At 53.4% G+C, this 274883-nt stretch overlaps 60 protein-coding genes across 70 annotated transcripts; 31 read left to right on the plus strand and 29 right to left on the minus strand.

Moving 5' to 3' along the window:
• Positions 1-27617: 27617 nt before the first annotated feature.
• On the plus strand, positions 27618-29434 carry IUM83_06375 (uncharacterized protein; the record flags this gene model as incomplete). Its single annotated transcript, XM_067930575.1, has 8 exons — positions 27618-27660; positions 27717-27748; positions 27814-27985; positions 28084-28110; positions 28215-28673; positions 28791-28839; positions 29155-29205; positions 29329-29434. The coding sequence occupies 8 exons, from the start codon at positions 27618-27620 to the stop codon at positions 29432-29434; spliced, it is 939 nt and encodes a 312-aa protein (XP_067800390.1).
• Positions 29435-31753: 2319 nt separating this feature from the next.
• IUM83_06376 (uncharacterized protein) lies at positions 31754-32135 on the plus strand (the record flags this gene model as incomplete). The annotated part of the gene is made up of 2 exons (XM_067930576.1): positions 31754-31986; positions 32096-32135. The coding sequence occupies 2 exons, from the start codon at positions 31754-31756 to the stop codon at positions 32133-32135; spliced, it is 273 nt and encodes a 90-aa protein (XP_067800389.1).
• Positions 32136-35553: 3418 nt separating this feature from the next.
• On the minus strand, positions 35554-38154 carry IUM83_06377 (putative EndonucleaseReverse transcriptase; the record flags this gene model as incomplete). The annotated part of the gene is made up of 1 exon (XM_067930577.1): positions 35554-38154. The coding sequence occupies one exon, from the start codon at positions 38152-38154 to the stop codon at positions 35554-35556; it is 2601 nt and encodes an 866-aa protein (XP_067800486.1).
• A 705-nt stretch (positions 38155-38859) lies between these two features.
• IUM83_06378 (Transmembrane protein) lies at positions 38860-39903 on the plus strand (the record flags this gene model as incomplete). The annotated part of the gene is made up of 1 exon (XM_067930578.1): positions 38860-39903. One exon carries the CDS (start codon positions 38860-38862, stop codon positions 39901-39903), a length of 1044 nt encoding a protein of 347 aa, XP_067800533.1.
• A 1775-nt stretch (positions 39904-41678) lies between these two features.
• On the minus strand, positions 41679-44765 carry IUM83_06379 (PDZ domain; the record flags this gene model as incomplete). The annotated part of the gene is made up of 1 exon (XM_067930579.1): positions 41679-44765. One exon carries the CDS (start codon positions 44763-44765, stop codon positions 41679-41681), a length of 3087 nt encoding a protein of 1028 aa, XP_067800387.1.
• A 1128-nt stretch (positions 44766-45893) lies between these two features.
• Positions 45894-47059, minus strand: IUM83_06380 (uncharacterized protein; the record flags this gene model as incomplete). Its single annotated transcript, XM_067930580.1, has 6 exons — positions 45894-45938; positions 46018-46136; positions 46219-46386; positions 46463-46532; positions 46609-46671; positions 46742-47059. 6 exons carry the CDS (start codon positions 47057-47059, stop codon positions 45894-45896), a joined length of 783 nt encoding a protein of 260 aa, XP_067800386.1.
• Positions 47060-47252: 193 nt separating this feature from the next.
• IUM83_06381 (flagellar associated protein) lies at positions 47253-48593 on the plus strand (the record flags this gene model as incomplete). The annotated part of the gene is made up of 4 exons (XM_067930581.1): positions 47253-47277; positions 47355-47446; positions 47508-47600; positions 47679-48593. 4 exons carry the CDS (start codon positions 47253-47255, stop codon positions 48591-48593), a joined length of 1125 nt encoding a protein of 374 aa, XP_067800376.1.
• Positions 48594-48694: 101 nt separating this feature from the next.
• On the plus strand, positions 48695-49099 carry IUM83_06382 (Cilia- and flagella-associated protein 100; the record flags this gene model as incomplete). The annotated part of the gene is made up of 1 exon (XM_067930582.1): positions 48695-49099. The coding sequence occupies one exon, from the start codon at positions 48695-48697 to the stop codon at positions 49097-49099; it is 405 nt and encodes a 134-aa protein (XP_067800375.1).
• A 1605-nt stretch (positions 49100-50704) lies between these two features.
• On the plus strand, positions 50705-52439 carry IUM83_06383 (transcription factor iie; the record flags this gene model as incomplete). 2 transcript variants are annotated; one of them, XM_067930584.1, is made up of 5 exons in its annotated part: positions 50705-50745; positions 50832-50895; positions 50981-51069; positions 51172-52326; positions 52397-52439. In XM_067930584.1, 5 exons carry the CDS (start codon positions 50705-50707, stop codon positions 52437-52439), a joined length of 1392 nt encoding a protein of 463 aa, XP_067800374.1. The 2 variants fall into 2 exon arrangements, with proteins under 2 accessions (XP_067800374.1, XP_067800373.1); XM_067930583.1 differs by lacking the exon at positions 52397-52439 and having other exon boundaries at positions 51172-52330.
• Positions 52440-52575: 136 nt separating this feature from the next.
• IUM83_06384 (uncharacterized protein) lies at positions 52576-53473 on the minus strand (the record flags this gene model as incomplete). The annotated part of the gene is made up of 4 exons (XM_067930585.1): positions 52576-53100; positions 53173-53229; positions 53302-53360; positions 53437-53473. The coding sequence occupies 4 exons, from the start codon at positions 53471-53473 to the stop codon at positions 52576-52578; spliced, it is 678 nt and encodes a 225-aa protein (XP_067800372.1).
• An 855-nt stretch (positions 53474-54328) lies between these two features.
• On the plus strand, positions 54329-59248 carry IUM83_06385 (Armadillo-type fold; the record flags this gene model as incomplete). The annotated part of the gene is made up of 1 exon (XM_067930586.1): positions 54329-59248. One exon carries the CDS (start codon positions 54329-54331, stop codon positions 59246-59248), a length of 4920 nt encoding a protein of 1639 aa, XP_067800371.1.
• Positions 59249-59301: 53 nt separating this feature from the next.
• On the minus strand, positions 59302-59769 carry IUM83_06386 (uncharacterized protein; the record flags this gene model as incomplete). Its single annotated transcript, XM_067930587.1, has 1 exon — positions 59302-59769. The coding sequence occupies one exon, from the start codon at positions 59767-59769 to the stop codon at positions 59302-59304; it is 468 nt and encodes a 155-aa protein (XP_067800461.1).
• A 1306-nt stretch (positions 59770-61075) lies between these two features.
• On the plus strand, positions 61076-63043 carry IUM83_06387 (putative transmembrane protein; the record flags this gene model as incomplete). The annotated part of the gene is made up of 1 exon (XM_067930588.1): positions 61076-63043. The coding sequence occupies one exon, from the start codon at positions 61076-61078 to the stop codon at positions 63041-63043; it is 1968 nt and encodes a 655-aa protein (XP_067800370.1).
• Positions 63044-64658: 1615 nt separating this feature from the next.
• On the plus strand, positions 64659-66069 carry IUM83_06388 (myb domain protein 4r1; the record flags this gene model as incomplete). Its single annotated transcript, XM_067930589.1, has 2 exons — positions 64659-65921; positions 66007-66069. 2 exons carry the CDS (start codon positions 64659-64661, stop codon positions 66067-66069), a joined length of 1326 nt encoding a protein of 441 aa, XP_067800328.1.
• Positions 66070-66611: 542 nt separating this feature from the next.
• On the plus strand, positions 66612-67034 carry IUM83_06389 (meiosis expressed gene 1 protein; the record flags this gene model as incomplete). Its single annotated transcript, XM_067930590.1, has 1 exon — positions 66612-67034. One exon carries the CDS (start codon positions 66612-66614, stop codon positions 67032-67034), a length of 423 nt encoding a protein of 140 aa, XP_067800377.1.
• Positions 67035-68240: 1206 nt separating this feature from the next.
• IUM83_06390 (Tetratricopeptide TPR1) lies at positions 68241-69210 on the minus strand (the record flags this gene model as incomplete). Its single annotated transcript, XM_067930591.1, has 3 exons — positions 68241-68756; positions 68841-68999; positions 69103-69210. 3 exons carry the CDS (start codon positions 69208-69210, stop codon positions 68241-68243), a joined length of 783 nt encoding a protein of 260 aa, XP_067800518.1.
• A 133-nt stretch (positions 69211-69343) lies between these two features.
• On the plus strand, positions 69344-70686 carry IUM83_06391 (Heme oxygenase; the record flags this gene model as incomplete). The annotated part of the gene is made up of 9 exons (XM_067930592.1): positions 69344-69411; positions 69489-69559; positions 69640-69734; positions 69800-69891; positions 69964-69988; positions 70059-70208; positions 70296-70403; positions 70470-70553; positions 70645-70686. The coding sequence occupies 9 exons, from the start codon at positions 69344-69346 to the stop codon at positions 70684-70686; spliced, it is 735 nt and encodes a 244-aa protein (XP_067800527.1).
• Positions 70687-71077: 391 nt separating this feature from the next.
• On the minus strand, positions 71078-71812 carry IUM83_06392 (bZIP transcription factor 1; the record flags this gene model as incomplete). Its single annotated transcript, XM_067930593.1, has 1 exon — positions 71078-71812. One exon carries the CDS (start codon positions 71810-71812, stop codon positions 71078-71080), a length of 735 nt encoding a protein of 244 aa, XP_067800519.1.
• Positions 71813-73569: 1757 nt separating this feature from the next.
• On the plus strand, positions 73570-75036 carry IUM83_06393 (Nuclear protein export factor; the record flags this gene model as incomplete). Its single annotated transcript, XM_067930594.1, has 2 exons — positions 73570-74064; positions 74128-75036. 2 exons carry the CDS (start codon positions 73570-73572, stop codon positions 75034-75036), a joined length of 1404 nt encoding a protein of 467 aa, XP_067800520.1.
• A 339-nt stretch (positions 75037-75375) lies between these two features.
• Positions 75376-77783, minus strand: IUM83_06394 (serrate rna effector molecule; the record flags this gene model as incomplete). 2 transcript variants are annotated; one of them, XM_067930596.1, is made up of 3 exons in its annotated part: positions 75376-77428; positions 77501-77631; positions 77781-77783. In XM_067930596.1, 3 exons carry the CDS (start codon positions 77781-77783, stop codon positions 75376-75378), a joined length of 2187 nt encoding a protein of 728 aa, XP_067800516.1. The 2 variants fall into 2 exon arrangements, with proteins under 2 accessions (XP_067800516.1, XP_067800515.1); XM_067930595.1 differs by lacking the exon at positions 77781-77783 and having other exon boundaries at positions 77501-77619.
• A 296-nt stretch (positions 77784-78079) lies between these two features.
• Positions 78080-78652, minus strand: IUM83_06395 (serrate rna effector molecule; the record flags this gene model as incomplete). Its single annotated transcript, XM_067930597.1, has 1 exon — positions 78080-78652. The coding sequence occupies one exon, from the start codon at positions 78650-78652 to the stop codon at positions 78080-78082; it is 573 nt and encodes a 190-aa protein (XP_067800507.1).
• Positions 78653-79451: 799 nt separating this feature from the next.
• Positions 79452-80561, plus strand: IUM83_06396 (mitochondrial protein; the record flags this gene model as incomplete). The annotated part of the gene is made up of 1 exon (XM_067930598.1): positions 79452-80561. The coding sequence occupies one exon, from the start codon at positions 79452-79454 to the stop codon at positions 80559-80561; it is 1110 nt and encodes a 369-aa protein (XP_067800517.1).
• A 993-nt stretch (positions 80562-81554) lies between these two features.
• IUM83_06397 (ef-hand calcium-binding domain-containing protein 10-like) lies at positions 81555-82202 on the minus strand (the record flags this gene model as incomplete). The annotated part of the gene is made up of 4 exons (XM_067930599.1): positions 81555-81594; positions 81665-81752; positions 81821-81914; positions 81990-82202. 4 exons carry the CDS (start codon positions 82200-82202, stop codon positions 81555-81557), a joined length of 435 nt encoding a protein of 144 aa, XP_067800394.1.
• Positions 82203-82412: 210 nt separating this feature from the next.
• Positions 82413-83365, minus strand: IUM83_06398 (Metalloprotease family M76; the record flags this gene model as incomplete). The annotated part of the gene is made up of 6 exons (XM_067930600.1): positions 82413-82499; positions 82568-82712; positions 82785-82834; positions 82932-83059; positions 83137-83215; positions 83282-83365. The coding sequence occupies 6 exons, from the start codon at positions 83363-83365 to the stop codon at positions 82413-82415; spliced, it is 573 nt and encodes a 190-aa protein (XP_067800522.1).
• Positions 83366-83550: 185 nt separating this feature from the next.
• IUM83_06399 (Peroxisomal multifunctional enzyme type 2) lies at positions 83551-84675 on the plus strand (the record flags this gene model as incomplete). The annotated part of the gene is made up of 5 exons (XM_067930601.1): positions 83551-83776; positions 83839-83956; positions 84026-84307; positions 84376-84532; positions 84598-84675. The coding sequence occupies 5 exons, from the start codon at positions 83551-83553 to the stop codon at positions 84673-84675; spliced, it is 861 nt and encodes a 286-aa protein (XP_067800523.1).
• Positions 84676-103867: 19192 nt separating this feature from the next.
• Positions 103868-107269, minus strand: IUM83_06400 (uncharacterized protein; the record flags this gene model as incomplete). The annotated part of the gene is made up of 3 exons (XM_067930602.1): positions 103868-103910; positions 103999-104028; positions 107001-107269. 3 exons carry the CDS (start codon positions 107267-107269, stop codon positions 103868-103870), a joined length of 342 nt encoding a protein of 113 aa, XP_067800351.1.
• A 5443-nt stretch (positions 107270-112712) lies between these two features.
• On the minus strand, positions 112713-113537 carry IUM83_06401 (putative carbonic anhydrase; the record flags this gene model as incomplete). The annotated part of the gene is made up of 3 exons (XM_067930603.1): positions 112713-112938; positions 113044-113284; positions 113381-113537. 3 exons carry the CDS (start codon positions 113535-113537, stop codon positions 112713-112715), a joined length of 624 nt encoding a protein of 207 aa, XP_067800341.1.
• A 1336-nt stretch (positions 113538-114873) lies between these two features.
• On the plus strand, positions 114874-115520 carry IUM83_06402 (uncharacterized protein; the record flags this gene model as incomplete). 2 transcript variants are annotated; one of them, XM_067930605.1, is made up of 5 exons in its annotated part: positions 114874-114919; positions 115001-115081; positions 115170-115199; positions 115303-115346; positions 115452-115520. In XM_067930605.1, the coding sequence occupies 5 exons, from the start codon at positions 114874-114876 to the stop codon at positions 115518-115520; spliced, it is 270 nt and encodes an 89-aa protein (XP_067800352.1). The 2 variants fall into 2 exon arrangements, with proteins under 2 accessions (XP_067800352.1, XP_067800353.1); XM_067930604.1 differs by having other exon boundaries at positions 115303-115341; positions 115452-115465.
• Positions 115521-116343: 823 nt separating this feature from the next.
• Positions 116344-118128, minus strand: IUM83_06403 (uncharacterized protein; the record flags this gene model as incomplete). The annotated part of the gene is made up of 1 exon (XM_067930606.1): positions 116344-118128. The coding sequence occupies one exon, from the start codon at positions 118126-118128 to the stop codon at positions 116344-116346; it is 1785 nt and encodes a 594-aa protein (XP_067800307.1).
• Positions 118129-118938: 810 nt separating this feature from the next.
• On the plus strand, positions 118939-122868 carry IUM83_06404 (Neprilysin CD10, peptidase; the record flags this gene model as incomplete). Of its 2 annotated transcripts, XM_067930607.1 has the most annotated exons (2): positions 118939-120300; positions 120437-120475. In XM_067930607.1, the coding sequence occupies 2 exons, from the start codon at positions 118939-118941 to the stop codon at positions 120473-120475; spliced, it is 1401 nt and encodes a 466-aa protein (XP_067800308.1). The 2 variants fall into 2 exon arrangements, with proteins under 2 accessions (XP_067800308.1, XP_067800309.1); XM_067930608.1 differs by having other exon boundaries at positions 118939-122868.
• A 255-nt stretch (positions 122869-123123) lies between these two features.
• IUM83_06405 (putative F-box protein) lies at positions 123124-128957 on the plus strand (the record flags this gene model as incomplete). The annotated part of the gene is made up of 9 exons (XM_067930609.1): positions 123124-123140; positions 123222-123549; positions 123627-124402; positions 125313-125429; positions 125504-125582; positions 125645-125700; positions 125760-125919; positions 125991-126078; positions 128224-128957. The coding sequence occupies 9 exons, from the start codon at positions 123124-123126 to the stop codon at positions 128955-128957; spliced, it is 2355 nt and encodes a 784-aa protein (XP_067800354.1).
• Positions 128958-129148: 191 nt separating this feature from the next.
• IUM83_06406 (conserved c2h2 zinc finger protein) lies at positions 129149-130427 on the plus strand (the record flags this gene model as incomplete). Its single annotated transcript, XM_067930610.1, has 3 exons — positions 129149-129427; positions 129507-129985; positions 130064-130427. 3 exons carry the CDS (start codon positions 129149-129151, stop codon positions 130425-130427), a joined length of 1122 nt encoding a protein of 373 aa, XP_067800355.1.
• A 207-nt stretch (positions 130428-130634) lies between these two features.
• On the plus strand, positions 130635-134272 carry IUM83_06407 (Kinesin-like protein; the record flags this gene model as incomplete). The annotated part of the gene is made up of 5 exons (XM_067930611.1): positions 130635-131279; positions 131363-131455; positions 131533-131601; positions 131681-131957; positions 132429-134272. The coding sequence occupies 5 exons, from the start codon at positions 130635-130637 to the stop codon at positions 134270-134272; spliced, it is 2928 nt and encodes a 975-aa protein (XP_067800356.1).
• Positions 134273-134396: 124 nt separating this feature from the next.
• On the minus strand, positions 134397-137003 carry IUM83_06408 (Kinesin-like protein; the record flags this gene model as incomplete). 2 transcript variants are annotated; one of them, XM_067930613.1, is made up of 2 exons in its annotated part: positions 136241-136277; positions 136432-137003. In XM_067930613.1, 2 exons carry the CDS (start codon positions 137001-137003, stop codon positions 136241-136243), a joined length of 609 nt encoding a protein of 202 aa, XP_067800363.1. The 2 variants fall into 2 exon arrangements, with proteins under 2 accessions (XP_067800364.1, XP_067800363.1); XM_067930612.1 differs by having other exon boundaries at positions 134397-137003.
• A 2032-nt stretch (positions 137004-139035) lies between these two features.
• Positions 139036-141231, plus strand: IUM83_06409 (Lysosomal beta glucosidase; the record flags this gene model as incomplete). 2 transcript variants are annotated; one of them, XM_067930614.1, is made up of 1 exon in its annotated part: positions 139036-141231. In XM_067930614.1, one exon carries the CDS (start codon positions 139036-139038, stop codon positions 141229-141231), a length of 2196 nt encoding a protein of 731 aa, XP_067800336.1. The 2 variants fall into 2 exon arrangements, with proteins under 2 accessions (XP_067800336.1, XP_067800337.1); XM_067930615.1 differs by having other exon boundaries at positions 140914-141231.
• A 1013-nt stretch (positions 141232-142244) lies between these two features.
• Positions 142245-143291, plus strand: IUM83_06410 (Glycoprotein-N-acetylgalactosamine 3-beta-galactosyltransferase; the record flags this gene model as incomplete). Its single annotated transcript, XM_067930616.1, has 1 exon — positions 142245-143291. One exon carries the CDS (start codon positions 142245-142247, stop codon positions 143289-143291), a length of 1047 nt encoding a protein of 348 aa, XP_067800525.1.
• A 67-nt stretch (positions 143292-143358) lies between these two features.
• IUM83_06411 (uncharacterized protein) lies at positions 143359-146356 on the minus strand (the record flags this gene model as incomplete). The annotated part of the gene is made up of 10 exons (XM_067930617.1): positions 143359-143505; positions 143573-143671; positions 143735-143863; positions 143934-144069; positions 144129-144496; positions 144563-144679; positions 144740-145042; positions 145114-145447; positions 146072-146153; positions 146215-146356. 10 exons carry the CDS (start codon positions 146354-146356, stop codon positions 143359-143361), a joined length of 1857 nt encoding a protein of 618 aa, XP_067800521.1.
• A 201-nt stretch (positions 146357-146557) lies between these two features.
• Positions 146558-147316, plus strand: IUM83_06412 (uncharacterized protein; the record flags this gene model as incomplete). Its single annotated transcript, XM_067930618.1, has 1 exon — positions 146558-147316. The coding sequence occupies one exon, from the start codon at positions 146558-146560 to the stop codon at positions 147314-147316; it is 759 nt and encodes a 252-aa protein (XP_067800560.1).
• A 129-nt stretch (positions 147317-147445) lies between these two features.
• On the plus strand, positions 147446-149218 carry IUM83_06413 (uncharacterized protein; the record flags this gene model as incomplete). The annotated part of the gene is made up of 6 exons (XM_067930619.1): positions 147446-148073; positions 148156-148319; positions 148407-148551; positions 148641-148728; positions 148790-148883; positions 148952-149218. 6 exons carry the CDS (start codon positions 147446-147448, stop codon positions 149216-149218), a joined length of 1386 nt encoding a protein of 461 aa, XP_067800505.1.
• Positions 149219-149286: 68 nt separating this feature from the next.
• IUM83_06414 (23S rRNA (uracil-5-)-methyltransferase RumA) lies at positions 149287-151758 on the minus strand (the record flags this gene model as incomplete). 2 transcript variants are annotated; one of them, XM_067930621.1, is made up of 1 exon in its annotated part: positions 149287-151758. In XM_067930621.1, one exon carries the CDS (start codon positions 151756-151758, stop codon positions 149287-149289), a length of 2472 nt encoding a protein of 823 aa, XP_067800561.1. The 2 variants fall into 2 exon arrangements, with proteins under 2 accessions (XP_067800561.1, XP_067800562.1); XM_067930620.1 differs by having other exon boundaries at positions 149287-150231.
• A 168-nt stretch (positions 151759-151926) lies between these two features.
• Positions 151927-152649, plus strand: IUM83_06415 (mitochondrial protein; the record flags this gene model as incomplete). The annotated part of the gene is made up of 2 exons (XM_067930622.1): positions 151927-152319; positions 152431-152649. 2 exons carry the CDS (start codon positions 151927-151929, stop codon positions 152647-152649), a joined length of 612 nt encoding a protein of 203 aa, XP_067800508.1.
• A 334-nt stretch (positions 152650-152983) lies between these two features.
• IUM83_06416 (Diacylglycerol acyltransferase) lies at positions 152984-154231 on the minus strand (the record flags this gene model as incomplete). The annotated part of the gene is made up of 1 exon (XM_067930623.1): positions 152984-154231. One exon carries the CDS (start codon positions 154229-154231, stop codon positions 152984-152986), a length of 1248 nt encoding a protein of 415 aa, XP_067800526.1.
• A 1226-nt stretch (positions 154232-155457) lies between these two features.
• Positions 155458-157110, plus strand: IUM83_06417 (Atypical/ABC1/ABC1-C protein kinase; the record flags this gene model as incomplete). The annotated part of the gene is made up of 1 exon (XM_067930624.1): positions 155458-157110. One exon carries the CDS (start codon positions 155458-155460, stop codon positions 157108-157110), a length of 1653 nt encoding a protein of 550 aa, XP_067800532.1.
• A 35-nt stretch (positions 157111-157145) lies between these two features.
• Positions 157146-158578, minus strand: IUM83_06418 (Ankyrin repeat-containing protein; the record flags this gene model as incomplete). Its single annotated transcript, XM_067930625.1, has 9 exons — positions 157146-157318; positions 157387-157414; positions 157498-157569; positions 157639-157665; positions 157750-157863; positions 157921-157980; positions 158047-158085; positions 158144-158214; positions 158287-158578. The coding sequence occupies 9 exons, from the start codon at positions 158576-158578 to the stop codon at positions 157146-157148; spliced, it is 876 nt and encodes a 291-aa protein (XP_067800482.1).
• Positions 158579-158761: 183 nt separating this feature from the next.
• IUM83_06419 (PWI domain-containing protein) lies at positions 158762-159987 on the minus strand (the record flags this gene model as incomplete). The annotated part of the gene is made up of 3 exons (XM_067930626.1): positions 158762-158863; positions 158948-159025; positions 159337-159987. 3 exons carry the CDS (start codon positions 159985-159987, stop codon positions 158762-158764), a joined length of 831 nt encoding a protein of 276 aa, XP_067800509.1.
• A 174-nt stretch (positions 159988-160161) lies between these two features.
• On the minus strand, positions 160162-161352 carry IUM83_06420 (uncharacterized protein; the record flags this gene model as incomplete). Its single annotated transcript, XM_067930627.1, has 1 exon — positions 160162-161352. One exon carries the CDS (start codon positions 161350-161352, stop codon positions 160162-160164), a length of 1191 nt encoding a protein of 396 aa, XP_067800348.1.
• Positions 161353-207632: 46280 nt separating this feature from the next.
• Positions 207633-207978, minus strand: IUM83_06421 (uncharacterized protein; the record flags this gene model as incomplete). The annotated part of the gene is made up of 2 exons (XM_067930628.1): positions 207633-207758; positions 207829-207978. The coding sequence occupies 2 exons, from the start codon at positions 207976-207978 to the stop codon at positions 207633-207635; spliced, it is 276 nt and encodes a 91-aa protein (XP_067800349.1).
• Positions 207979-214378: 6400 nt separating this feature from the next.
• Positions 214379-215608, plus strand: IUM83_06422 (Cystathionine gamma-lyase; the record flags this gene model as incomplete). Its single annotated transcript, XM_067930629.1, has 1 exon — positions 214379-215608. One exon carries the CDS (start codon positions 214379-214381, stop codon positions 215606-215608), a length of 1230 nt encoding a protein of 409 aa, XP_067800338.1.
• Positions 215609-215681: 73 nt separating this feature from the next.
• IUM83_06423 (Extracellular protein SEL-1) lies at positions 215682-216699 on the minus strand (the record flags this gene model as incomplete). Its single annotated transcript, XM_067930630.1, has 2 exons — positions 215682-216228; positions 216296-216699. 2 exons carry the CDS (start codon positions 216697-216699, stop codon positions 215682-215684), a joined length of 951 nt encoding a protein of 316 aa, XP_067800385.1.
• A 76-nt stretch (positions 216700-216775) lies between these two features.
• Positions 216776-219099, plus strand: IUM83_06424 (Protein kintoun; the record flags this gene model as incomplete). Its single annotated transcript, XM_067930631.1, has 12 exons — positions 216776-216855; positions 216926-216998; positions 217079-217192; positions 217263-217445; positions 217662-217901; positions 217967-218101; positions 218179-218273; positions 218341-218510; positions 218595-218677; positions 218737-218767; positions 218837-218877; positions 218953-219099. The coding sequence occupies 12 exons, from the start codon at positions 216776-216778 to the stop codon at positions 219097-219099; spliced, it is 1392 nt and encodes a 463-aa protein (XP_067800350.1).
• A 166-nt stretch (positions 219100-219265) lies between these two features.
• Positions 219266-220300, minus strand: IUM83_06425 (uncharacterized protein; the record flags this gene model as incomplete). The annotated part of the gene is made up of 1 exon (XM_067930632.1): positions 219266-220300. One exon carries the CDS (start codon positions 220298-220300, stop codon positions 219266-219268), a length of 1035 nt encoding a protein of 344 aa, XP_067800340.1.
• Positions 220301-220786: 486 nt separating this feature from the next.
• On the plus strand, positions 220787-223582 carry IUM83_06426 (putative exonuclease; the record flags this gene model as incomplete). 3 transcript variants are annotated; one of them, XM_067930633.1, is made up of 1 exon in its annotated part: positions 220787-223582. In XM_067930633.1, the coding sequence occupies one exon, from the start codon at positions 220787-220789 to the stop codon at positions 223580-223582; it is 2796 nt and encodes a 931-aa protein (XP_067800293.1). The 3 variants fall into 3 exon arrangements, with proteins under 3 accessions (XP_067800293.1, XP_067800294.1, XP_067800292.1); XM_067930634.1 differs by having other exon boundaries at positions 223199-223582; XM_067930635.1 differs by having other exon boundaries at positions 223316-223582.
• Positions 223583-223893: 311 nt separating this feature from the next.
• On the plus strand, positions 223894-225760 carry IUM83_06427 (Serine/threonine protein kinase; the record flags this gene model as incomplete). Its single annotated transcript, XM_067930636.1, has 2 exons — positions 223894-224670; positions 225743-225760. 2 exons carry the CDS (start codon positions 223894-223896, stop codon positions 225758-225760), a joined length of 795 nt encoding a protein of 264 aa, XP_067800339.1.
• A 134-nt stretch (positions 225761-225894) lies between these two features.
• Positions 225895-227492, minus strand: IUM83_06428 (RNA polymerase-associated protein LEO1; the record flags this gene model as incomplete). Its single annotated transcript, XM_067930637.1, has 3 exons — positions 225895-225910; positions 226017-227132; positions 227206-227492. The coding sequence occupies 3 exons, from the start codon at positions 227490-227492 to the stop codon at positions 225895-225897; spliced, it is 1419 nt and encodes a 472-aa protein (XP_067800381.1).
• Positions 227493-227664: 172 nt separating this feature from the next.
• Positions 227665-228259, plus strand: IUM83_06429 (dihydrolipoamide acetyltransferase; the record flags this gene model as incomplete). The annotated part of the gene is made up of 4 exons (XM_067930638.1): positions 227665-227738; positions 227865-227911; positions 227987-228033; positions 228104-228259. 4 exons carry the CDS (start codon positions 227665-227667, stop codon positions 228257-228259), a joined length of 324 nt encoding a protein of 107 aa, XP_067800347.1.
• A 226-nt stretch (positions 228260-228485) lies between these two features.
• On the minus strand, positions 228486-230870 carry IUM83_06430 (the record flags this gene model as incomplete). Of its 2 annotated transcripts, none has more annotated exons than XM_067930640.1 (1): positions 228486-230870. In XM_067930640.1, the coding sequence occupies one exon, from the start codon at positions 230868-230870 to the stop codon at positions 228486-228488; it is 2385 nt and encodes a 794-aa protein (XP_067800492.1). The 2 variants fall into 2 exon arrangements, with proteins under 2 accessions (XP_067800492.1, XP_067800491.1); XM_067930639.1 differs by having other exon boundaries at positions 228486-228758.
• A 404-nt stretch (positions 230871-231274) lies between these two features.
• IUM83_06431 (Cell division control protein 6) lies at positions 231275-235154 on the plus strand (the record flags this gene model as incomplete). The annotated part of the gene is made up of 3 exons (XM_067930641.1): positions 231275-233992; positions 234057-234247; positions 234317-235154. The coding sequence occupies 3 exons, from the start codon at positions 231275-231277 to the stop codon at positions 235152-235154; spliced, it is 3747 nt and encodes a 1248-aa protein (XP_067800490.1).
• Positions 235155-235719: 565 nt separating this feature from the next.
• Positions 235720-237675, minus strand: IUM83_06432 (ankyrin-like protein; the record flags this gene model as incomplete). The annotated part of the gene is made up of 1 exon (XM_067930642.1): positions 235720-237675. The coding sequence occupies one exon, from the start codon at positions 237673-237675 to the stop codon at positions 235720-235722; it is 1956 nt and encodes a 651-aa protein (XP_067800478.1).
• Positions 237676-241397: 3722 nt separating this feature from the next.
• IUM83_06433 (reverse transcriptase) lies at positions 241398-246299 on the minus strand (the record flags this gene model as incomplete). The annotated part of the gene is made up of 1 exon (XM_067930643.1): positions 241398-246299. One exon carries the CDS (start codon positions 246297-246299, stop codon positions 241398-241400), a length of 4902 nt encoding a protein of 1633 aa, XP_067800489.1.
• Positions 246300-246418: 119 nt separating this feature from the next.
• Positions 246419-247468, minus strand: IUM83_06434 (putative Polyprotein; the record flags this gene model as incomplete). The annotated part of the gene is made up of 1 exon (XM_067930644.1): positions 246419-247468. The coding sequence occupies one exon, from the start codon at positions 247466-247468 to the stop codon at positions 246419-246421; it is 1050 nt and encodes a 349-aa protein (XP_067800342.1).
• Between the last annotated feature and the right edge of the window lie 27415 nt (positions 247469-274883).

Here is a 274883-nt window from a genome sequence, read left to right on the forward strand (position 1 = left end):
AAGGGATCTCCGACATAAAGGAACAGCTTATTGTGCCATGTTCAAGGGCATTTCTCAGTGATGGAAGCGGTTTCGGCATCGCTGCGATATCAGATGAAAGTGGATAGCCTCGTCACTTGGTCCGACCTGCGGGGTAAGTTCCGCCTCTACAGGTGTCTCTTCTGTAGTGGACGATGGGGCTGGATCTGTCAATGCGGCAAGTTGTGGCGGAAGTGGTAGTGGTTCGGAGGTATCATCAACAGTTCCAATCCTTGGAAAACTGGTTTCATTAAAGCCCACGTCGCGACTGTAAACGTTCGCATGGGATGTTACGTCCCTAAGACAATAGCCATTCTTATGTTCGAGAATACCCAAATAAATGCATAGCTTAGCTCGTTCATCGAGCTTGTCCCTGTAAATGGCATTCACTTGAGCGTATGATGCGCATCCAAATACTTTCAGATACTCCACGCAGGGTTCGCGGTTGTGCCAGGGTTCGTAACGAGTGCGTTGATATGTGTTCTCGATCGGTGTCATGTTAAGTAGTGTAGTGAAATGAGTAGCACATTCGGCCCAAAGCATCTTAGGTAGTGTGGCCTCAAGTAGGAGAGCACGGATGCGTTCTAGGATCGTGCGATTTCGTCGTTCGGCCAAACCGTTCTGTTGTGGTGTGTATGTATTTGTGGATTGTGCATGTGTTCCATACCGTGTAAAGATAATTCGACCAAGTTTTTCATATTCCTTGGCATTGTCGGCTTGAAGTACCCGAATATTCTTGTCTTCTGAGGGACCTGTATACTCAAGAGTATGAGTGTGTGAGCGGACGACATTCAAGGCTTTCACCCGAAAGGTTTCGTAGCAGGCGTAAAGCTAACTCCGTGCTTTGATAGGGTATATGAACATGTAGCGAGTGACGTCATCAATAAAGACAACAAAGTACCGGCACGCGCAGATACTAGGATCAGGTAGCGGTCCACAAATGTCAGAATGAACGTTATGTTGAGGCATGGTAGCACGCTCAACATGTATATTGGAATGAAATACATTGCGGTGTGACTTTGTATAAGTACAAGCAGAACAAAAGAAATTGTAGCGGGGAACTACGGCTGTGCCTTCGAGTCCCTTTAGCGCCCGATCCTTAGTCAGCACCTGTAAGACACAAAAGTTAGGATGACCTAGGTGTTTGTGCAAGAGCATAATAGCAGTGGGATTATCTGACATGGTCACGTCGACTTCTTGCTTTTTGATCGGCGAGGCCGTGAACTGGTACATGTTGGCATTGGTGGACTTCTTTGCCTTGACATTGAACCTCTGATCCGACTGCACCGTGCATACGGAATGTGAAGCGGAAGTCATGCTTCACGGCCGCAGGAACCGATAAAAGAACTTAAGTTGATGTGTGTAGAGCACGTCACGAAGCGTGAGTTGGCGGTGGCGTACCTTTGAGTCGGTGACTCGGAGCACCACATCGTCGGTTCTTTCAATTGGAATTTCGGATTTTCCGCCGACTGTGATGAAACTGGTGCCAGGATTCTTCGAGACGAACCATTCGGCATGCTGAGTGACGTGGCTCGTGCACCATGAGTCGATGGTCCAGTTGGAGTCGAAGCTAGCGCTGGTTGGGCGGTGAGGCTGATGGCAGGTGGTGCCGGCTTCATGACACTGGCAACCGCAATACGAGCCTCATCACGGCGAGATTAGCTATAGCATCCTTCTTCACGGCGAGACAGTTGTTGTCTGTTGTCGATGGTGCCAGGGTTGCTGCCACGACCGCCGTTGTTCCGACCTCGACCGCCTTTCTGCCATGATCCACGGCCACGACCCGAATTGTTGTCACGTCGTTCGTAAGAGTGGGACCTGCAAGGATTTCCACCGCGAAACTCGAAATTTGCTGGTAGAATAGTGCCCGCCTTGACAATGCCATCGCGGAGATCCTTCTGCAATCCACGTCATTGTCGAATGTGATGGCGTGGCTTTTGGCAGTAGCTGCACACTTCGTCATAGGACGTACACGTGGTGTTGGCTGCTCTAGTGTAGTAAGTGTACCTTCAACCGTGGTCCTTCGACTTTCAGGAGTACCCTTCCCCAGAGAGTAGCTTGTTTGCGCCTCTATCTTTCGTACTTGTTTTCGGGGCTCTTCTTGAGTTCATCGTACGGGATGTACTTCCGGTTTCCTTTCCAGATGCGTAGATCGTCCTCCCACGACGCTGGCATGAAGTGGAACAGGTACAGCGACTGCTGTCCATCCGTGAGGACCGATTCGGTCACCTTGGACGCGGCTCTCTTAGCGTGAGTCGAAGCCGACAGGCGTAAAATCCTTGGGAGGGTCTTCGAAGTCGGAAATTTCAACATTGTCGGACGAACCATCTTCATCTTTGGCGTCATCGTCGTCGCTCACTCCGTCGGAGTTCTTCTTGGTGACAAAGCCGAGGAGGTGCTTGCCATCAAGCGATACCGTCACCCGGGTCTTCCACAGGTCGAAATTTGTTGACCCGGTAAGTCGGGGGAAGTCGTCACTCGAGGCTTGGCTGCGACTCATGACCTGTTAAAGTAGCAGGCATGAGCGCTTGAGAGAAGGATTTGTAGAAGAGATGGTGGAAAGAGGAGTGAGATTAAGTAGGTTATGGACCAGGGAGCTAGTCTTGATGCTCACTCGAGAAAAGTATGCGGTTGCCTAAAACACAGATAAATACCGTGCCTACCAACCATTTGACGTAGAACATCAAAGCTTCGAGTCACTGTACTGCGCGTGTCCTTTCAGTATTAGAATAAAGGGTCCACGCGGTACTTCGGCTAGGGCTGTGTGGCGAGTCCTAACCTCAACAGTACACAGCTCGCTTCTCCTGAATCAAATGGTTGGATCGCTCGAGTAAGGAGCGCATCTGCACATTTACATTTGAAATTATGTTGATGAATTTTAACAGGAAGAAACCATATTTGCAAGCTAAGCGCACGTCTTAATTAACGTTAAGAAAAATGCAGTTAATGATTTCGTCAAACCATTTCACTTGTCAGGGACGGGAATTCTGTTAAACTTGCGATTTGTTTGATAGACGGCTTTTATTAGTTGACAACGGGGTCATTTTTACCATCAGGATTTCAATAAAAACAAGGTATGTAAGTTGTTCAGTAATTTTCGTTAGTAAACCGCAAACTCAAAACCCAAAACCTAAAATGGTGTGTGCGCTTTGTTTTCACAATGTGACAGGATGCTACTATGTAATCCGAGTATTTTGGTGTAGACACTTCTCCGCTTGACACTACCCGAGAGGCCTTGGAACGCACGTATCTCGGCAGCGGCACTTTTTCGATAGGAAACTAGTAGAACGGACGAGCCGACTCGAGATTTGGTTTGTAGGCTTTTTCGATGAAGGGGGGTGCGAAGTCTGCAGTGCTTAGGCTGCTTCGCACCTCCTCCGTCAACTGGTCCCACATAATGAGATCTTGGAATTCGCCTTGACCCCTCACTGTAGTCAAGGCTATTCCAGTAGACGCACGTATGCGAGCATGGGACTCGTCTCGTTGATGTACTCACCAAATGGTGGGTCACACGACCAACGGCCGCACTCTGGTGGTGTACCATTCTCCGTAATCTCATACACTCCGCTAGCGCCAATGGTCGACACGGCGAGAATTTTTGGCTTCTCGAAAGCAGGGTTGTCGAGCCACACGACTGCGGCAGACCACTTGTGGCGGTAACCCTTGATAACACCGTAGCCCTGTTCGTTGGGGAAATGCCACGCGTACATTATGGCCCAAATATCCTTGTACCAACCCGAACGACCATACACTCGCGAACCCAGAGGTGATCCAGTGCAGTCTCAGTTGGTTTTCCCCGTTCCTTTCAGCCCTCCGCTCGTATCACCAGCAGCATTGACAGCAGGGTACGGGTGGCACCCCTTAACGATTTGAAGACTCGGCTTGAACTTGATGGCCACCTTCTCGGACAAGGTGACGGGGTCCGGCTGAGCAAACGGCTGCACCTTGTCGTGATCAATAACGATAGCCTCCACCGAGCTGAACACTGCAGCGACAGCAACAGCGCTGAAAAACAAGGGATGCAGGTTCGTGGTCTGTTCTGATGGTGATGAAATTGAAAGTGAACAGGGAGATGTGGTGGCTTAGTGTTGGCAGTGCTGGTGGCACAGTAGACGCTAGAGAGTCGGTACAGCCCGTCACTCACTCAATCTTCGCTGGTTTGATGAATTACCTTAGCCGTTTCATGCTCTCCCGTTAAATGCGCCAGATGGACGTATTCTGGAATTAGTCCGAAATTACTGACGTAATTTGGAATTTCCCTTTCTAAATTAAAATTGGATTATTATATTATTCGCAGAACATGAGATCAATGCATACTGTCATATCACCCAAGTTCTTGTTTTGCTTTTGTTGACCAACACACAGGCTGACATAGATAAAGTTATTAATGCAGTAGTGCAGCGCACTGTGATGTCTTGATCATCAGTATGTTGGGAATAATACATAAGCATCCCACGAGCAGGGCCAAGCGAGCTAACAAAAAACAAATCAACTTACGAGCTCTCGACGATCAAGCGAGCTCATAGATCAAAGTTTTAGACCTTCCCATAGTAAATACGCCCGGAATGAGCAGGAGGAGGCACCGCTCTTTTGACGCCCTGCACTATTTTAACTAATCCCGGTATAGTAATTTATTTTTATCCAATAACTTCTGCTAGTTATCGAGCTGGGAATTGACGCTCCCTTGTCGAATCGAAATCATAGCGAGCGCTCAAGTCCCGATAGGCGCGCTTGCAGGCTTTTTGCTGCTCGTGCTCGTTCCCGCCAACAGTGCTCTTGCTCAGTTCGTGGGATGCTTGACAATACCGTGAAAATAGCAACGGTATATGTATTCATACATGATAGGAACATTCTTTCCCAAGAGACTGACTCTTGTCGAGAGATCGTTGTGCAGTGATGCCAGATCGCCATCATCATTAATCAAGGAACGGGTATTAATAGAACGCGTCAAAATCATTGGACCGCCCCTATAATTTTAGTCATGGTCTCAAAAATAACTCGATCAATGTTTATCATTTTGAGGTGCAGATCTCTAGTCATATCGCGTTGTACGGGGTTTCGGTTCATGTTGGATTTTGTATTGGGTCCTAATTTGTGTCGACCTGTTGTGGAGGCAATCTCCAGCCTTCAATCTACAAGTAGTAACATAAATCTACTTCCGTTGCAACAAATGAAGTCCAATATACTTGAATAGCTTAATTCCTCCTGTCCCAGCTAGCAGCAACGTCAGATGTTTGCAGTCAATCGCAAGCGTGATGACTACCCCTGCGAATCTTGCATACAATGCAAAACATGATGACATCATAACGGAAATGCTGATGTCCAGTCCGAAATCTAGTGCATTATAACGACAAACTTGATATCTTGTGAGCTACAAACTAGATTCCGATAACTGCGGCTTCACTGGCTAGCAGGAGCCGCAACACTATAAGTACAGTAGTTAATGCCCTATCCACTTTGGCTTTTATTAATACCAAGTACTGTAATACACTTTAGTCATACCTTCAGGGAGCTCTGTAGGCTCTCCCAACCGTGTCTTCATTCTACAGACACTACACAACCTTGCACGTGTACGCGAGCCACCAGATAAAGTGCAAACACGCAGTTCTTTCTAATGATAAAAATAGTCGAGTTATGAGATCGCATAGAGGTGGTCCTATAATTTTGACGCGCACGGTGTCGTCAGATTTATTACCTATATATAATACGACTTGTTCGTGGATGCATTGGCGATTGACACATGTTGCATTATGATACACCATATTCGCGGAGCCAAAGACCGTTCGCAGTGAACAGCGTATTCAGTGCTCATCGATCACGACACTTTCAGTATGAAGAGATTATTTTTTACGTTTTAACTAAAAACAATATAGTCCTGGCATGGCTGAAGGTCAGTTTCAGTGTGTAGTGACCAAGTAAAGTCAATCCTGATGTTGTGAAGAGGTGCCAAGGCAGATGCTGGGCACCAACCATTCAGGATCGGATATCTCGGCTTAGCGGCGAGTCACGGTTAGCTCTCGATGTGATCATATACCGAACTGATCAGGTTTATGAACATTTCAGTACGATGGGAAATAACCGACAGAGGCAAGGTTACAAAAATTCCCATATTTTTGTAGGAAATAGTGGGTTTTTCAAAACGATTGGGTAGGTCGGGATTTTGGATAGTCACAACCTAACCCTTGATACACTATAATGCAATGATATTGGCTAATTATGTGTTAAGACTGAACTTCTTAGATGTTACTTTCACACCGAATGAATGTTGCTGAGACTCGTTGTTTTATACGGATTTGCATTAAAATCCATTCAAAAACTGATGCATAGCCCTTCTTCAATGGGTGCTGGGGTTCTATGACTGTTTCCCCCAAAAAACGACTTGGGGTAGGTGGGTGGAATAAAAGGTTTATTCCCACTTCCCATTTCGCAACCCTGGGTAGAGGTAACACTAGTCGCTGGTTCGGTATTCACTTGGCAACACGCAAAGCGTCGCGATATCCGGGGTGTTTCCGAAGAAGTAAGTTGATTAATGCGGAAATTGAAACGATATGCAAACTACTCCCGACGTTCTCTGCTCACTCGCCTGTCGTAGTGTCCTTCACGTAGTTGTGGACGCGTGCCAGCGCCCACTGCCAACGCGGGCTGCATGATCGGGGCAAATGGCATTCATAGTGCACACTTGCGAAGTCCCCACCGGCGAGAGGCATCTCGCTGCCACGGCCATTGGCCTGTGCACTTCTGGGCCGCTGCTATTTGCCACTAGCATCGGGATCTTGACCCAATTAGCCGACACTGCCCCCAAAGCTCGCAGATACCTTGTGTGCTACCCAGGTTGACGGAGCAGACCGTCGTCTCCGCTGGCAGCTGCGTAGTTGCGAACCTTCTTGGCCACACCTTGGAGTATCGTGTCCAGGTGCTCCCATGAGTTCTCGATGGCCGGAAGGCCGACCCACGACACCACCGATCGAGCTGTTGGTTGAAGCGGTGCTCGCGAAAACCTTCGACGCCAAACACCATCCCTTGGCTAGAGACCAATCCTAGCAGCTCCTCACTGGTGTCCAGGTCGGTGTACACGTAGAATTCCAAGCGGGACGCGTGCACATCGTACACACGCCCAGTCACCAAGTGTTCGATCGTGAAGGAGTGGGACAGGGCTCTCGTGTGGACCAACCCATTGGCCCAATAGCTTGTTGTTTGGCAGCCCGTGGCCGATCTTTGATCATAGTACGAAATCGCCAACTAACAGAACTGCCCTTGTGTGATCTCATGTCTTGGAGCCGCTTGCGCTCCTTGACATCAGCAGCCTCACGATGAATCTCGTGCAGCAACGTGCGGAGATGTTCAAGTTGGGCAACATTGTCAAGTTCGATTACTCTCGCGTTTCCAGAGGTATTGGCTGGCACCATGACAGCATCTAGCCGGGAGGAAGCAGGTAACCCCGTCAAAATCCTCAATCGGAGCGTGACCAGCAAGTGACTGCACAGGTGTGTGGTTCAGATTCGCCTGCACTGCGGGCAGTACATATAGCCACTCATGCTGGTCCGATGCATCTTGCATCGAGAGCGCGCGTAAAACCTGGATGACACCCTTGTTAAGTTTTTCTACGGTTTCGCTCAACCACGGTAAATACACAAGAGTAACATTCTGTTCTGCTTGAAGACGCGCAGACACATGTTGCACCACATCGTTGCGAAAGTGGATTCCCTGGTCCGCGAGAAGAGTGCCAGGTGTAGCGTAGCGCGAGTGACATAACATCAGTGTTTCTGCTGCCATATAGGCCTTCGGAGTGGCACACAGCACCAATTCCCAAAAGTGAGAGAGACCATCTTTGAGCACCAGAAGATAGACAGTGTCACCGAAACCTTCGCCAAGGTACAGAAAGTTCCAATGCACGACTTCATTGCGTTGCATTGCTGTAAGTAAAGGACCGTACGGTCGTGGTATTACCCGGGGGGCCTTGCCTTGCTTGCACAGCAGGCATTCACGAATAAATTTCACCACCTTCTCAGCCAAGCGGGCAATCCAAAAGCGCTGCTGCAGCACGATCGTCCTAGGTTCTTGGCCACGGCGGCCTTGTACCCCAGTATGTGCTACGACCAAGAGGCGTTCGAGAAGGTCTTTCGCTTCCATTCGGGATCCAGGGGCGTCCACCAATCATCACCACGCCATGCAACTCCTACGGGGCGACTCGCATCCGAGGACGCTCGCGTCGAGCGGCTTGCTGGTTAGCGTAGAAACAACACAATTATCGTCCGATAGGGGCCTCAGTTGGGAAAGGGGTACCTGGGGAAGCGCGCGATGACTGCGCGGTTGCGCAGCGGTCCCTCTGGCTGCGGCTCGCGTGTGTCAGTGAGAGACAATGTCCGCCCAGACATCGTCTTCTCCCGCGACGTGCTCAATCACATAATGCTGTCCGTATAGGCGCTTTGCCCACTGTTGACTTCGATCGCGGACATGATTCTTGAGCTCCTCGGGCAGCGCAAAAATGTTAATTATATTCGTGTAGTCACTATAGACGAAATCCTTAGGGCGAAGCAGCAACTATTCCAGGTCGTGGCGGTAAATAATCGACGGGGGAGGAGAGATGCTCCCAGCCCCGGCCTTAACGAACTTTGTGAGGATGGAGTATATCAACGCTTCGTCGTCGGAAACGCAGCCCTCCCAAGAGCCCTTCTGGGATGAAGCTTCATTGGACTCAGTCGCACAGCATTTAGGAGTGGGTTGGCAGATTGTACGGCATGGAGGTCAATGTGCCTGCCAATGGGCAATGCCTCGTTTCCGTTTTCCCCGCCTCAATGAAGGACACTCAAGTCAAAGCGCTGCATGTCTTATGCAGTACCACCTCGGCCATCGTTGCGGTGGAAAAAAGTGTTCTGGACATTGTGCTCGCCAACCTCCGCTATAACACTCAAACTCATTGACCCCAAGAAGCAATTTCGACGGCTGTACTCGGACGATGTCCCACCGACATCGGTTGAAGTAGCTGGGGCGGCGCTATATGCCCATTGCGCCAAAGCCCGAGCGGTTATCGTCACAACGACTGTGCCGAAGGCCTTTTGGGAAGGTCGTCAGGTACTGCGAGTGTATATCAGGGAGCCAATCTACGTCTGGGATGTGGCTGCAGACAACACAGCACACGTCCAGCAGTACCTTTACTAGACTTTTGACATGTCGATTGGAGATCGTCACGAGTTAGGCGTAATTGAGACCCTCCCTAACGATCGTTCGAGGGATGTCCTGGAAGAGTGTTTCAACCACTGGGTTATACCGGTGATGCTGCTACTCAAGTACACAGCAGGTTAATTGTATGGAGTGCAACATGGCCCTACGCTTCTCAAGTGGCACGCCCAACGGGGCCCAGCCATGCGTGAACGCCTGGAGCTAGTCTGGGCTTGCCGATTCTCCAATCGGACAAGTACGTCCCAGCTTCCAGTGCGAACGTGGCTGCACTTGAGAAGCAAGCCCTACGTGAGGAAATGGGGGTGGGATTCTATGCGAGCGGCTCGCAGGAGAGTGCGGCGCCTTCGGCACGGGTGTCCAACGGGAAGAGCCACTGCCGTTGGTGGGAGTTCATCCTGGAATATATGAGCGGATTCTGGACACGACCAATAGATCTCAGATGGACGCAATTTATAACTGACTTGCTTCTCGATTACACCAGGTCAATGACGAAGCATTTAGCCGCTGAACCAAGGAGTCCGGCCCTGTATCCCCGCATTGGAACGAACTAAAGGTGGTGGATTGCATTGCGGGACTGGCTGTGCGACCCTACCGGGGCAAAAACGGTACAAACCGGCTTACCTATCATTTCCAGAGCTAGCCAGCCATTCAGTGCTACTCCTCGGCATAGATAGCTTGATGAGGTGAGCGAGAAACCTGCCATCAACAACTTCAGACGCTCGATCGGATCTCGGCTGACGAGGATAGTGACGACCAAGCTAGAGCATCGTGCAGTGCCTTGGTGGAGCAACCAACCAAGATGCACTCGACCTGGCGCAGGATAACCAACACTGGGGAGACCTCAGCACTATGATTGATGTTTTGTTAGTACGAGGATACCACCAAGTCTAGTTGCGGGCCTACGGAACAAAGCGAGAATGGATGAGATCTAAATCACGGCGCCTCTTCCAATCACATGCGTGAAGGGAAGGGAAGACGACTAAAACGGATTATAACAACTTCGGCGACAATATCATCCCAACCCTTCAACAGGTATCCGGACGACCCCCCCCCCCCCCCTCACGCCATGGCATGTGCATGGAGATCGGTAATGCAAGGTGCAACTTCCCCCCAAAGTCAGCGATCAGCTCAACCACTAAATGGATGGTGCAGGGTGGATCCGACGACACTGGGATATTCACGAGTTCTAATTTGATCACAGAGGCGACAGTCAGGGCGGCACTTACGGCTTACAACCCCCGTCCGGCTTGTAGTACTGATCGGATCGGGAATGACTGGAATTGTGAGCATTCGGCTTTGCTCATAACGCTGCTTACTAAACTCTATAGGCTGTGGTATGATGCTCAAAGTTTCTCGTCCTCCTTTCTCAACGTGGACATTTTCAAGAAAAGCGGGGACAGCAGCAATCCGCTGAACTATCGACCGTTAGTACTGCTGAACACAGATGACTACATTCTGATCCGTCCTCTTACGTCGGCAATCCGCAAGGCACTCCACCACTGAATCAGCTGTTTACAAAACGGGTTTGTCCCTGACCGCCAGGTACACTCTACATTGCACTCTTTGGTGGCTGCTCAAGCCGTGGCTCGGACACTGACGACTCAAGGAACAGCCTGGCCATCTTCTCGGATTTCGCGAAAGCCTTCGACTCGCCCGACCGGCAGTACCTGTACGGAAGGCTGAGCCGACATGGATACCCTGCTAACTTTGTCGGAGTCATCGAGAAACTGCATACTGGGGACGTTCGTTTTCTCACAAACGGAACATAACCCCACCGGATCGCAGGAACGCGAGAAATTTGGTAGGGCTGCCCGCTCGCCCCCAGTCTATTCATTCTGGCTCTGGAGCCCCCTACCAACGACCGGAGCGTGGGGGTTCATCAAGGCATAGCCCTGACAACTCAACAGACAACGGCAGAGCTTTGCGTCGCCGGATATACAGATGATACGGATACCTACATTCACGAGCCTGTAAATCTCGCACCAGTACTGAAGCGGTCGATGACTTCGGTCTCACCGCAGGACTGCGGCTCAATCGCTCCAAGACCGTGTCGGTAGCTCTCTGTCTATGTATCCGGTGTGGCGCAGTGTGGCGGCAAACATCAAGCTGCTCGCGACTGACGAGCTCTGCCGCTACATAGGGATCCAAGTCGGAGTCGCCTGTGTGAGAGGAAAGCCTGGGTTCTAGCGAGGACACAACTGGATACGCGAATTCGGTTGGCGAGCCCAAAAATACTCACTGTTGATCAACGGGCGATAGTAGCTGCAGCAGTAATGACCCCGAAACTGCTATAAGTCGGACGCCACTGCTGGCCAAACTGACGCTATGAGTGAACTTTCTAGGGTCGTGTTCGACTTCAAAATGTCAAATCCAGCTATTATCAGTTGTGTTGAACGGACCAGTAGAATGGAATGTGTGGTGTAGTGGGACAAGCAAAATCTGCGAAATCGCTGGCTCCAGCTTCCCAACAACGCCCGGAAACCGGCGAATGGAGGGGGGGGGGGCCGATGATCCTCGATGTGTGCCGAACTTCTCACATTGTGTACCCGTCGGTAGGGCTGGATCGCAGCTCCTCTGGTGTTTTCCGAAGAGTCCACGCGGTGGAGAAGGATTGTCTTGGCGAGACGCGCTGATCCGAGTGGAGCAGTGTGGAAAGCCTCACTTTGCTCGCGGTATATACTCCAGGTCCAATACCCGTGTACTTGGATCTGGCGGCCTAGATCTGGATCCGGCCGTAGGGATGACTTGTGTGTGTTGCGCGCGCTATATAGTACTGAAGAAATTGCTTCTCCCCTCAGCCACCTCCAGAGAGAGCTACCTTCCCGTGGATGGAAGCCGGCGTGCTGACGAGGAAGCGTGCGGTGGAGAGGGGCGTGACACAGTCGCAGCTAACGAGTGCAGGACCGACACAGGCGAAACAACGCGCGCGCACGTCGTTGGCGTCGCAGCCGACACCGGTAGTTGCTAACGGGATCTGCGTTTCCGGGGCAGTTGTCGACCGGGTCGTCGTTGGTGTGGGTCCAATAGCGCGTTTTCTTCATTTCGGATGCCGCCATGCTTGTTTCCTACAGCGTAAGATGAGATGTGGACCACACTCACTATCTGATCGTTACTGGCAGGAGATTGAAATTACTGCTTTGAAAAACAGCCCTACCCTGTTTTTCGGAACCAGTCATTTAGAGATAAAGCAGCTCTTCGCGCATATTTGTGTTCGACTTTCACGTTTCTTGTTAAATTGCTATTTTGCAGCTGAAGCAGCTGGTTGAGCTCCAATCCGGTTATTATCTGCACAAGTCGAACACGGCCTCAGTGTATTCGGGACTATGCGTAGTATGGTGGCTTCGTGGACCAAGTCGTGTCCTCGGATCCTTGGCTCGCTGCTGACATTGCGACTCTCCAGAAAGGCGAAGGTGGATTTAGTCTTCTCGATCTGAGAGCTGAACTTACGGCCACGGCGGCCATGATGCTGACCGGCTGGGCGCTCACCGGCACTCGCATAGAGCATTTCGTCGAGAATATACTTTTCTACAATACGACCACTGACCCTGCCCCTATAATGGGCCCTAGCTACATACGTAGGTAGATTGAATTTACATATGTAGGCTATTCAGCACACGGCTAGTGTGTGGTGAGACGGCATCGCCTGATTGGTTGAAATAGGGGAGCCAGACCCATTTCATGCAGTTAGGTGTTGATCTGTATTTGAGTGGTTCACAAGAGAACAGGGGCAGCCACGCTGGCTCTTGATTTAAACGTAGTTGATTTTCGCCAGGGCAGCCTATTTGGTTTCTTGATTCCCAGTCTAAACATAAGCCGCCTTACGCTACGTTTAAGCTAATGACGAGTGAACACCTGTGCCCTTACACCTGGTAGCACTGTGTAGTCCTTCCTACGACCAAGATCAAGATGAGCCAAGTCCTGACGTCTGGACCGTCACGTGTGGCCCTGGAGTATGGTGCCTTCCCTCACCTCCCGCGCATTGAGTGGGAAGCTCTCCACCGCCTCGTCGCGATGTCAGGAGAGACTGTCGTCACTCGCTGCTGAGCTCAGCAATGTCAAATCAACATGGCCAAGCTGTCCAAGCGTTCATGGAACGCGAGCTTACCGACGCGAATCGGCGGGTGTCAAATCCCTCGCGGCCATCGAAGAACGATATCGTGAAGCTTGAAACGTCCACGTATTCTGGCGTGGGCGACAATCGACTGCCACTAAAACGCTGGTTTCGAGAGATTGACATCGCTATCGCCTCGCGGGTAATCGCGGCGCCGACGGCGAAGGTCAACTTCCTACTCTCCTGATTGTCCGGGAAGGCAAAGGAGTGGGCCCTCAGCAAGCTCGTCGTGGATCCTCTCGCGTTCCCCAGCTCCTGAGAGATCTCCAGCTCGCCTTCGAGATGCTACAAGATTCGTCGCGTATTCGTGCGGAATTTTGCGCCTCAAGCAAAGCAAAATGTCCACGCGCGACTACGTACAGAAGACATGGCACCTCGTGTCGAGCATCATCACTCATTCTATCGACGCGGTGTTGCAGGTGCACGTATTCGCGGGATAACACGAGGCGCATTGCGGGCACGTACTGGGTCGGACGGAGAGCGCCGGTGGACCAGCACTCCTCGAGGTCCGATTGTACGTCGTATATGTTCACCTGTGTGTCTGTCAGCCAAGGCTGGGCCTTGTCGTTTGTATGACATCTGTCCAATCGGCTTGACGCCAGTCCCCGCACGAGAATAGCATACGTGTGCGTGTGGCGGACAGCGTGGAACTGCCCCAGTCCCTACTGGTCGCATGGACCAGGCAAGGCAGCAGCGAGTCTATCGTTGAGTCCCTAATTGTCGATAACTCGCTGCGCGGACGCCGAGACGTTTTTCTAAGCGGTGGGAGCATACAATCGTCTTTAGTGTCGTGTTATGTACTGTTAAAGCCCCCCCAACGTAGTGTTGAATGTAGTGGGCCTACTTTGGCTCACTACTTTAGCTTACACGTCGCGCTACGTGTATGAGGAAGCGTAGGAGTTTATTAATAATTTGAATTAATTATACTTGAGTCCACAAGTATAATATAAATCAAATAAAACACCAAATAGGTAGTTTAAGGTAAAATGAGAACTGTATTGTTTGTAAATTGATCTTCCTCTAAAATCTGCTAAAAACTGTTTATCATCTATGAAAGGGTTGGCAGCGGCTGGCTGTCAGAGCCCCGCTAATATGCATGTCTCTGATTGGTAGAAAGATGCTGCTTTCTACCAATAGGATCTTTTGGGTATGTGTGGACCACTCACTGTGGTGGTCCACTTCAATGTATCCATTGGTGTGTCTTACACCAATGTGAGGAAGTATCTAAAACCTTTAACAGATATTTATCTGTTAAACCATAAGCGGCAATTGCCATGCACAAGTGACACTTGTCACTTGTGACCGTTGTCATGCACAAGTGACTGTTGTCACTTGTGTGTGTAACCCCGTTACACCATCCCCCCGTTAAGCTTAGACGTGTCGGTATCGACACGTCAATTAATATTGACTGCTTGTCAATTGTTTGTGCTGGGGATTTCCGTGCTCATCTGCAATGAGCACGATCAAGTTGAAGACCACCATTGCAACAGAGTGTAAACTCTCTGTTGCTGAGTACAATGCGCGGTAGCGCGAGGTGCGCCGCTACCACGGGGACAGACAACACAGTGTCTGTGTATGATTCTTCGATGTCGACCACGTCTATGCGTCGACATCTCTAAGCGAATTTCTGTTGCTTACCGTGATCGGGTAAGCAAGCGCCAAAGCACTTCGAGTCCTTCTCGAAGTGGCAAGTATTAGCAACTCCACGCTGTTGCGGTGGAGGCTGGTGTCCGTGCGCCGTGCGCACTGTCCGTCCAGGTGGCGGTGCATATTAGCAACCGCGACCACAACAGGTATACTATATGTATACCTGAGAGCTTCAATGATCTCCGTGCTAATTATCTAGCACGTGAGTCGTCAGGCGTTGTAGATTACTACAGCGCTCGCACTACCTTCTTGCTGGTAGTGCGTGTTGGGTTTCGTACTCTTTCACCATGTCCGGAACGTCTTCCATCAGGACGTTCCGTGGTTCCCACGTGTCGTGTTGGGGAGGGAAACCTCTCCAACGAATGCGAAAACAATCCGGACCTCGGATTGTTTTCCTATGATCAACAATTCGCTGGACGATCCAGCGAATTTCTCCGCGTGCGTCTCGCAGCGGTGGCGGAGGTGGTGGAAACACGCTCCGATGGTCAACGCCGTGTTGACCTTCATCTCGTGTTGCTCCACGACCAAGTGACGGTCGTGGAGTACTTTCAGAGCGCGGCGGTTGCCGCTCTGTTCCTTCGTGTCCCGGCTCTGGCGGTCTCCCAGACCGCCTTGAACGTGCCGGTCGGGCTGTAGGCCCGACTGTATTAACTGCTCCAGCGCGTAGTCGCGCTGGAGGGGAGGGTTTCCCCTGTCGAGGCTGTCTCTTCGGGTCAGACGAGCCACTTGGCTCGTGCTGGAGGTATGGCTTTAACCGCCCGACATAAAATGTCGGGTGGAGCCGCATGCTAGACGGTATGTCTAGCGTGTATGCGTTACCGTGGCGTGCCATCACCGTGAATGGCCCGATGAAGCGCGGAGCAAGCTTGCTTGCTCCGAAATCCGAAACTGCATGTTTGGGCAGGTTTTGAGTAGATAACAAAACCAATGAATCCACGTTGAATTCATTTGTGTTGCCCCTGCCAATATTATCGGCGTTCAGCTTCTGTTTATCCACAGAAGCTGCAATCGTGTCCTGGACAAACCGAATTACGGCTTGTCTTTTATTGATAAAGTCAATCGCATCCGAGCTGAACTCGTTCAGCTCGCTCTCCGCAAGAGGCCCGGCCTCTGCGTGGTTCTTCGCGGTGGCTGCGCCCTGCGCAGACCCGTGGTCCTTGTTCCTTGTGGAGTCTGTGCTCTGCACAGACTCGTTTTCCTTGTTCTGGGGGTCAGCGCAGTGCGCTGACCCTTGTCTTCCTGCCAAGGTCTGCGCCCCGCGCAGACCTGGTTATCGTGTTCCTTGTTGTCGCGGCTGACACTGTGCAGGTGTCGGCGGCTTTTGCGACTGCTGTGTTGCAGTCGCAGATCCTCCCCACTTAAAGTGGGAGCCACCACTCCGAGTAAACTCGGCAGACGGGGATGCCGCATGGCATTCACATAAAACGGTGTATGCCCGGTCGAGGCATGCACCGAGTTGTTGATGGCGAATTCCGCCATCGACAAACACTCGCTCCAGTATTGGAACGAGTGAGCGTAGCTCTTCAACATATCGACGAGCACGCGATTCACGCGCTCGGTTTGACCGTCCGTCTGCGGATGGTCCGCAGTCGACATTGAAAGCTGGCTCCCAAGAAGTGTAAACACTTCTTGCCACAGGTGCGCTGTGAAGCGCGGGTCTCTGTCCGACACGATGTCGGACGGCATGCCATGGTGTTTGAACACCATGTCGACGAACAGACGGGCCGTCTGCTTCGCGGTCACCTCTGCCGGCACCGCAGCAAGATGTACCATCTTGCTGAAGCGGTCGACGAAGACCACAACACCGGTATTCCCTCCGCTGTCCGGGGGAAGACCAAAGATGAAGTCCAAAGACATGGACTTCCAACACTCCGACGGAGTCGGTAGTGATTGTAATGGAGCCTGCGCAAACGGCGCAGGCTTTACGCGTTGGCATACCTCGCAAGCACGGACGTACTTGCGCACCCACTTGTACTGGTGGTGCCAGTAGAAGTCACGCGTGAGAAGGACGTATGTCTTCTCACGTCCGAGATGTCCCGCAGTCGGGGCATCATGATACTCGTACATGATCCTGAGTCGCAGGTCATGGTCATTTGGCACGACAACGCGATCCGCGTTGCCGTCGACTGCATTGTAAAGCTGTAGTCCGTCGTGCACACGAAAGCGGTGTCCACGCGCTCGAAGGTGCTTGGGCAGCTTCTGACGGGACTTGTCAGAAGGCGCTGTGCCATAGGCCAGCAAGAGCTTCGCGTCCGCGTCGTGCGCGTACGCGGCCTTCACGTCGTCCAACAGAGATGATGTGGGTTTGCTTGATCGCATGACGTCAATGGCATTGACGTCAACGGCTTCTGCATAGTCCGGACGACGTGATAGCGCGTCGGCCACCACGTTCAATCTTCCGGGTTTGTATTCGACCCGGAAGTTATACTCCGCAAAGAATGAGAGCCATCTCGCCATTCTTTGTGATATGTGTGGCGACTTCACTGCGGTACGCAGTGAAGCATGGTCGGTGTAGACCACAAATGGTCTACTTCCGAGCAAGTACACTCGGAACTTTGCGAGTGCATACTTCATGGCAAGGAGTTCCTTGTCATGCACCGGATAGTTGCGCTCAGCTGGCTTCAGCCGACGCGATTGGTAGTAGACGACACGATCACGGCCCTCGTGATCGTGCTGCATCAACGCGCATCCGATCGCGAAATCGGATGCGTCACACACTACGTGAAATGGGCGATCTTGGTCAGCCACTGCCAAGATCGGCGCCTCAGTCAAGCCCCGCTTGACTGCATCGAATGCCTTTTGGCAATCGGGTGTCCAATTCCACACAGCTTCTTTCTTAAGAAGCTGTGACAGCGGGCGGATCTTGCCCGCATAGTCCTCCACGTACTTGCACAAGTACGTGGCCAAGCCAAGGAACTGCCTCAGTTCCTTGACACTTGATGGCGTTGGCCATTCGTTAATCACTCTGACCTTTTCTGGGTCAGGGCGGACACCATTCTTCCCTACGAGACACCCGAGGACGGGTATCTCGCTTGCCCCGAAGATACACTTTTCAGGTTCGCGTAGAGCTTATGCTTTCGCATAAGCTCAAGTAGCTGCCGGAGATGCACCCTGTGCATCTCTACGTCGGTCTTCCCGTCCACAGCCCGGCTGTGGATGAATACATCATCGAAGTAGCTCGGTGCGAAGTCGCGCACCGAGCGCAACAAGTGCGTCACGCACCTGTTGAAAGTCGCAGGGGCATTCTTAAGCCCCTGTGGCATTACTAGCCATTCCCAGAGCATGCCGCTTGGCGTGCTCACTGCCGTGAGAGGGATATCGCTCTCACGCATTAGGATTTGATAAAATCCATCTCGCAAGTCGAGAGCACTGTAAACGGTGCTCCCGGCCATCGAATCGATGATAACATCTTTTCGTGGTATCGGCGTCTGCGCCGGTACCGTCGCATCGTTCAGCTTGTTGTAGGCATGAACGATGCGCCATCCGCCCTGTGGCTTCTTGACACAGAACGTCGGAGCACTGTGCGGGGACTTTGATTCCCGCACTTGTCCTGCTTTACGACGACTTTCAAAGAAGTCGTCGATCGCTTTCACTTGCTCTCGCGGCAGTGGCCACTGCCGCGTGACACAGTACTTCGTGCCCGGCACGAGATCAATCTCGTGCTGAATGCCCTTATCCTGCGGAAGCTCCGCAGGAATGTCTTCCGGGAGTACGTCTTTGTACTCCCTCAACAATTCGTAATAGGGACTCGACTTCAGCGAGTCCCAACCTTGTTCCTCGAAGCGCTCTCGCTTCGTCTTCGCACTGAGAGTGTCTTCACTCTCAGTGGTACTTCCCATGAAGAGCTGTCTCAGCTCTTCGCTCTCGCTCGCCGTTCTTTCGCTGTCCGAAAGAACGCAGACTTGCTCGATGCGTCCATCGTGCAAGTCGCGTGTGAAGCGCTTCCAGCTCATTGCTGGAAGCGAAGTCAACTCCGACGCCATCGTCGGAGGACTACTGGAATCCAGTATCGGTGCGCGTCACTGCCGCAGTCTGCCCAGCAGACTGCTCTTGATGCGTCTCGGTCCCGGACCGAGACTTGCGCAGCGTTTTCCGCTTGCGCCGTCTTCTTGTTGTGCGGAGCCCGGCTCCGCACAGTTGTTCTTCTCGTCCAGGCCCGGTCGTGGACAGTCGTTCGCCGGCGGACCCTGTCCGCGGGCGCGCGGTATCAAGCCCGGCTTGACCGCATTTTCCTTCGTGCAGCCCGGCTGCACGGTAATGTGTCCCTTCGCCGGCAGACCCTGTCTGCGGGCGCGCGATATCAAGCCCGGCTTGATCGCATGGCGCTTCGTCGTGCAGCCCGGCTGCACGACAGCATGCAAATTGCGTCAGTGCGGTACGTTTGCAACCGTCCGCACTGTTTGCAGCGTCAACTCCCGGAGTTGACACGCCTTCGTCACCTCGACGCCATTCATTGGCGGAGCCCCTCATGACCGAGGGTGCGTCGGCTCCCGGAGCCGACGCGTCGTTGTCGACCTGACCGCTTCGGGTCAGGGACTGTCCCTTACACGCTTGAACGTGGGTGTTGGTTCCCGGAACCAACACATCTTTTTCTTCCGACGTCGGCAGCATTGCCGACGTGGATTTCTCTTGTGCGCATCCACGCGCACCCCTTGGGCACCCCGGGACAGCGGCATTAAGCGCTGTCTCGACTGGCGAGTCGCGCGTACCTGCTGGTGCGTGCGCTACGGTAACAGGGCCATCGCTCTCTGTTCCGCTGTCGCGTCCGAAGCGCACGAGCGTGCGCTTCTTCCAGTCTATCACCGGATCATGCCGTGTAAGCCACGGCATGCCCATAACAACGTCGAACTTATCGTCCAGGTCCAGGACGATAAAGTGTTCGACAAACACCCGTTGTTTGTACGAGAAGCGCACGTTCACGACGCGCTTCTCGGTCTTTACGATGGCACCTGTTGCCAGTCGTACCTCCAGAAGACTTCGAGGTGTATCTACCTCCTCGAAGTCAAGTCTCGGCAGGCTCCGTAGTCGAACAAAGTTGCTCGACGCGCCTGAATCCACCAAAGCTCGAAGAGAGTCACTCGCTCTCTTCGAGTAAACCTTCAAGATGACTAGGTTTGGCCTGTCATCTTGTTTCTTGCAGTGAGAGCTGGTCTCACTGGGGGCTGCAGTCCTCAGTGTCGCGTGCCCGATGTCGGCACGCGCGACTGCATTACCAGTAGGGCGCCCCGCGCCTACTGGATGTTTACGTTTTTTGTTTGTTCGCGGCGATGCCCAGCATCGCCACGACGGTCACTATCGTAGTGCACGGGAGCCGTGTACTCTCTGGCAAAGTGACCGATCCTTCCGCAACGGAAGCATCGCACATTATTTCCGTGCTGCTGGTGACCAGCAGCCGTTGCATTCGAGAGGTCCATTGGTTCCGGACCTCCCGTGCTCACTACCGGGCGCGGTTGCGACCTCGGCACGCTCGCATGCAGTTTAGCCTGCCGCAGGCTAAACTCTTCTTGCATTGCGAGAGTAATCGCAGCTTCGAGAGTACTCGGGTACTCTCGGAAGAGATAGGTCTTCACAGGTCCATCTCTCAGTCCCTTCATGAACGTGACGACTTTAGTCGCCTCGTCTATTGGGTTGGTCACGATGTTCGAGACCAAGTACCGTGCACGCTGCGCGTAAGCATGGACGTCATGATAACCCTGCTGCAGGTCGAGGAATTCCGTCCTCGACCGGAATTCATTTTGCGGGGGCTCAAACGCTTGTTTGAGCTCCTCTTTGAATATCTCGTACGTGCTAAAGCACGTAGGATCTGAGAGTCGGCGTCCGTACGCCCAACTCCTCGCTCGTCCGCCAAGACATGACATGGCGAACGCAACCTTTGATAACGGGTCGACGATACGTCGAGCCGCAATGGCTGTGTCGAGTTCGACAAGCCATCGGAGGAGAGGCTCGCCCTCTCTTCCTACATAATTGTTCACGCTCAATTTTAATGATTGAGCACGCGGTGTCGTACCCGACGACGCCGTTGCTGAGGAAGCAGCATCGCGCTGCTCCTTCATGATGAATCCCAGAGCAACACCATGTTGCTCTGTCGGCGATAGCGTACGCAACATTGTAGCTATCGCCGCCTCCCCAATGACTGTTGACAGTCGTTGGAGGGCCTCCCACTCTGGATCCGACAGGTGGGGGCAGTCCGCGCGTGCAACATGAGTTGCAGGCGCATTGGAGCTCTCCATGGGCACCTCCGTGCTCATGTGGTTCTCGGCTCCGCGTTCGTACACCTCGTACGAACGTCAAGTAGTCGGTCGTTGGACGGACTACAAAGTGCTACCAGGTGTAGTGGGCCTACTTTGGCTCACTACTTTAGCTTACACGTCGCGCTACGTGTTTGAGGAAGCGTAGGAGTTTATTAATAATTTGAATTAATTATACTTGAGTCCACAAGTATAATATAAATCAAATAAAACACCAAATAGGTAGTTTAAGGTAAAATGAGAACTGTATTGTTTGTAAATTGATCTTCCTCTAAAATCTGCTAAAAACTGTTTATCATCTATGAAAGGGTTGGCAGCGGCTGGCTGTCAGAGCCCCGCTAATATGCATGTCTCTGATTGGTAGAAAGATGCTGCTTTCTACCAATAGGATCTTTTGGGTATGTGTGGACCACTCACTGTGGTGGTCCACTTCAATGTATCCATTGGTGTGTCTTACACCAATGTGAGGAAGTATCTAAAACCTTTAACAGATATTTATCTGTTAAACCATAAGCGGCAATTGCCATGCACAAGTGACACTTGTCACTTGTGACCGTTGTCATGCACAAGTGACTGTTGTCACTTGTGTGTGTAACCCCGTTACATTGAACGTCAGTGGGAAAATCGTCTTTGTTCATCTGCGTCCGTTGGCGCATACAGGTTAAACAGGGATACCGTTTCCTCGTCCAGTGTGGTCTGCACCGCTATAAATTGCTGAACCCACAGGTGTTGAAGGACTGAGCAGACCTCTTGCAAGCGAGTATGCGGGTGCAAAAGGATGCCCACCCCGTCCGAACCAGCTGCCCAGAACGACAGTTGTGGCCAACTACAGCCGGTCCAATAACCCCATTGTTGTGCATGGTCATGATGTAAAACGTGAATATCCTCCGCAGCCACGTACGTTTCTTGAAGGATGGCGACGTTGAAATGGCCACGATCGTGCCTGCGATGAAACGAGGAGAACTACGTAGTCCTGATCTTCGACGTGTGGCCTAAACCACGAACATTTTGGCTTAATAGGCCGATCATGCTTTCATCTCCGTGTATCTTAAACGCCCCGGGTTTAGTGACCCGTGGTTGGACCTATGCAATGCAGGGGCCGTTGCAGGCAAACATGCTCTCGACGGTGTCGTGAAAAATAGCGCCTGAGCGATCTGTCCCGGTCCAGCCGATCCTGAACCGGGAAGAAATCACCGAGCGTGGTCTGCCCTCGGCCACGGCGGGGTTGGGCGGCCTGGCCACCCTTATTGCGGCACTCGATGTTCCACCACTGGGCTTGCGTGGCGTCGGCACCGAAAAGCGGGTCATCACTGCGTAGCCCAAGATGGCGCATGTGGAGTACTGAGCTCTAGTTGATCAATCGGAGCCCTTCGTTAAGAAGGCTTCGTAACTGAATGGCCAATCGTACGATGCTAAGAGGGCGGGTCCTCAATTCGTCTGCTTCGAGAAGTTTTGGTACAAGACCCACGCGCAGCGAAGCGGCGGAAAGATGGGGAATAGGGACATCCTACAGACTCGGCGTGGACAAAGTCGGGAGTGTAATATATGGCATCAGAGTCTCCCCCTATTCTTGTGCTCGCATCTGTTACGATAAGACCTTGTGGGTTAATCTAAAATACATGTAGGGTCGATGCAGCCTTGGTACTTGTGAGAGGAAAGCGATTTCACGTTCCGTTCCTCCACTTCGCTCTCACGCACCACAAGCGAAGACCCACGAGGCACTTTGGTCCTCCCTTTCGGGTTCCTTTCTTACCTATAACATCAGTATGATCATCAACCGACTGGTTATGTGCCCAAACAAGGTCACACCTTACATTCGTGGGTCATGACAGGCTCAACTAGTGGCGACGTCTCTGGCCAAAATCATACTCGCCGGACGCCAACCCAGACGTTGCTCGCAATGGCAGCACGGACTTGCTGCCAGACGTGGAGCAATCGCACTCGCCGTCGTACGACGACAGCCCGACCAAGAGCTAGCAGGACTCAGACAGAACGAGCTCCAGCTGATCGGAAAATTCAGCGAGCTCAGACATTAGGCGCGAGAACAAACGCATCAACATGAAAAGAGCAGCGAGCGCAAACACGACCGACTGCCGCGTCGAGACAATTCTAGTCTCGAAGTTCCCAAGCTCACAAGAGCTGAGGACTACGAGCTATGGTGGATGATGATCGAGTTGAAGCTCAAAGCGCGGAAGTTCTGGTCGTTAGTGACCACGAAAACGGTGAAAAAAAGACTCACGGATCTCTCGCCGCAAGCAACGCTGGGAAGAGCGCTGGTTGACGGCTCATGAAACGGTTGCAGGCTCGCTTGTTCCGCGCCTTGCTGGGCGCTGCCGACATTTTCTTGTCAATTGCAACCCTGTACTTCTATTTCAAGAAATTGAGAACGAGTACAATGCTGGTAGTATGGCTAAGAACGCCATTATCATTGAGATCGCGATGTTTGGGTGACCAGTGGGGAGTGCGTCGACACCTACATAAACGCAGTGATGAAGCTGCAAGAGGACGAAGTCGCCCTTGGTTTTCCTCTCAAGGATGCAGAGCCTGTCCAGCGCTCAAGTCAATATCTGCTCTGACCTGGCCTGTTTCATCGAGACGTTCACAGTCAATGCGCTGCGATAATGGAAGCTCGGTGGACGTGATCTAAATTGGGTCAGTGGAATTATTCGTGATAAGTGAGCGCACGGCCTCGGCGGCAGCACAGTGAAGTTGTTTGCAACACCATCCTTCGACCCAACAACAAGAGGTTCAAGAATCCGTGGATGTGTGGCACAGGTGGTTTGCTCATGCCGGTTCAGTGATGATTATATATGGACATGATAAGGAAGCAGGTTGTTGGCGGATTGTAGATGGACACAATGATAAGCGAAGATCACACGTGTATACCAGCGAGACAGTCCGGATGTCATACAAGAAGTGGCGACAACGTGCGAAGTAGCCTCTACAAAGATTGTAACGAGTCAACAGTCGAAATATTCACTGTCTCTTGCTCATTGTAGACGAGTATTTGCGCTACAAGTGGTTGTTTCTCCTGAAGCACAAGAGTGAAGCGGAGTCCCACACCATCGCGCTCGTCAACCGGCTGCACATTAAATATAGTGGTTGACACTTGCGGGTTGCGGAGATTCATTCGGACCAGGGTGGCGAGTTGGACAATGCTGACCTTCGCGAATTCGGCGGTCTGTATGGCATTGCGATCACTACAACCAATGGATACACGCCATAATAGAACGCGATCGTTGAGCGTGCAAATGACATTGTTCTCCCGATGGCGAGATCACTTCTACACATGACCAACTTGAGTGACAGTCTGTGGGGAGAAGCAGCCAGACATGTAGTTCACACTCTCATTATGACGGTGACTCGAGTGCTTCACGCCGCACGAAGTGCTGTCGGGTGAGTGTCCGGATGTGTCTTGGCTTCGGACATGGGCTACTATCATATTGCGAGCGGCTCAAGGAAGAAACTCTCCTCGATAATAGGTACGACAATCCTTGTTGGTTACTCAGCTAGCATCAACAGCTACAAGGTTCAGGGATTGCAGTCAGGGGGAGTTTCAACTCATCGAGGTGGAGACCTAGTATGGGCATAAGACTATACTGTTGATGGACGGCGTTACTACAACATAATTTGGACAAGACGACACGTCTTGCTGCACCATAGTGAGTCATGTTACCACAACAAGCACCACAACATGCGACCTAGTGTTGGGTTCGCCGAAATCTATCGACAGTAGGTTAGATTAATTACGGAAACTCCAAAAGTTACCGACCCCTTTAGAGAAATTCGAATTAGACTCCAAGCGGCTGTCAGTGCAAAACGAGAATAGACCCAGAGGACACCGGCACCAATGCGATGTCGCTACCTTCGGCGCATCCGCACTCAAGCAACGAAGGCACGAACCTGTCCGGGACTCAAAGGGCGAAGTTGTGCAAGGGACCGGTGAGGTCTAGGATCAAGGCGATTGAGGCCATTGAAGACAGGCTGGAGAGAATTGCGAAGTATTCCTTCAAGCCACTGAACGAGCGCGACGAGCTAGCTGCGATGATCGCCGGCGAAAAAGTGGATACTAATCGGCTGGGCACTGCTCTCGGTGTGTCGATGCGTAACACTGAGTATGTGGCATCGTACTCTGTGAACTGGAGCAATGTTGCGAGGTCCTGCCGGAGCAAAATTAGCCAGGCTAGGCGCTGTCATGGGGACCATTAGCCTAAAGAGGAAAGAATGCATCTGGGTTTTTTTAGTCAGCAATTAGTTTTCATTTATGTCTTAACGGACGCCAATAATCCATAACAATATTTGTTGCTTCTACTGCCTTCGCTACTTTGTTCGCCATGGTGCTTACTTCAGGTTGCATTAATCTCATCCACATAATGCGTAGCCGCATCACGGCAATGACGACTTCTGTCACAGTGGCCTTAGTAAAGCGAATACTGTCTTTCAGCATGGAATACACTTGGGCGATGACAAGAACTCTGCACGATGTGCCATCAGGTTGCCTTGGTGCATCGAGCTAAACTCCGTTCTCTTCTATTGGGTACTCGACATCAGGTATAGTATTCCGATGCCAATTACACAAAAAACGGTAAACACCTTCTCCTCGTAGGTCGTTTCTAGTGTATCACTGTACGCGCCCTCGCACAGTGGCTCGTAGTAGTAAGGAGGTGATAGACGGAGTTTCCGTCTGGTACGAGATGCTGACGATAATGACACCCCGGTGTATGTTGCTGAGATGGACCGGCAACACAACATAATGCGTGCTTGAAATGCATGTCTGTGGCGGGTCAGGACAGCACAGAGTCACCGCGAAAGAGTTCAACGCGTAGCAATTGAATGCTCTCTGATACTATCATCAACTTCAGTACCAAGTGCATCTGCGACGTGCTAGAAATCATCCCAACCATCTCCTCAAGCTTCACAGTGCCTACGCCACTCGATAATCGGTAGCTAGAGTTCAGACAAGCCCCTCCAAGCTGCTTCATGTCTTCATTTGCTAACGCCTTGTGCTTCTCCCCCGTGTTGTCAGAGGATAGGTCGTCCGAATCAGTTTCAGCATCGAACAGCTCCGGGTTAGCTGAAATGTCGTCCCAGTCGGTCGACATTAGCCGCTCCACATCTGCCTTCCATGCGTTGAACTAATTGACTGTGTTGTCATGCATCCTGTAGATCGCCTCGCTGCGAGATAGCAATAAAACAGTAAGGCAAGACAACGAGCAACACAGGTTGTTACACAGAGCAACACATTAAGAGTAGCATAACGAAACATCCTAAAGCGAGTACAAACCTCGTAAACTTCGGTGTCCCCCAAGGCAATAGGCCAAGATTTCTTCCGTGTCCCAATCAGATGTTTACTATATATTTATAGCGAATAAGGAGCCGATTGAATCAAATTTAGGACAATCATCCTATTTAGGGATAACGTTATTTGTTGCGGACACTGTGTCAGCAATGGGAGTCGCTGCTACAACATAACTACACCGCGACGATACACCCTTCACTCTAATTAGTCGTTCTTCGAATATAGTCATGCTTTAGTACTTAACCGCAGTTCCGACCGATACAGCGTTTTTTGTTCAGGCTCAAATCGCAACAAAATCACAGGTTTTAGATAGCTCTCGGTCAGGAGTGTAGTGGGTCTAACTTGACTCACTACTGTTGCTTACACGTCGCGCTACGTGTATGAGGAAGCGTAAGTACTTAGTAACTGCTTGAGTTAATTATATTTGAATACACAAATATAATTTAAATCAAATCAGACTCCAAGTGACTTAGATTAGGTAAAATGAGAACTGCATTGTTTGTAAATTGAACTTCCTCCTACAGCTGCTAAAACTGTTTATCATCTATGAAAGGGGTTGACAGCGGCAGGCTGTCAGAGCCCCACCAATATGCACGTCTCTAATTGGTAGAAAGATGCTGCTTTCTACCAATAGGATCTTTGGGTATGTGTGAACCACTCATTGTGGTGGCCCACTTCAATGTATCCATTGGTGTGGCTTACACCAAGGTGAGGAAGTATCTAAAACTTTTAACAGATATTTTATCTGTTAAAATCACAAGTGGCTTGTAGCCACTTGTGCGTGTAACCCCGTTACAAGGAGGATCCGGGGGTGATTTTACTTTCCCCGAACTGTAGATTTATGAAACAGAAAAGCGTTTATAAAATTAGTTTTTGCTTGGCGAGAATCGTACATCATTATTAGTCATAGCATGAGTAATTAGAGTGAAGGGTGTATACCCGCTGAGATGTTGCTTGGTAAGTTATCGATTGTATCTTTCGTAAAAATGTCAGTATCTGAAAGCATGAAATTTGCGATATATTTGGTTTCGTTTAGGTACGACGACCCTGGCCTCCCATAGTTTTTACGTCAACGGGGGGAAAGGAAGAAGAAATCAGCACGGAAGCGTCGACGATGGTGGGACACCAAGCGCGCGAGATAGCGCTCGGTCGACAAGGTATGGTGTGGGTATGTACTGTGGTCCTGAGTATACACTGACGAGCTGAATTTTAGGGCGTCGTGGCGGGTTACGACCTCGCAAGGCTGTCGACTACGTCCAAGAGGCCCAAGTCTGGCAAAAGACGACGCGGACGATGCGGACTACGTCTAGGACGGCGGCGACGAAGACGACGACGACGACGACGCCATGGACGACCTGGTCAAGGAGGAGGATGTGGTAGACGACGAGGAGGCGAAAGATGGTCCCAAGTCCGGCAGCGCCGACATGGACGAGGACGCGAACGGCGACGACCTGTTCGGGGACGACGCCGAGCCTAAGCCCGGTTGCACCAACACGGCCTCGGGCGACGACGAGCAGGATGGCACCGTGCAGAGCGGAGACGTTGAAAGTAAAGGTTACGGGATGACGATGCGATGGAAGTGAAAGATCGTGACAAACAACTTCCAGGTATGTTGCTTCGGGATTTCGCCTACTATGCTTCTTGTTATGATGCGTTTATAACGCTGCAGACTAACTTTGTATTATTGTATGTTGGTGCGCTACGAATACAGAACGCGAGGACCCCATCCGTCAGTATGTGCGTGCGGCTCGTGATCGAGCTGAAGCCGAAGCTGGGGCAATTGCTCCACTCTCGCGTGACAATCAGGCACCACATACGCCAATTGCATACCCAAAGAAGAGAGCTGGCTCGCCGAAAGCCTCTCCAGGGGCTAGCCCTCCTCGCAAGCGCGCCACAGGTCGACAAAAGGGTTCAGCGAGTATAGATGATGAACCTGATTTCAATTTGATGACCTCGCCAGCGCGTCATCTGGAGCGTCGCAGAACGAAAACATGGCAAGATCGCCAGCAGATGACCAAAGCGCACCAAGCGCTTACCAACTTGAAGCCAAGTCTCTCCAAGAAGCACTTCGCGAACTGTGGCGACTTCGCCAACGAGATTCAAAGATACCAAGACAAGCACCTGGTGGTTTACCGTGAGCGAAACTCCCAAACACGGGAGAAAGGCACAGGTTCGTTGTATTGCTGTGGCGATATCGTGTTTGTATTCATGTCCTTATGTTGTGTTTTGTGTTACTTTACTGTTTATGTTGCGGCTTGTGTTGCTTTGCATCCCTGGGGTTATAAAGATACGCGATCACATCTCCCACGGCTTCAAGCGCATGTGGTGCACCCACGGTGCAACCTAATCGGCTCGTGGTGAGGGGCGGCGCCGATCTGGGCAGCACTACACCGGATGCGAAGCCAGCTTCATGGTGCGGTCGGCAAAGGTCGTGCAGAATGGAGTCGTAAAGTAGATGGTGGTCGTCGATGAAGACACGGAGGTATTGCATGTGCTCCTAACGTTTAGAAACACGGAACTAGTTGCTACTGTGCTCATGTAGATCGCGGTGCATAACCACAAGACGACCAAGACCATCTACGATTCTTACAAGGGCGCGAAATCTTTGCCACTAACGCCCGCGGTTCGCAAGGACCTGGGTCTAATGACAGAGATGAAGACAAGTACTGCTACTATTGGACGGTACCTTTCGAATTAGCTGGGTGGGTGCCGCTGGTGAATGCGCTGCTACTAGTGCTAATGCTGTTTTTCATTGCGCACTTTCATGAACTGCAGTAAGCTCAATTGATATTAATGTTGCTACGCTTTTATATGTTAATATGCAGATATGGGCCTGAGCCTGCAGCAAACAAGGGATTTATTGCACCAAGTACTGGGCTCTACGACAGTCGAAAGAACGAGACTGCTGCTGGAAACATTTATTCGGGTTGATGATCACAACGTGCCGCTAGTGCAGGATCATATGGACATTACATGTGTTATCGCAATGTAGACATCAATACAGAAGACATGTTTCAAGCAATGGGTTGACAGTTTGGTGATGGATTGGACCCACGGAACAAATAACTTCGGCTATCATCTCGGTAATTACCTTTTTACTGGGGGGGGGGGGGTCTTTCCAGTGCTTGATTTTCTTGCATTGGACCAGAAGAGCGGCACTATGGAGCGTATTTTGGAATTCTTTAAGCAGCATAACCCATCGTGGAACTGCGTTCCGACGTTCTCTATCGACAAGGATTTTGTGGAGTGGCGAGTGCTGGAAAGGGTATTCCCCAACGCAACAGTCTTGCTATGTCAATTCCACGCCATTACGTACTGGTGGAAGGTTTGCGGGAGGTCGTAGTACAAGTTGAAGATGTCGCAGCGAGAACTGATGGAAAATGCATTTGGCAAACTCATCTACTGGTGCGGATCATATTATGTTGCTTGCAATGGTGTAGTCGTGTTGCTCATTAGGTTGCTGACGGTGTTGCTAATCACGTTGCTGGGTATGTTGCGTTTTGTGGCTTCCTCACCCACAGTAACTCAGAGAGAAGTTCTCAATCCGAGTTAGCAACGTTTACGAAAGTCTGTCGGAGGGAATGTCCCGCGCTTCTGGAGTATTTTTAGTCGAACCGGAAAACGTTGCTGATGTGGGCAAACCATTCCCGAGGAAAATTCTTTTCGGCAGGCAACACAATCACTAATAGGATCGAATCCAATTGGAACCAAGTGAAGCTGCTGCTCGGTAAACGGCCACGTTTAGATGCGACCATCAGTGGCCTGTTAGCCCATCAGGGTACAAGTATTCGTCAAGTTCTCACGACGATGCTGAAGCATGTTTCAACATCGCGCCAAGTGGGAAGCGTTCCTGACTTTCTGTCACGTGTTTCGTCACGTTTTAGTGATCATGCGCTGTCCAAAGTGCGCTTGCAATGGGATATGTTTATGGTGTATCCGAAAGATATTCCCTGTACGAAGTTGGCCGCAATGGGAGAGTGGGAGCTGAGTGCTCGGGGCATACCTACCTGTGCAACGATCTAGAATGGTCATATACTGTCTTTTCTACTGCAGCCATCACCTGCCATGCCAGCATCTGATGTATTTTGCTGAGCGTGTTCATCGCTTTGAATGCCTACCTGAGTCGACCATCAACAGGCATTGGGATGTGATTGCAATGTCAGATCTTGAAACCGAATTTCAAGAAGGTGTAGAAGCGCTGCAGGAGGTCCAAGCATCAATGAGAGTTGCTGATGAATGCTGGACACATGACGGATTGACCCAACACGAGAGGATGTACGTCGCAGCGGAAGCAAAAGAACCAGCAACAGAACCAGCAACAGAAGCAGCAACAGATCCAGCAACAGATGCAGCAACACAGCTTATGCTACCTCAAGAATGCGAACGGAATGCAGTGGAGGCATTCGGTCATCCCCGTGAAAAACAGCGCGGTGTCATCTACGTGAAGATAAGGCGACGGGAACGCGCCAATATTGTTGTGCTTTCATCAGAAGAGAAGTATTGCTACGCTAGAGCTGTGTTCGAACCTGTGATGGAACACCTTGCTGGGTTGGCGACTCCTGCCTTTGTCGCAGCCTTGAAGACGTGAAAAGATATTGTCCACAAAGGCTTACATACCGTTGAAGCTGTGGAGGGATGCACGGGTACTACAACAGGTCCCGATGAAGGCATGAAAGTGATGAATTCAGCGATTCGAATGCTTTCGACACCTCATCCGACATTGCACCCGCTGATTTGTTCGATAGCATGACCTTTATCAGTGAACTGGAGCAAAGCGAAACCATACCAGACGCCACTAGCAACAGAATTGTCCAGGGGGGGAGTGGGCAAACAAAGCGAGGCAACACAGGAGCAAAAGCCGGTAATTTTGGGCAAGGATACTGATGCCAACCTCAAGCTGCCGAAACCTGTGACAATGCCAAGGAGCCCATTGCGTCAAAACGCGGTGCCCCAAAGAAATACTACCCGACCAAAGCGGCTACTCGCGGACAAACTAAACAGCGTTCAGCGAGAGTCTCAAGCAAAATTGGAATTCTTAAGATGATTCGCATTCCGCAACCTAAGCCGAGACACAATGCTAGACCCAAGTTGAAACGAACCCAGTTGACAAAGTTGGCTAAACCCCAAAGGTTGGCAGCTATTTCGCTTCCCAACTAGTGTGTTCCCTCAGTTTCGCATTTTTTGGAATGGGCAAGAAACACTATCGACGGCATCCATGTCAGTGAAATCCTTGCCAGCTACCCCACTATCATGAACGACGACTTTATGAACGCGCGCGTCGCACGCTGTCACCGCAATCACGTCTACCCAGATGATTACAACTTCGTGATTCTGAAGAGCCTTGTCATCAAACTGGACGCGGTTGTAGGTGCAAAGAAGAAACAGCATCCGAAGTTCAACCGGATTGTAGATGGCGATTATCCGGAGGGAACTGCTGAGGAAATCTTGGCATATTGCCCTGGTGGGACACCGAAGTTTACGAGGTTTGTACTCGCTTTAGGATGTTTCGTTATGCTACTCTTAATGTGTTGCTCTGTGTAACAACCTGTGTTGCTCGTTGTCTTGCCTTACTGTTTTATTGCTATCTCGCAGCGAGGCGATCTACAGGATGCATGACAACACAGTCAATTAGTTCAACGCATGGAAGGCAGATGTGGAGCGGCTAATGTCGACCGACTGGGACGACATTTCAGCTAACCCGGAGCTGTTCGATGCTGAAACTGATTCGGACGACCTATCCTCTGACAACACGGGGGAGAAGCACAAGGCGTTAGCAAATGAAGACATGAAGCAGCTTGGAGGGGCTTGTCTGAACTCTAGCTACCGATTATCGAGTGGCGTAGGCACTGTGAAGCTTGAGGAGATGGTTGGGATGATTTCTAGCACGTCGCAGATGCACTTGGTACTGAAGTTGATGATAGTATCAGAGAGCATTCAATTGCTACGCGTTGAACTCTTTCGCGGTGACTCTGTGCTGTCCTGACCCGCCACAGACATGCATTTCAAGCACGCATTATGTTGTGTTGCCGGTCCATCTCAGCAACATACACCGGGGTGTCATTATCGTCAGCATCTCGTACCAGACGGAAACTCCGTCTATCACCTCCTTACTACTACGAGCCACTGTGCGAGGGCGCGTACAGTGATACACTAGAAACGACCTACGAGGAGAAGGTGTTTACCGTTTTTGTGTAATTGGCATCGGAATACTATACCTGATGTCGAGTACCCAATAGAAGAGAACGGAGTTTAGCTCGATGCACCAAGGCAACCTGATGGCACATCGTGCAGAGTTCTTGTCATCGCCCAAGTGTATTCCATGCTGAAAGACAGTATTCGCTTTACTAAGGCCACTGTGACAGAAGTCGTCATTGCCGTGATGCGGCTACGCATTATGTGGATGAGATTAATGCAACCTGAAGTAAGCACCATGGCGAACAAAGTAGCGAAGGCAGTAGAAGCAACAAATATTGTTATGGATTATTGGCGTCCGTTAAGACATAAATGAAAACTAATTGCTGACTCAAAAAACCCAGATGCATTCTTTCCTCTTTAGGCTAATGGTCCCCATGACAGCGCCTAGCCTGGCTAATTTTGCTCCGGCAGGACCTCGCAACATTGCTCCAGTTCACAGAGTACGATGCCACATACTCAGTGTTACGCATCGACACACCGAGAGCAGTGCCCAGCCGATTAGTATCCACTTTTTCGCCGGCGATCATCGCAGCTAGCTCGTCGCGCTCGTTCAGTGGCTTGAAGGAATACTTCGCAATTCTCTCCAGCCTGTCTTCAATGGCCTCAATCGCCTTGATCCTAGACCTCACCGGTCCCTTGCACAACTTCGCCCTTTGAGTCCCGGACAGGTTCGTGCCTTCGTTGCTTGAGTGCGGATGCGCCGAAGGTAGCGACATCGCATTGGTGCCGGTGTCCTCTGGGTCTATTCTCGTTTTGCACTGACAGCCGCTTGGAGTCTAATTCGAATTTCTCTAAAGGGGTCGGTAACTTTTGGAGTTTCCGTAATTAATCTAACCTACTGTCGATAGATTTCGGCGAACCCAACACTAGGTCGCATGTTGTGGTGCTTGTTGTGGTAACAAGACTCACTATGGTGCAGCAAGACGTGTCGTCTTGTCCAAATTATGTTGCAGTAACGCTGTCCGCCGGCAATACCGCCAAAATATGTATCCAGCACATAGTGAATTTAAGTGATTAGGGTATGCTACGAATGTCTGCCCTGTAGCTGACAATTTACAAGGGTTTTGTATTGACTGTCAGACTGCTTTGAGCAATTTGCAAAGGCGTTTCAACTATTATCGCGAACTCAACCGAGTTTCTGGACGAGATCTCCAACGCTCCCAGCACGACATGAACGAGCAGCATTCAACCGGAGTTAGCTAGATGCGAGCGCACCACTTAAAGCACGAAGAGGATAAGTAAATAAAGAAACAATTTATTACAATTTATTCGTATTCAACAGTATTTATGCACTAGTGGTGGGATTTCCCGCAGGGAAATCCCACCACCACCACCACCCCGCCAGGGCTGGCGGCAACATAGCAATAGCGACAGCAAGGCTTCCTCCCGCTCGCTGTCGTTCTCGCTCTCGGCACCGTAGTCCTGCTCGCCACCCTCTATCAGCCCGCTGCCCTGTCCTTCCCCTTGCCGCTGCCCCCACACCTTCCTCCCGGACGCCGCCATTCAGCTGCTTGTCACTCTCCTCCACGACGCTACTTCCTCGCCCTTCTCCTTCCCCCCCGCTGTCCTCCCGGCTGTCGCCCCCTGTCATCCTGTTGTCCCCCGCCCTCCTCCCGCTCCCCGCCATCGTCTTGCTGCCCGACATCGCTCCGACCGGGCCCCGTGGTCGCTGCATTTGTCAAGGGCGACCGCCGTCCCTGCCCTCTTACCTGCTTGATACCTTCCTCCCGGTCGCCGCTCTCCGCCAACTAACCGCCCTCCTCCATTCCGACGCCCACCCTCTTGCTCATCACAGGCGCCGCTCTCCCCCCCCCCCCCCCCCCCCCCCCCCCCCCCCCCCCCCCCACCACCACCACCAATCCCCTTGGACACCGCTCTTCTCCAGCTCGCCACCCTCCTCCACGGTGCCTCCGCCCTCCAGGCTCCCTGCGTCGTTCCCCCCCCCCCCCCCCCCCCCCCCCCCCCGCCCGCCTGGCGGGGCCAGCAGCCTCGTCGGTGACTTGGGTATTTGTTTTGTTCAAATGGCTCCGGTGTGGACTACACCGGAGCCAATTGAGCTTTGACCAATAGCTGAATTTCTTCACCTACCGTAAAAATGGGATTGAGTGAGACACTGGTAAAAAGTTCGTCTTCTGTTGTAAAATGCAAATCCCAAATTATTTTTTACGCAGTAAAAAGTATTATTGGTGTGACACGGATTTCAACCCTCACACTTGGCGAGTTGACACCCCTCCCGAGCTGTCCAGCTGAGCGGCATGCCTAGGCGGCTTAAAAACACGAACAGGAGGAAGCTAAATGCGCTCCAAGCGCAGGCAGGCTTAACGATTGTGGCTGCTGCAGCAGCTGCCGCCCGTGTACACCGCTCTACTTTGTACTTTGTAAATACCACGAGTCCATCCCCTTTCCTACCACGCCTGACAAGAAACGAGCGCTGTTACGCGCTTTGTTAGTGAAGCGTGGGATCAGATTTCAGCTGAAACCATCACAAGAGGGTTTTAAGGGCAGGTATTACCCCTTTCGGTCCTCGCGATAGGGAAGGTAGATTCCGTGTTGCGGATGTCTCGGGTGAGGAGGCTCCAGTCGTGCATGCTGCTTTGGATGGGGTGTCATCCCTAATGAGGTGTGCGATCTAGCCCTTTTTATTACTAACCAGTGTTGGTTTTACGAGCGTCGCACTCAATTCGTGTGTCTCGCTCAATCCGATTTTTACGGTAACGTGTTTTTGTTTTTGCTTTGTTTTGTATTACGTCTTCGCGTCAATCTGTCTTACTGGGAGCCTAGGTGTAAAGTAGCTAGTCTCCGGCATAGGGTAGTATCCGCATACGTCAAGTCGTCCTCACATGGCATCCATGCGATTATGTCTCCCACGAGTTTCTTCCACTCGGTCGTGTTTTGTGCTTGGGTACGAAGCATGAGAAGGTCAGTTTTGGTGCGGAGCCGGCGTCCTCGCTTGGTATTGCGAAGGTCTTGATCCAAGATCGTTGGTAGCGTCGTGCGGGGGCGTCCTCGCCAGCCACCTTCAGTAGAGCTGTCGAAGTAGCGAGCCATTTGCATGAACGCTGGGTTGCGATCCGAGCCGCGAAGAACCTGTCCAAAGAGTACCCATCGTGCCTTGGTGATGCGGTAGCGCAGAGGTCGAGCGTTACAGCGCTTGTAGAGCGCTGCGTTGGAGATCCGCCGAGGGTACCGGACGCCGAGTACCTGGCGAAGTTGTCGGCGATGAAAGCTCTCAAGGCCGAGCACGTCCCCTTCGTAAGCGCCCACGTACCGCAGTTGTATAGCAAAATCGGCAAAACGTAGCTGTTGTACAGGCGAACTCTGGTGCGCTCGGAAGTCTGCGAGGTTCGCAGCCATAATGTCCACATTCGGTTGAGGGCAGCACGGGCGAGCTGTTTACGGCGCGAGACGTCTTCGGCATCACCCAGAAGCGAACCGAGTTTCTTGGTGTTGCGCCATGCTTCCTCTTGGGCGCGGACGTGACGAGTAGGAGTACTGGTTGATGCGCGAGCAACCGTCGTCAGCTCGGTCTTCGACGGGTTCATGGCCAGCGACCAGCGAGCCAAGATCGCTGGGGCTTGGTCTTGGATGAAGGCGGTGGCTTCGACGGTGCGGCACACGAAGTCGGCGTCGTCTGCGTAGACGATCATATCGTCGAGGAATGCACGGCCAACGTCGAGGGAGTCGGCGAGATCGCGTAGAGCAGCTTCTAGGTAGACAATGAACAGAACAGGAGAAAGTGAGTCGCCCTGGGGCGTACCGAGGTTGCTTGTGAACGGGTTCAGCGTGGTCGATCCAGATCGGAGCGACAGCGTTGTGTCCGCGAGCAGGAGCTGGATTAAGCGCACTTCGTCGTCGTCGAGGAAACTGCGGAGCACGTCCATGAGCTTGGCCCGGTCGATGGTGTCGAAGGCCCGCGACAGGTCGATGCCGAGGATATGATATACCTCGCGATAGCGTTGGACACGTGCAGCGATCCAGCGGTGGGCCCAGACAGCATCGGCGGTGCTGCGACCGGGGCGGAAGCCGCTCTGATGTGGCGAGAGATACCCTGCAACGTTGCCGGCAATCCGGCGAAGCACCACGACCGATAGTGCTTTTCGAACGCAATTGAGCAGTACGATTGGACGGAGGCTGGAGCACTCGCCGCGAGGCTTGTTCGGCTTGGGCAGACCAATCAGTAGGCCGGCACCAAGCCGGATATGTTGACCTGTGGCGAATCCTTGATTGATGAGCTCAGCGAGCGGTTGGGCGAGAGCATCAGCGCCATACTTGAGTAGTTCGGCTGATACGGCGTCTGGGCCGGCGGCGCGGCCGTTCTTGAGCCGACGGAAGGCGCGTTCGAGCTCGGCTGGGTCAATCGGTAGCTGCAGCGGTCGGCGCTCCGAGTCGGGGTGGATTACTTCTCGGGATGAGTCAACAAAGAGAGAGCGAAAGTGCTCTCGCACTAGGTGGTTAGCTCGGTTAGTAGATAGAACTAGTTTACCTTGTTTGTCTCGGATGTGTTGGCGGGGGCTCGGCTTGCGAAAAAGTGCACGTGTAGCTTCGTAGACGCGACTCGATGTACTGAGTGACTCGATCACTTCTGCTTGGTGGTCGAGGGCTTGGTTCGCTAGTTCGAGGCAGCGGGTTCTGATGGCATGAAGGATTTCGTTCCGAGTCTTCCGCAGCTGACGAACGTCGGCACTGGTGTTGTTGTAGATTTCAAGGCGTAGCTGCTGCTGGAGGTACGAGAGTGTTTTTAACTGCGGGTCGGCGAAGCGACCTTTGCTGGTAGCCGGCTGGTATCCGACGGAATCTTCGGCGGACGTGTAGGCGTGGCGGAGAATGCGGTCCCATCGGTCTTGGGGCGAAGCGGTGTTCAGGGTCTCGGCGTCGTCTTGGAGTGCAGCGGCGAGGCGGCGTTGGTAATCGGTGCGGGCGTCTTCGTCGTAGTAGAGTCGGCTGCGTGCGAGGCGTGTTTCCTCGTCGCGGGCGACGTGGGTCTGGAAGCGGCGTCGGGGGACGTCGCGAAGATTGAAGTCAGCAGTCACTAGCTTGTGATCGGAGCTAGTGAGGGTACCGCTCCATGCGTGGGCATTCGTGCAGAGCTTGAGGATGGACGCCGGACTTAGCACGTAGTCGATTTGATTGTAGATGCAGTGTCCGACGCGTCGTTGCGTCCACGTTGTAAGATTCTTGGCACGCTTGCGGAAGAAAGTGTTAGTTGCAGTTAGTCCATGTAATTCACAGAAAGCAGCGAGTAAGTGCCCATTGCGGTTGCGATATCCGCGGGCCCAGTTGCTTACGAAGTGCTCGCCGTCGTGAGGTTGGCCCAGTTTGGCGTTGAAGTCGCCGAGAACAAAGGTGAGGTCGCGTCGGGGGAGCTTGTTGTGTGTCGTAGCGAGGTCAGCGTAGAAGCGGTCGGTTTCCTCAATGCTGCGGCCCATGTGTGGGGCGTATGCGTTGATGATGTTCATGCGTCCGCTTCGGAGCCGTAGCTGGAGGACACCGATGCGGTCGGAGACGGCCCACGCGCCGGTGACGTAGCGGCGCAGGTGAGGCGCCACCACAAAGCCGACGCCGTAGTGGGGGTTAGTGCATTTCAGGGTGATCAGAGAGTAGTTACCGATGGACTGCGTGGCGTCGGTGCATATCTTCGTCTCTTGGAGGGCAGCAATGTCGACGCGGTACGCCGCGAGGTCTGCAGGAAGCGTGTCGAGCTTCTTGCGCTCTGAACCAATGGAGTTCACATTGAACGTACCTAAGCGAAGGAGGCGGGGGGGAGAGAGATCTCGGGGAGGGTGTTGTGAGAGTAGATGTGAGGGATAGACTTGTTAGAGACTGGCAAATGCTCGAAAGCACTGCCTTAAAGCGACCGGCGAGCATCAAGCCCGTCAGCTCTCCGGGAGGGCGTCACCCCAACCCACCAAAAAACGGTAACGTGTATTCGCACCAATTACGATTCTGTCGGTCGTTGGCCGCTGTCGGCACCGTCACGCTACCACGAACTAAGCTAACTACAATTGCCCTCTCAAAAGTGATAAATCAAAATGCCGCCGCAATTAATTTCGAATCCACCCCTGTGTCATGTGGTCCACTCCAAACTTTCAAAGCGGCAGAGCTCGGGAACTACAAACCAGGTCGGACCTGCTCGAGCGCTGCTCCCCCTCGGGCCCGCCGCCATGCAGCTGCAGACGCTGGCGTACGCCATCTCGGGCGCCTTCACGCTGCTGGCCATCATCCTTAGCGGCTGGCTGATCTGGACGCACCTGCTGTACAACCCGTCCGCGGGCATCCGCAAGCACGTGATCCGCATCCTGCTCATGGTGCCCATCTACGCGCTGACGTCGTACATGGCGCTCGTGTTCAACGAGTCCAAGCTGCTCTTCGAGACGGTGCGCGACCTGTACGAGGCCTTCGCGCTCTACTCTTTCCACTGCTTCCTGGTCGAGTACCTGGGCGGCCAGTCCGTGCTGGCCAGCACCATGCGCTCCAAGCCGCAGATGACGCACGTCTTCCCCTTCTGCTGCGTGCAGCCCTGGTCCATGGGCGGCAAGTTCCTGCGCCAGACCACCATCGGCATCCTGCAGTACATCCCCATCAAGCTGCTCATGAGCATCGTCATGCTCATCACGAGCCTCGCCGGCGTCTACGGCGAGGGAGAACTGCTCAACCCGCTCGTGAGCTACGGCTACGTGTGCTTCATCCTCAGCGCCTCGCAGACGTGGGCGCTCTACTGCCTGCTCATCTTCTTCCACGGCGCGCACGAGGAGCTGCAGCCCATGCGCCCCTGGCCCAAGTTCCTGGCCATCAAGGCCATCATCTTCTTCACCTACTGGCAGTCCGTCATGATCAGCATGCTCGTGAGCGTCGGCGTCATCTCGGAGAAGTGGCACATCGGCTGCCCGGACTGCTGGGACGCACAGAAGATCGCCTCGGCGCTCAACGACTTCGTCATCTGCGTCGAGATGCTGGGCTTCGCCGTCGCGCACCACTACGCGTTCGCGATCGAGGACTTCCTGACCCCGACGGGCCCGGCGGGCATCAGCGTGCCGTCTTCCAACGTCAAGGCGCCGCTGCTGGCCAACTTCATGGACGCGATCAACGTCACGGACGTGTCCACGGACCTCAAGAACTCGCGGAATGAGATCCTGACCAAGAAGCAGGCGCTGGCCGCCAAGTTCGAGCGCTTCAACTCCTCATCTCCCGGCAGCGACATGTTTTGAGGGCGCTCGCTCGCTTGTTTAGCTGTTAGCAAGTGTCGTGCCTGCTCTTAGCGGAGGTGGGAGCCATACAATAAGCACACGCCTAATTATTACATTTGTTGGACAATTACTTCTCGTACAGCGAGGTATTTTCTGCTTCTTGTGACAGCACCTTGGTATCCAAAGGTTATATATCATGGAAGTTACACCACGATGAAAAAGTACAACGTGGGTCCTGGCATTGAAGACATATCAACAAGGAATGCTGGAAAATAGTAGTAGTGTTTTTTTATCCATGGTTGTGTTACGAAAGATGCCAGGTATCAGGGCAGGAACTGCAGAGTCGAGTCCAGTCACTGGCAAGGAGAACCGATGTTGCAACTACATGTAGTGCGGCAGCAATCGTCGAAGTTGGGGTGGCTTGAACAGCACGAGCTGATTTGAGCGTTCTTGGCAGAATATAAGGCTGCGCATCCCGGTGTCATGCACAGCCTTGACTGAGCGACGACAGACGCGGGCGAGGCAATAAGCATAGTGCCGACGAAAACGAAGACGCAGGTCTTGAGATTCATCTTTTTGGGGTATTAGGGGCGTCCTTGGTGGGGTTGGCTCGGTAAAATGCAGAATGAGAAAGATGAAGAGCTTGCGTACATGCGCTTTTGGTGCGCTCCGCTCGTGGAAGCATACGGCCTGGTATCTGTCTTCAAAGTGCTGGTTGAATTATCCATTCTTATGTCTACTCGTGGGTAGTAATCATTATCTGTTGCAATTCTACCTATACTGGTTCAATTTCAATTTAAAAAATATGTTGCCCGAGTTTGTATATCTGCTACATAGTGATAGGAGGGTCAAGGTGACAGGGTTTTAGTTTAGAGTTCACTCGGTTACTCACGAGTATGTGTGGGACGCGCCATTGTAATAATGAGACGCTTCTAGAACCACTGATAAATTACATCACCTAGCCAATTAATTACACGTAGAGATCGATACGGTCTTTTGGTACGCCGAGATAGTAGCATCAGAGATACCGGTTATCAAAATAGCGTGTTGAACCCCTGCTTACGTGGTTGTCGCGATGCATTAGGATAAGCACGCACGCGTAAGCACTTCTCCATCGCGTACACAGAGTATTTGTCTTTGTCAAAGACTCATGTGAGCGCGCACTTGCCCCGCATGCTCAATTTTCTTGAGTAGTGCATTGCGTGATTCTGACATCAGAAGTAGGTATGAGGGCTCACTTTTACCGTCCAACGGATGTCAAGCAAAAGCTGAAGATCCAGTATTAGTGAATCTTCAGTTTTTGCTGTTGCTATGCTAGTGGGGCCACTACGCGTTTTATGAAAGTTCCTACTTCGAAGTATAACTTATTAGTAATTATATAATATCAAATGCAGCTATGATTGCCGCTTGCTAGCACGCGTTAAATAACCTCACCGACAAAACACTACTATAGGTAGCTGCACACATGCCAGAGCCCTGAAGCCACTGCATAGGTGACAGACACATGGCCGGTACCGCATGAACAATCGTGGTCAACCAACACAGGAGCAATATAGATGAAAAGAAGGCTAGCCCATTCTACGGCACAAGACGATCGATGACACCGACCAAAAAGACATTTTCTTATGCGAGGCAGGTCGAGGCCCCGTCTTCTAACAACATCGAGAGCTTACAATCCTGTTTCTGTTGCTGCGTTCGCGTCTTCACGATATCCCCCTCCCCTCCTGTTTAACTACTACGATTTCGTCACTTCAGTTCAGCTACGAGCTCGTGTGCGGACGAGATGCTGGCAAGCATCATGTCCCGCGTTTGAAAAAGCGCAGCACGACAGGCCGCTTGACGGCGCGCAGAGTTGCCATCGACGAGTGGAAAGTCGAGCCACTGATCTCCATCGGACCGATCCACGTCAGCACGTCTCCCACCGACACCTTGTGCAGCATGGGGCCGCCCGAGTCCATATCCACCTTCGTCACCTTTGGTACGTCAGAGTCGGAGCTAAATACGAGGCCAAGGTTGGCATTCTCCCGCCAGATAAGCTCGTATTCACGGTCCTTCAGCGGCGGTCCACGCGGCAGCGCTTGATCGGACTCATCTGACCGCAAGGTGGCATATGCCGCCGCCGATGCACGCCGGAAGCGCAGAACTGCTGGTTTCGGTAGCCGCGACAAGTTCTCCAGCGTCTGTTTAAACTTCGGCTGCGGTACAATGTTCATGTTGTTCGCTGCAAAAAGAATATCACCCGGCGATACGTGCTCAATGTTCTTGAGGTTGCTCGTTCCTGTCACGCGTGCCACAACGGGAAACCTTGTAGTCGGATGAACACGCAATGTCAAACCAAGCGCGGTGCCCTCAGGCCAGATAACCTCATACACGTCAGGGTCCTTCTCCAACTCCTTCTCCTTGGATTTAGTGGCTTCACTTGTAGGCATTTGCGGTGGAGAACCATGACGATGGCCACTGCGTGACAACGGCTTCAATGGCGTGTCATTATCGATCGGGTCACTGGTAGTTTTGGCCAGCGGAGACTTGCGCAACACATTTTCCAGATTGCGCAGCTTGTTTTGGGCATCTGCAACGCGATGGCTTATATCATTCCGATGTCCGCTGCCGTTGTCAGGACTGTTGGCAGACCGAGGAGATGGATCCTTAGTCGTCAACATTACAGGAGCAGCATGGTAGTGACCCCTAGAGCCGTGTGGTGATACTCTTGATGAGCTGGATGATGAAGCATTTGCTTGCCTTGGGTCATGCGACGCACGTTTAGCCTCCTGTTCTCCATGGCTTCGGTATTTGCTTTGCGAAGCTTCCTGAGCAGCGTGCTGGTGAGACTGCGACGAGTGTAAAGATTGCGATGCGTGCTGCTGCTGCTGCTGTGCCGGGTGTGATTGCCTTTCCTGGTTCTTCCTGTGATCATTGTGCGTTTTCGCATTGGACCCATTGTTGGCATTATCTCTCGCGTGGCTACCGAGGGCTACGCTCATTTTCTTGAGCGGGTTAATGAAACTTCGTGGTGTAGGAAGCGAAGCTGTTGGCGTTGATGGCGCAGGCTTCGGCGGTGTTACCACGGGAGCTGGTGGCGCCCTCTCGCTCGCAGACGACGAGGAAGTGGGCGGAGGTGGCGACGAGGATGACGATGTTGAAGATACTGATGTTGATGAAGATGCCAGTGATGAGGTAGATGCCGTGAACTTGGACGCTGAATGTACACCTGACGAAGATAACGCTGCGATCGCGTCTTCGGGAGAACCCTTCTTGAACCGAATAACCAGCGGGCGTTTCGCAGTGCGCAACTTGAGCAGAGATTCATGGAAGTTCAAATCCTTGACGCTATCGTCGTTAATCCACATAATCCGGTCTCCAGAGCTCACAAACGCTGCCACGTTGTTCGGCGCTCCCTTGATCTTCACCTTAATCGATTTAGCGCTGCCCAAGTCGGCAACAACCATGTTACCAGCAACATTCGGCCGCACCGTGAAGCACAGTGGTTGTTTCTTCTCCCAAATGTGGTCGTACTCCTCCTCCGTAGGCTCTGGGCGCGCCGACACCTTTTTGTTACCTGGGCAGAAGAAGAGCGACACGGGCTTCTGCACCTTTTGCAGGAACTTAATGGCCGTGTTAAAGTTGCCATCCGCGGTGTTGTAGCTGCCGATTTGCACGAGATAATGCCCTGGCTGCACGTCCTGCACCTGTGGCGACCTGTTCTTGCCCGTAATGCGCGTCACCAGCGGGTACGGGACGTCCTTGCTCGCAATCAAACTAATGCCCAGCGGTCCGTCAATCCACTTAATCTCGTACTTGGCCTCCAGCTTGACTGCCGGCTGGGGCGGGAACTTCTCGTTCTCCGCCGCGGTCAGTTCTTCAAACTTGGCCGCGAGCTTCAGTCCAATCGCGCTCTTCACCTTGGGCTGCACGGGCTTCACGGCCATGGGGTCGGCCATCAGTCGTCGGAACACGAGCTTGCAGGGCTTCGGCGCCTCCTTCAGGTACTCGATGGCCTCGAGGAACTCCATGTCCCTCGTGACGCGGTCTCCAATTCTCAACAGCAAATCCCCCACCTCCACCAAGTGGATGCCGAAGATGGAGCTCTTGCCCGTGATCTTGGACACGGCGGGCATCATCCGCGACTGCGAGTGGCGCAGCCTCAGCCCGAGCAGGCCTCCCTCCCACACCAGCGTGCACATGTTGCCCGTGGCGTTGTTGGATATGCTGGAGGCGCTGCCGCTCATGGACGCCAGCAGGTCGAGCGACGAGCGCCGCAGGTGGACGAAGTCCTCCTCTGGCGGCGCGCTCTCGTTGTTAGGGTCAGCCCTGTCGTCTGCCTCCCCCTCTCCGTCCACGCCCTGGTCCTGCGCGTCCAGGTCCAGGTCCAGGTCGTCCAGGCCCAGGTCGTCCTCGTCCAGCGAGTCGCTGGCGCTGCGCGCGCGCTCCGAGCCGGAGGACAGCGTGTCGTCGTTCAGGTCGTCGTCCAGGTCCATGTCCAGGCTCTCGAGGATGTCCGCGAGGCTGTCGCGCGCGCTGCTGACGCTGCCGGAGCCCACGGCGGGGCGCGCGTCGTCGTCGTCGTCGTCGTCGCCGCCCACGTCGACGTCCATCGTCTGCTCGCGCGCCGCCTTGGACAGCGAGCCGCGCTCGGGCGCCACGGCCCCCGACGGGATCATGATGAGGTCGTCCAGCATGTCGAAGACGTTGTCGCCCAGGTCGGGCTCCACCTTGGCCAGCGACGCCGTGAGCGACTGGCGCGCGCCGAGCTGCATGCTCATCTCCATCTGCAGCTGCATCTGCTGCTGGATCTTCTGGTGCAGGTCGAGCTGGTGCGCGAGCAGCTCCTCGTGGCTCATGGCGGCCTCGGCGCCAGCGGCGGCGGCGTCCCCGGGCGCGTACATTGACTGCCTTGCCTGCCCCCACGCTCTGGACGTCTACGCTGGAGGGGGAAGAGCGACTGACTGCCTGCCTGAGTGTAGCGAGAGTGCGAAATATATGCGGTTTCGCTATGGGGAATTTTGGCCAATGAGACGGGAGGAGGACGTTTCGACCAATGAGAGAGGGAGCGGTCTCTCCCATGGAAACCCAAGACTGCACACGTCGCAGACGCCCGGTGCCTGGAGGTGTTGAAGGTGTTGAAGGTGTTGAAGGTGTTGAAGGTGTTGTGGTGTGGCTGACGTGGTGGTGAGGTGACGTGACTATGATACGGTACGGGTGCGGGGGTGGACTGCTTTGCGGCAATGCAGGGAGGGAAGTCGGTGAGCTGCTGGGCTCATGGGCACTGTGAGTGCAGTACACGGTGGTGTGGCATGAGGTTGCGACGACCAGACGGCGGCACATTGTCCAGCGAGAACGTGGCGGGAGATCCGGCGTGGCGATCGCGCTCTGTTCTTCCGCGCCCAAACGGGGCGAGCGAGCGTCGGTCGGCTCTGTTTATTATACATGTGCGTAGAGTATTCTGCAGCCTCGGTCTCTGCAGTCTCAAGCGAGCCCCCCTCGTCCGCCGATGGGTACAGCGTACACAAGTTGTCGGCCAGATGGCGGGCGGGAACGCGAGGCGACAATCACCCGCGTTATGGCTCGCTGCTCGCTGGAAATCCACCTCCTGCCTGCATTTCGGTGAGCGCGATGACCACGCGCGGCGTCGGTGTGTAATGCGCCAGCTCAATGGGCTTATGACATGGAGACGAGAGAGCCGCATCGTGCAGTATCGTCCTCCGCCGCCTCGAACGCGCTCGCGGACAGTGGGCACGAGCGTCACGGCGGACTCGCGCGGGGCGGACAGAGACCGCGCGTCCAGCGCGGCGCGACGATCGGGCTCCCGAACTGTGCAGAGAGCCCATGCCGAGCGTTTGGTTGCGTGCAGACGAAGCTTCGGAAACGACGAGTGCGCATGTACATACACTTTTGCCAGGTTGAAGAGGGACGAGGGGCTGCACTAATGGCGAGATCGTGACTTACCACCTAATCGAGTCGCGGTCAGTGGTATCGGCCCGGCAGAAGATTGGGATGTTAGTCTGATATGCTGGTCACGCGCGGAGACGGTGGAAGCTGGTGAGGAACCACGTGTGCTCCTGTGTGACAGAGACAGAGAGAGCGTGGGTGAGCTCGGGTGTTGGGAGGGAAGGTATTGCTGGTATTGTAGAAAGTTACCAGGTGAGTCCGCACTTCCAGCGCGATGGCGATGAGCAATGCGTCGAGCAGGAGGCGGAACAGGAAGAGCGCGTGGGGCAGCAGCAGCACGAGAGACCAGACGTCGAACACGACGGTCGCTGCAACGCCAACAACGAGCGGGTTACATATACCGAATGACAAAGCTTCACGGAAGATAAGCAGAGTGGCGGTGGGCTTTACCAGATATGTACACCGTCAGGAGTGCGTCCATTCTGAGATAGGCTGCCAGAACGAAGAAGCTGTTGCTGGCCACCGCGAGCGCGATGAGAGTGGGGCGCACCGCTAACACTCGCTGGATATCCTCCGACCCTCGTGGAGATCGATAAGCGTCGACGTGGTACCAGGCATCTACATAGGCAGACCACCAACAAAAAGAGTTGGAACACAATTTCATGTTGAGGTGGACTAGCCCAGCTCCTGGTACCAGTGCTGGCTGGACAAAGGAACAGGACCGTGAGCAGAATGTTGACTATTGCGGCGACAGCGACTGTGAGCTGACAAGGCAAGTTACACAGGCTAAGAGGACTGAAAACGAGGGTAACGACAACAGCAAACTAGGTGTGGACGTACCTGAAGTCGGCGAAGACGAAGTTGGCTAGACGAGTCGTTTTGTGGGTTTGTCGTCACCAAAATCTAGCGCCATTTATCGTGTTAGCGTGAAATCGGGCGCGACTAGCGCTCGGCGGTGGCAGAATTTATTTACCCGCGCGAGTTTGTCATCGTATTGCCCAGAGTAGAAGGATGAATCGGAGCTGGGAGTCGACGGATCCCTGGCCACGGACAAGCCCAAGTGTGAACGTCCATCCATCGTCAAGAGCTGCACGGGAGCTGTTTGGCGCCGCTCCCTGTCGTTGGAGTTGGAGTTCCGGTCCTGGAAGAGTAGTCTCCGCCCACTCAGATCCGGCCGGCAATGAAACACCATTCCACGCTCAGGATGACTGGAGCATGGGGGATCCTTCTCAATAATGTGCGAGAGTGGAGTGGCCTCGCTCAGAAGATGTTCGTCTGCAGGTTCCATCATGATGACCTGCCTGTCTTCAATTGGTATGATAGACTCCGGTCACTTTCATGTTGGGCGTTTCGCCGGCAAGTTGAGCAGTTTGAACAACTAGAAATACCCCGCCTCCGTGGGCACATTGTTGTTCTTCAACACAGTAGAATTAAGAAGCACAAGTAACGAGAGCTAGTCTCGATCTGTTGAATTCACGGCTACGATGCAGAGAGGTCGAACTATCTCTGGTACGGTTCACACTTGTACGTGATGCTCTCCGTTGTTTGAACTGACGTCGCCCCCCCCCCCCCCCCGTTGCATGTAGAGCACCCGACCGCGGAGTCGAACCCGTTTACTCTCCCCTCCGATGAGGAAGTTTTTCGCATGAGAGAAACGGAAAAACAGCGAAAAGAAGAGGTAGGTCTGCCTCCCTCCCCCCCGTTTAGGAAAGTCCTCACCAGAATGTACTATATCGCAGGAAAAAAACAGGAACTCTAAGCTCAAGATCTACGATAAAACTACGGCCTCGTCCAAGATCGGCAACATTCGCCGCTTCCGTTCAGATGACACGGTAAGGGGTGTTCACAGCACATGACTTCACCTCCTTCGTCTTTGAACTCAAGTATATGGTTGTTGTCTTCGCGAGCAGCCGACTGGCTTGGATAACTACTCAGTTTCTCAGTCACGCCAAACGCGAGGTCTTGTAGCTGCAGCGACAGCCACAATTTCCAATGATCGTCTTCGAGAGAAGGAAAACATGGCCGACTTCATCGCAAAGAAGCGCGAGATGTTTCTTGTGCAAATGTCGCTCGACACGAAGCGCGAGGAGATCCGTAAACTAGAGGAGAAGGCTCAACTGAAGGAGGAGGCGCTCAAGAAGAGTGAACTTATGCTCGAAGAGGATGCTGTGCGGTTCGACACATTCCTGAAGGAGAACGACAAAAAGGCCCACGAAGCAATTAAACGTGCGGAGAAGGAGACAAAGGCCAAAGCCGATAAGGTGCAGGAGATCAAGAAGCTGAACCAGCAGATCCAGCTCGTGCAGAGCGACATGTCCAAGCTTAGCGAGCAGCTTCAAGACTGCCTCCAATACAAGGCCTTCCTTGACGAGCTCACGCCGCAAGAGTACGAGATCGAACAGCGCGACAAGAAGCGTGCTCGACAAATGGCACGCCTCCAAAAGCGCAAGGACAAAATCCTGCGTGAGTGGGAGCTTCAGAAGGCTAAGGCGCTCGCTGAGATCGAAGAGCGCGAGCGTGCGGAGAAGGAACGCCCTGACTCGAAGAACGGCAAGAAGAAGGTTGACAAAAATGTGAAAGTGAAGGAAATCATCGTGCCGCCAATGCCCAACCTCGACAGCATGCCAGTAACAAGCAGCGGTGAAGAGATCCCAATGTACTTCCAGAACCCTCAGCAATTGTTGGACATTTTCACCGCTCTGGAGGAGAGCAATCTCTTCCTAATCCAGAACAGCCAGGAAACAGAGCAGACGCTAGAGGAGCTCAAACAAAACTACCGCGAGACGAAAAGACTATGGACCGCAAAACTCAAGCGCTTAAGATGAACGTCGACGGGTTGCAGCAGCAGATCAGCACGGAAGAGAGCAAGGCCAGTCAATTGAGACTGCGGTCTCAAGGTGGCACAGGTGAAAATGCACAGGAGCGCATGCTGAAAGAGCTGCAAGACCGGGTGCTGGAAGTGTACAAGCGTTGCGGATTCGAGGCTGAGACCAACTCATCGACGTTGTACATGCTGACGGACCTGGAGGCCCGTCTGGAAGATCTACTGAGTGCAATTGAGCAGATGCCCGAGGACTACGTGGCAAAGGCCGAGAAAGAGAAGGAGAAGGAACGTCGCGAGCGGGTTCGACAAGAGCGAATTGCCCAGCAGCAGAAAATGTACGAAGAGCGCATGAAGAAGTCAATGGAGAGAAGTATGCAGGCGCCTAAAAAGCGCAAGGGACGGCAAGTTATGTGGCGATCGCAACCGGCTCGTCACATTAAGCACGCGGAGGATGATAACAAGGTGGATCAAGGTGACGAGGCAGACCACCACCACTTTATCTGGTAGCAGGTGAAAGAAGCTGAATAGGTTACATGTGATAGTAAGGGTTAAATGAAATGGAGACCTGCGCTACACTCGACGGACCTGTGCAAAAAGGTTGCGGCGATCTAGCCCATTTCAGCTTGAAGCCACAAGAACTTTGCAAGTATATCCAATCAACTTCAAATTGGTGTCATCCCTCGAGTCGTCTTCAGTTTTCTATCGGACATAACTATTCTCATAGCGTCTTGTGTTGCCCAGGCCACGACAGCAACGACATGTCTGGATGTAACGCAATAAACTAGTGTTGTGGCTTGTTTGCAAATACTGTATAATGTTGTAAACAGTATAACCGCTTGCCTACATTTGAGACCCCGCCAAACAAATTGACGATTATTTACATTTTGACGTTTTCGAGATATCGGTGTGCCATTCATTTTCGCACTTAAATGAATATCGGAGAAATGGGCTTTTTAGTTTTTATGACCGATAAAATACTTGACTGGAGCTCACGCAGTCCAAGATTAGCAAAGATGGAGGGAAGGCAGGAGAAGCCAGCTTCCAGCGTGGGCGCCGATGATGCACAGTCCAAGTCTACAACTACTCAACCAACCCAAAGAAAAAGAGCCAAGAAGGATAAGTAGGTCAGCAAAACGAATTGACACTTATGTCACACATAAAAATTCAGTGAATCAAAATGACACTTAGTGCAAAAATCAAATTTTGCGGGGCTTATAAAATGTGTTGGAGGCCAAAAGTTCGTCCATTGAAGCAGCATAGTCGTCCAAGTATAAAAAACCAAAAAAACTATTTTGCACTTTTAATTTTCTCTGGAGATACGTTTTCCGACTGGCCATTACAAATACTTCCACTACGTATTTTTTGGGCAACCGATAGCTCAAAATGACCACAAAACATCGGGCTCTAACGTGATATGGCTGGTTTCAAAATGAACCAAATGTAGATAAGCGTCATTTTGTTTGGCGGGGTCTCATTTGTTATAGATACTGTATAGCCCGCTGTGCATTCCAGCGTCAAGCGCGGTATCGGAAAGCAATTTCTCCACTGTGGGAACCGTAATGTGTAAAGCGCGGAGTTCCTTCAAGCCATCGATGCTAAATGATACTCACGTAGTAAGATCTGATAGCGATCTCATCGATCAATTAAAGATGAACTCACAATATATTGCACACTTTGTTAGATTGTACTTAGTAGTAGTAGTATATAATGTAATGGACCGGGTAAGTTTGGGTACCAGAACTGCGCTGTCGGGCGGGTGCGGGTACCCGAGGTGAACCAAGAGATACAATCGGGCGGGGCGGGTAACCCGAAATTCGCCATTTGCGAGCTCTACCGCAGGAAATTGTTAAACTTTGATCTCCAAACAGCGGGGACCCAGCCGACAAATGCACGGAAAATGGAAATGTATTTCGTATTTTCAGTGAAATGATCTATTCAAAGTGGAGTCGGTCCAATAAATTATTGTTAGCTTTGGTAGCACATGAGTTTGCTTTGCATGCATAATTGGTAATAAAATTAAATAAAATCACGCCCCCCCCCATCACGATATTTCCCTTCGTTCAATGACCTTTCAGTCATATTAGTGACTGCATTCGCCAACTTAGTATAGTAATGGCGGGGCTCGTGGAGAAGCTCGTGAACCTCGTGGGGCGGTGCGTCTCCTGTGCGGCGCCTCGCGCTGCCTGCGCTGTCGCTCTGCGCTCTGCTAACCCTCGCGCCTCTGCGCTACTCTACGCAGCGCGTTCTACTCGGACGAGCATGTCGTGGTGCTCAGCGCCTTGATCCGCGAGAAGTTCATGAAGGTCCGTCCGTCCCCGTGCAAAATTGATATGTTAGTACTGTTGTTCTGATTTACTATACTAACGTATCAATATAATCTTGCTGCAGGACGACGAGATGGGGAACGCCGTGAACCTGCAGACGCGTCAAGTGCGCAAGATCATGAACGAGCTGCACCAGGACAACCTCGTCTGCGAGTCAGTGCCCGCCGCTCGCACATTGGGGACAAGTACTATGTTATGGGGAGTAGTATAGTACTCACGTAACACTATGATTACTATTGTCTCGGAAAAATGCAGGGAGGTGCTGAACGACAAGCGGCTCGGCGGCAGCTCGTCCACGTCGTACTGGTACATTGACTACAAGTACTTTGTGGACGTGGTGCAGTACCGTCTGTACCTGATGCACGAGCACCTCAAGGACAGCGAGCAGCTGGAGATCGAGCGGCAGACTTTCCAGTGCAGCGACCCGGAGTGCGGGCGCGAGTACACGGCGCTGGAGGCGCAGCTGCTGCTGATGCCCGGCCAGTACCAGTTCCGCTGCGGCCACTGTAACGAGCTGCTGCTGGAGTGTGACAACAACGACAGGCTGCTGCGGATCCAGAATTTGCAGCGCAAGTTCAAGGACCAGATGAACAAGCAGAACGGCATGCACGAGGGCATCTACGAGGTGCTTCGCCGCATCGGTGACTTTGTCAAGGAAGGCCACGCGCTGCCGAGCAACCTGCCGAGCGACAACCGAGCTGCTGGAATTGGCGGCAATAGCGCGCGTGCTGGCAACGGAGCAGGAGGCGGTGGCCGAGGTGGAGGCGGCGGTGGAGGTGGTGGTGGCGCCGGCGGCAACCGCGGTGACGAACAGAACAGCCAGTCGTACTTGTACCCGTATGGCGCGCAGGATCAAGAGATTATCGTGGATATTGCAGGCAACGACCAGGCTGAGGACGAGTACTTGACGAGCAGGGAACGGAAAGAGGACAAGGAGGCGGCCAACCAACAGGTTGCAGCCCCGCGCGCGCTGCCGGAGTTCTTGCAGGGAAGCTCTATCAGTGGCCACATGGCGGCTAAGCACTTGCAACCTGCTGCAGCGGTGGTGGAAGAGAAGGCTATCCCTATGGAAACTAGCATCGGGGGTGTTGATCCTCTAACGCAGAGTGAGATGACGGAGGAGCAGCGGCAAGAAGCGTTCAAGCGCGCGTACATGGCGGAGCTGGAGCGCTACAACGAAGAGAACCACGAAGGAGAGGAAGTGCAGGTACAGGTTGACAAGCAGGGCTGGGATGCCGAGATGAACGGCGATGCCATGGATGAGGAAGACCTGGAAGATGTCGAGTGGGAGTGGTGCACGGACGACGAAGGTGGCAGCAACGATATTGAAGTTACGGTCAACGGCCAGCCCAAGCGGCTGGATGGAGTGGATGACGAGGATCTGCTGAGTATGACAGAGGAAGAGTTTTGGTAAGAAATCTTGTCGTGACTTGTGCTGTCACCCGGGGACTAACCGCCTACGTAATGTTGTGCTGCAGAGCTGCTACCGGATGTGTTTAGCCGAGAACGGCGCGTCTCAATAACCAAACGAAGCTTGTATATTTGGCGCAGAAAGAGCAGCAAGAGAAAAGCTGGTTGGTACGTAGACCGCGTAATGACTAGAAAAAAATGGATGAAAGTGAAATACTAGGAATCCTTGTCTGCAGCGGATGATTGCAACTATTGCTGATGTTCTGGCTCGTCGTCGACAAAGACTCCTTTGTGGTGGTGTCTGATACTTGTGATAGAGGTGATCTGTCGTCCGTAGTTTTCAGCCTTTGCCTGTTGCGGCTCCGGGGGCGTCTTGGACCGAGATTCTTCAAGAGCAGCTCGTTTCTGCGTGGCGACGATCATCGGGTCGGTGGAGTACATCCAGGATCGCTGCGCTAGTGTATCTTTTTGCGGCTCGGAACTCTTCTTGTACACCTCGCCCATCGCGCCCGACGCAGCCTTGCCACGCTCGACAGTCCTTCCACCGGGACCTCCAGCAGCAATCATCGCCCCAGCAGTGGATGTGTACGAGGGCTGGGATGAAGACGCAAAGTGATTGACAAATACCCGATGCTGCGTTGAGATCATTCCGCGGTTCGGCTCTGGGTCTGGCACCGGAAGCACGGAGCGAAAGCCCCGGCTCCAGTTGAGCGAAGTCGTCTGGCGAATTGCTTCGTCGACATTACTATCGTTGATCATGCGTTGTCTCTGACGCTGTGAGCAGGAAGGCAAAGCACATGCCATCAGTTTTTGGTTTTCAGACGGTTGGCCATAAGACAAACGCACCGGGATGATCGGTTGAGCCCCATTGAAATCGGTTCCTGCTGTCGTCTTGTACTCTTTCTAGTACATTAATGCAAGCGTGTTTCGAGATGAGAATGTGTCTTGATCACTGCTGGCGAGAGCATTGCTTACCACTCCATCACGAGGAAGAACGCCATTCAAAGGCGCCGCGCGCTCTTCATACCAGTTATCTGGGGGGGGGGGGGGATCAAAGTAAAGTTATCACCAAAATTCCGCGTCGCTTCCGAAGTGTTTAACACATCGTACCATTCAGTGTTTCGCGGTGGTAGCTTTTCAGCGCCATGGGCTGTAACTTTGATGACTGGAACCACAAGTGCAGACACCACCACCAGACCAACCATATCAAGATCAAAGCCACCATCTCAATCCCATGCTTGCCCAGAATAGTGGAGACAATATTAGCGTCGCCGAGTTCATGCTGTCTAGCTTTATCGTGCGAAACGGACAGAATACCCAGCCCAACCAAGAGCGTCACAGCTTCACCGAAGAGCAATAGCGAGCGTGGCAGGAAAAAGTGAGTTGAAGGGGTTCGAGTCGGGTCACCTCGGTTGATTTTCGAGCCATGAGCCACCGACTCTCCCAGAATGCGAGACACACGAGGGACTTGTTGGAGGAGCTTGAGCGCGACAAGGAGCTGGATGTGCTTCGCGAGTACCTCACACGCTTCGAATTGTTTCCGCGGCAACGTGACCCCGCAGCGGCTCCTATCCGTTTTGAAGAGCTGAAAGAGCTAGCGAAACACTGGAAACTGCACCGCCAGCGTAATTTCTGGAAGACGAACACCACCAAAGAGGACCTCGTGAGAACTCTTTATCGCCATATCAACACCAAGATCATCCCGCAGGAGGCACGCGATGAAAACAATGGCAACGGATCACCCTCTCACCTGATGAATAGTCCCGCTGGGACCGTAGCATCGCCGTCACCTCCAATACGGCACAACTCAGTGTCGATCATAGAATCGTCACGAAATCGATCCGTCATAGGAGGACTGCGGCCTACCCCGCCACCGAGCCGGGGGCCACGCGTTGATAATGTTTTCGGGGGCTACGGTGGTGATCTCTTTGGTCAGCGTGGCAATTACGAGGATGGTATGATTTACCTGTCACGATTTCGCAAGCCTACGCTCGTGAACAACATGGGCGGAGCCAGCGGCTCACTGAATAGCGTCGGGGGTAGTGACTCAACCCTGAGTCGTCATAGCAAGGGGAAAGATGACGAAGAAGAAGAAGAGGAGCAGGTGCCGAGTGCCGCTGCACTGGACTACGGCGTGGGCCTTACGCGCGAGATTCGTCTCAAGCAGGAATGCTCCTTCAGCATTTATCACTTTTCAACGACCCCTGGTCACGAGCGTCAAATGGTGATGGAAGGCTGTATGCTGGCGTTGAGCAAGCTCGCGGTCTTTGAAGACACGGAAGTTAAGCGCTTCTGTGCCGCGTCGATCCTGAACCTCTTGTGTGAGCCACCACTCGGAAGCAAGATGGCGGATGAAGGTGTATTGCTTGCGCTGCTTGAGCTGGCCAAGGCACAGCACGAAGAAGTGCGGCGACACACGAGTATGGCGCTGTGTCGGTTCTCCTATGAGCGTAGCGGGCAGCTTAGACTCGTCCAGGAAGGCTGTGTATCGGCTATTCTATCCATGTTGAACGTACCGGACCTGGAGACAAAAGAAGCTTGCGTGAAGGCCCTCATCAACATCGCGTCAGCGTCTAGTGCATCCGTGGCTGAGAGCGTCGTGCACATTCTCATGAAGCTCGCTACTCGAAAGGACCAGTCCAGCGCCAGGTTTGCTGCGGAGGCCATCTGCAACTTGTCACTGCTCAGTGGTTCCAGAACAAAAGTTGTTGAAGAAGGAATCCTTGATACGGTGTGTGAGTTAGCACAACAAGCTAGCGTGGCTGCAGCTGCTGGGTCCGGAGAGGAAGCTGAAGACGGAGGTGACATTGGATCAATTCGCAAGCACTTGGCCATTGCACTCTGCAACTTGTCGGGGCTGTCAGGGAATTTGGAGCCGTTGAGTCACGGACGAATTCTCGAGTGCCTTGAAGAACTACTCAAGTGCGAGAAGCCTCGAGAGGTGCGCGAAATGTGTGCGGTGACCATCGCGAACATATCGTCGTACCCTCCGTCGCTCAAGAATTTGGCGCTTAGTGATGCCGTGGCAAACCTCGTCGAGCTGGGAACTCATCACACAAACGCGTCCGTGCGTGAGAATACGGCGTTGTGCTTGTCGAACATGTCTGCCACAGCTGACAGCCGAGCGCTGCTTGCACGTTTTGGCGTAGTGTCATTATTATTGCGCTTCGTGGAGGAAGAAGATAACGAGTCCGGGGGCAGTGCCTTAGCTCAGCAGTACGCAGTGCTCACACTGTGCAGCATGCTGGCCCATCCAGCATACTGCGCCGAAATTCTCCAGAGCAATCTCCCGGCAGCTTTAGCAAGGCTAGCGATGCGCACACCCCACGATCGTGTACGTGAACTCTGCGCCAATGCACTTTTCAACGTATCCTGTGAGAAGAGTCTCCACGCGGTGCTTTTGCAGGACGACACCATCCGCGCAATTGTAAGACTCTGTAGACGCAAGGGTGAAGTTGACGACGAAAATGCTGCTGGAACCTCAGGGCCAACTCCATCGACGCCCGCGTCAGGATCAGGACCACCGACAGTTTTACTGCGTTACCAGGAGTGTGCGCTGGGATGTCTTCTGAATCTTTCGTTCGCAGCCGAGAGCAGACCCGCTTTGCTGCGTGCTGACGTGGTGGCCACGCTCGCCAAAGTCTTCAACAAGCCACCAGTGCGCGCCGATGAGCTGCTTCGTCAATGTGCTGGTGTTCTGGCCAACTTGTCGTTCGATGCTGAGGCACACGCGCGTATGGTGGCCGACCACGGAGTTCGGTTAATCCGTCGTATCATGAGTGCCGCAACGTCCTCCGCTGCTGCAGCCGCAGCTTCAGATGTTCCGGTGAGCGCGTCAGCTATCGGAATAATCCGCGAGACACTTCGAAGCTGTGCCACTGCATGCTGTAACCTTGCAGCAGACGCACTGGAGAAAACCCCAGTGCTGGACATGTTGATCGACCTGTCAGCATCTTCATATGCTCCAACGATTCTCACGTGTGCTATCGCGTTCGCCAAGCTCGCGTCCAGTGCAACACACCGCGTCTTACTCACGCGCTGTGCCGAGTTGTATCCGGCGCTCACGCTCATGATGCGCTGTGGCGTCGAAGACATTCAGATCTACTCGGCTGTCGCGCTCTGTAATTTGGCTGTCGAACCTCCAGCAGCAAAGCCTGTCGGTGTCCGTCACGTCTGGAAGGAAGGCACGGTGCCCGACTTCATCGTGAACGCACTTCTTCGCATCAACAGCGACTCCACCAAGGAAATCTGCGCCCGTGCGCTGTTCAACTTGCTAACGCACGATGAACTCCGAGCTGTTCATATCAAGGATGGCGTCTTGTACGCGCTTGTAAAGCTCGCCCGGCTCGAGAGCGTCGAGATTCGCACACTTTGCGTCACAGCTCTTTACAACCTAAGTTGTGACCCAGCACTCGCGGAGACGCTCATGGAGCTCAAGGTCGCGCAAGTGATCACCAAACTGTGCGAGATGGAGTTCAGCAGCCAGGAAATTCACCGAAAACTCGCTGCTTGTCTGACCAATTTGGCCTCGGAGCCCAAGCCTCCTTCAGGGAAGAAAGTGGCGACTACCAGTGACTCAGCAGCGGGAGGTTCTTCCAGTATGGCAGTCCGCTTAGTAGAAAGCGGCGCACTCGTTGCAATGCTAGTGCTATGCGAGCACGCCGATCCGTCCACACGACATGCTTGCGCAGCAGCACTGTGCTTTCTGTCGGCATACCGCGTCAATTGCGAGGCCATGGCTACTCTTGGACTCGTTGACGTACTCACGAAGAAGCTGTTACTCGCTCCACCCGATGCTGAGACCTCGGAGTCCGAGAGTGATAACCCTGGCATGGAGCTAGAGCAGCGACAACAGCACGAGTTCGCGCTCAATGCGCTCTGCAACATCTCATGTTTCCCAGCGCTACATGATCGGTTCGAGGAAGCTGGTGCTGTAGCACAAATTACCAGGGTTCTTGCTGCGAATGCCAGTCGAGAACGAAACGAAGAGAGTGAAGACCAGGAGGACGAAACCATGGTGCTAGCGTGCGTGCAGACTCTCGGAAACTTGACGTTCCACGCTCGACACCGGCGAGCCCTGCTGACTCATGGCCTAATTCCGACCCTGCTTTCTCGCGCTCAAGTGCTGCGCTGTTCGCACCACGTTGGCGATGTTTGCGCCGAGATCGTTGCCACTTTGTGCGAAGATGCCTTGCACTGGAACGAGTTGATCGCCACGGGTGCTGTCCGAGTGCTCCGCGAGATAACTGAAGTCGACGGCAACGCTGAACCTCCATTGCTACCTTCCCAGGTAGCACTTCGAGCCTCCATCTACGCTTTGAGCCAGCTTGCGCGCTGCGAGAAGTCCGGCGAAGCTGTGATTGCACATGGCGCACTAGACGTGGTGGCTCGCGCGCTTGATCTGGGTAATGAAGCTCCACCTCCCGGTGATGATCCAACTAGCAAGAAAGCCCACGAAGCTAGACAGGAGACGGCAGAGCGGTGTGCTGTCATTCTGCGTGCGTTGTCAACTCAAGGTGAATCTGTTTGCTTGATGCTCATGCGTGACGTGCGCCTCGTGCCGATGATGCAGTCCATTGTGAGCACTTGTTGTCCTGGTCGCCGCCAAGTGCAGGCCTGCAAACACGTCATCCTGGCGTTCTACAACATCACCTCCTGTCGCGTCAGTATCGAGGAAGACGAGAACACCAGCGATGCGGACGGCGATGGTCAAATCGCAAAGCTCAACGAAAGTGAAGGCATGCGGGGCTTGGACGCGATGGTGATCAGTGGAGTGGTGCCGCTGCTAATCAGACTCTCCACTGACGGCGGCAGTGATATGGCGCCGGCTTGTGCTGTAGCATTAGCCCACATCAAGCACCGAATCAAGGAGAGACTAGCTTTGGTTCAAGCTCAGGAAGTCGAGGGTGCCGAGCAGTCCTCAAACCTCCGAGAGTTCCAAGAGATGGACAACTTGATGGAGGCAGGCGTGGTGACAGCTTTGTTGGCGATGTTCGAGCTGGATCCGGCCGGAATTCAACGCGTAGACAGGTTAGCGGCAGCCATGCCCCCAGCACTAGCCGTACTGCGCGCCGCCACGGAGAAAGACTGGACGTTCTTGAAAGGCAACTCGAATCTGCATTTCGAGACGCCTCTGCCCGTGTGCTGGGACTTCCGCAGCTCCGCCATCGACGACGCTCGATTCGTCCCCGCCGAACCACGAACGTTCCTCGCCGTACTTGCTCCCGTTGTGCCCACCTCGGGCGCAACAATCCAAGACAAAATCTACGGCCGCTTCCGGATCCTCCGAGTGCGCTCCACCAAGTGCTTGTTGCGGCTTGAAAACTCGCGGTTCGCCAAGCTGGCATCCGCACTAATTGGTTCAACCGAATCTGGATCGGCTGGGAGTAGTGCAAGCGACCTATCCGACGCTATTGCAATGGCTATCAGCGACGACCCCGGCGATAATAACGACAGTGACCACGAGCGAGATCGTTCGCGGCATGGCAGCAGCACTCGAAAGTCCAACGTCGGGTCCAGCGCGAAATCCATCGCAGGCTCCTCCAGCACCGACGAAGACGACGCCGACAGCGAGACGAGGATGCCGTCGCCCGTGAAGAAGAAGCCGACGGGTCGATCGCTGATGATGAGCCGCTCTCCCAGCCACCGCGGCAGCGGAGCCTTCGGTCTCGGCAGCAACAGCAGCACAGGCAGCAACACCGACAGCAGCAACTCGCTGCTGCGTCGCAGCACGTCGAAAGCCCCCGCCGTGCGACGCCAAAGCCGCTCCATGACCCACGAAAGCATGATGCACCTCACCCACAGCTCGTCGTCCATGGTGAACAACAGCGCGCGCCAGCTCAACTACGGCCGCAAGGACTCGTCCCAGCACCGCCTCGGCGGCGACAACTCGAGCTCCGGCGTCACACTGCCCAAAATTTAGCTAACTCGCCCAGTAACGTAGTCGTAAAGCAACACCAAGCCACTCTATTATCTCTACTCGAGCACGATCTTGGCCCTCAGGTGGTCCGACATGTCGAGCGTCTCCAGCGCTTCGACCAGCTGGGCGTTGCCCGCCACCCGCAGCGTCTTGAGCTTGCTGAGCGTCTCCAGCTGCGGCACAGGCAGCGACGCGAGCTGGTTGTGGCTCACGTCCAGCGTCTCGAGCTGCGCGAGCTGCTGCACGTCAACGGGCAGCGCCGTGAGCCGGTTGCGCTGCAGGTCGAGCGTCGCCAGCTCCCGCAGCGCGAACACGGCGTCGGGCAGCGCGCGCAGCTGGTTGGCCGACAGGTCGAGGCGCCGCAGCCGCGGCACGCGCTCCAGCGCCAGCGCCAGGCGGCAGGCGCAGGCGTCGCCCACGTGCTCGCACATGAGCTGGCGGCACACCAGGTCGCCCGACTGGGGCAGCTCCAGCTCCTCGACGCGCGCGCCCGAGCGAGCGATGTCGCGCAGAGACGTTGCCAAGACGCTGGCAGAGCTATCTGAGAAGTTGCGAGGCTGGAGGCATTGGCGCAGCGGAGTTACGGCGCGTCGAAGCTGCATGACGCACGAGGTGTCGAGGCTTGATGATCGAAATGTGCGGTGGAGATGGCTACGGAGAAAAGCACTGATACGAAATAACTGGAGAAGCACTTGTATTAACATGAGGTGGCAATGAAAATCAGTACATGTGTCTCAATGCCTGCACGCTGTGAGCGCACGCTGGTGTGTCTTTCCATTATGGCGGGCGAGTCGTGCGTGTATCTTCCTCCGCATTGCGAGGCTGGCGTTCATCGATGCGCGCACGTACTGTTGTGCAATCGGTTCAACGGATTGCCACTAACCAGCACGACGACGACTCAACCTGACCTTAGTGTTGGGCCAACACTGTTGGCCGAGTCGGGCGATCGCCACATGCAGCAAAGCACGCAGCCACAAATTCGGGAGCCGAAGCCCATCGGTGGAGGCGCGCAAAAAGAGCGAGACCGACGCTTATTTCACCAAGAGAGAGCGGACCGATCGCTGAGAAAGGCTCTCGCGCGAACGAATTGGAACGGGTGGCTGCAGTTCAGCCATTAGCACCAACACGTAGGAGCGTCTTAGGCCTCTCCCTCGCAGACACAGCTATCGACCAGGAAATGAAATGCTTCAATGCTTAACAGCACGTGGTCTAGAGCCTATGATATGTAAGCGGAATGGGCAGCTCCGAGTGCACTTGGAACCAAGTTGTCTTCAAGGCGGTGCCCGAGTCTCACTGTTGTCACTTCGTAAAAGCGTGGGTTCCCGCGGCATACAAATGCCCATACAACGTTCTGACCAGGGCCTGTCTCTGTGCCTCTCATTAGCGTCAGTCGGTGGACCGAACTCTTCAGTACTCTAAAACTTCCCCTATCAGTCGCATACATCCCCCAAGTCCTCGAGGCGCAAAGTTGTAGGGCGCATTCCGTGGAGCGAGTCACGCTGAGACTTGTGACCGTCTGCCCTGAGGCGTAGGAGACTGGCTCAAAGCTGCTTCGAGTCCCCAGTGCATGACGAGAAGCGGAGTGTGGCGTGCAATCAGAGACCTCCCAGTGCAGTGCGCGCGTACTATTGATCTCCGTCCGCTCGGCGCCATCTCCTCCTCCCCCATCGGCCGCACTCGGTCCACAAACACGCTCCACTCTACCGATCCCCCGCTCCTCCGCTATCAACTGGCGTACACCCGCAGGTAGAACGCCCACAGCAGCAAGCAGGAGAGAGCGAGGGGCTCACGTGCTTGCTTATCACCCGGCAGCAGTCTCCAGTCACCACGATGCAGAGCGAGCGGTCGTCCAAGAGCTATAGCTTCATCTCCGAGGGCTCCTTCTGCGGCGACAGCAGCGCCTACGACTGGGACCGCGTCGTGCCTCAGACCGGCGCTGGGGACGATGTCTACGGCCTCCGCGTGCCCAGAGAGCTCCGGGTGCACTCATCCACCCCCACGGACAACGTGAACGACATATTGAGCGCCAGTCCGCGCTCCAGAGCAGCCACAGCGGCCAGCAACCACGCAGCAGGAGCAGGAGCAGGAACAGGAGCAGATTTGGCCCAGAAGCAGCAGCACTCGGTGGCCTTCGACAGGACGTGGATCGACTCGGACATCCCCGTGGTGGGCAGATCGAGCTCCGCCCCGCCATCGATTCAGCTGCTGCAGGAGGTGCTTCGACCCTCCGAGAGGAGGAGAGCAGCCACCGCCCCTCCATCCGGATTCTTTAACCACTTGTTGTACGGCAGCTTACGTGCTGGAGCGCTGGCGGAGCTGTTCTCGCAGCCATATTGTGGCCTGGCCATCTCGGCCGCCGCCACGGGCTTCATGGTGCCGTTCTTGGCCGACGCCTTCCAGCCGCTGCTGTGCGTGTACCTGAGCTTCAGCAGCGACCAGTGCACAGCCACGCTGCGGTTCCTCAAGTTGCCAGGAGTCATTAGCTTTTTCATTGGCCTTTTGTCGGATTTCTACCCGATCTGGAGTTTCCACCGCAAGTCGTACATGCTGGGAGGATGGATTTTCGCCTACATGGCGCTGATGGCTCTTGTCGTTGTGGCGCTGATCGACGACAGCACCGGGTTGATGAACCCCAGTGTAAGGACGTTCTACGGAGGCGCAGTCTACGTGATGCTGATGATGGCGGCCAGTCTAGGGATCACCGTGGCCTCGGTAGCGGCGTTCGCGTTTCTGGTGGAGTTATCACAGCGTGAACCTATTCACGAGCGTGGTACACTGCTGGTGCAGTATTTACTGGTGCAAGAAGCGGCGACGCTGCTGGCAGACATAATCGTATCGCTGGTGGTTGGATATAACAAGGAGTCGGACACAACGCAGGCGGTGATTTCGATGAAGGTTATTATCCTGCTCATGGCGGTGGTGGCGCTGGTGCCCATTCCGGCGGTGCTGTTTCGGCTGGACGAAGAGCCCAGGCAACTAAAGGTGGACTCAGTGGATCGTTCGTCCCTCACGCGACAGCTCTGGAGTATTTTGCAGCAAGAAGCTGTGTGGCGTATTATTCTGTTCGTCTGCTTCTCAGTGTTCCTGTCTTCGTTCAGGTTCAATTTTGTGGATGAGGCCCTGCTGGACTGGGCACATGTGTCGCCTAATGCTGAGCGTGTGGGCGATATTCCGAAGCAGGTCATCATGATTCTAGCCATCCTGGCGTTCCAGCTTACACTTTTCAATTACAGCTGGATACGGATCTCGGTAGTAGGCTTGATGCTCGGCGTGGGGGTGAACCTCCTCGCTGCCATCCCAACAATCTTCGACGGTGTGCGCAGCGCTTGGTACACCTTGGCGATTTTGTCCCTGACGGGCATTTCGCGCGCTGCTGTATTGTTGGTGACATCGCTGCCAATCGTGGAGATCACGGAAAACTGTCTGGAGGGCGCTACAACAGGGCTAGTTTCGTCGTATAATGTGCTGATCAGTATGGTGATCCTCACGTTTTCGGACGCTATCAGCACATCGAGCGCACAGCTGAAGCAAGACTTTACGGACAGCGTGATCGAGCAGGACTCCCACGGAACGCGCATGCAGATGCTGTCATTTGTTATGGCGAACTCCGCGATCAATCTGATGGCGCTGGTACCTATCCTCTATTTATTACCGCGCCAGAAGCTGGAGGCACAGGAGATGCGCACGTACGGCGAGTACAGCCGTCCTGCTGGTATCGCCATTGCTGTGATGTTCGTGGGTCTTGTCGCCTATGCTGGCACAGTGAATCTGTTGGCGCTGCTGAATGATACTAAGTAGTCATTCAGCCCCGCAACAAGTTTCAACGGAAAATTTATGAAGAGGATCTTCTCTATAGCCTGTAAGAGCTGTACCGGAGTCAAGTATGAACGAGTTTAGGTGGATTTATGTGATTAAGGCGAGATACCGTTGGGAGTTTTGAGGAAGCAAGATGCTTCGTTCCCCACAGAGATGTTCAAGCCATTAAATGAATAGTAAGAAGTGGCCGCCATGGGCTGCTCATCCATTTATCAACACATCCGTCAATATTCGTGGTCGCTGAAGAAGTATCAGTGTTTTCATTCAATTAATCTAAGGCTTACAGCGACGTCACTTAAAAACCTCGCAGAGCTCAGTGGGTCCTCTCACAGGGAATTCCACAGCTGATAGTTGGGATGTGGCGGAACCACATTTATCCGATTCTTCGTGCCCGTTTCAGGCACGAACAGGTTCGCAATTGGCACCACCTTGTCAGCACCTCCGATGCCAATGACGTGGTGTTCAATCGGTCGAGGCATATCACCGCCTTACTGGACTCGTCGATCTCACCCGACAGACACGTCGTTCCCAACGGGCTAGCCGATACGTGCTGAGCCTAAGTCAGCAACACTTCCTTGAAAGACTCGGTCGTCAACGGGTCTGGCATCGGGAAAGGAGGAGGCGGAACAGCGACGCCTGCCTCTGCAGCTTGGGTGTTGGCAAGAGTGATCGCCTCCACAAACTCTTCCAACCGACGATAATGGTCTCGTCGCCACTGCGCTTCGCCAACTTCTGGATGTCTTCGTACAGGGGCATTTAATCGTTGCTACGTAGGATGTCCTTAAAAAACTTTGGCGGACATGGTCCCCGTTACGATAGCCTCTGCTGTTGCTGCTAGTTCGTGTTGGGGTTCTTCGCAGCACTTGAGCCCCTCGACGGCAAGAAAAGAATGAGGGAAATCTTTCTCGTTTAATTTCTGAGCTCGTCCCAACTACGCCGTTGTGACCAGGCCCCCGCAGTTCTCTTTTGACTCGATTTCTATGTCGCGGTGTAACAATCACAGCGCCATACGATCTGAACCGTTGCCCCTGATCTGACCTGAGTGGACATGTATTTGAAGAATGTTGTTGGTAAAAAAAAAGTTATACAAGGAAGAAGCGGTCGACCCAATTTGCGACAATTTTAAGTCTGCTTATGGTCATGGAATGCTACTTGTCGTCTTAAGTGGGTTGAATCTATACTTTAGGTTTCTGACTAGAAGATCTGGTAACTAGTTGGACCTGTCAGCACGTAGAGCGTATGTGCTGCGTGAGATTCCTTCGCCTTGACGTTTTTAGCAATTCATTTCACGACGGTCCTTTCCTCATTTTTCTCTCCAAGAACGCCTTCTCTTCTCAGATACCTTCTTCCGCAAAGCTTACCGAGGGATAGCTGAGATTCGGCGGTTGCCTTGTCCGATTCGGTAGTCGTCACCCCGAAAGGGTGAAGAAATTATACAAGAAAGCCGTCGAGAAATACTTCCGGACCAATCTCTGACTCGGCTCAATCATAAAACCCATCATCAGCCTGAAACCCATGTGTGTGTGTTTTTTTTTCTACCCTCACCGAAAACACCCACTGCCTCACCCACCCAAATTACCTCACCATCAATACTGTAATGGCACCACATCGCGACGCCCGCGCCGCTCGTCCTGGCTCCGCGGAGGCCATCGCAGAGGCTCTAGCCGCCAACCGCTCGCTGGTGTCCGAGCTGCAGGCTCTGGAGCAGTCGCTGGCCAGCGAGGAGGCCCGCCTCCTGTCCCGAACGCAGTCAATCCGCCGTCACATGGCTCTGCGCAGGGCGCAGCAGGCCATGGACGCGCTGCTGCCGCGCTCCCGGCCGACGGGGGGCGCCCCCAGCTGCTACGAGCGGGACCCGCGCTCGCGTCGCAAGCAGATCGGCGACGTGCCGCGCTCGTTCATCCGCGCGCAGCCGTCGCTGTTCACGGACGAGGCGGACGCGCCCCGAAAGGTGGGGAGGCCCAGGAAGAAGCAGAAGCAGAGCGCAATTAGCGCCACAGACGACGTAGAACTAGAGCGAGCCGTGCTCCAGAGCCTCACGGAGCCACCGCCCAATGCGGACACGGAGTTCCTGCGTGCACGCAGCCACGAGGCGTTCGTCGCGACGCCCGCCACCATCTTCTCCCCCAAGGAGCGGAAGGTGCTGAAGGACTTCGTGGAGGACTACTTCATGACACGCAGGCGTGGAGACATCCCCCTGCACGTGTGGAACGGCGTACGTGCCTGGCAGGGCACGCGCAAGTCCAGGCAGCTGCCGATCGAGCGCTCGGGCTTCGCCTGCAAGCTCTGGTACGACCTGCACGACTCGCCGACGCTCAGGCTCGGTGCCTGGACGAAGCAGGAGGACGCGGCGTTGCGACGCCTGGCGTCCGGTGAGGACGACCCCAAGCTCGTGAACCAGTGGGAAGAGATCGCTAAACGTATGCCCGTTCCGGGCAGACCGGCGGTGCACTGCCTCGCCAGGTATCAGACGGCGTTGCGTGCCGACAACGTCAAGTCGAACTTCACGCCGGAAGAAGACAGGATTATCAAGGAGGCGGTGCCTGTGTTTGGCGAGAAGTGGAACGTGATCGCGGACCTGTTGGACGGCCGCGTGCCGGAGCAGATCCGACACCGGTGGCAGCTTTCGCTAGCCCCGGGACTTCGACGAGGCAAGTTCTCGATCATTGAGGACAGACGACTGCTGCTCGCTCTTCGTGCGTACGTGCCGAAAGACGGCGAGTTCAATCTAGACCAGGTCGCGTGGAACGATATTTGCCACCACCTTCCTGGTCGGACGCAACCAGGAGTGCGCGATCGATACGCGACCTGTCTAAACCCGGACCTATCGTTCCGAAAGTTCACCAAGCAAGAGGACCAAGTAATTCTTGCAAGAGTGCGCGAATGGGGTGTCGACGCTCCCAGATTGTGGGCACGACTAACTACTGAGCTTACTGACCGCACAGACTCTCAAATTGCGAGGCGCTGGAAGTACCTCGACCCAGAGGGATACGAAAAGCGTCGGCTAGCGCAGGAAGAGGCAAGCAAAGCGCAGACGACTGCTGTCTTCCAGCGTCGATCGATCCACCGACACAAGCCTCTTCTCGGAAAGAAGCATTCACGAATCTCCTACAACGGCCTTGGTCGTGATGATGACGTTGTACAAGCGGTAGTCGCAACGGCATCTCTCCCAGTATCTCGGACCCGTACAACGAATGAACCGCAAGCTGGAGAAATCCTGGAAATTCGCCAAGCAGCAAGGCAGAACGGTTGGACGGAGTATATGCTATAAATTATTGATGCCAAGAAATGCAGCACGCACCGTTGCCACCAACGCTACGTCGATACTGCTTGTCAAGGGAAATCTATTTGAAGAAGATGAGATGTGCCGCTCAACGCGCCGCTCAACGTGCCGCTCAACGCGCCGCTCAACGTGCCTCTCGAAATACTTGCGAACCTTTATTTCGCACTGCGGTTGTCCAGGCTAGACCATTCCCATTTACGCGTTGAGTCGCTGGCCAGCAGCAGACATCAAGAAGACCAAGACAGTCTACCACCTCGACAAAGTGCTATGGAGGTGCTATCGATCAATGCAACGTCCTTGAGACGTTCGACTCTTTCGTCTCGGGGAGCCTCGCGCGGCTCCACGATGCGCAGCTTGAACACCCACTTCAAGATGGATGAAGAGTATTCTTCAGGCAACAACAACTGCGCGCAACCGCAGTTGCAACCTGTGGTCACTAGCACGAAAGCTACGCGATGCTATCGGCCGAAGGAATGGAGCCCCGAGGCGGAGGAGGCTTTTCGAGTGCAACAAACGGGATGGCGCGATATTAAAGAGTACATGGAGACGTACGGCGAGCCGGAGCGCTGGCACAATGGCTTCATTCGCTGCACTCGCGTCAAGGCTAACGGCTATTACACCTACTGGCGCCCCCACCGCGAGTGCGACGACAAGTACCTGTACACGGTCAAGCTCTTTGAGTACGTCTAGAAAAGAAATGTACTGATCTCGATGCAGGAGCTGTATTAAGCCGCGTCAATAAACAATTGAGCCGCCGTCAGTCACTATATTGCTTCACAAAGCTGAGAGCTGCTGATCAGTGATCAGACCGAATTTTTACTTGATTTGGCTTGACGCGAAAGACGTTGGTGGCGCTTGACACTCCATCGCTCAGTGCGACCACAAAAGTGAGCACCAATTGGAGCAGACCCATACTTTTCTAGGTTTCGCTTGGCTGCAGTAAATTGTCCAATGCAGGCCACCGTCGAGCAAGAGCTGGGATGGTACCATGCGTAGAATGGCAATCACCAATAGCTACACAGCAATACAAGAGTACAGTCAAGTACTCATGTAATAGCGAGATGCGATGTATCGCTGAGCCTTAGCGACACGCCAATCCCTACGGTGCAAGCTGCATAAGATTGGTATTCATCACACAAATGTAGCGCCTTCTCCTTGACCATCAGCCCCCCCCCCCCCTTCCGACCATGAAGTTTTTTGTTGTTGCTGCAAGTGTCGCCTCTACGAATGCCAGCAATTAGTCCAGTCTTCGCATGCTTGACACCGACTCCGCAAGCGACAGTAAGACATTTCGATTTCTCCGACGTGAACCAAGGCGCAGACGTCACCTGTGAGCCAGACCGAGCAGTCGCTTTATCCCTTGATGGCTTTGCCTTGTGTGGGCGGAACTGGCAGTGCTGTCAAAGATGACTCGGCGATGAAGGGATACACCTTGCCCTGTAGTCTGCAAGAAGAACCGGAACCCAACGAGGGATGAGAACGGTGTTGAGTACCTGAACGGATGTCATCTTCACTTGGCGATAACAAACTCGTCTGGATTACTTACAAGTTGAAGATTAAAAGCGCGTCGCGTTACGACAGTAGTCACAACCGTACGTACTTGTTCAGTCTGCGAACACCTTCGTGGCATCTATCTCATCCTTCGAGAAAGGGCAGCAAAAGTCTCTGGCTGGCTGACTCCGGACGCCGAAATCAGTAGTGCGTTCAGTTTTGCACAAGTATGTTCGCATTGACATCCAAGAATCCACAGAATAATACCTTCATGGCATTGAACCTTTCACGAGTTCTATCGTCCTAACGAGAGCCGTTCACAACTCCTTTAAAAAAGCTGGGACATCGTGTAAGTCTTGGATGGGGGAAAATATGCCTCGCGTACGTCAATAAGGCAGCCACCCGTTATTCGACGAAGCTGAGCTGGCCCAGAGCTAATGCGATGCCGATGAGCACAATAGCGAACATCCACAACGCATTCGTTTCACTTGGCTTCTTCAGCTGCTGCTGCTGAGACTTGCCTTCGTCCTTGCTCTCACCCACCTCCTCCTTCTCATCCAGCAATCTTCCGCCCCAACGCTCCTTCTCCTCCTTTTTCTGCTCGGCTAGCTTCTTCTTCAGCGTCGCCATGGTCTCTCTGATATTCCGATCCGTCGGGTGGTTCTTCGCCGCCTTCGTCAGCTTCTCTCTCGCTCCGTCAAAGTCTCCCGTCAACAGCAACGCCTTCCCTCCACGGTACAACGCCTTGTCGTTGTCTGGGTCGATCGCCAGCGCCAAGTTCGCGTTCTCCACCACTTTAGCCAACAACTCGTCGTTCTGTTTCCCCGATTTGGGAGCTCCTTGGGCCAAAAAGCACGCCGCCAGATTCAGATACACCGGCAGCCGCACCACGTTCACATCCGCCCGGTTTTTCTTCGTAAACTATCACCACCACAACGATAACAACGCGAAGTTAGCGTAATCTCTACTTCTACTGGTATCTTTCTTCCAATTAATGGTCCGCACCTCGAAATGCCACGTGCCCTCGTCGAAGTCCACGTGGTAAAGTGCGCGCTCGTACCACTTCACAGCGCCACCAATATCGCCAGCTTTGAACTGCGCGGAGCCTCGCTGGCGACACAGATCAGCGCGCTCGATGCGCGTCTCGAAGATGCAGGAGCGCTCCTGAACATTAGGCCGGGGATTAGGTATGAGAGTCGTGCGTCATAAACTTTGGCAGGCTGTAACTTTGCGAGTTCTGCGAGTTTCGAGGCACGGAGACACTCACGTCGTGCATCAGCATTTTGGCTTCTTGGTCCATGTCTGGTGTCGTCTCTGGGGCTGGTGGGGCGCCAGTAACAGGGGTATGCGCAGCGGCATCTTCCGACGAGGCCATGCTTGTCCTTGACGATAAATTGTGAAGTGACGTACGTGACGGCAGTAGACTTGGTATTTGTATGCTGTAATTTTGACCAATGGATGGCTTGTAAATTGTGAGAGACCTGCATTGAAGAACTCGAGAGCTGCCGATGGAGTCGCCGCCGCTCACGGAGCAGATGCGCGCGGCAACGCGAGAGATCCACAGCGTCTCGGACCAGTAGGCGGCTGTGCTGGGGGATTTGGGGGGGATTTTAACGCGTAACTGTCATATTTTATCCGTATTTTGTCGTTTAGTTTGGTGAATCTGAAGCTGGTGGTGGCGCTCACGGACAAAAAACTCTATGGGCAAGCGCTGATGCTGTTCTGTGCGTGGTGACAAGAAATTTTATATTGTATAGTGATAGAAGAGAGGTTCCTAAATTTTATACTTGTTTTTGGTGGTTAGATTACGTCTACGCGCAGCTGGAGGCGGCTATCGAGACGCACAAGGAGCACGAGGCGTTCAGTGGACTCCATGGGATACTCAAAGACATTGCCAGGGTGGGTAACTGTGATCAATTTTGTTGTGCCCAGTTGGCAGATAAATTATGAGAATTTATTCGTAGGCAGATGGCATTGCCAGGGACCTGAAGTTCTACCTCGGAGAAGATTGGAGCTCCAAGTACCAGCCACCTCAAGCCGTGCAAAACTACATCCAGTGCGTCGATAGTGGTTTACACTTTGTTGTATTGTATGAGCGTGGAACTAAGTTGCTGTTGTTTATCGTTAGACACCTGCAAGAGCTGGGGGAGAAGGTATTAGGGATGTTTGCGCGTTGAAGATTTACCGCTGTTGTACTGATCATAAACACATTATGTGTTTTAGGATCCGATGTTGGTGCTGCCGTACTGCTACCACATGTACATGGCGATACTCGCTGGCGGTATGATGATTAAGAAACTGGTTAAGAAAAGCTTCAAGCCGCCTGAGGGCGAGGGACTCCATGCATTTGCCTTCGACATCAAGAGCAACAAGGTGACTTCACTAGAGCGATGGACCCCTGCACAGAGCTTCTTTGTTGGCGGTAATGATTAATTTTTAGTCGCTATGGGTGCTGAACAGGCACTTCGTGAAACGATCAAGGACAAGATCAATGCAGTACCGACCGACGAGGAGAAGAAGAAACTCATCCTTGTTGAGTCCGTAACTTGCTTCAAGATGAACAATCAGGTGGGCTCACACGTTTTGAAGCAATCACGACACCATCTAATCGCGTTTATAATCTCTATCTGCTAGCTCGTGCGGAGTCTTGACGGCACTGGAAACCACGTAATGAAGTTCATAGCGAAATGGGTCGTCGTCATCGCCCTCTTGATCGCGGTACGTTGGATACGAAGCCACGCTGGCGTACTTCACATCCTCAGCAGCATTAACGGGGGTGCGTCATGCTTGCTTTGTGTCAAAAATGCAGACGTACTTCGCCTTTGCACGGAGCGCGAACGCTAGTAACTAGGGTGCGAATCACGAGCCATTTGCTTTTGTGTGCAGCAGCACTTGCGCGATGGTTCTGATGAAAATACTTGGCAGCAATACCCATATGAACGAGGGAAAACCGAAAACGTGTTGTATAGATTTCGCTCATCTTCTGGAAACAAACTTACTTTTTAGCAAGAGAGAGCAAACGATCGCGATTGACGAGCTTGTTTTAAGTTCGAAGGAGATTAAGAAAGCTTCAAAGTTTTTAACTACTCCTAAGTAGATTACAAATTTAGAAAGGCAATGGTATAATCTGTAGGCGATCCATTCATGATTCAAGGTGCACCAACTACCAGTATAAGACGCATTTGTTTGCCCTTGGATTACAGCACCGATGCATGGACGACAATTTTTGAGCCAGCACGACCTCAATCCTTCCCTATCATACCGAAATCGGGCGTAACTACAGCTCCATCGAACACTTGATCGACGCTATCCAAATCGCCCAGTATGTGAAGCACTGGCGACAGCATATCTGCTTGGCTTCTGATCTGCACCACCCGATTGCTTGCGTAGTCCAAGCCAAAATGGATTGAACCATGCATAATGATCTTCTTGCTGTGCAATTGGATTGCTGCCGGCGACCATTCACCACCTTCGAGACCACCCACTCCGTCGCTATTCAGATGTGGAAATGCGAGTCGCAGTGTTTTGTCACTAACAGCGATAGAGATAGTGGTAGTAGCAACCAGAACGTCGGCAGCAGCGAGCTCGCTCAGGTCGCTGATTTCAAGCTGGATGTCGCCGAAGTACTCTGACAGTCGTCTCCAGTTCTCGAGTACTGCCTCGGCGCCGTACCTTGGGTTACTCGCTGCATCTGGTGCCATGATGCATAGCAGGAAACCCAAGGCCGCGGTCTTTTGGCGAACTACGTCGGACACGAAACAACGAAAGTGATGCTCGTATCCCTTTGCAATAGCCCCGTGATTGAGTTCTGTCTGAGTGCCAGACGAGATAGCTTCAGCCTGGAGTTGAAGCTCCTTGATCTCGTGCTTTAGTCGTCGAACATGCTGCTCGTCCTCCTCCATGGATTTCTGCTGCCGCTTCTTGTACGACGCCTGGAGGGATCGATGGCGGCCCTTCTTGCGCAGGACGTCTTCCATAATGGCGCGCTGCTGGTTCATATCGAGGTAGATGCCACGTTGCCAATCACGTTGTCACTCAGGCCGTGGATGTTGGGAGGATAGAGATGCCTGGAGTCCATTGCGGCAACTTGGATGGGGTGGATCGTGCACTTTATTATCCTAACCGAAAAGAAAAGTAACGGGAAATGCATAGAGACCTTCGGTTGCCCTGCTGATATATACGCATGTGCTAAACCCCCACTACAACAGCCGACATTGTACGTTCAAACACACGTTGACTGCGTACTTCATAATCAAATAATCAAAGGTGCCACGTCAACAACTGATCTCCATAATACATACGGTATTTACCGTTTTCCTATGTACCGTATGTACAGTCAAACCTGTTTATATGAGGCCCCGTTGGTGGCCATCTACAACAATGACTCATATAAAATGGACTTAGTTAAAAAAAATATGTGGTGCACGTAAAGAAATCGCGCATAATTCGCTGTTCACCGTAGTCTCCCGAACCAAAGCGGTCACGGTCTGTAAAGCTCTTCGTTCTCTATCAGTCTGCTCTCCGCATTGAAGCAGAAATGCAGACAGCTCCATGCAGTGTCTCAGAGCGATGGCAGGTTGAATTGTGGGTTCCTGGTCCTCCTCCTCCTCCTCCTCCTCCTGCTCGTCCTGCGAAACTGCATCACTTCCTGCTGCTTCGTCCACTATCGCATCTGGCTCGTGCGCAGGCACGTCCTCGTCCACTGCCAGATACTCACTAGCGCTCACAGCGCCCTCCCACTTCGATAAAATCGCTGTCAAATCCAATCAGCGAGCATGGGGTTGTTCATGCCAGGATTCTGCTTGAGCTTTAGGTGCACTTGGAGCTTTTGTTCTAGCGTCAGACAGGTGCGAGGAGACATTGCGAGGGAAGGGGGCTTGCGTTGGGCGTTGGGCGTTGAGCAGTGGGGGCTTTGAAGAGTGTGTGGTCGTGAACAGTGTGAATCAAATAAGCAGGTTAGACCTAATTTGGTCCTCCAAAATGTGACTCATATACCTTGTATACATATAAACAGCATTTATACAAAAACTAAGTAAAATATTTGGTAGCAACAAAGCTTGCATCAAATAAATGGCAAGGCTCAAATAGGGAGGATCATATAAACAGGTTTGACTGTATCACGAGCGTCGAGCTGCGAGCGCCATGTGGGCGTCATGTAGGGAGGGCACACTTTTATAAAGCCTTGACGGGTCTCACGCTCCGCTATCCCACTTGTAGGAGGCACCAAACGCCTTTATGCGTAAGCGAATATCTCAATCGCAAGTAGTGCAAAACTATCCCCCGCCTGGGTTTACAGGTACTTTACATCGAATGCAGCCCCCGCCCCCAGCACCGACTGATCTTCAAACCAGCAACAAAGGAGCAGAAAGTGCAGTTCTTCCTACGCTAATTTGGGCTTCAACCTGAATATGCAATCTGCGAGGAAGTCGATATCAAGAGTGAAGTTTGAGGTTACAGGTGATCACCAATGTTCTTGCGTTTTTTTAGTGTTTCGCCAACCTCACCGAACTTCGAAAAGCTTGAAGAACCTGCTGGCTAATAAGGCTTACGTGTACGTGCCTTCATATCGTCATCCGAAGAAAGAAGTCGTAAATGGATATGGTTGACGTGCAGGCTTGAGTCGCTCCATTTTACCCTCCTGGCTACTAATAGAGGCTCTCATTTTTGAGCAAGTCTTTCGTGGCACATGGCTACATTTTCCGTTTATGTCCGATCATCCGTGCAACAGCTCGCCATGACGCGCAGGGACTTCCAGGGACGTCGCCACCCGCGCGGTCGTGGGCGAGGTCGAGGGCGTGAAAACGGTCATGGCAATGGCAACACTGTCCCCAGTGCATCTGCACCGCCTGCTGCCCCCGCGTCGCTGCAGAAGGAGCTGATCCGCGGTGAATGCCACGCTCTGTGCCCCGCGAAGGAGGCGGCGGAGCGTGCGCGCACCCAAGAGCTCAGTCGCTTCGAGCGTCCAGCCGCAGATGGTCGCGACCTGGTGGCCGTGAAGAAGTACCGTCGAGCTGCAGCAGGTCGCGACGTGTGGGACCCGCTGGAGCTGAGACCGTCGCCCGTGCTGCTGCGCACGCTGCGCCACTTGTTCACGACGGTGCTGCCCTGGCCTCGCAGTGGCTTCGACGCCTGGGGGCAGCGCGAGTCTGCGCGCCCTGCTGAGTTCCTCGCAGTGTATCACTTCGTTAACGACCGTGTTCGCAGCGTCCGACAGGATTTTACTGTCCAGGTAAGGGGGACAGTTGGGTGGACGTCGGTGGACACTGGCTGACATCTTATTTTTGCTGGACAGAGGATTGAAGACGGCACGCTGGTCACGGCGTTGCAGCAGGCTGCGCGGTTTTATCTGCTGGCGGGGATGCGCTCGGTGCAATTGCTGGACGGTGTGAAGAGGCAGCAGGACTGGAGCGACAAGCTGAACGATGAGCAGCTCGCGTCGGCGTTGTCGCAGCTGCAGGCGCTCTATGGCTTGCACGAGCTGGCTGGCTTCGACCATGAAGACGTCCCGGAGTTGAAAGATGCAGGCGAGTTTGTAGCGTACGACTTGCTGCTGCATGCGGACGAACCCCAAGATGTGGCGTGGATGCTGCTCAAGCTGTCGCCCAAGCTGCGGAAGCTGGATGAGGTGCAGCGTGCACTGCGAGCGTTCGTGGCCTTGCAGACGGATGACTTCCACGCGTTTTTCGCTGAGTTTGGTGCCATGTCGTTGTTGGAGCGAGCAGCAGCGCTGCGTCACCTTCCGAGAGTCTGGGATCGTGGCTTGCGTATGATCAACAAAGGTTTTGGCAAGCAGGATCGATTCCCTCTTGAGGAACTGGCACGTTGGATGCACCTCGCTGATCCAAACAGTGAAGGCGAGGGCGGCGAGCTCGCGGAACGATTCTGCAGCGCCATGAACATCCAAACCCAGCGCCATTCCCCTCCGCCCCCACCGATTCCAAATCATAATGACGAGGTCGCTGATACTTGGGAAATCGTCGATGAGCTAGTATCGTCACCGTCGGTGAAGAAGCCGTCCTCGATCGGGTTCGCCCAGTTCAAGCTCGCGCCACTGCCTGATAGAATGGACCCGGAAGCGACGCGACCACTACTTCGTGAAGTTGTCAACCGCATCGAAGCAACATTAGCAGCTAAGGACGCGCTGTGGACGACTACGGAGCTGATCATGGGAAAGGCACAAGCAATTAGCACAAGTGGTTAGCACTCAACGCACAAGGAGTTTGTGAGAAGCTTGTTTCTTCGTTTTTATTGATCTCTCACATACAACAAAGCTTTTTCAAAATGCAAAATCGCAGCAGCTTACCTCCGTAGTCAGCGCCGGCAGAAATCGGTAGAAAGCTGTCATGCTTTCTTCCCCCGTCGCTCGCACTATGTTCAACTGCTGCGCAATAGATTCTGCATGCTGCCTCATTTGTTCGCCACTTTTGACGGTAATTGGTTTCTGTAGTGTGCCCCTTGTTACAGCGCTCGGCGACCTGCATGTTCATGGCAGTTGTGCAACAGATATCTGCCCTGAAGTTGGTGGAATCGCACAATGTTATCACACCTTGGTTTTCTTCTTGGGAGGCGGCAAGCTGTCAAGGGCATCGAAGCTCAGCTCCACCTTGGTGTCTTGCAGATTGTCCAAGTCGCGATACGAGGTCGACACTTGGCGAGGGTCGACGGGTAACTCGCTGTCTGGGACGCGCGGTGGGCCAGCGGGAGGCCCACGCGAAGGCGAACGGCCGTAGCCGCCGCCACCATTGTACCGAGGAGGTGAACGTGGCGGACGGTCAAAGGAACCCCTCCGCATGCGGTCATCACGCATCGGCGGGCCGCGACCACGGTAGCCGTCGTCACGGTAGAAACCACGACCACCACCGCCTCCGTTAAAGTCTCTGTCAGGCCGTCCACGGTAGCCTCCACCATTGCGGCCACCATTAGAGCCTGCTCGACCTCCGAGGACAGCACCTCCCGGTGCGCTGTTGCTGGTCTCGAGAGGAGGCATCGGGTGCTGCTCGTCCTCGCGGTACTGTTCCCACATGTAGCTCTCGCCCACTTCGGCAATTTTGTCCACCACCAGCTCCGGATGCTTGTTGCGGATGTGCTTCTTCACGAAGTCCATAGCCTTAAAGAGTTTCGTGCACAGTCGGCAACGGTGTTTGCCGTCATCACTAGCCTTCTCGCCGTAGTTCGAGTAGGTGCTCTCCAACGCAGCCTCTTCGCGAGTTTCAATCTCGTCCACCAGTGCGCGGTCCTTCGCTCGCTTGGCCTCCACAACTTCCGGCGCTAGCTCCTTCAAGTAAGTCTGCACCTTTTCGTCCAGCGCTGCAGCCCATCCACCGATAGCCTTAGCAGTCTCGCCGGTCGTAGTCGCATTCGCACCCTCCTTCTCTCCGGCTTCCGTGTTAGCAGCATCGTCCTTGTTTTCCTCCGTCGGGGCATCTTCTTCCGGCTTCGCGGTATTGGCAGCAGCTTCCTGGCGAGCCTTCTCTTCCTCGATATCGCGTGCTGACGGCGGCGGGCGGCAGAAGAGCGCTGGGTGAGCGTGCATGATGTCACCCATGTCGAGGCACTGCACACCGGCATAATAAATATAGTGGTGCACGCGGCGCAAGTAGGCCACGACTACGTCCAGCTTCTGCTTATCAGTCGAGTAATTCTGCGCCACCTCCTCGGACGCGAGCAGCGCTTCGATTCCAAAGCGTGCGAGCTTCTCCTCGGCGCCGTGAAAGAGACGCTCGTCCAGCGCCTTGGCCAGCGCGTGTGCCTGCTTAAAGTCAGCCGTGAGACGCTCGGGCACCGACAGGTACGACGGCGTCTTGAGCGGCGCACGCGCGCGGTGAGGGGACACCTGCAGACGGAAGGGCGGGAACAGGTTGCCGTCTTCCACGAAGGTGTTGTGAATCTTGGGCATGGCGTCACTCGCAGCGGCCGCGCTCTCGTAGATGATGTACGCCGAGCGGTCAAAGTCGAACGCGCTCTTCTTGACTGGGTCCGACAGGTACAGGTGCACGAACGGTCCTCCCGCCTTCTTGATCGTCTCGCTGAGCGTGGCCACGGGGCACGCGCAGGGCACGCGGCGCACGTACAGCACGCGCGCGCTGTTCTCGAGGTCGTTGGCGAAGTCGTCGCCCAGCGGGTTGGCGCCGTTCTCGGCGGGCGGCTGCTCGTCCAGGCAGATTTTGGCCGTGCCGGCACGCACGCGCTCGCCGAGCTGCTTGGCCTCGTTCATCTGCTGCGAGGTCTTGTGCTTGTCCACGCGGTGGCGCAGCGCCGGCGAGTAGCGCTCCTGCAGCCACTCCTCGCGCTTGTGCAGCTCGAAGAAGGCGCGCAGCACGCGCTGCACGTGCTTCTTCTTGTACTCCTCGTAGCGCTGCTGGTAGACCTCGGGCGACACCTCGTCCGTCTGCCGCATCATCCACACCTTGTACGACACCAGCGGCTCCGGCAGCGCCGAGGACGGGCGCGCGTCGCGGCGCGCGGGGCCGTCGTCGAAGCGCGGGCCCGAGTCCCAGTCCCTGCCGCGGCGCGGCGGGCTGCGGCTACGGCTGCGGCCGCGCGGGGGCCCGCGGAACCTCATGTCGTAGTTGTCGCGGCTGTCGCTGCGGTGACTGAGTCATTATCAAATTAGAGAGAACATCAGTGATAGTGATAACCAAAGGAACGTCATAATTTATACGCACCGGCCGCGGAAGTCGTCGCGCCCGTACGGCGGCCGCTGGTCCGCGTACGGCGCGTTCATGGGCGGGGGGCCCGGCGGGCCGCCCCCTCGGTGGTCCACGGGCGGGAAGTCGTCGCGCATCGGCGGCTCCGCCTGCGGTAGAAGAGAGATACAGAGGAGGGCATGGGGTGGGAGAGTTAGATGGATAAATTATGAGAGTTCTAGAAGGATCTCCGGGGCGGAAGGCACTGCGGCGGGGAGCGGAGACGACGCGGAAGATGAAGAGCCACGCAGGGACGCACCATTCTCGGTCGAAGCGTCCGCGGGGGGAGGGGAAGCTCACGCACGAGACGCGCGCGCTGTAGACTGCGTGTTGGCTGGCGATTCGAAGACTGAGGCGCCTCCACCAAGGACCGAAAAGGGCTGTCATATGTTATAATGTACCGTGGAAATGGTACGTGTGGATTGTTTATGTTGATACTATCGAGTATCGAGGATGGGAGAGGTGAAGTGGTCAAGTTGAAGTGGCTGCAGGAGGACGCTTCGGAGGACACTTTGGAGGGAAGGATGCAAGGTGTATGCATTTACTGGTTTTAGGTGGTTAGACTTCGGCGGAACCGCGGTTGGCCGCGGCCTTCTGGCTGCGAGGGGAGCCCATGGTCTCGCCGAAGGTGAAGTCCTCGGCCGGCCGCTCGCCGCTGCCCACCGGAATGGCGCCCGTGGTGAAGAGGATGTCGAACACGATGCACACGGACGCCAGGAACATGGTCACGACGGCCGTGACGATGTCGCGGCACTTGAAGTCGCACACCTCTTGTAGCAGCGTCTCGATGTCCTTGTCCACGCCCGAGCAAACGGTCGTGCCCACGGGGGCAGCGGCGACGGCCACGGCACACGCGAACGTGAACAGGAGCCACACCGAGTCAAACAACACGAGCGCGCGCTGACTCGGCTGGCGCATGCCACGGACGTCAAAGAGCATCACGCGGATCGTGTACGCGACGATTACCAGCGCCCCAATCGTTATGAGGAAGTACACCTGGTTGCTGGACCGGTACAGCTCCTGGCCGTAGTCGCAGCTCTTGATGCCGCCGGAGCCGGCCGTCCCTGCTGCGATCAACGCTAGCAGGATCGTCAGCAAACGACCGACCATCGGGACGCGTTCGTGCACCATCTTGACTGTTGCGCTTGGGAGGCTTGGATTGGAGTCTACGAAGAGAATTCGTGAATGAGAGCGCTCGAAGCGGTGTTGGTGCTCGGTGGGCACTCCTGTCGCAGCGAGATGGGGCTAACGCCTTTCATGCCACTAAGAATATCCTGTCGATCTCCAACGCGATGATGCGTGGTGCAGGTTTAGCACTTTCACTCTGCGGGAAGAAGGCTCGAAACGTTGATCCCCCGCCACCACCACCGCCGCACCGAATTGTATATTTACACCACTTTTTGTCGGTTTTTGAGAACAACATCGCATGCTCAAGATGCTTTCGACTTGAAGGAATGGTGCAGGCGCTAGTGAGTGTTATGCTGGGTATTTCGAGGTGGTGAGAGGCTCCTCCTTTGTCCAATGTCGGTTTACAACGTTTGGTTTCGGACTACGGTAGCCGCCAGTCACTGCGACCAAAGCAGTTGAGATACCCATCGATATGAATCCAGAACGTGCCGAGTCTCCAGCGCAAAGTGAAGAGCTGTTGTCTGCAGTCGATAATGAAGAAGAAGATGACGAGGAGGAGGACGACGACGATGACGATGAGGGCAGCGACTATGACTCGGACGAGGAAGACGAAGACGAAGACGAAGATGAACCAGTGCTTGGTCCTTTGCAGCGCTTATCGAACGCATTGAGGAACAAACAGCAGATGATGCTCGCCAAACGGCGTCATCCCGCCCTCGAGTGGAAAGCAGTAGCTCAATGGCACGTCGAAAATGCAGCAGGTTGGGCGGCTGCCGAACAAGAACGCAAGGATCGCGAGGCAATGGCAGCGGAGAAGGCAGCTCGTCGAGAGCGTAAGGTAAAGCGCAAGGCTCAACGCCAATTCACGAAGCAGAAGGAGCTCGAGTTTCGCACCCTCCTGGAGGACTATAGCCTAGCCATCACCAAAAGCGAGAAGCGCACTGCGCTCATAACGCAGTTCGCGATAGAAAATCGCTCCGTTGAAAAGCAGAAGCTGGCTGTGATTGAGGCTGCTAAACGTGCTGAACAACTGCGAGAGGCTGCGGAGAAGATAGTGCTCGCGGAGAAGCGAGATGAAGAGGAGAAGCAGGCCACGTTGGCCAATTTACAGCAATGCATCGAAGCCTCCAACGAAATGGGGAGGCGGTGCGGTATACTCCCCGCTATCAACACGCCCGCCGCACCACCACCAGAGGAGCAGGACGAGACATCTGCAGTGCTTATACTTCGGATCAACGGCGCCCCGATTAGCAACCCCTCGAATAATATCGAGTCGTCCCCATCCTTTGGTCGAGGAGTGACATCAATGTCCCGCATGCCAGCACAGAAGCGGCAGTTCTTCACCCTCAACTTGAAGCGATGCAAACATGTTATAGAGCTTCGTGGTGAGCGAATTGGCGATCGTGGCGCCAAAGAGTTAGCACGATCGCTGCTGACAGGCGCTTGCCCGCGAGTGAAAAGCATTCATCTCGGCTGGAACCTCGTCAAGTATTCCGGGATCGCTGCTCTAGCGGATTGTTTCACGCGTGGTGCTTGCAGTCAGCTTCAGGAGCTTGATCTTCGGTGCAACAATATCGACAGCAAGGCGTTCGCGACTCTGCTCACCGCTCTGGAAAAGGGAGCACTACCTGAACTGCTGGACATCGGATTGCAGGGCAATTTGCTGGGCGACGAAGGCGCGCGAGCCATTGCGCACGCGTTTTTTCGTGGCACGCTTCGTGCACTTCGACAGATTGACATTCGTCAGAACAGGATACACAACGACGGCATTCTTGCACTCTGGAATGTGTTCACGGCGCCCAACTTCAGGCGTTTCTGTCCGAAGCTCGAGCTGCTGGACATGCGGCGGAATGACGCCCACGGCGCTCTCACGCGCTCCTTTTGTCCGTGTCCTCCCTACCTCGAGTTTTAAGTTCACGTACAGTACAGTACCACGGCGAACAAGTGATGTAATGTGTGGAACAGAACAATCAACAGTCTCACTTCACGCGGGTCTCACACATCGCGAACTGCAGCAACTCGGCGGTACTTCTTCAAACAAAAACGGAAAAAGGAGCAGCGATACGATGTTGCCCTTTGCAAAACGGTAACAACGGGCGCACAAGTTTCTTGTTACTGAAGTATTTGGAAGTAGTAGTGAATCACACGGAGCAGAGGTATCAAGCTTAGTGAACCAGCTTTGTGGTCTCTTCACGGGGCGTTCCACAGACTGTTTGGACGCGGTCCGATCGCAAGGCCCAGCTTGTCCGCGTTGCTCTCCTTGGGCATCAATACGCCAGCAAAAGCCAGCACCTTGTCGGCACCTCCGACGCTGATGATATGCTTAGTCCATGGGTGAAAGTTCAACCGGGCGAACTCTACGGCGGCGCAGCAGGCTTCACTAATGTTTCCCGTTTGGGACGACGTTCCCATCGGGTCAGCCGATTCCCGGTGAGCGATAGCCAGCAGTGCTTTTTGGCCGTCAAAGGGTCCGGCATTGACGGAGGCGGCGATCGCGTCCATGAACTCGTGGATTCTGCCAGCTGAAGACAAGACAAAGTTCCTGTCGCGCCAGCTTCAGGATGTCGTCGTACAGGGGTGGAACTCGTTGCTGCGCAGGACGTCCTCCAGGAGCACTTGGACGGTCTTCTTGTGGTGTGAGAAGATCTGGTTCAGAACCTTGAGGCTTGTTGTCGCTCTTTCGTTCCCGGAAATGACACAAAGGTAGGAGAACACTTCTTGTTTCTCCCGACACGTGACAACATATCTGGTTGCGAAGTTGCCCAAGCACTTCAACATGCTTCGGACCAGCATCAACAGTGGTTAGTTTTTTGAGCCACAGTACCTCTGCGCACATTGTTGGCTATTGCGACTGCTAACATTTTTCAGTTTAGTGTGGCTATCAGTTGTAAAGCTGAGTAAATCATCACATGAACGATGCCGACGCGTTCTTGATCTCTTGCGTCCTGAGGTCACGATGAACAGTCAGGATGTAATTGCGTAGAATGTCAGAGTGTTGGAGCACCCGTTACGTACACACTGCGGATGAAGAGAGTTTGGTTGATAGTTGACGCGGACTCGGGCAGACGCAGTGTGGGGTTGTCGATTCCAAGGTTTTGCAGGGCTGCAGGCACCACACACCAACACACAAATGAGTAAAAGACATGAACATTGACTGGACTCCGTTTGCACCTCGATCATATTGCGCTGGGGTGATGAAGCCCTGCTCTTTGATGTCAAAAGCAGCGAACATCGCCTTCAAATCGTGCTCCTCAAAAAACGGGATCTGCAGAAGTTACGCAGATCAGGTGAGTCAGTCAAGAACAATGCACCCTTGATAACCAATCCTGTTGATTCGTACGTGACTTTGCTCTTGCTTCGCTTTTCGCATCTCGCCCAATTGCTGGGTGAGGAACTCGCGAGGGTTGGATGGTCGGTGGTAGAGCAAAAGAGTCCCCAGACCCTCGAATAACTCTTTGATGCCGTGGGACGCCATATACAGTTCCGCCCGCACCTTGGGGTCCTTCGTGTTGATCTCAGGCGGCATCGAACTTGGACGTCGCACCGATGACATGTCGATCTCGCCTCGTGCGCAGATATCTCGGCTGCCAAGCGACGCTGAAACTAACGGTCGTCTGTACCTAACATTGTCCTGGTCAATCTTCGACGAGAATGAATAGCCAACGCTGCCCGAAACTTGACCCGCACAGATGAAAAAAAAATAATCGTCCTCTATTGGCACGACTAATCCATCGTGCGTCGCTTTAAGACTACGCGACGAGGATCATTTACTCGTAAAAGGACTGCGGTCGGTATAACACTGGTCAAACATCTTGTCGACTTCATCGCGCGCTTCAGCGGGGAACATGGACTGCCGACAACAGGAAAGAAAAACATCAGAATAAAAACTGAAAGCCGTCGTTCGCCACAGCAACGTACACTTGTAGAGCGAACTGCATGTTCACGAACGCAGCGCGCGTTGAGCCAGCGCGCGCTCTTCTGGAAGAACTCGACGTCCGGCAACACGGTCTCCAGCAGCTTGGCCTTCTGGTAGCACTCGGACTCGCGCGCCGACCGGATCTCACTACAAAAACAATGACAACCCCAACAATTGTCACTACCGCGTACCCCACCATGCTACTTAGAGGCGCCGCACCTGCAGGCCAGCACGTCCGACTTGGTGATGTCCATCTTGCGCACCGTGAACTGATCAATGACAGCCACACGTTGTCAGCCGTGACGCAGCACCGGAAAAAAGTCAACCAGCTCAACTTCAACTCCATAAATTAATACTGTCGCGTACGTCGTAGGCGTGGATGAGCTCGTGCACCATGGTCTCCTCCACCTCGCGCGCCGAGTGCAGGCGGTTGGCGCAGAAGACGACGGTGGGCGGCGGCGCCGAGAAGAAGGCGCGCGCGTTGCCCTCGGGTCCTACGCCACCATAGCACCATTATAAAATAAGAGATCCCCATACACTACTGACTTCATACAGAACCCAACCAACGCACCGTCGTCCCGGCAGTCGAGACACACGAAGTCGATGGCGGGCACGGAGCTCTCGCCCTCGCGGTGTTGCTGCGCCAGGAACTACAGTACGATATCAACTATCAGAGTCTCTGCGGTGACACGGAGATAAATTATGAGAGACCCTGCCTTGTTGATGATGCCAACAACGTGCTGCGGCCGGCGCTGCTGCAGCGCCACCTGCACCGCGTCCTCGCACTCGTACAGCTCCATGCTCCGGCCGCAAGTGTGTGTATTCCTCACAAGCCCGGATCTTGTCTGTCCCGCAATAAGTGTCCAATCTAACGTGCGCCACACTCCATAACGTATCCCTCACCACATTAATGTTCCACTACACCATATGATGTGTCGTACACCATCTTCCACCGCCAACTTCAAGCACGTCAACACTTTGCAAGATGCGCTTCGACCGTCGCGTGGCCGTCGTCACGGGCGCCGGCAACGGCCTGGGCCGCGCCTACGCGGAGCTGCTGGGGCGCCTGGGCGCGCACGTGCTGGTGAACGACCCGCAGGCCTCGGCCGCCGACGCCGTGGCGCGCAGCCTGGGCGGAGGCGATCGCGCGCTGGCCGACCATCACAGCGTTGAGGAGGGGCACAAGGTCGTGGGCGCCGCGCTGGACAAGTGTACGGAGGGTAGGGCAATGGGGGGCGTTCTACCTGTGACCGCTCTACCTTTGCTGGGGCAGGGGGCCGCGTGGACATCCTCGTGAACAACGCCGGCGTGATCCGGGACAGCTCGTTCGCCAAGATGACGCAGCAGCAGTGGGACGACGTGTACAAGGTGCACCTGGAGGGCACCATGAGGTAGAACGGCCGGTAGAACGAGGTAGTCTATGGGGGAGGGTAGTTAGTTAACTGTTACTTGTTTTGTAGAGTGACCAAGGCGGCGTGGGACGTCATGCGGGAGCAGCAGTTCGGCCGCATCGTCAACGTGGCGTCGGCGTCCGGGCTCTACGGGAACTTCGGCCAGGCCAACTACTCGGCCATGAAGCTGGGCATCGCCGGGCTCACGTTCACGCTGTGCAAGGAGGGGGCCAAGCGCAACATCATGGCGAACGTCGTGGCGCCGCTGGCCAAGTCGCAGATGACGCGGGGGCTGCTGGAGAAGGACCTGAACGACAAGTTGACGCCCGAGAGCGTCGCCCCGTTGGTCGCGTGAGTTGATATGATGGTGCTTAGCATTAATGGAAGCGTTGCCGTCCTAATTGGTGACTGGGTCTTAGCTATCTGTGCCACGAAAGCTGCGATCGAACGGGCAACGTGTACGAGGTGGGAGGTGGCTGGGTGGCCCAAGCGCGCTGGCAGCGATCGCGCGGAGTCGTGTTCCCGAAAGACGAGCTCTCGATCGAGAACATTGCGGCTCAGATCGATGAAATTGAGGTAAACGGTGGCTACTGCAGACAGCGGCGAGTACGGTTGGCGTCTAACTTTTGTGCCATGAGCAGAATTTTGATGTGGAACCGACGCGGTACCCGACAAGTCTGCAGGACACCATCGCCTACGTCCAGACCATTCTCAAGTAACGGCCATACCAAATCCCTTCGTTTCGACCAAAACGCGTGCGGATGTGCCCAACAGTTTTACATGTCGCGGCGGGGGGGGGCTTGCTACCGGTAGCGCTTCATCAAGACCAAAGCTACGGTAATAGAAGCCATTGGATACTGAATTGAAGGCTCCGTAAATGAATATCATCACCACTGGACAGGAACTGGCTCAGGGTGAGCAGATGTGTTCGTGGTTAATCCCAAAAGCTATCTGTGCTCATGGATACGAACATTGGATTTGTGCTGAATAGCATTAGGTAAGCGATGGGTGGGTAGAACTCTGGCAGAATCCTCGTTTCGGTAGGTGTATGTATTATTAATAATAATAATTGTGGCTTACACATCGTGACGATTTTGTCGACAACAGACGGTTGAGAGCGGCCATCGATCGACGCGTCAGATTTTCACCAGATGACTGCTTCTTTATTATGTCCGTACTTTCCTAATCACAGCGTAAACGTGTATCTTGGCGAATAAAAGGATTTTAACCACAACTTCGGACACCCTCTGTTCGCTCGTGTATTGTATTTTGGACAGCCCTACACTGTATAAATTTGGTGGAAACCGTATTCCTTTGCCAAAGCACACCGACGCCGAGCAATCGCCAAACCAAAAAGTCAAATCGAGCTGGGCATAGCTGTCGCTCCCCTATCACCCAGATGAATCCCGCTCGAACGTTGGACACTAGGATAGAGGCAGCCACCCTTTCATTACAACTTCAAAACACATTATTATTATTATTCATTCATTCTTTCAACCACGTTCCTCCACAACTTTTATCATCCATGGGTCTAAGCAGACTCTTTTTCCGCACAACGAGTACCAAGCAAATGAATAGCGTTATTGCAAGCTTATTGCTGTTCCCCCTGCTATTCACTACGACTGCGTCAGCACCAGCATTTGGATTCCACGAGATCGTCGACACGTCTACATCAGCACCTGCTAACCGTTCATATAGTTCAACAGTGCAACAAACATCGATCACACCGACCGCAAGGCCTGTAGCACCTTTCTCAATCCGCTCCACAACAGCGGTCAGCACGATCGAATCGACCTACCAAAACTGGGTCGGCCCCGTGACGCAGACATCTAGAGACACCGCGTGCTACCGCGAAGCCCACATTGCGAAAACGTGCCCGTTCGAGTTCAATCACAAATTAGGCACGTGCTGGGCGCAGTGTCCACTGGCATACCCGATCAAGTGCGGAATGGAGTGCATTCGCCAGAGCGACGATTGTACGCTCGAGATCACAACCAAGACTGCCGTCGTGGTGCAGGCGACCGTGGCCATGGGTGCCTTCAATCTCTACGGCCAGTTCAAGCTAATGGCCAAGGCGGTCCAAACCACCTTCCGATGTGTCAAGGACCTGTCCATCTTAGTGAGGCAAATGTCCAAGCTCACCCGCAGCATCAAAGTGAACGACCCGGAAACTCCACAGAACAAGCTGCTGGCGTACCTGTACTACTCCGACAAGTTCGTCTTCGATCTCCCAGTCACCATTGCCAGTTGCATGGGAATCGTTGTCAAGCCTAACGTCCGATTCGCAGACAAGATTCTCAACACGGCCGAGCTCGTGGCGAGAGAGGTGATCGTCAATGCCGACTCCATCGTCAAGAGCTGGGCCTCGTTCAAGGCGTTCATGAAGAGGGTTCTGCTCGGGCAATACATCGCCAACGTGACCCAAAGCGACATCACGTCGTTGACGTCGGCGCTCAAGTCCAACACGACGTGTGGATACGACTTGAAGCGGCTCGCAGACCGCACGTGGATGACCGTCTTAGCTCTTCGCAAACACAGCCCAGACATGTCCGAGAATGAGCTTCGGGTTTCCATGAGCAAGTCGAACCTCGTCTTGAACGATATCCCAATTGCGACCAATAACTGCATGGAGGAACTGATCGCCGAATCGGATCTGGAGACGGCGTACGCCACTCGAATGACTCTGCGCAAAACCTTCGGGGTCATCGTCGAGGACTTGATCAAGTCGGGCACGAGCGACAACGGCACCTTCTACACCGCCGAGGAGTACGCCTACAAGGTCGCGGACAAGGCCTTTTCCTTCTGGGGTGTGTGGGACATCACGGGCATGACCAGCATGATCGGCGAGTACTTCCAGACGATCTGTGGGCCGACCAAGTTCATCGGAGAAATCGACGACGGTCCGGCTGTAGATGCGTTGGGGTTGTCGGCGGTGGGCAAAGCTTTCAACGGCAGCTCCGGCACTTGGACGAAGGAGGGCGACGGCACTATCGTTATCAATTTCCAGAGCCGCGACACCAAGGACGTGACTGTGAACATCATTTCCGCAGGCGATAAGGTGGATGAGGTGGCCGTTTTGGCGGGTGGCAGTGCGACGTGGAGGTCGAATGTGAGTTCTTTGGGTGGCAAGACGCTGTACCTGGATCGCTGGCGTCCTGGGTTGCTTGGTTTGTCGGGTACAGGAGGTGGTTCGCTATTGCTATGGGTTCCTCGTGGTATCAAAGGTGGTAGGCTAGAACTTCGTGTTCGACTACATATTAGTTAGGAAACTTTGTGCTGTTGTTGTTGTTGAAAGTTAGAATATGTTAGCACGTCCTTACATCGCGCATTGGGAGTTTGTTAGTTGTATAATATGTTCAACAAATTGTTGTCGAGGTATAAGACCACAACGGAAGAGAAATACCTACGCAGACGCCGCAATCAATCGCAAAGTAGGTTGATGGATATAGATGAATTGATGAAGTATTTTATCTTTGCATCAGTAGCAAAATCCCATCTTAATGTGATTCGCTATAATAGGACATAATGCAATTGTGATTGGCTTCTTGATATCTTGGGTGAGTATAGACTTTCCGCTCAAACAACCAATCCCTCTGTACTCAAAGTACACGGCAACGCGGCATTCTATAGTGACAGGCGGGTGAGAGCGGACATCGACCGAGTGGAACTTAAAACAGACTACTTTAGATGCATTTACCAGAGGAGTGGCTATGAAGCTTGCGCAAGATTCGAGGCTCGAATCTTGCAACATATACGGTACAGTAAGTGTATCTACTTTGGCACCGTTGTCCCAACCACAACCTAAACGACCGTCTTAGCAAAAACAAGGTTTTGGCCGCGACTTCGACAACCCTATGTTGGTGTACGTGTTTCATACACGTACAAGTTTTGAGGAACTGTACATGCCTTCCTTTTTCGCTGCAAACGTCAGAACAACGACGCTATGCAATCGCCACATCAACAAGGGCCAAATCACGATCATCCATATGGATGCCTCCCAAGGCGTTGGACACTAGGATAGAGGTAACTACGCTTTCGTTCACATCTCTAGCATTGAAGGGGTGGAGTAACTATTATTTATTCTTTCCCCTGCACTCCCCCACAACTTTTTCTCTACCATGACTCGAAGCACCTTCCGATTCTACTCAAGCTCTATCAAGCAATTACATCGCATATTCTCAGGCTGGGTGCTGGCTTCCCTGCTATCCACAGCGACTACATCCGCACCAGCATTTGGATTCCACGACATCATCGGCACATCCACGTCAGCATCGTCTAACCCATTAGATGGCTCAGCAATGACCACACGGACACCATTACCTGTAGCACCTTTCTCAATCCGCTCCACAACAGCGGTTAGTACAACTGAATCAACCTACCAAAACTGGGTCGGCCCCGTGACGCAGAAATCCAGAGACACCGCGTGCTACCGCGAAGCGCACTTTGGGAAAACGTGTCCGCTCGAGTTCAATCACAAATTAGGCACGTGCTGGGCGCAGTGTCCACTGGCATACCCGGTCAAGTGCGGAATGGAGTGCATTCGCCAGAGCGACGATTGTACGCTCGAGATCACAACCAAGACTGCCGTCGTGGTGCAGGCGACCGTGGCCATGGGTGCCTTCAATCTCTACGGCCAGTTCAAGCTAATGGCCAAGGCGGTCCAAACCACCTTCCGATGTGTCAAGGACCTGTCCATCTTAGTGAGGCAAATGTCCAAGCTCACCCGCAGCATCAAAGTGAACGACCCGGAAACTCCACAGAACAAGCTGCTGGCGTACCTGTACTACTCCGACAAGTTCGTCTTCGATCTCCCAGTCACCATTGCCAGTTGCATGGGAATCGTTGTCAAGCCTAACGTCCGATTCGCAGACAAGATTCTCAACACGGCCGAGCTCGTGGCGAGAGAGGTGATCGTCAATGCCGACTCCATCGTCAAGAGCTGGGCCTCGTTCAAGGCGTTCATGAAGAGGGTTCTGCTCGGGCAATACATCGCCAACGTGACCCAAAGCGACATCACGTCGTTGACGTCGGCGCTCAAGTCCAACACGACGTGTGGATACGACTTGAAGCGGCTCGCAGACCGCACGTGGATGACCGTCTTAGCTCTTCGCAAACACAGCCCAGACATGTCCGAGAATGAGCTTCGGGTTTCCATGAGCAAGTCGAACCTCGTCTTGAACGATATCCCAATTGCGACCAATAACTGCATGGAGGAACTGATCGCCGAATCGGATCTGGAGACGGCGTACGCCACTCGAATGACTCTGCGCAAAACCTTCGGGGTCATCGTCGAGGACTTGATCAAGTCGGGCACGAGCGACAACGGCACCTTCTACACCGCCGAGGAGTACGCCTACAAGGTCGCGGACAAGGCCTTTTCCTTCTGGGGTGTGTGGGACATCACGGGCATGACCAGCATGATCGGCGAGTACTTCCAGACGATCTGTGGGCCGACCAAGTTCATCGGAGAAATCGACGACGGTCCGGCTGTAGATGCGTTGGGGTTGTCGGCGGTGGGCAAAGCTTTCAACGGCAGCTCCGGCACTTGGACGAAGGAGGGCGACGGCACTATCGTTATCAATTTCCAGAGCCGCGACACCAAGGACGTGACTGTGAACATCATTTCCGCAGGCGATAAGGTGGACAAGGTGGCCGTTTTGGCGGGTGGCAGTGCGACGTGGAGGTCGAATGTGAGTTCTTTGGGTGGCAAGACGCTGTACCTGGATCGCTGGCGTCCTGGATTTCTTGGTCTGCCGGGTACAGGAGGTGGTTCGCTATTGCTGTGGATTCCTCGCTCGAGCCAGGGTGGCAATCTCGAGCTAGATGTAAAGCTCAACGTTAGTTAGGAATGATAGCTGTGTGTTTTTTTAAGTTACACGAGTCCTTGTCATATACGTTTTATTCCAAGCTAAAATCCAGCGCTTTTTGTAATGGTGAGCACAGCCACACACTTGCCTTCATTCCAAAGGATCGTATTCCTACAGATTACATACAACGCGCAAGTACTGTACACATGTACGGTACTTCCAGTACCTTTATTGTGCCTTTCAGCCCTTTTGGCAAATCGGGCTTCAAAAAGTGCCTCCTCCGCACAGATGGTTAGGTTTCTAAAGCATTTTTATGGTGTGCGCAACAGCAATTTATTCATTGTGGTTACATTTTTATCCAATCAGATCGTACCAACCCAACTCCTATCAAACTCCTACGAAAGTGCTTACGAAGGTACCTCCGACTTGAAAAAGTCCGAGTGGCTGAGATTTACCCAGCCATCGAGCACTTAGCAACTGGAGCAGAGTTTAGAATGACCTACTCGATAGACTTGCGTTGGAGGGGCATCGTGCTAATGTATGTGTAATCTGTTGACAACGCAACTGTAGCTAGTGTTTTAGGAGTATCTGTTCGTAGTTTAAGTCGCTGGTATACAAGGTTTCGCGCTACCGGAAACGTTTTGAAGAACCTGCCACGTGCCAAGACTTCGCGCTGGCCAAATGAGGTGTGCGCATTCGTGTGCCAATATGTAGTAAACCACCCCTGCTTCTACTTTGAGGAGCTACGGTACAAACTTCGAGCTATCTACAAGGACACAATTAATGATTCGGACTCAACTATATGTCGCGCGCTACGATTCGACCTAAATTTGACGAGGAAGATTCTAACAAAGAGGGCTCGAGAAAGCGTTCCGAGAGAGCGCCGATAGTACGTTGGGAGGCTTCTGCCCTTTTACAGCGGCCCAGATCAACTAGTTTTTATTGACGAGACGTCAAAATATGGAAGGTAAGGCACTTGGCTTTATTTTTTATTGCGGGTTCCGAAATGTCTAACGCACCGCAAACTGCTTTTCTGTTAGATCTGTACTACGTTGATACGGAGCTGCGCTTGTGCTCCAACGCCACAAAGCTGTAGTACGCATGAAGTGCTGTTAGATAGATGTGCCACACACACAATGCCTACAGTACCTGCGCCGTCTGTCTACCATCACGTCGCAGCACTGCTAATCGCCTTCGTCTTCTTGCCGTCGTGGTACGGCTAACCGTCTTTGCCTTCTTGCCGTCGCAGCTGGCTTGTCTTCTAGCTTTGGCAGCTGGCCACAGCTTCACCATACGCCACACGCACGCACACCGAGATATACCAACGGGAGGAATCGAACCTCCACCCCCCGCGAGCGGGACTCTGCCGATAAGCTACGCTGATTTGGCGTGTGCGTGCCGTGCAGCGCTTGGGTCGCGAGGTGATGCTAGCTTGCTCCGACGAGCTTCGTCTTGAGCCGGCAAGTCTGCGAGTGAAGACCACCCGTTGTCCAGTCGATAATATTAGCCAACCAGAGCACCGACAATTAGGGCCGGTTTTAGCAGAGAGACTGACAAATTAGGTAGATCCGTTGAGATGGGCAACTGCTTGCGTAATTACCTCCCAAGCAGAGGCAAAACGACAGAAAAGCACAATAAGGTAAATCGTAAAATTAAGGCCAAAGTACGTATTTAAGGCCGCACATGTACATCCAATCATGTGCACGGGATAAGAATAGAGCGCTTCTGTTGGCTATAATAGATTTTCATATGGTTTGAAGGAAAACCTTCGAGGTCTTATCATGTTCAAGCTGTCCGCCGGGCGGTAAGATATCATTGCCAGAATGACCAAGGAGCGGAATACCTACACGGTGACCGAGAAGCGAGAAGCCGTTGATGATGTTCACAACGGTGCTACGACTGAGGTGTCGGGAAAGCAAGAGGAATTCCTGTGCGAACGCTGAACCGCTGGTTAAAGTTGGCTGTCGAGAGCGGCGAAACCATCGACAACAAGCGCCGAGGACCACCCCCTCGACTTCCGACGGAAGCAAAGGAGTGTATCGTTCAGTGGGTGATTGCCCGGTAGATAGGAACCCCTGTTGGCCGCAAAGCTCTCATTCGAAACGCAAGCGAGGTAACGATGCTGATAGGCGGAAAGGTTGTGAGCGATGGCTGGTATCGAGGCTTTTACTTCGGTATCCAGCGTTGGGAAACCGTAAGTCACAAGCGGTTACGAAGAATCGAAATGCAGTCACGAAATCCGATATCACAACATTGTTCTGGTCGCTTGCCAAGGTGGTAATTGAGCAAAAGATGGAGGCTTCTCGCATTTTCAACGTAGATGAAACCGTGTTTGAAAGCGGTAAGAAGTCAACGCGTGTAATCGCTTTGCGTGGGTCTCGGAATGTGTGGCACACCGACCCCACGATTATTTTTCACCTCTCATTTATTGCGTGTGCGACTGCTATAGGTCTTGTGGTGCCCCCTCTTTTCATTCTTCCCGGTGAGCGAGTTGATAATCATATTCTTGAAGATTGTGCACAGCTACCTGGCGCATCTGTCACTACTACCGACAGCGCCTTCATGAATGCAAACCTGTTTGCCAAGTGGTTAGAAGATTTTTTGTCTACGATTCCTACTGAAATCAAACTCCCTGTCTTGTTGCTGATGCGTCGCATATTTCCGCTAATATTGTCAAAACAGCGGAGCGACTGCGCATCATATTTGTCTGCCTTCCGGCTATTGGGACGCACTTGTTGCAACCGCTAGACGTCGCAGTCTTCGCAGCGTTCAAACTCAAACTGAAGGCGCTAATCGACAATGTAGTTATTGGCAGGGGCGAGGCTTCCATCAACAAGGCAAAAACATTACAGCTCACCACACTCGCGTGGGCTAGCAGTAACGTCGAAGTGAACATCTCGTCTGGGTTTTTGAGCTGCGGAATATACCCACTGTCTATGGCGAAGATGGGTGACAAGCTCGTCAACTTTCAACGGAACGATGTGACCGACACCGTGCAGCAGGCAGGCTGGTTGAGAGTAAAATAGATAGTTCAACAAGATATTCTCACACTACCACCGCCTCGAAAAACCAAGGCAAGAAAGAGAAAGACAACAACTGTAGCCGGCAGAATACTGACACGTGCGATGTTCGAAACCAGTACTGCGCCTAGGAAAAAGTCGCGGAAACAACAAATGTCGAGAGCGACTATGAAGACCAGCAACACACAAAGCACGCCGACGGACGACGTGTTATACGTTGCCATCGTTTAACAGGTAAACGTATAGCCTCTATAATTGCATTAGGGTCCTCGGTATAGGTTTATACGTCATTAATCGCACTTACCAGAAATTGTAGTGTAGTGCCAAGCATATGTTGACGCCCATACTAAAGGCAAGATATTTCTTGGCCTTAAACTAGTCGACGGCTCAGAAAGTAGGTATCTTGTTCGCAAGGATGCCATTAGACAGGAAGCCGTGCCGAGACAAACTGCAACTGTCCAACACATCGTTGGAATAGCAGATTTCTTATCTGCCAAGAACGTTTCCATAGCCATCTTGGGTCAAAAGTTACATGCTGTCAAAGTTGGGTAATCTGTTTCTGGCCTTAAACTCATGTTTTACCTTATCCCGAAATATACCCTGACCTGGAATTACAAATTTGACCCCGCCAAACAAAATGACGCTTATCTACATTTGGTTCATTTTGTAACCAGCCATATCACGTTAGAGCCCGATGTTTTGTGGTCATTTTGAGCTATCGGTTGCCCAAAAATACGTAGTGGAAGTATTTGTAATGGCCAGTCGAAAAACGTATCTCCAGAGAAAATTAAAAGTGCAAAATATTTGTTTTTGGTTTTTTATACTTGGACGACTATGCTGCTTCAATGGGCGCCTTCCATAACCGTGCATAAACGGTTTTATGGAAGCTTTTTTATGCGGCTTTTAATGCTAGGGTTAGGTGACATAGACTGCGCAGGTTGGCACCTGTGCCAAACTCGTACTACCGAAACCTCACTAAAACTCGTTTATTCTGACCGCTTCATATTGTCACATTTGTACAGCCAGATGATCTAGAAATGGGCTCTCCGCCTGGGACAACGTGAAGGATTCCGACGGGGTGGCTCGGATCTTCAGAAGGCGCGAAGCTAATCACGATAGACGAACGCCATGCTACACGCAGTGATGCTCATGTCCTTGGCGACGCACTTGAAGACACGGGAACGCATGGTCGAAGCTTTGACGGTACTGCGTCGCAAAGTGCATGAGGAGCAGGCACGAGACGTGCGCCGGAGGTCGCTGCGGGTTCGATACTATGCAACACTCGATTGCATCCCGGACCCGCGAGACTCCGACTGGATGAAGCTTTGGAGAAACGGCTCTGACGAGAACTTTATCCACTACACTAGCCTGGATCGGTAAGATATCGTTAAGCTCGCAAGCTAGCCTTCAGCGTTGATGGTGTTCTCGTTGTTAGGATTTCGTTCTGCCGTCTGTTAGAGCAGTTTTCGCCCTACTACAAATTACCAGGTTATAATCATAAAGGAGGTCGTCCACCCCGCCTCCAGCACAAGCACCAAGCTGTCGTGTTGACATTCTACGTGGATTCCCACCACGAAAAAAACGCCAGCGTGTACTTCGGCGCACCACCTTCGACCTTAAGTCGGGTTTTAAACTCTGCAGAGGAGGCCTTGGGTAAAGCCCTTGCAAGTTTCCGCCCTACTCGGATTTCGTGGCCATATGGAGCTCGTCAGCGCGCCTTGGCAAAACTCACCGCTCTCCGTGAGCCCCTTTTGCAGTTGACGTGGGGATTTATCGACGGAAAAAACCTGAAGGTATCAACTGCATCTAATAGTTTCGCCTAAAACGTTGCTACTAAGACTGCCACGTATGTGTCTTGCTTTCTACCAGGTGCTACAGCCCGCGGACACTGATGTGCAGAACGCTTTTTATAATGGATGGTTGCACAACGTTTTCGTAACAGGGACTTTGTGTTTTAGCGCCGACGGTCTAATCGTCTGGGCGCGGCACAATTGCCCCGGGTCCTGGAATGACTCTGAAAACTGCGTGGGTTTCCGCGACAACTTGCTCGATCCGAGGCTCAGTCCTGACATGCGCTACGGTGTCGTTGCCGACAGTGCTTTTCCATGCTCTGGAATGATGACCGGCCGGATCTTGACCCCGCTCAAGGAAGGTGACTTGGGTAGGCTACTGCCCTCGGTGCGTGCCTCGGCAAAAATAATGTCCAGGGCGATAACGTATATTCGGCAGTCAGCGGAGTGGGGAATGGGCTCGGTCGAGAAGGTCTACAAGCGTTTGTTACTGTCATTGCCGCCTGACAAGGATAAGCGTAGTGTGAGGTTGGATAATCTCTTTCGGCTGTCGAACTTCAGAGTGCGAGCTCTGGAAATAAGTCAGATACGAACTACATATTTCTACGGAGTTGTTGATAACCAGTGCGACGATAGTAAATCAGGTAAACACGTGATAGTAACGAGATTATCTACCTCTTCATGGAGGCAAACAAGAGCAGCATTTGCTCGTGACGATTCTTCGCCTCCTCGCGCTCCAGCTGAAGGCGTTCTTCGTGACGACGCCTGCTCTCAGCACGATCCAGTTCTCGCTCTTCCGCCCGACGTTGCTCAAGAAGAATTCTCTATTCGCGTTCCAGCCGCGCTTCTTCGCGCTCCAACTTTCGCTGCGCCTCGGCATGTGGGAACTCGTCGCGCCTAATTATCTCTCGCTCGTCGCGGTCGCGGCGGTCGGCTGCCTCTCGCGTCTCTCGGTCTTCGCGGCGTCGGACCTCTTCGGCTTGTGCCTTCATTTCAGCCTCTTGGCGAAACATGATCATCATCTCCATGATGTCGCTGCGCCCAGAGGACTCCTGCTTTTCGACCGCGTTCAGACTTTTCTCCAGATCTGAGAGCTTGCGAGCGGTCCTGATCCTTTTGTTCTTGGCATACGACGTGTCATCGGCAGGCGCAGAGGCTTCACTAGAGGACCGTTTTGTAAACTGGGATATGTTGTCTCTAATGACACGCAGATCTTGACCGCCGAGTCGAGCGGAAACGGCCGATTTTTTTCGGGTTTGCCTTCTGCTCCTTTGCGTCAGACACTGCCTTGGCGGGATTGCGCTTCAGAGGTGTGCGCGAAGGACTAGTCACCGTCGGACGGGGCTCGCTCGCCTTCTTCTTCGGGCGACCTGTAGACTTTCGGTTCGGTGTCGGAAGGGCTTCGGCTGACTGTGACTGAGGTGGCTCTTTAGCCGCAGCAGGCTCTGAACCTGGAGGAACCTCGGGCTTCTCCTCGTCCGAGTCTCCCGGGATGTGTATATCCGACAGCTCGAGCTCTGCTGCCAGGGCCGCGTCGATCACCAAGCCGTCCCGACCAATGATTACTCCGACAGGGCGCGCCGGCGGAGACATCGATGTACTCTGAGACCCGTTCACTTCTGTGAGGGGCGCCCCTCTCGTGATCTCCTTTCTTGACTGGAGAACCCTCGTCGACCTCATTCTCTTCAGATTCCGCGCCGGACGAGAATCCCCCACTGTGAGCTCGAGAATCCACCCGCAGGTCTTTCATAATGCTGTCACACTTAGCTCTTGCCATTTGTGCGACGTGCCTGAGGAGCTCCGCGTCGTCTTGCCCGTCATCCTTGCCGTCGTCCATGGTGTTGGCAGAGGTGTCTTCATCAATATGCTGTTGTGCAAGTTTGGCAGCTGCAATATGGGTCGGGACCGAGGCCTTACCCGTGGGTTTCGGCGTCGCTGCAGCCTCCTTGAACTTACGCTTCAACGAGTCGTAATCTCGGTCAGGCCAGGACCTGGGCCTCCTCATGTCGTAGGCCTCCTTCACGCGTTCCCATTGATTCTTTCCAAGCGGTTTGAGCTGCTGCACTATCAGGCTGAGTAGCAGCACCTCCTCCCTGCTGTAGTTGCGATATCCTGACTTCCTACCCTTCTATACCAGGAGCAACATCACACGAAAAGCCTTAGCACTTCATTCCCGCGCGAGTTTGATACATAACACAACCTTGGTCATCGCTGCTCACCTCTGCGCTGGATCGCAAAAGCCGGAATGAACGCATCACCATTATGTATTTAGCGATCTTCTCTCTCGTGGTATACGAACCCTAAGTGATTAGCACCCGCTATACGAAAACTAAGTAATATACACCGCGCAGGAAAGGTGCGGCTGCCAGACTTCAATAGTCGCAGTTCACGTCGCGAGACAGCGAGAGCTTCACAAGTGCTGGAGGTGTCTGTGCTGGCACCCCCACCACCCGCATCGGCAAATAAACCACAGCTGGTCACCGTAAGAGACGGTGACCTCTTCGCCTGACAGAACAGCTCGTAAGGTCACCACCACCACGGCGACCCGTTGACCGACTCGGACCTCCTAGAATCGACAGTTCGGGTTGCAATGATGATTCACGAACCCCATGATAGTTCCACACCACAGAGCGTCGATACCTACGCTCTTGCCATCGATGGATGGAGTGTCCAGTAACATGCGGTATCCATTCTCCACAGCGGCCCTCGATTCCAGGTCACCCATCTCCATGACATAGCCGCAATATTCGCCGATAACCTCTCCAGACGCGATCAACCCCGCAGCCGTGACTCCGAAGTCCGTGGAGGTCTTCCTCATGCTCAGCACGAGGTTGGGGTTCTGCTTGAGAGTGTTGCCACACTTGGCACCGACGGAGCAGTTGTCTTCGACACAGCACCGGTTGTTGAGGGCGTTTTCGCATGACAGCGCACTGCATAGACTTGAACACCCGCACGGCTTGCCCACAACCACAGACTCGAAGCGATATTCACGCGGGTTGTCATTTCTGGTGATTGGCGTGACGAATATCGGCCAAGAAGCTGGTCTCCATTCGTCTGGCAGATTCTGGTCGATTTTTTCGCCCTGAGAACCCGGCGGCGACTGCGTCCACGTCCTCTCCGAGCTGTCGCTCTTGTTGCCGTGCTTGTCAGCCTCTTCATCGTCGCTGGAATCGCCCGATATACTGGAGATGATGGAGCGGGCAGTCTCGGAAGAAAACCGACGAGTGCAGTCGGATGGTTGACCCGACTGAGTGCTCCACGACGCGACGGTGGGTGTGTACGATGACACCGAACACACACTGGTAGTGTGCAGGGCTGTGGGTGCCGTGTAGCCCTCTGTGGCATGCCCAGACAGGGTTACGACAGCGGGTTCAGTTGGAAGTCTGGGACGAATCCGGACAGCAGAGTCCATCGACCAGCCCACTCCTCCAGGGGGTATTCGCGCTTGAGAGGAGTCGAAGTGGCCGAGGAGTTAGCGCGCCGAATCTTCTTGCTTGAGTTGCCGGCGGCCGGACTATCGATAGTGTCTTCGCTGGAGATTTCCGTCGATGCCCGTTTGTGAGTCTTGATCGGGGTCGGCATCACTGCAACTCAAAGCTGTGGTCAGTTTGAGGTGCTCGGGCGACAGCGGCTTGTGCTAAGACACATAGACCTTCTCATCCAAGCTGAATGCGCCACCTCCCGCAGATTCTGGAATGCGAATTGGACAGCGCGGCACTTTTCGCGCCTCCGCAGGATCTCGAGTTCAAACAGGATTGCACGTTGGAGGTGTTGAAGTTGGCTTATTGACAGGGATTTGTATGCTTTTATGCGGTTGCGAAATAGGGTGCGCATAAAACATTAAAATCCGTCAATATACGCGACTTTTCTGATCGACTCAGATGGATAGGCGATAAAGCAACGTTTTATGAGGGTCGTTTAATGCGCGCTTTTAATGCGCCATTTAATGCATGGGTTAGGGTTGCATAAAACCGTTTTTGCACGGTTATGGAAGGCGCCCAATGGACGAACTTTTGGCCTCCAACACATTTTATAAGCCCCGCAAAATTTGATTTTTGCACTAAGTGTCATTTTGATTCACTGAATTTTTATGTGTGACATAAGTGTCAATTCGTTTTGCTGACCTACTTATTCTTCTTGGCTCTTTTTCTTTGGGTTGGTTGAGTAGTTGTAGACTTGGACTGTGCATCATCGGCATTTCTATGTCGTACCGCATTCGTCTGGCTGACTCCGTGTGCCAACCGAGTGCTTCTGTCGTGTCGCTAGATCCACCATGACGCATTTTCATTACGTAGTTTGAGCAAACATCGCATACGTTATCGCGGGGCGACCTGATGAGGATCTCCGGGCAATGAAGCACTAGCAACTGTCTCATTGTAGAACGGGCCGGCTCACGTTGCCGAATGCGTGACAGCTCAACGAACTCTTGCATCTCTTCAAACAAACGATCCCACGTAAAATACGCCGGAAGGAAGGTATACTTTTCAGTGCTATAGAATTTCCGAAGTTGGCCGTTGTCTGTCTTTTTAACTCGAACACGAACAGGAACCACCTCACCAACTTCTTCCGCGAATTTTTTGAACCAGGTAGTGAGCCACTTTAGATCAATGACCGCTGCATTTTTGTTCTTCTGATTGCCATGACGCTTGGCAGAGAAGGAGCCGGCGCGGATTTGTGTCTTGTAGCGCTGCACCGTTGAGCGTGATACGCCGTAGCAAGCACAAAAGCTCTGTACACACACCCGCCCCACTATAGGTAAAACGTAATGGAACTTATCTCGTTCCCCGCGTCCACGACGCACCGCCGTGTTGTCAGAACATAGAAGGATGGAAATAGCTGTCAAAACGCTGGTCTGAATTTCCGTCTTGCCCATTCCCTGCAGCGACAGCAAAAAATTCCCCAGCAACTTCTCTTTATCTTGCAAGCATTTAGCTTCACAGGGGTCTTTGGCAACGAGAGAATGCACCTGATCAGCGATACTTCCATCACACAGGTACGAGGCGAGGTCTTCCTCCTCAGCATCAACCTCCTCACAGCTTTCATGTGTCTCGTAGTCACCATCGTCAACCACAGAAGCAATAGGCGAACTCCCCGACCAGTCACTGCCTTCATCCGCGCTCAACACGTCGTCCGAGCTAGAGGAGGCGACTGCAGAGTCCGCATCTTCGACTGACGGTGCACGGGCGCCCACGCTAGAAGCTGGCTTCTCCTGCCTTCCCTCCATCTTTGCTAATCTTGGACTGCGTGAGCTCCAGTCAAGTATTTTATCGGTCATAAAAACTAAAAAGCCCATTTCTCCGATATTCATTTAAGTGTGAAAATGAATGGCACATCTTTTTAAAGTTTAAAAACGCCGATATCTCGAAAACGTCAAAATGTAAATAAGCGTCAATTTGTTTGGCGGGGTCTCAAATATTCATGAGCGTAAAACAAAAAAACACGTGGTAATATTACCCACCCTGATCTAGTTCGCAAGCGCCCATTTATTACGGTACGTAGCCATGTTGACGTTGATCTCTCCCATACTCCCCTCCTCATACTTGTACACTCAGAACTTTAATTCATTTTCGTATATTGAGTGAGGTTCAATGAACGTACACTCACTTTATCGAGGTTGTTGAAAGCACATCCTTATACCGGCAGCTCCAACAACACCTTCCTTACATGGGGCGGGACGTGATGCTGCGTCCGTGCTCGCTTGACTGCCTCGCGTTTGGACTGTTTGGATGATCTGAGCGTGTGTGATCATAGTGATCTTGGGCAGCGAGGAACTTCAACAGCATCTGCTGCATCTGGCATACTGGAAATGCACACACAGCCCGACAGTTGTGCACATGCTTTTAGCGTGGTGTCCCGCTCTATCAAATAACGCTGTAGTGGCCGCCTTTCGACGGTACAGCCAAACAGCTAAGTCTGAGAATCTAGGCGAGTTCGATCACCGTGGAGTTCCGCATGCCGGGGTTAGAAAGGCCCAACTGCTCTTGGCGATCTGCCCTGCCTCATCGCTGTGCAGTCTGAAGTTGAAGCTCGCGAACCAAGTTGGTTACTAAACGCCGGCAAGCCAACAATTGGACACTTCAAGGAACTGAAATGGGCTCGGCTCAGCAAACGCCGAAACGCCCCTGCTCAGCTGAGTGCAGGCGACTGAAGCATGGTGCGGCATCAACTGTAACATCACTTTTCATTTGTCTCGGTGCCGGGAGTTTGCTCCTGCGCTGCCAGGTGGGCAGATAGATGAGCCGTGTGGCCGCGTATTTTGTGTTGCTCTCTCTGCTCGTAACCGCGGCTACATCCTCGACACAATTCGGTTTCCACGACATATTAGGCATTTTCACTTCGGCGCCGACTGCAACCGTATCTGCTACGACTCCACGACAAGCCACGAATTACTCTTCTGCCTTGCCATCAACACCGACGCTGAGAACCTCAAAAACACTCCGAACGAATGACTCATCAAGCTCGTCCGGGTCAGGTTCGGCATCGGGAACCGGCACGGTGAGGCGTATTTCGCTCGGTGCCGTGACAACGGCGGTCAGCACGTTTGAATCAACTTACACGAACTGGGTTGGGCCCCGTGCCACACCGACCGACACAGCCTGCTACCGCGAATCTCACATAGGAGAAACCTGTCCGCTAGAATTCAACAGGGAACTAGACACGTGCTGGGCGCAGTGTCCACTGGACTACCCGGTGAAGTGCGGAATGGAGTGCATCCGACAGAACGACGATTGCAAGCTCGAGATCGTGACCAAGGTTGCGTATGTGTTTCAATCCGTCGTGGCGCTCTCTCTGTATAACATCTACGGCGAGTTCAAGTTGATGGCCAAAGCAGTTCAAGATGCGTTTCGATGTGCCAAGGAAATGGCTAACTTAGTGAAGCAGCTCAGCAAGTACGTCCGCAACGTCATGGTAACCGACCCGCAAACCTTGCCCGACAAGTTGCTAGATATGCTGTACCAGACCGACAACGTGCTGTTCGACGTGCCGATTACGGTTGCTTCTTGCCTAGGAATTCCTGTCGACCCCGAGACGCGAATTTGGGACAAAATTACGAACACTGGCGAACTCATACTGAAGGAAGTGATCGCAGATAAAGGGTTAATCCTCACGAGCTGGGGGGCATTCGTGACTTTTATGGAAAAGGTGGCGCTCGGTAAGACGATTGAGAAACTGAACGGGACAGAAATCACGTCGCTGAAGTCGGCGATGAAGTCCAACACAACTTGCGGCTTCGATATGAAGCGCATTGCCGACCGTACGTGGATGACAGTCTTATCTCTCCGTAAACAGAACCCACAAATGTCCGTGAATGAACTTCGAACATACATCAGCAAGTCGAATTTGATGCTGCACGATATCCCGATCGCAACGAACAATTGCATGGAGGAACTGGTTGCCGAGTCCGGACAGACGACTGCTTACGCTACTCGGGAAACACTTCGGACGACTCTAGGGGTCATTGTGGAAGATCTCATCAAAACCGGGACGAGCAACAATGGCACTTATCTGTCGGCGGAGCACTACGCGTACAAGGTCGCCGATAAGGCACTGTCGTTTTACGGGGTGTGGGATATTAGGGGCGTTATGAATGTCATTGGCGAGTACCTGCAGACGATTTGTGGCCCCACCAAGTTTATCGGAGATATTGATGATGGCCCTGCGGACAAATCGCTGGGCTTGAAGACAATTGGCAAAGCTTTCAATCACAGCAGCGGGAATTGGACGAAGGAGGGCGATGGCACCGTCACCATCAGGTTTCAGAGTACCGATACAAAAGATGTGACCGTCGTCATCCATTCTGGCGGTGATAAAATCGATGAAGTTGCTGTCAATGCTGGTAGCACCGCGATATGGAAATCGAACGTGACAACGTTGGGCGGGAAGACGCTGTACCTGGATCGTTGGCGTCCTGGTTTTCTGGGGCTTCCTGGCACCGGCGGCGGGTCGCTAGTGTTGTGGATCCCGCGTGCAACTTCGGACGGCGGGAATCTGCACCTTACGGCAAAGATCAATGTGAGTTAAGTAGTAGAAGTAGCGTAAGCGAATAGTGTTAGAAATATTGTACTATGAAAAGTTTAAATGAAATTGCACTGATGGGAGCAGTGAAGTCACATTGGTAATGGCTGCAGCAGGTACTGAACCAGTACCAGTGTGACAGTATTCCACACGGGAAGATTCTTAAGCAGGTCTTATGCAGGTCTGGTAACGCGGACCGAAATATCATATGCCTTCAAATGGAACCTAAAAAAGATATTACACAAAACCAACCTCTAAATTAGCATATCCAGATCGAAACGAATTGTTTTATATATATGAAACCTGTTGTGTATATAGTGAAACCTTTAGTGGTCTACACTGGATCCAAGCGATCTTCACTCCTGAGATTGACATCCTTGAAGGCGGACGCATCGCCATCGGCCCAATTCGCCCGAGTATTAATATAATGCCATTTCTACAACTAAGACCGCGCTACGGAGAGCGCCAATGTGCCGGGACAAGATCTACAACTAAGATCGCGCTACGGAGAGCGCCAGTGTGCCGGGACAAGATCGACAACTACGTCAATGACAACAATCCGGATACAGCCGTGTCGAGTATGGCGTTCTGCACGACCGCGAACCATCGACAGCTTCACGTCGGTCACTACAGGTTCCAAAATCACGGACGATCGCTGCTCTGATGACTATAAAGGCCATCACCGAGAGTGACAGTAGCAGTTACGGTAACCTGTTCGATGTCTATCTCCTGCATTATAATACAATGCATCATATTGTGATGCATGTGCTCTTTCACTTTAGGGCGCGCTGTATCACATATCAAAGCATTGTGTAGCAAAGTGAAGTGGCTCTACATTTAGCTTGTTTCGTAGTGATATCATTTGGGTCACAGCACCCGAACAGGACTGCATCCGAAAGCATGCTTCTTTTTTTGTCCTTGGTCTCGTCTTGATAGTGTAGGACCAAAATAAGACCAGACCTGTTTAAAAGCTTACCTGCACATGCAACTTGGATTGGCAAAGGCGTAGATTTTCGTCTACTATTCGCTCCTTTTTATTTCGAGCAGCGACACTTTATCGCGGCAATGTTGGCAAAACCTCACTTGCTGTCGACTGCTCGGTTGTCCGCTTTTTATCAATTGAGGTCGTGGGAAAATTGCTAGCGTTGAAGTACACAAGCGATGGTTCTTACCAGCACTTTCTCCAGTTGAAACTTGAACTTTGGAGGTACAAGACTTCTGTGGAGAGCTCCCATTCTCGTTGCGTGACCACCTAACGTCGCCAAAAGCATAAACGGGCTAGATCGCGTTGTTCGACTGTCTGGTAGACACTGTCTGCCAGCTGCAGGAAGTTGTTGCGGAGTTCAACGATGAACAACTTCAGTCCGGCTATCGCTTAACTTCAATTAACCACAATACGTAGCACGTACATGTACTTGTTGTACCTGCAGGGAGATCTCCTCAGAGCACCGGCACCGCCGATTGAACCACAACTGCCCCCCCCCCCCCCCCCTACCCAAGGCTACAGTAGACTTTCGTTCACACACGCTACGATGGACTGCACTTTTAGTGGAAACGGTTTACTTCGCTTCGCAATGCAAGAACGCAGCGTGACCACTTAGAGCTCACGATTTGCTTTTGAGAACAGACACTGACATTCAGGCCATCTAATCAGTCCGATGGGAGTCCCATTGAGACAGCATTGCGTTTGGACGTCTTCATGTCCACGTGTGGATATTGATTGTCCATGCTCGTTCGTCCTGCCTGACTGCAACAACAGCGCTGCTGGACCTGCAGTGTTGGTGACCACCAGAAATACGCTCGTCAAGTCTACGCGGACTGTTCATGCAAGTTGCAACCACACATCCGGAGCAGCCGGACTGGCAGAAATACGACTACACAAACCTCAAAGAAGCTTGCCGCTCACCACCACCGGCAAGCTAGTAGTGGTGAGCGCAGTTTGCAGTGTGGAACACTTTCCATCCCCCAGCACGATCCGAAGAGGCCGATTAAGATGTGGCGTGAAGGATCGAGTGCTAATACACGTGCATGTATTTCCTCTACACGCAAACGCAGATCAGTGTGGAATACACACGGATTGCGAGCTCTGGTGTAAACTTGGTGCGGAGAGCTGCTTACCTATCCTACATCCAGCAGGATAATGTTCGCAGCGCTGTATGTAATACAGTGTAACCCAAGCGATTCCTGAGCCGGGTTGGAGACGTTCGCGAGCGTTAGGCGTTTCAAGGTATTAATAAAAAGGCCCCTGCGTTCTTGGCGATCGGTACTGCCTCATCCCTGTGCGATTCAAACTTGAAGCTCGTTCCAGCAACACTGGCAACCAACGACACATCCGATTTACCCTCACAGACCGCTACGCTGTAGATCAGTTCACATCCCACACCGACGGCGGGTAGCGTATTAAAACGAGACAATCCTGAAGGATGGCTCAGCGCCAGCCTCATTTTCCATTTTCCATCGGCGTCGAGTACGATGAACTTCGTAGTCATAATCTATGTGATACTCAATGTGCTCGTTACTGCGACCGCCTCCGCACCGGCACTCGCGTTTGGTGACATCGCTGACATTTCCACCCCAGCGCCAAACGTTACGCCCTCAAAACACTATACTCCCCAGACAACCAAGCGGTCATCAACGATTGACACCATCACTACATCGACGCCAGCAAACTCGTCCAGTGGTTCATCAAGTGCCAGCGGTTCGGCAGCCAGTTCCGTGATTCGGGACTTCCTTGCCGGCTCTAGGACTACTGCGATCAGTACAATCGAATCGACCTACCAAAACTGGGTCGGCCCCGTGACGCAGAAATCCAGAGACACCGCGTGCTACCGCGAAGCGCACTTTGGGAAAACGTGTCCGCTCGAGTTCAATCACAAACTAGGCACGTGCTGGGCGCAGTGTCCACTGGCATACCCGGTCAAGTGCGGAATGGAGTGCATTCGCCAGAACGACGACTGCACGCTCGAGATCGTGACCAAGACTGCCGTCGTGGTGCAGGCGACCGTGGCCATGGGTGCCTTCAATCTATACGGCCAGTTCAAGCTAATGGCCAAGGCGGTCCAAACCACCTTCCGATGTGTCAAGGATCTGTCCATCTTAGTGAGGCAAATGTCCAAGCTCACCCGCAGCATCAAAGTGAACGACCCGGAAACTCCACAGAACAAAGTGCTGGCGTACCTGTACTACTCCGACAAGTTCATCTTCGATCTCCCAGTCACCATTGCCAGTTGCATGGGAATCGTTGTCAAGCCTAACGTCCGATTCGCAGACAAGATTCTCAACACGGCCGAGCTCGTGCTGAGAGAGGTGATCGTCAATGCCGACTCCATCGTTGAGAGCTGGGCCTCGTTCAAGGCGTTCATGAAGAGGATTCTGCTCGGGCAATACATCGCCAACGTGACCCAAAGCGACATCACGTCGTTGACGTCGGCGCTCAAGTCCAACACGACGTGTGGATACGACCTGAAGCGGCTCGCAGACCGCACGTGGATGACCATCTTAGCTCTTCGCAAACAGAACCCAGACATGTCCGAGAATGAGCTTCGGGTTTCCATGAGCAAGTCGAACCTCGTTTTGAACGATATCCCGATCGCGACCAATAACTGCATGGAGGAACTGATCGCCGAATCGGATCTGGAGACGGCGTACGCCACTCGAATGACTCTGCGCAAAACCTTCGGGGTCATCGTCGAGGACTTGATCAAGTCGGGCACGAGCGACAACGGCACCTTCTACACCGCCGAGGAGTACGCCTACAAGGTCGCGGACAAGGCCTTTTCCTTCTGGGGTGTGTGGGACATCAAGGGTATCACGAGCATGATCGGCGAATACTTCCAGACGATCTGTGGGCCGACCAAGTTCATCGGAGAAATCGACGACGGTCCGGCTGTAGATGCGTTGGGATTGTCGGCGGTAGGCAAAGCTTTCAACGGCAGCTACGGCACTTGGACGAAGGAGGGCGACGGCACTGTCGTTATCAATTTCCAGAGTCGCGACACCAAGAATGTGGCTGTGAACATCATCTCTGCTGGCGATAAAGTTGATGAAGTGAGCGTTTTGGCGGGTGGCAATGCGACGTGGAGGTCGAATGTGAGTTCTTTGGGTGGCAAGACGCTGTACCTGGATCGCTGGCGTCCTGGATTTCTCGGTCTGCCGGGTACAGGAGGTGGTTCGCTATTGCTGTGGGTGCCTCGAGTGCCCCAAGGCGGCCACCTCGAGCTAGATGTGAAGCTCAATGTTAGTTAGGTTAGAAGTGCGACTAGTAAACAATCCAATAAGTTAACGAAATTCCAACTAAGCAAATCCATTTGCAGCTGACTAATATGACATTAGTAGTAGATTATAAAAGAATGAGGAAAGTGTGGTGTGAAGGCTGCAGAATGGATCTCAGTAGAGAGCTGTAGCTGCTCACATGAGCTTTGAGCTGGCGACGTGGAAGGGGTTCTTCTTCTCCAGCTTCTGGCCCGACTGGGACTTGCTGGGGCCCAACAGGTACTCGAGCGAGAACTTGTCCGTGACAGTGGCCTTCTGCTTCTTGTTGACCTTGAGCAGCCGGTTGCTCGACACGACGAAGGGGCTCTTGCCGCCGTTCAGCGAGGCCAAGTTGAACTTCTCCACCAGCTTCGGGTCCTGGCGGCGGCGCAGCGCGGCGGCGGCGGACGAGGCTAGCCGGGAGGACATCTCTTCTTCCTGTGGAGACTTGAGCTCAAGGGGGCGGCTAGAGGAATGTTACGGCCGGAAGGAAATGAGGAGGTATCAGGACGATGGGACGGGTTGTTAAACTTCCGCTTTTAATTGTGTAGCCATGTCTCTAATAATAGCACTTGTACGGATGTTGAACTTTAAGAAGTGGTAGCCCTCTAGAAAGTGATTAGAAGCATGGAGATGGGCTAGCGAGTTGAAGTTTGTGCATTCAGTTTTTTGGGTTGTGGTCTACTGGTACACTGAGTCGACCATGAGCGCATTCTTGTCGACCTCGCTGGCGCAGCGTCCGCGAGCCTCGAAGCGGTGACGTCGTAAGTAAATATATACTGTACACCGGTATGTTGACGGCAATCGGACAGCGCTCGTGCCATAGGAAGCCGATCGTCGAGAGAATCCCGCTATTCGGACGATTTCGGATTTGAATTTAGTCCTGCAACAATAATCTATACGAATTTGAATACTTATCTGTTCTGATTTAAAATATGGTCCGCCAAGCCGCTTAGCCGATAGTAGAATATCTATTCTTGTCCCTGAATAACTGATAAGACCATTTCCTTTTTACCGTAAGCACATATATCGCAAACGTCATCGGCTGGTACTTCCAGAGAAAATCCGGGCCGACGAAGTGCACCCGACGACGGTGCGACCGAAAACGACGAGAGTACGATCGCCATTAATTTCCAGAGCAACGATACGGAAATCGTGACAGTGAACATCCATTCTGTGTACCGTAAACCATGGGTTCACCGCAACGCACGGCCTCGCAAAAACTGCCAGGTTTTCGGCAAAACCGGTGCAGAGATCAGATATATGGGGGTGACACAATGTATTTATCTTAATTCTCTGGATTTTATCATGTTCTCTGGATTTTATCCAGAGTCCTTGGCTATTCTCCAATCGAAATACCTGCTGAATATGCTTCAATTGATTCGGTTCAACAGGCGCTTGAGCGGACTGTGATGTTGAATTACCTGTACTCAAATTAAATTAGGCTGGTGTGTTGACCCATCCAGCTTTTTCAAAGTAAAAAAACTATGATTTCAAATAACTTGTACTCCAGTATAATACCTGTGACAGGTAATTTATCTGATCACTCGAGCGACATCCGCGGATTTTTTCCTCGTTCAGCCAACATGCAGTCCTCGTGGAGGTCACCTCCGTTCATTAAGGCGAGAAGTTCTGAATTTTCGTGGCCAAAATTTGAAGAAGCAGATGAAACAAAGCTACGCCCTGCCTCGGATTGTTTATTTCTCGTAGCCTACGCGGCGTTGGCGCGGTCACAGGCAAGACCTAACAAAGCCGACATTCACTCGGAACAGCTCTGGGTTTTAATTTGCGGACCGCACACCACAACAATAGATATATTTTTGCTGTTGTATAGTACTGCTCTCTTCTTTTCTTTAATAACAGGAGATAGGTAGTTTAGTTGTTTCTTCCACCGTACTACTGCCCCAAACGGATATACATGTAGTACAGTAGTCGGAACTAATACAAAACTGCAATACTAAATGGGAAATTCGACTTCACTTTTACCAGTCACTCTCTGAGAGAGCACTGCTTGAAACTGATACTCTACTCGATAAGTCTGGACATGCATATGGGTCTGCACAAGGAACTATGTCAATAATGCGGACGTGTTAGCTCGCGCGGACTGTGCGATGAACCAAAATCGTCCGGGTTATTGGTTAGATAATTTTATTCTACATCCAAATGTTGCACTTTCGCAACCTAAGTCGCACATTTCGATCGAGAAATGTTGGCAATCCATGAATCTTGAGAAATTGCCCTCAAACCACCTATGTTGTAAAGTTTCGTTCAATCCACTCGCGTTTACTTGATGATGGCATGCATTCATTTTATGTTTAATTTTATTTTCCGCGGATAATGCTGTTCGTGCACTCCAGTCCACATTTATCGAGTTTCTCTATCCTCCGTACCTGCGGTTGCGGCTGTAGTGTATTTTTAGTGGAAGAATAGCCATTTACAGATCAAGCTCTGCTGTGTCCAAAGATGCACGATCAACTCCCCGTGTATTGTGAAGTACTACTGAAGTAGATATCAAGTGGGCGGCTGAACTAGCAAAGGACATGGAAGGTAACTTACTTATGGCAGCACGCCTGAACTAGGTCGTCTGCGACTTGGCTGGGAACATCTGTGTTGTGAAGTGCAGCTGCAAACATTGATACAGATTGCCATGACATGGTCGACCTCAAGATCGAGATAATATTTCGATCAAGAAGAACAACACTTCTTGTCATTGAGGCCAACGTGCTGCATTTCTCGTCCTCCACGTCGTCGATATCTTCATTCGCTTCACCATGCGATTCATCATCTCGGTGCGGTGCAGCCATAACTCTTGGATTCCACTTGACGCCGGAAAATGTTTCGACGATCAATTCGGCTGGAATACACACTGTAGCATACACGCTACGGAAAACTTTCAGCGGAGTCATAGAGATATCACCACGTCAGGCACAAACAGCACGGCACATACGTACCATAAACCACGGGTTCATTGCAACGCTCGTATGAGTTCCCGTCCTATATAATTTGTTGGCAAGTTCTGAGTATTTACGGCGTAAAAACTAAACGTGAATAGTCATCGCATAATTTGCAGTTTTGAAGAAATGCTTAGTCCTTTTCCATTCTAATACAAAGCCGTGCTTCGCCCGGAACAGCTCTGGATTTTGCGGTGAGCGTGCGAAAAGAAGCATATGATAATACAGGCAAGCGCTAATGCTAGATCGCTGTCACTTAAACCAGGACGGTTGCTCGATCGAGCTATGAATCCTGATAGAATTCGGTGAGATGTATAATACGCAAGAGGGCTATGGTGCGTGACCCCCAGTGATTGCCTGGTTTGGCAAGATGAAACTGTACGTGACCGCCATGATGAGCTGCGGCAGAACTGCACGAGAATTTTGCAATATTCCTATTTTAAAGAAGGGGAGTATGCAATTGCTACGTCCGATTTAGTGATCAGACCTGCCTCGTAAAATTGCAGCAGCGCTCTACCTGTATCAACTGTACCACAGGCGGATCGCCGAGTTGTCGAGCAAAGACCTCCAACTAAGGAATCATCCTCAAGGTGTAAGCCACATAGATTCTGTAGATAACTTCGTACAGCAGTCAAGTTTGCTTACCTTTGAGCAACCGAAGTAACTGATGGGTGTGTTGTGTGGCGCTGGGCAACGCCTCAGCAAGAAACTTTTGATTGTCTGAATTGGGCACTGGCAGGGAGGACCATTGAATACGAAGGGGTTTCTAGAGGTGCAAGATGCTGCATATATATTCGCGCGTTTATCGATCAGCAGAAGTTGCCATGTCTCCGCCTACTAGTAACAGCTACTCGAGAAGCGAGGAAAGGTCGACACACTGTTCTGTTGCGTCGTTGAAGTATTATATATATATATAATATACTCTGGCCGATTAGGCAGTCCCTAAAACATGCATATTCAGTCAGGCCTCTATAGTTAGCAGTTAACATAAGTAGAGGTTTTATTATTACAACTGCCACTACCCGTCACTCCACCGTGGGGAAAGTGCATTGAAAGTGGGAACAGTAGTCTCGAAAATGGCTACTGAAAAGTGCCACTTGAACGTTCTTTGTCCTCAGAGGAACTCTTAACTCATAGATTCGTTATAAGACTATCTAGCATAGATCGCAAACTAAGACGATGGCACAGCTAGCTAGACAAATATAAAAAGGAAGGAGTAGTACTCGGACGGGCTTGTACAAGATATTATTTGTTTGATCTTCACTACTGAGTGCGTGCTAGAAGTGAATCTTAATTAAGCTGTAATAGCATACAGCAAGATCTGAAAATATTGCGTTCGGCATGTACTGTAAGAAAGTGATGCTGAGCTCATTGCATAGCATTCCCACACTGGGTGTAGTGTTCACACAAACACTGGTAGTATTGCAAACGCTAGCGTTTGCAATACCAGATTTGCTGTGGAGGATTTGATTTGCTATTCACTAACTGTTTAGCATAAAGTCTTTTAAGATGTTGGTGGAGTTATGCAAATTTACCCTAAAGCTAGCAATTTCATGTTTAGCTGATTCATGAACAAATGTTTGCACTTGTACATGTACTACTACTAAGTACTGTACATGTATATCAATTTTGCTGCGCTTTATACGGCTCTGTGAAATATTTTTCGTGGGTACGGGTTGGGATTGACGAAGTTTTGGCCTCGAGCAACGAGATTGTAGCTGATTTGGAGGTTGTGAAATGCTGCAAACGGACAAACACGTTTGCAAACAGCACTTACAGTTAGTTAGTGTGGTAAAATTTACAAACATGTCTGCGACGTACACTATCTGTGCTGTCTTGGAAGTGTTGCTTACATCACATCCAGCTATGAGATGAAAACCATGCGATTGTACAGTGCTATGTGCTATACGCATCTAATAACTGGACGCGATGTATGGAAATCAAGCTCGTAAGGCAGGCATGAACGGATCATATGCATCAATTGACACAAGCTCATGCTTGATAGTTTTGCGCGAGTTGGAAGAATACAGCTCTTTTCGTTTTCATTTTTCAGTGTGGTACATTGTTGTCACTTAACTTCGAAATACAGCTCGTGGCGTTGAACGTCAATACTCTTGAGTGAAGTAGGCTTCTTGAGTGATGCTTGACACGATTGTCCACTTCGAAATACCTCCGATTTTATTAATTTAAAAAAAATACCGCAAGCATGTGATACGGTATCCTACGATATGCAGGCCTCTCCACTCGCAAACATTAAAACGCTACTGTACATCTAGAGCACCTGAAACGGGCCTCGAGACCTTCGACCATTCCGCAATTTGCTCGTTAGCTGACAAAAGCCTCACTCTTCCGGAGAACTCCACGGAATCAGCTGACAAGAACGCGCCTCCCCTACGCCCTCCTCCTCGTCATGTCCGCCACTCTCCACTCCAGCTGCACCGCGCTCGCCACTGTCAGGAATCCCAACCTCTCCGCCATCTCGAACGTATTGTCCGCCGGCCCCGTTCACTCTCTCTATGCGATCCAAGAGAACAGCGGCAGAATGCTGCGGAACGTAAGCGAAGACGCTGTTTACAAACTAGACGTGGCCGACGAAGAACGAAGCCGACTAGCATCTCTGACATTTCAACTGCCCGACCAAAAACAAATAATTCCCAATCATGCACTAATTCAAGGCTTCGGTGCAAGTACTTCTGCTACAGTAGTGAGATATTTTACGGACAAATTTGCCAAACTACGACACAGAAATTGTCCGATGCTCTGATGCTCACAGATCATCAGACCGCATACTGCTGCCTGCATATCAGTCAACTCCATGCGCTCGGAAATGTTTTGCAACAACCATATTATACATAACGGCGAAGGAAAGCATACCCAGTCTATAATATAGACTCTATCTACTGAACAACACGTCAAAGTTCCTAGTTGTAGCGCGTGACGATACGGCCGTTCAGAGGTTGTACCGGGCGTGCGTTGTTGCCGTCGTCCGTGATGTGGTACTCCAGCAAGTCCTTGTGAAGACGAGTAAAGTCGGCAGACGAGATCTGGATCGGCGTCTGCACCACCCACCAGTCCGCAGTCTCATCGCAGCCCGGTGTCGTGAGGCTCCCCGCGTAGTTGTAGATACCGCCGATCTTACTGGCCTTCCTGATCAGGCTCGAGTATTAGTTCCTGTGCAGTAAACGAAATGTTAGTGGGATTCTTGTTTTGGACAAGCCAACGCTGCAGCCTAGCGCAATATCTTTGACTCACAACTGCACTGTGATAGCCTCGTTCTTGGTGTGAGCAGTGGAGTTGACGTTTTCAAGCGCGTCAAGAACAGGTCCCAGCCACACGTCCGACTTGGGCGAAATATCCAAGAAGATGCCGACCACCAACAGGGCGGAGCCATCGCTGCTCTTGTGCACGAAGTGCATTTCGCCGTCGTGAGCCTTGCCGTCGACGGTGTGCCCCGATGGAGCGTGCAGGTGGAACTGTGCCATTTTGTAGATCGCTGCATTCACCGAAGCAACACAGTTACCTGAACACAAAGCCGACGATATGACAATCTCGCGCACTATCAGCAGTGGATTCAACAGGCACTACGAACCTCCGATAACGTCCACCTCGAGCGGCTCGTGGGGTTCGGTCAGGTTGTACTGCGAGCACTGGCCGCTAAAACTAAGCGGGTTCTTCTTGCCCTTGCAAGCCTTGACCACGGTCTTGATGTCGATGGGGACTGGCGCACACCACCGCAGGCCTTCCAGTGCTCCGCCCACTTGGAGGTGTGCACCATGCTGGCGTCGTTGGGGCGGTATCCCCACACGGGGCCCGTCGAGCGGAGATGGTAGAGACGGTCAGAGCGCTGGCAGCGATGATAGCGGAGATTGAGGCGATGAAATTCATCTTTGGTCGGAATGCAGGCAGATCGGCGTCGAAGAAGGCGGAGCGAGGTACTATGTCGAGAGCAGATTCAGGAATGAAGTGCAACAAGAGGGCCAACCGCGGTCGAACTTCGTGCGCCGCAAACGTGGAATCCATGTGGCATAGCATGCAAAGAAAACTTATGGTGCAGCCACGGTAGCTTATGGTAGAGGTTATGGTGAAACATGTTCTCGCAGCCGTGAGGCCGAGATGTCTTCTGGTGATCAACAGGGGGGTCAGACGGTTTAGCAACTCACTAAACCGCAAATGACGAGCTGCCATTTACGAAACTTTGCTATGTTATGAAAATCACCGTTCAAACTTGCGACGGGCTGCCATGCGCTGACTCGTCAAAGGCAAGGCTCAATCGATCACCAAGTATTTTGATTTTTTTGTTTGGCCAAGTTCTTTAACAGCCCGCAGACATACTGGATGCGCTTCAGACAGGTGATTCCAGCACCTTTGTTCGGATTCATTGCAGGCATTTTGACGGATGTGAATTTCCTGTAGTCGAACGCAGGGTTCGCCCGTAGGAAGTTTATCCAAATAATCGCTATTTGCATCACAGTTTTGGAACGCGCCCTCTGCCTACCTAAAAGCGTCCTAAACCAAATTATCTGTCCTAATAAAATCCCATAAAATCCGTCCTAAAATCCACAGATAATCCGAGGAGACACAATAATATTCATCTTGTTGTGACTATAGATTGACAGGACGTGCGCGGCTGTTGGCTTCGGCTCGCCATGTTACTTACGGTACCACTTTTGACGGTATACAGTCAAACCTGTTTATATGTATACAAGGGTCTAGGCGTTTATGGGGCAATTCTCGCACCCTGACGCACGAGTGAGTGAGCATCATGGTCTGAGTGGTGCTCACCCTCAGCCGTACCACCTGCCCGTAATGTCCTACGCCAACGACTTATTGCGGTACTTTTTTTGGCCCAACTTGAGGCGGTATCCAATGAGATAGTTGACCCAGTCCTATCTGGCATAATAATGTGGTCCACATGATATTTTAGGAAATTTCTGCTTCAATGCGGAGAGCCTTAGGATTACAGAGGACGCTTTCGGGAGACTAGGTGAAGGCAAACGCACGAATTATGGTTTCTCCCATAATTGTTTTAACAGTCCATTTTTTGCATGGCCAAAGTCCTCATATAAACAGGTATAATAGTGTTTGGAATCGAAGCTTTTCACGCAAATCCCAACTGGCACTGAGAGTCGTAAGCACCACATTAGCTTTGGTAGCTCGTGTTTGTTCATGTTCACTGATACCACGCGTGCTGTTTGTTCCGCTGATCCAGCTATCGGAATATGGACAGCAGGACATGACGAGGAGCGCGGTGCTAAGGATGGAAAGGTGCTGCCTTCCGGAGTCCGAAGAGGTAGGATCCAACGTACGAAGCGCCGAGTCGCTGTCAGATTGAAGCCTAACTACATGGTTTCTTCTGTAATTTTACTGTACTGGTGCAGCCACCACCGATGTCGCCAAACAGCGTATTGGTTGGTTGTTGACAATCGGTAGTGTGAGCGCCGTTTCTGATTTCTACTGTTACGCAGTGATGACTAACGTTCTAGTGTATTAAGTGCTACTGTTGTTGTGCAGGCGGAAACATGTACGTCATCGCAGAGTATATACGAAGAGGTGAGGTACTATGGCACAAAAGATTGCTTGCTACTGTTATAAAGGGATGGCTGTCCTTTTTCGGTTGGTGCATTATATCGATAACTGTGGCGCGTTAATTCCTTGTACAGATCGTTGCCAGTAACAATGCTGGTGGCGAGATGTGGACAACCCATGACGAGTTGCAAATGGGATCATAAAACAAAGTGCTTTCACCCTATGCTCTTCGCCACCCGAACCACCCCGTCGCAATCGCCAAAGTATAAGGTTATACGTTGCCACGGAATCACGTAGACAAACTCATTGTCATCAACATACTGATTTGAGATTTGTCAGAGTGCTCGCTGTGGGTATTACTCCATGACTCTGTCGATGACCAGCCTGTTTGTTGATATCCCAGTTTACGCAAACGCGTTCTTCATGTTGGTACGTAGCATTAGGACCCATCGTGTCTTGGCTTACAGGTGATCAATTTAACTATTGTGCATTTCAATTGTTTTGGTTGTAAAACAACTATTCCAACTAAGACGGGGTTAGATTATCGGAGCACCACTGAGACACATTCAAAAGAGCAGGTGGTTCCTAGCAGGTTCCTCGTAGGAACCACCTGGCTCTTTTGAATGTCATCGCAACGAGCGACTGGATTAAATTCAGTAGATTTATCAGCTTACACATGTTGATCATACGGGCGAAACCTGCGTTCGATTGTACACCTCCGTCAAAATGACTGCAACGAATCCGACAGAAGGTGCTAGGAACTTCCTACAGCGTCCACACGAGTCTAGCGAGCTGACACGGCACAAACAAGGAAACTTGGTGCCCAGAAACGAACCACTTTGGAGGAATAAGGCTCAACTGCATTATTTGACATCGAGTTCCTGGTATTAATACATGCACCCCGCAACGATAGTATTTTACCAACATAACGCAGTAACCAATCCAGTCATGCCACAGACTGCGCATTGATCAGTCCATGTTACTCGTTAACTTATTAGTTCGTTTACTACCAGTAGAAGTTCTAATCTAACTAACATTGAGCTTTACATCTAGCTCGAGGTTGCCACCCTGGCTCGAGCGAGGAATCCACAGCAATAGCGAACCACCTCCTGTACCCGGCAGACCGAGAAATCCAGGACGCCAGCGATCCAGGTACAGCGTCTTGCCACCCAAAGAACTCACATTCGACCTCCACGTCGCATTGCCACCCGCCAAAACGTCCACCTCATCCACCTTATCGCCAGCGGAGATAATGTTCACAGTCACGTCCTTGGTGTCGCGGCTCTGGAAATTGATAACGACAGTGCCGTCGCCCTCCTTCGTCCAAGTGCCGGAGCTGCCGTTGAAAGCTTTGCCCACTGCCGACAACCCCAACGCATCTACAGCCGGACCGTCGTCGACTTCTCCGATGAACTTGGTCGGCCCACAGATCGTCTGGAAGTACTCGCTGATCATGCTGGTCATGCCCGTGATGTCCCACACACCCCAGAAGGAAAAGGCCTTGTCCGCAACCTTGTAGGCGTACTCCTCGGCGGTGTAGAAGGTGCCGTTGTCGCTCGTGCCCGACTCGATCAAGTCCTCGACGATGACCCCGAAGGTTTTGCGCAGAGTCATTCGAGTGGCGTACGCCGTCTCCAGATCCGATTCGGCGATCAGTTCCTCCATGCAGTTATTGGTCGCGATCGGGATATCGTTCAAAACGAGGTTCGACTTGCTCATGGAAACCCGAAGCTCATTCTCGGACATGTCTGGGTTCTGTTTGCGGAGAGCTAAGATGGTCATCCACGTGCGGTCTGCGAGCCGCTTCAAGTCGTATCCACACGTCGTGTTGGACTTGAGCGCTGACGTCAACGACGTGATGTCGCTTTGGGTCACGTTGGCGATGTATTGCCCGAGCAGAACCCTCTTCATGAACGCCTTGAACGAGGCCCAGCTCTCAACGATGGAGTCGGCATTGACGATCACCTCTCTCAGCACGAGCTCGGCCGTGTTGACGATCTTGTCTGCGAATCGGACGTTAGGCTTGACAACGATTCCCATGCAACTGGCGATGGTGACTGGGAGATCGAAGATGAACTTGTCGGAGTAGTACAGGTACGCCAGCACTTTGTTCTGTGGCGTCTGCGGGTCGTTCACCTTGATGCTGCGGGTGAGCTTGGACATTTGCCTCACTAAGATGGACAGATCCTTGACACATCGGAAGGTGGTTTGGACCGCCTTGGCCATTAGCTTGAACTGGCCGTATAGATTGAAGGCACCCATAGCCACGGTTGCCTGCACCACGACGGCAGTCTTGGTCACGATCTCGAGCGTGCAGTCGTCGTTCTGTCGGATGCACTCCATTCCGCACTTGACCGGGTATGCCAGTGGACACTGCGCCCAGCACGTGCCTAATTTGTGATTGAACTCGAGCGGACACGTTTTCCCAAAGTGCGCTTCGCGGTAGCACGCGGTGTCTCTGGATTTCTGCGTCACGGGGCCGACCCAGTTTTGGTAGGTTGATTCGATTGTACTGATCGCAGTTGTGCTAGAGCCGACCAGGAAGTCCCGAATCGCGGAACCGGCTGCCGAACCGCTGGCACTTGATGAATCACTGGACAAGTTTGCTGGTGTCGATGTAGTGATGGTGTCAATCGTTGATGGCCGCTTGGTTGTCTGGGGAGTAGAGTGGTTCGAGGGCGCAGCAGAAACGGTAACGTTTGGTGCTGGGGTGGAAATGTCAGCGATGTCACCAAACGCGAGTGCCGGTGCGGAGGCGGTCGCAGTAACGAGCACATTGAGTATCACCCAGATTACGACCACCTGTTTCATCTTGGCACTGCTGAAATCGACGAGCAAAAACGAAAAGTGAAACGAATCTGTTGATGCACAATGCTTCAGGATTGCTGTTGTAAGGCAGCATGGATGTGTGCAGGTAGCGAGCGCAGACTCCTGATTGCTTCCGCGTTGCTAAATGTGATCGTCCACAGCACCAGGAATACAAAAAGCCTTTCTGTCGAACGCAAACATCTCGACCGCCAGAATAAGACACATACATTGTGCTTTCAACGATTTTGTAGAGAATCTCTGAGCGACTTCGCGACAAACCGACAGCAGCTCTGCTTCTCCAACAACTGACACCGATCTTATGTGGCTCAAACTCTAACAGCAGGATCCGGGAATGCGAGGCGTCGTCACCCCGACCTACTTGACGAATTCCAAGGAAAGATGCTCGAGATACGAACAGCAAACGGGACGCACGGATCGGACAGCATGGCGATTGCAAGTTGGAGTTTGTGTCCTACCAGCAGGTACAGCCGGTTGCTCCTGTAGGTAGCACGAACGAGATACTGTAGCGATCGCAGCTCGGATGGTTCAGGACGACGCGTTGCTAGCGAATCTAGCGCATCGCAGGTCTCTGAATCGCGCGAAGTACCACCTGCAACATCTGCAGCTTGAAAACTTACACATCACGCGGCCCAAAACAAAAACTGGGATCTGTATCCTCTCGTACCGAAATGATAGCGTCTTTCGACGTGTTAAAATAAATGGATACTTTTTGGGCTGTGGGATCTAACGTTAGGATATCATCTTCCACAAATCATTCGCCCAAAGGGAAGGAAGGACCCCGCGACTCGAGCGATGCCGCGCGTGACCGAGTTCACGCCGCTGCTCGTGCACGACGACGAGGGCGACCGCCGCCCCTTCTCGCGCCGCCGCCGCAGCGCGTGGCAGTGGGTGCTGGCGGGCGCTCTGAGTCTGGCGCTGCTGAGCCTCTTGAAGCAGGAAAATAACAGCTCGCTTCCCCTAAACGCGGCAATGTCCTTCGACGAGACCTCCGAGGTGGACGGTGACGCCGACGACGTGGCCTTTCTGTCCAGGCTGGAGACCTTCAAGGACCCTTCGGTGGACCCTTGTGTGGACTTCTACCAGTACGCGTGCGGTGGTTGGCTGAAATCCCATGAAATCCCATCGGACCGTCCAGACATCGACTCGTCCTTCTACGTCGTCGCGGAGACCAACAAGGACACAATCCAGAGGGTCATCGACGCCAACCCGCCGCAGATTGGCCAGCTGTACCACTCGTGCCTCAACGACCAGGAGGTGGACCCTTCTGCCGTTGCGTTCGTCTCGCAGCTCATTGAGAACGTCCACAAGGCGGACTCGACGCTGGCGCTGCTCGAGTACGCGGGCGAGTTGGACCAATCTCTCGGCATCAGCTCGTTCTTCGGTCTCTTCGTCGGGGCCGACCCGGAGGACCCTTCTACAAATGTCCTCCAGCTCGCCCAAGGAGGACTCACGCTGCCCTCGAGGGAGTACTACCTGGAGCAGAGCAAGGTGGACGCCTACGCGACGCTCTATGTGGACTACGTGACCAAGTTGTTCGCAGTCGGGGACCTGGACAAACACAACGTGAGTGAATACGCCCAGGCCGTGCTGGACACGGAGACGGCGTTCGCCAAGATCTCGCTGCCCAATGCGGCGCTGCGGAACCCGTGGACAACCAACACAGCGTATCCGTTCGCGGAGATCGCTACGAGATATCCGTTCTTGATGGCGTATCTCAACGGGATCAACAAGCTAGAGCCGTTCCCGATGCTGCACGCAATTATCGCGACGCCTGATTTCTTCGAGGCGCAGAACGAGTTGTTCAATGATGAGTCGCTGCTGCCGCAGCTCAAGAATTACTTGAGTTTCCATCTGATCGACTCGTTCGGGGCTGTGTTGGGGGAGTATTTCCGCCGGGCGAGCCACGAATTCCATGGTACGATTCAAGGCGCGGGCGCCCTGCTCCCACGTGATCAGTTCTGCGTGCGGCTTACGACGACGTTCTTGGGCGACGAATTGGGGGAATACTATATGAAAGACGTTTTTGGCCCTGATGCAAAAGCTGCAGCGCAGGCGCTCGTGGCGGAGATTGAGGAGTCGCTGAAGGCCTTGTTGATGACGGAGTCGTGGCTTGACAAACTCACGTATGATGCCGCTGTGGAAAAACTCAACAAGGTTAGGAATTATATTGGTGGACCAGACGACGTCCCTCCGCTGCCTTTCCAGTTGCAAGCCGATGCGTTCTTCAACAACGTAAAAAGCTTATTGCAGCTGAACGCTGGGGCAACTGTTCGAGCTATTGGTGAACCAGTGGACAAACAAGCCTGGGATATGTTCCCGTCTACTGTGAACGCTTACTACGATCCAAGCGCAAACAAGATCGTTTTTCCTGCAGCAATTCTGCAGCCACCATTTTACAGTGCTGAACACTTTCCAGCGGCGGCAAACTTCGCTCGCATTGGTCAGGTTATTGGCCACGAACTTTCACATGGTTTTGACGACCAAGGACGCAATTATGACGGTGATGGTGCGCTCCGGTCGTGGTGGACTCCGTCCGTTTCTGCCGAATTTGCCGAGAAAGCTCAGTGTTTGGCAGCCCAGTACTCAACATTCCCCGTTGTTTCGATTGAAGATGGCCACGTACTCGGTACAGTTAATGGCAACCTGACCCTGGGTGAGAATATCGCTGACAACGGAGGTATCCATCTAGCGTACGAGGCCTACCATCTTTGGAAAAGTACGTTTGCGCCTTCGCCGAAGGAAACACCGACGGAGACGCCTTCCCCGCCAGAAGTCCCCCAGCAGACCGTTGAACCACCTCCAACACCAGGATCTGTAGAAACACCTCCAGCTCCAGAGCCGATGGAAACGACCCCAATACCCGCTGATGTACCCCAAACGCCAGAGCCGTCCCAACCGAATCCCAAAGATGATATTCCAGCTGTGACGCCAGCTCCAGTTATCCCAATTCCAAACGAACCAGTTCCTCAGCCGTCGGATGGGCCAGGAGAGGAGATTCCTGAAGTGACGTTTCCTCCACCCGTTCTCCCCGTCCCGGACGCGATAACACCTGAGCCAGCACAAACTAGTCCGAGTGGTGTGATCCCTGTGGCCACTCCATCCCCTCCCCCCGTCGTTCCTGAGCCCCAGCCCACAGACATCGGACCTGGTGAAGTGATCCCCGACGAAACATCACCCCCTCTTTCACCTCCTGCCCCTACTGCACCTGAAGAGCAAACACCAGCTCCGACAGAACCTGCAACTGATGCTCCCGTAGTGACACCGCCTCCATCAACAACAGTGCCAACCCCTGCGCCAGTACCTGACGTGCCGCTGCCGACTGTGCCTGTCGTGCCAACCCCACCGATTGTGCCTGATGTACCTCCCCCAGCGACTACAGAGGCGCCACCCGATAAACACAAGCACAAGAAGGAAAAAGAGGAATCTGAGGAGCCTGACGAAAGGGAACATGGCGAAAAGGAAAAACATCGCAAGGCTGAACACAAGAAGTCTGACAAGTCTGAGCCAAAAGAGGATGAGAGCAGAAGTAGCAGTGGCCACAAGCATGGGACTGACAAGCACGGTGAAAAGAAAGAGAAGGGACGGGAGGAGGAGAAATCGCATGAGGGCAAACATGATCGTGAAAAGCAAGAGGAAGACGATAAATCGTCGAAACGCAAACACAAGGAAAGGGGTGGTGATGAACATGAGAAGCACCACAGTCACGAAGATGAATCTCAGGGCGATGGTAACACGAAAAAGCACAATAAGCATGGCGAGAGTGGCGAGGGAAAACGCGAATCTGATAAGCATCGTAAGGAGGAGGGCCGCTATGGTGACGAGGACGGCGACGGTGACGAGTCTGACAAAAAACATGATCATGAAAAGACCTCTCGGGATGACCGCGACAGCCACGAACGCAAGTACGAGAGCCGACAGCATCCCCATCGCCGTGAAGAAGAGAACGATGATAGCGATCGCCATGAAGATAAGCGTCGCGGACACGGAGAATATGGTGATCGTAAGGAAGAAGAGGAAGAATCCCATCATCACGGTAAACGCAGCTACCGCTGGGACGATGACGATGAAGATCGCGGTCGGCATGAGCACCGCAAGCACGAAAGCAAGGAAGAGCGCCGTGAAGAGCGCAAGGAGCGCAAGGAGGACAAAAGAGAAGAGGAAGAGGCTGACCGTCACGAGAAGGGAAAACACCACCATCATTCCGAAGAGGACAACGAGGAGGGAGGTGAATCAAAGTATCATTGGAAGCACCACGGAAAAAAGAAGCACCACCATCATGAGGAGGGGGGGCGTGAAGAGCGAGAAGAAGAATGCGGTGAATGCGAGAGGAAGAGCCACAAGCGACACCATGAAAAGTACTGGGAACGTCATGGGTGTGGCAAACACGACGAAGACTGTCACAAATGGGCTCTCTCCGAGAGCAAGTACCCGTTTTCTGGTGGGGATGTGAAAATCCACAGTATGGTTGAGAAGCTGGCCCGTGCTATCGTCCAGCCGAACGACCCCGTGGCGGATGATCGACTTTTCTTCACAGCTTTTGCCCAGAATTGGTGTGAGAAGCGCACTCCTGGGTATGCAGAGTTGCTGCGCACAATCGACCCTCACTCGCCCGGCAAATGGCGTGTGAACGGGCCCCTGATGAACTACGACAAGTTTGCGGCGGCCTTCTCGTGCCCCGTTGGAACCCCCATGAACCCAGAGAAGAAGTGTGTCATCTGGTAGGAGGCCGCTGTTGGATCGTGCTATTACCAAAAGCTGCCCGGGAGAAGTTGAAATGCAAGAAAAACGAACAAAAACAAACAAGGACCAGAGTAGGCGGTCCAAGGAGACAACAGTGTGTTGATGCATGTAGCAGCGAGCTGAAGGGGAAAAAATGAATATCCGCTGAAGCACCAACGTATTCGTGTTGCCTGTGATTAGTCATCGGAATCTTCAGGGAGAGGTTCATTTTGTGGCCAGCGAACGGAGCAACTTCAACTGGGAATATATAGCAGGTGAGTGCTATATTCCTATATTTGTTCGTCTGGAGATAGCTCCACGTCTGCTGATCGAGGATAATCTGTCTCTGCTGGTAGCATGGCGATCGAAAGAACGAGCGTGGGCAGCTATAATGTGCGTCCATCAACCTCCGCTGGGGAGAAGATGCAGCTTGGAAGACTGAAACAAAAGGCTGAAGAGCCTGAAATTGGGAGTTCTACGATTCTGAAGCTCAACCAGAAGAAGAAGAAGGCCAAGACCAAGCTAAGACAAAAAGAAGACGCGACACGACAAGTCGCGAGTCTTCTTCAAAACGAGAGCGACAAGCTGAGCGAGCAGCTGCTCATCGCAAGTGAGAAGGGGAAGCAACGTGCAGTCTTCTTATTGCTCCATCAAGGAGTCGACAAGGATCGATGTAAAGGCCTAGTAAGGATCCACTCTCTTTGAAAGACGAGTTGCGGGGAAACCACAGTTCTGACCTTTGTCGGTTTGTATGTTTACAGCTCGGGTACTCACCAGTGCACCATGCGGCAGCTAGAGGGCATTTGGAGGTATTGAAACTTCTGCTCGACTTCGGCTGGAATGCTGACGTTCGTAACGACGCTCTTGAGACCCCTCTCCACCTTGCATGCTTCAACGGACACGTTCATGGGGCCGAGTTCTTGTTGGACAACGGCTCAGACATCAACGCTCGAAACGAGGACCAAGAGACTCCGTTGTTTTACGCAGCCCGGAAGGAACAATATAGAACTGTGCGACTGCTTGTTCGGAGAGAGTGCGATATTGCGGCTGAGAACCGCTACGGTGACACTGCAGATGAGGAGGCTACCGATGCGAAGACACAGTCCGAGTTCGCGGCAGCGAACGAAGATATACGCAGAGCATCAGCAGCTGAGATTCAGCGTGGAGAAACTCACGAACTTGGCGAACACGTATTACCTCAAAAGCTCCGCGAGCGTGTGTTGTCATTCCTGGATCTGAGAAGCTTGGGTTACGCTTCGCAAGTGTCGTACCGGTGGCATCGGGCTGCGGACAACCCGTCATTATGGAAGAAACTGGGGGTGTCGCGGTGGGGATTGCTTCTGAATGCGACCATGGGAATGGGGGCAGTGCCTCAGATGTCCATGCTGCGTGCAGCTACCAGTAACTTCCTACGCTTGAACCTGTCTTCAAAGGCATCACGACGTCCTTCCAGCTGTGATCAGGCATTTCTCGGCCGAACGCTGCCACTCACAGTCAAGAAGAAAGAACATCGATCTGTGCCGAAGGCGTTAGAAATGTGAGATAATTCCCTCCACAGCGCTGAAACAATTATCATCGAAATAAAAAAACTTTAGTAACACGTAAAATAAAAAAGTCGATGTTGGTGATGTTGCACCGTTACGGGTGTCTCTTCATTCCACATTGATGAAGCTGCGAGGAAACGATGCGGGAGTTAAGGCGGTCCAGGAAGCGGAATTCGCGGTGCTGAGCAGTATCGCCGTGCGAGAGCAGCACAAGGAAAAACTACGTGCATTGCTCTCTATTATCAACCCGCAAGCACGGCCAGGCACTCGACCCCAAGAACGGATTCATGTTCGCACCAAGAAGGGTCAGCCGAAGAAAATAAAACCTGAAAAAGGTTTTCAGCTTGCAGAGGGCAAGGAGATCCATGTGCTGGGGGATTTGCTCCTGCTCACGCGAGCAGCGTCGGTGGATGTTGTTGAGAATATTCAAGTGTGGCGAGAAGTTGTTCACGGAGGGGTTCCTCGACCGTATATCTACGATAACGAAAACTACCTGCTGAGTATGTGCGAAGATCTTGATTTTCTGGACCAGGCTGGGGATGTGGTGGAGTGGCTCGGATTCCGTCTCGTTCGCAACCCATTCATTATTACCGAGGCGTTAGATGACGTTATGAGCAGACGTCTGGGTATCAGTGTTCACGAAACTCGCTCGCTCAAATATTGGCGCTCGGCAAGTTGGAGACAAAATAACAAACTTGATTCACAACAACATGGTTTCCCTGATAGCAAATCGAGGCAGAGTACTCACGATCGCTGGCAGAAGTATCCTCCACCTCGACCGCTAGTGGTGCCTCTCGCTAGTATCGGCCCGGAGGACGACGTTGTTGATGGGTTGCGAATTACTGCTGCACAAAGTACATTACTGGAAGAAGAGGGCTATCACGGTCGATTGAGGGCTCTAAGGATAACAGAGGAGTATGTGGAACGCGGTCCGTCGACGTTTGGGAGTGGTGATGTCGGGAACAACGTAGGCGGTACATCCGTTTATGACGCAATTGCGGCTGTAGACTCGAAACTAAAGTACGTCAGCCACTTCATTTGAAAATTGGATGGCGTCAGCGGGGATGATGCTGATAGTTTTTTGTCATGCTTAGAGAGGTCGAGTCCCATTCGTCACTACTTCGTCGAGAGCATGCGCAGGTAGAACGGACGCTTCAGGACCTGAACAACCAGGTAAACTACGCGGATTATATTTCGGCACTGAAGTTTTTTTGACTCTCAGTACGTGTGAAAAGGTAAAATGGACAGAGCTATGTCGTGACTCTGATCGCACGAAGGACCGTCGTGTCTGGTACGGCCCTTGCTAACAACTAAAAGCATTCATAGCGCTGACTTGTCTTATGTTCGCAGGCAATACCATGATAAGTTCCGACAAGAAGCCCTCAAAACTTACGCCAAATTGGCTGAAAGACTGCAGCATTGCCTTACGGTGTTAAGCTATGGGAATGGTCGATTTAGACGTGTATTAGACACATACAAATATCGCATGCACGAGCTGAGGCTAGAAAAGGTATGTTTTTTTCCTGTACTTCAGCAAAAGATGGGTTACTGATAGCTTTTCTGATGATTTATTTTGTTAAGGACAAGCAGCGAGCAGCTAGACTTGACATGAAGAAGGAAGAAGAAGCTGCAAGGCGCCGAGCAATTAATAAAACAGCTCAAAAACGGGGTTCCAAACTCCGAGCAAAAAAACTCAATCCTAAAAAGCATCTAGACACGGAAACAGAAGTCTCTAAGGAGTCTTCAGAGCCGAGAGATAGCGCAGCTTACGAGGATACCGCAAAGGACATTCAACGTGATATTCGCGTGCTAGTGGGAAGAAAGCCTGACAGGAACACGGCTCCCGAGTTTCCCGAAGTTGACCATCGTCAATTAGAGCTGAAACGACAGAAAGCGGTCTATCGAAAACGCGCTCACCTTGAACAACAAGCTCGAATCGCAAAAGAAAAAGATATTATGTTGGAACGCAGACGAGCTGAAAATGTGGCTATGAAATGGGAAGATGCCTTGTCTCGGATAGTGGAGAGAGAAGCAAGGAGAAAGATACGGTTAAGAGCTCGGAAAGAGATGATGGATCGGGTGGCGTCGTGTGCTATCTTCAAATGTACGCATGAGATGAACCGAAAACGGTTCTTGATATCTGTATACACCCGGAACGCTCATGGATACGAATTGGAGGGCCTTCGCATCGTTGCGTATGATCCTAATTCGTGCGCTGCTTTCACAATGATAATGGCGCTCCGCGAGTTCAATTCGTTTGGGTATGGCCGCACTAGCGAGGGATTGGGTGCGTTTTGTAAGTGGCTCTGCTTGCTGTACGAAAAGCGCCAGCGACAATTCCGACTTGTCTGGTCGGGAGGACCCTGCCCTCCTCCGCTTCGTGTACGTGAAAACGATCAAGCTCTTGTGTGTATCCACAAAGAAGGTATTAAAATGCACCAAGTGTCCTCCGACGGCTACGCTTTCGTGGCGGTATATTTGAGGACTGACAATCCGTCAATTGCGCGATTTGTGATCGGCGCTTCGCATGGGCACGGATTTCTTCTTTCGGAGCGTGCTGTAGAAGCCCGAAGTTTGATTACTAGTAGTGACTTGGACGCCCAGTGGAAGTCGTCAGAATGCCCAACAATTGTTTGGAAGCACAACGCCGACGCATTCAAAAGAGAAGAATCTAACCTGTCGATGACTTCGACGAGTGCCATCGGCATACGAGTTTATTCAAGCGATACAATTGTAAATCGTGTGAGATATTCAGTCCACATATACGATACAAACGAGAGCGATTTTACCGTGGAGCTTATTTCGAAGCCAAAGAAGGACAAATATGCGCATGGGGCGATACCATCGTCGGCCTCAAACAGAGTGATTCTATTGAAACGTAAGGTAAATCCGTACGATGTTCACCTCTCATCTTCAAATTTTGCAGATTTGCTATCCTTGACTCGTTTCGAGCAGACCCCTTCTCGGAATCTAATATCCAACGGTGCCGAAACTGACGATAGAGATGGCTTTGGGTGGAAGGCCACTGTATCACCCAAATGGGCAGGAAAGCTAGCAAACTATGTTCGAGTATTTCGCCTCGCTAAATATGCAAGTAAAGTCGGTGGTGTATTTTGTTTCGTCACAGTCTTTGTCGTCCAGCAGAAGACGGAGTTTCGGGCTCATTTGCTACTGGAAGTCACGTGGTTGGCTTCTACTCTATCGTCATCATGTTCTCTTGGTGGGGTGGATACGCGACAGTCGCTTCGAATCCCGCTTTCCGAATATCTTCGCTGCGTTAATGTTTCACGCCGACTTACTCTTGGAGTGGGGTATGGCCATAGTGCAAGTGAAGGTGGAGATAAGTGTACTGCATGCCTAGCGTACACTGCAACTCGCGCAAGATTCTACGATAGTGCCGCCTCCTCCACACCCGAAACCGCATTTGAATATTCGTCAAGCTGCTCCACCTGCTCAATGATTCAATATCGGCGATTGCATGCAATTAGAGAGCTTCTCAATTATGCAGCGGCTACAGCGCCCGAGTCACTGGAATTTATTTATCACGCTTACTGTGAGGTATGTACAAGGCTAGCCCCTCCGATTGTACTCGTGCTGGGATCTGTATTCTCTGGAACGACGATGTGGATGCTCCCGGTTCTCAGTCATTACTTTTCGTGCTTCGATTGCAACAATTATGGCCTCTGCAAGTTCGTAGATGGAGACCAAGAGCATACAGTCAGTGAGGAAGGCGTCCATGTCCGCGATACGTTTCTGCACACGCTAGCACGAGACCAAGTCAGCGTTCTTTTTAACGCGGACTGTGGTGTGACAGTAGCAAGTGCCAACTTGTTCGTGAATGATCTTCACTGGTGGCTCTACCCGGATTGCAGTGAGCTGCCTTGCCACGTCGCGTACATTGTGCCTGGCAAAGAGAATGGTTTTGAGCACATTCCAGAAAAGCTTCAGCGCGACTTCGACCTAGTCGAGGCTTTGCAGGCGTTGAATCATGCCGCATGCCAAGTGGCCGAACTCACTCCGGTGCATCTGGACGACGCTGGTGATGGAGCAACCGATCACGCCTCTGCTTTCGACGCTTACCTAGTAGCAGAGGCAGTGCTGGTCGAAGCCACGCGGGTGCTTCTTCACCCAGACTACGCGTGGCAGAAACCCCGCAAGATCGTCGGAGCTTCCAGCTGGAGCACTGCGTGCAGCTTCCTGCTGGACCCGGTTCAACTGAGTGCGGCCTTGCAGCGGTTTGATCCACTTTACCTCAATCCAGCAACCGCAGAAGTGCTGGAGGCCTATTTCACGCACGAAAAGTGGCCCCACGACTACCCGAACGTCCGACCATTTTTCTACGGCATTTTGGCGTTCATGATGCACGTCCAACACGTCCGCCAGATTCTTGTGTTGAGAAGTGGGGCACTGCAGAGCTCATCGGCCCCCAAACACGCCACGGACGGAGAAAACACGTCAAATCACGAAACGCTCGCGAAGAACACCAGCGTCCTGGATTGTTCGCTCCAAAGTAACAGCACAGAAGTGTCGGGCTCATTGACGCTGTGAATCTGTCAGGAACACAACAACGAAGATGGATAACCAGAAATCGAGGACGGTAGTCGATTACCCATGTCCCAAAAGTTCGACCACCGAAATACACTTGATCAAACTATACTCTCCACTAAATCCGACCACGTCAGTTTGTCCATCCCAATCAAAAAATCTCAGAACCGAAAACTTCTTGGCTGGAAGAAAGAATGCAGCGCAGTGAAGATGACAAGTCGCGCCTAGAGTGGCAGCGGCGCCACACACAGGCGCTGCGGGACACGGCCGAGTCGTTGCAGATGGGGAGGGCCACGGCGCACGCGCTCAGCGCGCAGGCGGAGCAGCTCGGGCGCAGCGAGCGAGTGCTGGACGAGACGCAGGCGACGGTGGACATGTCCAAGCGCGTCCTCAGGGGAATGACGTGGTCCGGGTGGCTCTACAACAAGTTCTCAGCTTCGCCTCAGCTTTCGACCAATAGGGAGGGGGCAGAGGTATACAAACTTCAAGTGATGGTAACGGCTGGAAAGAGGAATAGGGTTGCAACTAAGTTTTTTTTATTTTATTTTGTAGATTGCGATGGGGTTCATTTGTCCCGAGTGCAAGGTGATGTTCCAGTCGCCGGAGCAGCTCGGGATGCATTATTCAAGTGTCCATGAGAGGAGATCAGGAGATGGTGGTGGTGGACCTCGAAATCTTGAACGACAAAGTGTAGCCCAGATTCGACAACAAAAGCATCAGCAAGTTGCAGTTGCAGGAAGTTCATCAATTGAGGATGTACACGATAAGTTCCTTAGCGACCTGGAGCCGCAACTGGCGGAGCTGAAGGAGCAGTCGCTCGCACTGGGGAGTGCATTGGATTCGCAGAATGAGCAGCTAGATCGACTGGACTCGAAGATTGGCCGCGTGCACCACGACATGAAAAAGGTGGGCATTCAGGCCAACAAAATCGCAGGGAAGAAGGTCCCCGTGGTGTATCGCTTCCGATGTGCGTTTCAGGAGGTGCAGACGGGAAGGTTCTTGCGGGATGTAGACGGAGAAGCCCTGCTAAGGTGGGTGGGTATCCTTGCAGGTATGCATCTGTAAGTGCATTTCTTGCTAACAACTTGATTAATTATTTTGCTTTCTAGTGCTGACGTTGTGATAGAAGGCTGCACTTTTCGAGCCTACACGCTGGGTGACGACAGTGATGTATGGGGATTTCAAAGTGAAAAGTCGAGTAACTTTTTGGGCATCAACCGGTATGGAAACCTCAAGGTGCGAGGCGTGGATTTCAATTCGTACGAGCAGTTCCTCGTTGAGGCCAAGCCGAGCACTCCTCTGTTTTGTCTGTCAAGCTACTTCGGTCTCGGAGGCTGGGTCGCTGTTAAAGGACCAACAGATAGCAGTAATCTCACCATCATCCGCGGGACACCCGAGAACAAGCCCCAAGCAGCCCACTTCAAGATAGTAAACTTGGAAGATGGAATCAAAGCAGAGCTCAAGGATAATTGAAAATATTTAGTGTCGCTTGATACGGCAAAGGTGTGAGAAGCAAACAAAGATCGACTGTGGCAATCCAAGAATTCTTCTGCTAAAAATGAACCTGGTCATGACCGCGTCGCCGTTTCAGTCTCCTATATTTGCGGTCTGTGTTCCTCTTAAGGGTTGAGCTTGCTCGGAAAGCAACTGCAACTGACTGTAGAGCTTGTGCGTGACCACATGGATGCATCCGAGGCCCCGGGACCTTCAGGTGGCAATGGAAAAGACAAGGAGACCGTGAAGGTGGTGGTGCGATGTCGACCCCTTTTCGGCAAAGAACTTGTTGAAGGACGAAAGTCGATCGTCACTCTGGACGGAGCGGCGGCGTTGATTTCACTCAAATGTCCAGACAACGGCCAGATCAAGTCCTTCACGTTCGACTCAGTCTATGATGAGACAACGTCGCAGCGGCAGTTCTACGATGAATCTGGTTACCCTCTTGTGGAATCCATCTTCGACGGCTATAACGGCACCATTTTCGCGTACGGACAGACCGGATGTGGCAAAACGCATACGATGCAGGGGAAAGACTCACCTCCAGAGCTACGTGGTGTTATCCCGCTCTCCTTCGACCATATTTTCGACACGATCAATGCCGACACCACGCGAGAGTACATGGTACGAGCGTCGTATCTGGAAATCTACAACGAGGACATTCGCGATCTGCTTAATGATGATGCGAAGAAGAAACTGGATTTGAAGGAGTCGGCGGACGGAACGGTTTACGTGAAAGATCTCACCGAAGTGGTAGTGAGAGATGTGGAGTCAATGAATAGTGTGATGAATCGAGGATTCAAAAATCGAACTGTCGGTGCTACGCTAATGGTGAGTTTGTAGCGGAATGAGTTGGAGTTTTCAATGATTTGGCATGCATTGGAGGTTGCTAATTCTTGAAAACTGCATACCAGAACGAAGGTTCGTCGAGATCACACTCGATTTTTACGGTAGTTGTCGAAACCAATGAAACAATTGGTGGTCAAGACCACTTCAAAGCTGGAAAGGTTAGGACTGCTACACAAAATGTTTGGTTTTATTTCGTCGCTCTCTGTAGCTAACTCGTGGAATCCGATCCTTGCAGCTAAACTTGGTAGACCTGGCAGGTAGCGAACGGCAAAGTAAGACAGGAGCCACGGGTAATCGCCTGAAGGTATGGTCTTCCTCAACTTTGCATACTTGTTTAGGTTTTCATCATGATCGTTGGCAATGGGCGCGTTTGTGTATTACAGGAAGGTTGCAAGATCAATTTGAGTCTTTCGGCATTGGGCAATGTCATTTCGGCGCTTGTGGATGGCAAGGGCAAGCACATTCCGTATCGAGACTCGAAGCTCACTCGGTTATTGCAGGACTCACTGGGTGGCAACACCAAAACGCTAATGGTTGCTGCGGTAAGTCCGGCCGACTATAACTACGACGAGACACTATCCACATTGCGCTACGCAAATCGAGCCAAGAACATCAAGAACAAACCTGTCGTGAACGAAGACCCCAAAGACGCCAAATTGCGTGAGTACAAGGAAGAAATTGAGCGACTGCGAAAAATGCTCGAGTCGCAGTCCCAGTCTCGAGGTGGTGAATTGGGGACTTCCAGTGGTATGGGTACTCCGTTGCGGTCATATTCCCCCCGATCGGGTAGTGGTAGTGGTTCACGCATGAATGGTAACGAGGATCTGGCAAAGGAGCGAGAAGAAATTACCAGATACCAACAAGAAGCTGCAGAAATGCTCGAGCGGGCCAAACGGATGATGGACGAAGCCAAAGCTCTACAGTCACAGCAACCAGGACAACAACCGGATCAAGGTAGTGACGCATCTAGTGGCGCAGAAGCTTCTGCATCAAAGCGGAAAAGTTCTGGAGTACTTGGGAATCTACCACCTCTGTTGGGTCTCTTTGGCAAGCAAGATCAACAAGTTGTGCTGGGGAGACCACGGAGCGCCGGTAGTAATGGTAGAATAACCCCGAGTAGTGGTTCCAGAGTGGACGACGCTACCATTAAGCAAGCTATGCGTGAGGCTGCACAGATCGACGCACAAGCTAAGGCTATGATGGCCAAAGCAGAAGCCATGATGAAAGAGGCTGCTCAGCGTAAAAGTGCTAGAGATGTAGAAGTCGTAGTGAAGGAGGTGATTCCCGACGATCATGTCAAGGAACGCGACGAGCTACGCGAACTGAACCAAACCATTCTGAACCAGCGTGACCGAATCGGCCAAGAGCTTGAGCAAACACAGGTGGCCATGGAGGCTTACATGCGTGAAAAAGAGATGCTTCACGCCAAGCTCAAGAAGATTGAGAGTCACATTCTCGGTGGAGCATCAGGTTCGTCTTCGACGCGTGGATCCATCAGCGGAGGTAGTGATGCCGACTCGGAGGTAGCGTTACTGAAGCAGCAGGTGGAGTATCGTCGGGCGCAGATCAAGCTGAGAGAAAAGGCAAAAAAACAAGCAAAAAATGAGGCTATGCGGCGAGCACTTGAACTGGAGAAACAACAAGTTGAGGAGGAGCTGAAGACGGCACAAGAGGCCGCTCAAGCAAGTCTCGCTGCGGCACGAAAGAAGGAAGCCAAGTACAAGGCCAAACTGGAAGCAACACGACAGGAGATAGCCGATCTCAACACTGAGTTCGAGCGTGAGCGCGAAAACATGCTGGATACGATTCGAGAACAAACTAAGGAGGCCAAGTTGCTAGAGCAACTCGTGGAGCTTTTTCTGCCGCAAAACGAGTTGGTGAAGGTATGGGAACGCGCCGTGTGGAGCGAAGAGCGAGAGGAGTGGAATCTGCCAAAGTTGAAACCACGCAGCGATTTCCACACCATCAAACTCCCGACACTGCCACTCGGTGGCGGAGGAGGAAACACTGGCATGGAGTCTGGTGGTGCTGAGGTGGTGTCGGACGACGAAGGTAACAGCCGACATGGTAGTGCAGGAGCTGCTGGCAACTCCACCGTGCGATCATCGGGGTCCTCGTCAAGTGCTAAGCGGAGGAAGAGCGGCGTCTCACGGCAATCCTCTCAAGGTGTTCACGCGGGGGCCATTATCCCTTACGATAACGAGGGTTTGACGGCAAACCACACGCCTACTACGTCAAGCCGCCTTCCGAGCGCAGTACATACAAGTCGACCCGATTCGAAAGCAGTCACGCGTGGTGTGAGTCCGCACAACAGCTCAAATGGGAGCAAGGAACGACGGAAGCACAAGGACAAAACCTCAGGGCCTTCGGTCTCGCGACAGCCTCAAGAAGACCAAGAATCACCCCAACTTGCAAGTGCATACGAAGCTCCAGGGGCGAGTCACTACTTCCCTGCAGAAGAGGATCTGCTAGCTCCACTTTCAGGCGAGTATCAACCTCGTGATCGCTTGCAATCACGCCAAGGCTCTCGGCAAGACTCTCGGCAGGAGAAGAATCGACGAAGTAATAGCTCCGGTGGAAATTCCAAAGGAGCGCCAAGTGGCCTCGGCCAGCTAGACCATACCCCGCCACTAATCGTAGGTGCTACGGACAAAACTAGGTCTTCAAGTCGAGGAGATAGCGGGGGGCGACAGGGTAACCACCGCCACCACCGCCATCGAGACCGAAAAGATCGTCAGCAAGAAGAGGAAGCAGGCGCAGGGAACGATGAATTGGTCGACCCAGGTGACGGTTCATTAGCTGCAATTACCAAGAAGAAAAGCAACAAGCACTCAAAGAAGAAGAAGGAGCGCCGTGACAAGTCCGAGCCGACAGCAGAAAATGACGAGGACGCTGCACCTCCGGCAGATTCGGCCAACGACCAGTATTCGTCGCTGCGTAGACCATCGTTTCGATCACTCGACGATCTCCTATAGGCATCAAACACATAGTTTGCCCCGCGTAGAAACCAAACAATGAAAGACAGTCAACACAACAGCAAGCGATAGTTATCTGGGATTTCTTATTGTATGCTTCCGAGTCAGTATAAACTTTTGGTCCTCAACGCTTAGCTTTTCGCTGTGATGCTGGTACAATTGTTCCTGCCTGCTGCTGCCGCATCTTCTTCTGCGCTTGGAAGAACGCCAACGAGTCAGGGTCCTGGGCTCTGACACGATCTACCTCCATCTGATCAAACTTTTCGCCATCGTCCAGCTTGTCATCCTTGCTGAACGCTGGTCTCGTGTAGGCGTCAAAACCGCCACCATTTGAAGTTTTAGAAAGTGCGTGAGCATGCCCCTCTTCATCGTACCAGTCTTCAAATTCGCGTACAAGGCGACGGCGTAGAAGCTCTACACTGCGAAGAGAAAATTCGAGCTCGGACTTGGCGTCTTTGAGGTCGCCGAAAAGTGATCGGTAGTCCCGCTTGGCCTCACGCTCAGCTGTCATCAGGATGAATTCTTCTTCGTCCACGACCTCGTCACGCTCTTGTGGTACCTGCTTAGCTCCGATCTTGCGATTACCTGCAGCTCCGTCTTGTGTCCCCCTCTGGTTCCGCTTGTCCTCTAACTGAGCTCGAACGGCATCGATCTGAGCCTTTGCAGCATTCACGCGCCGCGTGACCTGTTTGACGCGCTGCTTGGCGTCAAATAATTTGTCCTTCTCGTCCTGAAGATTTTGATGCAGCTTCCGTCCTGGTCCAGCAGACCGATAAAACTGGAAAGCATCGTTCTTGGCGCGCGTCTCGGCATCTTGTGATAGTCCAGCACCATCTCCATTCCTACCCCCACCTTTGCTAGTGCTGTAGAGGCCTCCTTCGTCGTCTCCACGATCGTCCTCATTGTTGTCAGGGACGCCTGGAAGTTCGGTTCCACTGGGTGACCGCGATGCAGCTGGACTTTGTTGCCCATTGCCAGTCGGACTAGTTCCACTGGATCCATCTGTAGCTCCCCCAGCTCCACGATAATTTTTGTTTTTACTTGTGTCCATGGTTGACGGCCTCGCTGCACCAGGTACGAGACCAAGAGGGAACCCAACCGCACCAGGTTCTTCCTCACCGACCAGTTCCTCGCCGTTGGGGCCGTGAGTTGCATGCGCCCGAAGATCATCGCGTGACCCCGCAGAAGTTTGTGTCCGTGATGCTGCCGATCCAGCCGAACCTGATCTTGTCGAAGTGTTTGAGTTTCCTGCCCCGCCGTGGGCACCAGACCCGTTCATTCCGGACGAAGCGCCACCCATCGAGTCCAGCCCAGAGCTTTTGAACAGCAGCTTGAACTGTCGGAAGAGCTCACGAATTTCGTTCACGCTTGTAAGTCGCAGAGCCTCGTCTTCCATCTCCTGGGTGGGCGCGTCGACATATCGGCGTATCATTTGCAGTAGCCGGTGCTTTTGCTCAGGCGTATGTTCGTCGTAGACCACGGCTGTACGCTCAACCAATGCGTCGTGCATGACCAATTCGTGCTTTAATTCGCGGATCTGGCGCTCGTACTTGCGCAGCAATAGGGCCGGGTCTGTTTCCACGATGGTGGCCACCTCGTTCTGCACTCGCATCATCCGTTGCGCCAGCTTTAGAGTCGAAATGGTTTCCTCCAGGTGTCTCCCCTCGCCCCAAATACAAGCAAACATGAGAGTGTTCGAGTTGCCTCCCAGTGAGTCTTTCAGCACGTTCGTGAGCTTGGTCTGGCGATACGGAATGTGTCGCTGCTCCTTGGAACCCAACGCCACGATACACTGCTCCAGAAAGCTCAAACTCTGGTTGATGTACATGGATTCCTTCTTGATCGTGGACAACGCCGACCCCGCTTTCGAAGAGGACGACGTCTTCGTGGGGCTGCCATTCGTCTGTTCACCGTCAAACGTCTTCTTGAGTCGCTCGCTTCCTGCTAGATCCACGAGATGCAACTTGCTCAGCGTGACGCGCTCCGTGCCGCCCGCGCGCGATTTCTGCGCGATGTGGAATGTCAGCACACAGTGCGAGCGGTTCGAGCGCTTATTCAACTGGTGCTCCGCCACCGTCCGTTGCAGTTCGCCGTTGAAGAGCTGGTCCAGCGCTTCCTGTTCACTGCGCACCTCGACCTGCGTGAGTCCGCGGACGTACGTTCCGCGGGCGTCCTCCACGACAACCAGCTCCCCGTTGCCGCCGCCACCGCCACGGTCACCCCCTTGCTGTCCTTCCAGCAAGTCGTAGATGCGGTCGTTGTAGATTTCCATGTACGACACGCGGATGGTGTACTGCAGCTCGATACGGCTCTCGACCTCCTCGTACAGCTGGGCGATGGCACGCGGGGCGATGCCGCGGTGCTGGTAGTTGCGGGTGTCGCCGATCATGGTGAAGCTCTTGCCCGCGCCGGTCTGCCCGTAGGCCAGGATGGTGCCATTGACCCCGTCCACCACCGCGCCGTGCACGATGTCGCGTGCGATGGCCTCGTACACGCGGTCCTGGCCGGCGTTGTGCAGCACCTGGTGGAACTTGAACTGCCAGCAGTCCTTGCGGTTGGACGGCCCGCCGTCCGTTTTGGGCGGCGACGTGCCGCCCGAAGCTGCCGCCAATGCCGCCGCGCCGCTGTAGACCGTGATGGTGCTGTCGTCCGGGTCGATTTGCAGCTGGTGCGTGGCGAAGCTCGCCGTCGGCCGCGTGCGGATGATCACCTTGACCCCATTGCGACCCATAGTCGCAGCAACCTGTGTAGCAAAAGTGACTCACTCGCCTGCAGTTAGTCGTTTCGCTGGACAAGTCCGGCGCCAGGAAGCCCCGCACAGCTAAAGATAGTGAAGATGCAATCGAACCAAACGCGCGGGTAATCTTGGAATCCTGGATTTGCAAACCCCACCTCAATCGTGGATTCGTGACAGGAGTAATCTCGCTCAGGAGTAATCTAGTGGTCCTCTGGATCGATGATCGCGAGCAACAATAACATGGGTGTTCATTAAATAACGGCGAACTTTGCATGCCTGAAAACTCCAGATAAAGTACTATGGTATATAAACTTTGGCTAAGGCAGTCTTGGGGCATCTAAGGGGCTCTGCTCGTTCTTTAGTACTTTCCTCCGACCCAGTCATCGTGGCCACCATACCTAGAACTTCCGTATATTAAAACTCCATGGAGGGTATTGCATCTCCGAGTGCTTCGGCTCAGGATGTTGGGCACAGTCAACAGCCTCTTATGTATGTATATTGTATGCAATATGATGCGCATTATGCGCCATGCTGCTACTCCGTAGAGTCACAGTCATGGTAGTTAAGTAGGCTAGGGAAGTAAGCACGTGAGTGCCGAGGCAGAACGCCACGACAGGCACAGCGGTGGACCGGCTCGCTGAGATTCTCACTTGAGCCGCTAGCGTCAAGTTCTCGAGTGAGTGAGAACCCCGTGCCGGAACCACCGCTCACCAGCAGTCCGTGTATTGGCACAATACTCAGATCAACATTACTATACTACTGTAAACCTAACTACACTGTGTCCTTCGTGTCCTTGCGGGAAGCAGAGCCCTCGTGCTCACTGCCATTGATTGCCTTCTGCATACTGAAACTCTAACACTTCTGCTCGTTGCGCGACAGAGCTGACTACAGCTCGATAGCCGCGTGTGGCAACCACACGCTGAGGAGCCATCTTAGGATCTGTAGCTCTTGCCGGTGTCGAGCTTCGACACTGGCGAGACTACATCTCACACAATATATATTGTAAATAGGCAGTCTTTGAAAATCACTTCGAACTGCGCAGAGGAGAGGGACGAAATAAGTCATTCAGCAATTTTTATACGTTCTCGAGTTTGTTGGAAATCATTAATTCGTTTAGTTTCAGAATGCTCCCCCGCCAAGAATTCCGCCCCCAATAGTAGCATCCTTCGTCACAACACTGTGGCTCGGCTGTCCTAGTCCTCTTTTTTGTACTGTGCTCAGGCCCATGTGACAGCTACTGTACATGTACTATACATGTACAACACCACATTACGGGTGTTATACTGTACTCGGGATGTACATCATCGGCCATCGTTGGCTTGAGGGACTCTTGGAAGCGCCACGGTGTATGTTACATCGTAAAGTAATCACATATTACATTACTACACTACAGTACTTTCACATTGCAATCTCCGAGTGGACATTCGCACAGTGTTTATTTTCTTTTTCTTCTTCTCTATCAAACTTTGTGGGAGCACTGCATCCACTTCCAAAACCTGGCATCGGTCAGTCGCGTCGTTGGTAGTTGGTGGCTATTACATGTATAGTGCTTGCCATCAATCCGGAGCAACAGATCTCGACGAAGCTAGCGACCCCATCCCGAAAGAAGGATCATGGGAAAACACGCACTCCGTGTTGGATGGCGAGTATTGTGTTCGAATACTAGACACAGAAGGTCAATGCAAACAGTAAGATGATAAATTAACGCAGCACAGCGGCCTTTCCAACCTGATAGTCACGTTGTGATCTTCTATACTAGTTTACTGTAGGAGCCCGGGACATGTACAGACACCTTGTGTTCCTAGCCGTTCACTCTTCATTTTACCGGCTACCCGGCAAAGTACCAGCCTCAACAGTCTCCAAGAAAGCAAGGCAACAGAATCGACTCGGTGCCATGCTCCAGTCTTGGTTTGCTGCAGTCTGCTCGGCGGCAGTACTTGCATCGTCTGTAAGAGCCGGCGACAGCTACGATGCTCAAGCCCAAGCGATCGTCGACGGCTTTTCCCCAGCTCAGCTGTTGGGACAGATGACGCAGCTCACCCTCGCCACCGTAATGAACGGCACCACTCGCGAGCTGAATGAAACCGCGGTGCGCATGTTTGCCCAGCAGAATGTCGGGTCGTACCTCAACACCTACTGGGACGGACCTATCAACGGAACTTACGGCTACAATGCCTCCGAGTTTCGGTCTCTCATCGGGCGCATCCAGAAAATCTCCATGGAGGAGAATGGAGGCCACCCCATCATATACGGAATCGACTCGGTCCACGGAGCCAACTACATCGACGGATCTGTGCTGTTCCCCCAGCAGATCAACAGCGCTGCAAGCTTCAACCCCGATCTGGTTCACGAGGTGGGCGCCATCACTGCGCGCGACACCGAAGCTGGTGGAATCCCTTGGATATTTGGTCCTATCCTCGACATCTCTCAAAACACACTGTGGGCACGCACCTACGAGACGTTTGGCGAGGACCCGTACCTTGCTTCGGTCATGGGCGCTGCCCTAGTCCGCGGACTTCAAAGCTACAACCAAACGGCCGCTTGCATCAAGCATTTCATCGGCTATTCGAAGCTGCCCACGGGGCATGATCGGGAGGGCGTCATTATGGCCGATTTCGATTTGATGAACTACTTCCTTCCCCCCTTCAAGGCGGCAATGGATGCGGGTGCTCTGTCCACAATGGAGAACTACATCTCTCTGAATGGTGACCCGGTGATCGGCAGTTCCCGCATCTTGAAGGACCTCCTTCGAACAGATCTGGAATTCAACGGCGTGCTGCTTTCAGACTGGAACGAGATCAACAACCTCTACGACTTTCACCGCGTCTCGAGTTCACGCGAGGAAGCTGTCAGCGTGTCCTTGATGCAAACATCAATTGACATGAGTATGGTGGCGACGGATACGGACTTCATCAAGTACGGTCTCAACATGTTGAAGAAGAACCCAGACCAGGAAGCTCGTCTGCGCGAGTCGGCCAAACGCATCATCAAGCTGAAGCTCCAGCTTGGTCTGTACGAGAACCCGTTGCCAGGTGAGCAGTACGTGTCAATGGTCGGTAGCGACAAGGACAAGAAGACTGCGTTGGAAATGGCGCGAGAATCTATTGTGCTCCTGAAAAATGATGACGACGTTCTGCCTCTGCCGAAGAGTGCCTCGGTCTTTCTCACGGGCCACTCAGCTGACAACGTGGGCAACCAGTGCGGTGGATGGACGTTCATTTGGCAGGGCTACTCTGGCAACGATATGTTCAACCACGGTATTTCACTTCGCAAGGGCCTTGAGAACCTGGTCGGCAATGACTCGTTCAGCTACTTCAACGGTCTGCTGGCCAACGGGTCGGTCTCGGATGCCGACATGGCCAAGGCTGCCAAGCTCGCCAGTCAGCACGAGTACACCGTCGTAGCTATCGGCGAGACATCGTACACTGAGAAGGCTGGAGACATCGGCAACCCAGCCCTACCTGAAGGCCAAGTGAAATACATCGAGAAGCTGGCTGCGACGGGGACTAAGGTCATCGTGGTGCTCTTTGAAGGTCGCCCGCGCCTGCTTGGCTCGATCCCCGACCACGCCGTCGCCATTATTGACGGCATGCTGCCGTGCGAGCTCGGCGGCCAGGCCATGGCGGAGATCCTGTACGGCGACGTGAACCCGAGCGGCAAGCTGCCGATCTCGTACCCGAAGGACGCGGCCAACACCGCCATCCCGTACAACCACCGCGTGACGACGCGCTGCATGTGGGACAACTGCTGGATGCAATGGGACTTCGGCGCCGGCCTCAGCTACACGAAGTTCAACTACTCGTCCGTCACGCTGGACAAGACGACGATCGCGAACGCGGACGACACACTGACGGCTACCGTGACGGTCACGAACGTCGGCTCGCGCGTCGGTAAGGAGACGGTGATGCTGTTCCTGATCCAGCCGTTCCGCAAGATCTCGGTGCCGGAGGTGAAGATGCTCAAGAAGTTCAAGAAGATCGAGCTGAAGGCGGGCGAGTCGGCGGACGTGTCGTTCTCGCTGTCGGCGGAGGACTGGGGCGTGTACCAGCCGCAGATCGGCCACGGACTCAAGCGCATCGTCGAGGACAGCAAGTACGTCGTGGCCATCAAGCCAGACACGTGGTGCAACGTGTACGAGAACGTCACGAACCCGCTGTGCGGCGAGTTCACCATCGACACGAGCAGCGGCGCGGCCACCGTCCGCGCCGGCGTCCAGCAATAGGGCGTCTTCATGCAATACTACCCATTCAGGAGTACCGACGACGAAAACTTTTCAATGCATTAATTCTGGAAAATACCATCCTCTTTTCAAACTTCGCAGTTATTGTGCTGCTCTTATTAGAGGACACACCGTCTCGGGGCGTTACCTTCGGGAATCAGCGGGTTCTTCTAACACTGACAGGCCATCGTCGACGGGGGAGACACCACACCCGACGCGCTAGCAATAAACCCACGAAATTCTACCTTTGATAGCAGTTCAAGTCAGGATGCCGGCATCATCGAGGCAGCCTCCTCCACATCTTCATCTTCGGGCTTGGAAAGTTCATCACCTCCGTCGATCTCAGACCCCGGGCGAGATACATCGTCGCGTATAGCAGTCGTGCCAATTACTCCCACCAGCTCGCAGTCGCCACAGCTATCTTCCACTCTCAATCCCGACGTCTCCATCGTATCGGTGGCCGAGACAGAAGCCGTTAACGTTGACCTCTCCACCAGTGCGCGCTCCCCAGATAGCATCACCGTCGACATCGAAGTTCACAAGTGCTGGCGGAAAATGCATACCCAGAAACGTATCTCACTACGCACAAACTTGTATATGGGCGGGAGTATGCAAAACAGTTTCTCCAGGATGCTGAAGGATCTATGGCGCGTTCTTGTGTCCGCCTGTTTGGAAGACTGGGTATACGTTCTTGCAGGCAGAGTTTCTCCCGGCCTAAGTACAGATTTCTGATTTTCAGAAATTTAAGTCTCGGAGACTATCGAGTCCCAAAACCCAAGCCAAAGCGGCTTCGAGCTTATTTTCGGACGATCGGAGATTTATCAATTTGCTCAGTTTACAATATCAATTGGTCGAAATACATTCATTCCCTTTCCAAACTGCCCCAAGGTAATCAAAATACTAATTGCGACGCGAATTATCTCACAATTAGTTGATTATTTTGAAACGCGTGAATTAAAAATTCACATCTCACAATTATTTTCTAACGAGTCTAGACAATGCCACGAAGAGCTCCGATGGCGCCGACGCTGCTGCGGCTGCTGGCGGTGTTGGCGCTCGCCGCCTCGCCCGCGTGCGCCGGCCACCGCCCGGAGCTGCTGCAGCAGCTGGGCGCCAACGTGCCGGCCATGGAGCTGGTGAGCGTGGCGCCGCTGGGCGCGCCGGCCGCCAGGACGCGCGTGCTGTGCTGGGTGAACACGTACCACGGCAACCACGCGACGCGGCTGCGCGCCATCCAGCGCACGTGGGGGCGCAAGTGCGACAAGCTCGTGTTCATGAGCGACCGGGAGGACCTGAGCGTGCCCACGGTGCACGTGGTGGCGCCGCCGCTGCACGAGACGCTGTGGCAGAAGCACCGCGAGATCGTGCGGCTGCTCGTGCGCGAGTACGACGAGCAGCACTTCGACTGGGTCTTCAAGTGCGACGACGACACCTTCCTCCTCATGGAGAACCTCAAGAACTACCTCAACTCGCCCGAGATCCGCGCCATCCCCAAGGACGAGCCCACTCTGCTGGGCCACCGCATGACGCTGCAGTGGTGGGAGATGCAGCGCCTCTTTGAACCCTTTGAAGACCACAACCCCGACCACGTGGCCGCCATGCTCAAGGTGCGTGACGAGACGAGGAAGGACGGGGGACTCATTTACACCCCTGGGGGAGGCGGGTACGCCATGAATTGGGCCTACCTGAAGAAGCTCGAGGCGGCGTTCGATGAACCCTTCTGCCTGCCCAATGAGGTGGTGCCGGACGACTGGGCCATCTCCTTCTGCATGCGGCACTACGGGGTCGTGCCGCTCGACACGAGAGACGAGCAGAAGCGAGAGAGGTTCCACCAGTACGACCCCAACGATCTGTACACGAGGCCTCATGACGAAAACGCGTACGATCACAAACTCTTCACGTCCATCTACCAGGAGAACAACTGGTTCTCGGACCACAATGGCATCGGGTGGCAGAACGGGAAGAACTGCTGCGCACCCGACACGATTAGTTTCCACTACGTGAAACCCCCGCTGATGGACCTGTTTCACGAGTTTTACTACGGAGAAACAGCGCAGCAGTAGCTAGAGTGTACTTGATAAAGCGTGCCAAATTAAAGGAGCTGCACTACGAATCTTGAAAGGATGCCGACTAACTGCAGCTGTACGTATCGCAGCCGAGCACTAGCTCGACGTCTCCTAAGCTGGAGCGCAAGTAGATGTTCCCGAAGGCTAAGCAATTGTTGGTGACTGGGTCACAATTGATGCTACCGTGCTTTTCGAGACCATCAACTGAATCCTGTGCGTGCAAGGAGAATATTTAGTTCTAAGGTTGGGAGTTCCTGAGATGTCAATTAAGTTCTCACCGCTGACTCAATTACGACATCGCTCGAATAGTTGGTTTGGCGGATAGACATGGTTCCGTATTCGGACCTCATGTAATACATCCCAGCAAATGTTTGTGTCTGTACAGCATAACGCATCTATCAGCCCATAGACTAGAACATGACCCGCTTTGTCATCCTTACATTCAACTGGATAGAGATTTTTCCTGAAGCAGACTCGACATGAATGGTGCCACTAGCCGTAATTTCGTCAATCTCGACGTCTCCCGATACGGTTGTGGCCTCCAACCTTCCCATGAATGCGGAGTTGCTCTTGAATAGGCAAATCCAGCAGAACAATTGGTCATCCATGAACAACGTGCTAGAGAAGAGAAAACCTTACCTCCACTGTCACCCCCGTGCCTGAGATATCCCCCGTCTTGCTTCTCAAGGTGATCCAATTTGCTTGGACGTCGTCTACTGAAATTAAAGCCGAAGAGCTTTTAGCTTGGATGTGACTTCTACCCGTATTTACAGAGCTGTAGACAGTAATCACCAAGTTAGCTTAGTTTTGATAGAACGGGGATACGGTCATTACCCATGAATGCCGGATAACACGAGGCTACTCGCCCCGGTTTCGACTTGAAGGTCACATTGTGAGAGCGTGACATCCGTCAAGCTAACGATTCCTAGAGCCGAGTACACTTTAGCTGGTGATTCAGCTACAAGTGTATCACTGGCATCGATCGTCAGGCCGTCGACGGTAATATCGCCTGAAGTTGTTTGAAGTAGAAACTCGTCTCCCTGAATCTCGACATCTGAACACAGAATGCTTGACTGCATCGTCGTGACGCTAACCCCCTCGAACGTCATGGTATCCGAGCCATTCAGTATGACGGACGTGTTGCTATTGATGACCAGACTCCGAAGTTGGTCTTGTGGTAACTCGACTTCCATTATGGATCGCTGCATCGTAGCGATTGTGTAAATGTACCGACCGCAAAAACAAATAGCCTAACAGGTGCTACAAACCTGGCATGATCCGTCAATCCACAGGAATTGAGTCGTTCCTAAGGGCCAAGCATCGATCCTGAATGTGTTGTTCTTCATCTCCTTCTTGTACATACGTGTCGCCGCGATAGTTCCACCCTGCCGTCGCGCGTGCTTGAGTCAATGAGATAGGTTTCAAATGGCTTTGACGAATCTTACCTCTGATCCGTAAAAGCCAATGTCCATGGTGCCTGTTGTAGAGTCGGCAGTTGAGACGATGATTTCCCCACGCGAAAACGAATTTACCAACTGGATAGTATCAACCATAGCTGCTGTGCTCGAGTTCACAAGCGTAAAACTAGCGGAGGCAATACGACCACCGATGTTGCTGCACTTGGCGACGAAAACCACATTCGCGCACATGACGGCTAAAATAAAGGTCACAGCCAGCATAACGAGCACAACGACAATTCGCATCATAATTCGCTGCCGTCTTGTTGATTTCTCGAATAGATTAATCCACTGCAGCAAGGTATTGTCAGTGTGGTGAGTGCATACATATGTGTATTTGCTAGCTGACACATACAACCAACCTGCTGGAAGAACGAAAGCGGTGAGTCTGCTTGAGAAATGTTGGCATTCACATCGATCGGATCGAGACTGACAGCCGTTTCCTGGAGATCCTTGATGCTACGTTTTGCTCGGGCAAGCCGATGTTTCCATGTAGCCGCATGGCGCATCAGTGATAAACTCATACCCGCTTCTGAAAGAATGAATAGCCCCGATACCAGCCCAACGTACGCAACCGCGTTCAAATTGGCCCGCATCACCGCTGCAAATCGATCGCGGTCGTAAGCCACCTGTGATGTTGGCGGCAGTAGGATGCGGATACTTTCCCAGTTCTGGAGGATATTGTCCTCTACATAACTGCGTCCAGCGAAGCAGGTAATTGACAGCACCACTGAACACGCACCGATAAGGGCTGAAATTAAGTAGCAAATCGAAAGGAGGCGGCGATACTCGAAGTTGCCTCCCACAAAGGCAAGCAGTGCCACTACGAGTAGCAGGACCCCACTGGCAAAAATTGCGAGTCCTGCGTATGGTGCCGAGGCCAGTGTCCCAGTGTCGACAACGTAATTACCACCGATAATGAAGAAAAGGGAGAGCGGGAACATGATCACGCTGAAAATCTGTGCATGAGGAATGTAAGTTTTCAAAAGTTCAGCCAAATCGAATTGCTTGGAACTAGTTACCTGTAGGAACGCCACTGCCGCACGACGCTCACCTAATATTCGGCGTAAATACCAACTAAAGCACAGGTGCGCCGTAGCATTCACAATAAGAACTGCTGCTGCAACTTCCAGTATTATCTTCGTCTCCGTAAGTAGCTAACAAGCACAGATAGTCAACAAGAAGTTCCGCTCGTAAACAAGATCAAATGCGTTGCAAGACAGACCTTCGCTCTGTTCTCAATATCGCGCAAGAGTAATGATTTCTCGAGAAATGCTGCGACCTCGAGTTCGATGTCTGAAGTGAACAAGACACACAAACCTCCAAGGACTAAAAATCCGAAACACGTCCCAATTGCAACCATGAAGCTGGCCACAGCTGCCGGGGTCGATCTGCAAACTCCCTGACAGAGCACAGTTGTTAGCACGTGTAGCAGCTACAAAACGGTTGGATCGAGAACTCACAGTAATTCCACAGAGAATGCTCGCTACCCCGACCGCGCAACTCAGGATCAGTGTAGTCTGGTGAAGCGAAGATAGAGCGTACAACGTGAAGAGAGCAGCGGTGCTCACTAACTCGAGGAGAAGAAGTAAACCACTGCAGCATCTGGTCTTGCAGGTGAAAGATGGTATCGCCAACAAATCATGGGGCATGGGAGACACTCGAAGGCTACCGCAGTGCTCGTTCCGCGAGAAAAATGATGAATGCCGAGTGACACTTCAATGCGTTTCACGGTACTGACACCCGTTATATTTTGGTTTTTTGCGAAGTCTCACCACTCAATCTCTCTTCGCTTTGCTGCCCAACATGACGGACTGGTACATGGAAAATCTCTATCTGCTCGCGGTGGTGCTGGGTTGCAGCCCCGTGGTGTTCGTGCTGGCGTTCATAGTCATCAGTATGCGAGTACGACGGAAGTTCGTCGGCGCTGCCGCGGAGAATCGCAAGACGTCGGATACGCCGGAAGTGGCGCTGATCAAGGCTCACACCCGGATGGTTCGACTTCTCTCGGTCGCCGGGATTCTGTTACAAGCGGTGCTGCTCGTGCGGATCACAAGACTGTCGTCCACCGGCTCGTCGTACTCTCTCTCGCTCATCCGTCCCGTGATCAACCTGTGCGTATTCCTGCTCGGATTCATGACCAACACACACGCCGCCTTCCGCCTCGCCTACCTGCTGCTGCTCGGCCAGGTCGTCGTGCTGGACACCATCGCCGAGGTATCGTTCGCCATGGTCATCGACTGCATGCAGACGCAGGGGATCCAGTGCGGCGAGTTGTCGCTATCGCTGAGCGTCCTCCAGTTCCTCAAGCGGCGCGAGCTAGCCAGCCTCTTCCTGAGTCCGTGGGTGGCTCTGGAGACCGCCTACCTGTGTGTGGCCATCGGCTTCTGCTCGTCACGGTACTCGGCGCGGCGCCTCTCCCTGTCCCGCCCCACTTTCAACCTGCGCGCCGCACTGCTGGCGCACTTCCCCGTGCATCCACGCCAAGCCTCATCCACTGCATCGGCATCAACAGCAGCAACAACAGTAACAGCAACAGCCAAGCGCCCTCGCTTCGCCGTCTAACATGTTGCACCTCACTTCAACTTGACCTGCGCCTCGTCTCATGTAAACCTATCAATCGGCATGATGTCATTAACGCGGGGATTGCGTCACTGATCGCTTCCCCATACAAACAAACAAACTCGGGCAATAATGGCGACTGAAGCGCCGGCAGCGGCCAAGCCGCGGCGCACGTTCCACATCCAGCTGGACGGCAGCGGCCCCGCGGAGATCAACTTCAAGCAGCTCGTGATCCAGAGCGGCGGCGGCCAGCAGCGCGCGTCGCCGGGGCCGCCCAGCAGCCCGAGCGCCAAGTCGCCGGCGGCGGCTCCAGCGCCTTCCGCGCGGCCGCAGCGCTTCAACATCATTGAGCACCTGGAGAAGCGCTACGGGGGCGGCGCCGTGCTGAGCGACGCGGGCGGCGGCGGCTCGGGTGGCGGCGGCCTGGAGCGGCGCGACGACGACGACCTGTACGACTCGGAGGACTCGTTCATCGACGACGCGGAGCTGCAGCAGAACATCGAGGACGTGCGCGGCCAGACGCGCGTCAAGACCAAGCACGCGGGCTTCTTCGTGAACGCCGGCGAGGAGATCGAGACGCTCGAGCGCGAGGACGCCGACAGCGACGACGACCGAGCTACAGCCAAGCGCGGCAAGAAGCGCGCGGTGGACGGCGCGCTGCGCTCGTTCCTGGACGAGCTGCCGGACGCGGCCAGCGACTGGCAGCCCACGGAGGAGGTGGTGAAGAACCTGGAGGTGCTGCGCACGGCCGTGCAGGAGTGTGCGTGACAGAGGAGGGAAGGGGGGACGAGCAGAGAGGAGAGACGACTGAGCTGCTTGTTGTTGTTTTTTTGTTTTTGCAGTGGCGGAGGCGGCGCCGATCCCCAAGGTCTTCCCGAGGTCGCTGGACGAGCCGCTGCGCGCGGTGGACAAGCTGGTGGTGGAGGCGCACCCGAACAAGTGGCGCGTCACGGGGTACTTCGCCACGCTGATGACCTTCCTGCCCTACACGAAGCAGTACCTGAAGGTTGGTGGGTGGCGAGCGCTGTGTTTGACTGTTGCGCTGGGTATTGAGAGTGTTTCTTGGTGTTGCTGCTGCTGCTGCTGGTTGCAGTCGAATATGCTGCGGCTGGAAGCTCGGGATGTGGCGAAGAATGAGAGAGAGAAGCTGGATGCCGCGCTTGAAACGCTTATGCAGCACGTGGCTACGTATGGAACTCGAGCAGCGGCGGAACCTGTAGTAGACCTGATCAAGGCTGGTATGTGGACGATCCTTGCTGCCGATGTGTGCGCGCGTGTGTTTTTTTTTTTTTGCAAGGCTAACTGGCGGTATGGTTGGCCCTTGCAGATATCGCAAAGGACAAAGAGCTGGGTACGAAGCTGCACACTTTGCTGGAGCTTCAGGACGAGTGGGTTTCCAAAGAAAATGACTATCGGTAAGATACTGGTGGATGAACCCTGGCATTGCTGTCTGATCTAACCGCCACGGTTGTGCAGGCAAATGCTGAAGACTGAAGATAAGAAGCACATGAAGGAGGCGGACTACAAGCCGCTCAACCAACGCCAGGAGCGCAATCGAATGTTCAACCGGGTATGCACGTGTTCCGTTTTGTTATGCGTTGCGTGCCAAAAGCTAATGCGGTGTGTGCTTTTGAGCAGATCCTCGCTCTATTTACACCTGGGCTGACCGACCTTCAGACATTGCGAGCTTTGAACAAGGCTGCAAAGGTAAAGACAACCAAGAAGCCTGCACAGCCCAAGACGCCTGTCAAGGGCACCACAGCCGTAGCAAAAAAGAAAGCGGTCGAGATGGCGACTACCGGAGGAACTGCCCCCGCTAAGCGGTCGATCAAGCCGTTCAAGTCACGTATGATGGACGATGCTCCGCCCTTCGTAGAGGCTGACTTTGACGAGGTAGAGCAGTGAAATAGAACGATACCGATTCCAAGAACTCAACAATGAGCAGTGCTATTAGAAATGTCAATCTCTTTCGTCTATTCGTCCTTGACGCGATCAAACACAATGATCATCTCGCAGTGCGGCGTGTGCGGGAACATATCCACGGGGACGGCGTGCACGGGCTGGAAAGCCTGGCCCTGCAGGGACTTGGTGCTGGGACCGCAGAGTGTCACGGCATCTCGCACCAGCGAGTTGGTCGGGTTGCAAGACACGTACACGATACGTTGCACCGGCGGACAAGCGCGGAGTGCGCGGAGAACTTGGTGGTGCAGACCGGCGCGAGGTGGGTCCACGATGGCCACGACACGGTTGAGGTGCTTGTCGCTCTCCTCGCGCTTCTTGCGAAGAAGGTCCTTCATCACATCTTCGGCCTTCGAGTTGACAAAGCTCACATTCTTTACGCCATTAAGCACCGCGTTCACCTCGGCATCATCAGTGGCAGGCTTACAGATTTCAATGCCAACAACCTTGCCAACGCCCTCCGATGCGCAGATTCCAATCGTACCAGTGCCACAGCACACATCGTACAGGAGAGTGTGTTCATCCGCATTGGCGTGCTCTTTCACCAGTGAGTACAGCTTCTCAGCTCCACGCGTGTTGACCTGGAAGAACGCGTTTGGAGACACGTCGAATCGCATGCCTAGCAGATGCTCTTCAAGCTTCGTCTTTCCGAACACGTGCTCAACCGGGTCATTGTCCGACGGGGCCGACAGGCCCTCGTACTCCTGCATGTAAATGGACGTGATCTTGAACGAGTTGCTCTCGTCGGTCAGGCGCTTCACCACCAGGTCCTTCACAGCAGCTCGCTCCTCAGGCGTCTTGCCAGTCGGGTTCACTTGCACCATAGCCATCAGTTCACCCGTGTTAACACTCTGACGCACGGTCAACACGCGCCACACACCCGACTTCGTGTTGACATTATACACAGGGATGTCGGATGTCTCCACGATGTTCTGCATAACAGCACACACCGCCTTCATCTCGTTCGACACGTTCACACACTCATCAGGTTTGCTGACAACCACGGAGCCTTCACGGAATAAACCAAGTCGGAATCCGACGCAGGGCTTGTCGTCCTTGTCGTAGCCGAAGCTGAACTCGCACTTGTTGCGGTATCCTTCGGTCACAGGAGAGGCGCGAATCGAGTCCATCGGACAGCACAGGCCATTGTGACTAGCGAATCCGGTGAAAGTCGCACCCTCCACTTCCGCTGTCAGGGGCACCGTAGCCTTGACTGTGCCATCCTGCTGCACGAACTGAAGAGCCTCGTGGGTGAGCAGGATGAATAGCGTGTTGTGCGACGTGATACCGAGCGCCTGAGGCATCGTAACGTCAAAGGTCTCGAACGTCAGTGATTCCAGTGCAGCCCCATCCATGTGAGCGCGGGACCACGGCGTGGCGCTGTCCGCCGTCGGGTTGATCGCGTATAGGAACCCGTTGTGCAGTCCAATAACAGTAGCGCCAGGGACTTCGCCCAGAAGCTTCCACTCACCCGACGCGAAGCGGCCGGTGCCCTCCTGCTTGTAGATTTTGCCCTCCTTGGTGCAGCACAGGAGCACGCCACGCAGCGAGGCGAAGGACGTGATCTGCGATCCCTCCGGTCCGTTGCAAATCTTCTCCCACGAGAAGCCTTCGGCAGACGCTAAGTCCGGCTTGAGCGAGTAGATGACGTTGTCCGTCTTGACGCCCACCAGGTCGCTGCCGAACGACACGATGGCCACCACGTCGGCAGCGTCCGCCACACGCGACCACGCCGTGCCGGCCTCGGCCTCGTGCGCGCGCGCGTACAGCACGTTGTTGGCCACCACATAGAGCGAGCCGTGGCTGTTGAGCCACTTGGGGATCTTGAAGGCGTACTGCGGCTTGGCGTCGTCCACGTAGGCGTCGGCGGGCTGCTCCGGCTTGACCTGCTCGGCGTCCTGCTGCTCCTTCTCCGTCTTGCGCTTCTTCTTGGCCACGTTGCGCTGGTCCTGCGCCACGCGCTTCTCCTTCTTGCCGAACTCCTTGCGCGTCTGGCGCACGATCTTGACGAGCACCTTCTTCATCTCCGCCTCCTTGCGTTCCAGCTGCTCCTCGTACGGCACGTTGGCCCACGGGGTCACCACGTCGCGCACGTCACGCTGCGCCACGTCCTCCCCTTCCTCCTCTTCCTGCTGCTGCTGCTTGCCGCCCTCCGACTTGCTCTGCTCGTCGCGGTCGCGCTTGCCGCCGCGCGCGCGCATGGGCTTCATGCTGCGCTTGGGCAGCGCGTCCTTGACCTCCAGCGGCTCGCCGTTCCAGTCGATGGCCTGCAGCTGCGGCAGCGCCGCCGCGCGCTCCTCGGCCGAGCGGAAGTGCACGAAGCCGAAGGACAGCTGCCGCGACTTCTGCACCTTGAGGAACGGCACGCCCTTGGCGCGCAGCAGCTCGCTCAGCGCCTTGGACTCCTTCCACTTGCCGTAGTTCAGCACGATCGCCTTGATCTCCTCCTGCTCCTGGCGCGGCGCGTCCATCGTCGGCTGCTCCATCGCCGGCCTCCAGTGAATATGGCTGACGTTGGATGGCGGCTCTGATAGTACCACGAATCGGGTACATGGGTACGCATATCAACGATTGGCCAAAACCTCGACTCGCCATCGTCGGAATCGATTGGCGCATAACTGGTATTAATATTAAATATCGCCACTTTATTACTAATGGGCGAGCTCGAGGTGGAGACTATGATGCCGACGACTGCTGCGCCAGCGCCGAGCCGCGCCGTGCGCGGGTGGCTGGAGCCGCTGCTGCGCCCGACGGAGCTGCGCGAGGGCTTCCAGGTGTCGGTGCACGCGTGCCCGCGGCTGATGCTGCGCGAGCTCAAGCACGTGTTCCCGGCGCAGTTCCAGCGGGCCAAGGGCGGCGACGCGGCGGTGCTGGCCGTGCTCACGTGCCAGAAGTCGCTCATGGACCTGAGCCAGTACGGCGTGGACGCCGACAAGGAGAAGGACCGGCTGCTCGAGACCTTCGTGGCCTTCGCGCAGCAGGTGGCCAACGCGCTCATCGCCAGGAAGTACTGGGCCGACTTCATCGACCCCTGCTCGGGGCTGCCGGTGCGTGCAACTCCAGGCTGTTAGTTAGGCAGTTATAATAGTTGCCTGCTGCTGGGCGTGACGCCGTTACTGACGTGACTATTTGTCGCTATTGTTGCTGTGGCTCTTTAGATGCTGACGCTGTCGAGCAACAAGGTGTACAGCGAGGTGGACGGCGTGGAGCTGCTGCTGCGCTACCGCTGTCTGAGCGCGGGCATGTGCAAGATCCTGGTGCACCCCGTGTGGGGCGCGGCGGTGTACCCGGCCTCGCTCTTCACCACGGCGCCGTACGAGGTGGTCAAGGAGGTGCTGCACTCGCTGCCGGACGAGGCGTGGAATGTCGGGTCCTGAAAGCCCTACGCAAACCAGTGCTCGTTTGTACAAATAACTCTGCCGTAATAAACGCATGCTTGCACCCGCCCCGCGCGGCTGCAGCGCGTGGGAATTCGTGGCCGTCACCCTCGCACGAGGCTGACTCCCATACTTCTTCATCTAGGCGTTCTGAAGTAGTATCCATTCCTAGCTTTCAGCGTCGTGATCTGAGTGTTGGTGCACTTTGACTTGACTTGCGCTGGTGGTCAACCGCGTTCATATATTTTTGAGGAACGGCGACGTGCACAGTGGCAAGAGCAGAGTAGTAAAACTTCGCGGCAGCGTATGCACGTATGCACCCTACAATTAAAATCTAGTAAATCTCCAGCGTAGCGTTGGGATCGACCGCGTAGACGCCTTTGTAGTTGTCGAATAGATCCTTTATCGCCTGCACGTACTGCGCTTGGTACTTTTGTACATCGTCCTTGGTAGGGTGTTCGATACGGGGGAGCCGCAGCGGCTTGCCCACGACAGTGATGAGGTCCACATCGTTGCGAGGGAGGTAGAAGCACATAGCGTCCCCAAAGAAAAGAGTTCCCGGGATTTTAAACCTGTTCAGTTGCAGGCGGAACCACTGCAGATACGGGAACGCGTGGTACGTGTACTCTTCGCCGAACGTGTACACCGGGTGCACATTGTAGCCATGCTGCAGCGCGATCTTGATGAACCCGAAGCGCTTCTTCAGATACAAACGGTGCTTGCCTCTCTGGTAGAGCGTGGCCTCCTCGAAGCCACCCGGAATAATGCTCACGTTGTAGTCGCTGCGCATGAACTTGAGCATGTTGGCTTTCGCGCAGCTGCTGTACTCCATCCAGTTGAGAATGTCGCGAACGAGGGGGAACCAGAAGAGATTTTCTGCCGAAAGCCATCGGCACGAAGAGCGCTCGAAGCCCATGTGGTACGCTCCATTAAAGGAGAAGCCGCAGGTCAGCACTCCATGAGGATGGAAAGCGTAGAGGTTTTTCGTCCCCTCTTCCACGAACGGTGTGATGTCGTTCTCCTCAACCGCTTTGGCTGCCGCCGCTGCGCTAAGATGTTCACAGTCATTTCCAACGTCTTCGTCTTCGTCACCGTCAGCCGTGACGTCGTCGCTGTCCTTGGACTGTTCCTCCTCCCTCCTCAGTTTCTGCTTGGCCAGCTCTCTCTCCTCGAAGATGGTCGCGTTCAGACGGAAGTACGGGTAGTGCAGCAGAATGTAGCGCGCCAGACGCCGCATCCGAGGCCACAGGTGCAGCGAGTCGCGCGTGACGTAGTGATAGCACTCGTACAGCAACGTGAACACCAGATACGCCTGCACACTCGTGGGCGGCGGCGTTGCCTGCGCCCACCCGCCGTGCTGCACCGCAGACGCAGCCCAGCGAGCCACGCACAGCCCCGAGAAGAGCCACATGGCGATGTACGCGCCGAGCCCGAAGATCCAGAGCCCGAAGAGCGACCATAGCAGGAAGCGCCGCATCACGAACCCGCGCAGCGTCATGAGCTCTGGCACCGCGTCGTTGTTGGGCCACGCGGGCGTGCGGCCGCAGGCGGCATGCCGCAGCCTGGGGACGTTGGCAGTCATTGGACGTAACAGTTATGTACACTTGCAGAGTGTCAAGCCAGGTACGAGTGTCGCATAGCGTGATTGCGCCACACGAACCGAACCCAAACTGAAGTTGAAGTTTTGCGCTTTGCGCGGCGGCAACAACCAACACGAGTACGGCAAGTGTGGACGGCGTGTGGAGGTGTTATCTGTTGACCGTTGTTACATCACGTCGCGTTGCTCAGAATATCTCTAGCTCGGTCTTCAGGTCGACGGCGTAACCTCCCCTGTACGAGTCGAAGAGGTCTTGCAGCGCTTCGACGTACTTGTCGCGGGTATTTCTTCACGAGCTCTGCTCGGGTGTTCAACGTGCAGGAGGCGTAGCGGCTTGCCAACGACGGTAACGAGATCGACGTCGGGACGCGGCAGGAAGAAACAGAGCGGCAGGCCGAAGAAGATGGCGCCAGGAATGCGGAGCTTATTCAGCACTGCAAGTACGGGAAGGTACGTGTACTCGTAGCCGTGCTGCAGCGCCATCTTGATACAGCCGAAGCGCACGAACTCCGCGAACTGCCTTGAAAGGCAAGTGCAGGGCTTGATATACAGGTAGTTCTTCTGAACTACTGCCAGTAGTTTTCCAGCACAAGAAAATGAAGTAAGTACCTTACTGGTTATTGTGCCTTTCACACATTTTGGCCAAGTCGATGCCTTAAACTGGGAATAAGATAGGCGATACTAGGTGTAGGGTGGGATTTGCTATGACCTGTGCTAAAAGTTTAAACTCAGATTAGAGGCAAGTTAGCAGTCCTTAGAGGACGAGAAAGCCCGAATGCCGCGAATCACCCGGCCATTCGGGGTTTTCTCGCTTACAATGACATACGACTGTGAAGCCACTCGTCCCTTGCCACGGCAACTACTCAGTGGTTCACCTTTCTTTATCGTAAAGCAGCAACGAACCGTACTAGGCATCGTGCCTTCTTCTGCTCCAGAGAGGAGCTCTTGCATCTTGCTATGTAAAAGTAGTTCTGAGGGCTAAAGTTATTCGACCCAACGTCCGTTTTGCAGTTTCATAAGCTTACTTTAGCTCCATGATTATTATACTTGAAGTCCGGCAAAATAAGTGAAAGCGGCAATAGTATTAATACTATAAGTGTAGTACTACCGAACTACTGCGACTGTCAATAATCAAATATAACGTTATATATAGCTAACATTAATCACCAAAATAGCCCTGTACGTCAGTCGCCCACAACCTCTAGGCGTCAATGGTGCTCCTGTTCCTGCGCAGCGCCGCGTCGCCGTCGGCAGCTCGCCGCGCGGCGCGCGCATTCGCGTCAGGCCGACGTCTGCTGCGCCCCGCCCAGAAGCCGCAGCTGTCGACGTGGCCGCGGCTGCTCCCGCGCCAGGCGCTGGCGCTGCAGGCCCAACTCAACACCAAGACCCGAGCGCGAGTGGCGCGCGACGCCTGGACACGCCGCAATGCGGAGCTGGTGCGCGCGTTCCCGAGAGTGCTGGCCACATCTCGCTCTACGCAGGACAAGGAGTCGCTGGTGCAGACGCTGTGCCGCCTGCTGCGCGTGGCGCTGCACTTCGCCAAGCTGCTGGGGCTGGCGCTGCCCCTGGCGCTCACGGCGCCCGCGGCCTTCACAGCGGGCGCCGTGCTGCCGGCAATAGAGGAGCAGTGGTGGGAGCTGGCGCTGTGGCTGGCGCAGTTCTCGTCCCCGACGGTGATGAAGTTCCTGCAGTGGGCCTGCACGCGCCGCGACATGTTCCCGGCCTCGTTCTGCGACCGGTTCGAGAAGTTCCACGAGCACGCGCCGCTGCACTCGTGGTGCCAGACGGAGGACGCGCTGAGGATGGCCTTCGGGGAGCACTGGCGGGAGCTGATGGAGCTGGACACGCAGCCCATTGGCTCGGGCTGCATCGCGCAGGTGTACCGAGGACGCATCTTGGCCACGGACGAACAAGTCGCGGTGAAGGTGATCCACCCCCACGTGAAGCAAATGGTGGCTCTAGATTTGCAGCTCCTGCGCGGGTTCGTCGCCATGCTGGAAGTCGTGCCGACGCTCCGGTGGTTGGGTGGGAAGGACAGCGTGACGGAGTTCGCGTCGCTGATGGAGAAGCAACTGAATCTGCGGGAGGAAGGGAAGAACCTCGCGCTGTTCAGCGAACACTTCCGCAACCGCAAGGGACTCCGCTTCCCCGTGCCGCTGATGGACTATACGACGGAAAACGTGTTGGTGGAGAGCTTTGAAGACGGACTGCACTTTAGCGAGATCTTGGCGCAAATGGAGCCGCCGCGCAGGAAGGCCGTCGCGCGTGTTGTTCTCGAAGCGTACCTCCGGATGGTGTTTCTGGATAACTTCGCCCACGGAGACCTGCACCCGGGCAATCTTCTGTTCGATGAGCAAGGCCCTGGCAGAAACTCCCGTGTGTCGCGGTCCGAGGCGATTCGGAATGCTGGTGTGGTGGTGATCGATGCTGGTATTGTGACGAAGCTTGAGCAACAAGATCTGCGTAATTTTGTCGAACTATTCCACGCAGTCGCAACTGGCAACGGATACAAGGCGGGCGAGCTCATCGTGGCGAGAAGCAAGGGTAAAGTGCTACCCAGTGGGGAAATCGTTCCAGCCAAGTGCAAGGATCTCGAGTCATTTTGCACAGGGATGGAGAGAATTGTCAACGAAGCGCTTAGTTGGCGACTCAGTTTGAAAAAAGTGCATGTGGGGGCATTACTACGTCAGGTGATGGAGCTCTGCTGTACACACGAAGTGAAACTGGAGGGAAAATACGCTTCGATTGTCGTGTCCATTGCGGTCTTGGAAACAGTTGGGCGAAAACTAGACCCGGATATTGACATTCTAGCCGTGGCGCTCCCGATCATCACGCAGTCGCTCATAAAGAACGTCTTGAATTAACTCGACGTTTTATCTGATAGAGTTTGATTCTCAGACTACTGCTGGGGCTTCCGGTAGGTCACCTCGTACAGGAGAATGGCAACCAAGTGTGACCGAAGCCGCTCCGCCATTTCGAGAGCCGTCTCGTTCGTGGATTCCGTCCGAGTCTTGAGGCTGACGTCGTACTGAATGAGGACTTCAACAGCCAGAGCAGCATCGTTTGCGGCAGCTAGAGTACCCAGTCACCAGTTGTGAGAACCATGCAACTGCAGAGAATAGGTAATGAATGATACGCACCATAGTGGAGTGCGCTCCAGCCATCGTTCTGAGCAATAGAGACAGCTCATTTGTAAGCTTACGTGAATGTGTAATAGATACCATTTCATACTCAAAACTAGTGCCACGTACATCCGTTTCGTCGATGAAAGCCTTCTTGCGAAGAAGCACTTTGGCAACACCTGCATGATCCTCTCCGCATGCCTGCAGACAATAGTGAGGTACTAAGTAAGCAACAAGTGATTGGGATCATGGCCTCTGGAAGCCACCTACTAGCATGAGCGGCGTCATGCCACATTTCTGGTGTCATCAAGAAACAGTACACAACACAAATTAACGACTCCAACAGTGACTACACAGTGCATAATACATCGCAACACGCACATCCTTGCGGTTGATTGTGATTCGCCGCACAGGAGCTTTATCCACCAAGCGCTCCACGATGTTCTCGTGACCTCCCATTACAGCGTAGTGCAAGGGAGTCCAGCGCATTTCCAACTAACGCAGTGTAAATAATCGTGACGCAGCCAATACCAGTGCCGAGTGCACACGTACGTCTGGGTCATCGATCGTAGCTTCCTCATGAATAAGTGTCCGCACTGCGCCTTCCGCACCCTGGGCAACGATGAAGAAATTTAGCACGCCACGAAGCTAGGCCTTAGCCATTTCATACACACGTACGTATCTGCAAGCGTAATGGAGCGCTGTCCTGCCTTTTTCCTGCTTATGAAAGCTGTAGTGAGCTGCAGACCGTATCTAGCAAACGACAAGGACTTACGTCTTTGCCATTAGGATTCTGGTTATTCAATCGCAGTCGCTGAGCGATGTAACCATTGTGCTCCAGCTTGGCTTCAGTAGCAAGTCAGACACACAGTACGAACCGAAGCAACGAATCACAAACACCCGCGTGCTAGTGCCTACAGTGGATATGGAAAAATATCGTGCGCCGGTAGAGTCGAATCCGCTGGTTGATTGAGTCTCCTTCAACTTGACGCAAGACTGGTGCTTTCGCTCCTATCTTTCGCTGCTCGGACCATTTCAGCTCCATGAACAGCTTGGGAAGATCTTCATCAGTCTTCTTCTTTTGTTTCTGTGCCTTCTTCCTTTTCTTCGGATCAGCTTCCTCGGCTTCCTTCTCTAGAAACGCCGCTAGCTCTGCTTCAGTACCGCTAGCAGTTGTGGACTCGTGTATAAAGCCGAGGCGAGAGAACATCGGTGACAGCTCCAATTTGTAGGTGACGATTCACTGCCAATGCAAAATGTATTCGTCTTCGAGAAGGCGCTCCAGCAATAACCGTGCTGCTAACTATCATCTTCGTGCTCATCCTGTCTTGTATGTCAAGCGCAGGGCTATCCGCTCTCCGATCCGATATCAGATGAAGCCTTTCGGCGGGACTTAGTCGAGCGGCGGCGGGGCGAAGGAGAGCGTGACGAAGACGAAGAGCGACCGCGAGATGCCGAAGACGAAGATGACGGTGAGCGACGCGAGTGGCGGCCACTGAAGCAGCAAACAAAATATTCAACGTGATATCAGTGAGTTGACACAAGTACTCGAAACTAAAGGAACACTGTAGTACGGTACCTGCTTTCCCGTCTTGGCGACTTCTCCCTGCGCTCTGGGCGTCGGTCGCGCGGTCGCTCCAGCGATCGAGACGGTGATCTTCTCCCAACAAACACACAAACAAACAAGCAGGTCAATTAGCCTCTGTACCGGAAGCACCAAGAGGAAAATGCCACTTACCGGCGGCTGCGACGGCGTTTCACCGAGTGCGATCGAGATCGATCACGCCTGGAACGACCACGCGGTGAGCTACGCGACCGTCTCCGCGGACTGCGCGATCTCTTCCGTGGGCTCGGCGACCGTCTACGCGGGCTGCGCGAGCGTCTTCGTGGGCTAGGAGAGCGCCTGCGTCTGCGAGGACTCCTCGAGCGCCTGCGCACACTCGGGGAGCGTCTTCTAGGGCTACGGACACGGCGCGGGGGGCTACGCGGCCGTCTCTGCAGACTCCTCGAGCGCCTCCGAGTGTCCTCTCTGCGGTTGCCTCGCTGGGGGCTGCGTCGCTCCGCCTTGTCACCAGAGGCATCAGTAGCAGCAGCAGTTGGAGTAGAAGTAGCGGCGGTGGGGTCGTCCCGCGGCCTGCCCCGCTTGTTCTCTGCCTTGTGGCCATCGACGGCCGCTCTCTTGGCCTCCAGCACCTTCTTGAGCCTGTCCTTCTCGCTGGCGATGCTCTGCATCTCGAGCTTCTTCCTGTCCAGGATGGCGCTGGGGATGCCCGTGGGGTGGCTCTGCGCGCTGAGCAGCAGCTGCCACAGCTCCTCCGTGAAGGCGGCCGCCTGCTTCTCCAGGAAGCCCGTGAGCGCCATCTGCAGCTGGCGCGGGTCCAGCTTCTCGTCCACCTTGGGCTCCAGCAGGTTGATGGCCATGGCCACCACGATGTCGTCCTCGAAGCCCAGCAGCTGCGTGAGCCGCTCCGCCACCCACTGGTTCACCACCTCGCGCTGCACCTTGCGCATGTCCACGCGCTGCTCGAAGCACTTGGGGAAGCTCATCTTGGCCAGCAGCCGCTTCTCCTGCGCCACGTAGCGCCCGTCCTGCGCCGCGCTCGTGCCGCGGATCGCCATGGCCGCTGCAAGTGGTGGTTGGCCCGATCTCGGATTACTACAGTAGTACTGAAGTAGTATACAGTACTACTGTAGTAATTGGTGAAAAGGATCGAGCTTGGGGAATGGATATCAAAAGCATAGGAGCGATAGACGTTTCTATTCTATAGACAAGTACTGCTGCGTTCAGGTTTCCTACTCGTCGTCGTCATCATCATCATCGTCGTCATCATCGTCGTCGTCGTCGTCCACCTCCTCGTCGTCGCTAATCTCGAGACCCTCGTACGCCTCTTCCTCCTCTTCATCGTCGTCGTCGCCGAACTCGATTTCGTCGTCGCTGGACTTGTGCTTTTTCCGTGCAGGCTCGTCGTCGACAACCGGGATGTCCTTGAGGCCGTCCGCGCAGAACAGCACGCTGTTGAGCCTCTGTTTGGCGTAAATTGTGTGACGGTACTTGCGTGTGTTGACGTCGAACACGTGGACCATGCGGTCCAGCCCCACCGCCGCGATGTAGGGCAGCGTCGGGTGGCACGCGATGTCGCGAATGGAGCCTACCGGGCCAGTGCAGCGCCCCATGTGCTTGAGCGTGCGCAGGTCCAGAATGTCCAGGTTGCCTGCCGTGTCACCGACGACCACCCGCGTCTCGTCGGGCGAGACACAGAGCGACTGGATGGGGTTCTCGCCGAAGTTGTCGAGCTGCTGCACTGGCCGCCGCTTGGTGTTCGAGTCGTAGATCCTGACGTGGCGGTGGCCCGTGCCCACGACCACTCGGTGGCCGTTGCTGCTGCCGGGTGTGGACAGGAAGCGCAGGTCCTTGACCCACACCGGCACGCGCATGTCCAGCTTGTCGTGCGTGACGTTCTTGGCCTTGAACAGCGGCTGCTGCGTCTCCAGCGACCACAGGTTCAGGTCGTGCTCCTTGCCGCCCACACCGACGACGGTCTGCGTAGCAGCCTCGAGCCGCATGATGTTCAGGTCGCCGCCCACGTTGAACGAGGCGGGCTTGCCGGCGTCCTCCAGCGTGCTGCGCACCAGCACGTCGCCCGCGTCGGAGCACTGCACCACCGAGCCGAAGCTGCGGATGACGTCGAGGCCCACGCAGCGCGCACTGCTCTGCGCCGCGTCCCAGGCCCAGTCGGGCTCCCTGGCGGCGCTCAGGCTCTTGCCGTGCGACGCCTCGTAGCTCTCCACGACGCCGTCGGCGCGCGCCAGCACCACGTTGCGCTGGAAGTTGGCGGCCTCGCGCTCGTCCGCGTACCAGCAGAGCCGCTGGATGCCTCGCGTGCGGGTCTGCGGCTGCGTGCGGCTGGACAGCACGCGCTGCTCGCCCTTCTCCAGCTCGATGGACTTGAGCAAGCCGGTCTCGTCGCCAACCAGGACGCGCATGTTGCCGCTTATTGAAAATGGCACTTGACATGGCTGGCACGGAGCAACGAGACTGGGGATTGGTGGAAAAGGGGAGTTGAGTGGTCTGTGATTGGACTAAAATTTTCACGTGGGACCTTCACAATGAAAAAGCATGCAAAACCTGCAGAACAGCGAATATGACGATGCTACCGTCGGTATCTTACAGGTGAGCTACACGTTCTGAAGTTTGAAAATGGTAAATCTAGCTGAGATTATCCTGGATTCCATGAATGCCTAGTATTAATACCATTTAATCATAAATATATTATAGGCAAACAGGTCGCTTCGCGGCGCATAATTATAAAATTCACAATAGTATTTGCGGAGTACCCTAGCGAGGCTACACACCACTCTAGCACAACGCGGCTCGTGCGATGCCGCATCTCCGTCGGGAGATCCCTGAAGTCTGAAATCGACGATTTCAGAGGTGCACGTCAACATCTCGCTACATGCGGTCGCCGCTGAGGCCGTCACCCAGTGCCATCATGTTCTTGAGAGTGTCCAACGAACCGACATCGCCATCCCGGACACAGCGAAATGCCTGGATGTTGGCCCAAGATTCTTGGAGACGTCGAAATCAGCGAAAATGCGCGCTGCGTCCCCGAGCAACGATGATCAACGCCTTGGCGAAGTCCCAGGCAGGGCACTGAGCAATGGGACATAAAGTTTACAATGGGCGCAGTACTGCGGTAGTTCGAGTGACAAACCAGCAGTCTGTTTCGGTGGCTACAGATACATGTTGGTCTCCACGCGGTGGGGACGGCCAGAGCTGATGCACCCATGGAGAGGAGCTCGTAGATGTTGCTTAGAGATTGTTGACAATTCCACTGTCTCAATACGTTCTCCATCCATATTGTCATTTTGATATCACATAAACAATAGTGAAATTTATTATTGTGTAAGTATTAAAGAAACAATGAACGAAACTGCAATGACTAAAACACCTATAACCTTTAATGATATTTTTTAGATATGTCTGGACGAAAACTAAGGCACTACTATTGGGAAAATCTATGGAGCTCGAGGTTACGGAGCTCGAGGTTACGGAGCTCGAGGTAGTCATTTTAGCGAACACGCTCTTAGAGCGTTCGCTACGCATCTGGAGATGGAGATGGCACACAAAATGGATCCGCCTCCATCTCCAGCTTGTTCGCTAGCCTGAGCTGGAGAGGGATCATTATGGCCAATCATACACCGATTCAAGCAGATCATTCCCCACCGCTCGGATGCATCGAGCAGCAGCGCCTTCTCCCCCCCACGCTTGCCCCCGCCGCAGAAACCACGTCGCTGTCTGTTAGCCAGACGCAAGGAGCAGCTAGTGCTGCGCTTGTAGTCTCGTCAGCACACGAAGATCTATCGCCAGCTGAGAAAGCCAAGACCCACCACCCACCATTGTTGCGTTAGCTCGAAATGTGTTCGCGACACCTGCGGCAACCCAAGAACTCCACAGAACAAATCAGCACAGGCCGGCGAATTCATTAACATCACCGAGTCCTGACGCTACATCTACTCGCGGGAAGGGAGCTAGTCGCCGCGGCAAGCCGAAAAAGCAATCTCCCGCTGAGGCATCGCTTTCAGGGAACTCGGAGCGCTAAACAGTTTGCCGCTGCCTGGCTCATGGTCGCTGCACAAACCAGCAGCGACTCGGGGCTGGAGGTGCCTCCAGACGAGTGCAAGTCAAAGGTATGTACCTGTCACTTAAAATCTTCAATCTGGATGGCTAATTGCTCTTTGTGGCTGTCATGTTTTAATTGCTCTTCGTGTCTGTCATGTTTTAGTTGAAACACATGCACAAAAACTACACTGCTTATCGGGTCTCGTGTGACACAAATGGCAATGCTACGGAGAGAGCCTTTGTGCTATGGCACAATGTGTGAGTACTGGGATGATCGTGCTGGTATGGGTACAGACCCATTCTTCTCGAGCGATGCTACAGAGATCGAGGAGGCTATAGATTTCGCTGCTGGTTTCGACATGGAGGAAACCATGGAGACTTCTGATTCCAGCCAAACCACGAGTGGGTGGAAGCAGTAACGGGCAAACGAATCAGGGAGAAGGCTGCAGCAGCCGAGGGCATGAGGGCTATTGCCGAGGTCTTGAATAATATTGCTGACGCGTTTAAGGTTGTCAGGACGCACGCCACAGACGACCGAAACAGCGGGATATTAAACTCGCTCCATGGGAAACGTTGAAAGCGCAAACTCAGGCGTTCAGTACTCTTTCACAGCACTTCACAAACCAAAGCGCCAATCTTAACAACTACACCTTTGCCCGTCCAAGTTCGCGGTAGTGTAAAGCAATGTCGTATGAAGTAGTTGAAGTAACTGCTATATTTAGAAAAAAAATACTGAAATTTGGGTTTACTCCAAGGTGCTTCGGGCGTGTCTTCCCGTTTCAAGTTTCGATAGTTGCTTAGGACGTGGACCGTAACCTTTGGTTTGGATGCTTCGGGCTCCCATCTCACAATCGTGCACCGCACCACCGTGTGAGTTACCGGGAAATTTATGTCGCTGTTGGCTGGCCAACCAACGCGTTTCAACACTTTGCATGTGTACGGATTTAGTACAGGGCAAATTGGTGGTGAGTATTCGAACGGCAGCATACCGAAGGAGCCGAAACACACGTTCGCCGCTCGCGCGCGCGTCCTTGATGCTCACCGAGACGGCGGCGACTGGATGCTAGTAGCGCACCACAATGGTATTCCTCCCACTACTGCACGTAATATTGTCGAGCGGGGGACACCAGAGCTGATGAAGAGGCGGGGCGCGTGCTTCCACCACTAAGTGCACACCAGCGATGGAGAGCGCGCTGGTAGACTACACATGTACAACTGACTGGCTGCTTCAGCGCCTTGAAAGCAAGCATTAAGGATTACCTTGCGCTCAGCCACGAGGAGATGCTGAACGTTCCTTACGGTCAGAAGACCGAGTTGCGAATGCAGCTACTCGAGAAGGCAGCCGAGCATGCGACGCCATGCATGGATCTCCGCCTGGTCAATAAAATGGCTCGCCACTGTGTGCTGTCCGTGGCGGCCGCTATCCGCGGCGAGCCCATGAAGTACGGGACTTAGCTGTGGACTAAATCCACTTTGGAGTACAAGCCAAAATTTGAGAAAATATTTTTTTCAATTTTATGTCTAAATGTTTGCTCCCATTCCATGTTGCTTTACACTACCGCGAACTTGGACGGGCAAAGGTGTAGTTGCCTTCTACAATCTGAGGTTTAGTTGCATATAATTTTGGCAATACCGTCTCGCTTTATCTTTCCAATCTCGTGCTGTCTTGCATCCTGAATTTCATCAGTATTAATATCGTCGTCTTCATCTTCCACAAAACGAGGAACGCTTGCATAGTCTCGGTAGAAAATCATGAGGTTATCAAAACAGTAGTGACAACTACGAAATCAGCAGATGCGTGAGGTGTTTCTTGGTTCATGACGCCTTGAAGCATTCTAAATCTTCCTTTCCAAATTCCAAATGTACTCTTGACTGGCATTCGTGTGCTTGCGTGGCGGAAATTGAAAGTTCTTTGACGATACGATAGCGTACCTCCTTCTTCCCGTTCGTCGTAAGTCACTATAAGGCCGGGAAGCGAACCGTAACCCACATCACCAATAAAATGAGTTCCAGCATGTAACGGGGTTACACGCACAAGTGGCTACAAGCCACTTGTGATTTTAACAGATAAGATATCTGTTAAAAGTTTTAGATACTTCCTCACATTGGTGTAAGGCACACCAATGGATACATTGAAGTGGGTCACCACAATGAGTGGTCCACACCTACCCAAAGATCCTATTGGTAGAAAGAAGCATCTTTCTATCAATTAGAGACGTGCATATTGGTGGGGCTCTGACAGCCAGCCGCTGTCAACCCCTTTCATAGATGATAAACAGTTTTAGCAAATTGAGGAGGAAGATCAATTTACAAACAATACAGTTCTCATTTTACCTTAAACTAGCTACTTGGTGTTTTATTTGATTTATATTATACTTGTGGACTCAAGTATAATTAATTCAAATTATTCATAAACTCCTACGCTTCCTCATACACGTAGCGCGACGTGTAAGCTAAAGTAGTGAGTCAAGTTAGACCCACTACACCTGGTAGCACTTTGTAGTCCGTCCAACGACCGACTACGTGACGTTCGTACGCGGTGTACGAACGCGGAGCCGAGAACCACATGAGCACGGAGGTGCCCATGGAGAGCTCCAACACGCCTGCAACGCATGTTGCACGCGCTGACTGCCCCCACCTGTCTGACCCAGAGTGGGAGGCCCTCCAACGACTGTCAACAGTCATTGGAGAAGCGGCGATAGCTACAATGCTGCGTACGCTATCGCCGACGGAGCAACATGGTGTTGCTCTGGGATTCATCATGAAGGAGCAGCGCAATGCTGCTTCCTCAGCGACGGCGTCGTCGGGGACGACACCGCGTGCTCAATCATTAAAATTGAGCGTGAGCAATTATGTAGGAAGAGAGGGCGAGCCTCTCCTCCGATGGCTTGTCGAACTCGACACAGCCATAGCGGCTCGGCGTATCGTCGACCCGTTGTCAAAGGTTGCGTTCGCCGTGTCATGTCTTGGCGGACGAGCGAGGAGTTGGCCGTACGGACGCCGACTCTCTGATCCTACGTGCTTCAACACGTACGAAGTGTTCAAAGTGGAGCTCAGACAAGCGTTTGAGCCCCCGAAAAACGAGTTCCGGTCGAGGGCGGAATTCCTCGACCTACAGCAGGGTAAGCACGACGTCCATGCCTACGCGCAGCGTGCACGGTACTTGGTCTCGAACATCGTGACTAACCCGATTGACGAGGCGACCAAGGTCGTCACGTTCATGAAAGGACTTAGAGATGGGCCCGTGAAGACCTATCTCTTCCGAGAGTACCCGAGTACTCTCGAAGCTGCAATCACCATTGCCATGCAAGAAGCGTTTAGCCTGCGGCAGGCTAAACTCCATGTAAACGTACCGAGGCCGCAACCGCGCCCGGTAGCGAGGACGGGAGGTCCGGAACCAATGGACCTCTCGAATGCAACGGCTGCTGGTCACCAGCAGCACGGAAGTAATGTGCGATGCTTCCGTTGCGGAAGGATCGGTCACTTTGCCAGAGAGTGCACGGCTCCCGTACACTACAATGGTGACCGTCGTGACGATGCCGGGCATCGCCGCGAACAAAAAAAAAACGAACATCCAGTAGGCGCGGGGCGCCCTACTGGTAATGCAGTCACGCGCGCAGACATTGGGCACGCGACACTGAGGACTGCAGCCCCCAGTGAGACCAGATCTCGCTGCAAGAAGCAAGATGACAGGCCGAACCTGGTCACCTTGAAGGTAACGTCGAAGAGAGCGAGCGACTCTCTTCGCGCTCTGGTAGATTCGGGCGCGTCGAACAACTTTGTTCGACTGCGGAGTTTACCGAGTCTTGACTTCGAGGAGGTAAAGGTATTCTGGAAGTTCGATTGGCAACCGGTGCCATCGTGAAGACCGAGAAGCGCGTCGTGAACGTGCGCTTCTCGAACAAACAACGGGTGTTTGTCGATCACTTTATCGTCCTGGACCTGGACGATAAGTTCGACGTTGTTATGGGCATGCCGTGGCCTGCACGGCATGATCCGGTGATAGACTAGAAGAAGCGCACGTTCGTGCGCTTCGGTCGCGACAGCGGAACAGAGAGCGATGGCCCTGTTACCGCAGCGCACGCACCAGCAGGTGCGCGCGACTCGCCAGTCGAGACAGCGCTTAATGCTGCTGTCCCGGAGTGCCCAAGGGGTGCGCGAGGATGCGCACAAGTGGAATCCACGTCGGCTGTGCTGCCGACGTCGGAAGATGAGGATGTGTCGGTTCCGGGAACCAACACTCGCGTTCAAGTACGCATGGGACAGTCCCTGACCCGAAGAGGTCAAGTCGACGCACCCTCGGTGATGAGGGGCTCCGCCAATAACTGGCGTCGAGGTGACAAAGGTGTGTCAACTCCGGGAGGTGACGCTGCAAACAGTACGGACGGTTGCAAACGTCCCGTACTGACGCAATTTGTATGCTGTCGTGCAACCGGGCTGCACGACGAAGCGCCATGCGATCAAGCCGGGCTTGATACCGCGCGCCCGCGGACAGGGTCCGTCGGCGAACAACCGTCCATGGTCGGGCCTGGACCAGAAGAACAACTGTGCGGAGCCGGTCTCCGCACAACAGGAAGATGGCGCATGCAAAGAACGCTGCGCAAGTCTCGGTCCGGGACCGAGACGCTACAAGAACTGTCTGCCGGGCAGACAGAGGCGGTGACGCCGAGCGTTGAGACGCTGAACGTCTTGACGCGTACCGATACTGGATACCAGTATCAGGAAATGGAACTCGCTAATCCTCCGATGAGGGCGTCGGAGTTGACTTCGCTTCCAGTCATGAGCTGGAAGCGCTTCACGCGCGACTCGCACGATGGACGCATCGAGCAAGTCTACGTTCTTTCGGACAGCGAAAGAACGGAGAGCGAGAGCGAAGAGCTGAGGCAGCTCTTCATGGGAAGTACCACTGAGAGTGAAGACACTCTCAGTGCGAAGACGAAGCGAGAGCGCTTCGAGGAACAAGGTTGGGACTCGCTGAAGTCGAGTCCCTATTACGAATTATTGAGGGAGTACAAAGACGGACTCCCGGAAGAGATTCCTGCGGAGCTTCCGCAGGATAAGGGCATTCAGCACGAGATTAATCTCGTGCCGGGCACGAAGTACTGTGTCACGCGGCAGTGGCCACTGCCGCGAGAACAAGTAAAAGCGATCGACGACTTCTTTGAAAGTCGTCGCAAAGCAGGGCAAGTGCGGGAATCAAAGTCCCCGCACAGTGCTCCGACGTTCTGTGTCAAAAAGCCACAGGGCGGATCGCGCATCGTTCATGCGTATGACAAGCTGAACGATGCGACGGTACCGGCGCAGACGCCGATACCACGAAAAGATGTCATCATCGATTCGATGGCCGGGAGCACCGTTTACAGTGCTCTCGACTTGTGAGACGGATTCTATCAGATCCTAATGCGTGAGAGCGATATCCCTCTCACGGCAGTGAGCACGCCAAGCGGCATGCTCTGGGAATGGCTAGTGATGCCACAGGGGCTTAAGAACGCTCCTGCGACTTTCAACAGGTGCGTGACGCACTTGTTGCGCTCGGTGCGCGACTTCGCGCCGAGCCACTTCGATGATGTGTTCATGCACAGCCGGGCTGTGGTCGGGAAGACCGACGTAGAGATGCACAGGGTGCATCTCCGGAAGCTACTTGAATTTATGCGAAAACATAAGCTCTACGCGGACCTGAAGAAGTGTATCTTCGGGGCGAGCGAGATACCCGTCTTCGGGTGTCTCGTAGGGAATAATGGCGTTCGCCCTGACCCGGAAAATGTCAGAGTGATCGATGAATGGCCAACGCCTTCAAGTGTCAAGGAACTGAGACAGTTCCTTGGCTTGGCCACGTACTTGTGCAAGTACGTGGAGGATTACGCGGGCAAGATCCGCCCGCTGTCACAGCTTCTTAAGAAGGAAGCTGTGTGGAATTGGACAACCGATTGCCAAAGAGAATTCGATGTAGTCAAGCGGGGCTTGACTTAGGCGCCAATCTTGGCAGTGGTTGACCAAGATCGTCCATTCCACGTCGTATGTGACGCATCCGACTTCGCGATCGGATGTGCGTTGATGCAGCACGATCACGAGGGCCGTGATCGTGTTGTCTATTACCAGTCGCGTCAGCTGAAGGCAGCTGAGCGTAATTATCCGGTACATGACAAGGAGCTCCTTGCCATGAAATATGCACTCGCAAAGTTCCGAGTGTATGTGTAGTGGGCCTACTTTGGCTCACTACTTTAGCTTACACGTCGCGCCACGTCTATGAGGAAGCGTAGGAGTTTATGAATAATTTGAATTAATTATACTTGAGTCCACAAGTATAATATAAATCAAATAAAACACCAAGTAGCTAGTTTAAGGTAAAGTGAGAACTGTATTGTTTGTAAATTGATCTTCCTCCTAGAACTGCTAAAACTGTTTATCATCTATGAAAGGGGTTGACAGCGGGTGGCTGTCAGAGCCCCGCCAATATACACATCTCTAATTGGTAGAAAGATGCTACTTTCTACCAATAGGATCTTTGGGTAGGTGTGGACCACTCATTGTGGTGACCCACTTCAATGTATCCATTGGTGTGCCTTACACCAATGTGAGGAAGTATCTAAAACCTTTAACAGATATTTATCTGTTAAACCATAAGTGACTGTTGTCACTTGTGACCGTTGTCATGCACAAGTGACTGTTGTCACTTGTGTGTGTATAACCCTGTTACACCATCCCCCCCCCGTTAAGCTCAGGCGTGTCGGTCTCGACACGTCAATTAATATTGACTGCTTGTCAATTGTTTGTGGTGGGGGAGATCCGTGCTCATCCGCAATGAGCACGACCAAGCTGAAGACTGCCATTGCAACAGAGGGTAAACTCTCTGTTGCTGAGTACCATGCGCGACAGGGCGAGGTGCGCCGCTACCACGGGAACAGACAACGCAGTATCTGTGTACGATTCTTCGATGTCGACCGCGTCTGTGCGTCGACATCTCTAAGCGAATTTATGTTGCTTACCGTGATCGGGTAAGCAAGCGCCAAAGCACTTCGAGTCCTTCTCTAAGCGAGGCAAGTATTGGCAACTCCACGCTGTTGCGGTGGAGGCTGGTGTCCGTGCGCACTATTCGTCCAGGTGGTGGTGCGTATTAGCAACCGCGACCACAACAGGTATACTATATGTATACCTGAAAGCTTCAATGGTCTCCGTGCTAATTATCTAGCACGCGAGTCGTCAGGCGTTGTAGATTACTACAGCGCTCGCACTACCTTCTTGCTGGTAGTGCGTGTTGGGTTTCGTATTCCTTCACCATGTCCGGAACGTCTTTCATCAGGACGTTCCGTGGTTCCCATGTGTCGTGTTGGGGAGGGAAACTTCTCCAGCGAATGCGAAAACAATCCGGACCTCGGATTGTTTTCCTATGATCAACAATTCGCTGGACGATCCAGCGAATTTTTCCGCGTTCGTCTCGCAGCGGTGGCGGAGGTGGTGGAAACACGCCCCGATCAACGCCATGTTGACCTTCATCTCGTGTCGCCCCACGACCAGGTGACGGTCGTGGAGTACCTGCAGAGAGCGGAGGTTATCGCTCTGTACCATCGTGTCCCGGCTGTGGCGGTCTCCCAGACCGCCTTGAACGTGCCGGTCGGGCTGGAGGCCCGACTGTATTAACTGCTCCAGCGCGTAGTCGCGCTGGAGAGGAGGGTTTCCCCTGCCGAGTCTGTCTCTTCTGGACAGACGAGCCATGTGGCTCGTGCTGGAGGTATGGCTTTAATCGCCGACATAAAATGTCGGGTGGAGCCGTATGCTAGACGGTATGTCTAGCATGCATGCGTTACCGTGGCGTACCATTACCGTGAATGGCCCGATGAAGCGCGGAGCAAGATTACTTGCTCCGAAATCGGAATCTGCATGTTTAGGCAGGTTTTGAGTAGATAACAAAACCAATGAACTCACTTTGAATTCATTTGTGTTGCCCCTGCCAACATTATCGGCATTCGGCTTCTGTCTATCCACAAAAGTTGCAATCGCGTCCTGGACAACCCGAATTACGGCTTGTCTGCGATGGATGAAGTCAATCGCATCCGAGCTGAACGAGTTCAGCTCGCTCTCCGCAAGAGTCTCGGCCTCTGCGTGGTTCTTCGCGGTGTCTGCTCCCTGCGCAGACCCGTGGTCCTTGTTCTGGGTGTCGGCGCCCTGCGCCGACCCTTGGTTTTTCCTGCCAACGTCTGCGCCCCGCACAGACCTGGTTGTCTTGTTCCTTGTTGTCGCGGCTGACACTATGCAGGTGTCAGCGGCTTTCTGCGGCTGCTGTGTTGCAGCCGTAGATCCTCCCCAACTTAAAGTGGGAGCCACCACTCCGAGTAAACTCGGTAAACGTGGATGCCGCATGGCATTCACATAAAACGGTGTATGCCCGATCGAGGCATGCACCGAGTTGTTGATGGCGAACTCCGCCATCGACAAACACTCGCTCCAGTATTGGAACGAGTGAGCGTAGCTCTTCAAAATGTCGACGAGCACGCGATTCACGCGCTCGGTTTGACCGTCCGTCTGCGGATGATCCGCAGTCGACATGGAAAGCTGGCTCCCAAGAAGTGTAAACACTTCTTGCCACAGGTGCGCTGTGAAGCGCGGGTCTCTGTCCGACACGATGTCGGACGGCATGCCATGGTGTTTGAACACCATGTCGACGAGCAGACGGGCCGTCTGCTTCGCGGTCACCTCTGCTGGCACCGCAGCAAGATGTACCATCTTGCTGAAACGGTCCACAAAGACCACAACACCGGTGTTCCCTCCGCTATCCGGGGGAAGACCAAAGATGAAGTCCAAAGACATGGACTTCCAACACTCCGACGGAGTCGGCAGTGATTGCAGTGGAGCCTGCGCGAATGGCGCAGGCTTTACGCGTTGGCACACCTCGCAAGCACGGACGTACTTGCGCACTCACTTGTACTGGTGGTGCCAGTAGAAGTCACGCGTGAGAAGGACGTATGTCTTCTCACGTCCGAGATGTCCCGCAGACGGGGCATCGTGATACTCGTACATGATCCTGAGTCGCAGGTCATGGTCATTTGGCACGACAACGCGGACCGCGTTGTCGTCACTGAATTATAAAGAAGCAGTCCGTCGTGCACCCGATATCGGTGTGCACGCGCACGAAGGTGCTTGGGCAACTTCTGACGAGCCTTGTCAGAAGGTGCTGTGCCATAGGCCAGCAAGAGTTTCGCTTCCGCGTCGTGCGCGAACGCGGCCTTCACGTCGTCAAATAGAGACGATGTGGGTGTGCTCGTTCGCATGGCGTCTACGCAGATCTGCCCTACCAGGTGTTCAGCACCTCAAAAGACCGCTTGGCACCTACACCACCCGTCCGGTTTTGTCTGCTGCATCGGAAGCTCCAGCCCGGCTTGTACGAGTGTCCGGAACATAAATTACCACCGTCGTGGCGTTTCTCACGCGGACGAGAAATAAATTACCGATTGCAAAAAGCAGCAGCAACAGCCCTCAGCCTCCATGGCGGCGCGGCCACCAGAATGGAGTATGCGGCGCTGTTCCACATCTCCCTCAAGAAGAGAGGGATGGCGTCGCTTTGGTATCTGTGGGGTTTGAACCCACGCAGACTGTAATGTCTAGCGGATCTTAAGTCCGCCCCCTTAGACCACTCGGGCAAGATACCAGGCCAAATCGACCAAAACGCCCTCACTCCGACGCGCCCTTTTTCTAGCGACCCTAGCGATCCCCACAGCCTCTCGACCCCATCGCACTTACCCACATTTGTGCATGATCCCCGCGCGCAACCTGTAGCATACGCAGAGCTGCCCTACCAGGTGTTCAGCACCTCAAAAGACCGCTTGGCACCTACACCACCCGTCCGGTTTTGTCTGCTGCATCGGAAGCTCCAGCCCGGCTTGTACGAGTGTCCGGAACATAAATTACCACCGTCGTGGCGTTTCTCACGCGGACGAGAAATAAATTACCGATTGCAAAAAGCAGCAGCAACAGCCCTCAGCCTCCATGGCGGCGCGGCCACCAGAATGGAGTATGCGGCGCTGTTCCACATCTCCCTCAAGAAGAGAGGGATGGCGTCGCTTTGGTATCTGTGGGGTTTGAACCCACGCAGACTGTAATGTCTAGCGGATCTTAAGTCCGCCCCCTTAGACCACTCGGGCAAGATACCAGGCCAAATCGACCAAAACGCCCTCACTCCGACGCGCCCTTTTTCTAGCGACCCTAGCGATCCCCACAGCCTCTCGACCCCATCGCACTTACCCACATTTGTGCATGATCCCCGCGCGCAACCTGTAGCATACGCAGAGCTGCCCTACCAGGTGTTCAGCACCTCAAAAGACCGCTTGGCACCTACACCACCCGTCCGGTTTTGTCTGCTGCATCGGAAGCTCCAGCCCGGCTTGCACGAGTGTCCGGAACATAAATTACCACCGTCGTGGCGTTTCTCACGCGGACGAGAAATAAATTACCGATTGCAAAAAGCAGCAGCAACAGCCCTCAGCCTCCATGGCGGCGCGGCCACCAGAATGGAGTATGCGGCGCTGTTCCACATCTCCCTCAAGAAGAGAGGGATGGCGTCGCTTTGGTATCTGTGGGGTTTGAACCCACGCAGACTGTAATGTCTAGCGGATCTTAAGTCCGCCCCCTTAGACCACTCGGGCAAGATACCAGGCCAAATCGACCAAAACGCACTCACTCCGACGCGCCCTTTTTCTAGCGACCCTAGCGACCTCCACAGCCTCTCGACCCCATCGCACTTACCCACATTTGTGCATGATCCCCGCGCGCAACCTGTAGCATACGCAGAGCTGCCCTACCAGGTGTTCAGCACCTCAAAAGACCGCTTGGCACCTACACCACCCGTCCGGTTTTGTCTGCTGCATCGGAAGCTCCAGCCCGGCTTGCACGAGTGTCCGGAACATAAATTACCACCGTCGTGGCGTTTCTCACGCGGACGAGAAATAAATTACCGATTGCAAAAAGCAGCAGCAACAGCCCTCAGCCTCCATGGCGGCGCGGCCACCAGAATGGAGTATGCGGCGCTGTTCCACATCTCCCTCAAGAAGAGAGGGATGGCGTCGCTTTGGTATCTGTGGGGTTTGAACCCACGCAGACTGTAATGTCTAGCGGATCTTAAGTCCGCCCCCTTAGACCACTCGGGCAAGATACCAGGCCAAATCGACCAAAACGCCCTCACTCCGACGCGCCCTTTTTCTAGCGACCCTAGCGACCCCACAGCCTCTCGACCCCATCGCACTTACCCACATTTGTGCATGATCCCCGCGCGCAACCTGTAGCATACGCAGAGCTGCCCTACCAGGTGTTCAGCACCTCAAAGACCGCTTGGCACCTACACCACCCGTCCGGTTTTGTCTGCTGCATCAGAAGCTCCAGCCCGGCTTGCACGAGTGTCCGGAACATAAATTACCACCGTCGTGGCGTTTCTCACGCGGACGAGAAATAAATTACCGATTGCAAAAAGCAGCAGCAACAGCCCTCAGCCTCCATGGCGGCGCGGCCACCAGAATGGAGTATGCGGCGCTGTTCCACATCTCCCTCAAGAAGAGAGGGATGGCGTCGCTTTGGTATCTGTGGGGTTTGAACCCACGCAGACTGTAATGTCTAGCGGATCTTAAGTCCGCCCCCTTAGACCACTCGGGCAAGATACCAGGCCAAATCGACCAAAACGCCCTCACTCCGACGCGCCCTTTTTCTAGCGACCCTAGCGACCCCACAGCCTCTCGACCCCATCGCACTTACCCACATTTGTGCATGATCCCCGCGCGCAACCTGTAGCATACGCAGAGCTGCCCTACCAGGTGTTCAGCACCTCAAAAGACCGCTTGGCACCTACACCACCCGTCCGGTTTTGTCTGCTGCATCGGAAGCTCCAGCCCGGCTTGCACGAGTGTCCGGAACATAAATTACCACCGTCGTGGCGTTTCTCACGCGGACGAGAAATAAATTACCGATTGCAAAAAGCAGCAGCAACAGCCCTCAGCCTCCATGGCGGCGCGGCCACCAGAATGGAGTATGCGGCGCTGTTCCACATCTCCCTCAAGAAGAGAGGGATGGCGTCGCTTTGGTATCTGTGGGGTTTGAACCCACGCAGACTGTAATGTCTAGCGGATCTTAAGTCCGCCCCCTTAGACCACTCGGGCAAGATACCAGGCCAAATCGACCAAAACGCACTCACTCCGACGCGCCCTTTTTCTAGCGACCCTAGCGACCTCCACAGCCTCTCGACCCCATCGCACTTACCCACATTTGTGCATGATCCCCGCGCGCAACCTGTAGCATACGCAGAGCTGCCCTACCAGGTGTTCAGCACCTCAAAAGACCGCTTGGCACCTACACCACCCGTCCGGTTTTGTCTGCTGCATCGGAAGCTCCAGCCCGGCTTGCACGAGTGTCCGGAACATAAATTACCACCGTCGTGGCGTTTCTCACGCGGACGAGAAATAAATTACCGATTGCAAAAAGCAGCAGCAACAGCCCTCAGCCTCCATGGCGGCGCGGCCACCAGAATGGAGTATGCGGCGCTGTTCCACATCTCCCTCAAGAAGAGAGGGATGGCGTCGCTTTGGTATCTGTGGGGTTTGAACCCACGCAGACTGTAATGTCTAGCGGATCTTAAGTCCGCCCCCTTAGACCACTCGGGCAAGATACCAGGCCAAATCGACCAAAACGCCCTCACTCCGACGCGCCCTTTTTCTAGCGACCCTAGCGACCCCACAGCCTCTCGACCCCATCGCACTTACCCACATTTGTGCATGATCCCCGCGCGCAACCTGTAGCATACGCAGAGCTGCCCTACCAGGTGTTCAGCACCTCAAAGACCGCTTGGCACCTACACCACCCGTCCGGTTTTGTCTGCTGCATCGGAAGCTCCAGCCCGGCTTGCACGAGTGTCCGGAACATAAATTACCACCGTCGTGGCGTTTCTCACGCGGACGAGAAATAAATTACCGATTGCAAAAAGCAGCAGCAACAGCCCTCAGCCTCCATGGCGGCGCGGCCACCAGAATGGAGTATGCGGCGCTGTTCCACATCTCCCTCAAGAAGAGAGGGATGGCGTCGCTTTGGTATCTGTGGGGTTTGAACCCACGCAGACTGTAATGTCTAGCGGATCTTAAGTCCGCCCCCTTAGACCACTCGGGCAAGATACCAGGCCAAATCGACCAAAACGCCCTCACTCCGACGCGCCCTTTTTCTAGCGACCCTAGCGATCCCCACAGCCTCTCGACCCCATCGCACTTACCCACATTTGTGCATGATCCCCGCGCGCAACCTGTAGCATACGCAGAGCTGCCCTACCAGGTGTTCAGCACCTCAAAGACCGCTTGGCACCTACACCACCCGTCCGGTTTTGTCTGCTGCATCGGAAGCTCCAGCCCGGCTTGCACGAGTGTCCGGAACATAAATTACCACCGTCGTGGCGTTTCTCACGCGGACGAGAAATAAATTACCGATTGCAAAAAGCAGCAGCAACAGCCCTCAGCCTCCATGGCGGCGCGGCCACCAGAATGGAGTATGCGGCGCTGTTCCACATCTCCCTCAAGAAGAGAGGGATGGCGTCGCTTTGGTATCTGTGGGGTTTGAACCCACGCAGACTGTAATGTCTAGCGGATCTTAAGTCCGCCCCCTTAGACCACTCGGGCAAGATACCAGGCCAAATCGACCAAAACGCCTCACTCCGACGCGCCCTTTTCTAGCGACCCTAGCGATCCCCACAGCCTCTCGACCCCATCGCACTTACCCACATTTGTGCATGATCCCCGCGCGCAACCTGTAGCATACGCAGAGCTGCCCTACCAGGTGTTCAGCACCTCAAAAGACCGCTTGGCACCTACACCACCCGTCCGGTTTTGTCTGCTGCATCGGAAGCTCCAGCCCGGCTTGCACGAGTGTCCGGAACATAAATTACCACCGTCGTGGCGTTTCTCACGCGGACGAGAAATAAATTACCGATTGCAAAAAGCAGCAGCAACAGCCCTCAGCCTCCATGGCGGCGCGGCCACCAGAATGGAGTATGCGGCGCTGTTCCACATCTCCCTCAAGAAGAGAGGGATGGCGTCGCTTTGGTATCTGTGGGGTTTGAACCCACGCAGACTGTAATGTCTAGCGGATCTTAAGTCCGCCCCCTTAGACCACTCGGGCAAGATACCAGGCCAAATCGACCAAAACGCACTCACTCCGACGCGCCCTTTTTCTAGCGACCCTAGCGATCCCCACAGCCTCTCGACCCCATCGCACTTACCCACATTTGTGCATGATCCCCGTGCGCAACCTGTAGCATACGCAGAGCTGCCCTACCAGGTGTTCAGCACCTCAAAAGACCGCTTGGCACCTACACCACCCGTCCGGTTTTGTCTGCTGCATCGGAAGCTCCAGCCCGGCTTGCACAAAAGGAAGTTGGACTACGAGCTGTAAAGCTTGAAACACTTAAAGACGGCTTCGGGCCGAGATTGCAAAACCAAAAGTAAGATTGATTGAGTGAGTTTTAGCTTCTAGCCTGCCTACTATGCTCTCTTGTTGGCAAAAAGAAAAGCAAACATCTGTGGGAATCGAACCCACGACCTTCGAGTCAAAGACCCGGTACTAACCCACTAAGCAATACAGACTTGTGCAAAGTCATGGACACCCTACTCCTACATATGCAAATACTATGCACCCACCCGCGCATCCACGCAGCTTGAACATCCACACGCGCTCCCACGCGCTCGTCCTCATGCACACGCAGCCTGCGCGTCTCATCTTGAGCATTGGACGCCGCCACAAAGCCTCGCACACGCGCACACACACACACACGCACGCACACACAATGGCGCGCCAAGTGTGAAGCCACGCGCACGCATCACCCTTTAACACTCTCCCTTGATGCGCTGTGCCTGGCGTCTTAGTCGTCCATGCCGAGTCCAACGATAAACTGGCGGTGCTTGGGTCGTGCCAGCGCCTTGGTAAACCCGTCCGCGACCATCTCGTCTGTCGGCTTGTACTCAAGCACGATGATCTTGTCTTCCACCTTCTCGCGCAAGAAGTGATACTTCAGGTGGATGTGCTTCGTACGTGAGTGGTAAGCTGGGTTCTTGGCCAGCGCAATGCATCCTTGGTTGTCCTGGAATATTGTAGTAGCACCCACACACTCAGCCCCCACGTCCTTTAGTAGCTGACGCAGCCATACTGCCTCTTGGGTGGCATTGTATAAGGCCATATACTCTGCCTCCGTGCTCGATGTTGCCACTGTCGGTTGCCGCTTCGACTTCCACGAAATCGCACTCCCATTCAGGAAAAACACGTAGCCTGTAGTCGAGCGCCGAGTGTCCAGATCGCCTGCCCAGTTCGCATCCGCGTAGCCGAACAACTCTCCCTTGGTCCGGCCGTTGAACACAAGCCCCAAGTCTTGAGTCGTCTTCAAATACTTTAAAATCCTTTTTGCGGCCACCCAATGAGACTTGTTGTAGTACTCGCAAAACTTGGCCACTTCACCCACAGCTTGAGCAATGTCCGGACGGGTGCAAGTTGCGAGGTACATTAAAGCCCCCACCAACTCGCGGTACGGGTACTTAGGCGCGAAAACTTCGTCCTCCGAGGGTTTCACCAGTTTCGAGTTGCTATCCGCTGGTGTGTGCACTGCCTTGCAGTTTTCTACACCGAACTTTTCTGCGAGTCGCTGAATATACGCTCGTTGGTTCATGATAATGACCTTGCTCTCACGGTCGCGGTGGATCTCGATGCCGAGACAGTACTTTAGCTCACCGAGCTCCTTAATGCTGAACTCACGCTTCAGCGCCTCCTTGATCCCAGTAATATCTGCTTTCGTCTTGCTGAAGATCATGAGGTCGTCCACATAGACGACAATAATGCTGAACTTTGAGCCAGAACGCCGAACGTACACACACGGATCCGCCGCCGATCGACAAAAGCCTTGGCTTTCCAAGTGCTTATTCAGCTTGCTGTTCCATTGACGCGCCGCTTGCTTCGTGCCGTAAAGTGCTTGCATCAGCAAACACTTCTTAGTCGGGTTGCTTTGGTCCTCGAAACCATCTGGCTGGTCCATATAGAGTTCCTCGTCCACGTCACCGTATAGAAACGCGGTGTCAACATCCACGTTTTCAGCCTCCATGTCTTCCTCTGCAGCAATTGCCACAACCATGTTGATGGACTCCTTGCGTGCTACAGGAGCGAACGTCTCCGTGTAGTCAACTCCTGGGCGTTGTGTGAAGCCCTTTGCCACCAAACGAGCCTTGAACTTGATAATTTTCCCGCTCGGGTCTCGCTTGATGCGGAAAACCCACTTGCACCCGATTGCCTTTTGTCTGATGGCATATCCACCAAAGTCCAGGTGCGGTGATCCTCAAGCGACTTCATCTCGCTTTCCATGGCACGCAGCCACTCGTCCTTGTACTTGCTGCGCATAACTTCGTCGTATGAAACAGCACGCTCGCCGTCGTCGTCTTCAGTAAGTAGACAGTAGAGGGAATCGAACTCACCCTCAAAATCGTCTAAGTTGAACTCACCACGTCGAGTCCCGGGGTACTCGTCCTGGTAGCGCACAACTCCACGCCTTTTGCGTGCCGGACGCACCATCCACTCCTCTCGCCATCTCTCCCCGGAGTGCTAGAGCCACGCGTCGGCACAGAGTCAGTCGGCCCGCTGTGGTTATCAGGTTCCCGGCGTGGGTGAGTTGGGGGCGTGCGGAAACCTTCCTCAACGCTGGGTTCTTCCGTGCGCTCCTCTTCTTCGTCGTTGCCGATGATATCGATCACCTCCTGGCTGCCCTCCTTACGCGCCGTAGCGAGTGGGGCTTCAGCAAACGTCACACTCCTTGAAATCACGATTGATCCGTTAGTTGGATCCAGCAGTCGATATGCTTTGTGCTGTTTGGCGTAGCCGAGGAAAACGCACTTGATACCCGAGTCATCCAGCTTTTGCGTTTTGCTTGGTCACATGGGCATAGCACTCGGTCCCAAAAACGCGCATGTGCTCCAGACGTGGCTCCCTTTTGTAAACCAGTTGGAACGGACTTGAGTGTGGGTTTGAAGTGTTAGGCAACACGTTCCGAATGTCTGCTGCAGTCATCATAGCCTCACACCAGTACGACTTGACAATCCCGCTCTCTTTCAGCATGCAGCGTGTCATTTCGACCAGAGTACGGTTCATTCGCTCTGCCATACCGTTTTGCTGCGGGTTGTATGGTACCGTAAACTCCTGCTTGACCATCTTGTCGTCGCAAAGAGTCTCCATTGCTGCGTTGCAATACTCACCACCATTATCACTGCGTAACACCTTAACCTTGATGCCCGCGCTTGTTTCTGCCTCTTTGAGAAATTTCTTGAACGCCTCACACACTTCGCTCTTCTTGCGCAGTGGATAGATCGTCACAAAACGGCTTTTCATCAAAATAAAGCTCACAATATACTTGTAGCCCGACTTGGATGCGGGGGTGACAGGCCCCAACACATCAGAGCACACGGTGGTGTCATTGCGTGCACTCTCCCTGGCTTCGAGCTCCTTCTCGGTTGAACTGAATGGCTTGCGTGCTTGTTTCGCAGTCGCGCATACACCACACACGGTTCCAGGTGCAACTTGCGCACCACTGAGTTTTCCGTCCTTAACCATGGAGTTCAACGTGCTGAAAGACACGTGACCGAGTCGCCGATGCCACAGACCAACGTCGTTTTCAGCCACATGACACTCCTCACCACCATCAGTGTTGAGGTACATCAGCTTGCCTTGCTTCCTACCCGTCGCCACAACTTGGCTGCCGCGTTTCACAACGCACCGCTCGCTGTCCATAGTCACGGTCATACCGCGTGCTGTTGCAGCCGTCAGAGAGAACAGGTTCTTGTTTAAGTCTTCAACATGCAACGTGTTTTCCAGCCGCGCGTTTATCCACGAACTTCCAGTCCAGACACGCAAAACAACTGTTCCAAAGCCGAGAATCTTCAAGTTCGCACTGTTCTTTGCGCTCAATATGCTGCGCGCAGTCTTTATAGCCGAGTACTCGTGAAAGGCGTCGCGTGTCTTGCACATGTGTGCCGAAGCACCACTATCCATCACCCAGCTCTCGCTCGCAAAGCGTCGGTCGCGTTAAACGCAACGTTTGACTGGTCTTGGATACTATCATCGGGACTTGCCCTAGAACGGCAATCCCTCGCGTAATGGCCCATCTTGCCACAGTTGAAACACGCTCCGGAGAATCCCTTCTTGCGTCCCCCGCGTGTGTTCTTCTTCTTCTGTTGCTGCTTTCCATTGCCCTTACCGGCAAGAAGCGCGGTCGCCTCTTCGACGCGCGTCGAGTCCTTTTGACGCACCTCTTCCGCAATCAGCTTGCTCACGAGGTCTGCAAGCTTGAAATCGCTCACTGACATGCGAAATGCTTGAACCAGGCTCTCGTAGCTCGATGGTAGACTCCGCAACATCGTCGCACAGACGTCTTCTTCGCTCGGTTCACACCCCGCGTTCTTCATATCCATCACGAGCTTCTCTAACTCCGTTACGTGATCGCTGACGGAGGATGCTGTAAACTTGAACGCCGAGAACTTCTCCTTGAGCCACAGTCGGTTCGCCATGTCTTGAGTCTTGTGGAACGTTTTCAATGTGTCCCACGCTTCCTTCGCAGTCTTGGACGTCACCACGTGCATCAACTGCGAGTCGTTGAGGTTGAGCACAATCGCCGCGTGCGCTTGCTGCTCCTTCGCCGAGGCCACCCCGGCTTCTCCGCTGCCCCATCAGGTGTAGCTCCACCAGGTAGTTCAGCACCTCAAAGACCCGCACCTACACCACCCGTCCGGTTTTGTCTGCTGCATCGGAAGCTCCAGCCCGGCTTGCACGAGTGTCCGGAACATAAATTACCACCGTCGTGGCGTTTCTCACGCGGACGAGAAATAAATTACCGATTGCAAAAAGCAGCAGCAACAGCCCTCAGCCTCCATGGCGGCGCGGCCACCAGAATGGAGTATGCGGCGCTGTTCCACATCTCCCTCAAGGGGATGGCGTCGCTTTGGTATCTGTGGGGTTTGAACCCACGCAGACTGTAATGTCTAGCGGATCTTAAGTCCGCCCCCTTAGACCACTCGGGCAAGATACCAGGCCAAATCGACCAAAACGCCCTCACTCCGACGCGCCCTTTTTCTAGCGACCCTAGCGACCCCACAGCCTCTCGACCCCATCGCACTTACCCACATTTGTGCATGATCCCCGCGCGCAACCTGTAGCATACGCAGAGCTGCCCTACCAGGTGTTCAGCACCTCAAAAGACCGCTTGGCACCTACACCACCCGTCCGGTTTTGTCTGCTGCATCGGAAGCTCCAGCCCGGCTTGCACGAGTGTCCGGAACATAAATTACCACCGTCGTGGCGTTTCTCACGCGGACGAGAAATAAATTACCGATTGCAAAAAGCAGCAGCAACAGCCCTCAGCCTCCATGGCGGCGCGGCCACCAGAATGGAGTATGCGGCGCTGTTCCACATCTCCCTCAAGAAGAGAGGGATGGCGTCGCTTTGGTATCTGTGGGGTTTGAACCCACGCAGACTGTAATGTCTAGCGGATCTTAAGTCCGCCCCCTTAGACCACTCGGGCAAGATACCAGGCCAAATCGACCAAAACGCCCTCACTCCGACGCGCCCTTTTTCTAGCGACCCTAGCGACCCCCACAGCCTCTCGACCCCATCGCACTTACCCACATTTGTGCATGATCCCCGCGCGCAACCTGTAGCATACGCAGAGCTGCCCTACCAGGTGTTCAGCACCTCAAAAGACCGCTTGGCACCTACACCACCCGTCCGGTTTTGTCTGCTGCATCGGAAGCTCCAGCCCGGCTTGCACGAGTGTCCGGAACATAAATTACCACCGTCGTGGCGTTTCTCACGCGGACGAGAAATAAATTACCGATTGCAAAAAGCAGCAGCAACAGCCCTCAGCCTCCATGGCGGCGCGGCCACCAGAATGGAGTATGCGGCGCTGTTCCACATCTCCCTCAAGAAGAGAGGGATGGCGTCGCTTTGGTATCTGTGGGGTTTGAACCCACGCAGACTGTAATGTCTAGCGGATCTTAAGTCCGCCCCCTTAGACCACTCGGGCAAGATACCAGGCCAAATCGACCAAAACGCCCTCACTCCGACGCGCCCTTTTTCTAGCGACCCTAGCGACCCCACAGCCTCTCGACCCCATCGCACTTACCCACATTTGTGCATGATCCCCGCGCGCAACCTGTAGCATACGCAGAGCTGCCCTACCAGGTGTTCAGCACCTCAAAGACCGCTTGGCACCTACACCACCCGTCCGGTTTTGTCTGCTGCATCGGAAGCTCCAGCCCGGCTTGCACGAGTGTCCGGAACATAAATTACCACCGTCGTGGCGTTTCTCACGCGGACGAGAAATAAATTACCGATTGCAAAAAGCAGCAGCAACAGCCCTCAGCCTCCATGGCGGCGCGGCCACCAGAATGGAGTATGCGGCGCTGTTCCACATCTCCCTCAAGAAGAGAGGGATGGCGTCGCTTTGGTATCTGTGGGGTTTGAACCCACGCAGACTGTAATGTCTAGCGGATCTTAAGTCCGCCCCCTTAGACCACTCGGGCAAGATACCAGGCCAAATCGACCAAAACGCCCTCACTCCGACGCGCCCTTTTTCTAGCGACCCTAGCGACCCCACAGCCTCTCGACCCCATCGCACTTACCCACATTTGTGCATGATCCCCGCGCGCAACCTGTAGCATACGCAGAGCTGCCCTACCAGGTGTTCAGCACCTCAAAAGACCGCTTGGCACCTACACCACCCGTCCGGTTTTGTCTGCTGCATCGGAAGCTCCAGCCCGGCTTGCACGAGTGTCCGGAACATAAATTACCACCGTCGTGGCGTTTCTCACGCGGACGAGAAATAAATTACCGATTGCAAAAAGCAGCAGCAACAGCCCTCAGCCTCCATGGCGGCGCGGCCACCAGAATGGAGTATGCGGCGCTGTTCCACATCTCCCTCAAGAAGAGAGGGATGGCGTCGCTTTGGTATCTGTGGGGTTTGAACCCACGCAGACTGTAATGTCTAGCGGATCTTAAGTCCGCCCCCTTAGACCACTCGGGCAAGATACCAGGCCAAATCGACCAAAACGCCCTCACTCCGACGCGCCCTTTTTCTAGCGACCCTAGCGACCCCACAGCCTCTCGACCCCATCGCACTTACCCACATTTGTGCATGATCCCCGCGCGCAACCTGTAGCATACGCAGAGCTGCCCTACCAGGTGTTCAGCACCTCAAAGACCGCTTGGCACCTACACCACCCGTCCGGTTTTGTCTGCTGCATCGGAAGCTCCAGCCCGGCTTGCACGAGTGTCCGGAACATAAATTACCACCGTCGTGGCGTTTCTCACGCGGACGAGAAATAAATTACCGATTGCAAAAAGCAGCAGCAACAGCCCTCAGCCTCCATGGCGGCGCGGCCACCAGAATGGAGTATGCGGCGCTGTTCCACATCTCCCTCAAGAAGAGAGGGATGGCGTCGCTTTGGTATCTGTGGGGTTTGAACCCACGCAGACTGTAATGTCTAGCGGATCTTAAGTCCGCCCCCTTAGACCACTCGGGCAAGATACCAGGCCAAATCGACCAAAACGCCCTCACTCCGACGCGCCCTTTTTCTAGCGACCCTAGCGACCCCACAGCCTCTCGACCCCATCGCACTTACCCACATTTGTGCATGATCCCCGCGCGCAACCTGTAGCATACGCAGAGCTGCCCTACCAGGTGTTCAGCACCTCAAAAGACCGCTTGGCACCTACACCACCCGTCCGGTTTTGTCTGCTGCATCGGAAGCTCCAGCCCGGCTTGCACGAGTGTCCGGAACATAAATTACCACCGTCGTGGCGTTTCTCACGCGGACGAGAAATAAATTACCGATTGCAAAAAGCAGCAGCAACAGCCCTCAGCCTCCATGGCGGCGCGGCCACCAGAATGGAGTATGCGGCGCTGTTCCACATCTCCCTCAAGAAGAGAGGGATGGCGTCGCTTTGGTATCTGTGGGGTTTGAACCCACGCAGACTGTAATGTCTAGCGGATCTTAAGTCCGCCCCCTTAGACCACTCGGGCAAGATACCAGGCCAAATCGACCAAAACGCCTCACTCCGACGCGCCCTTTTCTAGCGACCCTAGCGACCCCACAGCCTCTCGACCCCATCGCACTTACCCACATTTGTGCATGATCCCCGCGCGCAACCTGTAGCATACGCAGAGCTGCCCTACCAGGTGTTCAGCACCTCAAAGACCGCTTGGCACCTACACCACCCGTCCGGTTTTGTCTGCTGCATCAGAAGCTCCAGCCCGGCTTGCACGAGTGTCCGGAACATAAATTACCACCGTCGTGGCGTTTCTCACGCGGACGAGAAATAAATTACCGATTGCAAAAGCAGCAGCAACAGCCCTCAGCCTCCATGGCGGCGCGGCCACCAGAATGGGTATGCGGCGCTGTTCCACATCTCCCTCAAGAAGAGAGGGATGGCGTCGCTTTGGTATCTGTGGGGTTTGAACCCACGCAGACTGTAATGTCTAGCGGATCTTAAGTCCGCCCCCTTAGACCACTCGGGCAAGATACCAGGCCAAATCGACCAAAACGCACTCACTCCGACGCGCCCTTTTTCTAGCGACCCTAGCGACCCCCACAGCCTCTCGACCCCATCGCACTTACCCACATTTGTGCATGATCCCCGCGCGCAACCTGTAGCATACGCAGAGCTGCCCTACCAGGTGTTCAGCACCTCAAAGACCGCTTGGCACCTACACCACCCGTCCGGTTTTGTCTGCTGCATCAGGCTCCAGCCCGGCTTGTACGAGTGTCCGGAACATAAATTACCACCGTCGTGGCGTTTCTCACGCGGACGAGAAATAAATTACCGATTGCAAAAAGCAGCAGCAACAGCCCTCAGCCACCATGGCGGCGCGGCCACCAGAATGGAGTATGCGGCGCTGTTCCACATCTCCCTCAAGAAGAGAGGGATGGCGTCGCTTTGGTATCTGTGGGGTTTGAACCCACGCAGACTGTAATGTCTAGCGGATCTTAACCCTGTCTCGAGTCACAGCTGTTAACTATAGTATACAAACTGAAGTGAGTTCAAGCTTAAAGGGCGCACTATGCACCTTTTAAGGGAGTAGTATGGACGAGGCACCGATACAAATCACAGATGATGTTATTGCTGGTGGTCTGGAGCAAGTAAAAGGCATGTATGAAACGGATTGGCTAAAACGAGTGTTGGAGGTTTGCCATTTCCCAGCGAGTGCCTGATTGGACATAATCGACAATCAGAACGGTAAGTTACATGGTAATAAAAATAATTTCCCAATGCCCTACCACTCTAACCCACTCTATGAACAAGCATGACCAGCATGATGATGCTCTCGTGCCATTATCAGTCAGACTCCGTCGTAGGAGCCGACGGTAACATCGGCATGAAATAGAAGTTTAGCGCGGGGGAGCTGGTGATTCTGGTCGCGATGGAGAGGGCGGCGGAGACGAGCCCACGAGCGGCACTTTGAGCACCAGGGTGGCGGTAGCAGTCAGGCTAGGAGACGGGACGTCGGAGCTAGCAGCGCTACGAAGACTGAGTGTGTACTTTATGACGCTGCTCGAAGGCGAATTTCGTCGATGGAACTCCTCCAACTCCGCGTTCTGGTTCACCACCAGCACCTTGTGGTTGTATGTACCGCTTAGAGCTGCAGATCTGCGTTGCGACCAAGCCGTGCGCATATGCACGAACTACAGTACTCTATCAGAGATATGCAGACCTGTGAGGTGCGTCCGGATCGCGCCCTATTACTGTGGCACTCAGCCAGACCCCACTACACATCCACACATCGTCCTGCAGCATGTAATTGGCCACTGGCATGAACAGGGTGGGCATCAGTGACGCGGAGAAGCGCATATAACGTACTTATCACGAGGGAGTTGAACAGGCCACGCCGCTATTCGCGTGTCGCCTCGATCGCCGTCGGAACTCACCGTCCCTCATCTTGGGTGTCAGCCAATTTGGCTGAGCCAAACGGTGTTCGACGTCAGACTGCCAGAACGACCGTGATGAACATTATCTCCTTTTTCGGGAAGTCTTTCCAGCTGTCGATGGACTGGACGTGCCAATTACATACCCACAACGACAACGGGACGTCGTGTTGTTGATGATTGGCACAAATCTCTGGCCCAGAGGCGCGGACACATTTCACCTATTTTTACAGCACGTAATTACCATTTTGGCAGCATACAAACATACAGATAACACTCTTCTTTAGGCGACCTGATCAATCCTCCTGAACACCCACATCCAAAGAGCAGAGCGTCCTGAAAAGTCGATGAAGCCCCCAGACGACGAAGAGCACAAAGAGAGCGAACGGCTTCAAGAGTTCGAAGCGTGCAACCTGAAGCATGAAGACGAGACAATGTCACAAACTCAGTCACCATACTTGCACCACCGATCCACTCCTCGACCCAGAGCTGACACGAAGCCTGAAGACGAAGAGATTTCTCAAAAACAGTCGCCGTACTCGCACCCACGACCCCAGCCTCTACCTAGTAAGGATGAGAAGCCTGAAGACGAGGAATTTCACAAACGCAGTCACCATACTCGCACCCTCGACCTCGCCCTCAACCCACATCTGACGAGAAGCTTGAAGACAAGGATATTTTGCGAACGCAGCCACTGTCGTATCCGCTTCCATAGCCAGGGCGCCTCACGTGTGCAGAGGAAGTGTATCAATCGCCGGACGAACACGAAGCAAGCTATAGCTTTCCAGCTTTAAATACCACCTCGGGCAGAAAAAGCATGGGAGTTGGGCTAGAAGCAAAACTAGTTGCGGCGAGGGAAAAGGTTCAGGAAGTGCTGGCTCACACTTACTATCCCTGGTTGGGTGAGTTCAACCCATGGCTTGTCGGATACAAGCCAGCCGACGCTGATGTCGCACTATTCGACTGTACGAAACTACGGGCTTTAGCGGTTCCAGCCGGTATCGACATCGACGACTACTTCGTCGGCCTTTTTCTTCGAAAGCGCTACTTTGAGTCCCGCAAGAGATCAAACTATCATTCTTCCAAGAAGTCAAGCCCGGATGCACTTGCCGAATCACGGAACAGTTATGTTGTCGCAATGAGGCAATCCCGCGCGGATACAGTGAAGAAGATAAACAAGCTGGAGCAAGACTTCTACAACTACAGTATTGATGGTGCAAAAATGTAGGTTCACCAGAAATCGATCGAGGAAGGAGTTCGATGCTGTCTACGTCGAGAGCATCAATGTCCTGTGCTATACTGACGCTCCTCGCGCTTCTGGTCCAACTCGCAAAGGCAAAAATATTCCCCGCTCATCCCCCAATACGAACCAATGGTGTATGACGACCCCCACACACACACCACCCCCAAGATGAGCATTCAGCTACAGGTGGTCGCGATGCTGCTGGTGTTACTGCCGGGGGCAAGCTATCTGGCGATGTCGGGTAACCATGCTACTGGTGTTACTGCCAGTGGTAATGGTTATCCAAGGCGTCTGGCTTGAGCATCACCTGTGTTGCTTGCTCAGTCTGCAAGTGATAACTGTTAAAGGGTGATGTGTGCGCGTGGCTTCACACTTGGCGCGCCATTGTGTGTGCGTGCGTGTGTGTGTGCGCGTGTGCGTGCGTGTGTGTGTGTGCGTGTGCGAGGCTTTGTGGCGGCGTCCAATGCTCAAGATGAGACGCGCAGGCCGCGTGTGCATGAGGACGAGCGCGTGGGAGCGCGTCTGGATGTTCAAGCTGCGTGGATGCGCGTGGGGATGCATAGGATTTGCATATGTAGGAGTAGGGTGTCCATGACTTTGCACAAGTCTGTATTGCTTAGTGGGTTAGTACCGGGTCTTTGACTCGAAGGTCGTGGGTTCGATTCCCACAGATGTTTGCTTTTCTTTTCGCCAACAAGAGAGCATAGTAGGCAGGCTGAAGCTAAACCTCACTCACTCAATCTTACTTTTGGTTTTGCAATCTCGGACCGAAGCCGTCTTTAAGTGTTTCAAGCTCTACAGCTCGTAGTCCAACTTCCTTTTATAACAAAGAGGTATTGAAATTTCTGTCGGTAGTTCTAGTTTGGTTCTGACGAATTTCTTGTTTCGCTTCTTCGCAGGTCACATCAGACATCACTTGGTGTTCAAGTCCAAGATCGCTACGAAGGGTGCCCACAGTCTATTTCTAGCATGCTGCGAGCGGTTTTTTCATAAACAAAATGGACACGCGATTTTTCATGTAACCCTGTTTTACTTAAACATGATTTTACTACCTCTGCTCGGAAAATAATGAGCATTTCTAAAAACAATTATGCAGCGCTCCGCCTCGAACTTAATTCGGGTAATAGCTGTGCAGAGGCTCGCTGCTCGAGACCTTTGCACGCATGTTTGCCTATGGACCAAGGGCTTTTGAGAGACTTTGTTTAGGCGGAAACGAGGACATGGAGAGTAGTAAGATAGAAGGGCTGAGGGCGTACGTGTCCGATGTGTCCAGCGTACAAGACTTCCGATCTGCTGCACTCAGACGCCGTCTTGCTCGCAAGAATCTAGCCCAGAGCATGCTTCGACTTGTACACGCGTGCTGCCGCCGGGAATCACGGCGACATCTATCTAGCCTCCGAACTCTGGCATACTTTGATCCGCTTATTTGCATGGCGGCATATCGTCAGGGGGAGGGGGGAGGGGCTTATGCCAACCTTCTGGAGCTGCGTTCCGATCTCTCAGGGCACACGCGGCTGGGTTTCGCCCACTCACGCGGGTGCATCCACTTCATCAGCACTATGACAGTTACATCGTCAGCGCTTGTGGTCCATGGCGCCGCTCCACGCCAACTTGCTGCTCTGTCTTGGTCGCTGGGTCTTCGGCTTGACTCGAACTCGAGGGGGTTCTTGCGAAGTGACCAGTTCAGCGAATGGACGGGAAATTGGGCGGGAAAAATATGCGTGCGATTTGGGCAGGGTATCAAGTACCTATAACATTAAGTACGGGTACATGTGCTCATTATTTTCCGAGCAGAGATAGTACATGCAAACGACTTTACTACTGCTTTTGTTTATTACACATAAGGTTTATTCTTGTTGTGTGCACTTGGAGACGAGAATTGGAAATGCAAGGTGCCTGACCAGTACACAGACATCAGTAGTACGTGTTGTTTAGTGCAACGTTAGACGGTGTGTCTAGTCCAATGCAGTCTGTGATGCATATTACTACCAGCACTGTTACCAGTGAGCCCGTTTTAGATCAAGTTTTTGTGCTCCAGCGCATACTAGCGTTTCCAATACTGTTGCATTTTCGTGTAACAAGTGGCTCATTTTCTCGTCATTCGCCCGAGACGTTGGTTACTCTCCTTGCAGCAAATATAGGACTGGCAGCTATTATACAGCCAGTGCAGCTTTAACACTCGCCGCTGGTCAACTTTCCTTGATACTGGCACCAGTTGACTTGCGAAGCATGATATACTTTACACTTGAGCCTTTCAATGCGTTTCCTAGTCTTTGGCGATTCCGAGCTTCCCCAAAGCGGTTGGAACGGAAAAATCCGGGGCAAACGGTATGCGTCTGCGCAACTTGTGGCTAACCTATGGCGCCAGACGACGTTTTTCCGGTTGCAAGTATCAGCAAAGTTGCCCGTCAAGATGCAGAGCGGGACCTTCTCGTTATATAGATAACTACACACAAATTCACATCCAATTATGGGAAATAGTTTAAACCTGTCATGATCTCGGCAATGGCCGTGTCTGCGTTGATTTGATCCTACGGACAGATGTGTGCCTCGGGCCTGGACACACAGAGCACACAAGCCTTCAACATCGTGAACCCATCGCTTCTTGTTGCAGACGCTACAAAGTCGTAAATCCTCGACTGAGTCGAGTCGACTCCGTCAACTCCCACCGAAGCCTCTGCTTCCAGCCTATTCGCGCGGAAAAGTGGATTCTAGCAACGAAATCCCCCGACGTCGTTAAAGTTCTTGTTTGCACTGCAATCCGGCGCTCTTCATGCCAGTTTCATGCCAGTGGCGACGGTGTCGAAGTCACATCAGCTATGTGGCGCACATAAAGACGCGTCAGCGACGGGAGAATGGTGCACGCAGGTGGAACGCAACGCGATGGTCGATGCTAAACCGTGTAAAGCCCATCGTTTTCAAACAGCGAGCTGTACACGGGTTTGATATCTTCTTGGCTTGTGGCATCAGTCATACCGGACTGATGGCTGGTTCGTAATACGAACCCTAACATGCTGTGAGGTTGGCATAAACACCAGCAAACGCTGTTCATAGTTCTGCTCGTGGCCTCCGTCTCCATCGCTGTCTCCACCGCGATCCTCGCTAGACTTCAAAGTGCGACTCGTGGTGCCGATGCTGCCGGGGGTGTCACAGACTTGCCCGGCAATAATTGAGCCTGCTCCACCACGCCCATAGCGGTAGCACCTGTGAAGCAGTTCGGCTCCGATGCCACCATCTTCGCCGCCAACGCTGCTCTCGGACCGCTGCTACTTATCTCCGTGGTGTTCATACGAATCGTCGTCAGAAGCGCTGGAGAGGTTGCTGTTGTCGACTCTCTGTAGTTTGGTTGTGCCATCAATACTGCCTGGTTGTCCTAGTACTTCTACTTTCTGTCACCTCCTCGGGCCCTCGTAATTTCTGTCACGACGTCCAAGGCGTTGCCAACCTCACGCAGTTGTTGTCGGCGGACAACTTGCTCTACTTGGCGTTGTGACCCTTGAATGAGCTGGCTACCAATACACTCATCCATGTTTTCCACCAATCAGACTGGATTGGGTCAAGTGTAATTTCTTATACTATGTAGTCGGCGCCGACGATCGTGCTCAAGAAGATATCGGCTAGGAACAAGTGGTCGAGCATCACTTCGTACATGGAGCTCAAGCCAATACAATGGCAGCGTTGGAGCAGCAAAAACTGCGAGCACATGAAGCTAGTCCGCCCCTTACAAGAAGCAATACTCCGTGTTCTTCGTGCTGGGGAAATTGCTGGACTAGCGTAATTTCCTGCCTCTCCTCTCGTCTCACATGCCAGCACATTTCATGTTTTCCATCGCAACAACGCGATTAGTAGGGGCGACTGGAGAGGCTAAGAAATAGGCTCAAGGTGGTACAAAACGCGAAAGGAGTATTTATCTCGAGCTGCGGACATGGTGATGCAGCTGAACAGGACTTTGAGCGCCTCGCACAGTCGTACGATGCAGAACAAAGAACGTTCGAAGGTCTCGCAGCACAACCCGGAGCTGCGAGGGCACCTCGAGCAGTCGTACAACGTGTTGCGCAGAGTGTAGTTGATCATGTACGTTCAGAGTCGTGTTGTAGAACCGAGCACGTTCACGGACGCAGCCTTTAAGCCTGCGTTCGACGAGCTTGTTAGCAAATGTTTCAAATGGTACAGCATGTGTCGCAGGCTGAGCCATCGTATCTGCCGTGGACAAGACCGGAACGTTGGGGTTACTGTGGTTGACAAGAATAACACGGCTGCCTTGTTTTCCGCGGTGGTGCACGGAGACCTATTTGCTGATTATGCCTTAAACCGAATATATGACCGAAACTCGTTCTAAAATTACGCCTAGCCATCCACATACTAAACTGTGATTGGTAGTAAAAAACTAGGTAGGTGAACTGCTTAAAGGACGCCGCATGCGCCCTTTAATGCAGTGCCTTTTCACCGCAATTTAAAAAAGTGTTAAAGGGTGAGAAATGCACCTTTCCACCGCGAAAGGGTTAAGTCCGCCCCCTTAGACCACTCGGGCAAGATACCAGGCCAAATCGACCAAAACGCCCTCACTCCGACGCGCCCTTTTTCTAGCGACCCTAGCGATCCCAACCGCCCTCCTTGAATACTGCACGACTAGCTGGGTAGTGGTAGTCGATATGGTAACGAGCACCATCTTGCTGAATGATCAGTTCAGTTCCACGGTATGTGGACGGTTACTTCCACTTGATGGTGGGAATGACGATATCAATCACAATAGCTATCTACTACTTGCGTCCGACGTTGACGGAACGAGTCACCAGCGTATCAGCCGCTCTGTTTCGAGAGCTCTTCAGAGCAGGAACGCTCTTCACAACGGCCCACATGCCGATTTTCCCATCAAATACCATGAGCCGTCGGCAGCGTAAATAGGCCGCATCACGGCAACCATGAACATCACCTTTGTGACGAAGCGCTTTGACTGGACGGTGTGATGTGGTGGTGTCTCGTTTGGCGCCAAATAGATCGTTCTGTCGGCTTCCGTCATGTAGAATCATTTTTCGTCAATGTAGATTCGGTTATCCAGAGAGCTGAACTCGTAGGTATCTGTATCAACAAAAAAACAAACAAACAAACGCTAGCCTACATAGCGCAAAAACGTTACACACTAGACTAATGCATTGAAAGTTTAAAAGACTGTTACCGAGCATTCATGTTGGATTCTCTCAGGCGAGATTTGATGGCGTTGGTATGGCGCACAAACGCAGGCAGCAAGCACACGCTGCACCGTTGACGTATGGCCTTCGCGATAGCACGCATGGTACGTGGCTTCCGCCATGGGAACGCGCTCAGCCGCTTTGGAATGTCTATGGGCTGCTACTTTCTGCTGTAGTTTCCTTGCGTTTGCTTTTAAACTAGGGCAACCCGTCACCATCCCGACGATGCTGTACTATCGCTCTCCAAGTGCGGGACACCGAGCTCTCACTGCATCCGAAGCGCTCAGCAGCCAGTCAAGCTGCACATTCAAGTCTACAGAGTGCTCCAGCAGAAACGCAGCTCTGTTGAACTTCGTATCGGGAGTCAGGTCTTTGTTGGACTTGCGTTAGCTTTCGGCCATTTCTGAACTGGTTCGATGCTAACTTCATTGCGACCTAAGATGGCATCCTATCCGCGCTAATTCGGAGCGCAGCACACTAACATTTGTCAAAGGTTTCTACTTGGGCTCTAATTGGATGTTCTTAACCAATGGAATCAAGCCACACAAAATTTCCACAAATGGTTTTAGTTGGTCAAGTAATACAAAACAGAGTTCACATGGATTTAGTCAAGTAATCTGAAACGGAAGGCATTTAGTTTATGCATGGTACGACTTGTCTTAGTATTTATTCAGTGTGTTGGTGTCATTGTAGGTGAGTACACTTACATTCAATTTCCGATACACAGGACTTTTCTAATTCCTAGTAATTAGCCCCTAAAACTTTAAGCAGCGTTTTAGGCATGCATAAACTTACGCCTTGGTGATATAAGTACATGTGGTTCGGCTGGGGATTCAGCCTCTCCTTCGTATCATCCCTTTCTTTGACGCTTGCGTTCCACTCGTCGTGACCCCATTCCCCCAAAATATCAGCGATCACTTGTCTCTGTTTTTTAAATTGGCCATTTAATAACTATCGCCGCGAGATACCGCTACTGTATGACGGTGAGCGGCACATCAGATCCAGTAGTCGCCTCACGTCATTTGGCCTCCATGCTACGCGATGGCTCCGCATCGATCTATCTACACCAAGAACAAGCGCGGTGTGAAGAAGAACAAGACAATAATCACGTTGGCGCTCGCCGCCAATGCGAATGGATCCGACTATCTACCACCACGTTACTTGGGCCGCTCGAAGCAACCCAATGCGATAAAAAGCAATCAGCTTCAGAGCTCGAGTTTAACTAGCACAGCAACAAGAAAGCTTGGATGACAGGGTCGATTTTCAGAGAGTGGCTGATGGATTTGGACCGGAATATGCGCGCAGCTGGACGCCATATTTTGTTTCTACTGGACAACGCATCTTGTCACAGCACTGGCAACCTAGTTTGAACGAACGTGCGGGTAAAGTTTCTACCACCGAACACTACAGCATTGTTGCAGCCGATGGATATATATGGCATATAGTGGCAAGATAAAAAAGTCTCGCTGGGGTTATCACGTATATATTTTGCAGTATAAGGCATGTAACTCCAGCATATTGCATCACTGATTATCAATACATATTTACTTTAGATTGAAAGCACAAAACAACGCGTTTTCAATTTTTCGAAATTTTTGATTTTTGAATGTTTAGATAAGGCGTCCTATTTTTATACAACGCTCTCAAGTAGGGGGCTCTATTCGCAGGGCGTTATATTCGATGGGGACATTTTATGCTGTATTTTTCGTTAGCTTGAACGCATATGAAGCTTTCGCGTTGTTGATCTTAGGGCTGTTCCTTACGGGATCACAAGCGTGGCATGACCCGATTTTGCTACGTGTGATTGGCTGCCAAAAATGCATGTGTTTCCACAATGCTGATCCAATGATGTCAACCATGGATCACAAATCATGAGGTCACCGACACAATTGCAGTAGGATGTTTGTCTCGGTTGCGTCTGGAATTATCGCTGCTTCTCAGCATAAAGCACGTCGCTCAAGTGTAGTCCACCGCAAGAGGCTTGACTGGATTTCACATCGAGAACGGCTGCTGTTCGAAGGGTAGTTGAAGCTGTGCTATCGAATGAGCACGGATGCATTTGACGTATTGGTGGAAAGGATGATGCCGGCTTTGGAGCGCGTGGCATACATGTCAGAGAACCGGACGGACATAAAGCCTATCGAGGTGGTGAACATGGTGCAGATGACCATTCCATGGCTTGGGGGAGCCTCTTACCACACCGTTCGGACACCCCCCGGCGTCAGCAAGACGTCCTTTTACTCTATTCTTCTGGAGGTGATGCAGACAATATGTGATCACCAGTGCTTTCACATCGCTGCTCCTGTCTACGACCACGATGATATGCGGACCGCCGCCGAATCGTTCTCTGCGATCAGCTCCAACAATTTTATAACAGGTTGCGTTGGCTGCCTGCACGGTGGGCTGTGCGCTATTCGAGCCCTTAGTTCAAAAGAAGTCCCAGACTGTCGGACACAAGACGGTCGTATCCCTCGAAAATGAAATTAAAGGCCGTTGCAACCCCCTCCTCCCAAAATCCTGTTCCACCTTCATCTAGTTGTTTCCGAGTAAGCTGATCGCCAGACAAATGACGTGCTGAAAGAAATCATCATCGGAGAATAGCACATAAATTAGACGGAATATGATTGTCGAGTTCGACGAGCTTCGACCGAGTTGTTGTCTCGGGTTCCCAGCCGTTGGTGCTGCACCAAAAGGACAATCCCACCCTCGGATACGTCGTATGCGTTGGGAATCGCGATGCGATCCACTTTCTTGGTGTTCTTTGCGACCGACAATTTGCGAACAGTACACTCGAGCTTCAACTGATCAACAGTGTCCAGTCGTTGTAGTCTTCCGATGTCGGAGCTGGTAGGGATCGCTTACTATCTGGCTTTTGTTTGGTGCTCCACTTACTGCTCGCCGCCACAACTGCACGCGGCGTCGTCTCTATCTTTGCGAATGATTGAGCACAAGGTACTATCAAGTAACCCCCGCTACAGAGTTGATATAGATGCGGATCATGATAATACGTGGTCATCTCAAATATATTTTGACGTCAAACTGACATGAACGAATATCAAGCTAGTTCGAGGAGTAGCAGGGTATTTCACTTTGAATAAAGGATTGTAAGGGTGCATACGCAAAGCCAAATAAGACAACGTCAAACAAAAAGTTACTTATGAACCTACGTACGAATCGCGATTTAACCACATGAATCAAAATATCTGTGTTTGTGTTTCTTTTAAGCTATTGACCATTAGAAAATGTTGAGCTCTCGTGGAGTTCCGTCGGCCGAAAAATCATATCTCTATTTCCAGACTCCGAAATCTCGGGTTTTACTTGGGGCGTGTGACCTCAATATTTTTCAATTTTAACATGTTGTATATTGTCGGAAAACGTGTGTATCAAGCTATCAAATTAGAGTTGTTTTCTCTTTCTACGAGTGTTGTTAACTTTTGATTTTTATGTCCGATTATGTACGAATTTTTATTGGTTAATTATAAACGTGATTATCTCGAAAACTCCAAATGGTGGATAAGTAACATCCCCAAAATTCTGGTCCACATTCAGGTTCGCGTTAGACAAAATGTCTGACATTTTATGAGGTCTCAATTCGCCCCGCCTCTTGAAATGTGTGGTTGCGGAGCAAATCGCAATTTGCACAGAATAAGTCAGACGCTTGTCGAACTCGAATGGCAGGGCCACGGTTGGGAGAAGTTAGAGCGCAATATTCGTGGGCTTCGCGATAATACCGTCACCGCCCGCTCAAGATCTACCTACCCGAACTCTTACTACCTCTTCCTTGCTATGATTATCCACAGCAAGCCGCACCTCGCACCCGAGTTTGCCCGATCCTTTTCATGAAGGTCTCGCTGACACCACTGACTGCACCCTACAGCAACTGTGTAATCAGATCAAGACTCTCTCTCGTCACACACGACCGCAGTCTGTGGTTGCAAAGGACTTTGTTACATGGCTCGTGACGCTGCTGAGCAAGGACGGGTGTACTCTGAGCTACTTGGCCTTGAACACACATCGGGCGGGGCTATTCAACCTGTTCCGCGACTACGGCTGCACCATGAGCAAGAATGTGGAATTGGAGCTTCCAAATTACTTCAAGGCTTCAAAAATAGACTTACAAAGGCCGCGCCGAATGGCGAGAGCTCCGTCAAGACCTGCAAGGACCCCTCAAGATCGATCTGTACTCCTATTTGTGTGAAAGGATGCAAGTCCAGTCCACTTAAACAAGAAAATGACTTTTGCGCACGCTTACATGATGATAGCGCGGAACCTAATGTGCCGCTCGTGTAACGGCTAAGAAAAAAAGAGAAACAACGCTTAGTTAGTGCTGCATCCACAGTGTCGTAACACAATCCAGCCCTAGGGGCGAACAATACCAAGCTATTTACTGTAGATCATAAGTGAAACCGCATGAGAAGCTCATTGACGGTACGTACGTCATTTACATCGTCGAAAGGCTGGATTTCATGACGGCGGTTCAGGCTGACACCTCGGGATACATTCTGCCCCTGAGCTTGTCGAGTCCTCAATGGTGAGCACGAGCCCTGCGGGTTTGATGGTCTTAACTAGACCTAGCAAGAGGTCACTGTTCACAGGGATGTTGATCTTGAGGAATCCAAGCCAGTGGCTTGAGCTCAGCCACGGCGTACGACAGCGGCACATCACGTCGGCGCACCTCTCGACGAGGAAATGTTAGTTATACCTGTTCGAATCTGACCAACGCCATTCAGCCAACACCATTCGGCAAGAGATTGGTAGTGACGAGTAAATAAAAAAGCGTAATACATGTGGTCCACACAACAAACGAGTGGCTCTACGTACAAGCTCAGTCACGCAGCAAGCGCCCGCCGTGGACAAGAGGGCGCCACCCGCCACCTCGGACGGCAGCAGCAGCGGCACCAGCGCCCCGCCGTGGACAAGAGGGCGCCCGCCACCCGCCACCTTGGGAGTGTCAAAACTTATGTCGAAGCTGAGGATACGAGCTTCGCAATAGGTTTACATACTAGGTAATTCAATTTTAACACGCTGACTTAGTTGGTCCTGACCACTGCGCAGCAATCAGAGGGTCCGAGCAAACCGGGTGATGAAGAGTGAGATTGAAGGAGCCCTTGATCCTGAGGTTCCGATGGTTTTGTGTTGGTAGGTTCTGATGGAGAGCTGTATCGCGCACCTACGTACTAAGCTGCTGTACATGAATTCGAGCCCAGTGTGCTTGACTTGCTTGACATCTTCTAACAGAAAAATATCATGACGCGAAAACTCTAATACCTTTCGTCGAGAATACCTTTCGTCGAGAATACCTTTCGTCGAGTAAAGATATTGGGGTTTTCGCGACACGATATTTTTCTGATAGTACAGTTATTGGCGAGTACTCAGGTGTGATGACTACGCATTATTTCGATGGGGACAAGGTGCGCCCAAGCGACTACGTGATAAATTTAATCAAAGTGTTGTCCAAAGGCAAGACTGTTTATATTGACGCGCTAGAACATGGGGCTATATCGCGCTTTATGAATCACTCGTGTGACTCCAATTCCAACTTTTTTTAAGTCTACAATCGCAGAAAGGCGGCAGTAGGTGTGATGACGATTAAGGAAATATCCCCGGACGATGAAATCACTGTTGATTATGGAGATTTGTGGTTTGAGTGCTCGTGTGAGAGTTACGAGTGTCGAGGAGGTACTATCGAAGAGTAGCGGTGTAACTCGACAAATACTTACTTGATCATACTGTATTTTTTGTTATTCACATGGTTAACGTGTTGGCCAATACACCAGCACCTTTAAATGAAATAAAGCGCGAGATACACCTTCATATGAAATAAACAAACAGACAAATATAATAAATGGCCATGTAATACAACGGTTATGTGTTACGAATTTGGAAAGCGCATCTTTGAGGGTCATAGTGGAAATGTTGAACTCGACTGGCGATTAATTTCCAGTAGAGAGATCACATGCAATGATTCTGTGTACACAGCGCTACTCGCTCTCCTCTTGCGCTACTTCGTCGCGTATTGGGTAAAGCGAGGCCGCACCCTCAGGAGATCTTCCTGGTACTCGTGCAAATAAACATTGAGAGCCTTCGCGCATTTCTCCCGCTGCGCCGAAAGTTGCACTTGTTTGCGTTACAGTCGCGCCACGGCAATTCTCTTGTTGTAGCCTTCGTAAACGCGTTTGAGGAGTTTGGCGTCTGGCACGCCACATAATTCTAATTCGGTTCTACGTAGACACGCTTCCAACAACTCGACTTCGTTCCGCGGATCACCATCTTCTTCATCATCGACAACACTTCCATTACGGGGTGACTGCCAATATCTCCGTCGTATCGTCTTACCGGACGGAATGCGCAGAAACCTTTCGTCAGTAGCTTGACGAGAAGTCGTAGACACGTCTTCCTCGACGGGGCATACGATTGAGCCTTAGCGTCGCCTCGCAGTCTACAGAATATCCAAAAATGACCGTCCATCTTCAAGTCCGTATTGTAAGCGATACTATAGAGCAGACAGTATATACAATGAATAGTCAATGCAGGCAGGGCGTAGTGTGATGTAATAGGCGGTGGTGAATGATGTCATATGGTACTGTTTTATACATAACGGTAGTTGGGATGGTGATCACGGTACTATTGGGCCATTTACGGTACTGTATCAATAAATAAAGTATCGTATTTGACTCACAAGTACCGTGCAAATCATAGTCGTACCGTTTCCTGTGAAATGCAACCGAATCACATTTTTGACTCCCTCAGACACAATATACGTCCAATGCAAACACACGGTATAGCATTGGGTTGCTCTCGTTACGGCGCTTCCAGACTGACTACGCACGATATCGTCTGATCACTTTAATTTTTTCCCCTAGATACGGGCCTTGAAAGCTCAATTTTATTTTGCTTCCCTCAGACACAATATGGATCCAATGCAAACGTGCGGTATACCATTGTGTTGCTCTCGTTACATCGCTTCCAGGCTAACTACATAATCTAATGAATCCCTGACCTGCAGTCCCCATTCAGAGCAAATACAAGTTTGCAGATTAGAAGTTCTGGGGACCTACCAAGTCGGCGCTGGTCCAACATACTGAGGGTGTCCTACTGCCGTTATCGCCGTTTGAGTCACTTGGGGGAGAAGGCGTGGCTGCAATGCTCTCCGTGCTCGTAGATGGATGTCCTGCCCATTATCAGACACACGAGTAGCTTGCCACACCAAGGGCATGACTGCGGCGGGGCTATAGCACATGACGTTGATGCGCACTTGAGCAAACGATAGCGCATTTTGTGGGGCTCGATGCTGGATCATATAGTGCATAGGATAGGGTCGCTCTTGTGAATCTGATACGACTTCAGGTATTCGATAACATGGTTCCCTTCGGCTTTAGTAAGGTAGACGGCGATCTCTTGCCAGTGGCATCGTCCTGTACGGGCGTAGATCGATGCTCTACTGTATGCTGCACTCCCCTTTCCTTTGGTGGTGTCGGACAGCCTCCCAATTATTGCCGCGTACGCGTCACTTGCAATACGCACATCATCTTCCATGTACACTTGCATAGTACAAACAATTACCACATCCTATAGTGTATTCACCGCACTGTACGGTGTTTCGTACGGGGCAATAATTGGGAGGCTGTCCGACACCACTAACGACCAAAGGAAAGGGGAGTGCAGCATACAGTAGAGCATCGATCTACGCCCGTACAGGACGATGCCACTGGCAAGAGATCGCCGTCTACCTTACTAAAGCCGAAGGGAACCATGTTATCGAATACCTGAAGTCGTATCAGATTCACAAGAGCGACCCTATCCTATGCACTATATGATCCAGCATCGAGCCCCACAAAATGCGCTATCGTTTGCTCAAGTGCGCATCAACGTCATGTGCTATAGCCCCGCCGCAGTCATGCCCTTGGTGTGGCAAGCTACTCGTGTGTCTGATAATGGGCAGGACATCCATCTACGAGCACGGAGAGCATTGCAGCCACGCCTTCTCCCCCAAGTGACTCAAACGGCGATAACGGCAGTAGGACACCCTCAGTATGTTGGACCAGCGCCGACTTGGTAGGTCCCCAGAACTTCTAATCTGCAAACTTGTATTTGCTCTGAATGGGGACTGCAGGTCAGGGATTCATTAGATTATGTAGTTAGCCTGGAAGCGATGTAACGAGAGCAACACAATGGTATACCGCACGTTTGCATTGGATCCATATTGTGTCTGAGGGAAGCAAAATAAAATTGAGCTTTCAAGGCCCGTATCTAGGGGAAAAAATTAAAGTGATCAGACGATATCGTGCGTAGTCAGTCTGGAAGCGCCGTAACGAGAGCAACCCAATGCTATACCGTGTGTTTGCATTGGACGTATATTGTGTCTGAGGGAGTCAAAAATGTGATTCGGTTGCATTTCACAGGAAACGGTACGACTATGATTTGCACGGTACTTGTGAGTCAAATACGATACTTTATTTATTGATACAGTACCGTAAATGGCCCAATAGTACCGTGATCACCATCCCAACTACCGTTATGTATAAAACAGTACCATATGACATCATTCACCACCGCCTATTACATCACACTACGCCCTGCCTGCATTGACTATTCATTGTATATACTGTCTGCTCTATAGTATCGCTTACAATACGGACTTGAAGATGGACGGTCATTTTTGGATATTCTGTAGACTGCGAGGCGACGCTAAGGCTCAATCGTATGCCCCGTCGAGGAAGACGTGTCTACGACTTCTCGTCAAGCTACTGACGAAAGGTTTCTGCGCATTCCGTCCGGTAAGACGATACGACGGAGATATTGGCAGTCACCCCGTAATGGAAGTGTTGTCGATGATGAAGAAGATGGTGATCCGCGGAACGAAGTCGAGTTGTTGGAAGCGTGTCTACGTAGAACCGAATTAGAATTATGTGGCGTGCCAGACGCCAAACTCCTCAAACGCGTTTACGAAGGCTACAACAAGAGAATTGCCGTGGCGCGACTGTAACGCAAACAAGTGCAACTTTCGGCGCAGCGGGAGAAATGCGCGAAGGCTCTCAATGTTTATTTGCACGAGTACCAGGAAGATCTCCTGAGGGTGCGGCCTCGCTTTACCCAATACGCGACGAAGTAGCGCAAGAGGAGAGCGAGTAGCGCTGTGTACACAGAATCATTGCATGTGATCTCTCTACTGGAAATTAATCGCCAGTCGAGTTCAACATTTCCACTATGACCCTCAAAGATGCGCTTTCCAAATTCGTAACACATAACCGTTGTATTACATGGCCATTTATTATATTTGTCTGTTTGTTTATTTCATATGAAGGTGTATCTCGCGCTTTATTTCATTTAAAGGTGCTGGTGTATTGGCCAACACGTTAACCATGTGAATAACAAAAAATACAGTATGATCAAGTAAGTATTTGTCGAGTTACACCGCTACTCTTCGATAGTACCTCCTCGACACTCGTAACTCTCACACGAGCACTCAAACCACAAATCTCCATAATCAACAGTGATTTCATCGTCCGGGGATATTTCCTTAATCGTCATCACACCTACTGCCGCCTTTCTGCGATTGTAGACTTAAAAAAAGTTGGAATTGGAGTCACACGAGTGATTCATAAAGCGCGATATAGCCCCATGTTCTAGCGCGTCAATATAAACAGTCTTGCCTTTGGACAACACTTTGATTAAATTTATCACGTAGTCGCTTGGGCGCACCTTGTCCCCATCGAAATAATGCGTAGTCATCACACCTGAGTACTCGCCAATAACTGTACTATCAGAAAAATATCGTGTCGCGAAAACCCCAATATCTTTACTCGACGAAAGGTATTCTCGACGAAAGGTATTCTCGACGAAAGGTATTAGAGTTTTCGCGTCATGATATTTTTCTGTTAGAAGATGTCAAGCAAGTCAAGCACACTGGGCTCGAATTCATGTACAGCAGCTTAGTACGTAGGTGCGCGATACAGCTCTCCATCAGAACCTACCAACACAAAACCATCGGAACCTCAGGATCAAGGGCTCCTTCAATCTCACTCTTCATCACCCGGTTTGCTCGGACCCTCTGATTGCTGCGCAATGGTCAGGACCAACTAAGCCAGCGTGTTAAAATTGAATTACCTAGTATGTAAACCTATTGCGAAGCTCGTATCCTCAGCTTCGACATAAGTTTTGACACTCCCAAGGTGGCGGGTGGCGGGCGCCCTCTTGTCCACGGCGGGGCGCTGGTGCCGCTGCTGCTGCCGTCCGAGGTGGCGGGTGGCGCCCTCTTGTCCACGGCGGGCGCTTGCTGCGTGACTGAGCTTGTACGTAGAGCCACTCGTTTGTTGTGTGGACCACATGTATTACGCTTTTTTATTTACTCGTCACTACCAATCTCTTGCCGAATGGTGTTGGCTGAATGGCGTTGGTCAGATTCGAACAGGTATAACTAACATTTCCTCGTCGAGAGGTGCGCCGACGTGATGTGCCGCTGTCGTACGCCGTGGCTGAGCTCAAGCCACTGGCTTGGATTCCTCAAGATCAACATCCCTGTGAACAGTGACCTCTTGCTAGGTCTAGTTAAGACCATCAAACCCGCAGGGCTCGTGCTCACCATTGAGGACTCGACAAGCTCAGGGGCAGAATGTATCCCGAGGTGTCAGCCTGAACCGCCGTCATGAAATCCAGCCTTTCGACGATGTAAATGACGTACGTACCGTCAATGAGCTTCTCATGCGGTTTCACTTATGATCTACAGTAAATAGCTTGGTATTGTTCGCCCCTAGGGCTGGATTGTGTTACGACACTGTGGATGCAGCACTAACTAAGCGTTGTTTCTCTTTTTTTCTTAGCCGTTACACGAGCGGCACATTAGGTTCCGCGCTATCATCATGTAAGCGTGCGCAAAAGTCATTTTCTTGTTTAAGTGGACTGGACTTGCATCCTTTCACACAAATAGGAGTACAGATCGATCTTGAGGGGTCCTTGCAGGTCTTGACGGAGCTCTCGCCATTCGGCGCGGCCTTTGTAAGTCTATTTTTGAAGCCTTGAAGTAATTTGGAAGCTCCAATTCCACATTCTTGCTCATGGTGCAGCCGTAGTCGCGGAACAGGTTGAATAGCCCCGCCCGATGTGTGTTCAAGGCCAAGTAGCTCAGAGTACACCCGTCCTTGCTCAGCAGCGTCACGAGCCATGTAACAAAGTCCTTTGCAACCACAGACTGCGGTCGTGTGTGACGAGAGAGAGTCTTGATCTGATTACACAGTTGCTGTAGGGTGCAGTCAGTGGTGTCAGCGAGACCTTCATGAAAAGGATCGGGCAAACTCGGGTGCGAGGTGCGGCTTGCTGTGGATAATCATAGCAAGGAAGAGGTAGTAAGAGTTCGGGTAGGTAGATCTTGAGCGGGCGGTGACGGTATTATCGCGAAGCCCACGAATATTGCGCTCTAACTTCTCCCAACCGTGGCCCTGCCATTCGAGTTCGACAAGCGTCTGACTTATTCTGTGCAAATTGCGATTTGCTCCGCAACCACACATTTCAAGAGGCGGGGCGAATTGAGACCTCATAAAATGTCAGACATTTTGTCTAACGCGAACCTGAATGTGGACCAGAATTTTGGGGATGTTACTTATCCACCATTTGGAGTTTTCGAGATAATCACGTTTATAATTAACCAATAAAAATTCGTACATAATCGGACATAAAAATCAAAAGTTAACAACACTCGTAGAAAGAGAAAACAACTCTAATTTGATAGCTTGATACACACGTTTTCCGACAATATACAACATGTTAAAATTGAAAAATATTGAGGTCACACGCCCCAAGTAAAACCCGAGATTTCGGAGTCTGGAAATAGAGATATGATTTTTCGGCCGACGGAACTCCACGAGAGCTCAACATTTTCTAATGGTCAATAGCTTAAAAGAAACACAAACACAGATATTTTGATTCATGTGGTTAAATCGCGATTCGTACGTAGGTTCATAAGTAACTTTTGTTTGACGTTGTCTTATTTGGCTTTGCGTATGCACCCTTACAATCCTTTATTCAAAGTGAAATACCCTGCTACTCCTCGAACTAGCTTGATATTCGTTCATGTCAGTTTGACGTCAAAATATATTTGAGATGACCACGTATTATCATGATCCGCATCTATATCAACTCTGTAGCGGGGTTACTTGATAGTACCTTGTGCTCAATCATTCGCAAAGATAGAGACGACGCCGCGTGCAGTTGTGGCGGCGAGCAGTAAGTGGAGCACCAAACAAAAGCCAGATAGTAAGCGATCCCTACCAGCTCCGACATCGGAAGACTACAACGACTGGACACTGTTGATCAGTTGAAGCTCGAGTGTACTGTTCGCAAATTGTCGGTCGCAAAGAACACCAAGAAAGTGGATCGCATCGCGATTCCCAACGCATACGACGTATCCGAGGGTGGGATTGTCCTTTTGGTGCAGCACCAACGGCTGGGAACCCGAGACAACAACTCGGTCGAAGCTCGTCGAACTCGACAATCATATTCCGTCTAATTTATGTGCTATTCTCCGATGATGATTTCTTTCAGCACGTCATTTGTCTGGCGATCAGCTTACTCGGAAACAACTAGATGAAGGTGGAACAGGATTTTGGGAGGAGGGGGTTGCAACGGCCTTTAATTTCATTTTCGAGGGATACGACCGTCTTGTGTCCGACAGTCTGGGACTTCTTTTGAACTAAGGGCTCGAATAGCGCACAGCCCACCGTGCAGGCAACCAACGTTCATCGAAGTCATCGACGTTTCCGATGACGACGAAGACGTGGCAACCTGCTCGATTTGCCAAAACGAGCCAGTGACCACGGTGACCCCAATTTCCTGTATCCACGCGATGTGCTCGGACGTGTGTCCCTTTTCGTCGCCCACGGCAGGGACGAAGACGATCCTCGTCGTTGTCCCGCGTGCCGGTTTGTTTTGCAGTTGTAAGTGGATCTGTCGAAGTTGTAACTCAGTCTAGTTTTCTAAAATATTGGGTGTCAAGTTTAAATACGGTTCTATTGTTCTAAAATTCAACTTCGAAATATATAATGCGACAGGTGTTTGATAAAAGATCAAATCATGGTTTTTGAATTACAAAAGTCTACGAGTTGCTCAAAAATTAATATATAGCAACCGTGAATTGGTTTCATTGTGTAGTTAATTTAACAAGTGACTTTAAATATTTGTATAATAATTATGATAATCAAATAACGCAAAATATCGTACCAATTTAATGTCGGACGACTTTAACATAGTGTAACTATTATTACTTGCTCAAACTATAGTTAAACTGTACAATTATTATAATTAAATAATGCAATGTACAGTTAAGTTTTAATGCCGTACGACATTAAAATCGTACGACTTCGATTTATTAATACCAGCACACGATTGCGTTGTTGTAAAGCGATGATCGTATTTTTTTTAGAATCCTTTAACTATTCTTATCGCTAAATGTGAGCGTTCACTGTAGAGTAGATACGCTATTGTGTCATAGCAACGGTTGGAGTAGCAGCAGAACCGGGTCGCGCCGTTCGACGTTTGTGCTTGGACTTTGGACCGTTTTATTTTCCCTCTCGATCCCACGTCATCCTCGCACACAATGATCTCAGGGATGTGCACCGACGTGTCCTCGGTGACAGTAGCTGATCGTAGGATGGGGACAAAACTGGTAGTATTATGTCTTTCGCGCTGTATGACGTGAGAACAGGTCTCCGTCGAACAGTCCCGTAACATGCATTCCGTGGTGGATTGCAACCTTCACTGCATGTACGCACGGGAACTGCTCGTCCTGCCATCTTCTGCAAGTACATTCCATCTGAATGAGCTTGACGGTCCGTCAAATATGGGCGTGATCTGTTTGTTTGCTGACATCGGTGAAGCAAAACATATATTGTCCGTCGAGGCACGGCACAATGTGAAGCATTTTCGTCAGCGCCATCAAGCCCGTCAACTTTTTTCTGGTACGGGTCGGCTAGCAACTTGATCTTATCGTTCGGACCGGCAACGGACCTTGCGTTGTGACCTTCGTTCTGGGTCTTGGAATTCTTTCCTCGACTCGCCTCATCTCGACGTTCCGCAAAAAGCTCAACCACCCTGATCATGTACTGCTCGAATGCTTCAAGCGGATACAACGATCGAACCGAAATTCCCAACCAGTGGTTTGTTGCTTCAGACAGATTGGACGTCACCTCGTCGTACGACGGCTGGTTGTAGGCTTCATTGAAAGCGCACGTTACCCAGTGAGCCTTTTCGCTTCAACTCAGCTATTCTGCAGCAAGAAGGCGCGTGTCCGCCAGCTTCAAGCTGTAGAACTTGTAGTCGTTCTCGCACTCGCTCTTAGCCATCTGAAACACCAAGTTTTGTTCCTCCGGCGTCAGCTTGGGCCTTTTCTTCTCACCGTTCGAGATGATGTGTCAGGCACACAATCTATCGCCCGAGCCTGGGGTAAAGTTCACCTACAGACGCAATTAGCCCTTTTTGTCGGTCCGATACGAATGTAGGCTTCCACTCGTGACCTTCTACGTCGATGGCTGCCTTCATGTGGTTCAGGAACAACTTCCAGTTGGAAGTGTCTTCTTTTTCGACGAGAGCAAGTCCGAAGACCAACATGTGGCCGTAGAGATCCTTTGTGGTGGCCAGCAGGAAAAACGCCACGCTTGTTCATGTCACCCTTTAAATGCGTCCCGTCAAGTTCGATGCAAGCCTCAGGGGAAAAGCTAGCGCTCTTGAAGATGTCCGTATCGCTCTTGTCGTAACCGAATCGTGATTCTTCACTTGCGTCGGTCACCAGACGAAAGCAAGATTCGAGTTTCTGGTAGCTCTGGATAACATTATCTCGCAGAGATTCAAGAAGATCCCTCTTCAATTTTGACGCGGTGTGCCGGTTGGTTCGGATACTCTTGCTCCTCAAGAAGTCCAGAGTGGCGTTGCCAGAGACATTGCCCCATGTCCCGCGCTATGCCGGTAACATTTCGCGCTCTAAAATGTCTCCCATCATCGCGTACAGGACGTCACGCTGACGCTGGCGAGTCGTATCTGATGCCAACCCGCCTTCAACGAACGTACTCCCTTGGAAATCAGCATGCAGATGGTGTTTGTGCGTCAAATTCATCTGGGTGATCTTTCACTGGTCTCGCAATCCGTAAACAGTGACCGAGAATGGGAATTGTTCGTTCCTCCCAGGAATTAGCGACTGTTGCCCTTTCAGTCGGTTACAGATGTACTTGGCATTCCCTTCACGAGCTGACTTCCACCAGCTATCGCTTGCCACACGAAGGGAAAACCCCTGACGTCGCGCAAAATCCCGGCAGCACTGTTGCAGCGCCGAGCGCGTCTCGAATGTCACCGTGGCTAAGTTTCGACCGTGATCAGCGACTTGGCCGTAGGTGTGATGTGCCTTACGATCCAAAGGAACGTCGATGTCACTGGGAAGGAGCGTCAGTGTTCGAAGTTTGGTGATGCTCTCAGTCTCAACCAGACTTGCGGCGATACCTTCGTCAGCCATTGCTACTTGCTAAACGTCGGGGGGGGAATGAAACCGAGACACGACGGCGCTGCAAGATGGTGGTTTCGAGGCTCTCAACGGTAAAATGGCTGCGAGGCACCTGAAGAGCTGTTTCGAAACCACCGCGTGAATTCAGCTCTTCAGACGCGAGTCGGGGTAGTTTCAAACCGATAACAAAAGCAGTCCAAAACGTATGCCTAAATACTTGTAGAAGTCTCGTATATAATTCTAGCCGTATCAGCTCAGTCTGAGCTTGTACGACTCGTAAAACCTTAATTGTTCAAAACAACTAGTCGTACACCTTTAATTTTGCATCATTCGTAGAGTCGTACGACTTTACAATATTTAAACAAGACGTTATAACTTAATAAAACTTGAGTCGTAATTTTTACATGTTTATAGCAGTCGTGAATTTTTGCAATTTTTTTAATTTTCTGGATAAATAGTAGGGTTTGCAAATTTGCTCGTCTGTGGTAGTCAGCTGAATCGCTAAATCTTAGTAAGTAGGTTGCCCTTCAATCTACTTACAACTAGTTACAAAAATTTACTTACGTTGCACCAAATGGATCCTAATCTACTTGAATAGCTTAATTCCTTGTGTTTTCCCGAGCTCTGTGGTGCTGGCACAGATTTATGGTGTACCTACTGTACCGTTTGGTAAAAATCACGCGTCCTCCCTCCTTGTCTGACTATCAAAACGCCTTTACCCTACTCCACCTCTCAAACAGCATGCATGTTCTGGTGTCTGATCATTTTGCTTGCCGTTGAATTTTTAAATATTAAAATAAGCTGTGCATCAATCAATACCCGACCTCGCTTGGTCGACAGGTGACCGTGTTAATTACCGAGCCGGGTACGCTGTTTCTACAACAGTTAGGAATTCCTCTCGCAACGCCAGCAATACAAAGCTTACCCCCGCCAACGTTGACCTTACTCAGGACAGGACGGGGGGCAAGTACAACTTGCAACTTGCAACTTGCACCCTGCAACTCGATGGGGGGGGGGGGAAGCTCATGTAGCTGGCTGCCACTCCAACTTGGAGTCTAAGTGCTGTTCAACAATAGCCTGTTGGGCAAAGCAAACCTTGCAAATCACCGACTAGCTTAATCACAGTCGGCGTTGAACCTGCGCTCCAAATCGGAGCCCGCCCCGCGTCTATCGGGGCCTCCGATAGGAGCAAATACCAAAAACACCAGCCGATTTGTGGTGTCGCACGGCAGAATCAGTAGGAGCACCGGTGCATAAAATGCACGCTGCTCTGCTCTGCCCCCACCGCCACACAAAACATCGTACTGGAAGCGACATATTAGTCTGTAGAAAATTGTATTTAACTGTAGCATCTAATCCCAACCTCCCTCCCTCACCGTCAAAAGCCAATTCGCCCGACCGAGCGCAGTGCCTCCGTCTCTCCAAGGACCCCAAGAACCGAAGGTGACACGGACGACGCAGCGGACGACACAGCGACTCGACACAGCTCCCCGGCAGCGAGGCGTTTACGGCAGTGCTGGCGCTGTGGACCAAGAGGACGGGGTGACGCAGCCAACGCGACTGCTGCCCGCCGGGATTGTACTGCGTGGTGTGTGTGGGGAGGGGGTGTACGCTTTGCTCTAGGCTACCTGAAGGGCTACGTTTCGTGTAATAAAATGATGGATTTGCTTGAGACGTTGCGTAAGCTTGTGGATACGGGGGATTATGGATATGCGAAATACAAGTTGCACCGCGTACAGCAGAAGCTCGGAGCCTCTATTGATCATTGCGTGGATGGCGGGTTTTCGTGGGAGAGGGTTGTGATTGGCAAGGCCCCTGCGCTGCTGTTCCGCAACGCATGCAATGATGTTGCTGCGTTCCGTGGGCAGTCTCGCTTACCAGAACACCCTATGCACCTCAACCACTTGCTGCGAGTGGTGAATATGAGGGCGTACATTGGCCGTGGAGCTGCAAAGTTATGGGATACAGGTCAGCGAAACCCAGTGGATCAGCTGGCTGCTCAGCTTCCTGGTTATCGCTCTAAGATTAGCTTCCCTACCGATGCAGCGTATGTCTACCCTTTAGAGTCGTGGTTGCAAGATGGGAACCGGGAATCGCCCATTCACATCGACCATGGACGTGTTGTGTCTTTTATTCCACCATGCCTCTCACACATATTCAAGATCTGGGTGTTCTACCGAACGCCTGAGTGCGCTGAAGAGTTCAACTTCACGAATGGAGAAAACACGTTTAACAGAATGTTGGACACTATGAAATCGTGCGTGCCGATCCAGCAACCCGGAGATGTAATCTACATGAGCACGATGGTCGCTCATTCTGTGCTGCTGGCATTCATACCTGGGACGCCTGAACACAAGCGGTGGGGCGCCATTTCAGGGAACGTGGTGGTATGTGCCGAGGACAGGCTCGATTGCTACCGCTACGCAGCTCGACTTCCATATGGAAGTCAGCGCGGCTCAAGGGGAGCGTGGATGTCAATTTTGTCGGCGTTTTGCGTCATGGAGGGTAGAGAGTGGCACGACAGTAAATACGAGGAAGAGAAGGAGCGTTTCCTTCTTCAAGTGCCTCGATCGGCAGCGGCGGCCTCGGCGCAAACGTATCCGTCAGAACGAAACTGAATAGCCGCTTATTATAGCTGTCTAAAGTCGAAGTTATCATAATTTTAGTTTTTTTATATTTTGAAGGGCAGCCGCCGCTGAAATAATACCGTTTGGCTATGTTAAACTTACACACGAGCTTAGCACGACATTTACCCCAGGTTGCATAGACGAAAATATGCGTAAACGTTAGGGATACAGCATTTTGGGCTAGTTATTTCGCATGGGTAGGTATGTTTAGAAATGTTTTGGATGGCAGCCCCGACACCATATCGTAGTTTCATTATCCGAGATGTGAATATGCAAAACCAAACCACTCTCCGAGTACGTTGTAAATAGAGTACGGCGATATAACACGCGGACTGCAGTTATTTGAGAACGGAAATGTATGTATAAGATGAACTTTCACAACCTAGCTATTGCATAGCAAGTGCAGCACCGCTATTGCGTGGACGCCCTTGCTTACTCTTTCTTCCCTTCCGTGCTGTGGGACCGCGGTTTACTAACGCCTCACGGCCGTTGGTGTCGATAGCTCCACGGCATTCCAAAGCATAGATGGCATGGATGCAACACCCGTGCTTGTTCGCGAAAGGGCATTGGCATACACCCGTCTTCATATCGACAGGCCAACCTGTGGACGGCATACCTGAAATCTCCATCAAAGCTGCCATTTGCTCAGTTGCGCGGTAACAGGTAGATCTTCAACGGTTCGTCGGCGAACCTCGTCTACCACACGCGGCGAAGCCTGGCTGACCACATGAACAACATCTTGCTGGTCTTCTTCGGGCGTACTTACGAGAAGGAACGCTATGGTGCATCGCGATGCCGAAGTCATTTGGAGAAGGCCGGCCTGATTCATTGCCCTCACGCGTCGCAAAAGGCGCGCATCAGCTTCAGGGGAAGTAGCGAATGGCCGTGCGGTCGTGGATTCGCTCTCACACAGTATCAGTAGCTGTGGTAGTAAAGCACCAACCTTCAGCTTTCTCCGTAGCGTCACATCACGTTTGATCATTGCGTTGTAGGTCTCGCATGGGTTATTAATCGTGGCGAATCCGCTGGCGTGTGGAAACATTGCCATCGCCAGAACCGCTGGTTCAACCAGACCTTGGAAAAGTACTGCGAGAATCGCTTCAGCTCTGGAAGCTTGGACCAGTTTTCTTGCTCTTCATCTAGCACTTTCAAGTTGGCGGATTCGCTGGCTGCAAAGTGCATCTTGTGAATTGCTTCCATGACGGAGGCAGCCATCGCGGGTTGGAGAGAGCGCGTTTTCTCGAAAACCTTCTTTGCCACGTGAAAGTAGCACATGAGAAACATATAATTGGATTCTTCCCCGAACACGTCGATGACAGCGCTCCACTGGGCTGCGTCGGCATCGCCCATCACGTAGCGGACTCGAAGTGGCTTTCCAGTCACAGACATATATGTGTGTGCCAACATTCCGAGAATCTCTGCAAAGTTCTGCTGTTGCTATTGGGAAATGATAAAGATCGCCACGAGATGGAAATGCCTCGCTCTGTCCGAAATGCCAACAACGACGACGGGGTAGCCAACTTGAGTAAGCTTGTAGGTGGTGTCGAGATGGAAGATGAATGACTCCGGGTCTCGATCCGCACAACGCAGGAGCTTCTTAGAGATGATACCCACCACAAATGGATCTGAATCTCCTCCGTTGCCGGTGATGGGCTTGCCGTCCCTATCGCTTCGGCTGATGAATGTGAACGCAGCGGCCTCTTCTTCATGACAAGTAAAGCCTCTACCCTTGATTTTTTGCCGCACAGCGTCGAGTAGATCACTCCCGCCGAGTCGCCCGGTCACGTGGTAGTGCTCGAAGCGCTGCACCGAGGCTACGGAAGGGGCAGTACTCTCCGTTAGACTGACCCGTGGCAGAAGAGCATTGTAGATACGCTTCGGTTTAAGTCCTTGAGCGGCCCAGTCCATCACGATCTCTTTCATCGCTCGCGTTAAGACGGGCTTGCGCGGCGCGCGGGCAGGCGTGCAGTGCGTGTAGGCATCTTCTATTGTCATTAACCCTTGAACTTGGCACGTCATGACTCGCGCGCGCCAAGAACACGCGGAGCCTCTCGAGATATCAGCACAGGCCTTGCAGGCACAGATAAGTCGCTGTACACGCATGGTATGCGGTGCTGGCAGCATGCAGATGAGGCACGGGGTCAAGTCGCTTTTGTCCACGCGGTACTTCTTGAGTTCAGCTAGGAGAGCATCGCCTTCGCTGCGTGGTGTTACCGAAGCCAGGAGTTGCCAGGGGTGTTGGGGGATCATGTTGTAGGAGCAAGTGGTTTAGCGCCGTGGTCGGTGGTTACAAAAGCAAAAGTGCTGGTACTGCCTCCTCCCTCGATGTGATTGGATGAATCCTGTCTGCTACGACAGTTCTCCATTGGCCAAAAAAACATAAATACTGGGTAGAGTGCAGGTCGCAGAAAAGCTGTGGTGCTCCGTGCCAGTCGTACTTAGACTGTGGTGGCAGTACAGTTTCCTGTGTTTTTGAAGCTTTGACAGTAGGCGCGGGGCGGGCTTGAAGGCACGCGTGCGCCGATTTGAACGAAGCTGGAGTCCAGATTCTGGACCAGCAGAAACGAGTCTTCAACACGTAAACGCCACTGTCGACGATTCTGGCGAGGCTTGCACTTGGAGCTGCTGGGTCGGACACCTGGGACACCTGGCAGCTGAATGTAGCTCTCCGCTGACCGATTGCTCAACGCTCGACGGCGCTGGTTGCCGCCGCCGCCACGTTCGCCGAGCAGATCTGTAGACGAGTCGAGACACGCCATTCCCAGCAGCCAATGAGATCTTTGGTGTGCGCGATGTGGCACGGCTGGGCTCGTCCACAGCTCCGCGCCACTGACGTCAGTTTCGATCTTGCCTCCCCGAGCGCACCAGTCCTCCCTTCGCCCCCTTCGCCATGAGCAGCGCCGCCTCCAAGTACGTCGACGAGCACCACGGCTTCGGCACCACGGCCATCCACGAGGGCCAGGCGCCCGACGAGCACACGGGCGCCGTGGCCGTGCCCATCACGCTGGCCAGCACGTTCGCGCAGGCGTCTCCGGGCGTCGTGGCCGGCCGCGGCCAGCCCAACTCGTTCGGCAAGGGCTGGGAGTACTCGCGCACGGGCAACCCGACGCGCGGCGCGCTGGAGCGCGCGCTGGCCGCGTGCGAGAAGGGCCGCTTCGCCGTGTGCTACTCGTCGGGCATGGCCGCCACGACGGCCGTGACGCACCTGCTGAAGCAGGGCGACCACGTGCTGTGCATCGACGACGTGTACGGCGGCACGCAGCGCTACTTCCGCCAGACGGTGCACCCGACGTACGGCATCGACTTCGACTTCACGGACCTGGGCGACCTGAAGAAGGTGGAGAAGCTGCTGCGCCCGGGCCAGACGAAGCTCATCTGGGTCGAGAGCCCCACCAACCCGACGCTCAAGGTCACGGACATCCGCGCCGTGGCCGCGTTCGCCAAGAAGCACGAGCTGCTGCTGGTCGTGGACAACACCTTCATGTCGCCCTACTTCCAGAACCCGCTGACGCTCGGCGCGGACATCGTGCTGCACAGCATCACCAAGTACATCAACGGCCACAGCGACGTCGTGGGCGGCGTCGTCGTCACCAACTCGGAGGACATCAACACCAAGCTGCGCTTCATCCAGAACGGCATCGGCGCCGTGCCCGCCCCGTTCGACTGCTACATGGCGCTCCGCGGCCTCAAGACGCTGCACGTGCGCATGGCCGCCCACGCCAAGAACGCCCAGGCCGTGGCCGAGTACCTGGAGGCACACCCCGTCGTCGAGAAGGTGTACTACCCGGGCCTCAAGTCGCACCCGCAGCACGAGATCGCCAAGAACCAGGCGTCGGGCTTCGGCGGCATGGTCACCTTCTACGTGCGCGGCGGCCTCGAGAAGGCCCGCGCCTTCCTCGAGAACCTCGAGCTCTTCACGCTGGCCGAGAGCCTTGGCGCCGTCGAGTCGCTGGCCGAGTCGCCCGCCATCATGACGCACGCCTCCGTGCCCCCTGAGGTGCGTAAGGAGATCGGCATCTCCGACAACCTCATCCGTCTCTCCGTCGGCATCGAGGGTCTGCCCGACATCATCGCCGACCTGGAGCGCGCCCTGGCTGCCGAGCCCAAGGCCTCCTCCTAAACTGCTAGAATGCTAGAATAACACACCAATATACGCAGCATCATGCGTCACTAAGGAGGAGAACGTCAGCATTTTAATGACCGTCAATGGTGCCAATCTGGACGCGGATCGGAACGCCGAGCATTCGTTCGCTTGCTTGCACCTGCAGCTCAGCTTGGCTCAGCACGAACTCGATCTCGTCGGCCACAGTGCGCGCCGTCGCGCTAACACGCGTGTCCTCTTGCTGAGCTGCACGCTTGAGCCAGTAGAGCGCCTGCGAGTAGTCCACAGCGGAGCCTTGGCCGTGAACGTGCATCTGCCCCATTGCGTACATGGCCTCAGCGCTACCGAGCTCGACAGCCTCCTGGAAATACTCCCGCGCGCGCACGAAGCTTTGGTCGACGCCTCGACCCTGCATGTGCAACAGGCCAAGGTAGTACGTAGCATCGGCTACCTGGTGTTCGTGCGCTTGCTGGTACAGCTCGGCAGCCCGTCTGAAGTCCTGCGGCACGCCACGACCGTACTCGTGCATGACGCCAAGATGGAATTTCGCTTGAGCACTACCGGAGTTTGCAGCCTCCTGTAGCAGCTCCACCGCGCGACCCACGTCTTCAGTCACCCCGCGTCCTTCATTGTACATTCTGCACTGACAGTTCGTTAGCAGTACATCACTCGATCTACACAACACAAGAGGAAGAGAATACCCACGTGGCGAGCATCCATTTCGCATCAGTATGACCGCGTGCAGCACTCTTAGCGAGCCATGAAGCACTGAGGCTGTCACTGCGGGGGACACCCTCTCCTCGACCGTACAAGACGCCCAAAGCGAATTCGGCGTCGCGATGACCACGCTCCGCAGCTCTTTCCAGCAACGTCACTGCAGCACCCACGTTTTGCTCCACGCCGTGGCCGTAGAACTTGACCATCGCCAGGAGATAGAGAGACTCGGGCTGCTCCTGCTGAACGCCATGCAGTATTGTCTGCATGGCATTAGCATCAATGGGGGATCCACGCGGTGTTACGACCTCTTTCAGGTCGTCTCGAACGAGAGATACACCGGCGCAGATGACCAACTGCGTAGCTGCAGCCAGTACGAGGAGCACCAGCGCCATCCTCGTCACTATTGCTGGCATATCCGAAGCTGCTGTGACTGTTCAAGCCTCAGTGCCAGATTGAAGAGCCCGATCAATGGCAGCAGTCCGCGATCCCTACCGGAAAGCGTTCGATCGCTATGGGGGTGGCTCCCCGACTCTAGATGATCAGCAGTGGTAGGCTACGACCACCTCCATTCGTATTCTGCGGTGGGACTAACGCGTAATTTGGTGTTTGGCGTTGTAGGGTGCGGTTTCTCGACTTTCTTGTGGATGCGGGTTTCTTGAGCGATGAGCTGGCCCAGCGATTCAATCGAGAGGTGGGGGAGGAAGGTGTTTTGCGAAGCGCTGATCTAAGACAATTTACGGTGAACGTTGTATTTTACCCTTGCATCATCAGCACGAAGGCCAAACTCACTCCTTCCAGCTCTTTCAACGAGACCTATGCAACTGGTCAGACTCTGCTACTGCTGCTGCCCACGTTGACGGTATTATCGACGAGCTCAAGAAAAAAGTAAGGCGAGTTGGCATGTGGACGAAAAAGAAAAGATAACCAGCCGCCTACCTAACAATGTGCTTGGCAGACTCAGTTTCTTCGTCAAGTGGTCGACACACAGCGCCAAACCGATCCGATTGATGTCAGCTTCTTGCACCCGGTCGTCAAGCAAGCGGAGATATTGAGAGGAAAGCTAGCTGAACAAGAAGAAGCCATGGGAGATGCACTCGCGTCAAAATGGGTGGAATCGAATTTCTCTGGTTCCGACAAAGTACGCGCTGAGCATGAACGTGCATGCCCATGGAAGTTCCAATACGCAAACGCTCGAAATCTGCGAGTGGAAGACCGACAGAGGGCGCGGTACCGATTGAGATTGCACCAATGCGATGAAAGCACAGATCGCGTCCTGAAGGAGACCTTCTATCCCGTCCTGCTGCAATTCCGTGAGGTGCAAGTTGGGATGGCTACACTTGACTCGCAAACGCAGAATGGTGGAGACGAAGACGACGCCAAAGACGCCGAGCTAGCCATCGTAGTGATGGTTCGGCGTCAGAGTGCCAGCGAAGAAGCTCTTGCATGGCTCGACAACTTGGTGTCAGCTTATCGGCAGCTATCACTGAGTCCATACGTCCAGCAGTATCTCGGTAGCGAAGATGTCACAGGGACGAAGCAGGAAGCTTTGGTCATGGAAGACGTCACGACCCGACACTACTTTGAGTTTGTTCAGGTAAACTTCCTGACTGGGAACCTGCCACATAACTAGAATTAACTATTGTCGTGACTGACGCACAGGGACGCAGTTTGTCTGAAATGCTCTCCGACGATGGCGTTCTGCTTGAAACTTCAACGCTATTCAAGCTATACTCTCGAGAACTCCTTCTCGCACTGCTCGACTTGCTCGACCAGTCAACCTACCAGCTCAATACGGTGCGTACAGATTTGTAGCTACCGAATTTGTATGTCACTCTAACATTCAATCTATTGGCCCGCATTGTACCTTTCAGCGCGTCCTCCCTGAACATGTTATGGTCTCCCACTCAGGCCGTCGACTTTTTCTCGGAAAACTTGACTTTGGAGAGTACATCGATCCGTTTCAGAGGTAAGTGGCTATTTGGTTTGTATCGATGCCCATAAGGCTGTTCTTGAAAGCTCGTTTATGCGTGTAGCAACTCTCTGTCAGAGGTGATGGAGAAACGAGAGAGTGCACTCCTCCAAGACCTGTCAGTGATTATTTTTTCAATGTTATACCCAGTCACCCTGCCTCGGAACTTGCAAGAGTTCCGCAGCAAGTACCTTGGATGCCGAGACGACAATTTTGTGTTCAAGTACCGCATTGGTAACTGCAAGTCTCAACAGCGGCTGTCACAAGAGAATGAAATTTGCGTATCGTGCAACGACACATTTGCGATTGTGCTTGTAGGGGGGATTTCTTTCGATGAGATGTGGAGCTGCCAAGTAGTGAAAAAAGATGTGCTGGAGTGTGTCAACCGTCGCTACTCACCTGTAAGTGGTTGTAAGGCATCTGCGCTTTCTTTTTTCACTAACCAGTGCCTCGCCTTCAGATGGAGTTCCACTTTCAGGCCAAGTCAAAAGGTGAGAGCACCATCAGATTTTCGCCAATGGGTCGTTCCGGAGCTGGTGCTTTCTCCTTATCGGTGGTAGTTTGCCAAGAAAACTTTCGCCTTCTAGAGAGCAAAGCCCAGGTAAGGCATTATGTGCTCGTCACTGCCGCTTTGACTGAATACGATGCTTAATTGGCTTTGCGCGCCACTGTGCAGATCCTTATCAGTGTTTGTGCCGGAGCTGGGTCTGCTACATCCGTACCTCACGCAACCTTACGGATGCTGCTCCAGCACGAATTCTTTCAGCCTTTATCGAAGTTTGAGAGCCATCATGCCGAGCGAGAGTTACTAGAGCGGGTTTAGTGGCACCGACACGTAACATTGAGAGGCACTTGGATGATAGACAAATGACACATTTCATTTTTTGTACTGCACTTCTTTCCTCGTGCTCTAGCTTCTCCATTTTCTACTTCCACACACATAACTCCTGCACTTCGATCATGTCTTGACTAACGAAATATCCAACACCTTAGCCACCACGCGGGATCGCGGCAGCCTGAACGAGCTCGCGACCAGCGTACTGGATCATGATGGTGGTAGCCCGAGCGATCTTGGGACCGTTGCTCAGGGCCTTGACATTGCTTGTCGTGGCTGTCGCTGCCTTCGGCGTCTCCGTGATGCTCAGACCTGAATTGGACACGGCGTCTGGAACCTTAGCTGGGAGCGCCTTGGCTTCCTCGACGAAAGCAGCAGAAGACTCGGCCAGCTCGGGCACGGAAGTCACTGCGGTCTGCACGTTGTCCACCAAGTCGACCATAGCATCACGAAGTTGAGCTACTGGTGCCCGTAGGTTCTTGATCTTGCGCAGATCCAACTCGTCGTCGCCGTTCATGATCTTGATGGCGCCCTTGTCGTCCGTCGCGATACTCAACGTGCTCATGTCCTCGACTTTAGCCAGCTCCGTCATGAGCACCTTCGCAGCCTCGCTCAAGCTGGTCACGTGCGCCTGGATCATGAGCAGCTTGCGCAGTGTGAAGACAGCCACGTTCACGTCACGAACCAGCACATCGAGTTGACCGCGCTTGGTCACGAACAGCCGACCACGCTTTTCCTCATACTCACAGAGCGGCGCATTGGTAGGAGGCTTCTCCAGCGCCGTATTCAGTTGGGTGACGGCGTGTTCGGTAGTGTCGAAGGCTTCCTTCAGCTCCGTGCTGAAGCTGAGCTTCTCGTCGCGTTCCGCCGCCGTGAGCACGTGCATTTCGTCCTTGTCGTCGAATTTCCAGAGCACCAGCGCCACCCGGCCGGCCTGGTCGACCGTGAGCCGCACTTGCGTCTCACCCTGCAGCGCCGCCGCCGCCGACTTGAGGTCCTCTTCGCTCCCGGCGATGCCGTTGTGGATGTCCACGAGCTCATTGAGCGGCGCGGCCGCCGACTCGAAGAACTCGTCGAAGTCCGGGATCTTGGTCTGGCGCAGCTCGATCGGGTCCAGCTCCTTGTCCGCTGGGTCGCGCGGCGCGCTCACGTGCTTGCTGACGCCGGCGCCGGAGCAGACTTGGCCCATGGCGAGAGGAAGGTATCAGCTGGAACAGGCAGGAGCTTCTTGCGGGGCAAGAAGAAGATTGGGGACTGAGTCCGCCACGACAGTCAGAGGTGATAGCAGAGGCTTAAGACAGCGCCAAACTCTTTCCACCGCTCTGGTCACTCGCCAGCGAGTAGTGTGCATGTGTCATGGGTTCAACCGGTCCCTGCTTGACGCCCCGCTGACAGCTGGCACCTTCATCCACGCGGTCTTATGCCTTTGGCTGGCAGCAAGCTGGCCGTCTCCACACAGGGTTGAAACTTCGTACAGTACCAACGTAAGGTGAGGTTCCTGCACTCACTCCAGAGCACTCAACGGTCTTGCAGGAGCGAGTGAAGGTGAGTCAGGTGAGCAACCACTTCAACGTGGTGCAATCTTTCCCATTATGGCTACACATCGTAACCCCGTACCGTACCCCACCCCCGTACCCCCAGTAACTCGCATCATCTGCCAACCAGCACAGCATCGATGGCATCGGACGACGACTACGAAGACGGCGAGATCCTGGAGGAGGGCGAGGAGGCCGCGCAGCCCCCTGCGTCTGCTGCGTCTGCGTCTCGCGCTTCTACTGATGTCTCCCCCGCCGCGCTGGCCGCTCTACCGGCCGCAAACGAGGCGATACTACCCACGCCAGGCTCTGCCAACCCGCGCAAGCGCCTGCACTCGTCGCTGCAGGACGCCCGGGCGCCGCTCTCAGCCTCCGCATACGACAACCGACCGCCGCTGACCCACCGCCAGCCGACGCGCTACAGCGGCAACGGCGGCAATGGCTACAGCGACCGCAGACGCGACGAACACCAGGACGAGCGCGCGTACGCCGAGGACCTGATCGTCAAGCACCCGCGGCAGCAGCCGCGCAGCCGCGTGCTGCTGGACTTCGGCGCGTGGATGGCGGCGGCCAGGAGCAGGCAGCGTCTGGACGTGGAGGAGGTGCAGAAGCTCGTGCTCAACGTGCTGCGCGGCGGCAGCCGGAAGGAGCAGGGCCGCGTCAGCCGCTTCCTGCTGCCGTCGCTGCTGCCCGAGGCGCCGCTGCCCTCCAGGGTCTGCGTGGTGCTGCTGGCCAAGATGCACCCGTCGGTGCTGCAGAAGTACCGAGCCAAGCTGGGCTTCTTCGACGCGTGCTCGAGCGTCCCGGTGGTGCTCACGAAGCAGGAGCTGAACCAGGTCAGGAGGGCCGAGGCGCCGCTGCCCGAGCTCATGTACAAGTTCCCGAGACCCACGGTGGACACCCACGAGCTGTCCACCGACGAACTGTTCTACGCGCACGAGCTGACGTTCTTGATGAAGCACTCGGCGGGCTTCACGGACGAGCTGGTGTTCTTGCCGACGGGGAGGTTCACACGCAAGAGCCAACCGCTTGGAGGAACGTGGGAGCTGGACGGCGACTTGTTGCACCTAAAGTGGAGACAACGCACGACGAAAGCGGCTGGACCTGAAGAAACTCCCGTAGACCAGGATACAGTGATGATGGAGGACGAGGAAGACGACGCGTACACGTTGGATGTGTTGGTGAGTCAAGACGGTAGCATGCACGAGTTCAGGACGGATCCTGTCACGGATGAGACCTACGCCCACAAAGTACCCGAGCATTTGGCTAAGGAACGCCGCGGCGACGACAAACCTCGCTCCATTTGGTTGTCGCTGGCGAAAGCGATCGCAGTTGACGTGCCCCGATCGGCCGATGGAGCGCTTATTCTGCAGAATAAGGCACAAGCGAACGGTTTATCGAAGCAAGAACCCCCATCGACGGATACGAATGGAAATGGCACGAAGCGTGAGGAAGAGCCCTTGAACCCGGAGGCTTTTAGGTATTATACACTCTCACTCGAAGAGATGAAGCAGCACGGCTACCCGACCGATGTTGAGGAGGAGCAGCGCAAGCTCTTAGAGTCAACGGACGGGAACACGCGTGATCGATACGTTGCAACGAAGCCACGATCTCAACTTGCTCCTGCAGGTTCAGCTCCAGTCTCTGATGACGAAGATGATGACGAAGAAGGAGCAGCCATGGAGACGGACGAGACGTTGGCCAACGCTTCCTCGAGCAGTGACTTTATCTACGCGTTGGACTGTGAAATGTGTGAGACGGACATTGGCATGGAACTTACGCGCGTGACGGTTGTAGACATCAAGGGCGCCGTCGTATACGACCAACTTGTGAAGCCACAGAGCACTATCATCAACTACCACACAGAATTCAGCGGTATCTCCGAGGAGACTTTGCGTGACACGAAGTACATCCTGGCTGATGTACAGCGGGATTTGGTGACTCGGTTCCTCTTCCACGACACGATCCTCGTGGGTCACTCGTTAACAAGTGACCTGCGTGCTCTGCGCTTGGTTCACCCTACGATCGCGGACACGGCCATTTTGTACCCTCATCAGCGCGGGTTCCCATTCCGCACTTCTCTGAAGTACCTGACGAAGACATATCTGAAGAAGGACATCCAGATGCAGGTTCAGGCTGGACACGACTCGGCCGAGGACGCCATCGCGTCGTTAGAGCTGTTGTTACTGAAAGTTCGTGAAGGACCTTGGTTCGGCATTCCAGAGGTAGTCTCGTCAAGTGGTGCTTTTGATTCGATCGTGGACAAAGCTTTTGCTTTGGACAAAAAGATGACCATGCTGCGCCTCCAGAGCTCTGGCAAACCAGAAGAACTGCCAGAAGCTACTGAAGGTGCTACCGACACATCAGGCGCAGAGCGAAAGCCGTGGGATCTGTACGCGAGTGGCGACCTGAAGGCACAGTCACAGAGCCCCTTTCGCCATGCCCAAGCGGTGAAAGCTAAAGCTTCCGCTGCAGCGAGCTCTTCGCCGGCCCCGGGCAGTGCTATCTTGAAGGTTGAAGACTGCTCATCGTGGGAGACACTAAAGGCCAGCCTGAAAGATGCGTTGGGTGACGCAGCCCCGCAGCCGGACCTTTGTTGGGTGGAGATCGAGCCCCCGAGTGCGAGTGCAGCGCTGTGCAACGATTTTGTAGGGAAGCACGAGGTGTGGATGGCTGGGCAGCAGGCGTACTGTGAAAAGGTGGATGCGTTCCTGCAACAACTTCGCGACGAGGTGCTGCCTAAGGGTACGCTGCTGCTAGCGCTCCCACAGGGCGATCTGAGTCTGCTGCGATATCTCAAGGGCCTGCGAACGCGCTCCAAGTGGCGTGATGCCACGCCCAGCAGCGACGATATCGCGCCCGAGGAGCTGCACGCCGCCGTGGGCGACGCATTCCGAGGCGCCATGGACAGCTGCCTGTTCCTCATGCAAAAGTGAAGGGCAGACAGAAGGTCGGGTGCCCGCCATCGATAGACAGCGCAATGCTAGGATACGCCTAATGAATGAAAACAATGTGCAACGCGAGGCAGCCCAGCTTGGCCACCATGGAGGTGGGCAGATGAGTTCGTTCTGAACGCCCTGGAGATGACGACGCGGCGACTTGAAGCGGCACCTGTAACGCGCTGGCTTCAGGCGTTTTCCAGTCAGGCCTGCGGTCGCGTTGTGCAGATCGCGACTCTCCTCGGATTACTAGCTCGATTGCTCGAAGCTGCTCTCCTGCGTCGTTCAAGGCACCGACCTCTACCTACATGGCGAAGATCGAGAGCGCAGCGCTGCCACATGAGACTCCAGGCTCTGGCAAGGCGAAGCACGTTCGAGATGAAGCTCCAAGTGAACACGAAGGCGCGGACGATGATGAGAACCAGCTCGACGTGGCAGCTTTGGTGTTAGAAGACGAGACTGCCATCGACAACCAGCAGGACGACGACTATGACTCGGACTTCGCGTTGGACGTTGAAGCCGTGTTGGAGCTAGCCGACGCCAAAGGAGTGAGTCCTTTGCTGATCACCGCGCAAGAAGGGCTCACCGAAATGACCAAGCGGTTGCTGGAGAGGAACATACCGGTCAACTGGAGGCGCGAGGACGGGACCTCGGCTTTGAAGCTTGCAGTTCTTCATGGTCACTATGCCGTTGTGCACGCGCTGCTGGACGGAGGCGCGGCGGTCAACCTGTCTGACATTGCAGGACGAACGGCACTTATGATTGCTGCCCAGGAAGGACGCCCCGATATCGTTAGCTTGCTGCTAAACCGGAAGGCAAGTGTTAACTACCGAAGCTGCACAGGCGCTACAGCTCTGCGTTTAGCCTGCGAGAACGGCGAGATGGCTGTTGTGCGCGACCTCCTGTATAGTGACGCATCGGTGGATTTGGCCGACGATGAAGGCTGCACCCCCCTCATGGTTGCCGCTAGAGAGGACGACGTTAAGCTCGCTCAATTGCTGATAAATTGGAGGGCGAACGTGAACAGAGCGTGCCTCAATGGAGACACGGCGCTGACGTTGGCCTGTGATAAGGGGCACCTCGACGTGATGCGAGCTCTTCTTGCCGCTGGAGCTGACGTAGATGTGTGGAACGCAATCGCTTGGACTCCTCTAATGAGGGCGGCTCAAAAGGGTCGTGTCGAGGTTGTCCAGGTGATGCTGGACGAACTCGTGAACATCCATAGACAACCGACCGACCCATTCTCACGCCCAAGTGGAAATGCTCATGGCGGGGAGCTGGAAGCGTACATCCAGCTCCAACACCAACGGGAGGCAGCAATTAACAGGCGAGGCCCCAACAAGGCGACAGCGCTGTGGATAGCTGCCGAGCACGGACAGAATGAAGTCGTACGGGTTTTGTTGAATGCTGGGGCGAGTGTCGATATCGGAGATGCTGTAGGGAATACTCCATTGATAATCGCCGCTCAAGAAGGGCATCTGGATATCGTTGAGCTGCTGTTGGAGCGCAGGGTAGATATTGACAAGCAACGAGCCGACGGAGCCACAGCGCTAGAAGTCTCTGCCAAGGCTGGGCATTTGGAGGTTGTCCAAGCTCTCTTGAGTAGAGGAGCATCGGTTGGTCAAGACGACAACGAAGGTTGGACTCCGCTTATTCGAGCTGCGCAGGGTGGCCATATTGAAATCGTTCGGCTGTTACTGGACTATGGCGCGTCCATCAACAGCCAAGACCACAACGGAGGCACAGCTCTGAGGATTGCTGCGTTGAACAATCATTTGGAGGTGGTGAAGCTACTCCTGGGCTGCGGTGCTGCGACTGATTTACCTGACAATACCGGCTGGACTCCACTCCTTGCTGCCGTTTTCAAAGACAATCTCGAGATCGTTCAGCTACTATTGCGCCGGAGCGCGAATGTTGAAGCTCAAGTCCACAACGAAGCTACAGCTCTAATCGTGGCAGCCGAGTATGGCTACGATCGTATTGTGCGTGCACTCCTCACTGCTGGGGCATGTGTCGACGCTATAGATGACGAAGGGTGGACTGCATTGATGTGCGCTGCTCATGAAGGCCGCGCTGATATTGTGCAAGTACTGCTTGATGCAAGAGCGCAAGTCGATATTCACAACTTGGGTGGGTTTTCTGCATTGGTCATTGCAGTGGGGCACCGTAGCCTAGATGTAGTCCGTCTCCTCGTTGAACATGGGGCGGACATCCAATGGCATGACTACGCGTCCGGTTCAACATTGCTCTCAGTGGCGTACGGGAGCGGTTGTGCGGAAATCGTCCGGTATATCCAGCAGCGGAACCACCTACGCCGAAGCTGACCTTGACGTTTAAGAAGAGATAGACGTGAGGGATGGTAGATTGAGGATAACTAGTTTGACTGGAATGCCTATCTTGTGCGGTTGTCGGTATTCTAGTTGTAGCTTACTCCGAGTCCTCTTCATCCACGGTGCGCCGCTTCTTGTGGCTGCGGATGACCATCTCTTCTTCTTCCTCTTCGTCCTCGCCCTCGTCGACGCCAGCGTCGTTGTCGCTTTCTGATCTTTCAGCGTCGCGCCCACGCTCGAGTTCGCGCTGGCGCTGGCTGCTGCGGTACTCATCGAAGCCGCCACCAGGTACCGGGCGGCGAGCGCCTTGTTTCCGGTGCGCTTGCGAGCTCTTGCGCTTGCCGAATTGCTCCTTGATAGCACCCACGTGCTCGTCGTCATCGTAGTCCATGGCGTCGTAGCCCTCCTCGAGGAACTGCGCATCCATACGCGAAGAGCGCTCGCGGTCGTACTCGTAGCCCTGGCGCGCCTTCTTACGATTCTGCAGGCGCAACTTCTCGTCCGTGATCTTAACACGCTGCTCCTGCTCTCGCTCGCCGTCCAGCTCGGAAATGTACTCCTTAAGCTTCTGCACACTCTTGTTGTGCTTGGCGCGCATGGACATGGTCAGACTCTTGTGCGACTTACTGGCCGTCGTCATGGGGCGGATCGTGAACTTCTCCTTAAGACGCGCGTGGGCCTCCAGCACGCTCTCCTGGCCGGGGACCACATCGTCACTGTCCTGGAAGTGCGGGCTGTCACTGGCCATCTCGTTCACGAACAGGAACGAATTAGCGAGCTTCTGGCGGGACAGCGTCAGGGCCTCCTTGCCCACGAACATCGAGAACGTGCCGTCCTCCCACTGCACCAGCTTGGCGTTGGATTCCCGCAGCGGGAGCTTCGTCTTCTCGTCCAGCAGCACTCGACCGGTAGCGTTGTCGCGCTTGTAGCGCCAGCGCACGTAGTTGCGGTACAGCGTCTCGTCGGACGGGTTCTCCATCTCGGCCCTGATGGCCTCCTTGGTGTAGGGCTCCGGCACCAGGCGCAGGATGTTTGGCATCTTGCTGATGAAGTACTTGGCCGTCTTGGGGGCTCGCGGGGTCTTGGGCAGCCACATCTTGTCCGAGTAGCCGTTGTCCCCGTCGGCGCCTCCCACAGCACCACGGTCCCCCGTGTCGTCACCGAAGAGGTCCTCATTGCTGCGGCCGCCGTCGCGCGCGGGGGATTCCTTGACACCCCTAATTAGTCATAATACCCACCGTTAATACCAATCTACAGGGAGGTTAAGTATGACCAGCAGCGCTTCCGTACGAGGCCTTGAACTCCTCCTCCTCCGAGTCGTAGTCCGAGCCGAAGAGGTCCTCCATCTCCTTGTCCTTCTCGCTGGGGCTCTCCTTCTTGGGGGACGCCACCCCCTTCTTGTCATCTTCCTCCGTGTTGTCATCGTCGTCGCTGTCGTCGCTGAAGAGCTTGTCCGGGTCCGCCGGCTTGCTGCTCTTGGCGGCGCCGCCCTCCGACTTGAGCGAGGACCCGCCCAGGTCGAACTCGTCCTCGCTGCTGCTGCTGCTGCCCGACTGGGCCTCCGGGGAAGACGCCATGGCCCTCGCTGCCTGCACTCGGTCTTTAGCTGTGAGGGCTGCGTTGCGTCGGACGCGCCCATTGGCGGAAAATCGTCCACACTATCCATTAAGATTATCCTATCAAACGGAATTATATGAAGCAACATGGGGAGGAAGAGGGCGCCATTATTGAGGACCAGCGGTGGCGACCATGGAGCAGATCATGCAGATGCAGGACGACATCCACAAGCTCAAGAAGCTCATGGACTCGGTCTTCGAGAAGATGTACGTGCTGCGCTCCCTCTGCGCTTCCGCCCGGTGTCGTTTGCATCGCCGGAGGACGAGTAGAAGGCCTGCAATTACGAAATTGATACACGGCACTGACCTGTTGCTGGCTGTTGCTGTCGGCAGCGAGAACCAGTCGGAGCAGCGGCCCTACGACACCGCGGACGCCTACGGTGAGAGCGCAGCGTCTTGGCGTCGAGTGCGTTAAAGAGACTGACCTGTGCACTGCGTTGCGGGCGCTTTGGCAGCGGACAAGGACCGGATCGTCGAGATGCTCAACCGCCTGAGCTCCAGGGTGCGTGCCCGGCCTGGCTGGCTGGAGAGCTCTATGGGTTGCTTACAAGCCGCTGTGTGGAGAGCTGCAGATGGCGGACGCGGACATGTCGAACCTCACGGCGACGCCGACCAAGGACGCCACGCCCGAGGACATCGCGGAGCTCAAGCAGACCATCAACCGCATCGAGGCGGAGCGCCAGAACATCAACCGCCGTGCAGGCGCGTCGCTCAAGGGAGTGCTGTAATATATTCATTCAACGGGGGCAGCAGCGCTGCTGCGCTCGTGCTATTCACAGCGATGCCAGTGAGTCTCGCGGCGCTTTTGCTACCTGCTAGCGAGCTGCTTGCTGCCCTACTAATCTCAAATGTTTCCCTGAATCTAGCACACTTGATCGATTATCTCCATGCTCTCCGTCGTCTACCCAGGTTCATTTCCGTGCGCCCGATACGACCGGACGCGGTATCCTGAGCCTACTCGTTGAAGTCGAACTCGTGCGAGTTGGCCCAGATGTCGTTGGTGATCGCCTTCACGTCCTCCTTCGGGACACCACCGTTCACTGCCCGCTTCGGAGACTGAGCCGACTCGGGCGGCGGTGACGCCAGCTTGGGACGCTTCGTTGGCGGCTCCGCGTAATTGTGATTCACGATAGCAGGATGCGTAGCAGCGATCTTGTCGAGCTCGTCCCGCTCTATCTCCTCTACAATCTCCTCCCACAGCCCTGTCGTCTTCAGATAAATCTCCAGGGCGGAAGTGCTTTCGAAGCGGTCTTCACCCGATACTGCTGTCTTCGGGTTGGCGCTTGGCTTGAAGTAGTCGTACTCAAATCGACCAGGTCGGTAATACCAACCACGGCCGATGAGCTTCTTCAGAACTGTACCAAACTTAACCTTGGGTAGTCTGGACATCCTCTCCTCAGCCTCAGCAGCCTCAGCAGCCCTGGCAGCCTCGACTTCAGCCTGGTATAAAGTTTGTGCAGGAGGAGGAGTAGCTGTCCTTTTGGGAGCGGCCTTCTTGACTTTCTTCGGCTTTGCCTTCGGCTTCGGGGCAGCGGGGGCAGGCGCAGCTTGTCCTAGAACTGGAGCACTGTATGTCGCCAGGTTTCTCTTTCTTGCTGCTTGCTGCTCCAGTCGCTGGTGGTGTCGCTCCAACGCCTTTTCACGTTCTTCATTAACTACTTGATCGTGCTCTTCTCGGAGCTCATCCTCAATGCGCTGCCATGTGCCGCTCACCTTGAGGAAGTTCTCTAAACTCGCCTGGGACTGGAAGTAATTGATATCTTCATGCTTCGTCGCTTCCGTGTATGTTGGCGCAAAGTAGTCGTACTCAAACGTTCCGCACCTGTGGTGCCAGCCTTCATCTTGCAGCTTCGCATACACGATTCCGAAGGAGCATCGGAATTCGGGGGGAGTGAAGTTGAATTCATCCGCTTTGCTGACGTCCGATGCTGTGTCAGACACACCCTTCTTCCTCTTCTTCTTCGTGGCTGGCTTCTTCGCACCAGCTTTACCTCCCTTCGCCTTCTTGGATGACAAGCTCTTTAGCTTTGACGCAGACGACGCAAGTTTGCGCTTCACGCTGGTGGTTGTCGAGCTGGGCGACGCACGCTGAGTAGGCGTTATGAACTTGGAGTTCATGCTTGAGTTCGAGGCAGTCCGCTTCACAGGCTTCACCGCGGGCGACGGGGTCTTGAACAAGGACGTCTTGACCTTCTTCGGAGCAGGCGCAGGTGTCGGCTGCACCACGCGCGGCGCAAAGGCGATGACCTGGTGTCCCTCCGCCGAGTCACCCAGCTCGATGTCGCCGACCTCGACCGCCAGACATTTCAGCACGGCGCGCTTCTTGGTCTGGAAGATCGTCTCGTTCGGCAGGAAGCTCTCGAACTTCGTGTTAGGCTTGACGTACCACGTCTCGGGGCCGCACATCATGGTGAACCAGCCGAACTCCTTCTGGGCAATGGGCCAGAGCAGGTCCCAGAGCTCCTGGTCCTCGCTGTCCTCCTTCTTCTCACCGGCGATCTGGATGAACTTCCAGCACGCCTTGATCTTGGAGTCGAACACGTTGATGTTGGGCTTGAAGTTGAAGAACTGCACGCCCGGCATGGCGCAGAAGAGCGTGTTGTGGCCCTGGGCGATCTGCCAGCCGCCGGTCTCCACCAGCTTCGCCACCACGGGGAACACCCTCGTGAACTTGCCCTCCGCGCCCTTGGCTCGGAACTCCTCGGGCGTGTCGTCCTGTGCGTCCACTTCCTTCTCCTCCTTCTCCTCCTCCTTGCTCTCCTGCTTCTTCTCCTCCTCCACCAGTCTGTCCACCAGCGGCGTCGGCGCCACGGGAGGCCGCGGGGCCTTCACAGGCGACGCGCGGGCCTTGGCAGGCGAGCGAGCCTTGAGCGGCGACGCGCGCGGCTTGGCCGGCGAGCGGATCTTCACGGGCGACGCGCGCGGCTTGGCCGGCGAGCGGATCTTCAGGGGCGACGAGCGGGCCTTGACGGGCGACGCACGAGGCTTCACAGGCGACGCACGGGCCTTGGCGGGCGACGCACGAGACTTGACGGGCGAGCGGGCGGCCGCCGCGGGGCTCATAGGCGGCTGCGGCACCGACACAGGCAGCGGCGCTTCCGGCTCTGGCTGCTTCGCCTCTTCGTCGGCGGGCGCCAGCAGCTGCGTGCAGGGGAAGTCCATGTCCTCGTCGGGCTCGTCCTCGGAGCTGCTGTCGCTGGAGCTGCCGCTGCTGCTGCTGCTCGGGTTGTCCTCTCGCTTCTCCTCCTGCGCCGCCTCAGCGCCGGCCTCCTCGTGCGCAAACGGCGGTGCTGCCGGCTCGGCGCGGAAGCCGCCGATCAGCAGGTCCAGCGCGTCCATGGCAGCTCAGAAGTGCGGGCTCTTGACGCGCTTGGCTCGGAGCCCTCGGACGTGTTTTCAGGCGGGACGTGCGCTACGGAATTGCTATTGTTAACAGACACCCAGTCTTTCCGGGACGTCGTCTTCATACGAGCTGTCACTGTCCGTCCCTGAAACAACTGTGCGCTCCTCCTTCATTGGCCAAAACGTTTTGGCGCGAAAGCCGCGTATACTATACCTTGGATATTCAAACGCACATCCGGCCGCGTATACTCCGGTTTTCCCGCCAAAGGTTCAAAAGCTCCTGGCCGCCCTCGAGCCATTCCGCAATTACCAGGGCGAGCCCTCCGAGCCTCAAGCCGCAAGCCTCGAGCCTCGAGCCTCGAGCCTCGAGCCTAGCAGCTACAGCAGCACCGATCGCCCCCATGGCGCCTTCCCACGACGCGCGCGCCGCGCTGTGCTGGGCCAAGCTGCGCAGCATGCCCGTCTGGTGGCCCGCCTGCGTGTACAAGAGCTACTCGGGCGCCGTGGCGCACACGCACGACGTGTGGGCGCTGCGCAACGCCAAGCCGGCGCTGGACGACGAGGACCGCGTGCTGTACTTCTTCGGCGTGGGCCCTCGCGCCTGCCACGTGGGCGCGGCCGGCTCGGCGCCCAACCTGCAGCTGTGCGTGGCGCACGAGGACGACCTGGCGCTGGCCGCCTGGGCCGCGGCCGACGACTTCCCCGCGCTCTGCGCGCAGCTCCAGGTGCCCGCGGACGTGGCCGCGCGTGCGCAGAGCAACGCCTGCTTCCGCCGCGCCTGCGACGAGGCCGAGGCGTTCGCGCGCGACGTGCAGACGGACGAGCAGGCCGGCGAGCTGTTCGTGACGCTGCTGACCATGGCCAAGAAGGCCCACAGGACGGGCCGGGCCGAGGTGGCCCGCGAGCTCGTCGCGTCGCCCTCCACGACGCCCGTCAAGGCCCACAAGCCCTCGCAGGAGGACAGGAGGAGGCGCGACGTGGCCAGGCTGCTCAAGACGCCCGAGATGACGGCCATGGTGGCCAAGTGCTGGCAGCAGATGCTCGAGGCGGGCTGGGAGACCATGACCCAGGGCGACGGCCAGGTGCTGTACAAGATGCCGGGCACCAGCTTCTTCGACTTCGTGCCCAACGTCAACCTCTTCGACTCGCTCGAGAAGGCCTGCGCGGGCTTCCTGACCGAGTGGGTCAAGGCGGCGGCCGACGAGGCCAACGGCAGCAAGGACTTCTCCGAGATGACCGAGTTCATCTGGCCCATGGCGGCCGCCAGCGGCTGGGAGAGCATGGCCACCACGACCGAGACCCTGTACAAGAAGAAGGACATGCCCTTCGACCAGTGGGTGCCCAACGTCACCATCTTCCGCTCCAAGGCCCAGGCTGTGGCCAAATACCTGCAAGAGTGCGGCCTGATCAGCTCTTCTTCCGAGGGAGAAGACACAGCCGACACGGTGCAGGACGCCGATGTCGAGATGGAGGAATCCGAGCTGTCCGAGGCTGAGGCGGAGGAGCCTCAACAGTCCGAGTCGGAGAGCGAAGAGCTGAGTCAAGTTGTCGACGAAGAGTCCGGCGAAGACGAGAGCGACGACGAGGAAGACAACCAGAGTGAGGAGGAAGTGGAGGTCCCCGTGAAGAAAGCGCCTGCTAAGAAGAGTGCGCCTGCTAAGAAGAGTGCTCCTGCTAAAAAGCTCGCTGCTCCCTCCAGCAAGTCTGCACCGAAGCCGCAACCCTCGAAGGCTGTCACCAAGGCGCCTTCTAAGCAATCCAAACCGGTCGTAAAGCAGATGCAGACAAGCAAGCCGAAGCTGGTCATCCCTCCTTTCAAGATGGCCTTCGGCAAGATTGAGAATGAGCTGAAGAATCGCGGATGGTACTGGAAAAACGGGGGTCTTCAGTGGAACTACTACCAGCCGTACTGCAAGACAAAAGACGCAAAGTCTTTAAAGCCCAACGAGGACTACTTCCGAGGCCGCGAGGAACTCGAAGTGCACCTCGAAGAAAGTGGTCTGTATTCGCACATCCGCGTAAAGCTGGAGGAAGAGCACATTAGGTATTACATGGGCGATAGCGACAGTGAAGGTGAGGAAGACAGCGTCCGCAATACTCAACCGGCTAAGGCCAATGCTCGTTCGCGGCCCACCCCGAAGCCGCAGTCGAAGAAGTCCGCACCGAAGAAGGTTACAGCGAAGAAGGTGGAGCCGCCTCGTTCTAAGTCTGTGAGTCGGTTCCGCCGTGCTCGCTCCAAGTCGAAGGCTCGTGGTGCTTCGGGCCTGTCGTCTCAAACCACTCTCGCCGAGGTGAAGTTTGGCGAGATTTGGCGTGTTCTTTCGGAGGAGGACGGCTGGCACTACCGCTGGGGCAGTATCGAGTGTGACTACTTCAAACCCCACTGCGATACCATCAAGGATGGTGTGGCAGGAACGGACTACTTCCAGGGCAAGACCTTGCTGATCGAATATCTGCAGACCAGTGGCATCTGGGATAAGACGGCAGCTCGTGTGAGATCTCAGGCCGCCATGGACTCGAGCGACGAAGATTTGGACGACAGCGACGTTGACACAGCTACCCCTGTCCAAAAACGAAAGCGCGAGGAGAAAACCCCTGCCCCGCGACAAGGAAACAAGAAGTACAAAGACGCTTCGCTCTTCCGAACCCCGACTGAGAAGCGATCGACTAACGTGTACTACATCAGCTCTGATGATGAAGACATGGGTGACACCATTTCCCCCGATGCTGCTGGAGTCAAGGGAAAAGAGAATGTGAGCAATGGAAACGGGCGTCAGCCTCTACGCAACCTTGCCAACAGCTTCACGCCTTCGCCGAATGTTGCGAGGAAGGAGAAACCGGTCCAGCGTGTTGAACGCACCGACAATGACGTAACGATGGAGCCTGCAAAGGAGGACTCGCCACACTCGATGCTGTTGGGTGCGATTCAGAAGCTGACATCGGCTTACATCCCTGCCAACTTCCGTCACCGTGAGAAGGAGTTCGGTGAAATTCGTGCTTTCTTCCGTGATTGCTTCGAAGAGAAGGAGAAGACCAGTATGTACATCTCCGGCGCACCGGGGTGTGGCAAGACAGCGCTGCTGAAGTCTTCGGAAGCCGACATCAATGAGCTCTACCGGGTAAGCGTCGCATCACGTTCTTACTTGACAAAGTCGTGTGAACTTACTCACTTTGTTTGTGTAGGAATGCTGCCCCGACCAAGCCGATAAAGAACCCGTCCGTGCCCACATCAACGCGATGGCTCTTGCCGACGCATCCACTCTCTTCACCAAGCTTGCCAAGACTTTCACGAAAAAGTCCTTTTCAAGTGAAAACGAAGCTTTTGAGGCCATTGAGCGGGCAACGAATCGCCAGCTCAAGAGCTCTCGGACTATGTACGCTGCTATTTGTTTTGATGCTAGCTAGATATTTGAGTGTGGTTATTGACGAAATGTGTTGAGCAGGATCCTGATCTTGGACGAGATTGATATTCTCTTGAAGAACAACGGCATCGAAAACGACCTGTGTCGGCTTTTCGAGCTGGCACACCGGTCTTCTCACAGTTTCATTCTTGTTGGCATTGCTAACCAAGTGGACTTCACAGAGCGGCACCTGCCGTTGCTCCAGCAGCGGTTGCCGGATTGCTCGCCGCGCGTTGTCATCTTTGAGCCGTACAAGCACCAGACCATCGAGCAGATTCTGATTGATCGCCTCGGCGGATCGACGGAGGCGCCGAAGATGGTCAGCGTGCACGGCATCTCCTTCCTCGCTCGCAAAATCGCGTCGACCACCGGCGACATCAGACTCGCGGTGGACACGTGCCGTCGTGTTCTGCAGCACAAGCTAGAGCAAGCGGACAAGGAGAACTCCGAAAACCCGTTGGACGATAAGGAGTTGGCGCGCCCGCTGCCTCTCACCGACACGCTGCGTATCATCAAGCATGCCTTGGAGTCCAAGAGTGCGATGGCGATCCGGTCGCTGCCGCGCAACCTGCAGATGATTCTCTTCGCCTCAACTCGGCTGCTTATCGTGACGGCCAACCGGGCGGCCGCTAACGGGAGCGAGGCCACGCCGCTCCTCAGCGCGGACGAGCTGTACTCGTGCTACTGTGAGGTGAGCAAGGACGCGGGCGTCTTCAAGCCGCTGGCGGAGCGCGACTTCAGGACAGCGCTGGACACGCTAGGTGAAGAGGGCCTCATCGCGGAAGCGGAGCTGCGGAAGCAGCTCGTCAAGCTGCAGTTCAGCACCAGTGAGCTTCTGCAGAGCTTCCGCAAGGACCCGTTCTTCTCGCGGCTCGTATAAGCGCTCGGCGTCCGTGGTAGATGTCGTGGCGGCAGATACACAGCCACGTCCTCGCTGGGGTATTTACAAAGACCTGATGTTAAAGTTGCCTCGTAATATACTAAGCTTTGCTCGTTGAAGTGTTCAATGAAGATGCTTCCAACTTGTGAATCCCAACGCCTGTCCATGATTCAGCGGTACGAGTTGGAGACATGCAGATTCATGGATCCCTCCAGCTCGCATGAGCAGCGGCAGGATACAGCTCACATGACTCTACACTGCATCCGGATCCACATCGTTGTTCGTCATGGCTTCACTTCGATTGACGTTGATGGTGGTGGTGCCGAAGGTGAAGTTGACCACAATGCATTGTCGAGACGAGGGTAATAATCAAAATTGTGGTAAATTAGTGGATCTACATATCTAGTATCGATACACGGCCTTCTTCGTTGAGCGGACTGCCGGGGAATAATATACTGTGGGTGGTTCCGACTTGGTTGCTTGTTGCTTGGAAGCCTGATTCATAACTTGACGCACGCGGCTGCCCCTCACGCTGCGTTCGCGTGGGGGAAGATGCCCGTCTGCCTTAGTTGTTCAGCACGGAGCGCAGCCAGTGCTTGAGCGATGTGTGCGTGTTGGACTTGGCGATGAAAATGCGTTCGCTGCTCTTGCTGCTCTTCCGCTGCGAGCCGTTGCCGGACGATGACCACGAGCGGCTCCGCGAAATCTGCGCCGCCGAACCGGGCGAGTTCGACGACGACGACGCGAACGATTCACTGCCAGCGACCGCCATCTTCTGCTCCGATGTGCTCGACGTCAGCACGGGCTGCGTGCTCGCGTTGCGCGACAGCAGCAGCTTCACGGTCTGGAATTGGCTCATGCGGCTGGCCTTGAGAAGCGGCGACTCGTTGCCCACCGTCATGGCGTCCACGTTAGCTCCGTGGTCCAGCAGGCAGGCGGCCACCGCCGTGTTGCCACGCTGAGACGCGAGGTGAAGTGCCGTGCAGCGATCGTGGGTCACGTCGTCCACCGGCACCTTACCGACCTCGAGCAGCAGCTTCACGCAGGCCAGTTGGTTCTCCTGGGCCGCAATGTGCAGCGGCGTCTCGCCACTTGGGCCGACAGCCGTGCACTTGGCGCCCTTCTCCAATAGAGTCTGCACCACGACCTCTTGGCCGCGAGCACAGGCCAAGTAGAGCGGCGGGATGCCGCTGCCGTCCTGTGCACGCACGTCGGCGCCCATCTTGATCAGCAGTAGCACCGTCTTGGCACTGCCGTTCTTCACTGCCGCATGCAGCAGCGAACTCTGTGAGGTCTTGTCGCGCGCATCCAGCAATAGTCGGGTCTCGTACGTCTTGGCCAGGCACTTCAACAGTCGGTAGTCGGGCAGGTTCACGGCGTCGAACGCGCACTTCACGACGCTCTGTCTGGAGGTGGCATTCTTGCCGTCGCCCAGCAGCACACGGATCAGCTCGGTGTGTTCGGCCGCCGCTGCTGAGCACGCCTTCTGCAGCGTGGAGCTAGATATCAACGGGACGTACGTGCGTTCATTCGCCTCTGCCCCTTTCTTGTGGAAAAGCTGGTGCACCGGGCTGGCCTTCTTCTTCGCGTCTGCGTTCGCGAAGCCTACCAACGTGCGGACCACATCCTCGTGGCCGCGACTAGCTGCCACCACCAGCGCTTCCTCGTCAATGCGCGCGCCGTACTGCATGAGCATCTCCAAGATGTCCGTCTTGCGGTTCTTGCAGGCGATGCCGAGACAAGTCCGCTGTCTCCGCTTGCGCGTCAGCATCGGGTCCACGCTGCGTCTCCTGTGGTTGCGGATGTGGCTCGACAGCGTCTGCTTTGCGCCGGGCGTGGCGCTGCCGGCTCCGTTCGGGTCCGCGTGGCGCTTGAGCAGCAGCTTGACAATGCGGGCGTCGCCCGTTTCGCAGGCCACTTCCAGCGGCGTGCGGCCGCACGCGCAGCTCGAGTTGACGAGCTTGATCAGGTCCGCGCCGAAGTAGAAGCTGAGCAGGTGCTTGAGCGCCTGCAGCTCCCGTCTCCTGCAGGCCGCGTGGATCGGGGACGGCATGTCCTTGACGTCGCCCGAGGGCTGCAGGCTCTGGCAGCTGCACTGGCCGCGGGGGCTGGCCGCGACGCCCTGCTCGAGCTCCTGCTCGGGCTCGGTCTGCAGGAACGAGACCTTCTTCTTCTTCTTGGCCTTGTCCTTGGTGGCGTCGCTGCTCTCGCTGCTGGCCGCGCTGCGCTCGAGGCCCAGCGCGGCGGGCGGGAGGCTGGCCGACGTGGCCCGCGTGCGCAGGATGGAGCTCGGGCTCGCGTGGCGCGGCGGAGACTCGAGCGTCACGGGCTCGGGCGCCGTGCGGAAGGCCTGGCGCAGCTCGATGGTCTGGTGCTCGAAGTCCACGCAGTGGCGCTGGCGCGAGAGCTCGGCGCGCCGCGGGGCGTTGAGCACGCTGGCGGCCGACTCGAAGTCGCGCTTGGGCCGCAGCTTCGACTGCGCGGCCTCGAGGTCGTCGCAGGACACGAGCTGGAGCTGCATGAACTGACTGACTATACTGCAAGTGGCGGAGGAAGGAAGGAGCTGCTGCTGTATTGGGACACAGCACACGCAGACGAGAGCGTGCGACTCGGAGCTGCGGCCTGGGAAATTGCGAAGTGCGAAGCCGCTGAAGCTTACGCCAGCGCCGCACTGTTGTATCGGGCGGGAGGTCGGATTTTTTTTGGCGTTTGGTTTCAGTATGCGGTCTGGACTCGGCCGAGAACGCGCATGTGCGCAGAGAGTGCGGCCTGCAGGCGCTGAAGCTGAAGTGTGTTTGAAGGAGGGAGAGAGGCTCGACTCGCAGCTTGAAAGGCGGCTACGATGCTCGTACTCGTACTCGAGCGCGCAGGTTGCCGCGACGGCGAGCCTCGAGGCGCTATTAGCGCCCATTGTTACCAGCAGCAGCGCGTGTATCTTGGCGCTCGCGCAGTGCACAGCCCGGGCGCGGATCACCTTTATTTTGGAAAGGGGATCCGCCACGCTGACCACCGCGCACTGGGCTTCACTATGGCGCCCACGCCTGTCTACCGTGGCCAGTTGCCGCGTGAATCCGCCACCGCAACGGAGCGAGCGGTGCCAGTCGATACGGCCACACGGCCCGCTGTGGCCATTATCGAGGCCGCCACCCCCAGCACAGCCGCTGCTAAGCTACTACAGTCGTCGATGCGGAGGGCTCGACTCGACTTGCAAGTTGCAGTGGCCTCGGTGCCGCATAGATAGGCTGGGCGGACTGGCGCCGGGGCTCGGGCCCCGCTGGCCTCACTGCAGAGAGCGCTGCTGCTGTGGGCGTTTTAGGCCGGGCCGGCTGTTGCTGCAGGGTATGTGCTGCTGAACTGCCCCAACTGGCAGTGCCATGCAGGCTGCTCGGCAGTTTGCGTGCAAGTGGCCGAGCGGTGCCGGCCGGCGCGAAGTCGGAGAAAGCGGGAGGATAGGCTCTCCTCGTCCTCTTGTCGCTCCGCGCCGCGCTCTCGGTCACCGCAGTAGGCTGCAGGCAGGCTTGGGCTTGTCCGTCGTGCTCTCTCGCGAACACGAACGGGGATGCCGCGACTTCAAGCTGTCGACGAGCGGAGGATGGATGGCCTTCTTGGGCTCCGATATGCAGAAAACCTGCTGCCGCTGATTTTTTCAGGGGCGAACGGAAGGATGCCGCCGCGTAGGGAGGGGAATATGACTGCACCGCGCGTCGCGAGGGAGCGGTCCAGCGGGGCCGAGGACAGTCGCAGCAGCAACTGCGCAGTGCCGAGATGGAGCAAGCGCGGCGGCCGGTGGCGACATCGCCAATATCTGAAAGGATGACACCCCGAGCGCGGCCGGTTCAGCGTGTGTGCGTGCTGGGTAGCGGCAAAATATGCGAGGCGCAGATGCTAGGTGCGCTGCCAGCTACGCCGTCGAAGCGCGAGGGCTCTTGCAGCCGCGATAAATCATCCGCGACCGTGCCTGCCGCAGCCTGACGGGGACCCTCGTTGCCGACTTCCTCCTGACTCAAGACACCCGCTGTCCGGGGTGGCGGCCAGAGCGCAGCAGCGACGAAGCGCTCGTCGTTCCAGCTGGACCGGGACGCCGCTCCACTCTGCGGGTCATTGCCCGCATCTCGACCGTTGTTCGCTCGCTCGCTTAGACGCCGACAGGGTCGCGGCCGCGCTTCACGATTCGTGGAGCGGGCCTAATCTCGTTACGGTGAGGCTTCGCCAAGGCTGAAGCAGCCATCTCATGTCGGTCTTGCGCTCACGGGTTAGTCGAGTCGGCGCCCGTCTGATCTATCCACTGCCCCCGGGTCTTGTCGCGCCACTGCGTTCAGGGCTCGGTGCTCGATCGCGCTGGCCCGCACTCGCTACATCAGCGCTCGCCCCGACGGCAGACGCTCCACGTTGACGGACATGGCGGCCGTGATCGTGTCCCAGCTCAGACCAGCCTCGTACAGACCCCGCAGGCTCTGCACTGCAGACTGCAGAGCGCTCGCCGGCGAGGCGGAGCCTGGCGAGCCGGTCACTGGCCGGAGCCGCCCGCGCCTGATCGGGCGCAGAGCGTGGCACCGGAGCCATTAGCTACCTGCACCGGGGCGCGGTGCAGAGAGGGTGTCGTATCGACAATCCAGCCCGACAGCCATGTACGGCAGGCTGCGTGGTCATCGCGTCGCACTCGATCGGCGGGCCGACGCCGTGGGCATCGCATCGATGCGCTTGGAGACGTCGCTGGACGCGCTGTTGGTCAAGAATGGCTTGCGACGCCGCCCTGCAATAGAAACCGGATCCTGACTCTATTTTGGCACGAACCACTGAACTTAAGTATTTTAATAGCCATGTGCTTCATAAGCCACTTCAACCAGGTCCAATGCACAAAAATGGGCAGCACCTACAGTACTGTAGTTTATTTAGCTTTTATTGGGCGCCGTCCAAAACCCATATAAAACCATTTGATCAGTTTAAACGGTAATTTATTTAAATTACCGAAGCGTTTAATGCCCCCCCCCAAATGGTTGCTGTTACGCGACCTTTGGGTACATGTATAGAGCAATTTAGCTACTAGTTTAATCACATTGATGCTTTAGAGTCGCATTAGAATTGTTGATCCGATCAAAAAGTGTCGGATCAAGCAATAAAAATGGATGCCTTCCAAAATATTAGTAAATTGTTTTAATCATCAGGGGCAGAGGAGATCAAACCAGTCATTAAACGGAGTGATAAAACTGATTGTCGGTGAAACGTAGGCAGAGTATAAGACTTTGGATGAGATCGTAGAAATTTTGGCGGCCGACTCGAGATAGTTATATCGGTGGTGCCAACCGATTTGTCTCGGATTTGTATGCAAAGCCATTTTGAATGGTGTGGCTGGTGTTTCGTAGGCCCGAGGTCTCACTCAAAAGGGGGCCGCATCAGGTAACATTACCTCAGATTTACTTGAAACTACTATTGAGAGCCTAATAGTGCGTGCTGGGCTGGCTCACGCACGGCATACCATGGCGGAATCACAAGTACCAGGAGAATCAACTACGACAGCTCACTATTATGGTGACAAGTTTCACATGCTTCCTGAAACTTTCGAGTTCCCCAAGGTTGGAGCGTACGGCGCATGGCAGTTTTTGTCATGGTAAACAGTTAATTTCAACGCTGCGGTTAACCATAACCTCCGCACGCATCCAACCTGTTCACTGTCGCGAGTCACAACTCGTGGATGAAGTTCCAGCAGCTCCTCAAATGATGGCTTAGACAAGATTGTACATATGTTAGTCTAGCTCTCTGGCGTTACCTTGCTGTAGTTCTAGATCATTCACAGCTTCATTTCAAGCTCAGTCTCAAATTTGCCCCCCCAAGCACTCAATACGAGGCTTCTCCGCGTATTACCGTGGCAGCTTTTGTAACGGGCTTGAGGCCGCTACCGACTTGCACAGGCGCGTAGGAAATAAGACTCTGATTGAGTGTTGGGACTGTCGCGGCACTCGAGACCGTCCCAACCATTAAACCTATACGGGACTGTGATTGGCCACCGCGCACTCGCGGTGGCACCCGTGTGACAGTAGCCTGTCACACCATCCTCCTCTCAAGGGTGGACATGCATGTATGTAAAAATCTAGGGCGGGTCTTGCGCGGCATGGCCGTGTCAATCGTGTCGCCGGCATGGCCGGCGACCCAGTACCATCGAGTGGATCGGATACCTCGAAGATACGCCGTACTCCGAATCCGAGCGCATTGTGATTGGACGATATTGTGCTGCGCTTGACGCCGCTAGGCGCGGCGGACGTGCGCCGCGCCGTGTGGAGGACTTGCCGCAGATTCAAGGCTTGCCTCGTACGCCGCCACGCAGTCCGGTACATCCGCCAGGAGGACCGCGCGTGGCTCCCAACTATCCGGCATCGGCCCCAGCCACCGCACAAGATACTGGCGATGCGCAGGAACTGTTCCGTCGCGGAGCCGCGCGCCGCGACCCCGATGATCAAGTTGAGGAGCAGCGCGGCTATCGTCGTGTCGGAGGATCGCCTCCACGATGTGACGAACATTGCCCGCACTATCCACAAGCGGGGCCGGACCATCACGTTCAAACGGAGCATAGTCGCTGGCAGGACGCTGCGACCGCGCAGCGTCTCGATCGTTTGGCGCGGCGACTGGACCAGCTGGAGCGCGAGAATCAGGAGCTGCGTCACCGGGTGCGCCAACAGGAGACGGCGCATTATCTGGGTGATCACCGCGGGAGCGCCGGTGAGTATCAGCGTCGTTGGGGATAGTCGCTGGGTGGTAGCGCCGGTGATTATCAGCGTCGTTGGGGATAGTCGCTGGGTGGTAGCGCCGCAGCCGACCAACGTAAAAGGTAGGGTGTAGCCGTAAAGCCGTAGGTAGTTGCAACGTATAGGCATCACCTAATACCTTCAACACCGTGAATGGTCCAATAAAGCGTGGCGCGAGCTTGTTCGCGCCCAAGTTCGTCACTAAAGTGGGTTGAATACCGGACGTGGACAATAACACGCGGTCGCCCACGGCAAATCTCTCCATGTTCTTGCGGCCTCGACGATCTGCATTCTCCTTTTGGCGATCGACCGCAGTCGCGATCGCATCGCGGACATAGCGAACCACTGAGTGGCGCCGCTGCAGGAACTCGTTGACGGCCGCTGCATCGCGTGGCTGCGACTCCGGATTGGGGTCGAAGTTTGCGGGGGAAGGCGCGGCGACTTCCACCGCGCCCGGCGTGTCTTGATACCCGATTGCGCGACGACGCTGACTTGGATCGATCAACGTTCGACTCGTCCACGCTGCGATATCCGATGGTGTCGCCCTCGTGGCGGCACGCGTCCGCATCCCTCTTGCTGCAACCCGAGCTCCATGTCGTGTGGTGACTCCGTTCACTCGTGCGGAGTCAACATCGTGAGTGTTCTCACGACCAGTGTTGTCGGAAACTGCTGTGCCGTCGTCGGCTGGCCCATCGAGATCTATCGAGCGCTCCACACCGAGGAGCGCTGGAACACGCGGATGTCGTCCGTAGTTGATGTAGAACGGGGTGAGCCCCGTCGATGCGTGTTCGGCATTGTTGATGGCGAATTCGACCATGGGCAAGAAGGAGCTCCATGACTTGAATGACGTGGCGAAGCTCCTCAGCACATCCTCGATGACCCAGTTCGCGCGTTCAGTCTGGCCGTCCGTCTCTGGATGCGACGCGGTAGACATCGCCAACCGCGTTCCCATCAACTTGAACAACTCAGTCCAGAAGGCGGCGGTGAAGCGGGGATCTCGATCTGACACAATCGAGACCGGAAGACCGTGATGTCGGTAAACGATGTCGAGGAAGATCGCCGCGGACTGTTGCGCGGTGACGGAGGCGGCGACCGGAGCAACATGCACCATTTTGCTGAGTCGGTCAACAAAGACGAGAACACCAGTGCGGCCTTGCGGATCCCGAGGCAGCCCAAAGACGAAGTCCATACTCACCGAAGACCACGGTTCCGCTGCCACGGGCAAAGGTCGAAGCGGAGCCTGCTTTGACGGGGACGGCTTGACACGCTGGCACGCTTCGCAGGAGCGTACCCACTTCCGTACCCACTTGTACATATGCGGCCAGTAGAAGTCCCGGGACAGCGACGCGAATGTCTTCTCGCGTCCGAGGTGGCCGCCGCTGGGCGTGTCATGAAACTCGTGGATTAGCCGAGCTCGAAGATCGTCGTCCAGCGGGACGACGATGCGTGGCGGGTCCGAGCGATCGACGCAGTAGGTCAGAAGGGCTCCATCCAGTCCGTAGCGATCGATGCGGGCGCGGCTGCGTGGGGATAAGCGGCGCCGCGCCACTGCTGATGGATCTCTAAGGTACTTGATCATCTCGGAGCACGCCGCGTCCTCCTCGTACGCGGCCGTTATCAGGTCATGAAGCGGGCTGGTCGCTGCAACCTCGACCGCAGCGACTTCTTCCGCGACGCACACAGCACACTCGTCGTCATCCTCGTCGCCAACAGCGTGGCGACCCGACTGCACGTAGTCTGGCCGACGTGAGAGCGCGTCGGCGAGGATGTTGGTCTTGCCCGGCTTGTAGTGTACGACGAAGTTGTATTCGGAGAACAACGAGAGCCAGCGCGCCATGCGCTGGGACAAGTGGGGGCTCTTCGTCGCTGTCCGCAGCGACGCATGATCTGTGTAGATAGCGAAGGTCTGTTCGCCCAACAGATACACGCGGAACTTGATGAGTGCGCAGCGCATGGCTAGCAGCTCCTTGTCGTGTACAGGGTAGTTTCGCTCCGCCGGCTTCAGCTGACGCGACTGGTAACTCACCACACGTTCGCGTCCCTCATCATCAAACTGCATTAGGGCGCAACCTATTGCGAAGTCGCTTGCGTCGCATACCACGTGGAAAGGCTTCGAATGGTCGGGCAGCATCAGGACAGGCGCGGTGGACAAGCCCGCCTTCACCGCGTCGAAGGCAGCTTGGTGATCGGGACACCACGACCACGTGGCGTCGGCCTTGAGCAGCTGGGACAGCGGACGGATGGTCAACGCAAAATTCTTCGAGTAGTGGTGGAGGTACGTCGCGAGACCCAGCCACTGTCGGAGCTGCTTCTGGTCCTGTGGTGTAGGCCACGCACAGATGGCCTCGATCTTCTCGGGGTCAGCACGGACACCATCCTTGCTGACGTAGCTCCCGAGCACAGGAATCTCGGGGGCGCAGAAGATACACTTCTTCAAGTTGGCGTACAGCTTGTTCTTCCGCGTCACCTCCAACACCTTCCGCAGGTGTTGGAGATGTACCTCGACGTCCGTCATGCCGCCCTCGGCACGGCTGTGAATGAAGATGTCGTCGAAGTAACTAGGCGCGAAGTCTCGGTACGGCCGAAGCAAGTTGGACACCATGCGATTGAAGGTGGCGGGTGCATTCTGGAGTCCCTGTGGCATCACAAGCCATTCCCACAACATCCCGCTAGGCGTGCTGACCGCTGTCAGCGGCACGTCAGCTTCGCGCATCAAGATCTGATAGAAACCATCCATCAGATCAATGGCACTGTACTTGGTGCTGCCAGACATGGTGTCCAGTACCATGTCCTTCCTCGGGATCGGCGTCTGCGCCGGAATAGTGGCGTCGTTGAGCTTGTTGAAGGCGTGGACGATCCGCCATCCGCCGGTTGCTTTCTTCACGCAAAACGTCGGGCTGGAGTGTGGGGACAGGCTCTCTCGCACGTGGCCGGCTTGTCGGCGACTCTCAAAGAAGGCGTCGATGGCCTCGACTTGGTCGCGGGGAAGCGGCCACTGTCGCGTCACACAGTATTTCGCACCAGGCACGAGGTCGATCTCGTGCCGAACTCCGTGGTCGGGTGGAAGAGTGGCTGGGACCTTGTCCGGGAAGATCTCCATGAACTCACGCACAAGCGGGGCGACAGGGTTGCCGGCTGCTTCAAGTGCCGGCAACGATTGAGCTGCGTAGCGTGCTTGGCGTGCACTCTTCGGCTCAGCCCCTTTCGGGCGCATCCTCGCGTGGGAAGCTGGGTCCGACGCGCTGGCGTCGACGACCGCGATGGACTCAGTGTCTTCGGCGACGACCATGCACACTTGCTCGATCTGGCCCTTCTTCAAGTCGCGGAGGAAGTGTTTCCACGAGAGCCCAGGCAGCCGAGTGATCTCGGCGGCGTCGCACGGAGGACGTGCGGCCTCGACGTCACGTATTCGCAGAGGCGTCTCCGCGTCGTCCCCCACCAGGACTGAGATCACCTCAGACTCAGTCTCGATCGGGACCGCCGATGGCGCACGAGGGCGGGGTGGTTTGCGACGGCCGCGACGGCGAACCGGACGCAGAGTGTCATCTGAGGCTGCCGATGAGAGCCCACGCTCGATCATGGTCGCTGAACTGGGGCGCCGGGACACGACATCGGCGCCTGGACGTGCGTCGCCGTACACGACCGCGTCAACTTCATCAGGGAGCTCCCGCTCGACCACTCGCGGGAACTCACGCTCGACCGCGCGTGGGAGGCCACGCTCAACCACATCTCCTTCAGGGAGCTCCTGCTCGACCACTCGCGGGAACACATGCTCGACCGCGCGTGGGAGGCCACGCTCAACCACATTCTCTTGCTCTTCACCACTGGAGAGCCACTGCTCATCCGGACGTGGGAACCCATGCTCAACCACGCCAGACACGTCTTGAGACTCCTGCTCAAGACCAGCGCAAGTTGCGTGCTCGCACACCGCACACGAAGGGCCATCGCCCACTTCAGGTGCAGCATGGGCCATGGAGTCGGAGTCCATGACGGCAACGTGCGGCCACTGGTTAGGCGTTCCGCACAGGAACGCCAACACTGCATTCACATCGATGTCTCGGGGTCGGACTGTGCCAGTCAACCAGTTGATCTCAGGCTGGTGGCGGGCAAGCCACGGGATGCCGAAGACGCAGTCGAACGAGCCGCTCAACTCGATCACCAAGAACTCATCGGAACTACGGAACCCATCGAACTCGTACGCGAAGGTCGTGGAGCGTCGGGGCGTCCGCCGCGGCTTCCCATCAGCGTACTTCACGATCATGTCTCCAGGTCCTTCACGAATGTTCATGTCTGCCGGTAACACCGACAGACTCTCGGCGCGAACGAAGTTGTTCGTCGCGCCCGAGTCCAGCAGTGCGCGAAGCGGGCGCTTCGCGTTGTCAACGTGGATACTGAGCACGATCAATCTTGAGTCACTGCCGGATGTGGTGGCAAATAGTCGTGCATGAAGCACGGAAGGGCTAGGAGGAGGTTCGGCCACCAGAGAACCATCGCTCCTTCCACGACCAGTAGGGCGCCCCACACCTACTGGTTGTCGCCGTTTTTTGGAGCGGCGACGTCGTTCGCGATTGTGACGTTCGCCTGCATGGGCGACGGCGCGCGGCACACGGCCGCGCGGTGTCCCGGTTTACCACAGCGGAAGCACAGCATCGGACGCGGACTGCGCGTCGATGGCGATGGTGTTGCTCGAGACGATGACGTCGGCCCCCGGCGTCCACCGTAATGCTGAATCGCATCCACCTCCATCGGCTCCGGCTCAGGCGCCGGGTCCCGAGAGACGTCGAATGCCTGCGACGCCGTCACACTGTAGTCTTCGCGTAGCGCAACAGCGAAGGCCTCTTCCAGTGTCGATGGAGTCTTCCGAGTCAGGTAGAAACGCTGGTAGCCAGCGTTCATGCCGGATATGAAGACATGGACTTGTGTAGCCATGTCCACTGGATGCGATGTGATGCACGACACGAGGTGCCGCGCGCGCTGGATGTACTCGAGCATGGACATGTGTCCTTGCTTCAACGACAAGAAGGTTGATCGCTGGACGCTCTCATCTTGGGGCGGCTCGAAGGCGAGTCGCAGGTCTGCCTTCATGGATGCCATAGTCGGGAAGCAGGAGGCGTCGGCGACGAGTTTGCCGAGCGCCCATTCTTTTGCATTTCCTGCCAGCTTGGACAGGAGAAAGCGAGTGCGCGCGAGCTCGGTAGACAGCTGCCGAGCTTCAATCGCAATGTCCACCTCGCAGAACCAGCGGTTCAGGTGAAGGCGGCCCTTGCCTTCACCGCTGTACGTGGAGACATCGAGCTTGACGATGTCGGTCTTGTTCTTGGTCGACGTGAGAGTCGTCGCACGCTGACGAAGGTCAGCGAGCTCACGTGCCATGAACTCCTGGGCAGCCAGGCGTTGTTGTTGTTCCGTGCCGGCAGTCAGTAGTGTCTTGACGACACCGTCACCTGACACTGCAGCGAGTCTGTGCAGTGCCTCCCACTCGAACAGCGACAGATGAGGAAAGCTGGCGTGTTCAAGCGACATGCCGGTCGCCCCTCCGAGGGTGGACGCGTCGTTCATCGACGTGTCGTTCATCTTGGTCGTTGGACGGATCACAAAGTGCTACCAGGTGTAACGGGCTTGAGGCCGCTACCGACTTGCACAGGCGCGTAGGAAATAAGACTCTGATTGAGAGTTGGGACTGTCGCGGCACTCGAGACCGTCCCAACCATTAAACCTATACGGGACTGTGATTGGCCACCGCGCACTCGCGGTGGCACCCGTGTGACAGTAGCCTGTCACAGCTTTGGTGGTTTGGAGATGCAGCAAAGATATACCCACCACTACACTGAATCGGCACGCATGACCGGCCTCGTGAGTTAATGCGCAAAACGTTTTCGAACTGAACAATCTGATACAACGCATTAGCGATACAGCCTTGCAGAGATAATGCCCCGCAAAAGTCGACATGCTAGAGCAGGCAGCAGAACATGTGTTTAGAGTAGGAATGCAGAACTTGCTGCTTCTTGCTTCGACTCGGTAGCGCCGGGTATCCGAGTTATCTCCCGGGATCACACTACGCCTTGCTTGGGAAGCTGACCAAAAGCGGTCTCGCAACGCCCCTACACAATTAACAATGTATCAATCAATAGAAAGTGAACCTACATTGGCTGCCAGTATTCCTACGTTTTTTTTTTACTAGATAAGTGAATTGTCTCGTGAATTAAAAATTTGTTCGACCAAACAAATCGAATAATCCCCCCTCATCTTGCAACTACGCCGGAAAACATCTAAGACAAAGTATGGGTTCAAACATGCCCGCAATTTAGAGATACCGTTCAAATCGAAGGTGTGCGATCTTGAAAGGCCCGAGGCGCGAAAATTGCGCGCCTTCACACGCTTGCTACTCATTTCGAAACTGGAGGCGTCGTGTGAGCCCCTCGTTATGTCCACCACTCGAGCGTATGTATCCGCCTGAATGTCATTTACTACCGACGCCCTGTTCGTCTAAGCGAAATTCTCTACGGCTGTACAACAGGCCCCACAGCAATAAGAAGGGACGCCCCTCAACTAGCGCCCACGGCACCACCGATATAGCACACGCAAGCTCCACATCCCTGAAAAAGCACAGAGTGCTCGTGTCTACGCGTGCTGCGACTCCCGTCACGGTCCATGCCGCGTCAAGGATCTTGACGTCACCTTGCTATCCGCAACTCAACCCGTGTGTCGACGCTATTGAATCAAGGCGCGAAAGTCGCGTCTCCTAGCGACAGTGCTGGCCGGGCGGGGGATATCTCGGTGACGGTGACGAAGACGATGACTGTCAAGATTACCAAGATTACCCAGTCGATCGTGAAGACGACGAAGCCGTGATCATGCAGATCTCCCTGCTTGATGATTTCACATTCTCACCGGAAGGGGAAGACGATGTGCACAGCGCCAAGAGTGATGCGTCCATCCAGAGAACGGAAACCGATCCAGCCCCCTCAGGATCATCAACACAGTCTAATACTGGTTCACCAGCTGTGTATTCTCCGAAATCTCAAACGGATAGTCCGAGTTGCGCTTCGACTCAGAAGGCTTTCAAATTCTCTCCATTGCAGTGGCGTGACGCCGCACCTCCCTGTTCGGTGAAGTCGTCAGCGAACAGGGAGTCTTCAAGTCGAACAGCGACGGCTCTGACGCGCGGAACCGTATTCGTTCACCTCTTCCTATAGAACGACGTTCGCTCACGTTTTTCGCAATCACGTCCACCAAGTTTCTCATTCGTCGGTATAACTGCATCGGAAGATCATCAAGAAGAATGCAATCAGACCCGTGGCCGGTTGGTGTGAAGTTCGTCGTGGCACAGTTGAATCCAAGACACTGGAAGTTTCCTGCTGTCTGATCTGGTATGAGAAGGGGTCTGGATTGCGCGTGCGAGTATCGATGCAACACCAGCACTTGTCTTAATGCTAGAAACAGTCGTTTCAGCACAGATTACAACTGCTCATTTGGTGGTGAATGCGGAAATGCTCTCTACCAGAGTCGCTGTCTGGCAATAGCACGCATCGTGCGTATGGGTATGCGATGGCTAATAGCTACGTCACTCATTTCTGCCGGAGAAGCTATCGGCGAATTCTTGGGTCACCTCGACGTGTTCGGGCCCCCGTGGAAGAATGGTCCGGTCAATGACGGCTACCGAATGCATCATCGCACGCGCACGACGGGCCGTTGGTATCGACGCTCTCGAGGATGGTGGCATGCATCGCTTCATGAATCGCGTGTGCAATGCGTGCTCAGAGTTTCACGAAGTCCAGACCGGGCAACGACTCACCGTCGTAGCTATCACGGTTCGCGACGTGTACCTGGCGAGGAAATTACATTCTCGTATGGAGACAAGTTGTGGTTTGTATGCCGCTGTTGATGATCGGGGTGTGTAACGGGGTTACACGCACAAGTGGCTACAAGCCACTTGTGTTATTAACAGATAAAATATCTGTTAAAATTTTTGGATACTTTCTCACATTGGTGTAAGTCACACCAATGGATACGTTGAAGTAGGCCACAACAATGAGTGGTCCACATATACCCAAAGATCTTATTGCAGAAAGCAGCAGCTTTCTACCAATTAGAAACATGCATGTTGGGGTGTCAACCCCTTTCATAGATGATAATTTTTTTTAGCATATTGAGGAGGAAGATCAATTTACAAACAATACAGTTCTCATTTTACCTTAATCTAATTAGTTCGGTTTCTTTATTTAGTTTAAATTATACTTGAGGACTCAAGTATACTTTATTCTAATTAAAACTAATCTACCGCTTCCTCATACACGTAGCGCATGTAGTGAGCCAAAGTAGGCCCACTACAGGGTGCCAACACCTCGATTTGCAAGACCTCCCCGTTAGTATGGAAGATTTGTGAGCTGCGGTAGGACTTACTACATGCTAGTAAGGAGCCAGAATATCTGTAAGTTGCGTATAGCTTGAGTAAGTGGATCTTGCTTTCACGTACAAAGTTCAAGCACGTACATTGACTATGCTAAGTGCCTTCCCTAGTAGCGAAGAAGAGCTCCGTGTCGATGCGTTCACTCCCTCTTCGAGAAGCCGAGCCCAAGACGCAGCGGAAAACATGGGCGTCCATTTGCCGGGCAGTAGATCGTCTCGCTTACGCATGTTCTAACTCCTGTCGTTGTACTTGTGCAGGATTAGAGAAGACCCCGCGTAGGCTACCATAATTATAGTGTGAAGCAGCGTCTTCTACTCTGCGATATTGTTGCTAAATACAGACCGATGGGACGGAATGTGTGGGAGTGGAGTATAATGCCTCAAAGAAAGAGAAGTGGACAATGCGCGACTACGACTTGCTGAGGCGCACGTCCAGGAGCCTCTACGGTAAACCGAAGCCGACAGGAAATTAAGGTGATGAAATAGCACAAAAGACGCGAGTTATCCTGCTAACACACAAGTTTCAGGTTGCAATCGAGAAGAAAGGTGGCGATCTCACCTCCCATGACGGACGTGACAGTGGGGTGGATGACCGTCTTCTCCTCAGCGACATCGGGGGAGCGAACGAAGCGGATCTAAGCAAAGCCAGAACAGGTTCTGAAGCGACGGACGTGCGGGGCGGCGATACTGATTCTCTCAACGAAAATGACGTCGACTACGCTTTCGATTCAGGTGCGGAATCCAAAGAAAACAATTAGTTGGAGACGAACCTAGACAACATCAGCCAGTACGCACAGCGTACGCCTACGGATAGTCAACAGCCAGGCGTCAATCACTTAGTGCTTGGAGCCGTGTCCACCCAGTCTGGTCCCGTGCTGGTAGCTCTCGCTGCTGACCTCGACAACGACGGCTAGGAGAACGTTCAGCCGCAAACGCCAGACGCGTCCGACTCAACTCAACTAAGTGGAGGTGGAGGTGGCGACATCGAGGGTCCGTTGCACCCCAGGGGCGCGGCTACCACAGTCAACAACGGCGGCACGATCCCGTTGACCGAAGTAGACCGTACAACACCTCCCACGCAGAACATTATCTGTTGGGCGACTCCGAAACCGACAACGCCTGCCATTACCGTCAGTAGCCAGCCCTGATGGGCGCGTTATAACGCGTAACTCTGAACGCGCCACGCTGGAAGCGGAGGAACTCAGACGTCATCGACTAGAAATGATAGACTCGGCAGTCGGGAACTTTGCGTACTCCGTGACAGCTTCGACGAAATGGTTGGACTTGTGTCCGGTGTATGTGAGGGGGGGGGCAACAAACCGAAACGCTCTCTGTCGAAAAGACCGTTGGCCACCAAGTACGCTATTGTAAAGCGAGTCCGAACCAAACAACGCATGGATTCGATCGAAGAAGAACTAAAGAGAGCGGAGGTTGTGCAGGCCTCCTTCGGGTCTGAAATGATGGAGCACCGGACAGAAAAGAGATCACGCAAATCACGATCAAGTTCGCAGAGATGAAGCTGCAGCTGCTGAGGCTAGTCGCCGACATGAAAGAGGAGAGGCTAGATTGCTGTGCGAAGATGTACAACGACAAGAGGCACCAGTCCTGGCCGAAAATCGCCGCCAATTCGAGGCCAGGATGGAACAAGATCGAGCTGAGGCGTGTCAATGTCATGTACACTGATATTGTAGATTGCATCCATCCCAAAAAAGTAGTAGGTAGTTCAGGGATAAATTGCTGCTGTAAACGAGATGTGCGCAAGGCTTTATATGTATGGTTAATACCAATTTGCATGTCTATTGTCGTCCCGTGCATATACGAATGCGGTGCGGATGTCGTTGTTTCCAATTGTTCGAACGCGATATTTTGTAACTCGAAACCAATAGTCCAGACGCTTCTGGCACTTATTCTTGCCATAAGGCCGCGACATCACAAATGATGGTATACTTTCTCAATGCAGCCCATGCCCCACTCTGCGCTTTGCCGAATCGATGTGATTGCAGACAAAGTTTCCTCTACTATACGCACCGAATGCACCAGACGGTTCAAGTCGCCTTCTTTCAAAAGAGTTATTATGTTGACTGTCATTTCGGAGCTACACGGGAAGGCGCTATCGGCAGCAACATCGTACCGTGAATAACGATTGAGTGCTAGCGAGGCTAGCCTCCGGCGAAAGTCAAGACTAGTATCGGCGTCGTTCCAAGGTCCCCGGCAGTTGTGCTTTGCCCAGACTATCACCCTGTCAGCGGAAAAGCACAATATGCCTGTAGCGAAGGTTTTAAAGCCACTCATTGTAATGAGCGTTTTCAATGTCGCATTCCGGTGGTTGTTGTATCTAAACAATAGTACACATTAACAATACAGTATCAGCCTAATGAATGGGTTTGGCCACACCACATACCCTGTATTTGTTACCATCTAAAACACCCATGTAACCTGCAGGAGTGGCAGCTTTGCGGCGACAAGGAAAGCAAGCTTCTTCTGCCTGGCTAAGGATGCCCACACAATCCTAGCCGATGCGAACCAGGTGAGGGCCGCCGCCAAAGCATCTTCACCGGCATTGAGAACGTGCGGTAGCGTTGACGGGGGAAACCCGAACATTAGGCACAATCTCGCGCGATGATCGCACCCCACATGGAACGCGAGCAGCAGCCCCTGCACCTGGTGGTGACGTTGGAGCTTCCGAGGGCGGTCGCCTTTTTTTAACATTATAGTTGGGTATTTGGTAACGCGGGGGAAATCGCACCATCAAACGATTGAACGATTCTTTACAACATATAACCACAGGGGGTGAGTTATCATCGTAACGACTCCTGGGTCGTAAAAAACTTTATGAATCAGCGCAGATCGTAGTTAATTACCCCCCCCCCCCCCCAAGTAACATCTAACAAAAGGCTCTATCGACTTCACTATACCGTATCGCCCCTGTCCTAAGTGAACACCTATGTGCGCTTTCAATGTTAGGGTTAGGAAACGGACCTAAACATTAGTTTCTAAAAGGTGACAATGATGATCTGTATTTAATTGAGTAATAAATATGGACGCGGTGGGAATCGAACCCATGCCCATCCGCAAAAATAGTGGTGCTCTTGCCACTTGAACTATGTGCCCAAGTCCACTTGGTTACTGTTATTATTGCACCAAGTCATAAAATGAAAGTGCGGATGTTATTAACCCCTTGAACGCGGATAGCGTGTCTGCACCCCACCAACTGGTATATCCGGGTATTGGTTACAATACAAAACTATATATATATATATTGGTATCGTGTATTTTGGATAGGCGCATCATAAACCTACACCTCCTTATCCGGCACGTCATATATCGTGTTAACATTCAGCTCGAACTATTAGCGCCAAATATGTATATGCAAAGACAAATCGTTCCAAAACGGTGGTTACGTTACATACAAACCTTGCCACCAAAGTTATGAAAAGCGAAGTCAGATGCTGGTAGTATGAAGGATGTATTCTGAAATCAACAAAGCCCGTCGAGGTAGCATATGTTTAGTCCTCATCCTCTGCAACGCGCGCTCGCACTCAACTTAGTGGGTGAGGCCCTTCTGTCTCTGTCCCATTCACGCCATCACCTTCGTTTGAGTTTTCGCTTGACGATACAGTCTCCTTCTCATCAGTTCCCTCGATGCGGTCTCGAGCAGGCGTGTGGGTGCGGATCTTGCGCTTGCGGGCCAGCGTCGACAGAGAGGTGTCATTTTTCCATACACGGTGCTATATCAAACAGGTAATCGAAACGTTGTTGTACTTCCACAGAGTGTTGTCGCAGAGAAACACTTGCCAAGCTTTCGGTTGTTTCGATGTAGTTGTGGGCTTGCAATCACTGCGGTAGATCAACGCGCCCCCACCCCTCACATCATCAGAACTCCTCAAGAGCGAACAAACTTTCAACACGCGAGTCCGCCGCTTTCGGGTGGTGTGATGGTTACCTGGCTCCCAGTCATAACTCTGAACGGGCGATGCCCTGTCGGCGGCAGCTTCGAGCGCGTTCCTGAAGGGGTGGCCTCGTTGTGATCTACCAGTGACACCCACTCTGTCAAAACACCGTCGCGGGGATGCTCTTGCTAATCTCATTACATATCAAACATGCTTGGTACATGTTTGCGATACTGTGAGTACGTGTGGTCCACGATAAGGGAACTTCGCCACAAAAAAAATCTCAAGTGGCCCCGAAGGTTATCCCGGGATTTATACGTAGTAGTAGGATAGGGGAGCATCGACAGCAACACACAAAATAGAATAAAGTGTAATAGAAGATCCCAGCGCATATGGCGTTGGTCCATATTCACCGTTATATAATCTAAGATACTCAGTTGCCATCGCCGTAGCAGGTTGCGGCTCATAGGACTCCGTAAGATACCAATATGGCGCTTGATTGATCAACTCCCACCTCCGAATCCCCATGGCTTTTAGCAAGTTGCGGTTTACACTACCAACATCAGTGTGTTGGTAGTGTAAACCGCAACTTCGGCGCCCCCGACCGCAGCCAACAGCGATGAGTAGAATAGAAGTTCCTGCTGTGGTGGACCGTCCTCGTCAATACTGCAGTGCGGTCCTCCCTCTCCAGTAAGGTCCTCGCTCTCCCAGTCCGCGCCTTCGCCATTTCTGCCATCTGAATCGAGCGTTGTATACTGCGGTCTTCTCGGTTGGGGTTCTGTCTTTTTTTGTCTCTTCATCCGATGTTGGTTCATCGGCAGTGTGCATAGCGCCGATTATATTCGTATCCACTGCGGAACGGCATGACAGAAAGCCGCTTTCGGATACTATTTATCAAGGTTCGCGCCATTCTGATCCCTGGCAACGCACCTAAACACGTGTGGGGAGCGGCCGTACTCGTCATGGTGTACTTGTACAACCGCACCATCTCGGCAGGAACCAGAGTTACTCCATTCGAGTCGTATGTCTACTTGCCCAGCAAGAATGCGGCCCAAGGGCGAGCAAGTTAAAGGCGACAGAAGCTGGACTACAAGTCGGTGCGAGGAATCTTCATCGGCTACACTGAGCGACAAAGGGCCGGAGGATTATCGACTATCAGCGAGGTGTTGTTATCGCATCGCTCCATGTGACGTTGGATGGATCGAAGTCAGCCGCTTCGCAAGATCTAGTACGTCTAGAATTTCACTACACTGGAATCTGACTACTACACGCGTACGACAACATCGGAAGTAGATCTCGTGTTCTTCGATCAGCGCCCAGTCGAGCGGAAGTTCACACCTAACGATATCGTGCTTCTTGAGGGTTTTATCTCGGAATTTGACCTAGGCTCGGTGAACACCGCAAGGACGTGGCCATTTTTAGCGTCGTATGTTCCGCCCTCGGCACGCTGGCTGCGAACGTTGATCGGATCACAAGCACGTAACACAATTCAGGTTATTCATATTCTCCACGCCACTCGGAAGCAGAAGCAAACTAACGTTCTTGTCGCGATCGAAAATGTCACACACAGAGAAAACCTCTGGGACTTAGCGCGTCACGGCATGTGCATTGACCCACAGTCATATCAAGACGCCATGGCACCTCCCGATGCACCGAAGTGGATGCTAGCAGTCTTCAATGAGGGCGATGCTATTCGAGTCACCCGCACATGGACTTTAGTCAAGTTGTCGACTGGGAAGCGCGCTGTCCTGCAGGTGGGTGTTTAGTCCTTTTAATCTGAAGATTATCACGGATTATCGGCAACGATTATTATATGAATTAATGTATACTGGGAAATCAGTACTATATACGGTGTTTGAAGCCTATTTCGATGACACGTGAATCAACCAAGGAATATGGTTGGTTAATTTCAAGTGATGGGCAGATCAAAATCTGTCCGAAAAACTTCTAATCGCGATCACCTTGCAAAACCGTTTCGGAAATGACAGCGACGAGCCAGTGGATGTACGACAAAACGATCATCATTCTGGAAAATTCTACCCTCTGTTCATCTTTTTTTTCGTTTTGTGTGATACTTCTTGTCTCTGTCATCACTAAATTCGGGCCTACGCTTGCTTACAAACCGGATCTTATGCTACCGGGAAGCAGGGAGAGTGGTCCCATTCTTCCATGTCTGGTGCCAGATCTGGTTGCAGGTGAGCGTGTTGCCGTTGTCCCGGCGAGCCTTGTTGCATAGCGTGGCTCGACCTCTCTTTGCATGAGAGCAAGTCGCGCAGGTAAAGACTGACCAAGGTCGAAAGGGTTCATTTCGCGGATCTTCAGAGCTTTCGAGTTGACGCATTCCACGAAACCAGCTGTTCTCCATCGGTACAATTTGTTTTGAGAAAAAGGTGTGGATAGCGCACCCGCATATTGGAGTCGGTTTTGACTAGGTATTCGGATATACCTTTATTAGAAATTACAAGACATTTCAACTTAGCCCAAAGGGTGATTCGCTCTCTTGTTGTTTTAGTTCTCGGATGGCCCCATCAATACTAGGCGTGACTACCCCTTTCAATTAGTCTTTACGTTTCCGATGTAAGCAGGTATTCCGTCATTCACAGCGCAAATTATACCTATTCCAAGATTCGAAAGCACTGGAACCTTTTCGAATCGCACTCCTGTTTCACATCTGATATATTAATTACCCGCAATTGTCGCCATCTTCGGAGGGGACGATAGCTACAGCGGTAGTTCCATTTTCGTTGTTGCCGTTGAGGTCAACAAGATCGGTCATCGTATTATTGATACTTGTATATTTTATAAATGCACCAGCAACGCTAACCACACGCTAGTTTATTCGTTGAAGTAGTTCTGTATCAGGATGAGACAGAAATGAGAGTCGGAATGGATTGGCCCCGTCTACTTCGAAAGTCTTGACGGATCGCGGATTGAGGATTATAAATTGTGCAAGAAGAGAGCTCAATCGCCTGTACCACGTCTCACAAGTACGAGCTGTAGCTTCTTGCTTGTCGCCGCGCGCACGACATATCATCCGTTTCGGGATCGGGATCCCGTCGGTTCTGAGAACCGTACGGCATAGTGCTTTCGAAATAACGCATGCCCTCTTGTCCGCGTGGTTTTGTTGCTGTCTGGTGCGCAGTACCATGACAGATCTGTTACTGCTCTGAGTGCTTGATTTGTGGGGTGCCCGATGCTGTCATTTGGCGCTCAAATCGGAAATTATTACGGAATAGTGCTCGAATCTGTAATTTCCCTCTGACGAAACCAATCTGACTTTGGGCCTGGATTCACTTTGGTATTTGCGTTTGTGAAATTTTAGTGTTCACGTTGCTCGAACTTATTTATAGCTAGACAGGACAGAGGTATAGTAAGTATTTAATACACCTACTGAAAAGTTATCTATTTCAACCTGATAAGCAAATCGGACAAAGCTGCCGATCTTACCATGTCGTAGCCTTAAACTAAAGTAGGGCTACTGCGGTTCACTACAACGGCTGACACGTGCGCGAACGTGTAAGATGAATGGCAAGGTTAGCTTTAACTGGAATTAATTATACACGAGTCCACGAGAATAAGTTAAATCAAATAAAGACACCAAGTAGCGATTTCCGGTCAAAATGAGAACTGTATTGTTCTAAATTGATATTCCTTCTGCATATATTATCATCTATGACAGGGGCCTGCCAACGGGTGGTTAGTGTAGCCCCGTTGACGTGTTCGTCACTAATTGGTAGAAAGATGCTGCTTTCTACCATTGGTGTGTGTGGCCACCTTCAAATGTAGTCATTGGTGTAACTTAGATCAAGGTGAGGGAGTATATAATCAACTGTAAGACACATGTCTATTAGAACAACAAGTGACTGTAGCCACTTGTGCGTGTATCCCAACAAACCTTAGCCAACGCGCCTCCTCTAGGAATTGGGCTCTGAGCTCAGATTTGCCCTTGGCCCTGGCTCACGAGATATATGCATGCAAAATGATAGAGCAAGATCCAGACTCAACATTACGAGATGCATTTAACCACATTTGGCCTAAGAATATCTGGCAATACAAAATATGTTGTCTTTTTCACTACCGCCCGCGAGCGTTTTATACCCGAAGAAGATTCTTGGTGCTGGTTGGTCTCGTGGGGTTCGTCATCATCGCGAGCGACCGGCTTTGGAAGCAACGGCGATGTCAGTACTACACTTGGAAAATGTGCAACTTTTGCGCCTTCGTCCAATTCCGCAAAAACAGCTACTTCAGTAACGTCGGTAACGATAGTTCGTTTAGCAAACTTGAGTAATTTAAATTACAGGGAGGGGCTGGCGCGGGATAAGCTTTTCGACGCGTCAGTCTACTTCATATATCAATTTGCTACACCCCGCAAAAAAACTACGAGACGGGATGGCGCAAGATAATGATGAGTTGAACGTTCTTGTTTGTGCTCTTTCATCTGTGTGCCCCCCCCCCCCCCCCCCCCCTCTCCCCTCCATTTATGTTCGTAGCTCCGCGTTCGCGTTACTCGATGAACGCTCCCGGTCCCGTAAACCTTACGCATTGGTTGATCCCACGACTGTTGCCAAATTGATTCATCAATGTACGTTGGTTACGAAGTAGCCGCGGCGCGTGAATCGAATCGTTTCAATCATAGATACATTTTGTTTACTAATCATATCTCTACATTATAGCACTCTGAGGATGTTGATCAAAATGATGAAGACGCCGGGGGTGTAGTCGGAGCAGACACCGTTTCTGTCAGTTGTGATAATAAGTCAATACGTTAAGCAGGGGTACGCGCTTACAGTGGTTGTTATTAAAACCCCACAGCCAACCTGAAATGCGATTTTCCTCTTATGTGCTACCGACAGTCATTTCCCGGGATATTCCATACGTGTTGAGAAAAGAATTTTCGACGTGGATAAAGCTCGAAGGGTTTTAGCCAAAATATTAAAAACATGAACCTGGTGTACTTTCGCGTTCGTGATTCCTACCTATGAAATTCGAAGTTCAAGGCCAGGTCGATGTCTTCGCAAATACATCTCTATACTGGGATGCAAACAGCCTTCGTGAGGGAAGGGGAAGCGATCCACTCGTAAGTCGAGATAGCGAACATGCAGTGCGATTTCAGAGCAGAGGTTTGCCGCTCGACACTTCATGACGACTTTTGGAAATTCGCGCATCCATGGGTTGCTAAAATCACAAATGAGGTACGCATACCTCTTTCAATTAATGTTTGCGAATATCAAACTCTATTGGACGCACTCCACGTTACGCTTGATTTCACAGGTTTCCTGCCATAATCCCAATCATACCAAGGTTTGTTCGTAGCCCTGAAAAATAGTAAAGACATCCTATCCAACAAGATGTTGGAACAGCTGGATGCGTTTACCGAATCCAACGCAGACACGAAACAAATTTAGGGTTTTCCGTTCGAACAAGGTGTTTAGAAGATCGTAATGTTGTGAGCGCTTGGGAAATGTTATAACGGATGATATTGTGGTTCCGTTCACCTATTTTGGTGGGTGAGCTATTAATTCCGGCCGAATTTGATCCACTAAACGGCGACCAACGCTTATTTAATGCTAATTCAGCCTAACATAGTGAGGGATTTCCCTAACTCCCGCTATCGGCATTTGCAAGCCAAATAACGGGAATAAGACGGCCCAAGCATGGAATGGCTGGCTGCAAACTGCCAACTGCGCAGTTCTAACGTGGGCGTCATCAGCTTGTTCAGCCTCAACTCAGCCTCACCATCGCCGCTGTTAATTCGGCCATGGTGGGACATCCCGGAATTAACATGGGAAATGGCTAATCCTAGGTATAATTTTGGGTTGATAAGGGAACAGAATAACGCCGGAATTGTGGTGGTAAAATTTGTGAAAGCCACTGTACATTCATTTGCTAGGAGAGGTCTATCCTGTCGCACTACACAACATAGCCGGAACTTAGTTATCGGCAGACTAGGATCCGCCACCTCTGAAGACCACCTCAAAATTATGATCGTATGATCTGCGCGGTACAAAGACCATGAACGCCTTGTTGTCCAAGATTAACGGGATATTAGGGCCGGGGTTGTTGTTCACAGCGCCGCCCTGAAAGCGAATTCTGCGCGATGGGGAGTTACGCTGGTTCATGACCGAATGCACAGCACTAACAATGCAGATTTTACTAAGGTACATCTCTTGTTATTAAATGATAGTCGCGGGTACTTTGTACCTTAAGCACAGTGCGACGAAGTCGAAAATCTATTTCGCTTATTGATGTATGCATCGTCAATAGAATGGTGCAACGCTCGCTTGGCAGTACTTGATAAACGCGTAGACCATGTGTCTCGCTTACTTTCACTGGCGCTGGGAAACATGCACCGAACGATGGAGTAATTGCAGTCGTCGGAATCGTTTGCCACTGTAAATACCACTGCCAATAGGATCAAACTTAGTTGGGGACTGACCAAGTAGCTACTACAAAATATAATGCGGCGTGGACAAGTGATTGAATGTTAACCGATTCCATTCCCACTTGTACCCGTGTACGATGTTAAAATCCTATTGAAGCTTCACACGCTGGAAACAATACGGATTGAGCACTTAGCCAAGCTGGCTGAGATGACCGACTGAATTAGTCACGCATGGATTTCTCAAAATGTATCCACCAATTGCGTTTAAAAATTCGGGCAGCACGGAGGCCTGGTGTTGAACAATACAGCACGATAACGAATATGTACTCAAGCTAATTCCAGACACTGGTCGATGTATTGAATGGGTTTGGAACAGCGAATCGGAGTCATGCTGTAACCGCTTGTTCAATGTTTCGAAGAAGCCGTTATGTCAGCAACAATTCGGTATCTCTGCAATAGTACAAATAACTGACATCATTACAGACGACTTTGGAAAGGCTGACCCTACTGCGCAAAATTCGAAATTGTACCGCAATATATCCTGGCATGAGATCTAAAGTTGTTGCGGCATGGCTTGGTATTCGATACGTCAAACCAAAACGTGGCGAGAAGTGCAATCAAGCTGTTCTCTCTGACAGCAGAAAATACAACATCGTGCACGCTGAATTTTTCTCAATGCTACCCGCTATTCACCATTCACCATCCCAAATTTACGAGTCCTTCGCAGGTTTAAGATCAGCTTTGATTTTACGAAAAGGTGGGCAATGAATTTTAGCGAACCCAGATATGAAGGCAGCACAGATTTCGTCTCAGATAGAAGGGATTTTACAAACCCGGAACGCGAGAGTTTCTGTTGCGAAGACAATGAGCTGCCACCGGAACGCCAAGATTGGAAGTTGACGTCACTAGACGTTGAGATCCGGGACGACTCGGCTCAACGGAAGAGTTGTGAAGCAAGTGGGCCCACTCTCGAGTAAAATGCTAAGTTCTGTTGGAATCACTAAGTAAGAGGGGCTGTGGTAACGCGCGGGATTTCGCAAACTGTAGCTAGTCTACAAGGTGATGATTTGCAAAAGAGCGCTTTACAAAGCACAACCATGTATGCTCCATTATAGGTTTTGATATCCCGCGCGTTAACCTAGCTTTCGCTGGACCTGCTAATAAAAGGCTCAAAAATATCAAAATAGCATATATTAACTCGTAAAAATGAGCGAGATACGACCGCCAACGTGGGTGGCCGATCAATCCTGTCGCTGAGTGCACATGTAAGCTGCGAATGCCCCCTAAGTCTTGAACATCTGTTATATCTGGGCGCGGACTTACCTCGACGTGATGCGAGTGCACGAAATTATTTATCTGTTTCTGGTGCGTCTCATCAAACCATTAGCCAGAAGAGGGTTCCCCAGGTCTATGGTACAATTGTAAATCCAGGCACGTTCGTATACAACTTTCTCGTCCCGATTAAGATTTTAGCCAGTTTGAGGAGCGAGTTATTGCGGTGGTGTTAAGAAAACAGCTACGTGGAGAGAGTAGAAACCAAAGACGATTTCGTCCCAGTAGCATGCGTCGGCAATAAGGCATGCAGCTTCGCACGGAAAGTAACAATAACAACGGTAAATGAGTCGAACACTGAGCGTACACTCAAATTTTTAAAATATCTACAGCAAAATACACAGAGATGATCGGGAACATTTACGTTGTAAATGACATTGACGACGTCTATGAGCAAGACATGGTATGGATACAGAAAGCGTGGTCATGCTACACGCCCAGTACAATGGGTTTCGCTGGTGATAAAGCTAGAACCGTGAGGAACACAGCAATAGCGATTATATGAATTATAGCGGGATCTTCGCTGAATCGAACGCAAGATCGAAACTGGAAATGTAACAACGGGTGGTGAGTTTAATGTAAACTGAACCCGAGGGGTTCTTGCGGGTACATATAGGCTCAACAACATTATAATGTAATACACTCGTATCTGAGAAAACTGGCCAACACATTCGATGGAATGGGCAGAACTTCCAACACTACAACAGCTCATTGAGATTCCTGTACGCAAGAAAATGCCCAGAGTTGTTCAAGATGATGACAGGTACCACGAAGTATGATGCGGACGTCTGGAACCTGCAGAAGGAAGCCTGGGAGGGATGACAGCTGGAATTACAAGAACTGCTTTTCTTGTTAGGGCGCACGGATATGGATCAGCAGCTCGTGGTATTGAAGGACGGCTCGGTCACATGTGTGACCGGTACAAGGTCACGGCCACCTAGCGTACCAAGCCATGACGAAGTTACAGTGCAAGTAGATTCGCAGAGGTGAAGGGCACCTCAACTACGTGTGTCAGCTGGAAGAACAACCCAAGATAGTTGGGGTGATACCGTATTCAACGGGATGCTGGTGTTGTCGCCCCCCTCCAGCGAGCGATTCGATCGATTACGAGTTTTTGTTGATGCGGGGACGGACTGTGTGAACACACCGGAAGAGGTGGTGGCACTGGCCATCACGTTCGACAAGGCGAACCAGGCGGACAGTCAGCTTAACCGGTCGTTTAGCAGTGGTATATCATCTGCTGGACAGCAGAACAAGGGTGGAGGAAGCGCAGGATACAGGTGGCAGCGATCATGGCAGGTCGAAATGAAACGGAAAGACGTGCTCATATTTGGTGTGTAGCAGCACCGATCACCGGCATGTGGCTTGTCCGGAGTATTCAAACAAACGGGGTGATGTTGGTATCATGCCCAGAAACATAATGTGTGGGAAATCGCACGTTCCGCCGCGATGACGATGAGCCGCCGGGAGCTACGCTGAGAGCAAAGAAAATTGCCGCTGAAGATGAATCGCAATGGGCGTGCACAGGACGAGCCAACGATAGGTGAGTTGGAGGCTGGTCGCAACGGGGTCCTGCGGACGAAGGCCCGCGGAATGCGGAGACTGCAGCAAACGAAGATGATAATGCGGATCAGCACAATGCCAACAACACCGAAATTTCGATTCTGCTTCCAACTCCCATGTGACCAATAGACGTTTGTATATGGTGTCGTTCACCGAGGACACGTCCAACATGACAAGCGTGAGTAGCTTATCGCCAAGCATCGTTGCGCGCAGTGCAGGACTGGGTACAATCACCTTAGTAAATGAGGTCGACGATGACCAAGTTGCTATGTACGTGGACGACGATTTCTATGTACGAGATGCAGAGTATGGGTTATTCTCGCCAGGGTTCTCGTATGAGCAAGACTTCAAGTTTGATTATGATTCACCCACTCGGAACTTTATCATTTCTGGGGAAGCAACGTGAGTCGCAGTGACCACACCACAGAAATCGACATGGAACTTCAGCCTTTATATGGATCGGCCGCAGCGCCAGAGGATAGGCCTCTGTTAGTGAACTACACGGTGGCGGAAGGGGTTGGCAACTCTGGCATGAGTACATGTGCCACACTTCCTACGGCGATGGTAGTTACGGAGTACGTGAGTGACGTGTCATTGACGCAGCGACAGCAGGACATGTGGGACGCGTGACACTTGGAAAGTAGAAGTCAAAGAAGCGTCGCAAGAATTGGGACCGCGCAACGAAAGAGTCGAACCCAGCGGCGCATGCCGACTTGCCTTTCCATAGCAAATCAAGTATGAGGCAATTATCGTGATCACGATAGGTTCTCGCGTTTTATCACAGTTTATTTGCTAAGAAGTAAGGCAAGTGAATTGTAAACAAGCGCCTGAAGGAGTACGTATTCTGGGCGAAGCGATAAGTTTGTCGAATGGTGAACAATGTGCTTACATAAACGTTGCGGCAGGTTCTCACGGGCAAATGCAGCGAGTGTATTAATGACACGATGAAGACGTGGTACCGCTCGCGAGGCATCGGTCAGGTCCCAAAAATTAACAACTAAGTCGCTGTGAAAGAACGCACCAGACATGTACAAGGCCACCATGGAGCAAGCAGGTTTTTCTCACTGTCTTTAGCCGGCCATACGAAACGGTGTCCATGTCAAAAACCGCATGTATAACGAGGGACTTCGAGTGTTCCTTACGATATGTTTTTCGACGTCAAGCCTGATGGGCATCACATCCAAAAGTTCGGTGCGTTGGCGTATGGTCACGTGCCCATGACGCCAGAATAGGAATGTGATTTAGATGATGAAGCGATTACAGTGGCGAGTGGTTTTGTACCACGCGAAAACGAAGAGGACACGGCTGGGTTGAACATTTCCGGTCAGAAGGTGGCCCCTGGTGAGGCCGATATTGTTGAAAGATTGGACCCAAGTTTCGTAGATGAATATGCAACCAATCGTGAAGTAGTAGTTGATCCAGTCGTGCTGTTCGCCCCCTCTCCAAACCAGACATGAAAACGCACGAATCGTGACGAGACACCATCGGAAGAAAATCATGTTGAGCGCGGGGTACTCACGCCGGAAGTGGAAAATCGCACACTGAGCTGCGGGGGTACCACGAGCGTCGATGACTCCGATATATGGACGACTGCATGACGATTTTCAATTTTAGCTATGATCGTGTGCTAGACAAGAACCGTCGACCCATCTGGGCAAGCCAAGTCAGAGTACCTCAGAAGCGTCGAGAGATGCTGCGGTCACAGTGATGTTAATTCGTTTCGATGGCGGAGTTGGGGGAAATGGATGCACGCAAAGCGAAAGGGGCCATTATGTAGATTCCGGGTAATGATGAGACCGGCGTTTGTGGGCGCGCTGGACGTCCGGCAGGTCGGCGAAGTGCACGGACCGCTTTAAAATTCCTTGAACGGTAATGCGCTTGACTTCTCGTTGGGTCTCTAATTGCTGGGGAGTCCAACGGGAAAGTTCTAAGAGCGACATCTAAGCCTCAGCCTTGTGCTTCTCGCACACATCGTGCTTTTGAACGAGAGTCAACGAGTCGTACGAGGATGGCTGACGTGTCACGATTTTCCTGTGAAAATTAAAGTGAGCATCTGTATTGATGGCCTACGCGCCAAGATTTGAAGTTAGATACTTGTGGGGTGTCATCCCTCCTTGGGGAGGTGGAAACTGTTAAGGTTAATCATGAGAAGGTGGCTCACCAGCCGTTTGCGCTTCGGACCTGGAGGTCCTTCAGAAGCTCTCCAAGTACAATGATTGGCACGCCAACGCCACCACAAAAGGCTCAAAGGTGCAATAGGTCGCACTTCGCGAAGGCGTGCCGCTATCCAGTGGCACCTTGCCAAGTCGTGGATGGCTGTACCGCTTTCAGCAGCGGACGGGTTTGTTGTTCTCTTTGCGGCACGGCGAAGGGATCGCTAGACCATGAAGCGGTGGAGGCGGGGGATAAGTACCTTCGAGCTGTTCTCGCGGGCTACCACCCGCGCGATGTCTACAATTTGGATAAAACAACATTTTTTCTACCGTAGGGAGCCGCGAGGCTCGCTAACAATAGACAAGAAGGAGAACGGCAAGAAGCAGAGCAAGCTCCGTATCACAGTGTGTGAACTACCAATGCGGACGGTACCCATCGGCTTCCATTGTACTTCACTGGGAAGTCGTAGGAGCCGCTTCCGTAGAAAAACTGTGATGTGTTTTGCTGAGATTGGGAATACCTACACGTACACAACGAAAGCGTGGATGAATACGGAGATATATTACGAGTGGCATGGTACCCTGTTTTATTTCATCCAAACAAATGAAAAGGTGCAAGAGATTCGCCGTGGTAATGTATTTTTATATTGCATTCATTGCAGTGTGAGAGGCCTAAGCTGGCCGGTCTCATTGGAAAGAGGCACAGGCAGATCGCGATGAGGACGTGGTACAGGAAGTCGTGAACAAGAATGGACTCGACGCTGGCCGCGTAGGTAGAGATCGTTTGCTTTGGCCGGACCTGCACTGAGCGCGAAGTACGAGCTGCGCTTGCCACGCTACATGAACCGCGTTAATCTCCCAAGCCGCCAATGTTACAATTTCATGCCAACACCTCCAAACTCCATCAAAAGAAGTGTGGCTCACACCGCGGTACACGGCCTTGTGGTCGTCTACACACAAGTACGAGATCATCGAGATCTTGTTGAGTACAGTCCATTGCCAAGCGGTGGAATCCCAACCTTAGCCGGTCTGTGCACTGAAATGCAGTAGAAGCGGTATTCCGGATCGCCTCGGCGGAGTTGTAAGCGCCCAAGACGCCCAAGGATTGGCACAGTAGCTTGGAAACGTGTCGAAGATTAGGCAACGTGTACTGGAAGTTGTTTGGCCTCTTTTTGGAAGTAAACGCGTCGTGAATATGGATAACTATTACATCTATACAGCTCCTACAAGAACTTCATCTGAACGGTCTGTACGGCCGAGGAACAATTCGCACCATCAGTACGATTCACGGCAAAGACCACGATAGTTGTGTGCGCGGAGATCTTCTGCATGTTGTTTCAACTGAGCCCAACGTGGTTGCGGTTTTGTGGTGCGACGGAAACATTGTCAACATGGTTTCGAATGCTGATGCGTCCACCGTGTCATCTGCAACGCGTATGGTTGGCAATAAGGATGTTGAGTTCCCAGCCCCAACTTGTGTTCCACGATACAACAAAAATATGCAGGTTGGACCAGCTAAGAGGGCGGATTTCAATCTCAGATGGGCACTCATTCAAGCGCTGGCACAAGAAGCTGGCATTAGCGCTGATAGATATTGCTAGAGCAATGCGTATTCGACTAGAAAGCTCGTAATACGTTATTCGAACACCGACGACCCACATCGATCATTCATGACAGAACTTGTCGGTGAACGGATCAACTGAAAGTGGGCTGAAGCTCCTAGCGAGGGGCGTATGCTGTAAACGAATGGAGGGTCGCGCACGGAGGACCCGGATGTGGAAGCCATTGCAGGAACCGTCCTGCCAAATTGTAATGAAGGCATCCCCGTAATGCCGAACGCATCCATTGCATCGAAGCAGATTCATGCCAAACAAAATCGTAAGAAGCGCCGCTGTATCGTGTGTCGTTGGGAGGGTCGTTACCCCACTGAAGTGACAATCTAGTCCTTGACGCATGATGTCTGCCTGTGTCGAGTTGTTTATGCACAAACTGGATCCCCGTGAATATGCCCAGAGACGACATGGATTCGCCGGGAACAATATCACCGCTATTACAAGGGAGATAATTTGTTCTCACATAAGGGCAACATTAACCGTGGGTCTGAACTTGCGAAGCTACGCCAAGAGGCTACTGCAAGCATTACGAGTGTCAGTGTGCCCGAGACATCTGAAGTGGAGCACAGGTGAGGCATCATTGTGATGTACGATAACATCATCTCTATTACATGGATATTGCAGCGCTTAGACCTTGTAGCAAACTACATGTCTGACAAAACCATACGTAACATTCACCACACGCATGTTCCAATCGATTTTATTCATTATTGTACATCGGCGGACCGAGCTCGTGCGTGGGCTCTCCTGCAGCTGTGTGACTAGAAATCGTAGTTACAATTGTGTCGCTAACCGAACCTTCGTTCACAATGATGCTAGTGAGCACAGCGTCCCGCAGTCTCGTCGGCTGACTACATGACAGCGACGACGTCTCGGATGCCGATTTCCTTCGGTCCATTACGGGATGCTCGATCGTCGTGTGGAAGCTGGTATCGCCGGCAAACGAGCGATTGGTGCTAAGGCTGCCATCACCGTATCTCCGCCTCTCCTCGGGTGGCGTGAGTTAGTTGCTAAAAGCTCAGTTGAGTCTGCTTCGCTCGAGGCTACTTCCACGTCAACGAGCAAGTCTCCGCCTTCCGTTCATACTAAAGCGCTGCTATCATCGCGACTAGATCGAAATTTCTGCGAGCTCAAACTCGCACTACTCATACTTCTCGAGAATAGTCTATCAGGCTGAGTGATCTCCGACGCAGGAAGAGAAGGAAGGACCGGAGACGCAGCCGTACAGCGGCATATCATCCTATTCTCTGTGATGGAATTCCTCCACACTTTCTTCCAGAAAGCCCGCAGCGACGCGATGGAGTTGGCCCAAGCGTCCTCTTGTTCAACGCTCTGCACCAGAAAGAGTTCCGACGATTGGTGGGTAATCAATTTCGGCGGGTCTATCACGACCACCTGCAAGCACGCGCCGGGCGTCAGCACCCCGTGGGTCGAGCTCACGGCGAACGGGTCCTGGTGGCGTGTTTGCACGCGGAAGACGGCATCATTGAATGGTGAAAGCTTGCTCAGCATGAGGCAATAGCGCCGACACCACTCCGACGGGGTGTCAGGCAGCCGGAACAGCAACGCCCGCGCCGGGTCCGGCGCCCGCGCCCACAGACGCAGTGATCATCGCCCAATACCGTCACAATTCCATTCGTGGGCTTCTGGACTACACATGCCATTAGCGGTTGAACGCTTTTGCCGTCACTGTCTCCGCACGCCAGGCATCTTCGTTCTCTCGAAAACAATGTGACTGTAAGAGGAAGCAACATTTGCGAGAGCGGTTTGTATAAGTTCACTTACGTTTATTGATTCAGAGATAGTACTACTTACGGGAGCGCTTGTCGGGCTGGGATGTCTGTATTCTCTTAATAGCAATTGGTATTCTTCAGAGAACCTGGGCTGTAACGGGGTTACACGTACAAGTGGCTGCAAGCCACTTGTGAATTTAACAGATAGGTTATCTGTTAAACGTTTTGGATACTTCCTCACATTGGTGTAAGACACACCGATGGATACATTGAAGTGGACCACCACAGTGAGTGGTCCACACATACCCAAAAGATCCTATTGGTAGAAAGCAGCATCTTTCACCAATCAGAGACATGCATATTAGCGGGGCTCTGACAGCCAGCCGCCGCCAACCCTTTCATAGATGATAAACAGTTTTTAGCAGATTTTAGAGGAAGATCAATTTACAAACAATACAGTTCTCAATTTACCTTAAACTAGCTACTTGGAGTCTTGTCTAAGTTAACTTATATTTGTGTACTCAAATATAATTAACCTAAGTAATTACTAAGTACTTACGCTTCCTCATACACGTTGCGCAACGTGTAAGCTAAAGTAGTGAGTCAAGTTAGACCCACTACACCTGGTAGCACTTTGTAGTCCGTCCAACGACCGACTGCTTGACGTTCGTACGCGGTGTACGAACGCGGAGCTGAGAACCACATGAGCACGGAGGTGCCCATGGAGAGCTCCAACACGCCTGCAACGCATGTTGCACGCGCTGACTGCCCCCACCTGTCTGACCCAGAGTTGGAGGCCCTCCAACGACTGTCAGCAGTCATTGGAGAAGCGGCGATAGCTACAATGCTGCGTACGCTATCGCCGACGGAGCAACATGGTGTTGCTCTGGGATTCATCATGAAGGAGCAGCGTGACGCTGCTTCTCAGTGACGGCGTCGTCAGGGACGACACCGCGTGCTCAACCATTAAAGTTGAGCGTAAGCAATTACGTGGGAAGAGAGGGCGAGCCTCTCCTCCGATGGCTTGTCGAACTCGACACAGCCATGGCGGCTCGACGCATCGTCGACCCGCTGTCGAAGGTCGCGTTCGCCATGTCCTGCCTTGGCGGACGCGCAAGGAGTTGGGCGTATGGACGCCGACTCTCCGATCCTACGTGCTTCAGCACGTACGAAGTATTAAGGAGGAGCTCAAACAAGCGTTTGAGCCCCCGCAAAACGAATTCCGGTCGAGGGCGGAGTTCCTCGACCTTCAGCAGGGTAAGCATGACGTCCATGCTTACGCGCAGCGCGCACGATATTTGGTATCAAATATCGTGACTAACCCGATTGACGAGGCGACCAAGGTCGTCACGTTCATGAAAGGACTTAGAGATGGGCCTGTGAAGACCTATCTCTTCCGAGAGTACCCGAGTACTCTCGAAGCTGCGATCACTCTTGCCATGCAAGAGGAGTTTAGCCTGCGGCAGGCTAAACTGCATGTGAACGTGCCGAGGCCGCAACCACGCCCGGTAGCGAGGACGGGAGGTCCGGAACCAATGGACCTCTCGAGCGCAACAACTGCTGGTTACCAGCAGCAGGGAGGTAACGTGCGATGCTTCCGTTGCGGAAGGATCGGTCACTTTGCACGGGAGTGCACAGCTCCCATGCCCCCTGGAGGTAGCCGTCGTGGCGATGCTAGGCATCGCCGCGGACCAACAAAAAACGCGAACATCCAGTAGGCGCGGGGCGCCCTACTGGTATCGCAGTCGCGCGTGCCGACATCGGGCACGCGACACTGAGGACTGCAGCCCCAGTGAGACCAGCTCTCACTGTAAGAAACAAGATGACAGGCCGAACCTAGTCATCTTGAAGGTTTACTCAAAGAGAGCGAGTGACTCTCTTCGAGCTTTGGTAGACTCAGGCGCGTCGAACAACTTTGTTCGACTACGAAGCCTGTCGAGACTTGACTTCGAGGAGGTAGATACACCTCGAAGTCTTTCTGAGGTACGACTGGCAACAGGTGCCGTCAGAAGACCGAGAAGCGCGTCGTGAACGTGCGCTTCTCGTACAAACAACGAGTGTTTGTCGAACACTTTATCGTCCTGGACCTGGACGATAAGTTCGACGTGGTAATGGGCATGCCGTGGCTTGCACGGCATGATCCGGTGATAGACTGGAAGAAGCGCACGCTCGTGCGCTTCGGACGCGATAGCGGAACAGAGAGCGATGGCCCTGTTACCGCAGCGCGCGCACCTGCTGGTGCGCGCGGTTACCAGTCGAGACAGCGCTTCATGCTGCTGTCCCGGAGTGCTCAGGAAGTGCGCGAGGGCGCGCACAGTGAGACCCACGTCGGCAATGCTGCCGACGTCGGAAGAAAAGATGTGTTGGTTCCGGGAACCAACACCCACGTTCAAGCGTGTAGGGACAGTCCCTGACCCGAAGCGGTCAGGTCGACAACGACGCGTCGGCTCCGGGAGCCGACGCACCCTCGGTCATGAGGGGCTCCGCCAATGATTGGCGTCGAGGTGACGAAGGCGTGTCAACTCCGGGAGTTGACGCTGCAAACAGTGCGGACGGTTGCAAACGTACCGCACTGACGCATTTAGATGCTGTCGTGCAGCCGGGCTGCACGACGAAGCGCCATGCGATCAAGCCGGGCTTGATATCGCGCGCCCGCAGACAGGGTCTGCCGGCGAAGGGACATTACCGTGCAGCCGGGCTGCACGAAGGAAAATGCGGTCAAGCCGGGCTTGATACCGCGCGCCCGCGGACAGGGTCCGCCGGCGAACGACTGTCCACGGCCGGGCCTGGACAAGAAGAATAACTGTGCGGAGCCGGGCTCCGCACAACAAGAAGACGGCGCAAGCGGAAAACGTTGCGCAAGTCTCGGTCCGGGACCGAGACGCAACAAGAGCAGTCTGCTGGCAGACTGCGGCGGTGACGCCGAATGTCAAGACGCTAAGCGTCTTGACGCGCACCGATACTGGATTCCAGTATCGTGACATGGAACTCGCTAGTCCTCCGACGACGGCGTCGGAGTTGACTTCGCTTCCAGCCATGAGCTGGAAGCGCCACGCGCGACTTGCACGATGGACGCATCGAGCAGTCTGCGTTCTTCGGACAGCGAAAGAACGACGAGGCGAGAGCGAAGAGCTGAGGCAGCTCTTCATGGGAGTACCACTGAGAGTGAAGACACTCAGTGCGAAGACGAAGCGAGAGCGCTTCGAGGAATAAGGTTGGGACTCGCTGAAGTCGAGTCCCTATTACGAATTGTTGAGGGAGTACAAAGACGTACTCCCGGAAGACATTTCTGCGGAGCTTCCGCAGGATAAGGGCATTCAGCACGAGATTGATCTCGTGCCGGGCACGAAGTACAGTCACGCGGCAGTGGCCACTGCCGCGAGAGCAAGTGAAAGCGATCGACGACTTCTTTGAAAGTCGTCGTAAAGTAGGACAAGTGCGGGAATCAAAGTCCCCGCACAGTGCTCCGACGTTCTGTGTCAAGAAGCCACAGGGTGGATGGCGCATCGTTCATGCCTACAACAAGCTGAACGATGCGACGGTACCGGCGCAGACGCCGATACCACGAAAAGATGTTATCATCGATTCGATGGCCGGGAGCACCGTTTACAGTGCTCTCGACTTGCGAGATGGATTTTATCAAATCCTAATGCGTGAGAGCGATATCCCTCTCACGGCAGTGAGCACGCCAAGCGGCATGCTCTGGGAATGGCTAGTAATGCCACAGGGGCTTAAAAATGCCCCTGCGACTTTCAACAGGTGCGTGACGCACTTGTTGCGCTCGGTGCGCGACTTCGCACCGAGCTACTTCGATGATGTATTCATCCACAGCCGGGCTGTGGACGGAAGACCGACGTAGAGATGCACAGGGTGCATCTCCGACAGCTACTTGAGCTTATGCGAAAGCATAAGCTCTACGCGAACCTGAAGAAGTGTATCTTCGGGGCGAGCGAGATACCCGTCCTCGGGTGTCTCGTAGGGAAGAATGGTGTCCGCCCTGACCCAGAAAAGGTCAGAGTGATTAACGAATGGCCAACGCCTTCAAGTGTCAAGGAACTGAGGCAGTTCCTTGGCCACGTACTTGTGCAAGTACGTGGAGGACTATGCGGGCAAGATCCGCTTGCTGTCACAGCTTCTTAAGAAAGAAGCTGTGTGGAATTGGACACCCGATTGCCAAAAGGCATTGATACAGTCAAGCGGGGCTTGATTGAGGCGCCGATCTTGGCAGTGGCTGACCAAGATCGCCCATTTCACGTAGTGTGTGACGCATCCGATTTCGCGATCGGATGCGCGTTATGCAGCACGATCACGAGGGCCGTGATCGTGTCGTCTATTACCAATCGCGTCAGCTGAAGCCAGCTGAGCGCAACTATCCGGTGCATGACAAGGAACTCCTTGCCATGAAGTATGCACTCGCAAAGTTCCGAGTGTATTTGCTTGGAAGTAGACCATTTGTGGTCTACACCGACCATGCTTCACTGCGCACCGCAGTGAAGTCGCCACATTTCACAAAGAATGGCGAGATGGCTCTCATTCTTTGCGGAGTATAACTTCCGGGTCGAATACAAACCCGGAAGATTGAACGTGGTGGCCGACGCGTTATCACGTCGGCCAGACTATGCAGAAGCTGTTGACGTCAATGCCATTGACGCCATGCGATCGAGCAAACCCACATCATCTATGTTGGATGATGTGAAGGCCGCGTACGCGCACGACGCGGACGCGAAGCTCTTGCTGGCCTATGGCACAGCGCCTTCGACAAGTCCCGTCAGAAGCTGCCCAAGCACTCTTCGAGCGCGTGCACACCGCTTTCGTGTGCACGACGGACTGCTACTCTACAATGTAGTCGACGACAACGCGGATCGCGTTGTCGTGCCAAATGACCATGACCTGCGACTCAGGATCATGTACGAGTATCATGATGCCCCGACTGCGGGATATCTCGGACGTGAGAAGACTTACGTCCTTCACGCGCGACTTCTACTGGCACCACCAGTATAGTGGGTGCGCAAGTACATCCGTGCTTGCGAGGTATGTTAATGCGTGAAGCCTGCGCCATTCGCGCAGGCTCCACTGCATCACTACCGACCTGTCGGAGTGTTGGAAGTCCATGTCTTTGACTTCATCTTTGGTCTTCCCCGGATAGCGGAGGGAACACCGGTGTTGTGGTCTTTGTAGACCGTTTCAGCAAGATGGTACATCTTGCTGCGGTGCCAGCAGAGGTGACCGCGAAGCAGACAGCCCGTCTGCTCGTCGACATGGTGTTCAAACACCATGGCATGCCGTCCGACATCGTGTCGGACAGAGACCCGCGCTTCACAGCGCATCTGTGGCAAGAAGTGTTTACACTTCTTGGGAGCCAGTTTTCCATGTCGACTGCGGATCATCCGCAGACGGACGGTCAAACCGAGCGCGTGAATCGCGTGCTCGTCGATATGTTAAAGAGCTACGCTCACTCGTTCCAATACTGGAGCGAGTGTTTATCGATGGCAGAGTTTGCCATCAATAACTCAGTGCATGCCTCGACCGGGCATACACCGTTCTACGTGAATGCCATGCGGCATCCACGCCTCCCGAGTTTACTCGGAGTGATGGCTCCCACTTTAAGTTGGAGGATCTACGACTGCAATACAGCAGCCGTAGAAAACCGCTGACACTTGCACAGTGTCAGCTGCAACAATGGACAAATACATGAGTTGCGCAGGGCGCAGACTCCCCAACAACATGGCCAACGATCACGGTTTGCGCCCTGCGCAGACTCCCCAACAACATGGCTAACGATCACGGTTGCGCAGGGCGCAGACTCCCCAACAACATGGCTAACGATCACGGAGTTGCGCAGGGCGCAGACTCCCCAACAACATGGTTAACGATCACGGTTCGCGCAGGGCGCAGACACCGCAAAGAACCACGC

The sequence above is a fragment of the Phytophthora cinnamomi genome (assembly GCF_018691715.1).
Source record: "Phytophthora cinnamomi strain GKB4 chromosome Unknown Contig1, whole genome shotgun sequence".
In the NCBI taxonomy this organism is placed as follows: Eukaryota; Oomycota; class Peronosporomycetes; order Peronosporales; family Peronosporaceae; genus Phytophthora; species Phytophthora cinnamomi.